The 288358-nt window shown below is 45.2% G+C and overlaps 1 long non-coding RNA gene across 1 annotated transcript; it reads right to left on the reverse strand.

Moving 5' to 3' along the window:
* Window positions 1-12619: 12619 nt before the first annotated feature.
* Window positions 12620-242834, reverse strand: LOC144819662 (uncharacterized). The gene is made up of 4 exons (XR_013607499.1): window positions 242785-242834; window positions 160058-160129; window positions 101672-101710; window positions 12620-12819 (listed from the first exon to the last, which is right to left on the reverse strand). It is a non-coding gene; the product is annotated as an uncharacterized LOC144819662 (long non-coding RNA).
* Between the last annotated feature and the right edge of the window lie 45524 nt (window positions 242835-288358).

A 288358-nucleotide genomic window follows, 5' to 3' on the forward strand; every position in this document is an offset into this window, starting at 1 on the left:
GGGCTGTCCTGATGACGGAACCGCTCCGTCATCAGCACAGCCCCCCTGGGGCATCGATCATTGTGCCTTTACCAGGGGTGGCAGCGGAAGACTTTCCACTGCCACCCCCGGGACCCCCCACGCTTCCTTGTGACGTCAGCGCGCGCCGACGTCATCAGGAAGCGCTGGACGCGCTGGAATCCATTTCTTTCCAGCGCGTCCAGGACAAAGGTTGGTGTTTGGCTCTCCGGTGGGGCGGGTGGGCCGTTTCTCGGTGCCTTGAGGCATCGGGGGGGAGGAAACAGTGTTTCCTCTCCCCTGATGTCCCAATGCAGGGCATTCCTGGTGCACGATCGCGCACAGCATCGCGATCGTGCACCAGGAATGCCCCACTAGACACCAGGGATTGTACATTTGGGCAAGTTTTGTGTGCAGGAAGCGACCCCTTGGGCAAGGGTCGCTTCCTTTTGGGGGCAAAAATATTTACAGACTTTTCTGCCCCCCCCCCGGGGCAGATCAGCTGTTTTTTTGGCCGATCTGCACCCAGAAGGGGGCAGAAAAGCCCACTAGAGCCAGGGATTACTTTCTTTTTCAAAATCGGAAGCGACCCCTTGGGCAAGGGTCGCTTCCTTTAGGGTGCAAAATAATTTTCATACTTTTCTGCCTCCCCTGGGGCAGATCGGCCGTTTTTTTGGCCGATCTGCATCCAGGGGGGGCAGAAAAGCCCACTAGAGCCAGGGATTACTTTTGTTTTCAAAATCGGAAGCGACCCCTTGGGCAAGGGTCGCTTCCTTTAGGGTGCAAATTAATTTTCAGACTTTTCTGCCCCCCTGGGGCAGATCGGCCATTTTTTGGGCTGATCTGCACCCAGGGGGGGGGGCAGAAAAGCCCACTGGAGCCAGGGATTTTCAATTCCTTCAAAATTGGAAGCGACCCCTTGGGCAAGGGTCCCTTCTTAAGGGGGTAAATATTTTTTCAGACTTTTCTGCCCTCCCTAGGGATAGATCGGCCATTTCTGTTGGCCAATTCTGAACCCAGGGGGGGTAGAAAAGCCCACTAGAGCCAGGGAATTTTTTTTTTAGCAAACTTGGAAGCGACCCCTTGGGCAAAGGTCGCTTACTTGGGCCCTTTTTTTTGTAGTATATTCTGCCCCCTCTGGGGGCAGATTGGTTTTTTAATTTTGCCTTTCTGCCCCCAGGAGGGGCAGAAAACTCCACTAGACATCAGGGAATTCTTTTATTTTTAAATGGAAGCGACCCCTTGGGCAAGGGTTGCATCCTGGGGGCCCAATTTGAAAATAAATATTGTGCTTGCTTCCAGGGGACATGTATTTGTTTATGTGTTATCAGCCTTTCTGCCCCCATTTTTTGTAGTGACAGAGCCTGTGACATAGCTTGTTATACTGTGAATTGTTTTTCTTGTAAAGTGTAATGTTTTAATTTCCCCTTTTTTGTTCTTGTTCTAGGCTTTTGCTCTTTAGACTGTTGGAGTGTGCGGTTTTGTTACCGGTGGTTCTGCTGTTTGTGTAGTTGCATTTGTTTGGTAAGAGACCTTTTTTGTGCTATTTCAATGTAAATGTGTTTCTTGCAAAATGTGTAATAATACCAGTACGTTCTGTTTCTTTTTTTTTGTGATTGTAAAACATGGTTTGCATTAGTGCTTGTTGTATATATTTTTTCTGTACATTGTTTTTTTTTCTTCTTTTTAGTGGGATATCGTTGACTATTTGATGTGTCTTTGCAGAGTAGGTGCTGGTGAGTTTGGCTGTATTTTGTAAGTGAATTGTATAGTTATTCAGTTTATAGATCTTTGTGATAAAGGCTTACATTTTTTACCTACTTTGCACAGTGTTGGTTGTTGAGTTGTTTGTGCAGTCTCCTTTCTTTGTGAGGATAATGGCTAGCCGCCGGATTAGTGCTCAGCAAGTTGTTGGAATGCTTTTTGATTCTTCCTCTGACCATGGTCCAGAGACTGATTCTGATTCTGAGCCAGAGGTGGGAGGTGAAGATTCAGGTAGTGAGTTTTCTCTGCACATGGCTTCATCTGATGATGAAGATACTCTGAGTGCTGATGAAGCTACTTTTGGAGTGGATGAAGTGCCTGTGGTTGCGGAGGACATTGCTGTGCCAATAGTGCGGCAAGAGGCATCTGGGCTGCAGCCTGGGGCTGCTAGACTTCCAGTTGGTGTAGTGAGACAAGAGGCAGCTGGTCGGCAGCCTGCGGCTGCAAGACTTGACGTTGAAAGTTCTGACCTCTGGGTTGCACCAGGCATGGTGCAGCCAGCATTGCCTGAATTTATTGGTGTTCCAGGGTGTAGGGTGAACACTGAAAACTTTTTGCCAATTGATTTTTTCGAATTGTTTATGGATGATGTGTTTTTGGCTGAGATTGTAGAGCAGACTAATTTGTATGCTGAAATTTTTTTGAGGGTGAACAGTGCCAGCCTTAAGCCCCACGCTAGAGCTACCCGGTGGACTTCCACAAATTTGGAGGAGATGAAAAAGTTTTTGGTTTTAACTTTTGTGATGGGCTTGCTTAGGAAACCATCAATGGCTTCATATTGGTCTACTAGTCCCTTGATGGCAACAGCTATATTTCCGGCAGTCATGAGTCGTGATAGGTATTTGCTTCTGCTTCAGATGATGCATTTTGTTGACAATTGTTCTGCTTTGGCACGAGATCACCCTGATTGTGACTGTCTTTTCAAGATTCGGCCTGTCATTGATCATTTCGTTGATCGATCTTCTGAAATCTTTTATCCTGGGAAAGAAATTGCAGTGGATGAGTCTTTGCTGTTATTCAAGAGCCGCTTGGTATTTCGGCAATACATTCCTAGTAAGAGGGCACGCTATGGAATTAAGCTTTATATGCTGTGTGACAGTCAGACTGGATATGTCTCTAATTTCAGGGTGTACACCGGTAAGGAATCCAGGATTAACCCCCCTGGTTGGCCGTCGACTTTTGGAGTGACTGAGAAAATTGTTTGGAAACTTGGTCGTGGATTTTTTAACAAAGGCCATCATTTATATGTAGATAACTTCTACACTGGTGTGCGGTTGTTTAGGGAATTGGCAAAAGTGGACACTGTTGCTTGTGGCACAATCCGCTCAAACCGTAAAGGTTTCCCAAAAGAACTTGTTTGTCAAAAGCTTGCTCGGGGACAGTGCAGTGCATTGCGTTGTAAGGAGCTTCTAGCTGTGAAGTTTTCAGACAGGAGAGATGCCTACATGTTGTCTTCCATACATGATGAAAGCACTGAACCGGTGACTGTTTGGGGTCAGGTTGCAGAAGCGCGCAAACCTGTGTGCATAATGGACTATAATAGGCACATGGGTGGTGTTGACAGAGTAGATCAGAGGTTGGAACCGTATGCTGCTCTTCGTAAGGCTTACATTTGGTACAAGAAGTTGGCTATCCATCTTTTCCACTTGGCAACCTTTAATGCTTTTGTTGTGTTCCAGAAATCTTGTCCCCAGTCAAAGATGACTTTTGTAAAGTTTCAGGAGTCTGTAATAGGCAGCCTTGTTTTAGTGGAACAGGCAAGTGTGCCTAGAGTTGGAGTGGTGGAGGATGTTGCCAGATTGAAAGATCGCCACTTTCCTGATCAAACTCCTCCTACAACCTCAAAAGACTTTCCCAGTCGGAGATGTAGAGTCTGTTGGCGAAGAGGTTTGCAGAAGGAGGTTCGTATGTACTGCCCCGACTGCCCTTCAAACCCTGGGCTGTGTGTACCTGCTTGTTTTAGATTGTACCACACGCAAAATAATTTTTGGGAGCATCCATGAGTGGTAAAGTGAACTGGTTGGTCTTTATTCTTTAAAACTTATAGTTCAGTTTCAAAGTTGGCATTTGTGTAGTGTTTTTAGATTTAGTTATTGTGTTAGTAGATTTGCATCAATTTGCAATTTGTTTTTGTTTTTTATTTGTTTTGAAAAAAACCTAAAGTATGATGTTGGTTTGCGTGTAGTGTCAATTGTCTGACGGAGTGCATGGGTTGGCGCTTGGCTGGTGGTGTCTGTGGACTGGTGCTTCTCTGGCGGTGTCTGTGGACTGGTGCTTGGCTGGCGGTGTTCGTGGTATGTTTGGTTGGCGGTGTGCGTGGTCTTGCGCTCGCCTGGTGGTGTGTTGGGATTGGTGCTTGGCTGGTGGTGTGCCTGAGCTGGAGCTTGGCTGGCGGTGTGTGTAGAGTGGCACTTGCCTGGTGGTGTGTGTCGTCTGGTGTTTGGTTGGCGGTATGCATGGTCTTGCGCTTGCCTGTTGGTGTGTTTGGATTGGTGCTTGGCTGGTGGTGTGCCTGGACTGGTGCTTGGCTGGCTGTGTGTGTGGAGTAGTGCTGTCCTGGCGGTGTGTGTGGACTGGTGCTTGCCTGGCGGTGTGTGTGGTCTGGTGTTTGGTTGGCGGTGTGCGTGCTCTTGCGCTTGCCTGGTGTTGTGTTTGGATTGGTGCTTGGCTGGTGGTGTGCCTGGACTGGTGCTTGGCTGGTGGTGTCTGTGGACTGGTGCTTTCCTGGCGGTGTGTGTGTGGACTGGTACTTGGCTGGTGGTGTGCGTCGTCTGGTGCTTGACTGGCGGTGTGTGTGGTCTGGTGCTTGGCTGGTGGTGTGTGTGGACTGGTGCTTGGCTGGTGGTGTGTGGGAAGTGACTTAATGCTGGTTACTACACACAGTGCTAGTTGTGCGCCACTCCATGTAATCCATGAGTTTGTGTAGTTGCTGTGTCAGGAATGTGGGCGTGTGAAAGTGATGGGCCCTTGATTGGTGTTGTCTGCTGGTGGAAGTGTAGTAATGTGATGGGTCCGCTGCTGGCGGTGTGAATGTTTTGTATGTGTCACATGTATGAAAGGTGTATGAATGGCCTGTAAAGCGGTTGGTGCCTTGTCGTGGCTTTACAGCTCACGAGCTGTGAGTCAATGGTTCAGTTTATTGTCCTTTCCATTATTAACAGTGTATTTCATTTTTTGTGAAATCACTTGCTAATCCAATGGTATATACTGAACCATCACTCACCCTCGTGCCAAATCCAACCAGTATGTGTGTGTGTTTCAATACTTGATGTCTGTGTAGTTTTTTTTCTTTTTTTTTTGAAGCAGGACGCACCTTGTCACTTTTTTTGTAAATGTTGTGATGTGTTGCCTTTGTGCCTGGTGGTGTGAATGGTCTTCTGTGTGTCAGGTATGAAAGGTGTGTGAATGGCCTGTAAAGCGGTTGGTGCCTTGAAATGGCTTTACAGCTCACGAGCTGCGAGTCATTGGTTCAGTTTTTTTTGTCCATGAAATTGACAGTGCATTTCATTTTTGTGAAATCTCTTGTTAATAAAATTATATATACTGAACCATCACTCGCCCTCGTGCCAAATCCGACCAGTATGTGTGTGTGTTTGAGGAATAGATGGCTGTGTAGGGATCTTGTTTTTCTTAGTCTCTGTGCCAAGGTGTACATTCCGCTTACGAATAACCTGCCAATTGTAGATATTCTTGAAAACCCATGGGACTACATGGTGATGTCTCTCTGGTGAAATCTAACAATTAATTGTATTTGCAATATCCTGAAAAACTCACAATGTCTGTCATATTTTCCTTGCAATATTGCGCCCAAATTGTCACGCTGCACAAGTAAACAACTAATTTTGTCAAAACTAATTGGTTTAGCTAGGGGGGTCACATGGGTTTTTCACTCCTTCCTCGGTTGTCATCTAGGGAAACCTAGCATACCCACACATTTTTGGAAGTTAGACATCCGGGGGCTTTCAAGGGCCTATGGCTTGCATGGTTCCTCTGACGTTCCTTTTCTCAGAATCCCTTGCGAACTTTAAATGTAGCTGAAATAAAAAAAACATTTCAAACATTTATGTGTTTAAAAGTGTGACATCACTGGGCTCACACAAATTTCCACCCACCCCGCGTTCCCCCAGGTCTCATGAAAAAAATGGTACCTCACTTGCCTGGGTCTGCCTAGTGCCTGCGACAGGAAACAGCGCAAAACGCAACGTGGTCGCACCGGAATTTTCGCAGTGAAAACAGGCCCTTTTGTGGCAAAGTGCCTACCTTTCGTCTTTGAACCCTAGCTCTGCCGGCACCTAGAGAAACCTAGCAAACCTATACATTTCTGAAAACTAGACACCCAGGGGAATTCAGGATGGGGTGACTCAACTGCCTCCCACCAGGTTCTGTTACCCAGAATCCCTTGCAAACCTAAAAAATTGACAAAAAAACAAATTTTCCTCACATTTTTGTTGTGGAAAGTTCTAGAATCTGCGTGGATCAACAAATTTCCACCCACCCCGCGTTCCCCCAGGTCTCCTGAAAAAAATGGTACCTCACTTGCGTGGTTAGGCATAGTGGCTGCAACAGGAAAAGGCCCAAATCGTATGGTGAAGAATGTAAAATAACCTATAGCAAAATGGGGGAGGGGGGCACCTGAGTTTTTGGCTCGGGGCTCGGCGGCAAACTTGTGAAACTACCAAACCCAAACAGTTCTGAAAACTAGACACCCGGGGGAGTCCAGGGAGGTATGGCATGCGTGGGTCCCCCAATGTTTTCCTACCCAGAATTCCTTGCATACTTTAAATTTAGGTAAAAAAATCACTTTTCCAAACTTTTTTGCATGGGATCTCCGTGCCGGCACAAATGTCCTACCACCCAGCATTCCCCTTGATCTCCCGAGTAAAATGATACCTCACTTGTGTGGGTGGGCCAAAGGCCTGTGACTAGGATGACCCCAAAACAGTTGAATTCTCTGTGCTTAATTTGTCAATCCTGAATGCTACAATTTCTTAAAAATAAATTTTTGGCCTGTTCTGCTTTGGCCCACCCACGCAAGTGAGGTATCATTTTACTCGGGAGCACAAGGGGAAGGTTGGGTGGTAGGACATTTGTGCCGTCACGGAGATCCCACGCAAAAAAGTTTGGAAAAGTGATTTTTTACCTAAATTTAAAGTATGCAAGGAATTCTGGGTAGGAAAACATTGGGTGACCCACGCATGCCATACCTCCCTGGACTCCCCCGGGTGTCTAGTTTTCAGAACTGTTTGGGTTTGGTAGTTTCACAAGTTTGCCGCCGAGCCCCGGGCCAAAAACTCAGGTGCCCCCCCAAAAGAAGGTAATTTTGATATAGGTTATTTTACATTCTCCACCGTACGATTTGGGCCTTTTCCCGTTGCAGCCACTATGCCTACCCGCGCAAGTGAGGTACCATTTTTTTCAGAAGACCTGGGGGAACGCGGGGTGGGTGGAAATTGGTTGATCCACGCAGATTCCAGAACTTTCCACCACAGAAATGTGAGGAAAATGCGTTTTTTTGTCAATTTATTAGGTTTGCAAGGGATTCTGGGTAACAGAACCTGGTGGGAGGCAGTTGAGTCACCCCATCTTGAATTCCCCTGGGTGTCTAGTTTTCAAAAATGTATAGGTTTGCTAGGTTTCCCTAGGGGCCGGCCGAGCTACAGTTCAAAAACAAAAGGTAGACACTTTGCCAAAAAAGGGCCTGTTTTCACTGCGAAATTGTGGTGTGAACACATTGCGTTTTGCGCTGTTTCTTGTCGCAGGCACTATGCCTACCCAGGCAAGTGAGGTACCATTATTTCGGGAGACCTGGGGGAACGCGGGGTGGGTAGAAATTTGTTGATCCACGCAGATTCCAGAACTTTCCACCACAGAAATGTGAGGAAAATGCGTTTTTTTGTCAATTTTTTAGGTTTGCAAGGGATTCTGGGTAACAGAACCTGGTGGGAGGCAGTTGAGTCACCCCATCCTGAATTCCCCTGGGTATCTAGTTTTCAAAAATGTATAGGTTTGCTAGGTTTCCCTAGGGGCCGGCCGAGCTACGGTTCAAAAACAAAATGTAGAAACTTTGCCAAAAAAAGGGCCCGTTTTCACTGCGAAATTGCGGTGCGAACACGTTGCGTTTTGCGCTGTTTCCTGTCGCAGGCACTAGGCAGACCCAGGCAAGTGAGGTACCATTTTTTTTCGGGAGACCTGGGGGAACACGGGGTGGGTGAAAATTTGTTGATCTACGATGATTCCAGAACTTTCCACCACAGAAATGTGAGTAAAATCCGTTTTTTGGTCCATTTTTTTGGTTTGCAAGGGATTCTGGGTAACAGAACCTGGTGGGAGGCAGTTGAGTCACCCCATTCCCCTGGGTGTCTAGTTTTCAAAAAAGTATAGGTTTGCTAGGTTTCCCTAGGGGCCGGCCGAGCTACGGTTCAAAAACAAAAGGTAGACACTTTGCCAAAAAAAGGGCCCGTTTTCACTGCGAAATTGCGGTGCGAAAACGTTGCGTTTTGCGCTGTTTCGTGTCGCAGGCACTAGGCAGACCCAGGCAAGTGAGGTACCATTTTTTTGGGAGACCTGGGGGAACACTGGGTGGGTGGAAATTTGTTGATCCACGCAGATTGCAGAACTTTCCACCACAGAAATGTGAGGAAAATGTGTTTTGCTTTGTCAATTTTTTAGGTTTGCAAGGGATTCTGAGTAACAGAACCTGGTGGGAGGCAGTCAAGTCACCCCATCCTGATTTCCCCTGGGTGTCTACTTTTCAAAAATGTATAGGTTTGCTAGGTTTCACCAGGTGCCGGCAGAGCTAGGGTGCAAAAACTACAGCTAGGCACTTTGCCAAAAAAGGGTCAATTTTTAACTGCAAAATTGAGATGTGACCACGTTGCATTTTGCGGCGTTTCCTGTCGCAGGCACAAGTCCGACCCACACAAGTGAGGTACCGTTTTTATTGGGAGACTTAGGGTAATTCAGATTTGTAAATCAACTGTTATTACCTATTGAGTTTTCATGCATTTCACCCTTCCCAATGAAAGACATTGTGTAAAAAAAAATCTTTTTGAAAAATGACCAATAATTCAAATGCTAGTATGAGTATTCCCAATTTTGAAAATGTACAAATATATACTGTTTCTAAACTCTATAATTTGTAGCCAATTCAGAAATACATCGGTGTCTTTCATACCGATTTTTCCATGTATACGTTTTCCAAGAATAAGTGCTCTATACCCAGTAAATAATAAAATACGATTGAAAGTTGCTGCTCAATTTTTGGCTCTGGGTTCGTAGGGTTCGTGGTGAAACTAGAAGTCCTATATATCCCCAGGAATGTCACACGGATGTAACGGTATATTGTTTTCAAAGAGCTGTCAAAATTACAAGAAGTTATAGGTGAAAACGTTGAGTCAAAAGGCTGTTTTTTTTAACTAATTTTATTATTCCAATATTTAAATGTTAGTTTCTATAAAGAAACCTTCATGGATTTAGACAAATGACCCCTTTACGAATTCAGAATGTTGTCTACTTTTCGAAAATGTATAGCTTTTCAGGATCCATTATTGATTTCAAACTCATTTCTACCATTAACTGGAAGGAGGTTGAAAGCTCTAAAAATAGCAAAAATAGGCTATGTCCCAGAAAAATGCCAAAACTGTGTGAAAAATGTTGGCTCTCTGACAAAAGACTGTCATAACCCTAAAAGATTCGAAAATGGAGATTTTAGCCCCACAAACCCTTTTTGATAACATTTGCAGGGAAAAACTCAGAGGCTTTCATTTGCAGCCCGTTTTTTCCATTTTTCTGAAAAAAACTAAAATGTCACTGTATTTTTCCTTAATTTCTGAGACCCCTTCAAGGGAATCCACTAACCCTGGACACCTTTAGAATACACATGATGGAAGAAAAGGACGCAAATTTGGCGTGGATACCTTATGTGGTCAAAAAGTTACAGGGGCCTAAGCGCGCACTACCCCAAATCGCCAAAAAAAGGCTTAGCACAGGCGGTGAAAAGGCCTAGTAGCGAAGGGGTTAACGCCTCCCTCTCTTGTCTACTTTTATTACAACAGTGACTCTCTCTCTCCTTCGGAAGACCACAGTAAAAGTTTAAGCTCTAACACATTTTAAAAACACTTTGGATAAAATACTCAAACATTCTACTTTTGGTCAAAGCATCTTTTCAAAGATGCTGTTTATTTGGTTCACTAAAGTATACAAAAAAGTGGTGGAAGGAATGCTTAAATTAATATCAACCACTGGGAATTACTCGAGGTCGCATTCCAGTCCATCGTTATTTTGCACAACATGCCACCTCGGTTTGGACCCAGCCATATGCAAATCAGTCTTGCCTGTGCTCCAATGGAAAAAGTCCAGCCTAAACTGCCCGGCCAGGACCTCCCTGAACCGGAATGCAAGCAACCTAGGCCTCTTTTTGCCCTAATTAGAACACATCAGCCAGGAATAGCTTGTTTCCAGTTACCCAGTGTGCATGGGACCCCGTTTGGGCTTACCCATCCCACTTAGGGTGACACACTAAAGTATACATAACAGCTATGGATGAAATGCTTGAATTAATGTCAGCCACTGGTAATTACTCAGGGTCGCATCAGAGTCCATCGTTATTTTGCACACCATGTCTCCACTCTTTGGACACAGCCATATGCAAATCAGTCGTGGCCCTGCTCCAATGGGAACAGTCCAGCTCAAACCGCATGGCCAGGTTCTCCCTGAACAGGAACATAAGCAACCTAAGACTAGTTTTGCACTAGGTAGGACCCATCTGCCAGGTATAGCTTGGTTCCAGAAATGCAGTGTGCACAGGATCCATGTCTGGGCATACCCATCCCACTTATGGTGACACACTAAACTATACAAAAAAGTGATGGATGAAATGCTTGGATTAATTTCAGGCACAGGTAACTACTTGGGCTGCATCCCAGTCCATCATTATTTTGCATACCATGCCACTTCATTTTGGACCAAACCATATGCAATTCAGTCTTGACCCTGGTACAATAGGAATAGTCGAGCCTGAAGTGCCAGGCCAGGTCATCCCTGAAGTAGAACACAGGCAACCTAGGACTAGGGCCCATCTGCCAGGTATAGCTTGGTTCGAGTGACACAGTGTCCATGTGACGGATTTAGTGATGGATAGTATTGTTAAATCCATACATATGTGAAAATAATGGTTAATCCGCTGCTTCAGAGACATTTACAGAGAAATCTTCAAACCTGACCAGTGGTTGGAGACCCTGGCCCTAGAGTGGGAGTAGAACTCATAGAAACACAGTTCAAAGGGCAATCAGCTAATATGTTTAAGGGATTTGCTTCCAAGGTGGAAGGTGCCGAATAGGTAGGATGAACTAAGTACCCATGGAATGGAAAAGAGGAGGACAGGAGCACATGAGAGCATGAGAGTGCTGGATTATCATATTCTAGATAAAGGGCCTGTCCTTCCAGCATGCACATCTCCACTGACATGAAACACCAACATTACTTAAAGTCTGCTGTACAGCACCCTGGTATAATTAGGTCCTTATTTAGAGTTTGGCGGAAGGGATACCCCATCACAAACCCTGCAAATGTCACATCCACAATATTACAAGTTCATTATAGCCTCTGGCACTTTCAGTATGATGGACGGTATACCCTTCACATTTTGGTGGTATCTCCCTTCCGGTAAACTCTAAATAAAGCCCATTGAGCTTCAGTCTGACTATCCAGTGTCCTGTGCCAATGATATTTGGTGATCCATCCTGGTAAATCTAATGTCTACACTGACTTGTGCAGTATGGGTACCTGACTCCAATAATTTCCATGGTTGCATTGTGCTCATGCATACTTTTGCCTGTGCCTGGATCCACAGTGACATCTACTAAACACTTGAAACTGCAGCCTGGTGCATTCGAAGCTAGTGCTTGACTACACAGTACCATTTAGCAGTAGCCAGCCCACTGCACAATGCTAAATCCAGTTGTCGCATCTGACTCTATAGGGCATCTAGAAAGGGTTTAACATGCAGCGCCCATGCCTGCAAAGGGCATAGTAATGCAGTGAGAAGACGCCTGAGCTCTGGTAGAGTAAACTTATGTGAATGTTTTCAGCAATGTGTGGGGAGCAGGTTTCAGTGATGCTCCCCTGTCGAAGGTTCACTGGATGAACTACAGGTTTTTTCACTTAGGTTGTATATAGAGTGCCATATGCTGTAATATTGGCATTTCTAATAGTATTTTTTTGATCTGCATAAAATAGATTATATTACATTTCTTTGCTTGTGCAAGGTAAGGTGTAGAGTGGTTTATACCCCCCAAACCCCATAATAGAGAGCACCTTTTTGTGTTGGAGCATTAATTGGAAAATCTCAATCATCAGGGCATTTTCATGGAGGGGATTCTCAGTCACTCACTGACAAACTCTTACCCTGGGTATTTGCCTGATTTCACTCATAGAAGAGAAGAGCATGTCGCAAATGAAGACAAAGAATGAATAGTAAATAACAAAAGCAAATACAAGGACAAATAACACCTGTCCGCATAGCAGATTCTAGGACAAATCATGTGTTTCACAAAACTATTTTAATAAACACCTGCAGCTTTCATCAAAGGCAGAAACATACCTCTAGATTCTATAACTGTCAAATGTCACCCATAACGGCACTGATCTCAAGTTAGCCTTAGTATAAGCTAGCTCTTTTGGGAAATAAATAAGAACACACCATTTTTAAACTTTTTACACCATGTTTTGATATCATTACCTTCATGCTTTTTAATTGTCACCTCTTCTCTCTGTGGTTGTTGGGATTCCCCCACCTCCTGTACCACCTCCTCCACCGCCACCTCCTCCTCCAGCTCCTGCGACCCCTGCTCCTCCGACTTGTGCTGCGGTGCTCGTCGTAGTGGTCGGAGCCGGTGTAGTTGTTGTGGGATTCATGGCCGGTACAAACGGAAATACGGGAAATATTGGAAATACTGGACGCCACGGATAGGGATAAACAGGCACTGGGAAGGGAAATGGCCTGATCCTCACAGGGACCCTGAAGAGAGGCCTTCGCAGATGCAGGACACGCTCATGGGACTGGAAGAGAGAAAGAAATACATTTAATAAATGAAAACACCTTCTTTGAAGCCCAGCACTGATTGTAACTGCTTTAGGTGTATTTGAAGTGACGATATTGTTTAAAGGCTACAGGTTATACTGATTTCTAATTGCCAGACATTTATACTCCCTCTCCTTGGTGAACCAGTGAAAATGGGTGCCCTGTTGTATTATGTTGCTTTTTACATCTCCTCTCACGTGAGAAGCTTTTAAAGATAACTTTGCACCCACCTGCTTTAGCACTAGGTGTCTGCCTATTCTTGCCTGCTCTTTGATGCATCCCTACTCATTCATGGGGAGATAAGCAGATGAATCAACCCACTATTGTTCCCCTTCAGCTTTGAAGGGACGCCATTTTATCATAACTGTAATACTTATCAGTTAATGTAATAAATAACTTTTGCCTTCATTTTTCCCTAATCACTGATTTTTGGTTGTTTAAAAGTTCTTGGGACTTTTTTCCCACTTATTTGACAGCAATCATGCTAATCAGCTATCATGTTAATTTGATGCTGATTAACACAACCTGAAGTTTTTCATTGAGCAGAAATATTTATCGAGCTAAAATCATTTGGCTAATACTTGTAATCGCTAGGAAAATATATTGCCAAACAAAATTTGACTAGGATGATAGGGATAAGTTCCCGAGACTTTTCAAGAATTGTGATGACTGAGCATAAATGGACGAGAGCTTGCCAATCAGATATTGCTGCAAGAGACACAAAATGGTGAGTCAGGAAGAAAACAAAGAAAGGCAGAAACAAAATCAGAATTAGAAATTGCGTTTCAAATGTCCATTTTGATTGGATATAGACTAATAATATGCATTTCACGAAACTTCTTTTTTGATGTTTACTTGGCAATTTTCAGGACATCACATTACAGAAGGCGCGGAATGCATCAACATGATATCAACACGTATTATTGATTGGAAAGTAGAACAACAAAGAAAAACAAGAGCCTTTAAAAATTAAACCACGCTGAGAAATAAAGACCGCTTATAACTTTATTTCTTAATATGAAATGTTTATAAGAGAGGAAAACCATGGGATACAAATAAATACCAAACCATGGATCCAATTTATGTTAAAAGCATTTTTTTACATTTTTGCGGACAAAGGTAGGCAGTGGTAAACAAAATAAATACACAGTGGGAACTGATGGAGACAACTGAGGGGGTGTAGGCTGTGTATAAGATAATGCAGTGAACATTCTGCAGTATTGATTGAACAATATAATGTATAGAGGTTATTACATAGTCACGTAATTCTGAATATCATATAGGATGCCTAGTATAACACTATGATGGGGTGTTTTTTTCGCTCGTTTTTGGTTCCCGTGGGGTCTCTCCCTGCAAGCTCCTAATCACCCCTGGTGGGACGAGGGTCCCAGGGGCCACGCTGAAATGCTGCAACTGCTGCCACCAGTGCCATTCTAAAGCATTCACACTCTGGGGCGGACTTTAATCCCCAGAGTGCAACGCTGCCCTCTACACCTGCTCCACACCTGCTGCGAGTGAGGGGGAGGCGGGGCCAATGCGCTCATAGTGCAAGCTCTCCCACCGCGACGTGGGACGCGTGCGGGACATAGCCCGGACCAAGGGCGGGCCCGTCTGTGCCTGTCAGGGACCGGCAGAGAATGGACTGGGCTACCCCTCTGATATCTGGACACTGATAGCTTGTGTGGTAAGCTTAAATACTAGCATCTAAAGTTGCACTCTTAGAGTGGGTCTTATGAATTATTGAGAAGGTCTTCCCTCCCTATTCATAAAGCTGTGTTGTCGGCTGTTGAAAAAATATGAGCAAAAGCAAGGGCCCTGCTGCTACGTTGGATGCTTTTATCATCAGGGCAGAGTCTTTATTAAATCATGAGATAGAAATTGCAGAAAGGCGCTTATCTCTTGATCCCGTCAACCTCCCCACACACAGGCAATTGTGTTTTCCAAAACTGAGAGATACCCACAACCACTACCGCTAATACCCACGATAACGGTCCTAAATGAGGCGTCCCCACTTAATATTTCTATTACTTCTCCACCCGAGGGACAAGATGAAACAAATAATACAACTAGTCCGAGCATGGTACCCAGACTACGGAAAGAAAGATTGACAGCGGGGATTAAGGGGGATGACCAACGGGCAATAAAGAAAGTTAATCCTGTTACAAGGAAAACTAAGGCAAAGAAAGTAGGGGGGACTACCCAAGTGGGAAAATCAAACTGCAACTTAGATGCGCAAATGGTAATAAAAAATGGGTTTGCACACAGACCGAGGTAAATTACAATCTAAATGACCTACAACCAGAAGCAATTACCAGGGATATGGAGCGAATTATAAAAACGTCCCTAGAATCTGTGAAGGAGGCCATGCTAAATCAGATCGTGGAGCGTATGAGTGAGAAATGTAGGTAATTGGAAGGGAAAATAGAGCAGTTGAATACTGTTATAGGGTACTTGCAGTACAGTAGTGACCCTATCTGCCTCATTGTTTAGGAGGGAGGGCTTCAACTAACACAACACCATCCACCCACACAATTACTACCACAAGTGGAGGGACGGGCTCCATCTGACAAAGGCAATGCATGTATTAGGTGCAATGTGTCTAGGGACGTCCCCATGATAAATTTTCATACCACAACAAACAACAGGGTGGGTAGAACAGAGGGTGGGCCATGGGCCACTGTTGGAAATCGAGGGAGCCCGGCTGGCCAGTCAACATGTACAAATAGTCCCTGATAGACCGGGCACCCATTCTGGAAGGGCAGTGACACATAGCCCAAAATGTACAAATTTAATACAAAATAGCGATGTATTACAATTACCCCCCGCCTCATGCCCCTATGTGCTAATTTTAGCTGGAGTTCCTGTTTTAGGAAGAGACCAGAAAGAGACATGGCACACCTAAGGAACAAAACAGTTGATTGGTTAACAAAGTTTTAACAATTTAATCCATTAAAAACTGAAGATATCCTTATGGTTCGCAGGGAAGGGTGGATAAGAGAATCCAGAAAGAATATAAATGGTGACTGTGTGGTGATAAACTTCAGACGCCCCCAGATGGTTCGGAACTTACTAGACACTAAAGAGGAGAGTTTACCTAGGAATACTCGTGTTTGTTCCTTTCCATTAGGTTATTTCTATAGACCGCCGCCCAGAAATAATGCCAATGATGTAGACATCTTGGTCTCACTTTCAAGTAGATTTGAGGGATTATCATCTCTAGACGATCTAGATTGACAACAAAAGTTTCCCCAACATAGAGTGAATGATTTGGCAATCCCCAGATGAATGACCCTATGGTCCAGCCATTAGTTATAGATGCACATAGAGCAGAAGCTTCTCAGTTTGCTTTATTGATGGTTGGGATTAATGAATCTTCTAACCAGGAGGGAGTAGGGACCACTAACAATTACTTTTGCTGGGAATCCCAGTTGCCCAGTAGCATCTGGACCATGCAAAGCCTTGGCAGGACTAAGTCCCAAAATGTTTCACTGAAGTCTGGAACCCTTAGGTGAAGAGGCAAGAGAAAAAGAGACTGACCCCTGCAAAACGGTGACATACATTTGTTTTACATTTGGGCCAGATGTCCGGCCATATTTTGCAGTCACAAGCGGGAAATTGGCCTGTTTGTGACCGCAAAATTGGTCTGCCCCATGTACAAACCCTATTTTGCGAGTTTGTAACCTTTTACCAACTCGCAAAATAGGGTCTGCAACTTGCACTGTAATGTAAGATTGTTTACCACCAACTTCAAGTAGGTGGTAAGCCACTCGCAAATGGGAAGGGGTCCCCAGGGGACCCTTTCGCTTTGTGAGTGTGTGCAGAAATATTCTTTTTAGAGCAGGCAGTGGTCCCACGGACTACTGCCTACTCTAAAAAGAATGAAGCAGAAACGTTTAATTTTTCTTTTTTAAATGCATCCCATTTTCCTTTAAGGAAAACAGGCTGCATTAATCCAAAACATACTGCCTTATTGAAATCAGTCATAAATATGGTGGTATGCTGAACCCAGCAGGCTACCATCCCTGGGAGTGCTAGCCGTTCTAAATGGGGTCACAAATAGCACTTGCCTCATGAATATTAATGATGCAGTCAATTTGTGACCCTATTAGGAATCTGTGAATTACATTTTGCGAGCTGCAAATTGCGAGTTGGAAAGCGACGCCATTTGCAACTCACAAACTGTAAGGTTCGTACATCTGGCACTCAGTTATCCTGAGGACTGGGACCAACCACCAGTCACAGTCCGCAACCGGTCCATGAACTTACAAACCTGTGCCTACTAAAGTGTGTACTAACCCTATAACTGTGTGGCATATGATTTTTGACCAGATTATTGGTGCCACAAGTGTATTAGTAACAAGTAACTGAACCAGTGACAAAAGACTAACAGTGTTACACGTGTATTATGTAAGAAAGAAATAACAATGCAAAGGTAATTTGCCTTCAGTGTGTTTTTGGAGTTAACAGATCCTATCAATTGAGATTCATGTCTCTCTAAGAGGTTTTGCTAATTCAGAGAAGCTAATCACTAGTCATGATGCAAGAAAGCAGGAGTGCTTTGCATTATTTAACGTTGTGTAACTGTGCTTTGACTCTGCATTACTAGAGTACCCCCATTCAGATTTCTTGTCACAGGTAAGGGATATACATGGTTGAAAAAGAGACACTGTATTGGCTCCACTTGCCCCCATCGTCAGAACCTACGGACTCAACATCGTGTCATATGCAGACGACACCCAGCTCATCCTCTCCCTATCCAACGAGCCCAACACCGCCAGACGCAACTTTCGAGAAGGCATGGAAGCCGTCGCCAAATGGATGAAAAACAGCTGCCTACAACTAAACACCAACAAAACAGAAGTACTCATCATGGGCCCAAACCCCGACGCCTGGAGTGACACCTGGTGGCCCACCGCCCTCGGAAACCCGCCAGCCCCCACAGACCACGCACGCAACCTGGGAATCATCCTGGACTCCGAGCTCAAAATGGACCGCCAGATCACCTCTGTCTCATCTTCCTGCTTCCACACCCTCCGCCTCCTTCGTAAGACCTTCAAATGGATCCCCCTCGAACACTGAAAGACAGTCACTCACGCCCTGGTCACCAGCAGACTCGACTACGGCAACGCACTCTACGCTGGAATAAACAAAAACCTCATCCGCAAGCTACAGAACATCCAGAACGCCGCCGCAAGACTGGTCCTCAACCTGCCAAAACACTGCCACATCTCCCAGCACCTGCGCACACTCCACTGGCTCCCCGTCGAGGCGAGAATCACCTTTAAGATGCTCACCCACGCACACAAGGCCCTCCATGGCACCGGACCAGCATACCTGAACAGCCGACTCAAATTCCACGCACCCCAAAGGACCCTACGATCAGCCCAGCTTTCCTACGCTGTGGTCCCCCGCACCAGAAAGACCAGATCGGGAGGCCGCTCCTTCTCCTTCCTCGCGGCCAAAGCATGGAACGCCCTTCCGCTCCACCTCAGACAGACAACATCGCTCCCCATCTTCGCAAGAAACCTCAAAACCTGGCTCTTCGACAGACCCCCTCCTTGATGGAATGGAACCTGCACCCCCCCAAACCCCCCCCACCCCTAGCGCCTTGAGACCCTTACGGGTGAGTAGTCGCGCTTTAACAAACTCCTGATTGATTGATTGATATATATTAAAAGTTATGTTTGCAACTATACATGAGTCCTACAAGAAATGTGTCAGTTGATGATGTTCATCTAACAAGCATCCCCTTCTCGTTTCAGGTCTCCCTCTCCACAGTACCCTCCCTAAAACCCTTCCCCACGTTTGGCCACTCCGAACCTCTGCTACTTTACGCTACAGAGTCAGTGCTGCTGGAAAGTGGGCATATTGTGGGTACTGTTCCTGAGTAACTAGTATTCCTGACACCACTAAAGTCAATCCAGTCAATGGGCAATCTCCCATGGCTAAAGAAATAGGTTTGAACCTATTGGAGCTTCTCCAGAGCAGCAAATTCATTTTAGCAGGACCTTGGTGAGAAGGTATCTGGCCATTTCAAGCCCCGTTTGGCCACTTCAAGCCCTGTTTGGACAAGAGACTAAGACCCAATGTAGAAATCGGAAATGGGTGAAAATGCCAAAAGAATACAACAGATGCAACAACTTCTCTGGGCACAGAATTCGAACATTTTCCACTCAAAAGCTTTTTTTGTCAGAACCAATGGCTTCAAGGGGACCTCGCTCCATGCCTATCTGACTATGGCGAGGTCTTCTGGGATACAGCATGCTAGCTCGCTCTGCTGAGTGATACTCCCTTCCATTTTACAGACTATGTAAGAAGGAAAAATTCTTGAATGGGCTGTCCCAGTTAGGGTATCCGACCTCAGGGTCCATCATGGTCCACCTCAAAGTGGCCCACCGCAACCATAGACTAGCATGGAGCTTAACACTTTTTGGGGGCATTTGCGCTTCAAATAAATAAAAGAACACACGTGTTTTCTGTTCCCTTTATTGGATGTTTTGTCGTCTTGGTGTCATTTTGTTCATTAAAATGTGCTCTATTCTTCTAATTCAATGTGGGATTTTTATTGTCTGATGCTTTGACTTTATTACTGTTTTGGCACTGAATAAATACTTTACACATTGTCCTAAGTTAAACCTGTCCGCTCTGTACCCTAGCTATCAGGGGGTTTAGATCAGGTTAATATGATGACTTTATGGATCAACCTGACAAGTAACTGTTGCTATTCCCCCTGAGTAATTATCACCTGCCTAACAGTTGGTGACAAGCAAGCCTCCAGGACAGTAACAACAAACTTAAATACACCTCTTCTCCCGTGCTCTTCTTTAGTTAAAAGCCTTTGTAACTCAGAAAAAATCCAACAACAAGCTCTTGCTCACTCTGTTCTTGTGGTTCTGACTCCATGTCTAGTAAATTTAGAACAACAGCATTAAACCTAGAAGCTCCATTGATTTCTCCTGAGGCGCTTGGCGTCGCAACAGATTGCATTTGGATTGAAGTGCTTCGATTATGCATATCAGAAGGTTCCTGTGATATTTTAGATCAATATAATGGCTGAAACTATTCAAAACCCTCTCAGAACTTCATTCGTAAAATTATCTACCTTAACACCAGTTCAGTTTATTCTAGACCCAAGCATTAACCAGTAACCAGACTACCAGATCAATGTGTATCAAACGCTCCTGGGTCACTAAAATTTGGAACAGACAAAAAGATTTAGCAGCATGGTGAATTTTAGTGAAGAATGTAACCAGACGCTACTATTCTGTTATTCTTAAAGCAAGTCGACTACATTTCAACCTGAATCCTAAAAAAACGGCTAGTGTCATAGTGTCTGACAGTTTGAGTGACAGCTTTAAAGGCACAGAGGCACATATTTCAAAAATTAAACTTTGTCATGGGTGATCACTATGAAGGCATATTTTACGATGCGAAGCTAAAGGGGACTATGAACCCAGAGGCACTGTCAATGGCGACTGGGTAAGTTAGTCTTTACTATCAAAGGAGGCGGCTTAATAATGATTATCATATATTAACCTATACTCCAGCTGTTAAGCTGTTAATTTGCTCATGGTCATTACTGATATTGAAAACTAAATAAGCTTTATAAAATTGGTATACAGGAATCATTAAAACTGACTTTCATTTAAATAACTTTATTACTTATAAGAGTTGCCTCTAAAAGTAAATGAAACAAGTCATCATGGCCCTCCTCAGAAACCTTGACTGGCTCTTCCATCCAAGCACTGATTCATTCGTCCATCCATCAACCCTCTGATATCCACCATTTCTCCATTATATTCTACCATTGATACATTCTTTCAACCATCATTCAGCCTTTCACTGTCTGTCTGCCCATCCATATACAAACGTATCCATGGATCTCTATATCTATCCATCTATCTATCTATCTATCTATCTATCTATCTATCTATCTATCTATCTATCTATCTATCTATCTATCTATCTATCTATCTATCTGGCCATCAGCCCTTTCACTATTCCATCTCTCCATCCACCCTTTCACTCATTCATCCTTTCAATCGTTCATCCTTTTGTTCATCTATCATTCAATTTAAGTCTAAAGAAGATTTAATAGTTTAATGTTTTAATTTATAATAGAATGTTTTATTAGATTTTATTTAATTGGTATATATTCATATATATGTTTGTAAATTTGTATATAGTTTTAAAATTATAAAAAATAATAATTAATAGTTTATCAATTGTTTTAAAGTAAATATATATATGTATATTATGATGTGTGTGTGTGTGTAACTATTTAAAATTAATGTTATTTGTTATATTTGTTAAAACGTGTATTAAATCGCCTTTTTAATTATTTAATTATTTAACATATTTCATATTTATTATTTTATTATATTTATATATATATATATATATATATATATATATATATATATATATATATATATATATATATATACATACAAATCGATATTTTGAACAACTGTATTTTTGACATTGATATTTCTAATATATTTTTGTACTTACCTGTTTAAGTATAGGGAGTCGACATTTTTGCATTCTATTTTGTTTCCATGATATTTTTTACATCTACTATTTTTGCATCAATATTCTGTCAGTGAACCCTTTTACCTCGATATTTTTTACATCTATATTTTTTACATCGATATTCTGTCAATGAACCCTTTCATTGATTGCAGTTATAAGTCAAATTTAAGAAACTACACATGTTACAGAGTGAGGAAGTTGATGCCTTCCAAGAGATGGACATATGGCGGCATGTCAGCTCTTGCTGATATGCCAATTAGACACCTCAACCTGTCAACTAACCAAATATTATAGGCTTTGTTGACCAGGAAAAGTCACTAGGCATGATATGTTGCTCCTTCATGCTTATTTCCTTTTATGTGTCCCACAGGCTAACAAAAATATCTGTGTGGTGCAGTTCGCATAGTGCCCACTTTGTGCTTTATCTGAATGAGTAGAACTGAAGCTATATTTCTTAATTACATTTTCATAAGTATTTGTATCAACTTCTCAAATGCAAAAATACAGAAGGTACAACACAGTCCAATGACAACACCAAACCTGCATCTTCGCTGACACTCAGTCATGATTCAAACCCCTGTCCCTCAAAGACTTGACTGACTACCTCAACTCCCTCAAAGCAACAACCTATTAAGATGGGGGCAAATTTATAAAAAATTTCATGAAACGCAGTGGCGCAAGAAACTGTGCTGCACTGCGTTGCGTGACAGAAAGTGTGCACAAATGCACCATATTTAATATTATATTGTGCATTCCTGTCCTCTTTTTGTGCTAGCGCACTATGTGCTACCTAGCACCAATGCAGGACCCCTTGCACCATGGCACAAGGGTGCCTGGATTACGGGCAGTGTTGTTTTTGTGTGGGAAGGGACACCTTCCTGAATAAAAATACTTCTCTGAAGCCTTCTCTTCTTTCTATGTGTGATGAAGAGGAAACAACGAGGAGAAATAAACATAGTTCCTCTCATTATACCTCCCCTGGAAAGCGTAGCAATTTGACGAATTTACAGTTTTTCCACTCATGGAAAATGTGGGAATGCTCCAAAATGCATGGGTAGATGTGTGGGAATACTCACGCTCCAGCCACAGAATGCTTCCCTGGAACAGAGTAACGCAAGGCAAAAATTTGTGCTGCCTTCCGTTACTCCCGATTTACCAAGCCACGCAGGGCCACGCAAGGTGGCCTTGCAGTGCTTGGTAAATTTCATTTTGGTTTTTGCATTGCACAGCGTTCCCTTGTGTGGCATAAGCCCAATGCAAAACGTTTGCCCTCATCCTTCATCAAAGGCTTCTCTGGAGGACCTCTCTCACTCCTACACAAGATAATCAATGCCCAACTCACTGGAGGCATACTCATGAAGCTCTCAAAACTGACCTAATCCTCCCATTTGTGAAAAAACACACACTAGACAATCTTGGCAGCCTTGCCCAAATACAGGTCCATTACTCATCTACTTCTCATCAGCAGGATTGTTGGAAAAAGCATTGAATGCACATCTTGAAGATCACAAATGTGCCAATTATCTCCTGTATGACTATCAATCTTGCCTTAGATAATACTGCTTGAGTGAGTGAGACAGCTACCTTACAGATCACACAATGTCCTCCTGACCAGAGATAAGGATAATCTATGCCTCCTGATATTACTATACTTTTCTGCTGCCTTCACCTTTATCCACAACCTGACGTCTTAAATCGCATTATTTGGAAAGGTCCTTCACTGATTCTTCTACTATTTCTCGATCAGACACCAGCTCATTGATATGGGCACCTCCAGGTTCCAGAATATCTTGATCACCTGTAAAAATTCCCAGGATTCCATCCTTTCCAGCCCATTACTGCACTATTTACAGATAACAATTTCAAAATTCAACAAAATGCCTCTATATTTGAAAGTTTCCTCTCCTACTGATATTTACAAACGCTGTCTGGACCTCATTCACACCTGAATAATCAGTACTCCAGGATTAACCAAATAAAAAAAGAATTCCTACTGTTTGCTAAGAACAGCAAGTCACAAGTAGTCCAAACTCATAACAAAATGATCAGAGGCATTTAAGCATAGCCATGTTTCATCTTGCATCCCTGATGCTAGCCTTCATGCAACAGTACTCTTTCAATTCTTTTGCCCATTGATGATAACTTCGTACGCACTAAAATTAATTGATTATCCTCAGGCTCTCCACTCAACCCTTGCCCAGCCAAATTTCTCAAACTATGGGCACCTGTTGAAGCTCCCCAGTTTACCTACTCATACAATCCACCACATTCCATAAGGCAAGTACCAACATTTTGGGAACACATGCTTGTGATACCCCTACTTAAAAGGTTTCTGCAGACCTCAATAATATTATAAATTATAGACTGATTCATCTGAAACCCACCAATAACTTTGATGCCTGTCAAGCAGGACTTTGTCCTGGTTTCAGAATGGAGTCAGTTCTTGTAGGTGGTCTGAATGAAATCAGCAGTTACCCTAACTATGAAAAGACAGCTATATTGAGTATTTAGGATCTCGCTACCACCTTTGACATGGTCTCCCATCACATCTTAACTACTCATTTAGTTGAAGCGGTAGTGGGACACTGTGCTCTGAACTAGTTTGTCTCTTTTGTATCTAACTACTTTCAGGCAGTCTGTCTTACTCCTTTTTAATCCAGCTCCAAAACCCTCCAATGTGGGGTAACTTAAGGTTCAGCCCTTGGACACACACTTTTTAATCTCTATGGAACAACACCAGCATCCATCCTTAGTTCATTTTGCTTCAGTTTTTTCCAATGTGCTAAGAACGCCTAACTGATATTAAGATTTGAAAGTGTCATTCCATCCCTCCATATTATGTTTAGGCGCATATGTCTACATCTGGAATTCCAAATGGTGGCCAGCTGAGCTCACTCCTGTACCTCTTCCAGCTCTTTTAGCTAGGAACTTACAGATCCCCTTTGATACAAGCCTACCTTTCCAAGAGCATACCTCTAATATCTGTCTCCATTAGTAACTTTCTCCTAAAAGTCCTAGAGAACGTATATCAATTTATATAAATAGACTATCAGAAAACAATAATCCAAGCTCCCATTGTGGCTAAGCACAACAATTGGAACCTCTCTTTGTAGGACTACCAGAAAAGCAGATTTAGCATCTTCTATTCATTCAAAATTCTTTTGTACAACTTCTTTTGGGGATACGTAACCATGAACATATATTCCCTCACCTCTGTGATCTTCCTTGGCTTACCTTTGAAAAGAGATTAATTTTCAAAGCCCTTTGTTTCTGCCATCATGCTATCTAGTTCAGTTTTGTTTCAACCCTCCTTTGTAAATCTTTTGTGCATTCCCTGATCGGGAATAGCTAATTTAGGTGGTCACTCCTTCTACTACCTTACAGCTAAAGCCTGAAACAATCTACCACAGTCTCTAGATACAATCTCATCTCAACTCATTTTTAGGAAACAGATGAAAACCTATGTATTCACATTATAATTTCTTCAGCCATTCCTTTGTACAATTTCCTGGTTAAAGCAGGCTTTAAAAATATTACAATCAGTCAATCAATCAATCAAGTCTATCTTAATAACATGAACCTAGGGGGATCCAGCATTCATACAATGTCAAGTCACTCGGAATTACCCTGGACACTGATATCACACTCAGCGAATACATTGACAACAAAAAATGGATAGCTAGATATCAGCTCACCATTCTTAAGACAGTCAATCTTCCTCCTAGGAAGCAACTTCACAACTGTTGTTCAAGCCCTCATACTCTGACATGGTGGGCATGATCTTCTTCATGGCATTCTGTATTCCAAACAGGCCACCGTTCAGTGCCTCGTACATGGTGAATACACCTCATGAAGTGCCAGAAGCAATTAGGGCCAGATGTAGGTAATTGCATTTTACCGATTCTTAAATACCGAATTTTACCAATTCGGTATTTATGAGTCTGTAAATGCAATGTAGGTAAAAAATCGTTATTTTTTACCGAATCGGTAAAATTCGAAATCGGTCATTCGGTATTTACCGAATCGGTATATACCGATTCGGTAAATACCAAATCGGTAAATACCGATTCTAAAACCAAAGAAAAGTGAAACTGATTCAGGCAGCCAATCAGGTGCCACCACCCTCCACCTCCCTACCAGGAAGTGGCTACACAGGCAGCTGCAACTAATTAGAAGCTTCCGGAGAGGCAGTTGGAGCTGAGCTGAGACCCTGAGCAGCAGAAAGAGTTTTGTGCACTTTTAAATTAGAAAAATGACAAGCAGCACAGACAAAGATCAGCCAGAGAGGAAGAGGAAACTGAAATTCAGCAGCATGGAGCTGCAGGTCCTTGTTGAGGAGGTGGTGAAGGAGTACAGAAAACTGTTTGGCACACAGTCCCTCACTGTGGCTGAGTCTGCAAAAAGGAACATTTGGCTGCACATTCAAGAGAAAGTTATAGCAGTTGGAGGGACTCCTAGAGACATAGAGGACCTTAAAAAGAGGTGGTACGAACTCAGGAGCCTCTGAACACTGAACACCACAAGCAGGCAAGCAAAACTGGTGGAGGGAAGAACCCAGCACCCCCCCTAACTGACCTGGAGGAGATGGTGAGCACAACCATAGAACCTGAAAGCGTCTGCGGACTGGGAGAAGTAGACAGCTCAGCCAGAGCTGCCTGCAGAAAAGGTAAGACGCATGCACAGCAATCCCCCCACACCATCATCCTTCCCTTGACCCTATGTGGCTAAGTGAACCCCAGTCCAGTACAGCTAGCACTACACAGGACCAATGCATTATGGGACATGTATGCAGGAAATGAAAGTCAATGTCATACAGCATAGTAACAAGCAAGTTAGGAAATGATTCCAGACAGAAAGAAGCGCAGGCAACATATACAGTGTTCAAGTGAATTTTTTTTAATTGTAGTGGCTGTGAGGCAGTAGCACTTAGCTAATGTTCTCTCATATGTCCACAGGTGAGACATCTCGCAGGCGTTCCCGAGAGACTGAAAGCACGGCACCTGAGAGGGATGGGGGTCAGGAGTCCGGTCCAAGTGCACAGAATGTATCAGAGGACACAGGTGCACCAAGTACACAGCCACCATCCGAAGACACAGAAATGGATCCAGAGTTGCAGGCGTCCCCAGAACGTACACAATCCCCTCTGTTACTGTGATAACTTGAAATGCCAGCATCACTGCCTGTGACAACACCTGCCGCACAACAGAGCAGGAGGTATGTTGTTTCCCCACTATTGGAAATGGAGTCATCAGCAGGTGACATGGAGGGGGAAGACACGCACACCTTGCCTAGTGAAGGTAGCACTGCCGCACTGCAGTCCAGTGCAGAGGTGTCCCGTAATGTTTCCAGACCCCGCAGGCTCAGAGAAAGCAGTGTAGATGAACGTGTGGAGGGTCCCAGTGTGTTCCGTGGCCTGGAGGGGAGCATGTTGAAGATCCAAAGGATGCAGGGAAAGGCCATCATGTCTGTCCAATGCCAAATGAGGACCCTAAACAACAATATGGAAGACATAGGGAAGGGCATCAGAGAAATAGTTGATGTCAACAAGGATATTGCAGCAGGGATGCATGATATGTCACAATCGATGCAGCTTCTGTGCACCAAACTAGATAGGGAATTCGCATCAAGGCGCAAGGAGAAGCAGCGTGCACAGCAACAAAATAAAGCCATCAACTGCCTGGCCACAGCCACTTCCCTGCTCTGCAGGAGGTGCATTAACATGCAGGAGGGACTCACGCAAAATAGCAATGAGGTAACTTGGGGCATTGCTAGTCTGACCAGTGCCGTTGAGGTGCTGATAAATGCACAAGCAGCACAAACTGCTGCTCTGGATGTGCCAGAGAGTGAAGGGAGCACAAGTAGAAGCAGAATGGCAAGCGCCCTTGTCGTAGAGACACGGAGGAGCAGCAGGCGCCAGGGTGAGGAGCAGCCCAAACGCCAAGTGAAGACAGCCAGCCACAAACATCTGGCACTTGTAGGCGTGGACAAAAATGAGTAAATCACTTAATGGGGAAGTGACCCAGGATTAACATCTTTGAATGTATACTGTTTGCACAATTGTGCTTTTGGAACCTGCGTAGTGACAAAATTAAACTACGTTGGGTGCATACTCCACCTGTCTGTGTCTCTATACTTACTTAAAAGTAGTTGCGTGTGATCTCTTCCCGTCTGTGTCTGCCATCTGTTGGTATTGCAACTCCTGCAGTGTTGGGTTCAGCTTGTTCGTCATCATGGTCCTCATAATCTGATAATTCCACCTTGGTGCCCTTCTTCATGGCAAGGTTGTGTAACATTGCACAGGTTGGAATTATCTTGCAGCAGGTCACTGGTGTGTACTGGCGTGCCCCTCCACTTTTGTGGAGGCAGCGGAACCTGCTTTTCCACAGGCCAAATGTTCGCTCCACAATGTTCCTGGTAGATTTGTGTGCCCTGTTGTATCGCCTCTGGCTGAGGGTTGAAGGGTTGAGGTAGGGTGTTAGGATGAAGGACCGGACGGCATATGCACTATCCCCTATTTAGAAGTGAGAAAAACGTTACCCACATGCACACATTCACATACATCTGAAACATGTATCAAAGGAGTGTCACACACTGTTTTACCTAGCAAGTAGCCTTCGCCAAATTCCCCGCAGTCAGGCGTTTGTAGATCCAACTATTCTGGAAAATGTAGGAGTCGTGGGTACTGCCTGGAAACTTGGCCACTATATCAGTGATGATGTAGTTGGCATCGCAGATAACTTGCACATTTATGGTGTGGGTTGATTTTCAGTTTCTGTAGATGTACTCTGTGTCAGTAGGTGGGCAAATTGGAATGTGGGTGCCATCAATGCAACCGATGACGTTGGGGAAGTGCGGTATTTATAGAACCCAGTCTTTGTCCTGAGCAGTTCAGCGTGCGTTTCAGGAAAGGTAATGTAGTGATGCATTCGCTGAATCATGGCCTCTAGGAACTTCCTAAAGAAGCGGGACAGGCAGCTCTGGGACACCCCACCTACTGCAGCAATGACACTCTGGTAATTGCCAGAGGCAAGCAGGTGTAGGCTACACAGCACCTGCACATGGGGTGGGATGGCGATTGCCCTTGGGGTTGGATGCTCCAAAAGTGGGTGCAGGTCCCTGATCAAGTCCAGGATGGTTTGGGGATGTAGCCTGTACCTTTGTTGTATCTCTGCATCAGTGAGTTGGAATAGGGTAATCCTCTGTCTGTGGACCTGCTCCTCCCTTCTCCAGACCCTCTCTCCTTCTACCTGTAGCCGTAGCCGCCTCGCAATCACATAGAATGCCGCCATTCTGGTGAAACTGTTGCATTATGGGCCCTTTTTTATAGCCTGCACCTGGTTACCACCTCCTTTCAATCCATGGTAAATACAGACTCTTAAATACCGATTGTCATGCAAAATCGATATTTTAGAGGTTACCTACATCTCAAAATGCATTTTTACTATTTCTTATTTACCTATTCGGTATATTTACCGATTCGGTAAAGTTTCCGACTCTGTAAATTTTCCGATTCGGTAAATTTACCGAATCGGTAAATTTACAGAGTCGGTAACATTGCCAAATTGGTAAATTTACCGATTCTGTAGTTTTTTGAGCCCCTACATGTCGAAATGCAAATACCGGTCGGTAACGGACGAAATTCGGTATTTTCGGCCGTTAGCGACCAGTATTTGGCTACCTACATCTGGCCCTTAGTTACATATCATTCTCACTATATTGAAACTCCCCTGGTGCCCCATATCAGCCTTCAAAACCAGCTGCATCCTCTGCAGAGGGATCACAACCACCACCCCAGCCTATCTGGATGACATGCTCACCATCTCTGGTGGCTCTTGTCGCATCTGCAGCCAAGATAAAATCAGATTGGAGAAAAAGAAATGTAAAAAAGAAAATATAAAGCAGCAGGCATTTTCGGTCTGTGCACTCAGGATCTAGAACATTATTCTTGTATCCATCTTGACTTACCAAACCTTGCTCCTATTTACAAAAGTTCTGAAAATTCAACTGTTTAAAGAATAGTGATACATCAACTGCCCACAGACCAGCTACCCCTCCTATCCCACATCACTGTGTATTTGCCTTTGACCATCAACAGGGCTACGCTGCCTTTTGGCCAAGTACGATCTATTTAAATACTATATTCATACATTCAGATACATAGAAGACCTGAGAACAAGGTAATTTCGTCAGCATCTGAAAATGATAGACACCTCAGCCCAAATTTAAAAACATTTAGTGCTGGGTTTGCGCCACAAAAGTGATTCAAACCTATGCAAAATTGTTTTTGGGGGAATCACTTTCCAGTGCGAAAGTAGCCTCAAAGTAACGTAAAGAAGCCAGAAGCTGTGCTTTACATTACTCTGTGTCAATTAAGCTTTCCATTAGTACTACGGGGTGTTCCCAGGCAACCACCAATGCTTTTTTGTGAAAACCTACCTATTAACAATAGTAGACAATGTTTTACTCAAAAAAATAACACCACTTTGAAACAGGCATAAAACTGAGAAATGCTTTTATTTCTCCAAACTTTTCCCACATCACTAGTGTGCTGCACTGATCTGCACACATCCGAAGTGGGAACATTTTAAAAGTTAATCTAAGCATATTATTTTGTACTGGAAGGGTACCCTTTCGGTTAAAAAAAACTATGCTAGACACAGGCACCTTTGAACTATGGTTCAAAGGTGTGTGTGTGGTGCTAGGCAGCCTGACTGTGCGCCAGTGCTAGGAAGACAGCAGCATAGTGCCAGTTCTTAGTAGGCATGACACTTTCCTGCTCTCTAACGCAACCCAGAGCAGCAACTTTCTATGCTGAGCTGCGTTGCCGAGCACCTTTGTAATTATGGCCCTAAATTTAAGAGAGTTCCACTCTAGGGTTAATACATAGGAAATCACAACTCTAGAAACCAATGGTTCTTTTTAATGTTTTAGGGAATACAATTACATGATTTGAATGTAATGAAAAAGAAGCTGTGCAGTCTACTTTTGGTATGAAAAGCAGCACATTGTATTCAATAATTGATTTAATTTAGGGTCAGTTCTTTCATAAGCCGATGTTAGGTATCAGGCTTAGAGTAAATCCTACTGATTGACCTCTGTTACTACAACAGAAAATGGCCTTTTTCAGAGTACAGGAGTGCTCCAGCAGGTAAAACGCTGTTTTGTCTGCATTGCTGTAATTCATTCCAGTGTCCCTCGTTTCATCTTTAGTGATACTGCACTGCTTTCTGATCAGCTGTCGATGTGTGCCAATCAGTTGGGTGTGTTTCAGTAGCTATCCAGTTTGCTTATACAATGTGTAGTACCATTGTAATACTTTTCATCTTTTCTAATAAAAACATATGAAAACAAATACTGTAGATGCACATTTACAAAGATTGGTTATAAACAAAAGAAAATCGGTATACATCAGAAGCCTGTTTTTTCCCAAAAACCAAATCAGCTTATTCCACTAGATTTAAGAAACACACCTTCGTATAGCTACACAATACTAATTTATCCACAGGCGATTTAGACATTGCTTGTGTTCTTGCATCGCATTCATCCTTGCTGATGGTTACTCAGCCTATAAAAAGTTAATATGAGGAACTCCCTGGTGCAAGGGAAACTCTACCTGGCTTCTATAATATTACTCATACTTATTAATAATTGGACAGGATGTTTTCAGCACTGCTGTCTGGGGTTAGAAATGAAGCAACAATAATTACAGCGCGTTGACTCAAACGTTATTTTCCAAACCTGCTTCCGTGACCCACGTCTCGACCACAGAGTACCCGGTTATTAAGCAGGCTTAGTTTGTCTGGGACGTTTATCCATTGCAACTCTGCAAGTTGTACTCTCAGGGCCTCATTCACAAGCTCGTGCTGCTGGTGCATCACTTATTTGGACGCAATGGGCTTGCCCATATTTACAAGGCCACCTAAAGTCACCCGAGTGGCTTTTCATGGCCTTTAAATATGGGCCCCTTTCACACATTACTCTGCATGAAAGGGGCATTCCATGGGTATTGTTGTGGGTGTTCCCACGCAACATCCATGAAACCTGACACATTCCCAGATTTACAACGTTTTGTAAACTAGGAATGCGTCAGAATCCTACGACTCACAAGGGGAGGGGAAGGAGTGGTTCAACGAGGAGAAATACTTTTATTTCTCCTGTTAGAACCGGGGACTCTAGTTGGCCGGAGTATGCACCCCAGTCCAAGTAGGGACCACCGCTTCCGACAGAGTAGCCTGGCGCAGAGCGGGAAGGCTTAACTTTCGAGGCAATGTGTAAAGTATTTGTGCAACACACAACGGTGACGCAGTAAAAACACTCACAAAAGGAACACCACACCAGTTTTATATAAAAAATAAAAATCTCTTTATCTAAAAATCATGCAGGATCCAAAAATAGTGGGGATGCACCATATACCATCAATAGGCGTCAATCAAATAACTTTTGGGTATTGTGGGTGCACAGTTCCTGACTGACTTTTAATGGGCACACATATTAGGGCAACGCAGTTCCTCAGCCACTTAGGGCAGAATTAGCCAGTCTCTGTTCCTTTAGGATAAACAGTTTCTGAGGCGGTAGTGGATTAGACATGGCTCCCAGGCGCTATGAGCATGAGGCACTTTGTGGTCAGAGTAGATCAGCTCTTCAAGGGACGGTAATTAAACCCTGATTGCAGCTTGGGTAAACAAGTGACCCTTTCACCCTGCTAAACGGTGCCCCGAGGTCTCTCCGCTTCCCTCGCAGGCACTGTCCCCTCCGAGTGGGACTCCCAAGGGAATTATGCCCCGTAACCTTTGTGCACTAGGGACATGTGGGACGCTCTGAACAGCAGGGTTGTGAGGCGCTGAGGTGTTCAGAAAAAGGGGTTCCGATCAGGGCCTCATAGACCCCGGCAGTGTGGTGGGGTGAGCATTCAAATGTCTTAGGCTGTTCCCTTAGGCCATCCCGGGCAGCCCGCCGTTGCCAACAAATACCCCCAGGTGAAGCAGCTTGCGCGGACCCGACAATAAAACAGGCGGTCCGCTCGTGAGTTTGTGCCATCCCTGCCTGAACTCGCACTACACTCCACAGATCAGCGTGCAGCGTTACCTAAGGTTGTAGGGCATACCCGGCACCATCGGGGACCTCTCCATTCCTCCGGGGCTCTCGGACCTTGGCACAGCTGCACGGGAGCGGAGCGGGGAAGCCCTTCCTTCTTGTAGCCCCGCCTCGCTGTGTAACGAGCCCCTTGTTGCCAGGCAACACCCCGGGTGGGAACCAATCCCAGTGCGGCCTCTTCCTGACACTGAGGGTGATGCGCTCCAGGCTCCTGAAGCTCCCGGGCCGTGGCGGTGATGATCCGGAGGCAGTGTTAAAGATACTTTACACCGGGGCAAGCGGTGGTGAATTTACTTGTTCAGCTCTCCCTTTTGCAGCACGCCATTCATGGGCACACAACGCTCCTTTGCCCCAGCGCTTCTCCGCAACCAGTGCTCCCTTTCAGTGCCGCCAGGTCAGGGCACACAGCACCTGGCGAAATTGGCAGATACCGCGCAATGTAAGAACTTCGCGCCAGCAGCGGTGATCTGGTCATGTACAGCGCTTCTTCCCCCCAGCGCTTTCCAGTTCAGTTAGGGGTGTTCGAGATAGCCATACACACCCAGGGCTGCAGATTTAGTGCCTTGGGAAGTCCCCAGGCAAGCGAGGTTGCACGCAGGCCGATGCATGCAGGCCCAACGTTACAGGGGCAAGTTTTTCCAATGTTGCAGTTTGGAAAGGCAGTCCTTATGAATTTTTTGTGGAGACACTGTGTCTGTGTTTCTTTAGGTCTTCCTAGCAGGGCAGGATCAGCAGGCAGTAGGGCAGCTCAGCAGGTTGGGGCAGCAGTTCCTTAGAGCAGTCAGCCTCCTCCCCAGTGGCAATCCTTCCTGGCACAGCAGTCCTCACTCCGGCAGGGATTCTTCCAGGTCCAGCAGTGTAACAAGAATGTGCGGCCAGGACCCTTCCTTATATATTCTACCGTCCAGTGGCTAGAAAGTGGTGGAAATCTCTGGAAGGGTCTGGGGGCAGGGGCTTCTGCAAGAGTTCAGAGAGCTCTGGTATGTTCCCTGCCTTCCCTGACCTGGCTGTCACAGTGACGAGAGACACGCCATTAAGGCTACAGTGGGCAGGCCATCACAGCCCATCCCAGGGGAGAAGGTGTGCATCACCACTTCCACCTCCCAACCCAGGCAGTTATCAGTATGCAGAGGGGAGGGGGGAGCCTGTAGTGCCCAATCTAAGTGTAGGCAGGAAAAGGTCCACTTTCTAAAAGTGGGATCCCTAGCGTAGTAGTGCCCAAACCCCATATATCATCGGAAAGGGTTCCTCGCCCCGAGTCCAACAAGACCAAATATGACAGACTTATTAGGTCCCTGTCAGAAATTATCCCATAAGGGAGGTTCCCAATGTTAGCCTATGGAGGATTAAGCCTTACTGCGGTAGCAGGGGCTTGTGGCAGATATGCCAGCGTCATATGGTTTTAAGGGAGAGCACCTGTACCTCAGCACTGTTTAGCAGTGGTGAGGCGCCCAGAGTCCTAAGTCCAACAAAAAGGTACAGTGAAAATGGGAGGCGTAAGGGCAAAAAGGTAGGGGAAGACCACCCTAAGGCTGACAGGTCCAACATCTCCTTATTGCTTCCTCTTTCTATGTGTGCTGCACACATAGAAAGAGGAAAATGCCATTAAGGATTGTTTTTGTGCAGCAAGGTTTGCTCTCCTGCACAAAAACAATCATCCCAACAATGCAGGCACCCTTGCACAATGACGCAAGGATGCCTGCATTAGCGCACAGCTGCTGTTTGTGTGCCGGCGCAGGTGAGAAGGACAGGAATGCACCATATCTTGTAGATACGGCGCATTTCTGCCCTTTTATTTTTGGTGCACGGCTGCGCATAATGAAGGGTTGCTGCACTGTCATGCGTCAAAACATTATAAATGAGAGTCAAAGTTCCCAAAAATTAATTGTTGAACTACAAGGTAGATGCATATTCAGTGTAGTACCCGAAACTGAGAGTGTGATAGTTACATCGGTAACAATTTTAGCCATAAGAGTTAAGAATATTGTTGAGCCAATGTTTGTTTTATCTATCACAAGAAATGCTTAACCTACACTTCAAATTACATTTATAAATATGTCTGTTACATACATTCAGCTTTTAATTTCTGTCAGAAGTTGCAGGCAGCTGCACTTATTTTATGGGGAAAGGGACTTGATATTTATCATTACTCTATCGCCCAAAGAAAGAGAGAGAGGTGCAAGAAAAGTGAGAAGAGAGAGAGAGAAGAGAAAGATATGATACAGTGACATTCAGAGAAAGTAGGAATAAAAAAACTGCAGGAGTGAGACAAAGAGACAAGTAGTGTAGGATGATGGAACCAAAACTAGGCAAGTTCCTGAAAACAATCTTGGGCTACTGCACCTTTTTCTTGTAAATTAAGCCTTGCTTGCACCTAATGCTCACAATTATATGTTTAACAAGAAATGAAAATGTAACAAAATGTATAACTAGTATTAAAAAATGCAAATCAAACATGCACATTAAAAAGTGAAATACTATTAGAAATAGAGCTTAAGAAGGGGAAAAGAATCTAGAAAGTAGTGATCATAAGAGAAATAATCACATTAGTTGGACATCAACGTAGCAATGCACTAGTACAAACATAACTTGATTCAACAATTCCCTTGGAAGCTGCTTTTGCTGATACCTGCCCTCTGCGGATTGTGAAGGAGCGTGGTCTCTTGCCTGCCCTTTGTGGGAAACGGACCTTCTCCACGAGCCGACCAGCACCTCGCCGGACCCGCTTCGCGGGTCCCGCAGCGCGCCATCAGCTGCTGGTGACTGCTGTTTGTCTGCTGTTTGCTTGCTGTTTGCCGAGGAGGAGTGCGGGGAAAGGCAAGCTGACCAGCGGGGCTGCGAGCACAGGCAGGGACTCCAGTATCCAGGAGCCCCTGCGCGCCCAACCTGCAACACCTGGGCTGCTCTCCCCGCTGGCCACGCCCCCCGCCAACTGAGTGAAAACCGGGCTTCACTCTTGCCCCTGTGGGACCCTTGGAAGCTGCTTTTGCTGATACCTGCCCTCTGCGGATTGTGAAGGAGCGTGGTCTCTTGCCTGCCCTTTGTGGGAAACGGACCTTCTCCACGAGCCGACCAGCACCTCGCCGGACCCGCTTCGCGGGTCCCGCAGCGCGCCATCAGCTGCTGGTGACTGCTGTTTGTCTGCTGTTTGCTTGCTGTTTGCCGAGGAGGAGTGCGGGGAAAGGCAAGCTGACCAGCGGGGCTGCGAGCACAGGCAGGGACTCCAGTATCCAGGAGCCCCTGCGCGCCCAACCTGCAACACCTGGGCTGCTCTCCCCGCTGGCCACGCCCCCCGCCAACTGAGTGAAAACCGGGCTTCACTCTTGCCCCTGTGGGACCCTTGGAAGCTGCTTTTGCTGATACCTGCCCTCTGCGGATTGTGAAGGAGCGTGGTCTCTTGCCTGCCCTTTGTGGGAAACGGACCTTCTCCACGAGCCGACCAGCACCTCGCCGGACCCGCTTCGCGGGTCCCGCAGCGCGCCATCAGCTGCTGGTGACTGCTGTTTGTCTGCTGTTTGCTTGCTGTTTGCCGAGGAGGAGTGCGGGGAAAGGCAAGCTGACCAGCGGGGCTGCGAGCACAGGCAGGGACTCCAGTATCCAGGAGCCCCTGCGCGCCCAACCTGCAACACCTGGGCTGCTCTCCCCGCTGGCCACGCCCCCCGCCAACTGAGTGAAAACCGGGCTTCACTCTTGCCCCTGTGGGACCCTTGGAAGCTGCTTTTGCTGATACCTGCCCTCTGCGGATTGTGAAGGAGCGTGGTCTCTTGCCTGCCCTTTGTGGGAAACGGACCTTCTCCACGAGCCGACCAGCACCTCGCCGGACCCGCTTCGCGGGTCCCGCAGCGCGCCATCAGCTGCTGGTGACTGCTGTTTGTCTGCTGTTTGCTTGCTGTTTGCCGAGGAGGAGTGCGGGGAAAGGCAAGCTGACCAGCGGGGCTGCGAGCACAGGCAGGGACTCCAGTATCCAGGAGCCCCTGCGCGCCCAACCTGCAACACCTGGGCTGCTCTCCCCGCTGGCCACGCCCCCCGCCTATCACGTACTGATAGTGCTGTAACTTAAGGACGGAGCCACCCCCGCTACGCGGGAGCGTGCGGGAGCGCGCCGGGAGAAGCCCGGGACAAGGGCGGGACCGTCTGTGGCCGTCCGGGGCCGCAGGAGGCCGGGCTGGGCCACCACCCCTGGTCAGTGTGAAACTCCATTTACCATAGTAAGTGACGAAGCCTTTCTTGTACTGTTTCGCTGTCATAATGGCAACCGCTGTAAACACAAGTCCCGTTGCCAGCCATTTATCGTCTCTTCCCACGGAGTCTGGCCCCTTGGCCATCGGACCTTTAGATAAATTCTTTTTTAATCGCTCACTCGTAATAGACAAGGAACTTACTTTGGCAGAGAAGCGTGCCGAGCGCAGGCTTTCTATTGAAATACTTAAGAACTCTACGGACAAGTTTCCAACTGTAGTCTATCCCACTTTGGTAACCCCTCTATCATCAGTGAGCATTCCGATTACTAATAAACTCTCTGAGGCCTCAGGGGATAAATCTTCCGAGACTGCCATAGCAGTCTTAAACAATACCAGCGGTAGTATATCTGATACACCTTTGCATACTGATGCGGGATCTCACGTGGTATCGTTTAATTCTAAGACTGGGGCTAAAAGGAAATGTCCAGTTACTGTAAAAAGATGTAAAAAAACGGTCCAACCACTACCAAAAATCAGGAAGTTACACAAACTTGTGAGCAGTGGGAATCCAGTCAAAGAACCAGCGCAAAGAACAGGATGTGATACACCAACTATTCCTACTTCCCAGGATATCCAATATAATGTGGACAATTCCTGTTCTGTTCCAAAAGAATCAAGTAATGATAATGTTGTTCTATTGGCAAATGTGCTTCCAGAATTGGAAAAAATGTTTAGACTGGTACTTACTCCCATTGAGGATAGAATTACAAAACTCATAGATAGGTTAAACCACTTTGAGCAATCAACTTTAGATAATTTCTATTCTACTAAATCCCTGATCAAAAAGAGTAGGTTGGAGTTAGGTTCAAATTCCCAGGTTTCAAATATTCCCCATACACAGGATAAGGGCAAAAATACAAGAAATGGCTCACCTTTACCCTCCAAACAAAATAAACATCCAGCTAAAGTCATCACAAATCCACCAGTCAGGATCGAGAAAGTTATTTCAGGTCCTGAATCATCACAGTCCAACTCAACACATTCTGCACAGCCTCCATTACCCCGGCCCCAAAATCAACCAGCCGTTGTTAATGTTGTGGCTACTTCATGCCAACAAGTGGGTAAAGCTTCAGCTCTTGTGAGCACAATTACCAATACATGCAAACCTCCTAACATCACGGGGGTAGGAAATAGGGACAGTGTCAATCAGTTGGCTGCTAAAGCCACCACAGCACCCTTTGTTAATAATAACCTGGTTCAGAAACCAGTCCCCCAACTTCCTCCCCTTGCTCCTAAACCTATCCCAACGCCCTTGCAAAAGCCACCTCATAGAAAACCCCCGATTAATCTTACTCCAGACTCCTTCCCCTACGTGGCAGTTCTCATCAACGTACCATCTTTACCCGCGGGGCAAAGGGAAAATTTCCAGATGCTTAAAAATAAGACCATGCACTGGTTGAAAGAAAATCGTCCTTTGCCGGGTGACATTGATGGGTTAATAATAGGGGCAAGGAGAATAGACTGGATGGGTTATACACCTAAAACCCTGGGGGGAGACTGTATAGTGGTCAATTTTCAAGATCCTAGGGTGGTGGGATGGATAACAAGGCAAGGATGGGGAACGAATAAGGGCGGTATTGGTATTGTGGACCTCACCTTTTTTTACCCCAGATCAACAAGTGTAACCACAAGCTTATTCAACGAGCCAATAGCACCCGCAAAGGCCCAATGGCCAGTGACTACTTTACCGCCTCCTTATGTCAATTCCAATTGTACCCCACATGCATACAATAATCCCCATGTAGGATGGCAGGACCCAGGGTGGGGTTACTGACATACTGGTACCGACAATATAGGTGGACTTGTAAAGGGAGTAGAGGAGCTAGGTGATGTCTGTGGTGACATTATTGCCACAGACATCAAAGAAAATAGCAACGAGGCCGGGTGTGTGGTCAAGGATTGTGGTCTTAGAGTATTAACAGCAAAACCGAATGTCATACACCCTGTAATAGATGATCTAGCTGTGGTCCAAGTAGATAACCCAGAAGGGTTGGCAAACCTAACGGGGATATTGATGTCGTCCCATGAATCTCCACTTGTTAAATCTTGGGACGGGGCAAATGTAGATATTGGTACCTTGTTGTCCTGGAATATCGCCGGACTGGCTAGCAAGTTGGACTCCCAACTTTGGGTGGATTTTATAAGTGGTTTTGACATTTGTTGTTTTCAAGAAACCTGGGCATGTGATCCATTATTTTGCTTAGGTTACTTGAATTACTATATACCTGCCACTAAAGGGGGAAGAGGGAGACCAAAAGGTGGCCTAACTGTGTGGGTTAGACAGGGTTTGTTTACTGACATAAAAATCATAGATAAGGGAAATTGTGATTTACAAGCCCTTAGACTCTTTGTTGTAAATGGTGAACCAATAGATTTATATAATGTTTATGTGAGGGGTGGTAAAGAAGTCAATCTATCTACAATTGAGTTGTTGTCCGATGATATGGAGGTTAATTCCCAGGGTAACTTAAAGATATTGGTCGGGGACCTAAATAGGACCTTTGAACCATTGTCCTGTACAAACGCCCTTATTGAGTGTGAAGAGGATAATTTATGGGGAGTGCCTACTTTAGACTTACAACCTGTGAAGCGATGGACTAAGGAGATTCTCCTATTAAACGGAATATGTTTGGAACATGGTCTAAGAGCCCTCAATGGTAGGACGCCCGGGGATAAGAAGGGCAGTTTTACCTTTGATAATGGTATTAACAGGAGCCGAATTGACTATATATTGTGTAGTCTCCAGCTGTGGAACGGGGTTGTTGACATGATAATCAGGCCCCGGGTTGAAAGTGATCACAACCCCCTTTGCGTGTCGCATAGGTGGTGGAATGTAGGTCCAAAAAATCTGAATGAGACACATAACGCAACTCCCCTGTTAAGCAATGACGAGCGAAGATTAAAATGGCCCAAGGTGATAGCAAATGAAGCCACTATGATATATATAACTAACATGGTTGATTGTGCTATTTCTGCAATTGAAGCAGTGGCCTTAGTAGCTCCTGGGGATAATGTTATCGCAGACATCCACAATAAGTTATTCTCCGCCTTAAGACCATGTTTTTTTATAAAGAAAAGTAAAGGGATGAACACTAAAAAAGTGGGTAGGTGGTTTGATAACCAGTGTAGAGCAGCACGTCTAGACTTGGGGCATGCGATAAAGAATAGGGATTTTCCAGCAGTAAGATTGAACAGGAAACTGTATAAAGCAGCTATATATCGTGCTAAAAAGAACTGGGATGAAGATCACTGGGCCCAACTAAAAGAAGCCTCAGATAATAGAGACCCAATGTTATTTTGGAAAATTATTAAGTGGGGTAGTGGTGCGGGCCCTGCAAAACCCGACAATAATGTACCAGTGGAAGCCTGGGTTGACTATTTTGGGCCTCAGTACGCGGAAAGTAATACGTTTGTGACTGCTGATGATGTAATACCGGTCCACGCAACCGAAGATCTGTTTTCCCTTAGCGAAGTGGTAACTGCCATTAGTTCCGTGAAAAGCGGGAGGGCGCCAGGCCCTGATGGTATCCCCCCTGATATTTTTAAACACGATGTGGCCAGATGGGCGAAATACATCCTCCTTGTAGCAAACGCATTAGCAAAGGGGGCAGTGGTTCCAGATATCTGGAAATGTGCAACCATTATCCCCGTCCACAAGAAGGGTGACCGCTCATTGCCTGCTAACTACAGTGTTAGAAACGGGACCCTGGCCGGCCAAGACTCGCGTCGAGGTCAGTCAGGGATCACCATTTCCAAGGTCAGGGCAAGGGAGTCACACACCAAGATAACCCCCGCTCACCCTCTAGGTAACGTGGCGCGAGCAGCAAGGCTAATCTCAGAGGCGATGTGTAAAGCGTTTGCGCGCGCACCCCAGCGACAACAACCAAAGGCCCACCACAAAGGAAACTCCACACAAGGTTATATCAAAAATAGCCTTTGTATTATAATAATAAAAACACATTAGATAACACACACACTTTACAATGTGCCAACGGGCACGGGCAAGATTTACAAGGGATTATGTACAGGACAGGGCCACCTGGACCACTGTCAGGGGTATGCACTTGTTAGAAATAATACTTGTAGGTATAACACTTTAGCACATAAACATACAATGACTGTAACACAGAAATAGTAAATGTAGCATACAACCAGTAACTACTGGTAAAGAGAAAATACCTCCTACGCCACCCTAGTCTCTGTAGGGAAATCACGCAGGGAGCTAGGACCTATGGAAGGAAAACCTATCACCTACTACGCCACCCTAGTCTCTGTAGGGAAATCACGCAGGGGGAAGGAAACCTATGGAAGGAAAACCTATCACCTCCTACGCCACCCTAGTCTCTGTAGGGAAATCACGCAGGGGGAAGGAAACCTAAAATAATCACCTAGGCAAGTAACATTTAGCAAAGGCAATCAAACATCAACATTCCTCTAAGCAGGTTACTTTTAGCAAAGGGAAATAAAAGAACAAGGCATTACCTAAGCAGGTCACTTTTAGCAAAGGTAATGACACCAACAATCCTCTAAGCAGGTCACTTTTAGCAAAGGGGATAAACACATAAAGAATTACCTAAGCAGGTCACTTTTAGCAAAGGGGAATAAAAGAACAAGAATTGCACATGTAACATTAAAACACATTCAGAGGTGCAGGTTAGAACTTTTGCGCAAGAATCATATAGCAAAGAAATCACAATGCGCAGGGTGCATGTAGCACAACCCTCAAAATGTCCCTCAGGCCAACTGGCCTCGAAAGGGGCGGAATGCCCTGAGTCTCAGTGTCAGGGGGTCTGCGCAGGCAGCACAGACACAAAAGCCTAAACGTAGCAACTGTCCACTAAGTGCTGGACAGTTGTGAATAGCGAGTAGGCAACGTTGGAGCCAGGTGGGCTCAAGAACAATGACTGGCACCCAAGAGCCTCTCTGGGGCTCTAGAACAACTGTGGGCGCTGTGAGCCTTTCTGGCTCTAAATAAATCAACTGCCCCCTCGAGCTTCTCTGAGCTCGCAAAACAAAGTAGGCAATGTAGAGCTCCTGCGCTCTAAATTAATCAAATGCCCCCAGAACCTCCTGTGGGCTCTAACTAAATAGGGGCGAGAGCCTCGTGGGCTCAAAGAACAACTAGGGGCAATGAGCCTCGCCGGGCTCGCAGAACAGAATGCCCCCTCAGAGCCTCATGGCTCTCAAAAACGAATACTGCCCACGTTGGAGCGGCCCTCTGCCAACCGGGGCCGCTCAGAGAACCAAGGTATGCTGCTTTGAAGCCCTCGTGGCTTCACTCCATCAAATGGCGCGAGATCGCGCTACCGGGGGGAGAGGGGGCGGACACCGACAATGTGTCCCGGCGCCCCTCCCTTCTGCCTCACTCACCGGCTATCTCAGGGCGGGCGGGGCTCCTCTCGTCCCGGGGCTCCTCTCTCCACTCGGGGAGCCTCGGGGACACGACCGGCCGCCTCGTTCGTCTCCCGCCTGGCCTTGTCTCCTTTCCCTCCGCCTGACTTCCGCCGGGGCCGCCAATGGCAGCGCGGCCCTGGGGGTCAGGAGGCGGGACTTCCGGGTCGCAACAGGCAGCGGCCCGGCAACGGATTTCAGGGCTCCCGGGCTGCGGCGGTGAACACGGGACAATGCGGCGTGGGCAGCCGCTCTTAAACAAATAAATACCACGGGGCAATGCCGGGTGGCACCGGCCTTCAAAATAAAGGTAAAGCGAGGTAGGCACTCGCTAGGCCAAAAAAACGGCAAAAAGCGCTCCACAGCGCTATAATAGAAATAAAGCGCACCCAGCGCTTAGGGGCTAAAGGAAAGCGCTCCTAGCGCTACAAATATCAGCAAAGCGCTATTGAGCGCTGTGGCACCAGGAAAGCGCTCCTAGCGCTATAAATCAAATAAGAGCGCCCCCAGGCACTCTAAGTCAAAAGCAAAAGCTCCAGCAGGGACTGGAGGCAGGCAGAGGGGCAGGGCAGGGCCAGAGCCAGCACACTGGGTCTCCAGGCAGGGAGACAGCCAAGTGGCGGTCCTCTTGGCCCCAGCAGCAGCAACAGCCCCCTCTGGCAAGGATCCACAAGTAGAACATCCTCTGTGGGGACACAGCCCCATATTTATACAGAGAATTCCTTTGTTAGGAGGTGCAGGGTGGGGGGAAACCAGTTGCAGCTGGCTTGGGAGTACCCTTGATGGCCCAACCACCCCTTTCATTCACTGGGGAGGCTAGGGTCATTAGACAAACCACAGGGGGGCGGAGCCAGCATTGTGTGGGGAAAACCCAGCCCATCCAGGACACAGATCTACTCCTCCCACACATCACTCATGCTGATCTCTCACTCACCACCGGGCAGACCCATCCAGACTTCCTGGAGCCTGGCATGCCAGCCAGCTCCAGCCAATCACGCTCCAGTATCCTCACTGCACACATACATCAATGTCCAGAAGTAGCACTTCCCTTCTAGACACATACAAGCCGCACATACCATTGCGCAGCATTCACTCTCACGAGTTCATACATACTAAACTCGAGCCTGCACTCCCCACACATCAGGAACTACCAGGGCACACACATTCCCCATGCATTCCTATGGGAGAGCAGGCCAGCCATACTACACGCACGCACTTTCACTCTGGGACACAGGGAAAAAGTGCGCCAAGACCCAAAAATCACTACACAGGGTCATAAATAAAGGCAAAAAGATTCGGGGTGAACCTGCCCTAAGGCCCAAGTCTAACACGACCCCCTTCCAGCCAAAACGCAGGGCAGACCAATCACCACCGTGATGGGCTTCCCTGCTTGGGGCGATAAAACAAGGACGCGGGCCCACAACTGCAGGGACACCCTCCTGTTTTACGCCACGGTGAACCCCTAGGGTTCCTTCTAAAACTACTGTAGGGACTAACTGGGGTACCCCACTGGTACTCTCCAGCTGCCCTCGGCCAGGACCAGGCCCTAGGCCATCCAGGTACCACTGGATCCTGCCTACTCACAAAGTGGGGGGTAGTAACCCCTGGCACATAACAGCCATTTTCCACTCTTCCTGTCTGCAAGACAGGGCTAGACTGCCACTGGTTCTCCAGCCTAGGGTCTACAACCTCAGGCGGACCAGGAGTCTCAGGGAAGGCTCTCCTCCCCTTACCTCTTCTCCTAGGGTTCCTCCTCCTCCTGCGAGAGGTACCCTCTAAACAACATTCTCCCAACCTAGGGTTTAACCTCTCAGGTGGTAACGGGGTCAGAGGTGGGCTCTCCCACCCTCTGCACCCCCTTCCAGAGTCCTGCTCCCTCCCAACCGGGGCGGTACCTCTGGAGAAAGAACTGGTTAGGACACTGATTACAGTAGTCCCACCCTTCAGGTCAGGCTGATCCTGAACCTGGCCATCCAACCTCTGGTCTAAAACCTTCGGTGGAACCAATGCCTGGCACTCCAGGACTTCTGGGGACTCACACACCATCCCCCTGAGGCTAGCAAATGACACATATGTTGGGTGACTGTCTGCCTGGCGCAGATCTCCCGCCTCCTGTCCACCTGACAGTGCGCAAAGATCCCCCAGCACAGAAGTGGTGTCACCATGGTCACTACACGGGATCCTAGCCCCACTGGGTAGTCCCTGACCCACTGGTTCTTCCACTGGGGAACTCCCCCAATCACTCCTCACGCTGGACTCCGGTACTCTCCCTACTGGAGCAGTACTGCTAGACTCTATAACCATGGAAGCTCCGCTTACAGATGCTCCAGGTTCTCTACCCACTAGGAGATCTCCCTCAAGTGAACTAACAGGCAAGTCTAGGTTCCCTTCCTGGTGTTCCCTAAAGGAACCATCCAGACTCTGTGACAAGGCTTCGGGCGTTTGGGGACTCTCGGTCACACACTCACTCCCGCTCCACTGAGACAGGCAGTCAGCCCCTACACCCTCCTCACTAACCAAGGACCTAGCTGGGCTACTCTCACCCTCCTCCACCACACTGGGCTGGAAGACACCTGACCCACTATTGTTGGAATCACTCACTAGTGACTCAGAAGAACCTCTCGCACTGTCCCATCGCTCTGCTTCCGCTGCCAGCTCACATGCGCCAGACAATCCACACCCCAACAGGTGTGTGCGCAACCCTGGTGAACAACAACTGAGCAGGTGCTCTTTGACAATCAAATCAAAAAAGATGTCAAAATCATCTTCCGTGTGAACCTTTACCCAATCAAACAGTGTCCCACAACATTCGTCCTCAAAATCTTCCCAAGACTGGTGAGGCAGTTTTCTAAGATTCCTGAATCTCAACCTTAACTCCTCTTCTGGGAAAACAGGCACCATACTCGGGGAACTGAGAGTGGGACTGTCTACACTTATATTTAAAAAGCTGCCACCACTGGACTCCACCCTCTCTGGGGAATCCAGACAATTACAACTGTGCGCAGGGGAGAGTCTATCCTCTAGGGCTGCTCTCTCACGGATGATGGCCCTTCTCTCCACCTCTATCCTCTCCTGCGCTAAGAGTCTTTCGATCTCTAGCTGCGCCATAGCCTGGGCATGCTCTAACATGAGCTGTTCCATCGCTAACTGGTGCTCCCTTTCTTTCTCCCTATCTTCCCACTCTTCTGGGGACAGGACAAGGGATGGGGCGCTGGTACTGACACTGGGCCCAGCAAGGGACTCCCTACCTATGGGGTCCTCACTATCTGCTGGGGCCCAACCACTGTCATCATCCAACTCACATTCTTCATCAGAATCTTCAGGGCTCCCCACAGACTCACCACCCTCATGGCATGTGGCCTGGTCCCTTTCCTCGCTGCGCTCAAGATCCCTTTGATCCTTATACCATTGGATCAGGTGGTTCCTAAGTTGGTTCTCAGTATCTGACTCATCCACCCCTATGTCTCTCTCTCTACAGAACCTTTCCAACTCCTGCATACTGTACCAAACTAGATCACTGAGATCAAAAACAGGCTCCATTTTGGCAGACGTTCTAGAGACGAGATCACACAGGGAACCTGGGGGTCTGAGCTAAACAGGAGTATACAATCAACAAAATTCAGCAAGATTCCTATCTCAGAACTTGCACTCCACTGTCCAGTGTAACACACCACTCATTCACACACACCCTCCCCTCGGACCGGTAAGGCAGTTTCTACCACCCCTGATTATCTCAACCTGACCACTAGCGACACAGGTACCAAACTCTGGGAGCAGGGCGGGGAACAAGGTACTGGACAAAATACAAATGACACCTTTCAGGAGAAGCAAAACTGAACTTCCCTAAAAAACAATAATCCCAAAAATGTGGTTATCTAAAATTGCAGAGTTTTGAAGTGTGGCCCGTCGCCACTGTGGTACAACGCAAACGCAAGTCCAATCCGCACCGCTAGCCACCAATGTTAGAAACGGGACCCTGGCCGGCCAAGACTCGCGTCGAGGTCAGTCAGGGATCACCATTTCCAAGGTCAGGGCAAGGGAGTCACACACCAAGATAACCCCCGCTCACCCTCTAGGTAACGTGGCGCGAGCAGCAAGGCTAATCTCAGAGGCGATGTGTAAAGCGTTTGCGCGCGCACCCCAGCGACAACAACCAAAGGCCCACCACAAAGGAAACTCCACACAAGGTTATATCAAAAATAGCCTTTGTATTATAATAATAAAAACACATTAGATAACACACACACTTTACAATGTGCCAACGGGCACGGGCAAGATTTACAAGGGATTATGTACAGGACAGGGCCACCTGGACCACTGTCAGGGGTATGCACTTGTTAGAAATAATACTTGTAGGTATAACACTTTAGCACATAAACATACAATGACTGTAACACAGAAATAGTAAATGTAGCATACAACCAGTAACTACTGGTAAAGAGAAAATACCTCCTACGCCACCCTAGTCTCTGTAGGGAAATCACGCAGGGAGCTAGGACCTATGGAAGGAAAACCTATCACCTACTACGCCACCCTAGTCTCTGTAGGGAAATCACGCAGGGGGAAGGAAACCTATGGAAGGAAAACCTATCACCTCCTACGCCACCCTAGTCTCTGTAGGGAAATCACGCAGGGGGAAGGAAACCTAAAATAATCACCTAGGCAAGTAACATTTAGCAAAGGCAATCAAACATCAACATTCCTCTAAGCAGGTTACTTTTAGCAAAGGGAAATAAAAGAACAAGGCATTACCTAAGCAGGTCACTTTTAGCAAAGGTAATGACACCAACAATCCTCTAAGCAGGTCACTTTTAGCAAAGGGGATAAACACATAAAGAATTACCTAAGCAGGTCACTTTTAGCAAAGGGGAATAAAAGAACAAGAATTGCACATGTAACATTAAAACACATTCAGAGGTGCAGGTTAGAACTTTTGCGCAAGAATCATATAGCAAAGAAATCACAATGCGCAGGGTGCATGTAGCACAACCCTCAAAATGTCCCTCAGGCCAACTGGCCTCGAAAGGGGCGGAATGCCCTGAGTCTCAGTGTCAGGGGGTCTGCGCAGGCAGCACAGACACAAAAGCCTAAACGTAGCAACTGTCCACTAAGTGCTGGACAGTTGTGAATAGCGAGTAGGCAACGTTGGAGCCAGGTGGGCTCAAGAACAATGACTGGCACCCAAGAGCCTCTCTGGGGCTCTAGAACAACTGTGGGCGCTGTGAGCCTTTCTGGCTCTAAATAAATCAACTGCCCCCTCGAGCTTCTCTGAGCTCGCAAAACAAAGTAGGCAATGTAGAGCTCCTGCGCTCTAAATTAATCAAATGCCCCCAGAACCTCCTGTGGGCTCTAACTAAATAGGGGCGAGAGCCTCGTGGGCTCAAAGAACAACTAGGGGCAATGAGCCTCGCCGGGCTCGCAGAACAGAATGCCCCCTCAGAGCCTCATGGCTCTCAAAAACGAATACTGCCCACGTTGGAGCGGCCCTCTGCCAACCGGGGCCGCTCAGAGAACCAAGGTATGCTGCTTTGAAGCCCTCGTGGCTTCACTCCATCAAATGGCGCGAGATCGCGCTACCGGGGGGAGAGGGGGCGGACACCGACAATGTGTCCCGGCGCCCCTCCCTTCTGCCTCACTCACCGGCTATCTCAGGGCGGGCGGGGCTCCTCTCGTCCCGGGGCTCCTCTCTCCACTCGGGGAGCCTCGGGGACACGACCGGCCGCCTCGTTCGTCTCCCGCCTGGCCTTGTCTCCTTTCCCTCCGCCTGACTTCCGCCGGGGCCGCCAATGGCAGCGCGGCCCTGGGGGTCAGGAGGCGGGACTTCCGGGTCGCAACAGGCAGCGGCCCGGCAACGGATTTCAGGGCTCCCGGGCTGCGGCGGTGAACACGGGACAATGCGGCGTGGGCAGCCGCTCTTAAACAAATAAATACCACGGGGCAATGCCGGGTGGCACCGGCCTTCAAAATAAAGGTAAAGCGAGGTAGGCACTCGCTAGGCCAAAAAAACGGCAAAAAGCGCTCCACAGCGCTATAATAGAAATAAAGCGCACCCAGCGCTTAGGGGCTAAAGGAAAGCGCTCCTAGCGCTACAAATATCAGCAAAGCGCTATTGAGCGCTGTGGCACCAGGAAAGCGCTCCTAGCGCTATAAATCAAATAAGAGCGCCCCCAGGCACTCTAAGTCAAAAGCAAAAGCTCCAGCAGGGACTGGAGGCAGGCAGAGGGGCAGGGCAGGGCCAGAGCCAGCACACTGGGTCTCCAGGCAGGGAGACAGCCAAGTGGCGGTCCTCTTGGCCCCAGCAGCAGCAACAGCCCCCTCTGGCAAGGATCCACAAGTAGAACATCCTCTGTGGGGACACAGCCCCATATTTATACAGAGAATTCCTTTGTTAGGAGGTGCAGGGTGGGGGGAAACCAGTTGCAGCTGGCTTGGGAGTACCCTTGATGGCCCAACCACCCCTTTCATTCACTGGGGAGGCTAGGGTCATTAGACAAACCACAGGGGGGCGGAGCCAGCATTGTGTGGGGAAAACCCAGCCCATCCAGGACACAGATCTACTCCTCCCACACATCACTCATGCTGATCTCTCACTCACCACCGGGCAGACCCATCCAGACTTCCTGGAGCCTGGCATGCCAGCCAGCTCCAGCCAATCACGCTCCAGTATCCTCACTGCACACATACATCAATGTCCAGAAGTAGCACTTCCCTTCTAGACACATACAAGCCGCACATACCATTGCGCAGCATTCACTCTCACGAGTTCATACATACTAAACTCGAGCCTGCACTCCCCACACATCAGGAACTACCAGGGCACACACATTCCCCATGCATTCCTATGGGAGAGCAGGCCAGCCATACTACACGCACGCACTTTCACTCTGGGACACAGGGAAAAAGTGCGCCAAGACCCAAAAATCACTACACAGGGTCATAAATAAAGGCAAAAAGATTCGGGGTGAACCTGCCCTAAGGCCCAAGTCTAACATACAGGCCTATAAGTTTAATAGCCACCGTGCAGAAGATAGTCGGGAGAATGGTAACCAACCAGCTGATGGATTGGGTAGATGACAACAGCGCCCTCTCGCCATACCAGGCGGGATTTAGGCGTGCTACCAGTACCATCGACCAGGTCTTTCGCTTCATAATATTGAGGTGGAAGACCGTGGAGCTGGGGAGGGGCAGCCTGTATGTCGCGTTCGTTGATCTACGGGCTGCGTTTGACCTAGTACCCAGGCACAAACTATGGTCGGTGCTTAAAAAGCTGGGGATTCCTGCAGAACTTCTAACTTTAATCATGCAACTGCACGAATCCAACTATGCTAGAGTCCAATGGGGTGGAAGCAGTGAGACAACGGTGGACTTTCGTGTCGAAAGGGGTGTTAGGCAGGGATGCTCCATGGCCCCTTTACTTTTCTCGTTATTCATTAACGGGATAGTCGAGCGAATGTTGAGGGCCAGTGTTGATGCCCCATCGTTAGCGAACACCAGGGTCCCGATCCTGATGTTCGCTGACGACACTCTTATTTTGTCAAAGACTCCTATGGGGCTACAACGTGCATTAGGCATCTTTGATGCTTTTTGCTTGGAGCACGGGCTAGAGGTAAACGTAGGAAAAACTAAACTAATGGCCTTCTCTGCAGGTCGCGGAAGCGATCCTAAAATTACCCTAAATAACATCCGGCTCGATATAGTCAAGGAATTTACATATTTGGGAGTGCAGATTGCGGGGGGGAAAGGCTGGACGCATCACGTCAATAAAGTAGTCTTAAAGCACCAGCAGTTATCGGGGGCCCTAAGGGGGGAACATCGCAAATCCAAAACTAAACCTATAAAACCCGCTCTGGCGGTGTATGATGCGAAGGTCTTGGGTGCCACTTTATACGGCGCAGAATTATGGGCTTGGAATGGTCTGACTGCTCTTCAGACTTCTGAGAACAAATTCATGCGAGGTATTACAGGACTTCCCCAGAGTACTCCCCTAATCCCATTGTTTCTGGAGCTTGGTACACGCACTATTATCGACAGAGCTCGACTGCGGCCAGTCCTTTACTGGAGGCGTCTTTGGACGACTCCGGAAATAAGGCAGTACGCTGAGAGCTTTCTGTGGATAATCAGGGAAGACATCTTCCACAAAATAAAATGGTTAAAACATCTGAAGACCATGTTGGAAAATCTAGGGTTTTCAAATCTTTGGAATAACCCCGTGGGAGAAACCTTCCCAAGTAAAGAAGCTCTTAAAAATCAATATTGGGATTGGGTGAGTGGCAAGATGCTGAATGAGACTAGGGCAGACTCTATGTCTGGCCGTTTCCTGGAGACCAAAATTTTACCTGTCTTGGAAAACTATTGGGATAACGTTACGGTACCATTTGACAGGAAACTTGTCTTTCAGTTGAGGTCAGGATCTATCCCACTTAAGAAATTGACATCTGGTTGGCACAGACCCACTAACAGTCTATGTCCTGCCTGTGAACACGCTGAGGAGAGCCTTGGCCACTCTCTCTTTTCATGTGAAGCCTATGGGAATCCTAGGAGGAAATGGCTCTCGCCTGTTTGTAAGAATTTGGGGACACGTGATAGTTCAGTGGCTCTGAGAATCCTATGTACAACACAGGAGGACTCGATAGTAATGGGTGTCGCCAAATACATGGGTTGGGCGTGGGCTATAAGACGACGGCTGCTGGGGGATCGTATGTAATTAGGTATTCTTTTATTTCATATTTCTCTGTACTTGGCATTTTATTGTCTTATTCTGTGATTTTGTATGAGCTTATTGTGTTTAATGAATTTCTTATTCTGTATTTATGTATGTTGTAAATATTTTGATTTTATGTGCTTTTATGAGATTTGTCTCGAATAAAGCTTATACAAACAAACATTCAGCTTTTAATTTCTGTCAGAAGTTGCAGGCAGCTGCACTTATTTTATGGGGAAAGGGACTTGATATTTATCATTACTCTATCGCCCAAAGAAAGAGAGAGAGGTGCAAGAAAAGTGAGAAGAGAGAGAGAGAAGAGAAAGATATGATACAGTGACATTCAGAGAAAGTAGGAATAAAAAAACTGCAGGAGTGAGACAAAGAGACAAGTAGTGTAGGATGATGGAACCAAAACTAGGCAAGTTCCTGAAAACAATCTTGGGCTACTGCACCTTTTTCTTGTAAATTAAGCCTTGCTTGCACCTAATGCTCACAATTATATGTTTAACAAGAAATGAAAATGTAACAAAATGTATAACTAGTATTAAAAAATGCAAATCAAACATGCACATTAAAAAGTGAAATACTATTAGAAATAGAGCTTAAGAAGGGGAAAAGAATCTAGAAAGTAGTGATCATAAGAGAAATAATCACATTAGTTGGACATCAACGTAGCAATGCACTAGTACAAACATAACTTGATTCAACAATTCCCAAATTCACCAACTCTAAATCACAATTACAGCAGCAGAACATTTGCCACTATGGGTATTCACAGACATTCCCAATGGCTTTTCAAACCAAATGTACACTTTAGTTGTAAAAACGACTGGAGTAAACGTGGGATCATGATTGGTGAAGTGTTATTTCCACGAGGGAAACCACCATCATTGATTCCAAGTTGATTGTGAGCAGACTTGCAGCCTGTAACTCCACCTCTGTTTCCCTAAAAAGATAATTACCTCTGGTGATCGTTAGAAAAATTTCTGGGTGAAACGGGCCAGTAATCAGGAGAAAACATACGGGAAAGAGCCTGCATCTAAAAAATGTGAGGATAAACCTGGATCAATGTCCTACAGACGGCCAAAAAGAGCTGAGGCTGTATTATACTAATGGTGTATTTCATTGTATGCACTGGGACTATCTTTTAAAAGGTGTGCCCAGCGCAAATAATAAAAATGTGCCATATTACCATGAATGCACTGCCCCCAGGGCAGCCACGAACTCGCTCTGCCCTGGGGGAAGCACTTTCATATGAAATATAGAGTGATTGCTTTGAAGCCACTCCGTGTTTTCAGAGTGCAGGTGGCATCCTCAGACTGCACCCGCCTGCAAGGGGATGTCTGGGGGGTCCATGACATCAACTTTCTCCCCTCCAGAGGGTTGCTCTCGGGGGATGCACTGATAGTATGCAACCTTTTAGTTGGTTGACTTTCGGTGCGCCTCCTGAGAGCTTTTTTGCCTCTGTACCCGTGTCTGTAATATGGCGCGGGCACAGGAGCAAAGGTATACCCTCATTTGCATGGGGAATGACCCATGCAAATGAGAGATTGCCCCCTGAAGATAGCGCTGGTGATTTATGTGCGCCAGGGCTAGCAGTATTACAGAAGGGGCCGAACAAGCATCTGCGCCCTCTTCTGTAATACCAAAGTTCCCCGGGCACACAAATTGGACACAAACGCCTGTTGTGCTCCCAGGGCACTTTCATAATACAGCCCCTGGGGTCTTTGAACAAGACAAAGAGTGGCTGGCAAGATCTGGGCGTTTTGGTCCACAAAATCATCACCAGTGTTTTTAGCATCCAGTTCAGAAACATTTGCTCCCATTCAATCTTTTTACTGGAGGTTACACTACACCATTGAACCCTCTCTGGGCACCGGGACTTGAAGTCCACATCCTCTGAGCAGAATCAAGCATAGACTATAAAAATATTTTATGGAAAACACCAGGGATCCATGAGATAGGACACTTTGAATCCGAAAAGTGGCAATACATACAGAGGCCATGGATCACACATTGTGTGATTACCCACCACGGAAAACCAAAAGCACTCAAAGCTTGGGTCAGATACCTGAGTAAATCTGGGGGCAGATTTCTAAAAAAGCGCACACAACGCAGTGCAGCAAGGCAAGTTTCTGTGCTACGTTGCATAAATGGGAGCGAGCTGTATATCACTATAACTACTAAGATATGGCGCCTGCACTGGCACACGTGAGACTGCCTCGCACCAATGCAGGTGCAAGGGTGCCTGCGTTACAGGCAGTATTGTTTTTGTGCAGGAAGGCTTGCCAGTTTTACAAACATCAGCACATCTGGAATTGCACGAAATCCAAGGGTGGATGCATGTGAGCACCCTTGTTCCACTCATGGAACACTTACCACAAAAAATGTAACAGAAGCAGCACAAGCTGCTGTGTTGCGCTACATTTCTTTACAACGTTACACAAACCAGGCCTTGCATGGATTTGTACATTCTAAGTAAGTGATGGATTTGCCCTTCGTCACTTTGCATGATGCAAGAGTGACACAAAGGCTTAGTAAATGTAGGCCCCGATGTAGAACTAAAGGAGGCCCGATCATGTGGAACTAAACTAAGAGAGCAAGTCCTTGGTGTTAAAAATGGTGACAGATCCAACCTGCAACAAATCCCACCAGAAACCTTTCCTAGGGTTCCATCTCAGGCAGTCACTGTGAACGCCTCCATTCCATGCTGGTGACCAAACTTTGGTTCCTTGCAAGTTATATGGGAGTGGGATATCTAGGTCCATGCAGTCTTCCACTAAAGGGGGCTCCCTCAATCAACTCCAGCTCTCATCTTGAGTTAAGGAGGCCAGCACCAATGTTGCCTTAATTTGCTAAGTGAGACCCAAGTAGGATGGACTCTAGTAAAAGGACAAAGATTAACAGCAGTAGGAAATGGTTCATCACACCGCAGTAGTCACATCAGCCTGTCTCTCCACCTCCACTCCCAAAGAACTAACCATGGCAGAGTGACCTCAAATCTCCAGTGATGTTATTAATCATTCGTTTTTTCAATAGCACTACATATTACACTTCTGCCGTTTCTGGGTAAGTAGCTGTTACTACGCAGATTGTTACATCGGGAGTCATTCCATCTGGGAAGTATGTTAGGAGTGCCTTTACATTCGTTTTTCACAGGTAGATTGATAAGTATTATTTCTAGCTTCTTACACTTGTCCTTCTTTATATGGGTATATACATATATATTAATACACATTTACATAGGTATATGTATACTTAGGTATATATGAATGTGTATATTTGTCTAATCTGTGGAGATGTTTCTATATATATGTACATATATATATATATAATTCAAAACCTTTTATTTATAAAAAATAGTGGTATAGTTTAAAATGTAAATTAAATATAATTATAAAATGACAACAATAGTGGTATTTACAAGTAATTTTAGGTGAGCGACTGTGGTTCTGTGTAGATTACATTATGGTGATTGATTTATGTATACTTTCTAGCCCTGAGAAAGTCTAGGGGATCAGGGAGGAGGTAATATGTGTTCTGATGAATAGAATGGAATAGAGAATATCTGTTGGACGAATCCTGACAAAACTCGGATCTTGTGCTCGGAAGGACTTTAAAACACATCTTATTTTGAATTACTAAGGCACTTTACTGTACTTGCCTTTATGACCTGCTTTTGTTGATGCACTTTACTGTTTTTGATCTATAGTTCCAGGTGAAAGCAAGGTTTTGCATTTAAAGATGTGATCACAGGGGCGCTCTCTAGTAACATATAACATGTTCCTATTTTGTTTTACTACTAATGCGCTTTACTGCAATTACCTTAAATACCTGCCATTTTCTACGCACCTGAGTGCGCTGGTCTTTTTCTTATGTGAAAGCACGGCCATGCATATTAACAATGCCAACACATGTCCAGATTGTCAGTAATATAAGTAGAAATCCATTTTTTTATTACTAATGCACTTTATTGTAATTACTTAAATATACACTACCTTGATGCATTTTAATGTTTCTGCCTTGCATTGTTACATGGAAACAATGTTGATGATGTTAATATATAGCATGATTCCAAATGCTTTTGGCTGTGTGGTACATCATATTCTAAATATGATGTAGATGTGTAGAAATATATTTCTATGCGATTTTTATCGTAGAGATAAATAAATGAATTATAAACAAAATGCATTACAACTCCACATGTAACGCACCAGTCACAAATCACATGTGGTCCGAAGTGTGGCTTTACAATACACATGTGCAATATATTAAATCATAGTTTCAGGACTGTCACTGTAGCTCTGAGTGGTCGTAGACTAAAGTTGCAGCATGTACGTGTCAGGAATAAGCCTTGTTGCTATGTTTAAAAGATCGCCTCCAGCATTAATGAAGCTACATGTAAATTGCACCTTGGTCTCCACATACTAAATTTGAGGTCAGTGTGTATTTGCAACAGTAACATTCACAATTGAACTATTATTGTACAGACTGAAGCAACCTTTCCTATTTGCAGATGCCTCCTGTAAGTATAAGATTCACATATATGACCTGAACTAGGAAACAACTTGAAACTCCATCTGTTAGATCTGAGGGTCTCTAGTTGGCAATGGTATTCACCTTTGTCCAAATAGGGACCCTTACTTCTAAGTCAGGATAAGGGGATTACACTCCTTAATAACCCCTGCTCACCCACTTGGTAGCTTGGCACGAGCAGACAGGCTTATCTCAGAGTCAGTGTGTTAAGCATTTGTGAATATACACAGTAATACTGTGAAAACACTACAGATGGACACAACTCAGGTTTTATAAAAATAAGTATTCTTTACATAGACTTAACACAAGACCACAAACGACTAAAATTCACAATACTACACTTAAAGTTGACTTAAAGATGATAAAAAGTTGCTTAGTTCAAGTTGATGATAAATGCGACAAAGTTCTCCACAAAGTACCTGGATGCGTAACGCAAAGTAAACAAAAGGCACGCAAAAGGGGAGATGCCTCGGTTCCGTGATACAGGGGAGATGATGCGTCGGGCCTCAATGCTTGCGCAGAGTAGGGGGTGCGTCGTGATCCTTACCGGTGCGGAGGTGATGCGTAGATTCTCGGCCTGCAGGTCACTTGTGGTGCGCAAGATGGCGCCTTGATGCAATGCGATGATCCGGTTGCGATGCGAGAAGATGGCGCCCTTGATGCGGCAATGCAATGACGATGCGTAGATGCCCTGGCAGCCTTGCGACGACTCTGTACTTTAGAGTAGCGACAGGCCCTGCGACATGCTTCTCCTGTGATGAGATGGCGACTCTCTCGATGGCGTCACGCTTCTCCGGTGATGCGATAGCAGGCAGCTTCGATGAACACATGCTTTCAGGGAGATGCGGCGAAGGCTCACTTCTCCGGCGATGCGACGATTTTAGCTGCGGCGGCGACACATATCCTCTCCATGCGTCGCACTTCCAGCTCCCAGTGACACGCAAATGTCTGGAGTTGAGAATTCCCAGCAAGGAAAATCAGAGGGGAGCTGGAGGTGAAGTTTTTTGTCCCTGAGACAAAAAAACAATAACGGACCTCTCACCGGTATCTACTTCGGTATTCAATTACTTTTATCAAATGCATAAATCATTATTGTACCAACTCAAAAAATTATTTAGAAAAACATATTTTCATTTATTTATATTTTCTTCATGACATCAATCATAGAACACAAAAACACATTCATATTCAATACATTTGACTTGTATATATAGCCCCAGAAGAAAGAATATTCAAAGACACACAAGAGGAACATACATTCATCTAATCATATATCCACAGATTTGTACTTTCACTCAAACTCACAAACACCACTCCACTCTCATACACAAAATAATTCATCAAAAAGCGACCTTAAAACAAATATACACTATTATATACAATATATACAAAAAGAAAAGAAAGCGCCTTAAAACTTCCTTCTCCTTTCCTTGGCAATGAAGCAACCACTGCAGGCCAATCCTGCAAACAGCACACTGGCAGAGGGGCAGTAAAACTCCTGCAGCTTCCTTGGTTCTTCACCTTGGCAAAAGGTTTCTTGTTCAACAAGTGATCTAATTTCTTGGGATCAGGCTCCCAATATTTATACCCCAAAATCATTTGTTCTCTGAAGGCAGAGAGGCCTCTGCTTAGTCCAAACCAGTTCCTGAGCACTTTGTTTACATGACTCTCTTCTTCCTTTCACTGTGCAGGGCAGAGACATCAGCCGACCCACAGGAGGTGGAGCCAGCACAGGGGAAGGAAGATACCGCTGTGGAGCCCTTTGTTAACATGATTCATCCTCTCCTTTCACAGTGAAGGGCAGAGGCATCAGACAAGGCACAGGAGGTGGAGCCATCATTGTAGAGGGAAGGCCCAGACCTATTCACGTCCCAGGTGCAACTCTTCCCTCCCATCTAGATGCAGATCTCTCTATTCACCACTGGGCTGCCCCAGCCTGTCTCCTGGAATCCCCCAGCCCTGTCACTCACAAACCCAGACAAGGAATACACAACCTAGCAGAGGCATTCCTGGACAGTTAGGCAAGAAAATACCTACTTTCTGAAAGTGGTATTTTCAAACACAGAATATTAAAACCGACTTTACTAAAATATGTATTTTATTATTCTGAGTTCAGGCATATTAAATTCGAATATCTACCATGTTCCCAGAGTCAGTTAGGATTATAAGAATGTAATAATCTAACTGCATATTCTAGCCTATGGAGAACAGGTAGCCTTCAATAGTGAAAACGAAAATGGCTGTAATTCACTATTAGGACATGCTACACACATCAGAGTATGTCCTACCTTATACTTACAATGCACCCTGCCCTTGGGCCTACCATAGGGGTGTCTAACATGAAGCAAAGGGAAGGTTTAGGGACTGGAAAGTGGGTGCACTTGGCCAAGTCGACATGGCAGTGCTAGACTGCACATAGGCCTTGCAATGGCAGGCCTGAGACATATTTTACAAGCTGCTTCTGTGGGTGGCACAACCAGTGCCGCAAGCCCACCAGCAGCATTTGATTTACAAGCCCTGGGCACACATGGTGCACTGTACTAGGGGCTGACAGGTAAATCAAATAACCCAATCATGGAATCACCAATTAGTACACAGCTTTCCAAACTTCTCATGTTGGTGACACACTTTTTAGACATGCATAATTTTTGTGACACGGTAAGGCAGTGTAGCGAACGAGCGGAGCGAGTGAGTCCGAACCCCCTAAGTGGGCAAATGGTGCATTTTCAAGCACATTTGAGAAAGCAGGAAGGTTAATAAACTAATTGTGAATCTGTTCTAACAAAGACAGTGAGTGGCAAAACTGGGTGTGAGGTTAGGTTTGTGCATGAAACAAGAATATAATCATGTACACATTAACACGGATGTATGACATCACTACGCAGGCTTTTATCCCGCATGCCATTACAACGCAGTTTTTACAACGCAAGTCGTTACAACGACTTGCGTTGGGGGCGCTGGATGGTGGAATAGTTTAACTTTCTATTTCAACTCCAGTCCCCGTGGATAGTAGGGAAGGTGTTGGATAGAAAATTAAACTGTTCCCTATCCTACAGCGCCCTCCAGCTCAAGTCGTTGTAACGACTTGCGTTGTAATAGCTGCACCGTAACGTAGTGCGGAGTAAAAGTTGCGTTGTAAAGGATGTTCCCCATTGACACATGCCCCAGTGATTTACGGCACAAAAAGGGCGGGTGCACGCACTGCCAACCCTTTCAACCATGCACAAAGTCTGCGTACTGCCAAGTCCATGAAGGGCCATATATAATTTTACATTTCAGTGTTGAAGACTAAAATTACACGTTTTCACCTTCCAGTACTGCTTGTGAAAATTGTCCATTTTCAAATTTGAAGCATTGGTCTTCTAGGTTTGAGTAGAAATAAAATATGCAAAGGTACATACATTGCATTAACCTTACGAGGGAGCAAAGGTGTGTTACTACTTCTGCTCTTCCAGCTGTTGGGCTAATGCTAGTTCTTATAACTGTTATGGTCTGTTTGGGATGTAACAAATGCATTTGTCCTAAAATATAAAGAATTAAATGATTTCAGGTTGGCGTCACACTTCTCCGGTGATGCAATAGCAGGCAGCTTCAATGAACACATGCTTTCAGGGAGATGCGGCGAAGGCTCGCTTCTCCGGCGATGCGACGATTTTAGCTGCGGCGGCGACACGCATCCTCTCCATGCATCGCGCTTCCAGCTCCCAGTGACACACAAATGTCTGGAGTTGAGAATTCCCAGCAAGGAAATTCAGAGGGGAGCTGGAGGTGAAGTTTTTTGTCCCTGAGACTTCAGCAGGAGGCAATCACAGTTCAAGCCCTTGGAGAATATTCTGTAAATGATGAAAGTCCTTAAAAACGTCCTTCTCCTTTCCTTGGCAATGAAGCAACCACTGCAGGCCAACCCTGCAAACAGGACACTGGCAGAGGGGCAGAAAAACTCCTGCAGCTTCCTTGGTTCTTCACCTTGGCAAAAGGTTTCTTGTTCAACAAGTGATCTAATTTCTTGGGATCAGGGTCCCAATATTTATACCCCAAAGTCATTTGTTCTCTGAAGGCAGAGAGGCCTCTGCCTAGTCCAAACCAGTTCCTGAGCACTTTGTTTACATGACTCTCTTCTTCCTTTCACTGTGAAGGGCAGAGACATCAGCCACCCCACAACTAATTGTGAATCTGTTCTAAGAAAGACAATGAGTGGCAAAACTGGGTGTAAGGTTTGGTTTGTGCATGAAACAAGAATATAATCATGCACACATTGACACATGCCCCAGTGATTTACGGCAAAAAAGGGCGGGTGCACGCACTGCCAACCCTTTCAACCATGCACAAAGTCTGTCTACTGCCAAGTCCATAAAGGGGCGACACAAAAGGGGATACAAAAGGGGATGATGGACGGCCATATATAATTTTACATTTCAGTGTTGAAGATTAAAATTACACGTTTTCACCTTCCAGTACTGCTTGTGAAAATTGTCCATTTTCAAATTTGAAGAATTGTTCTTCTAGGTTTGAGTAGAAATAAAATATGCAAAGGTACATACATTGCATTAACCTTACGAGGGAGCAAAGGTGTGTTACTACTTCTGCTCTTCCAGCTGTTGGGCTAATGCTAGTTCTTATTACTGTTATGGTCTGTTTGGGATGTAACAAATGCATTTGTCCTAAAACGTAAACAAATTAATGATTTCAGGTTGGGTATAGGAAGAGAAGATGTTAGATTTTCTGTGTTGGAATAAGTGGCTTTATTAGTGTTAAACGTTAACAGTTAACATTATTACCTCAAATATTTCATCTGTAATGCAACTGGTACTCCTCTAAAGCTGTACGATACCTTTGGGTCGAGTTTGCGCTATATAAAACTACAACAAAAAAAAGGTTCTTTTATTTTTAGTTTGAAGTGAGATGGTCTTGGTCAGGAGTGATGTTTCGGTTTTGTGTGGATTTGTGTATTTCTGGGAGCAAGGCTTCCTTTGTTCAGTCCCAGATTCTTCATCCTCCTCACGAGGTGAGGGCCATGTTCCTACTGTTGCTCACTAGAAGTAAAAGTGTTGGGCTTCCGTTCATGCTGAGCATGTTCTGTGGAACCTTGGAAAACTCCTGCTAGCGTTGAGAGTCTCCCTTCCCATCTTAGGTTCCTGCTCAGAAGCCCATCCCATTTTAATTGGAGACAGCATCGTTAAACCCATCTTTTCCCTTCAGCACCTTTGGCCCAGGGATGCCGGGAGACCCGCTCTAACTAGAAAACAAACCGCATCCTCTTCATCGAAAGAAACTGCGTTCTTTGGAAATAATGTCTTCACACCTATGCCTGTCTCTCGCTTAAGTTTCCTCTCCCAACATCCTTTCTGTTTTCCCATTTCATTACCCCCCCATGCCTGCCTCTGACCCACTTGTTTTCCCATCTTCCCCTGTCCCGGCCTAAATGAAAACGATTCTCACTCCCTTCTGTCTCTGAGACTCGCCCGCCAAAACCCCACCATACCATGGCATATAATAATGCTGATCGCCTGACTTATAGATTTACAAATATTGCTGAATCTATTCGGATTATTGTTCAATGCTGCCCTTGCTGGCCACATGTTGATGCACCTCGCATTTTTCGAATGTTCAGAGTAAATTTAAATAATTTAAGTGGCGACATTGTTTTTACCTCATGTTTGCAGGAGCACCCGGGCTGCCTCTCCTATCAAAACTGCGCCGTACCGAGTGCAAGAAATGGGGAGCAGAGGTGGCTCTCTGGACTGCCTGCCCATTGGACATGCGCTGCAAAGGGAACAAGGCCACACGCTCGCGTAATGCTGTCCCTCCCCTTCCTCCGGGTACCGTACTGCGGCACTGACATGCTCAGTCCTGCTCAAAAAGTGAATTTTTATGCATCTTGTCGACATCGCGCGACACACCAAGACCTGGCAGGCGACACAGTACAGTGTCGCGACACAGAGTTTGGAAAGCTCTGAATTAGTACATCAATTTAACATAGGGAGCACTTGCACTGAGGCACTGATTAGAAGTGGCACAGTGCCCAAAGCATATAACCAGCAAAAACAGAGGAGGCAATCGTCAAAATGAGAGGGAGACTCACGCCAATGATGCCAGGTCTAACACCATCTTTTTATCATTTTGTTAAATATTGAATCATTGGTGAACTAAATATAAACGTCACAAGGAAAATTTCTAGAAAGTGTGTCTATCTCTCTCACAGAGCAATGACAGCCCCACAATATGGATCTGTCACACTTCCCCTCCTGCAATTACAGCAATTAGAGTCCCCTCCTTCATACATGACCCAAATCAGCTGTCAACGATGCTCCTCTGGACCTTCCTATAGAACAAAGTGCCATCTAGGGCAGCTGCCCTGCCGGCAAGTTTCAAGCAAGAAGACAGAGGAAGTAATTCATTTCCTCGTTTGAGGAATATAAGGGAAGTGAAGATGACTCCAAATAACTATACAAGTACAGATAGGAGATTTGGAAGACATGGGGGGCTTTTGAGGGCCGGTCCAGCTCATAATCTTTGCCCTTCCCCCAAATGACTGGGGCAGTTGACACATTATTGAGATGCAGAAGTTCAGAAGGTGAATGAACATTTAAAATGCCTTTAAATTTTGTTTTGTCTTGTTACATTTGCTGTATGTTCCAAGAAAGTTTAAATGTGCTTATTCTTTTAACCGCTTAACCGTGGTGGCAATTCCACTGCAGTTTAGCGGAGTGAGAGGGTCCGCGTCGGCCAACGAACGTGTGCAGCACTATGAAGGTAGTGCGCTCTATGGCCGTTGGCTGACAGAAGCACGCGAGGGGTTAATGTGGATATGTTTACTTCCCTTTCTTTGACTGCACAGTGATAGGATTTTGTAAAGTGGCCTATGTGACAATCTCTATGGGGTACAGAGGGGCCACTTGAAATATGCAGCAGGGGTGGCCTACACTATGCAGAAATGTTGACTAAATTGTGTGGCAAGAACACACAAGTTATGGGACTTAATGCAGCACATATCGTTATAGTATAATTTAATCATTTTGTTATTTTTATACATTAGCTCTGTCTAGGAAAAGGTTTCATTTCATTAGTACCAGTTCCACATTAAAATATAGCTGTAAGTAACTGAAAGGCGACCAATCAACCTTTGTAAGGGATCTTCCACTTCACTGCAGCTCATGTTGCAGCATTTATAGTAAATGTCGATCTGTTTGAACTAGAAACAAACTTAGTTGTTTTGTTAAAATCTGCAGGTTTTGCAGCAGATGATAGATCATGTGGCAAATGCAGCAAATTCATAACAATGCTGAAAATGCCACAGCCGCAGAATTACGTAATTCACTGACCTTGTATACAAGTAGTGTGAAAAGAAATACAGTAGGATATCAACTTGTTGCTAATTCACAAATATGTAATACCTTTGGTGAACTGTGCAATTATTTCAACATATGCCAGCAGTTATGAAACCACAAATGAAGCACATTTTGTTTTATAATCCTGTTGTGTGATGGAAACAAATATTTGAATAGGATCAAAACAAATATCAGTGGAGCACAAATGATAAATATTGCATTGCAATGCATATTGTATATACCTTACTTTACCTATGTGTGGCGCTGAAGCGCTTACCCATATAGGCAGCATACCACACCACATAGTGTTTTGTGTGGCTGGGGGGTATTGTCTTTGTTTTGTGATCCTATGTGTCAAGCCTTTCCAAGTTGTACGTGATGATCACTGAGGTGACATTATCGTAGCAGTGTAGTGGATGACGAGGTGTGAGAGATATAAAAGGCAACTTTCTGCACAGCTTTGCGTGAAAGGCAGACAGCAGAATTGTGCCATATTTACAAAGATATGATGGATTCCTGATGTCTCCTAGCGCTGGCCGTCTGTGTGCTGCTTAGCGTCAAAAGCAGTCACACTTATGTGATGGTGCAAGGGTTTCTCTGTTGCGAACAGGATTGTTTTTGTCCATGAAGAGACACCATCCTGCACAAAAACAATCCTTAGAGGCATTTTCCTCCTTCTGTTGCATTCTGCAGCACAAAAAGAATGAGGAAGTATCAAGGATAAATAAAGATATTTCTACTTGCTATCACAGCCCTCAATTCACCAGACTGCCAGGGGTAGCTTAAGTGACATCACACACATTTGACCTTTACTGTCACGCACACACACATGCTTACACATATACACACATGCACACACTAACTCCCATAAACACACTCACCAACAAACATGAATACAACATACATTCAAAAGCATTTTTTTTACTAACCTCAGCTGCCAGACAGGGATATATTGCAAGTAATTGTAATAATATTAATCACTTTTTGTGATATATATAAATAACAGAAAACCTGGAATTTAGAGCCCCAAGCTATGACCATTAGGATGAGTTGCTCCTGTGTTCCAGGCACTAACGTTGCCTCCTCTGACGCCAGAAAGGCAATGTCAATGTCAGGGGTCGCAAATGGAAAGTCAGGGGTTGCAGCATGCTTGTTACACCTCACTGGGGAAGCCGTAGCTTTTTGACCCATTCCTAGGTTAACTGGCTTTAGTAAATCTCTAAATCCATTGATGGTTGAATGGGAACGCCCATGTTCTACCCATGGAATCGCTTCTCATTGCAAGGTAATGCAAGGCAGCAATATGCACTGCATTGCTTTACTTTGTATTTATTAAACCATGCAAAAGCCACCCAAAGTGGCTTTGCATGTTTAAGTAAATGCAAACATGATTTTGAACATGGGCTGAGCCACAAAATTGACACAACACTGATGCAAAATCTTAGTAAATATGCCACTTACTGTATAGTTCCGGGTCGTAGATCTTATTGTTGGAGCAAGAAAGAGATGGAGAGATCTGCTGGGATGTGCATTGTTACTATCATCTCATATCTGAAAACCTTTTAAGATGTAAAGAAGTGACCATAGTTCATAGATATTTCGGATCTTCAGTCTTGAACTAGATTAAAACCCTCTGATTGCCCACAACGTGTGACAGATCTCTTTAGTTATTCCATGTCTGTTCATTTAGTGATGGCTGTTTCATTGGCTGCACAGTACTGGGGATGGACAATTCTTGTAGTAGGTATGTGTCATGTGAAGATAAGAGATGTTAGTTACAGTTGGCTGTTGGCTGCTGAGAGTTATGGTATTAGTATTAGTGTGGACCAAAAACATTATGTACGAACTTACAGAACTATTTAATATCCCAGAAAAGCACAGGTTAAAGTAGGTTGCTGGGTCTGTTGTTTCCAATCTTTGATTGTAAGGTAAAGACTGAGCTTGAGGATGCGATTGTGTTTTCAGGTTCTGTTGCCAGAATGTGTGGTTGTCTTGGAAATAGCCATGTTTTCAACTGTCTTCTGAAGTGAATGTGCTCCTACATGCTTTGAATGTTGGATGGTAGTATGTTCCAGAGCTTGGCAGCTTTTGCTGAGAAAGCAGTGGCCTCAAAACTTTCTTATGGTAAGTTGGTATGATGATAAGCAGTGCAAAGCTGGATTGCAGTGTCCTTTTCCTGAGAGGCTTTGTGAACAGTGCAAAGTGCCTTGAACATTGCCCCATGGACATCGGGGGTCGCAGCCGTGACCCTTGACTTGCCCGGTGCAAACCTTGGCATTGCCTTCATGACCCCTAGCCTGAAAGGTGGCATAATCAGTGTCAGGAACACAAGGGCAGCTCGTCTTATGAGTACTGTTGGTGCTGCACGTTTATTGTTTTTTGTCCATTTTGCATTACACTAGTGGTGAATACAATTTTATTATTCACTACTATTAGTGTACTAAGGAACGGTTCACAATTATTGGAATATGACCCTCCCTGGCAGCTGAGGTAAGTATAACATTATATTGAATGTTTTTTGTGTACATGCATGCGAATGAGTGTTAATGTGAAAGCGAGTGTGTGTATGTGTGAATATGTGTGTAAGTGTAAGCATGCGTGTGTTAGAGAAAGTAAAGGTTAAATGGCTTTCACTTCTGCTACCCCAGGCATTTTGGTGAATTGACATTCGTACATTGCTCTTCTTACTATAGGTAGCCAGTGGGGTGATTGCAAGACTGGGGTCATATGTACTCTCATGGGTGAAGGTAAAGAAGATGTCTTACATCAACATTTTGATTGAGTTGTATTTTGCGTATGATGAATGCGGGTGTGCCAAGGTATAGGCTGTTGGCATAGTCAAGCTTGGAGATTACGAGTGTGAGGATGACTTGCAGGTTTTGTTGGCATCCAAGATTAGGAGGATGCAACATAGTGTTTCCATTGCTTAGTAAATACTCTGTTTTAAGTTGTTAACATGTGGTACCAAATATAAATTTGATTCCATGGTGACCTCTAGGTTTCTACCTTCTCTGAATATTGGTAGAGGGGCCTCATGGTCCTTATGTCATGTGGTGGTAGGCATTTTTAAATTGTCTGCAGGTCATAATCTCTGTCTTTGTGGTATTTAGCTTTGGATGGTTCTTCATTATCTATGTATTTATGGCATGAAGGCAGTCATCAATTGTTGAGGTCTTCCAGACCGTTCATTTTTAAAAATGATTTGGGTTTCATCTACATATCAATAGCAGAGTCTACTGCATGTGAAAGGGTAGATAATGTCAATAATTCTGGAAGCGGGGGGCTCTATAGCATCCCTATGGGAGATCCAATTCAAGCAGCATCAAATAGAGAGGTTATCATTGAGCAGGATTCTAGATGCAAACTGTGAAACCACCATTCATAGCCTTAGAGGCAGTGCTGCTGCTGGCCCATACAGAGGTCCTCTAACTGGAGACATAAATAGTATCCTCAGCCTGGCAGCAGCCTTGATGGGTATGCTTCATGCTCTCTGTAAAGTTATTTCAGATTAGTGTTGAGTTAAATTAAAACTTCACTTACAAAGTTAGCTGGAAATAGGAACCTCCTCACTTTATGAAGCACATGAGTTTTCCTAAATTTACATGAGATAAGTTTTATCTCTTTGGGCCTTACTGGTGTGATGATTCCTGATGAAGAATGTCCTAGGTACGACATCCTCCAGTAACAAAAATATTGAGTATGGTGATCCACCACCCGAGGTAAGAGGTTTGGGACGGAGGGATCTGAACTGAGGCCAGCTTACTGTTTTTAAAAGAACCTGATAAGCTTTCCATTGCTGAACAGTTTAGAAAGTACACAAAGTTGTGAGTTACACCTTTCTACATTAAATTCATCCAGATTGACAGAGTTAAAAGTTGGATAGTGAAAAGTTGATTGAGTGTGCTTTAATATTACCTTAAAAATCCACAAGTTCCTTCACATAAAATCACATGGTGTGTACTTGAATATCAATCCAGAATAGTAATGGCACTGTATTGTAGTGTAGTTCCTATATTCCCAATAGGCTCTGCGCATTGGAATAACATAAACAGCAGTTTAGACGTAGGACTGAGGTCATCTAGGTCTCTACTGACTATGTTAGACTTAATTAGTTTTGCCAGCTAGCTCAGGGTCACTAGAAACTTTCTCGAGTGAACAGGAAGGGGTTAACTTTCCTGAATAGACAAGAAGGGATTAGTTTCTGACAACCGGATAAACATGACAACTTTGCTCCCTCAGAATAAAGAGTGTATCTCTAGAGTCGTGTGAAAACAATAGACAGCTATTTCACTCAGTCAATCGTGCATACTTAGTTTCACCAGAGTGCAGAGAAATAGAGAGACGGGCGTTTTCAATAAAAGGTGTTATTTATTGAGCAGTCTTCTTTCTCATGCAAGAGAAGTGATCTGCCACAATTGCAATACTTATCATAAAGTAAAGTGCGTACAGTAAAAGGAGTATTATGAAATAATACTGTAAAAGCATTGATATGGTTTCTTAGCCATATGATACTTTAAAATGGATAAAATATATACATACATAAAAACATTGACTAACGTACTCAACTGGTGCTTCTAAGATACGCCTACCCCGGTGTACCTGACCTAAGCCTAATACGTGGGAAGGAGTAAGTAAGTTGCAGTTTAAGTTAAGTTGGTTTTTGCCAAGAATCTGAATCAAGAATTCTCTTAAGGGTTTAGTCAGCTCCATACCTTGGTAATAGAATGTAGGAGGTCTTGTATCTCTCTCTCAGGACTCGATCTCCCAGCAACCCGCAAGGGTGACTGGAAACTCCGGAGCTGGATTTCTCGGCTTGAGAAAAGACAGCGTCTCTCAGTGCGTCAAATGGGAGGGTGGGCTTCTTTCGGCTCTCGCATCACCTGGGCTTCGGGCAAGTAGATAGCCGCTCTGTTCCAAACCACCGTGTGTTTGCTTAAGGCAACGTTGGTATATTTATACCTGCAAGGTGCCGGGTTTGACGTAAGGTTGGACATAAGACGTCACTAAGAACTAACAGTTCTTTCTGGACTCCAGGAGTTCTTGTGCAAATCAAAACAAAAGCAGGGAGATTTCCCGGGCTGCTGGAGGCTTGGTTTGTTTAAAGAACGTGTTGTACTTTCTAGGAGTCTATGGGAGTAGCCTTGCCGTATTTGGACTGCATGGACTATGACTAGATATGGACATGATTCCTATGCCTTTATAAGGATATGTTTTGTTATAACCGTATAAGGGCATGAATAGGGGATATCTTGATTAGGGTCCTAGATAGATTCACAACACCCACTCCACGTATTAATGTCCATCATTACTTAAATACTAAGCAATACTAAACATATAACGATGCATGTGTTTTCCAACCCACCCCAAAATACATAAATTGCATTTGAAATGGTGTATGGTATATACACGAAAATGAGTATTTATACTGTATGTTTTTCAAGCAGTGCTATCATTCAGGAAATGCATATATAAATATTAGCTGAATGAATTGCGAAAATTACACATGAAATGGCTCTGTATTAAGCATGGGCGTGAAATCCGTTCCGCTCGCGGATTTTGCGGATTTTCGGCAAATTCGCAATCCGCGAACTCTCACGAACTTGCCGAAAATCCGTAAATCCGTGCGAAGCGGATTTTTTGCTTGGTCGCACTTGCCAACTAGAATACTATACAATTTCGCGGGAGTAAACACTTGCGAACACGTAGATGCGGCGGGCAGCGACAAGCTCGCAATTGCGAGATTGCAAAATTTGCAATTTCGCACAAGAAATCCACCAGCAGGCAGCATAAACCTTTAAAATTATGATTTTTATCAGAATAACTCCTCAGGTTGACATTTGCCTGCACTTTTTTTTTGCAAGGAGTCCATTTTGGGGGGGGGGGGGGGGTGGGAGGAAGGAAATGCCCCACAGTCTCCAACTTCCTGATCCTGTCCAGCAGGCTCCTCCCAGTGCTTTCTTCATGTGCTGGTCACTTTGATTTGGATCTTGACCTGGAAGGATTACTTTTTGTGGATGCTGCTGGATATTTGGAATTTTACAAAACTGAAAGCACTCAGCAGGTGCAAAAGTTCAATCTTATCATTAGTAACCATTCCCTGTAGTGCTTCCTGAGGGGCCCCTTCAGAGTTCAGTTGCCTACTCGCAACTATTCTATGACCCTGCTCTGACCCTCACAGCAGGCTCAGAGAATAGCTACAAGTATACAACAAAGGTCCTGTTAAAAAATTACACTGCAACAGAAAGCAATTACAGACAAAACTGAAAGCACTCAGCAGGTGCAAAAGTTCAATCTTATCATTAGTAACCATTCCCTGTAGTGCTTCCTGAGGGGCCCCTTCAGAGTTCAGTTGCCTACTTGCATCTATTCTATGACCCTGCTCTGACCCTCAACAGAAAGCAATTACAGATAAGGAAGCAGGTGCCAGCCTGGAAGTTCAAATTCAGTGACACATTAATCAGCCCCTAATTCATTCATGTCAGTTGAGGCAGGGCAGGTGTGCTTTTCCCCCCATAAACACAGTGATGAACTAGAGGGTGGCATGGGTGAGACCAGAGGGTGGCATGGGTGAGCCAGAGGGTGGCAGTGGTAAAACAGAGGGTGGCAGTGGTGAAACAGAGGGTGCTATGATGAACCAGATGTAGAAACAACATGGTCGCGACCGTTGCTACCCGACAAGTAAGTTCGCGTTTGCGAACTGGTAAAAAACCCTTGCGAAATGGCAGAAACACTTGCGAACACAAACAAAAAGGAATCGGCAAAATTCGCGAGAGTTCGCGGATTTTGCGGATTGCGAATCCGTAAATACGCAATTTCGGCGATTGCCAATTCGCAAAATCCGCCCATGCTTACTCTGTATACAGAAAAGAAGGTCGAGACCATTCCATCACATATTTATACAATACTGTACATGTGCTAGAGGTTGAGGTAAAATATTGTCTCTAGTATTTCTAAAAATAGAAGCTCTGTTCTCTAAGAATAGTTCTACTTTAAGCAGAGTACCATGTGCCAGAAAAAGGTAAATATTATGGAAGTGAAAAAAAATTATTTCGCTTTCAGGGGAAAAAAATAGTTCCAAATGTTTTCAGTAGTTTTGTTTATCAAAAACTGAAGGCCGAATTCAGAGTTCAGGGAACGCTGTGTGCTCGTTGTTTTAAAAGTTATTCTCGTTGTTCAGGGGAGAACATCATTTCAGACAGGCTTGCAAAAAATTGGTCTAGAACATCAGGTGAAAGTTCGACCAAGTTCGAAAAAGTTGAAATTGTGCACATGTGTGAATGATTGCTATCATCGATGTCTGGATCAGCAATGCTCACAGAAGGTTGTACCTGTTTGGTGCTGCTTTCCTCTCGTACTTCACCGCCACCTACTCGTAATGGTGAAGTCTCAACGAATGCCGTCATCAGAATAGGTAGCCGCTGGGGACAACACAATGCATGAGTCGTTACAGGACCTAGCAACGTATCGATATCCATTGGTACTGCTGATGGTAGTGTAAGACAGACGTCCAACACGCATTCATCTCTGCATAGCAGACATCGAAGCACAGGTAAGATGCAATTCTGCCAGATGGGTCTAAATGAAAGAAACCATGTTGTATTCAGATCTCTTAGCCGTGCTAATCCGATGACTTTAGTGATTCGGTCTCGGTAGCGTATTGCTAGGATCATTTCTTCCATCGTAGCTGGAGCTTTTTTCTGTGGCTTGGCATGCCATATCGGAGCAGAAGGATCAAAAATAAAATTCCAGCTACGAGTCCCAAAAGAAGAGGCAGGCCGCTGAAAAGGGAATGGACAAAATTCGGAAAAATGCCCAGAACTGTTTCAAAGGGTGCTAACAGTCCCGAAAAAATTGTCTTAAATACATGTGCGATGCCACTGGTATCAGACATGTTTATGATTTGACCTAACATTTCTACGAAATGCACGGGGATATTTGTTGATAATAGGGAATGTATCTCTGCCGCTGTCCTTGCAACTTGCAGATCATACGTCTCTTTAGATGAGGTTAAAGGCACAGTTGTCTGAAAAATAATAGACTTCATTCTGCTTAAAGTATCAATTCGAATATAAGAGATATTCAAAGAAGGCCATATTGCCGCCTCATGTCTGGATTGCTGTTTGGATACAATACTTGCATACAGCATGTGACCATGGAAGTAACGCTCACGAGATAGGCTTTTCCTGGCACCATGCCACAACAGCTGTGGTCACTTATTGGAACGTAGCTGCCGTTGGAAAGCTGTCTGAAAAATGGCTCTATCTGTGTCGCAGGAGTGCCATGCAGGTGACATGAAAGGGTATTTAATGAACCTTCGCAGGGTCCATGCAAGTTAATACCTTGACACAGAAGTGTACCGCTTAGTGATTTTTTACAATTGTTACCACTAAGAAATACCTCTTTTTTCCCTTCACTATAACATTTGTGTGTATAAGGTAATTTCCATGTTGACTTGATGTATCCTTTACCCAACCTTTCATACAGGCCTGCTGGTATATATTTTTGGCAATACTTAAACTGGAAAGTTGTTATCGGAATTGTAATTGTTCCGTGTATTATCCATTCAATGACAGGTCTCTCTGACATTGTCAATGGTAATCTCTCAAGTTTTTCAATGCTCAGAATCGTATAGTCTGCTCCTTTTTGTGCCAAACTGATGTGTTTATCACTAAGGTTAAAGATAGAAAATAATGACGTGATGTTGATTAGGTGCCATGGCACGTAGCCTGAACGCAGGTTTTGCAACGTCCAGCCAAGTTGTACAATAGAACGTAATTGGGACTGACCATGTTGTAACATTAGTAAGTCCTGCTCTATTACATCATTAGCAGATGATACAATGCTGTCCATAACCCATTGTTCACTACAGAAAGTGATTTTTCCAAATTAATACGATCAATTTCTCGTATTTTTTTCTGCAGTTTCAATTTGTGTTACTTTCCAAGCTTCATTGTAAGCAGCGTATATACCGGCGTATATGAAACATTTTTGACGCTGTTTGCGTGGTCCCAGTATGAAATCACGCAAGTCAGCACCGTCTTTAAGTAAAGATAAGTGTTGCTTAATTTCAGCCAGCGTGGATTTTTGTAGCCATTCGAGGCATAGTTTCCCTACACTGTATGTTGTAACTATCCCTGGATGTTGTCTCTGAGAGTATCTTGGGTCTGGCCTGTTCTGTTTTAACCCATGTAATTTGAGTCAGGAATCTATCTTGACAGTTATCTGTGTCTGTGGGCCAAATCAACCATTTTTTCCAATCAGGATTTGTTCTGTTTTGGTGTAAAATAGGGGATATGTCTATTTCCACATCTGTAGTGCTATTACTATCAGGTATGGGCTTTGAAATAGACGGTTTATTTAAGTCTTTTATCTTGGCTAAACCAAGACAGGTTGTTTGCTGAGAGGTGTCATTCAGGAATATTATCTGTTCTGCGATCATGCAGGCTCTAAATAATGCTTCTAGACCTTGTACCTGCCAGTCTTTTGAACCCCTGGTGGTTTTAGTTTCAATGTTGTTTTTCCAAAATTCTAAACCAAATGTAACCATTTTGTCATAAAAAATTTCTGAATAAATCAATTTAGTATTTGTCAACATTGTTTTCATTCCTGTCTTATTTGACATTTTAAAATAAAACGTTTCTGGATCAGTTGTGTTAAGCCCTGAGAAGTATGGGAATTTCTCATAAAATGTTTTCGAGCTGCCTTTTGGCGGTGTTGCACAATGTTCCCATTGGTTATAATTAAAAACATTTCTAGGATTAGCAGATTTATGCAAATAGTGATGACCATAATGATTATAACAGTACACTTTTTCATATTTTGCTGAACCCTGCAAATAATCTTGTTCTGTGAATTTTGCTGACATTACTAAATCTGACATCATATTATTAATATTTTCAAAGTCCCAATCATCAGAGAAAGTAATTGGTTTTACAAAGTCACTTAATGAAATCTTGAACTGATGTGGATATTTCAGGAGCTCAATCGGGCCATAAATGTCATAATCAGTTTTGTCCCATGCTACCCCACCGGGTATTGGATTGGCTGTGATATTCACTGATGACAGTTCTCTTTTCTCGATGTGTGAGGATTTGTGAGGCTTTAGGACCAAGTTGATGTTCTGACTTGCTGTGTCCATTGTACTATATTTTCCTTCAATGAATTTTCCCAAACATAGAACCATAATGAGCCAAAGTAGGAGGAAAAGTACACCTAACACAATCCAAAATTCAATCCATGGTGAAATCAGATATGTTTCTTTTAGTTGATGAAAAAGTTCAGTCATTTTTTCTTTGAAAGTTTTTGTTGCTGGCGTTTCTTCATGCTCGCTTGGATCATCAGAAAAGTAATCGAAATTGATTAAGTAGCCAGATGCAGTTCTGTCAATTGTTGGAATTGCTTCCGGATTTTCTTTTGTCTTTGAATCTTCTTTTGTTACATCATTATAGTTTGAAGCTACATCATTGTAGACAGGTGTTTCTTGACGAATTGTTGCAATTTGGGTTTCAAGAGGCACAAGTTCCATGGCTTTGTTGCATAGTCCTTTTTTATTCACTGCAGGTTTATCAAATGTGATTAGTCTCTCAGTTTGAACCTCTTGAATTGTAGCAAGATTTGGTCTTCTGCTACTTCTTGGGAGTCCACTGGGCCTACAACTTATTATTGGCCACATGATTGTGGTTTTACCAGGTCGATGGATACAACTCTGTTCTCCTTTTTACCAGCAAGGGGCGGTAGTACTACTGATCATGTTCCGCTGATAGCTAAGACAGGTACTGCTTTTCTGTAAGAAGGCCCAAATTCCTTCTTCACCGCGATCTTTTCTCTGACCAGATCCCCAATCTTTGGAATCCAGACAGGTCTTGCTGGGACAGGTGGTTTTTCTCCAGTGGCTGTTGGCTTTAACTTTGTGTTGCTCAGACTTCTTCTTGTTTCATTTAAGTCCTGTAAAACAGACAAACGCTCTTTGATATCAAAGGATTTTTTATTCACCACTGAAGTCTGACAATCTAGATCCTGGATGTGCATTCTAGTGCTGAACAATGGTTCGTACGGAGTGATACCTTTTAGAGAATTTCTTGGCAGATTGTTAAGACTACGTTGGACACTTGTTAAATGTTTGACCCACCCATCACCCGAACCTAATACCCTCGCCGTTATAGATTGCTTTATGTCACGGTTTTTTCTTTCCACTACCGCATTTCCCTCATGATGGAAGGGAGAAGAGAACCGCAATGCAATGCCCATGCTGGTCATGGCCTCTTTATAAGCTCGAGAGCTAAACGCAGGACCCTGGTCAGAATGTAGCATGCCAATTGCGTATGTGCCGATAAAGACTCGCAAATCTTTTATAACAGTTCTGGCGTCAGCCGAGCGCTGGGGTCTACATCTTAAGTGAATCTAGTCTTAATAATTATGGGAACGCATTTCTCCTGCTGGATTTCTGCGTATAGATAGCCTTATGCTTTCTAATAAGGGTGTCCGAGCAGTAGTCTGGTCCGGTTCACAACTGCGATCTCTGCTGCAGTCTGGACAACCCTTTGCAAATTTGTAATTTTGCAGGCTCCTCCCCGTCCACCAGTATTCTGATTGTAGTTCTTTTAGAGATTTCACGATCTCTTGGTGCCTTAGACCCAATCCCATATGTGCGTCTTCAATCAATAAGATTCTCCGATTCGTGTTTGGAATTACTCCGTCCCCCACTCCAGGGATTTGAGCAAAAGGAACGGAGTTTGCATCAATTATGTATGTATTATTGAGTGGATAGCCGAGAGGTAATGCTGCATAGTGGCCTTTTAAAGACGCTTTTACCGCCAGCATGGTTTCTCCGTTTATTTGTTTTTTAGTATGCTTTTTTGTGACTACGGAAGCCAGTTGAACCGCTGCCGCTGTGGCTCTGTTAGCCAATGAATTCCCTGCAACGTGAACGCCATCACGTTGATGACTCAGTGTATGTATCACGTGAGTCTTTCGTAGTTCTTTCTGTAAAAGAACTACTTGCTCCCAGAGCTTTTTATGCTTTATTGTGGCACCTGTGTCATCTTTGTAACCGTTTTTGATCCATGTCTGCATGTCATTATTGTAAGAACTGACGCAGTAATGCGAATCGCACACTACTAGTGTGGGGAATTCGCGATCGGCATTTTCAAGCGCCATCTTTAAAGATCTTATTTCAGCTCGCTGAGCTGTACAGTTTCGGAGTGATTCAGTTTTGGTTATTATCGGTCTGAATTTACCAAAGCACCAGCGACCTTTAACAATCGCGCACGCTGCATTGGAGGATTTTTTATCCACATCGTAGTGTTGTACAAATCTGTCCATGTAGATTACACAGCTGTATTGTTCGAGAGGCAGAATTTCGATTGACAGAGGGTATTCTCGTTCGTATTCTAGATTTTCTAGTTTTTTCATTTTCGGGTCACAATAGTGTTTCACGTCTTCTGCAGCAAGAGAATTTTCCCATTGTATTCATTTTGGATCTAATGCCACAGTTTTCAGATTGCGTGGACTTGTTAATGCCTCAAGCGCTGATTCTGCTGTTAAAACAGAAATCCTTTTGCCTTGGGTTAGGGCTCTTTCTTTTGCTACAGCAGTTTGAACCGCTATTAGAATCTTTTCAGTAGAACTGAATTTCATTTCAGCTTGTGTGTACAAATGTGATTTGTAAGCTATTGGTACCCTTTCTCCCTCATTAGAGGTCAGGTACGTGAATCCGCATCTTCCTGGGATCACTCGGATTACAAGGTTGCGTACGTTTTCGCGTGTTTGCAGTTTTGTTTTAGTTAACATGTCTGTTTGTAATGATCTTAAAATTTCTGTGTGTTTCTGAGTCCAATTTATTGGTTTGAAATCAGGTTTTATTAATTCATAGAGAGGTTTAACCCTCTCTGCATAATTTAGAATGTATGTGGAGAAGTGTGGCTCACTGGCTAGAGGAGGCAGACCCTGATGCAGAGGTCTGGCCCGGGACCAGGGTTCAATTCCCGACGCGGCAGGGTCTTGAGCTCAAAATGTCCACGGACTCGATAATTCTCACCTCGGTGCCTACTCAAATCATGGGTTCACACTCTGCAACTCTGGGCAATAGTTTGCTTAATCTCCACTATGGCCCCACTGCGATGGGATGCCTGGTCTTCACCTTGGGGATGCCCAGTAGGGGTTATCTCGCAGGGAAAGCCAGGACGGGTTCCCAAAGCAAGCGCTAAGAGACCTGTCGGTGATTTGGCGCTATACAAATCGAAATTAATATAACATATGTTCTTCCGAAATTCAGGAAACCTAGTATTGATTGTAAATTCTTCAGTGTTTTTGGTGCTTGGAGTACAGCACATTTCTCTAAGAAATTGTCTGCTAGGCTTTTGCCTTCACTTGATAATTCATATCCTAAAAACAGGACAGTTAGGTGAGCAATTCGTGACTTTTTAAAGTTGAATTTGTACCCTTCAGCTGCGAACCCAAGTATTATGGTGTTCACTCTTTTCAAGTGTGTCTCCAGGTCATCATCTGTGAGATAGATGTCATCGACATAAGATAATGTCTCATCATCATATATTTTGTAGTAACTCTGTTACCCTTGCTGAGAATAATCCTGGGCTGTTCTTGAATCCCTGTGGGAGTCGACAGAATTGTTTTTGCGACCCCATTGTTGAGAAAGTGGTCAAATACCTGCTTTCAGGTGCAATGTTTTGACAAAAGAATCCATTACAGATATCTAATGTCGTTTTATATTTTTTGCGCACAATTTTATTCATTAGTGCTGCACTGTGTGAGTTTTGTACTGCAAATGTTTTGCAACAGGACTTTATGAATCGTCTGGCTTGGAGACAGGAAACAAAGGATTGTTCATTTGTGAGGTGCATGTTTCAATCACCCCCTGGTATTCAAGTTGATCTAAGATCTCCCTGACTTGCTTTTTAGCTTTTTGCTTAACTGGGTACTGCCTTTGTGCAGTGGGTTGATTTTTTAACTGGATTTTGTGAGGAGGAGAATCCTCATCCCATCCTACATGATTTTTATATAATGCAGGAGCTTGGGCCACTGCCCATTTCCTTGCAAATGTGTATTTTTTATGAATTGGAATATGATTCGAGAAGGCAGGCATAATCATTTCTTCGCCTTGAGGGCACTCCCTGACAAACTCTGGTGGCCAGTCTTTCTCAGCTAACAGGATGTCATGGCCTTTAGATAAGTTATCCCAAAAGAGACCTCGTATTTTCCTAGTTTTGTCCCCCTCTATACGCAATGTTATTTTGTATAATTTATGGGGTTTGCTAACTCTGGTATCTTCAGTTTCCACCTGAATGTATTCATTCATGTCCATTGTCTCCAGAAGATTCATCAGGATCTTGCGAACTATGGTTACTTCTGCTGCGCTGTCTAGCACTGTCTGGGCCCACTCTCCGTTTTTCAGTTGTGTCCTCAGTATCCTCGGCATGTTTTATTTTAATACTGGCTACCTTCTTTCTTGGAAATTGTAATTTTTTACTTTGATGAGCAGGTTCCTTGTCTTTGGACTTGACGTGCTCTTCCTTGTGTTCTGACCGTCCTCTTCTTTCCGATTTCTGTGAGGAATTCTGAAAAGATCGAGAGGGACGTGTATCAATATCTTGATATCTGTCAGGTTTTCTCAATTTATCCCTATCTCTAAGGTTGTATCTTTTCTCAGAGGGCTCCCTTTGGGGAGACTTGTTTCCTCGTTCTGGAGATCTATCTCTCCTTTGAGGAGACCTTCCTCCTTCCTCTGGACTGAAAACGTTTTTCTCTGGGAGTGGATTGTTTATTACCATCCCAACTCTTTTTTGGAGTATTCAGATTATTTTAATAAAAGTTTTTTCAGGACTTTCAATTAGTTGTGGTTTTAGTGGCTTCTCACCCAAACTATCTCTTCCTAGTTCTTCATAGGATTTTTCTATGATTCTGGCAAGTTCAAAAGGTTGTTCTGCTATATCTGTTTCTTTTAGTTTCTGCAGGTATTTTGTATCGTCAATTGTCAATTGAACTAATTCTCTATATGCCTTTGTTAATTCTTTTAGTTTAACCAAAAGTTCTTCGCTTGACATTTTTTCAATGTCGTGTTGTGTTGTGTAGCTGGCTAGAACCGGCCACGTGGCTCCTGGTCTACCTAGTGGACCGAGCCTGGTAATGTGATTTTGATGTTTTAGGGCGCCATTAAACCAGAGCAGGTGCTCTTGGTAAGTTAGTGGAATTTCAACGTCCTCGAAAGGAGCGTATTCATTCGGAGATTCCTCTATTTTGTAATAGTGGAAGTCCTGTGTTACGGTGTTTGCTGCGGGAAAATGTATCCATGAATAGAATACCTCTGTCTGCCGATATTCATGGGCCACTACCACGAATATGACTGTACCACCTCTTGGTGATAGTCCATTTTCTATAAGTTTAAGAGTTATAGTTCTTCTTACATTAACCGGAATGATTATAACATTCGGGTCTTCATTTTGGAGACTTGTGTCTTCCGTTAAAAGTTGAGCTGCTATTCGAGCTCTCTCCCTTTCGTCTTCACTTTCTCCCATTTTACTGACAGAAAGTTTTGTTGCAGATCAAGTTTCAAGGAAACAAAGATTAGGTGCACAATATTTTGGAAGACTGTATCCTTCGACGTTGACTAAACCAAAAACTAATACATAGGAATCTCTTCCTTCTAAGTTCCGGCGGATATTAACCTTTTACCCACTCCAGACGTCTTTTGGAGTTTTTACGGTAAAAGGGGTCTGTGTGAAAAGCACGACTGACTTACTATAATGTCTTGCGTTAGATTATCGCCTTACCAAACGTTGGGCGCCATGTAGTGTAGTTCCTATATTCCCAATAGGCCCTGCGCATTGGAATAACATAAACAGCAGTTTAGACGTAGGACTGAGGTCCTCTAGGTCTCTACTGGCTATGTTAGACTTAATTAGTTTTGCCAGCTAGCTCAGAGGTCACTAGAAACTTTCTCGAGTGAACAGGAAGGGGTTAACTTTCCTGAATAGACAAGAAGGGATTAGTTTCTGACAACCGCAAAAACATGAAAACTTTGCTCCCTCAGAATAAAGAGTGTATCTCTAGAGTCGTGTGAAAACAATAGACAGCTATTTCACTCAGTCAATCGTGCATACTTAGTTTCACCAAAGTGCAGAGAAATAGAGAGACGGGTGTTTTCAATAAAAGGTGTTGTTTATTGAGGAGTCTTCTTTCTCATGCAAGAGAAGTGAGTTGCCACAATTGCAATACTTATCATAAAGTAAAGTGCGTACAGTAAAAGGAGTATTATGAAATAATACTGTAAAAGCATTGATATGGTTTCTTAGCCATATGATACTTTAAAATGGATAAAATATATACATACATAAAAACATTGACTAACGTACTTAACTGGTGCTTCTAAGATACGCCTACCCCGGTGTACCTGACCTAAGCCTAATACGTGGGAAGGAGTAAGTAAGTTGCAGTTTAAGTTAAGTTGGTTTTTGCCAAGAATCTGAATCAAGAATTCTCTTAAGGGTTTAGTCAGCTCCGTACCTTGGTAATAGAAGGTAGGAGGTCTTGTATCTCTCTCTCAGGACTCGATCTCCCAGCAACCCCCAAGGGTGACTGGAAACACCGGAGCTGGATTTCTCGGCTTGAGAAAAGACAGCGTCTCTCAGTGCGTCAAATGGGAGGGTCCGCTTCCTTCGGCTCTCGCATCAGCTGGGCTTCTGGCAAGTAGATAGCCGCTCTGCTCCAAACCACCGTGTGTTTGCTTAAGGCAACGTTGGTATATTCATACCTGGAAGGTGCCGGTTTTGACGTAAGGTTGGACATAAGACGTCACTAAGAACTAACAGTTCTTTCTGGACTCCAGGTGTTCTTGTGCAAATCAAAACAAAAGCAGGGGAATTTCCCGGGCTGCTGGAGGCTTGGTTTGTTTAAAGAACGCGTTGTACTTTCTAGAAGTCTATGGGAGTAGCCTTGCCGTATTTGGACTGCATGGGCTATGACTAGATATGGACATGATTCCTATGCCTTTATAAGGATATGTTTTGTTATAACCATATAAGGGCATGAATCGGGGATATCTTGATTAGGGTCCTAGATAGATTCACAACAGTATATCTAGGACAAAATATTGAATCCAAAATATCGACAGAAAGCAAGTATAGCTTTTCTGTACCGTACTCCACAGATATGTACCAACACAACATATATATCTTCAAGGTATGTAGATGTGAAGTTGGGAATACTAATTCTTTACTTCCCTATATGCAATCCTTGAATACGATGATCACGTTATTTTGGCAGGAGATCTAAACTGTAATTATGAACCAGTCCTGGGGCTCAGTGATATTTTTGAAGATGAGGATCATGCAAACAACATCCCTGCACTAGAGAACGCCAAACCAACTAAATGTTCGACTTTGGCAGTACAAATAACAAACATATGTGCTGAGTATTCTCTCAGGGCCTGTAATGGATGGTTACCGTCTGATATCCTGAAAAAAACAACTTTCAGTAGAAATAATTACAGGAGCAATTTAGACTTTGTAATTGTCTCTATCCCTATCTGTCATTGCATTCTGGACCTTGAGGTAAAGGATAGATTAGAAAGTGATCATTTTCCCCTGAGTCTATTAATTGAAGCTTCGTTGTTTCAGGGTGTTGCGGGTACATCGCTAGCAGACAATGGCGTTAATACGGAGATACATGTTAGTAACAACAGACGAGCCCTCAAATGGCCATTTATATTGGACCATGGCGAGGTCCTGGCGGAAATATACACACTCTTTGCAGGGTCTTTCGTTTCATTTGTAGGTCCCAAAGCTATAGAGGGAAATCCTCTCTATTTTATGTCATTGCACAAAGTTTTTTTTAACGATTTAAAAATGCTTGTAACCAAAATGCCCAAAAAAAACCAACAAAAAAACACAGAATCTGTCCCACAGCAAACCATGGTATGATAGAATCTGTAGGGAATCTAAAAGGGCTCTTATATTAGCTATAAAATCTAACATTATACCTGATATAAAAACTGCAAGGAATAACTATAAGCAAGTACAAAAGGCCTCCAAAAAAGCTTGGGAGGTAGAATTATGGGCCGATATGTTGGTGGCTGTTAAAACTAATGACAATGTAGGCTTCTGGAGGCTGGTAGCCAATGGGAACCATGTAGGGAGAGTGGCAAAAGACGTCCACTTGGACGAGTCAACATGGGTTAACCATTTCACCAACCTCTACAAAAAATACGAGGATATTGGAGCCGATGTGGATGTTCCATGTCTTGAATACCCCACAGATTGCATGGGCTTCACAATAGCCGAAACAGAGTCGGCAATCAATCTAGTAAAGACTGGCAAAGCCCCAGGCTTGGATAAGATCCCTGGTGATCTATACAAACATGATCTAACTGTCTGGGCACCATATATAAACTACTTGTGTAATATGTTATCCCTTTGCTTAGATTTCCCTAAAAGTTGGCGGGGGCAGAAATTGTCTTAATTTACAAAAAAGGGGATCGGATGGACCCCTCCAATTACCGGCCAATCAGCTTGATGGACATCCTCCAGAAAATTTATTCACGACACATACTAACTCGTGTCAGTGACTGGATGGATGAAAACGCAATTTTAACGAAATTCCAAGCTGGGTTCCGTAGTAAAGTAAGCACTATTGACCAGATATTCAGATTCTGCTGTCTCTATTGGAAATATGTACACATTAAAAAGGGCCACCTATACGTTGCTTTCGTCGATTTGAGAGCAGCGTTCGATTTAGTGCCACGCAATCTTCTATGGAAAACACTGAATGCTGTAGGTCTGCCAAACAGCCTATTGGTCCAGATAAAAGAACTGTACGAAAGGAATTTTGCGAAAATTCAATGGGGCCCAAATGGGGAATTAACCCAAAAAATTCCTATCGAGCGTGGAGTTCGCCAAGGCTGTGTTTTGGCCCCTACACTTTTTCACTCTTCGTGAATGACATCCCCAAACATCTAGAAGGATGTACAAATGATTCACCAAAACTGAATGGTGAAAGGGTGACATCATTGTTGTTTGCTGACGACACTATTCAGATTTCCCAAACAAAAAAAGGTCTCCAAGCACTACTCAATTCTTTTAGCAAATATTGTAGTAAGAAAGGCCTGGAGATAAATGGGAATAAGACCAAATGTATGTCCCTTAATCCACAAAAAAAAGCCAAAGGATGTTTAACTTTGGATGGTGCCACTGCTAAACTAGAATCGGTTTCACATTTTTCATACTTGGGGGTTACCTTAGATTCGAATCTTTCCTGGAGAGCCCAAAGGGAAAAAAGTAAATTAGCATTTATTCAGAATGTAAAGTCAATCCTTAGAAAACAAAGTCGGAGCACTAGTAAAGCAGTGTCCCCGGTAGTCGAGCTATTTAAATTCAAGGTCTAACCGGCAGCGCTGTATGGCGCAGAAATTTGGGGGCCAGGGTCAAAAGATTCCTTTCGCGTTTTGGACAACAATTTTATGAGGAGTTTGGTAAGGGTCCCAAGAGGTACCCCCCTAGTTCCTCTTGAATTGGATCTTAACGTCAAAAGAACCAACCATTATACCATAATTCACCCACTGATGCTTTGGGTTAGACTGTGGAGAGTGCCCGAACTGCAGGATTATAGGGATGGTTTAAAGGAAATCATGGAGTATGGCAACTCATTAACTATCCCATGGTTAAAGCATGTTAAAACTTGGCTTACTAAAATAGGTTTAATTCACTTTTGGGAAAATCCGGAACTTTTACCACCTCACGCAAAATTAATATTGAAAAGGGCATTTTGGAGTTCCATGGTCAACAAGGTAACAAATATTTCGGCTGCTGGAACTCTGGTAACAAATTTTCTTAGCTTCAAGGATGAGCCGTTTTTCGAGATTTTTCTCGATGAGATAGAGCCTCCTCTAGCCAAAACCCTTTTTTTAAAACTTAGGTATGGCAATCTGTTGACTAAAACAACCTTAGCACGATGGTCAAGGAGGACAAATGATTCACCCTTGGAGGCTGATGAACTATGTGCCATGTGTGACCGTAACCAGACTTAACCGAGGCTCACATGTTTTTTTTTTGCCCCGCTTATGCATCACCCAGAAAAAGATGGATTAAACCACTATGCTTACTGTTAGGTTTGAGCTCATGTAACCAGGCTCTAAGAATACTCAAAACTAATACTAACCAAGTAATAATATTTAGTGTTAGCCGATTCTTACACTCAATATTTTTCTTAAGGAAAAAAAAGGGACAACAGCTATAAACGAATGTTGTATATTCCCAAAATTAGAACTAGCAGATGACTCTTTATAAAGGGAGGTTATTTGGTATATCTCAAAGGATGTGCTTAGTTTAGTTAAGATATGTATATTTATAGATGTTTAAAAATGTTTTTTATCAATGTAATGTTTTGTGCTTGACTCTTTTATGGCATTTTTGCCGAAATAAAGAAATTTGAATACAATCCTTGAATATTCTGTCTTCTACATTCTTGTAGCACAATATTCTGAGTGTCGTTATTTAGTAGTTCAATCAGTATTTGGGAAAGAATTAACCTATAGAGCACAAATTTAATGATTGGTCATAGCTGAAGGCCAGACCCTCCTAAAAATATACTTCTGGCTACGGTCCTGAGTTAAAGTGAAAACACATTGGTGGAATTGGGTGTGTGGGGTCTATGGTGTGAAGCGCAGGACTTAGTGTGATGACAGTGGGTTATGTTATTACTGGGCGGAGGTTTCTGGTAAGCAGACTCTGTAAGAAATGCATTGTAACAAGTTTGTTTTAGTAGCTGAAAATGAAGAGTTCTAGGGCCTACAGGGGTGCAGCCCTAAGGGAATGATAGGTGCAATTACTTGATGCTCTTAATCCCTTTGTAAATCCTTGTCATATTGATTCTTTAAGCTGTTCAGGCTTTATTTACAGTACCAGCTCTCATGCATCATTTTCACATACCCTTCCAAGGCTAGCTTCAGAAATAGTAAACTTCCAAGCATAATCAATCTAAATGTTTGCCCTTGTTTGTTCCATGAGGCTCCCTTAAGCTCATTGAAATGGAGGCATTAAGATCTGATTTGAAACTCTATTGGTGAATACAAGTTTCCTTGATTGATAAAATACTGATTTAGGAGTTCTTTTATTGGTTAAGATGTGTATGGTTTCACTTCAGTGTCTTAAGCATATTGGAATTGTTAGTTAGAAGTTAAGAAGTTAATTAAAAGTGATTTCTGGACACCTTTTTAGGCCTGGGTTTGGACATTCCAGCTCTCCAATGAGCTGTTTACTAACAACATAGATAGAGAAGGCTGTTGATCTGCCCCTCTACCCATTGGCTTTCTACAACTAGCCTCAAATCAGCCATTGACTTGAGAAATTGTCAATTAAGTCTTGGCTCAGCCAAGTGGAGAATTCATCTCTCACTTAATGTTAACAGCTGCTTAACTGTATTATTCTAATTCCATTTAAGTGATTACATTGAACAGCATGTTGGACTACATTACAGCTGACCGATGTGCTTGCTACTACAATATGCTAATTTTGCTTTTGTAACCACATTAAAACCAGGCTTGTTGGTTTAGCCAATGCTTGTTTAACTATGTTTTATAATTGGCAAGGTTTTTTCTGTAATGTTTACGATGTGTTTCTCAGCTCGAAGCACCACTGATAATATTTCTATTTGCTGATCAACAAAAAGAGAGTCAACAACTGCTGAGCTCCTTACAGAGTGATGTCAGTGTGCTATTGGATAAGGAGGAGTTTGCAGCAAATCTTGCGGAGGCCGGGGCCGGGAGCTGTCAGAGCTACGGAGCTGCAAGCCATTGTTCACCCACAGATACCTACCTCTGACATAGGCAGCATCGTGAGCATTTAAGGAAGCCAGCGAAGTCAGTGGGAGCAGCGGTCTGGAGAGGACTATGAGACTCTGAGACCTCGAGACCCCTGGGTCCAGAGACTTTCCAGCGGAATTGAGTGCAGGGATGGAGGTCCAGAGATGAAGAGGAAACAACCCCTTGGCAGATTCTGGAATGGGGCTGGCCTCAGGTACGGAAGGAGGAGAGCACAGGAGAGAGCAGGTGAAGCAGGACGTTGGAGCAACCGGGGAACTTGCACCCTATCCTGCTCCTACTCCCCACGTGTTATCACCTTGGGGTAGAGTGTTGCAGATAAGTCTTGGCTTCTCTCTAGAACTTCACAGACTATCTTGGAGTAACTGACCCGGAGGTTACGGCGAATGCCGTCAAAAGGGGAAAGATGTGGGGCTAATAAGGGACAGAAAAATGGTCTACTAAAAAAGTGCAAGCAAAAAATGGAACAGCACTGTAAGTCAGCAGATAGTATTACTATTGATCCCCTAGAAGAGAATTAGACTCCTAGAATGCTAGGTATTCTGGTATTCCCTGTGGAAGAAGCAAGTGGAACACCCCTGGGACAATCTATAAAATAATTTGTGGGGAAATATTTTTAAAGGAAACCTGACGCCCGTAAACACCCTTTACTGCCGGGAAATCTTCAAGGTAATGACTTGAAAGAGGGCAAAAAGAGTGTAATGCGTATAGCAAGTGACTCTATAATTCTTGAAACACTGCCAGATTTGGACCAAGTATTGGGGGATGAAGAGGGTATCAATGGCGAGGGGTTGTTTCTATCTGAACCTCGGTTCTCATCGTCACCCTGCCTATCCCCTAGAGGAATTGATAGCCCCATGGAAGACAGAGAAGACTGAGAAGTCCTGCAACAAGCAGTGATTAGGCAAGGAAGGGAGGGAATGGGGAGCAGGGTAAATGACTCACTAGGAGTTACTGGGAAGAGTACCCCTCCGCAAGGTCTTATCCCCCCAATTCCCCACAGTCCTCTTTGGCACTAGACATGACAGCAACCTCAGCCTTGTCATTACCAGAGGCGATGTTTTTAAAGCAAATAACCTTCAGGCAATATTAGAAGACCTAGTCTAGAAGAATGGTATGGGGAAACCCCATAAAAGCTACGGAAGATCGAGGAGAAGCTAAACCAAATTGACAATTGTATGCCTACTCTAGTACACCCATTCATAGAGAGGAGAGATGAGGAGGTATATGCATAACCCTCACTGATGAGGGAGAACACACACAGCCCGAAAATCCCCATATGGATATTTTCCAAAGTGTTCAATGCTGATAATAAAGAGGGGGCAGCACTGGAGAACAAATAGGTGTCTATCCCATTACAAGACAGGAGAAAAAACACAGAAGATGTTAAAAATGAAAGGGGTTCTGAAACAAAACTGTAGAAAAGCATGTTGTGGCCCCAGAACTAGAGACAACAGATAAATGAAACAGGAAGTAAAAAGGAAACTAGGGTGAATTCGATTAGATTAGGAGTAGTAAGCCATGATGAGAGTAACGTCTTGCTTGGAAGTACGCAACTCCAAAGACCTGTAGAAGAGAGAAAAAGGAAAGAGTAGGACTCAAAAAAGTGGGTAGCAGGGTTAATGGTGAGCTGCTGGTATAACAAAATGGGGTGCACCGTCCCCCGATTAACCTGAGAAAACAGAATGCCTAAAGCTGTATAGAGTACCTGCAGATGGGAAGAGTAAACAAAAGTATAATAAAAGGGATAGTCTATGGGTATTTATGAAACCATGGGGAAGGATAGAGAGAAAACGTCAGAGGAAGTTAAAGCCCCTGAATTGCTCACCCCATTACAAAAACTGGTGGTTAAATGTCCTACCCTGGGTGAGGTTATATCAGATGATATAAGACAAATAGGATTTAAAACAAATTTGGAAGGAAATGAGATGACAAAAGTCCTCTTCTATTCCGAATGTGTAAAGCAGAGGCGGTAAGGGCTGAGGAAGAACTGGAAAATTAGGGGATAAGACCCGTGCAAGTTGGCGAATTGGGTACAGAGAGGAATAATACGGGGAGCCTTGGGGCTCTCTCTTACCAAGCAGGACCACACCCTGATGCAATACAATATGGCATACCAGAGGATGAGCACAGAATATTCACTGATAGAAGCAGGGTGTGTCTACAAGTAACCATAGCAAATGGTGTAAAAGGTCCATTATTGAGCAACCAATTTGAATCCCAATTAGACTCAATAGCAAGTTGTGATGATAATATAATGAGAGGGTTGAGTGATCTGGATTAGGAAACAGTGTACTCACACAACCTATGGATACTGACGTGTAAAATAGGGGGATATAAGAGACAGCTAACCCAAGATACCCTCAGAGAGAGGTTGGGAAGGGATGAAAATTAACCCTGGGCGTAGTGTGCGTAGTGGGGCTACGCGAAGCTACGCAAAGTGGGTGAGAAACTACGCCCACCCACGCACTTCACGTAGCCCCACTACGGGCTGCATGCCCCTCTCCCCTACTTACCTAAATTTAGTAAATGGATTATTAAAAAGAAATAAAAGGCACTTACCTTGTCCGCGGCATCCCGGGGCTCCCTCTGCTCGTTCAAGCCGCAGTTTTGATAACCAATGCGCATGCGCGGCCGCCCGCGCATGCGCATTTCTTGCGAGCAATGCGCATGCGCGGGCAGCTGCGCATGCGTATCGGTTATCAAAACTGCGGCGTGAACGAGCAGACGGAGCCCCCGGGACGCCGCGGACAAGGTAAGTGCGTTTTATTTCTTTTTAATTTCCCATTTACTAAATTTAGGTATGTTCGGGAGGGCGGGAGGGAGGCGGGTGGCGGGCAACTTCGCTACGCCCAAAGATTGGGCGTAGTGTTGCCTGCTTCGCCTACTTTTCAAAGGGCGAAGTAGGCAACACTACACCCACTTCGTGGGCGTAGCGAAGTCCTTCGCCCAGGGTTAATGAAAATATGTGCTCACAGGAGTCTTGGCTGTGCAAGGCACCAGAAGCAATATATATTTTTTTTATGCTTACTAAAGAAGCTGTGCGAACAAACCCAGGAGGCCACTCAGGGGTATTTGATTACTTTAATATCATTAAAAATAGCCAATAAAGTAACTAGGATAAAAGTGAAAAGTCGATGGCTATTAGCTATCCAGATAGAATTCTATAGTGGCACTCGGGAAAGAAGACAAATAATCATGGTCAATATATACAGACAGCCAGTGGCAATACCAGATTATGAAGGGCAGTTGGGACTGTTAGAGGAAGATCTGGAGCTCATCTGTAGAGAAAATGCATCGCAGTTGATAATGATCCTAGGGGATTTTAACGATAAATTGGATCCCTCTTTTAGCGATAAATTGTTTATAGATTTATTAACCATGGCACAGGTGCCCTCAGCTATCTTCCGTAGTACAGGTGGTTCTGCTTGAGATTAATCCCAAGCAATTTTCATAGCATCTATAGGGCTATTCTGTGCCGATCGAAGTGTAGATACTGGACGCCCCAAGCAAAGATTGTTCTCATAGGTAACCAGAGCTGCCCAGTTGACTACGCCTTTATAACTGCTTGGCACTTAACTAAAGTAGAAGGGTTTGAAGTGCTGAAACATGAAGGCAGTGATCATTGGCCCTTACAAGTATTACTCAGGATAGAACAAGGGCCGAAAAGAGGTAGCGTGATCCCTCTGCAGATAGAACATCCTCAACGCATAACTACCCGTGTAACCATGGATAGTTTAAAATTGGTTAGTGAGCTGAGTGACTATACGTCTCTTGGTAGACCAGAGGAAAGAGAGAATGTCCTAATATTGTATGATTAAGTGATTGTGCTGGTGGTAAACTATTTAAGGGGACAACTAAAATCTGGATCTGCAATCAAGAAAGGTGGTTACGAGAAGGGGAAGAAAATAAATGGTTGGTTTAAGAATGCGTGTAGGAGCCTAAAATGAGGGTATGGAAATGCGAAATACTGTTTAGAAAAAGACAGGATAAGGTACCAATGTAGTGTCTCTTATTGGTAAAACTTGAGTATAAAACTAAGTTGAAGGAAAGGAAATCGGAATATATGATAAGAAATTGGCAAACAATGTTGGAAGTGATAGGCACAAATAATATAAGATCATTCTGACCATTGGTGCGGCGGGGGAATGTGCAATGGGAAATGTGGTGCTTAGTGGGATTAATTATTGAGCAATCTGTATGAAAGCAACAGGTCAGATGAGAATTAGGGGACGAAATAGAGCTGCATTTCTCTTTCCAAAACATAAAAGAAACAATCCAAGCCCTATGAAAAATAACTAAAGCAGCAAGGCCAGACAATCTACCAGCATATATGTAAAAAATAATGTGGATTGGTGGGATAATTTTTTTAATGTCATCTTCCGAAATGTCTTAACTTCTGGGATTATCCCGGAAAGTTGGAAAGGGGCAATAGTCAGACCACTATATATAAAAAGGAGGATGCCGCATAGCTCCAGAATTATCGCCTTATTAGCTTGATGGATGTGAGGGAGAAAGTATTCTCAAAGATATTGCTAGGTGTAATGAATGCCTGTGTAGAGCAGAATAACTTGATTCCAATAGAGCAAGGTGGCTTTAAAGAAGACCACTCAACAATAGATCATTGCCTTAGCCTATGGGCAATGGCAATAAAGGCAATAGAATTTCGAGGCAGATTGTTCTGCTGCTTTGTAGATTTCTGAGCCACTTTTGATTTGGTTGATCGTAAGTTACTGTGGAATATGTTTGGGCGTATTGGAATTGATAAAGCGATACTCTCAATAATTCCGGAAATGCACTCGCAGAAGGGGGCCAGGGTAATCTTCGATACCCTTTGGACACTATCAAAGAAGCTAAGGATAAAGAATGGATTACGCCAAGGCTGCGTTCTGGCCCACTGTTATTTTCACTGTTTCTGTCGTACTTACCAAATACGTTGCTAATGCCGGTGGTTTAAGCCCTGAGATGTAGTGGACCCATATTCCATGTCTGTAATACGCTGATGATCTAGTGAGTGTATACATGACAGAATCGGGTTTGCTAAAGAAACTGGATATCGTTAATGATTATTGTTTAAAGAAATGCCTTACAGTCAATTTAGAAACAACTTAAATAATGGTGCTTGGGAAAGGAAAGGAAACCTTTAATTGGCAATTGGGAGAGGTCAAAGTTGAGGTGGTAGACAAATATAAATAGTTGGGTATGTGGCTCTATACCAAATTAAATTGGAGGGATCATATAGAATCAGCAAAGGCAATTTCCTTAGTATGGGGCCTAAAACAATTCAGGCGGAAATATGGTGGCCCGTCTCTGTGGCCAATTCTATCAGCCTTTAATGCAATGGTTCACCCACTTTTCCAAAACAGAGTGGATGTTCTATCTTAAGGTGGTAAATTGGATTAGAATTTTGAGGAGGGCACATGTGTGAAACAGCTTCTTGCTCTCCCATCTTCAACTATGATCCAGGCCGTGAGAGCCGAATGCCAACTTAAAGCATGGAACTATCGGGGATTGCAAGCTACATTGAATTTCTAGCAGAAGCTGAGTAAAGAAGGAACCCCCAACAATTCACACCTTTGATAAGGAGAAATAGAGGAACATGAATTGAATTGGGCATCTCAAGTTAGACGTAAACTGGTTGAGATTTGCGTTGAACTATCTCTAGAGCCCGAACAATGTAATTTAGGGCAGAAGATCCGACAACAGGAGCTATACGCTATTATAGCCAAAAAGGCTTGAGAAGAATATTTACTTTATCTGGGGAGCAAACAGTCCACCCAGTTCCTGGTAAAAGGGTCGAGCAATGACCATATGTTCCCTTACATTGAGACCGTGCCAAGTCCTAAGCTTAGAAACTTGGCTCTGAAATTCAGAGTTGGCCTGAACCCATGTAATACAGACAGGAATATAAAAACTGCAATGAGAAATGAACTGAGCTTGTGTACATGTGAGCTAAAGGTAAAATGCAGTGGCCCACATACCTTGCTGGACTGCTTATGGTTCGTAGATGAACGGAAGGAGTTTTCAAAACCTCCTTTTATTACTTTCAAAACGATTAATAGGGATAAAGCTCCTACCCTGTTGATAAATATGAGCCTTTTAAATGTTGTATGTGCATTAGGAAGATTTTTAATTACAATACAGGCGTCTCTAAAGGAATTATTAATATAATTTGAAATGGTCTAGGGGGTTGAAACGAGATTCTTCCCTTTTATGACTTTCTGGAGTCCCATATGTATACAGAAATGTACACTTTACTTCTGTCTAATTCTTCCCATAACTAATCATGAATTAAGACCTATTTGATATAGGGTGGCACTGCTCGAATTGTAAGATATATTGGGTTTTTATTCTGCTTTGTACTATTCTTATGGTCGCACTATTTGTATTACTTGTATTTTTGTTTTAAAGATATTTTATTTGTCAAATTGCACACACGTCACAGGGCTCTGCACTCCAGAGACATCTGCAGAATTAAACCATACATTACCACTGGAGAAACTGACTTTTGTGAGTGACATCAAGATGCGTAATAAAAATAAGCAAAGTAATACAACAAACCACCCCCAACTCCCCCCTCCCTCTCCCCTCCCCCTGAAGTTGCACAGAGTCCACATAGTCCTGGCCACAGCCTTTATACAGAACAAAAGAGTCTTAGCACACTAGCACACACCTTCCTGGATTCCCCCCCTGCCCTGCACCACCACAACCCCATGCACATCAGAAAATACCCCAGTGGATGAGCCTCTACAACAGGTGGTGGCTCCAGCCATAGACCCCGGTAATCCGCCCATCATTTCCATATTTTGTAATGTTTGCGTTGTCATCCCCTGGCTACAAAAACAGGCTAATCTAGCCCCATACAAAAGTCCAAGCCATTCTTCCATGCGGCCCCCGATATCTCGCTTTGCCAATGTGAAGCCTAGTTGCACGAGATGTTGTTTGTAAATATTACCCCTATTCCCTCCATAATGTGGAGCAGAGCCAGCCGCAGCGTACGTGGGAGCTTCCATCCCAGGACCTCTGAGAGGCAGGAGAACACCCCTCTCCAAAAACGGTCCAGGGAAAGGCATAGGATGTATGAATGTGCCCTCCTCCCGACCAATCTAAAACACTCCGGGGAGGCAATCAAACCCGCTCGCCACAGTCGAGCCCGGGTAAAGTAGACCCAGTGTAAATATTCAAACTGGATGAGGCAAAGGCGTATTGCAATGGCCGCTCCCTGTGGGGCCGCCTGGCCTCCCCCCAATCCTCCTCCTCCAGCGTGCCCACATCCTCCTTCCAGTCCCCCCAAAGCTTCTGAAGTGTGGTGGAGCAATGCATGTCTAGGGATTGATAGATCCGGGAGATCTTTTAGGTCTCCAGATCTCCCATAAAGACTTTTGCCTCCTGTGGGCTGAATTCAGGGAGAGATTCCAGGCCTTCCACACAAGGGGACCGAGCATGGCGAAATTGGAGGTACCGGTAGAATTGTGACTGAGGCATAAGAAATGTCCTCTGTACGTCCCGGAAAGACTTGAGTGTCTAGTCCCTCATAACATCCCCCAGAGTTGAAATACCAATATCATCCCATTTCCGGGAGCCCTGCAAGGCCCTGGATTAGGGGATAGCCACCATGAGGGCTGCGTTGTCCGAACAGCCTCTGGTTGACCCCCAGTAACACCAGCCGCCATTCCCGGACCGGTGAATTTGTCAATGGGCCCATGCTTGGTTGAGCCGCTGCCACTCTTGTCTCTCGTCATAGCTGCCCCTGGGATCCTCACGCAGGACCGGGAAGAGCCGGGCCAGGCACAGATGCGGAGATCTTCTTCAGGGTAGGGCCACACAGTCCGATCTGAAACCCCAGTAGGCGCCTATGAGGGTTGCCCCAGTACCAGGGCCTGCGAGCTACCCCCGGGGCCCGGGTCCGACCGACCGCCGACGTTAGCATGCTTTGAGACGATGTAGGGGGCCCAAGTGTGCCCCTGGCTGAATGCCCCAACTGCGGGCCACAGCAATCACCAATCTCAGGGGCCCTGTGGTATGATCGGCCGCCGATGTAGGTGCCCTGTCGGAGGGGTCCTGGCGGGCGGGATGAGAGAGCACCCAGTCTCTCCCCACATGGCCCGGCTATGCCACCGATCCTCTGCTGCCCGGCTGTGCAGCCGATCCCTGGCTCCAGCCCTGGGTATGAGGGGCACCACTGCAACGAGCTGTCCCCTCGCCCACACTAGGGAACTCTACTTCAGGCCGCAGCGCTCGTTTCTTCCCGGCTCTCCTCACCTGCGCGGCCCGGTCCGACCGCCGTGCCTAATCCTCCGGTCCCGCTCAGGCTGCACTACAGAGCTGAGAGGGGGCGGTCAACCCCAGGGGGCGCTGCCACTGTCCCAATATATCTCTGGGGCATCCCGGGAAATTCACCATACTCGCTGGTGAGGGCCAAGATCCAACAGGCCACCACAGAGAGCACCCCGGCAGGGGAGCGCACGGGAAGAAGGGGGCGACCCAGAGCCAAATCACATAGTCTTTCCCCACGTGCCCCCGGTCATGCCGCCGATACCTCACTGTGGCCCCAGGCGGCGGGGGAACCGGCAAGCTGCCCAATCACTCAGGTTACCGGCCTCACTCCCACCGAGGCGGACACCACTGGGAAGCTCCCCGATAATCAGGGGTCTAGATCCCGGCCGCTGCCCCCGCCTCACTACACCTCTCCTCTCCAGCGAGGCCCGGTCCGGCTACCGTCCTTCTCCCTTTAATCTCGCCGCCGGTCTCACTGCAAAGCCGTTGGTCGGCAGGCAATCTCCCAACCCCTGCCGGCATGCCCCGATGACTCTGGGGCACTCAAGATAGTTTACATCACCTACGAGCGGGGCCCAGACCAGTACACGGCTATCAGCGCCCCAAGGAAATCACCACGCAACACCCCGGCTCCTTCGCCGGTAACTAGGCCGTGTCCCACACATGGGGCGATCTCTCCTTCAGTAGCCTTTCTGGGCGCTTCAAAATCACACCGGGCACTCTAGAGGTTTGTCAGCGCTGCAGAGTCGCCTCCTAGATCACTTGGGGGTCGGAGGAATCAGGATAATTTCAGGATAAAAAGCAGGCTGGACGGAGCTCGTTCAGCACACGTCTGCCATGATGGCTTGCTAAGCCACGCCCCGTATTGTATTTTTAACTGTATGTTTTATTGCCATTGCCTTTTATGGTTATATTAGCCAAATAAAGTATATTGAATGAATGGAATGAGTCAACAAATGTAGAAAGAGAGATTTCGGATTTCCTTCCAATACTATTTCATCTAGAAGAGTGGATTATGAATGATTCATGAGTACATTTTTTTATTTTGATGAGCTGAAATAAAGACTGTGCATTCCCTAAATACTGTAAATACTATTTCAAATTTAGACATAACACAAAATAGCAGCTTAGCACAAAGATCAGAAGACAGTTGGAAAGATTATCTTGCTACCCCCCACTCATGGTTGGACTTTACAACTGAAGAACTGATTCACAAATCTTTCTGGCTTAGCTTTGTGCAACTTCTGAATACTGTAACATGGACCTAAGGAAATAATGAACAGACACATTCCATGTTAATGCCTGGTTTCCCTAATCTCCCCTCCTTAGTGCATTGATTCTGCATACTTCTGGCTGGTTTCACAAATACAACTTACACTTCTGAATATGTTAACAGTTTGATATCAACTTTACTGCTTTCGTTATTCACAATCTCTGAGTTTAAACTTACTACAAAACTCTAAGTTACATTTCTCCAGCCCCGAGTAAAGCAATTGACTTACTTTTGTGTGGGTGGTTGACATCACTCCAGCTGCCCCTCCAACCCAAAACCCTCCACGACGCCCTCTTGCTCTTCATAACATACTACAAAGTGCAGTTTGTGAATTGGGCCCAAAGTGTTTTATATATTAAAATGGGAATGCAGTATGACCATTCATGTGAAGGCGTAGAAGTGCAGTTAATTGTTCGAAATATATTTAAAATATTTGAGGACACCAACATATATATACACTGTGTGTTCATCTCATTTGTTTTACACTTCTACCATCATTTATCTGACACTCTGCTGAATGCTCACCTCTACACATCTAAATACAGTCAGAAGTGCTGGAAGCTCCCTGATACTCGAGAATATAGCTTCTTCTCCCCTCACAATCCCGAATAGATTATCTCTTTTTTAGTAAATGCCTATCTCAACAGGTTTCCCATTCCGAAATTGGATCTATTTTAATTTTGGATCATGCCCCAGTTTTTGTAGATTTTGATGTATTAGCCTTCACTCCACATACACGTAGATGAGATTTAATAATGCTTTATTATCTGATCCCACTTTTACAATCCAATTCTCCTCGTTTGCATCTGAATTCTTTTCAATAAATCCTACCCTGAACACTTCTCCTGTTATGATTTAGAGGACTCCTTTAAAGCAGCTGCTAGGGGCTTTATTATGAACTTTGTCTCCCGTAAGAGAAATCCTTTCAGGCTAAAACGTCCCAATTACTTGCTGAGATTAAACAACTTGAATATACTTACTATCATTCAAATTCTGAATCCTCCTTAAAAAAATCTTATTAAAGCAAAATTTAGGTTTAACAAAACATCTACGGAAGCCGACTCTTCATATCTTTTAAAGAGCAGCACGCGTTATTATTGAGGTCAAAATAAAATGGGGAAATTATTGGCAAATTATTTAAAAATACGACGTGATCGGACTAGGATAGAGTCTATTCGGAATAATGCTGTATCTCCTTAGTTAAGGACAACAACATCTTAAATGAGTGTGTTTCCTTTTATAAAACTTTATATACCCCCGAACACCATCCGACCTCAATTGACCTTGCTTCCTATTTTCAATCTATTGATCATCCTCTACCTCCCAATGTTGATTTTACTTCCTTAGATGTAGATATCACCCTTTCTGGAATTATTCATGCAGTTTCAGTATTAAAAAGAGGAAAAGTTCATGTGGGAGGCCCTCAAACCTGTCCTTCAGGGCGTGGACATTGCGTGGTGCGCCGCAAATCGTAGGGCCCGCAGGCTAGAAGTAGAGGAGGCGGCTGCTCAGGTGCGGAGCCAGGAGGCGAGATGCCTGACGGGGGAGAGTGGAGATGCCGTGGACCAGCTACTGCACCTTCAGCGGTCGTACACCTCGTTATTGTTAGACGAAGCCCGACAGGCTTGGCTCGCTACGCAGAGCAGAATCTATCAGTGGGGGACAAATCTAGCACAATGCTATATAGGTTATGTCAAGATACTTATCAAGCCCAGCCCCTGCCGGGTCTCCGAGATGTCGCGGGCGGCCCTATTTCAGCCCCTGAAGTCCTGGCCCAGATGTTTGCCCAATATTACGAGACTCAGTATGCACCCCGGGAATCCCTCCCAGCGGAGGAAATTGACAGATTTCTCGCAGACCTTCCACCCCGGGCGCTCTCGGATGAGGCACGGACCCGACTGGACCTCCCGCTGTCGGCGGAGGAGCTTGGAGAAGCTCTGGGCGGACTGAACACGGGCAAGGCCCCTGGGCCCAACGGGTTCCCCTGCGAATTCATGAAGTTGTTTCATCTCCAATTGGGGATGCGCTATAAGAAGGCACTGGAGGCGGCTCGGGATCATGGCAGACTACCAGCGGACTGGCGACACGCCGAGATCGTGGTTTTCTGCAAACCGGGGAGGCCCCGAGACAGTCCGGAATCTTATCGTCCGATCTCATTGCTGAACTTTGAAGCGAAAATACTGGCGAAGGCATTGGTGAACCGTCTTCTCCCTTACATCACGGACCTGATCCATGCCGACCAGGCGGGCTTCATGCCTCACAGGGCAACGAGACACAATATACGACGCGCTCACCTAGTGGTGGAGGCGGTACGAGCGGCGGGAATTCCAACGGCCCTCCTGCTGGCGGACATGGACCGGGCCTTCGACTCCTTGAGTTGGTCATACCTCCGAGCCCTCCTCCTTCGGCTCAATTTGGGCCCACGTTTTCTGTCATACATTCATTTGTTATATACGGACCTGACGGCAGCGGTCAGAATAGCGGGAGCCACCTCCAGTTCGTTCACCATCGGTCGAGGCACCCGGCAGGGATGCCCTCTTTCACCTTACCTGTTTGCCCTGGCCATGGAGCCGCTTGCGGCCTGGGTGAGGATGGATGCCCAATTGCGCGGTGTAGAGTGGGTAGGGGGCCCGTCTGACAGAATCGCACTCTATGCAGACGACGTCCTATTCTTTCTCACGGACCTCAATAAATCGGGGCCGAGGGTCCTTAAAATAATGCGCATTTTCGGTGAGGTATCGGGTCTTTGGCTTAATACACAGAAGTCGAAATTGTGGGTCCTAGGCGACAGGGGGACTTTGGGTCCCTGGGCCTCGGTCCTCCAGGAGCCAGCGGGATGCCTCAAGTACCTTGGGGTCTTTCTGACTGATGTGCAGGGAGGGTCGTGGTCCCGTAACATAGTGCCTGTTTGGGACAGGATCCGCTCGGATATGCTGATGTGGTCCAGGATGCCCCTGAATGTCTATGGCCGCTCGGCCATTTTTAAGATGGTGGCCCTACCCCGAATTTTATATCAATTGCAGAATTACCCTTACCCAGTTCCGCAGCAGTGGTTTCGACGGGTGAACTCAGCCTTGGGTCGGTTCCTATGGACCGGGGGAGCGATAAGAGTGGCGCTCCGCACCTGCTTCCTGTCGTCCTACTGTGGAGGGCTGGCCACGTCTGATGTCCAGTCCTACTATCAGGCATCGCACTTACTTGTCCTCAACGAATGGTGGTACGGGGATCGCAGTGACCCGACCTATGCCCTGGAGAGGTATATGATGGACCCGCACACGCTCAATACTATTTTATACTCAGCGACTATCCGGAAGAGACTCCCGAGGGTCACCCAAGTAATCTTCAAAGTGTGGCGCGATGCGCTCCGCCGCATGGGATGGTGGAACAGGCTCACGGGCGAAACTCCATTGTGGCATAATGGGAGGCTGCCCGGATTGGCTGCACTCCGGGGCTTCGAGGGCTGGGATGCTATCGGCATTTCGGCGCTGGGCCACGTCCTGAAGGGCACAGTCCTCAAATCGTTTCAGGCGTTGCAGGATGAATACAATATGCCCCGGTCCCAATTCTTCAGGTACTTACAGCTCCGACACGCCCTGGCCCCCGCAATAGCGGGCATGCCGTCCTTGCCGGAGTTTAGTCCCCTAGAAGCAAAAGTCTTTATGGGGGAGTTGGAATCGAAGAAAATCTCAACCATATATCAAACTTTAGTTACACACTGTTCCCCTTCTCTTGATAAGTTGCGGGTGGTCTGGGAGAGTGATCTGGGAGACTTGGAGGAGGAGGACTGGAGAGAAGCCCTGGAGGCCCCTAGGGGAGCAGCAATAACAGTGCACCTGCGCTTTATCCAATTTAAGTACCTTCACAGGACATATTACACGAGGGAACGATTGTGGAAGGCGGGGCTGATAGCCTCCCCGGATTGTTTGAGGTGTGGCAGTGCGGTAGGCTCCTTCTTGCATACAGTATGGGGATGTATACGGCTGCAGAGGTTTTGGACCGGTGTGTGGGACTGTTTGGAGGAAGTGTTGGCATGGGAACTCCCTCGCACGCCGCAGCTGGGCCTTCTTCACGTTATGGAACAAGTGGGGGGTAATCTGTATAAACGGCACTTGCTCCTACTGGGACTTACGGTAGCCAAACGGGATATAGCCCAAGCCTGGAAGGCCCCCAAGGCCCCGTTGGTGGGGGTGTGGAAGCGGGGCATGGACTTTAGTATGGGATTGGAACGCCCGATCTTTGAGGCCAGGGGCTGCCCCAGGAAACATTATAGAATTTGGAAGAAATGGGCAGACTATAGGGGCCTGCTGCTGGACCCCCCGGCGCCACGAACCACTGATATAGACCACGTCTGTACTACCCCCAAGTGAACTGACCACACGCTGCTACCATGATGCTTAGGCTCCTGTTTCTGGACAATGTGAACACCGTGCAGGGTGGGGGGTGGGATCCTGGTGGGAATGTGGGGAGGGGGGAGTTGGGCAATGTTGATTGAATTTCTTGAGCACTATTGCTCTTATATGCTCACTGTCTTTCTGCCACTATGGAAGCAGTGTTTCTTTTGTATTCTATCAACTGCTACAAAACTAATAAAATTTGTTCTGAAAAAAAAAAAGAGGAAAAGTTCCAGGTCCGGATGGATTTACTATTGAATTTTATGCACATTTCGCTAATCCACTCCTCCTACGTCTCTTACTTCTTTGCAATGCTTTTATCACAGTTGGCGCTTCTTCCCGTACCTTTCAAGATCTATGATCGGTCTAATCCCTAAAGAAAATAAAGATCCATCTCTTTGCAAAAATTACCGTCCAATCTCCTTAGTTAACCTTGACTATAAATTATCTGCAAAAATTCTTGCTCTCCGTATCGAGTCTATTTTACCCAATCTCAATGGCCCTGAGCAATTGGGTTTTGTAAAAGGCCAACTATCCTCTGATAATTCCAGAGTCTTCTTTAATATCCTTAGTAAAGCTTCTACTCTTGATTATCCTATTGCAGCAATAGCATTAGATGCAGAGAAAGCAATTGATAGGATTGAATGGGACTTCATGTTTCAAGTACTCAAATGGATAGGGTTTCCTCCTAAACTAATATCCCTTATTCCACTATTGTATTCAGGTCCAACAGCCTCTATTTTTGTTAATGGTAAAGTCTCACACTATTTTCTGCTTCTTAGAGGAGTACGTCAAGGGTGCCCTATATCTTCACTTTTATTTATTATTGCCTGAGAACCTTTCTTATCCAAAATTAGGCAAGACTCTCAGATTACTGGTTTTCAGCTCGCTACCTCTCATGTTAAATTGTCTGTTTACACAGATGACATCCTTTTATACTGCTCTAATCCTTCTTTTTCCATTACATCCTTCATGAAACAGGTTGATGTTTTCTCTCAATTATCTGGCTACCGTCTTAACTCAGACAAATGTGAAGTTTTCCCCCTAAATGTATTGTGCCTTAAGCAGGTTTTCAGTTCTACCGTTTTTTTTGGCAACCATCAAAAATAAAATACTTAGGCCTGGGTTTTCTTCAAACATTCCGGAAACACTTAAATTAAATTTTGACCACATAACTAAGACTCTATCTGACTCTATTGATCGCTGGCATCCACTTTTTCTCTCTTGGTGGGGTCGACTAGACTCCATTAAAATGATGCTTTCTCCCACAATCTTATACATTATCTCTATGATTCCTGTACGTATTCCTGGATCTTATTTTTCAAAAATAGACTCTCGTGTAACAAAATTTCTTTGGAAAAACAAATCTCCAAGTATAGCCCTATCTTCTTTGAAGGCGGACAAAACCGCTGGAGGTCAAAAATTTCCTGATTTCAAAAAATACCATCATGCCTTCTCTTTAAAACAATCTTCCCATTGGCTTTCTCTTGATCATAATATACCTGCCCCCATTTCATTGACTATAGAAAATGATTTTATAGCACCTTTTATATTTGAAGATTCTCTTGCCTTTACCAACAATATTTCTTCTTTTTGAAGCCCATTCATTTCTCATGCTTGTAAAATTCTTGTTCCAATTCTGCCCTCCTCTTATCCTTCTCTTTCCTCGTTAGATCAACAGCCCATTTGGCACAATCCTTTACTCCACATTAAAAACCATACTTTTTACTGGAAAGCTTGGAGAAATAAGGGTTTGCTTTGGATTTCACAGTTATTATTACATAATATCCCTTTATCTTTTCCGGATCTTTAAGCACAATTTGCCTTACCTTCTTCCTATAAAACTCTTTTGTCTTCTTCACTATGTCAATACCTTCGATCCTTACCATCATTGCCTTCCCCCTCACTTAGCTGTTCCACGCTCTTCCCCTTATTGTCGAGTTCTTCCTCTGCTTCATCTTTATATAAGTGCTTATCTCAATCCCCTGATAGGAGCAAAACTAAAGTTGAACTGGCTTGGGAAAGTGATCTCCTGGAATGTTGGACTACTTCCTTTTGGGATAAGCTGTGGCTCAAAATTCATAAAACTTTCAGAGCTGCTAAGACATCTCAAACCCTCTGTTTTGTTTATCAACACCTTTTATTTACTCCCGCAAAGTTAGCCTCCTTCACCACAAATTCTACTCTTATTTGTTGGTCTTGCTCTTGCACAAATGCAGATTTACACCATATGCTTTTTGGTTGCCCCCCTATATATTGTTTTTGGCAATTAGTTTTGTCTCAAATTAACAAAATCTTTAAAACAAAAATTCCCTTCTCCCCCTTAAATGTTTTTCTAGGCTCTTTATCACCTTACTGGCCCCAACCTCCTTCTAGTTCCAAAATCATAGATTTGTTATTGGCAATAGCTCTTCACTTTATTACTTCTAATTGGAAACAAGCTGAAAAAGTCACCTTTAGAGCCTGGTGGAATTCAGTCTGTTTCCATCACAGACCTGACACTAACTACGTTACCCCTATTCCTTTGCCCATCAAAAGAGACCTTTTATGGCTCCCTATATCCTCATACTTAACTCACATTGCCTCACACAGTGCTCCATCAGTCCAAACCCCTGATAAAGTTAAAAAACCTTTATGATATACTTGTTGTTTTCGTTTATTTAAACAAGTTCTCATTAATATTCCCTTAGATATTTGACCCTATTGTAACTTGATACTGCTATTTCCTAACATTATCTTTTATGCATATAAAACTGTTGCATGTGTTATTCCTTTTACTTAAAAAATATTACAGAGTTAAGATTATAACAGTTTGTATATCTTTCCTTTCCCTTGCTCCCATCCCCCCCTGGTTTCTTCTTTGCCCTCCCTCTTCTTCCCTTTCTCTTTTATTATTTTTCATATATCTTATTATTGAAGAATTTCTTTTTCATGTATTGTATTACATTGAACTTTACTAAATAAACTCAGATGCTAAACTTAAAAAGAAGTGCTGGAAGCTATGCATACTTTGGAGAAGTTCCACACAGACAGGTTGCATATCTGGATAATTTACATACCTCGTTCTGATTTTGTGAATGGCCAGCTAGTCAAGCCAAGCCACTTACGAGTCACGGCCTTTCAAAGCTTTATGAATTAGCGTTTCGTTCAGAACCGTTGCTACAAAATCCTAAATGTAATGAATAAACAAAGTTCTAAACATATAATGCAAACATGCAGCGAGTGGGCTCTTACATTGCTGGATGATCGAATTGTTCTGATGTTCCTCCCCAGCTGAAAGGGAAGAAAAACATGACGTTATTCAATTACGTAAATTGTGTGTAATGTATTTCCATAGACTTATCTAGTGTTGAAGGCAGCTAAGCACTCTGAAAGCTGTAGAAGGGTGCAGTCTTAAAACTATTTAACCAAAGTGGTTGTCCAAATTACAATAGGGACCAAAATGGGATCTAGATAGTGAAGACATGGAGGACGTCCCACGGTATTAGTGATATGTCAATGAAACGCCCTTTGAAGGGTAATCTTTGGCGTTTTGCTGGAAAATGAGCCGCGGATGTGCTAGACAACTGCCCATGGTCAAGGTATTTCAGATTACTAATGCTGTAAAGAAGAATGCCTGCTTTGGAGAATTTGCGTTTGGCATATGTACAGTTGGCATAGATGCTTGCCTCTTGTGTAACATGTCTCATGTCATCTGGAGTTTTTCTCTGGAAGTTATTTGCATAATTGGAAATGGATTGACTTCAAAGCAATTACGCAATATTATTCAATGAGACGGGGGTCAATATCAGGCAGTTATTGACTGAAAAGGAGGCAGAGGACCAGGGGAAAAGGGATGTATGACGTTACAACGCATACTTTTACTCCGCATACCATTACAACGCGGTATTTACAACGAATACCGTTACAACGCATAGCGCTTAGAGGTGCTGGATAGTGGTAAGTATAATTTTCTATTCCAACTCCAGTCCCCGTGGACACTAGGGAAGGTGTTGGATAGAAAATTAAACTTATTCCCTATCCTAGAGCGCCCCCCAGCGCAATGCGTTGTAATGGTATGCGGAGTAATGGTCGCGTTGTAGTGGTAGTGCGGAGTAAAAATTGCGTTGTAACAGTTGTATACCGGGGAAAAGTTAAGGTCCCTACTCCTATCAAGTCAGTGCAACTGGGGAGAGCCCTCTCCCTGGGTTAATGGTACTATTTTAAATCAGACCAATAGAATTTGGGGTGTAATTCACCCACTTGTTTGTTAGTTTTTTTCAATAAGGCTGCATAATTTTTTTCAATGAAATACACTGGAGTGAATGCTTGTTTTCGAGAGTTAAAAAAGGGAACTTATAGAAAAGGTATTAACACAATGTCAATTGTTTGTTGGTGGCGCCACACAAATTATAAGGTGGCTTCACTTTGCAGGGTTTTGATGAACCATCCTTGAGAGAAAAGTTTCCACTCTTGAATGTCTCTAGTAAATTATGTTTAGGGGCACAGGAAGTAAAAAAAGGGGGCACATTTTCTGAAAATTAAGAAATATCTTCTGCATCCGCGTGAGAAAGGCATATGATATGCTTGAGTAAAACACACACTACCAAGAGCAGCAGCAGACTGTCAGCTGTCATGTTGTTGGAATATGAGATATTGAATTTAAAACATTTCCTACAGAGCAGGTAGCAGTAGAGGAACAACATGAAGGATTCAATTGCAATACTTATTACTAAAGTAGACATGAAACCATCTGAGAAAAAGTATAAATATTTGCAACATAACATACTTTTGAAGGAATAAAAGGGTACGTTAATAAGAGCTCACCTACATTCAGCATGTCTATGACTTAATATCTCCTTCATTGTTATATAGTAACATCATACTAGCGAAGTAAGGGTTTCTAGTCTTCCATTTTACTACATGCAAATAGATTTTTAGATTGGCAGGAAACTATATGCAGGCAGATCTCCTATTTAAAATGAAGGAACGTTTAAAAATTTTGGCATAAAAAGCAGGCCTCTTTGGAGTTTCGAATTGCCTGTGTTCGCTGGCTTCCGAGCCTTAGTGGGAACAGGCCCATTTGTGGTCTTTGAAGGAGCTCTGACTGATGCAAGCTAAGTGTCCGGAACTAGGGGGCAACTCTTGGGGATCAAGATCTCACTCCAGCAGAGGCCTGCATCAGGGCTCAGGCAGGCCAAGTTGCAGGTCCAGGTAGGTCCAATGCAGCAGGTCAGCAGGAAAGTTGCAGGAAGGTTTCTGAAGCTTGTTGTATCCCTGTAACTCACACAGGCTCTCACAGGACTTCAGCCAACTTGCCCTTGGAGTTACACTGGGTAGACTGGAATAAAGGCAAGCAGGTTTAATCTTCCTACTCAGACAGTAAGGCTGTCCCTCAAGCAGCAAAGCAGTCTTCTGGCAGCGGGACATACCTTCTGTTGTAACTTCCACTGGCCCAGGAGTGATCTGATGAGTGGCTCTGGAGGTTCAATATTTATATCTTTTGCTAGTCTTTGTGTGAGGAGACTCCCTGTCCTACCCCCATATCTGGTTCTAGAAATTCTCCCCCTTCTCCTGTTAAACCTCACAACTGTCTGGGGATGACAAAAGGCAGGGAAGACCCGGTGTCATGTTCCTATGTGCGTGCAGGAGGCATGTCCCTTGAAAGATAAAGAGGCTGGGTGCAGCTCCTCCCCTGTTATCATGCCAGGATGGCCTATCCTGTCCCCCGCTAAGCCTACATTGTGTTACAGTCTGGAAGCAAATATTATAAATGGAGATGCACTCACTTTTATGATGAATTTCCCTTTCCAAATTTTTCAAATGACACTTCTAAATCTTAAATCATAAATTTGTTTGGCGTGCTGCAGAGGTAACACGGTTGTCTGTCCCGTGTCTTTACTTTAACCTCCCTCACTTGAGACCATAGATCTCAACCTCTAGGCACTTTCGCCTATGGATGTACCTCTGTAATTTTCACACTGTGTACACAAATGGTGGTTTGTATTTTATCACATTATAAACATTTATTCAATTGAAATCATTTTCTGCACAAAACATATATGAATTTCATATCTTCTTTTCAAGCATTTGAATTACACAAATTTACAAACACATTTTTTCAAAAATAATTTCCAAAAGATTCTTCTGTTCCAGTTCAGATGCTCTCAGATGCTCAATGCATTTCGGGTCATGCTCGACCCTTCATCAGGAGCTATAAATTTCTACAAAAACAATGCAATACACCCATCAGTAACTTCTTACAGCTGGAGGATACCAGTAACATCAAACATTTAAGTCGTAAAATTCCATAATGTAAAACTTTAAATGACATACAAAACATTCCTGTTCTGTAAACCCTCTAAATGTGTAAAAGAAACTACCACCACACCCATGTGTTCATAAAAAACCTAAACCTACTTACTCTAATCCTTTCACGGAAATGCCTTGTGTATTCTGCAAAGAAAAACAAATGTATCACCTTGTGGAAAAGTAAATTTTGCCATGTTGTATGTGCCTACGTGTTCCCCATCTTATGTTATATGTGCATGATCGATATGCATGTATTCCCCTGTGATCGATTAAAGACGCAATTACAGTTGTGTCCATCTCTAGTATGCCAGTTTCCAGTCCTCGTGAAAACAACGAATATTAGGCCTATGTAAACCTACGTTGCCACATTTCACAGTGTGCACGTTAATTCATTGAATTGTCCCCGTTTCTAGGCCTCGAAAAGGCCCGGACTCAGATTCAGCTCCTGTCTCCTGAACCCTCTCCGAGGAGCGATACAGCCCCCACCTGCATCCCTGACCCTTCGCTTACTTCATGCCTCGCAGTGCCCGGCCCGGCCTGGCTCTGCCTCCCAGTCTGCCAAGAGTATGTTATGTTTCTAGTTATCAGTCCAGCCCTCCTTCTCTGCATTCCTAAGCTACTGAATCGCATCAATAGTTTCCGTCATGGTCTAGCCTTTATGTCTCCATGTAAGAGAAATACTGTATTAATATTCATAGAATATTCCTCGCACACGCAACACATGTAGAATTATGCATGCACCAGTCTTAGTGTCTATTAGCCTTTGCCCTGATAACTTTTGGATTCTATCAATATGTACTCTAAACACCAGATACTAGATATGCCTTGGGTACATGTCGCTCTGACACTCCAGACTTTAGTCTCCTCTTCTAGCGCAGAAGTCATAGCCCCAGTTCTCTCTGGTAACACGTCATTGCCCGTTTGCGCACACCACTAGGTTAGAGGTCCCAGCTGCTCAGGTAGCCCCCTCCATGTTTCCGCCCCGTTTATGACATTTCTGTTACGTTTACATCACATGTCTATGTATACGCCCTGTACACGCCTTCTTGTTACATCATTTTGCCCTTATCTTTCGCGACTGCTACGAGTCACGCCTACTGCTACGCCTACTGTATTGAATGTAATGCAATTGTTTTAAGTATATATATTGTGCACGCATATTAAAAGTTGCTAGCCAATTCCCAGATCCTGCCCCCGGCAGCTGCCTTCATTCTATTCCCGTACAGGCTGTCCTGTTCCTGTCCTTTATGCCTGATTAAAGCCTGTCGACTCAAGATACCTCGAATCCTGACTCCTATTTATTGAGCTACCTGTTTTATTGATTGTAAAGAAAAATAGTACCGGTAATTAATTATTTATTTACCATATAATGGCGCCCGAATAGGGACATGCCCTTTCCCCACGTGCCGGAGAAGCCACGCAGGCCCCCTGATCCTCTGCAGCCGTGACGGAACCATACCGTGCACTTGCAGATATTTCTGCTTCAAGTATCCCTCAGGCCCACGGAGGAGACGGAGGTTGCGGTCCAGTGTCCAGACGAGGCGGTGAGGAACGCGGCGAGTCCCGACCAGAGCCCAAGCCGAGAGTCCAAGGTCCGAGGTATCCGGAGGCCCACCTGTAACTGAAGTCCGAAGTTCGTAGTCCGTCGTCGTAGCAGTCCAGTCCAGTCCGAGGCCTTCCGTTCTTGCTGCCCGGTGAGTACCGTTGCTGGGGTAGTATCTAGACAGGGTCAATTAATTTGTCTCTGGTCCGTGGGTTTGGGTACGCAGATCCAACACGAAGTGTTCACCTAGGTGGACGCGGGTCCTGACGTGTCTCTTTATGGGACCGGTAAGTTTTGTGCTGTTTTAGCAGTGCATCTAGTCATTCTAGTAAGTTCACTTCTCGAAAAATCCATGTGGTCCGTCCGAACTGTTATTTTAAATGTTATTTCATGTGTTTTCAATGTCGTGGTATGAGTGATTTGTTTTTCCAGTTATTATTGTGTTTATCGTGTATTGTATTGTGTCTAGATTCCAGCCTAGAATGCCTCTATTCTCGAAATTACGTCAGTTAAAAACCAGAAAAGGATTGCTCGAGGAAGCAGTTCCTGTCCCGCCTAGGGACAGTCCAGGTCATTTTATGTATCATAAGCATGGCTTAAGTGCCATATTATATCTGGACTTATGGGTGGAGTACACCAAGGAATTAGAAGAGAAATATAGATGGCCCGTATCAGGTACGTGGGATGCCGAGTGCATCATGCGAGTAGAAGAAGTATTATGGAAAAAGAAAGCCAGACAGTCCCAGAAAGATGCCATCGAGTTATGGCGCAAAGAATCTCATAGAAGAACAGAAAAAGAAATCAGAAAAACAGAATTAAGTAGGGAATCCTCAGAAAGAGCCCAAGAAAGGGAATTAATCGAAGTAGGTGAACGAGTTAAAGCCGAACAGTCAGACAGACAGAGAAATGCCCTTATTAAGGGTATGTATCCTCTTCTTGCCGAGGGCTTGCCAAAAGCAACTCCGGAAGCACCATGTAATTTTCCGCCGCCATTAGTTCCGATTAAGCTACGTCACAAACCGACCGCAGCTGATATTTTTCTCTCGTCCTATTTGGACGACACAGTCCCAGAATATGCCAATCCTGTTCCGCCAGCTCCCGTAAATAATGTAATTCCTGTTCCTCCAGCCACCGGGGCAACCGTTGCAGTACCTGTTACGGTACCCCCGGTCCAACCTACAGTACATGTACCCGCTACATCAGTCACTCTCCCAGCACGTACAATACCCGTCGATGCTTCTAGTCTAGGGGCCACGGGGGGAAATCCTCCTGGAACCCCGCCTCGACACAAACGTATGACGTTACTCGAGCTACATGCACGAGCGTTACAGCGTTCACCCAAACTTCAGTCAGTTGCAGATATCAAGCGAGCCCTTACCGAATGCCGCTATGATCCAGTCCCAGGCGATGATGATATGGTCCTGTATTCATTGCGTGTACGACGGGTGACCGAATATTTGGACACCCAACCGAATATGAAAGGTTATCTAGACAGAATATATCGTTTCATCCGTACAGGAGTAGATCCAGGAAGTATTGGCGACGCCATGGCTCAAAGAAAAGTCGAGACTCAGCTCATGCTTTTAAAGTTTCTAATTAATTGTTTAATAAGAGAACAAGATTATCCGGATAAAGATCCGGAAGAAATGAAAGTCCTGACCAGGTGGAGTGACCATATAGCCGAGGGAAGACACAAGACACAGAACTGTATAGAGAGTATGTACAAGAAGATCCGTAGGGAAATAATAAAGTTACACGAGAAACGAGAAACAGCACAAGTAACCGAGAAAGAAGACGCCTCTGATACTGAAGAGGTAGACGACGAGAATCCCTCCAGAATAGCGTATGTAGGTAGAACTAGACTTCCCGACCGACATTCACGCCTAGAACACAAGAAAGTTTTCCCTCCTCCAGCACCAGAACAAGGTTCTCTTGAGCAAGTATTCCAAGCTACCGATCACATTCTGAAATCACGAATCGGTTATAGTGAACTTAGTACCATGCATGAACAAGAACTAGCCCGATCGGCAGTCCGATGGACTACTGATTCTACCACTTTTCCAGACGAAATAGTGGCACAAATGTTTCTGAAACTGCCCCCAGCCGAGCAGCGACTGGTGGGTATGTATATGATCCAGCACCTCATTACACTGTATGAGGGACAGCATTCTGATCCAGGTCCGTTACATGATGTTCTGAACGAGTTACTCCAGTATAGATGGAGAGGTCTAGGTACTGATTTAATTAGTATCATTCTAGAACAGCGCCACAAATATAGAACGTTTCTGAATCCGCATTTTGTTCATGTCTCACCTCCAGAAAGTAAATCATTTTACATAGATAGACAGCATCCGTTACGAGAAGTACACCCAGTTAGGACAACGGGTGGTGATCTAGAACGAGTATTTGTTTACACCCCTATCACAAAGATGGAACTCTTAGAGATGAAAAAGTTAATTCCCTGTCACGACAAAGATCCAGCAGGGTTCCATCGAGAATTAAAAGACATGCTCCGTATGGGAGAATACACGTATCCAGATATCATTAAAATGTTAAAGGTCCTGTTGCCCGCAGGGGTATATGAAAAACTCAAGGAAAAAGAATGGGAGGTGGGAGAGAAAAAGATAGATTGGACAGCTCTAGAAGCTGAAGATAATTCACGAGTACCAGGTACCGGTCTTGGGGGTAAAGTTAAAGAATTGCCCGAGTTATTGATACAGGTTTTGCCAAGGTTACTAGCCACGAAAAAGGAAGATTGGGATGCCATCTCAGCTTGTAAACAGAAACAGGATGAAGACACTAGTGATTTTTATTCTAGATTTGAAAAATGTTTTATTATTAACAGTGGTCTGAAGACAAGTAGTGAATCGTACCCTCATCTTTTTGTTACCAAACTAGTCGAGAATTCAAGTCCACAAGTTAAAAATCGAGTATTGAAAGTCGAAAGTAGTTGGCAAGCTAATACTCCGTCACAAATGTTACAAATGCTCCAGTATCACCAGAACAGAATCAGGGAAGAGCAAGAACACGAAAGGAGACGTATGAAAGATACGAAAATGAAAGTATTAGTTGCACAATCTGTTCCACAAGACAGTCAGAAGAGGGGTCCGAATCAAGCCAGTCATCCTGCAGCTCCCGTTAAAGGGACTTGCAATTACTGTAAACAGCCAGGTCATTTTATAAACGAGTGTGCAGTTCTGAAACACAACATAGCTACTGGTAAGACTAAAGAAAGACCACGTCCGCCTAGACAAGAACAAGTTTCACAGACTTCTCAGCCACCACAGAATGCACAACAGACAGTTTCAGCACCGCAGCCTATCGCTGCAACACAGCATGTTACACAGCAAATGTACCAGTATGCTCAGTAAGAGTATCCAGAGTATCAACAATATTCATGAAACAGCCTAGAGAGGGAGGTAGGCTTGCCTCTCATCGAGATACCTGTAGATCAAGAGGGTCCCTATGTTCACAGTCAAGTATTAGGGAAAGACAGAAAGTTTTTGATTGATACAGGGGCAAGTAGGACTACTATCAGTCATGACGAGGTTCCAGGGGCTCCGCTCTCAGGCTCTAAAAATGTTTCCCTTGGATTTTCAGGAAAGCCGATTGTTAATGAAATTTCGAAACCAGTTACTCTAGAAGTTGGTCCATTGTCCCGAACTACTGATTTGTTACTTACGAAAGCATGTCCAGAAAATTTGTTAGGCATTAAAACGTTAAAAGAATTAGGTGCAGTAATTTGCTGTTCCCCAGAGGGGGTCCGATTGTTTTTACGTGACTTTAAAGGTCATTATGTATTACGTGATTTTGATCCAAGATTATTGAATGTACCACAGCATTTATGGGCGCAAGGTCCAACTGATGTAGGTTGTATGCATATCACACCCCATCGTGTGACTCTCAAACAAGGTATAGTTTTGCCACGAATCAGACAGTACAGATTGCCACCTGAGGCTGTAGCAGCCTTAACCAAAATTATTGACGAACTTATTACTCAAGGAGTGGTTGTAGAAACTGACTCCAATGTATGTAATTCTCCTATCATTCCAGTCTTGAAACGTACTGATCCAAATGCACCTCCAGTATATCGATTAGTGATTGACCTTCGAGAGCTTAACAAATGTATCATACCCCAGTATCCAGTAGTCCCAGATATTTCTTCCCTATTGACAGCCATTGATTCTGAAGCTACATTCTTCACTGTTATCGATCTCAATAACGCATTTTTCAGTGTCCCCATTCATCCAGATAGCCAGTACCTTTTCGTTTTTTGTTTAAATGGAAGGAGCTATAAATTCACACGAGCTCCTCAAGGTTTCACAGAAAGTCCTAGTATTTATAGTCAAGCACTTAAGAGACAACTAGACAATATTCACATGCCAACTGACACTGCCCTGCTCCAGTATGTCGATGATCTACTGATCACAGCCCGTTCTGAACGTGACTGCGAGCGTGCGTCACTCACGGTTCTGTATTTTCTGGCCGAGATGGGGCACAAGGTGTCCCCTTCCAAATTACAATTCTGTGTCCAGCAAGTGGTCTACTTAGGACACTTACTGTCCAAGTGGGGTAGGCAGTTGACACCAGACCGTATCCAGTTAATAGCGAGTCTTCCACAGCCCAAGACACAGAAGGAGGTACGAGCTTTTATTGGCCTCACTTCTTACTGCAGACAATGGATTCCTCAGTATGCATTTCTAGCCAAGCCACTGATACAGTTAACGACACAGGAGGCAGCCGTATCGACTGTCCTCCCTTGGACCCAGGAACATACACTTGTTTTTAATGAATTAAAGAAAGCCTTATGCCAAGCACCTGTTCTAGCTACACCGAACTACAGTAAGCCTTTTACACTTTTTGTCACAGAACGTGATGGTACTGCATTATCTGTTCTCACACAAGATCAAGCAGTACAGTACAAGCCCTGTGCTTATTTTTCGAGCACATTAGATCCAGTAGCCCAGGCTCTGCCTGCGTGCCTCAAGTCAGTTGCAGCCACAGCTCTAGCTATCAGACAAAGTGATTCCATAGTGTTAGGACACTCCCTGACAGTACAAGTTCCACATTCCGTGGAAGTTCTTTTAAACAGAACACAGACTCAGCACTTGACAATTGCACGTTTAACAGGTTATGAACTGACACTGTTCCAGCCACACATAGAAATCAGACGCTGCAACATTCTAAATCCTGCTACACTGTTACCGTCAGTTACTTCGAATCCTGCCACACATGACTGTGTGGAAGTTGTTAACACTATGACAAAGCCAAGACAAGACCTGACAGATATTGCATTACCTAATCCCGACCTGACACTTTATGTGGATGGTTCATGTATGAGAACTAGTACAGGAGAACTAGTAGCCGCGTATGCAGTGACTACTGAAACCGAAGTTATAGAAACACATCGTATTGACACCCTGTCTGCTCAAGCAGCAGAGCTAGTTGCTCTGACCCAAGCCTGCATACGTGCCAAGAACCTGAAAGTAAACATATATACAGATTCACGTTACGCATTCGGAGTCGTACACGACTTTGGAGTGCTCTGGCAGGAGAGAGGTTTCATGACTTCTCATGGAACCAAGATTCAGCATGGTCTCCTCATTCAAGCTCTGTTAGATGCAATACATTTACCAACAGCTATCGCTATCATGAAGTGCAAGGCACTTACGAAAGTTACTGACATCATTTCCCAAGGTAACGATCTAGCAGATCGAACAGCCAAGCTTACAGCTCAGACCCCAGACATTCCAGTTAACACGACACAGACACTCACTCCAGATCCGACTACTTGTATGACAGTCAAGGACCCTACACAAGATGTCATAGACATACAGTTACACGCTACTCCCGAAGAAATCAAGAAATGGTCCGAACAAGGAGGGGTCCAGACAGATCAAGGATGGTTGACGAAGGGAAAAGCCACATGGTTTCTCCCCGACTCTATGGTTCAAGTCATTATTAATACCGCACATAGTCCAGCACATCTAGGAGAAAAAGCTATGTTAGACAGTATTCAGAACCTTTGGTTCAACAAGCACTTACGAGCTGCAGCCAAGCAGAAAGTCCGTACCTGTATGATATGTTGCCAGTTCAATCCAGGTAAAAGTGTCCCGGTGGAACAAGGTGGATTCCAACCTCCTGACCACCCTTTTGAAGTCCTCCAGATGGATTATATTCAGATGGAGCGATGTCGAGGTTTCAAGTATGTCCTCGTAGTTGTATGCGCTTTGTCCAGGTGGACAGAAGCATATCCAGTTCCAGATTACACAGCCGCGACCACTGCCAGGCAGTTGGTTCGTGAATTCTTTCCCCGCTATGGACTTCCTAGGGTCGTGTATTCAGATAACGGCCAGCCATTCTCCTCTGAGCTTATGAAACATGTTTCCCTTCTGTTAGGGTACCAGTGGAAGTTCCATTGTGTGCGCCATCCTGAAGCAGCCGGTCTCGTAGAGAGACATAATCAGACTCTGAAAATCCGCATTGCAAAAATATGTAGAGAAAAAGGTGTAGACTGGCTAGTTGCCCTGCCAGTTGCTTTATTTTATATGAGGATGGTTGCACATTCCAGATCAGGCCTGTCCCCGTATGAGGTCGTATTCGGCCGCCCCCCAAACATGTGGGGTACACCTAGACCCCGCAGTATTACAGATGTTTCCAGTAATATGCTGACAGATTACCTAGCTTCCTTGATGTCTGCCCTACACTCTTGTCGTTCACAGGTTGCCGCCGCATTTCCAGACAACACCGAGGTGAAACCGCATGAGGTCATTCCAGGCGACCTGGTGTTGGTGCGGAATTTTGATCGTTCAAGTCCGCTGGAGCCCCGCTGGAAGGAGCCCCGCCTCGTCTTGCTAACAACAAGGACCGCCGTAAAGCTCGAGGGGAGAAAAGGCTGGGTCCACCTGAGCCACATAAAGAAATTTCATGGACTACGAGAAAAGACTTTTGCTAAGGACTGCCTTATTTCTAAAGACTGCCTGAAAACAGACTCTGAACTCAAAGTTCCCCTGTTAGAGAAAACTCCGCAACAGGAGTATAAACAGAAACTCCGGTCTAGTAAAATAAGTCAGCCAGTTTAATTGTCTAAGTCCCTCTCGGGTGAAACGGTTAGACAGGTTCCTGACATGTATGAGATAGACCCCCATAGTGAGAGAGTTAGTCAAAACTCTATAAGATGTATCATTGTTCTAAGTTTCTTATTATTTTTGAGTCTAATGGTTACCTGCACAAGTTATGCTTTACATTTATGTTTTCCAATTTCACATGTACATAAGTTTTCTAATGCTACAGTAGAGCACACATTTAGTGATTTGCCTCCTCACGAGCTATCCTATCGTCTTGCTATGCGAAATAACACATTCATCAGAATGTTACACTATTCACACCAGACCAGCAATGCCACTAATTGTTGGGTGTGTGGTCGACTCCCCCCTTTCCAGACACCGAAGGGAGTTCTGCCACTCTTTCCTTATCCGTTTTCACATAATGGTTCGTGTGGAGCATGGTCCACTTTAACGTCATCCTCCAATGATATGTCCCTTCTGAATAGAACATGTTTTCCAGACAAGCAAGGTCCCTCCCATAGAACAGGGTTAGATCTAGAAAATGAAGTATATGATTTAGGTAATTATTCTTCGAATTTCATGGTCCTGAATGTTCAGTCTGATACTACTCCAGATTTGCCTGCTATTTCAGTACTACCAGTCAAAGGCGAATTATGTGTCAGAAAGAATGGTTCCGCACATATAGGACATAGTGATTGTACTACTACTGTCGAGTATAGTGACAGTGGGAAATCTATTTTCAAAGCCTCACGTCATTCTTATTTTGTTTGTGGTCAGACCGCATATGTTCGTCTGCCCCTCGATTGGGATGGAACATGTTACATTGCCTTCCTACTGCCACCAGTTTTTCTAGCCCCATCTGATTATCACAGAAACACACATCTAGTACACGTCAGACATAGAAGGGAGATCGAGTCCCCAATTGTCGATCAAACTGAAACTACTCTAGAACAGTATCAAGACTTCAATAAAGGTTTCTTCTTCTTTATAGGACCTATCCAGAATAGTAAGTTAATACGTAGACTAACCAGAACCCTTGAAGCTGTAGTGAATGAGACTACTTCTGCTCTAGGTAACTTAACCGAAGAGCAATCTGCTATGAGATTTGTAGTGCTCCAAAATCGTCTCGTTCTTGACGTCATACTGGCCGATAGAGGAGGAGCATGTAGAGTCATCGGATCTAGTTGCTGCATTTTCATTCCTAATAACGCGCCGTCTGTTTATTCAGCTATAACCAGACTTCACAAAATTGCCCATCAGTTACACCAGAATCCAGGCACCTGGACATGGTCCGGTTGGCTCTGGAGTATTCTCTCTGCCTGGGGATGGAAAGTATTGTCATTCCTAGGTATTGCAGTAATGATTATATTCAGTTGCTGCCTCTGTATACAATGTGACCCTGCGATTTGCGGCATGTGTGCTACCTCTTGTATTCCTAGTCCTAAATCCCGTTCCAAGACAATTCGAGACGAACAGATGATGCTATATGAAATGATAGATGGTATCATGAATATTGATGTTTCCTGATGGAAACGTAGGGCACAAGGAGGGAATGTGGAAAAGTAAATTTTGCCATGTTGTATGTGCCTACGTGTTCCCCATCTTATGTTATATGTGCATGATCGATATGCATGTATTCCCCTGTGATCGATTAAAGACGCAATTACAGTTGTGTCCATCTCTAGTATGCCAGTTTCCAGTCCTCGTGAAAACAACGAATATTAGGCCTATGTAAACCTACGTTGCCACATTTCACAGTGTGCACGTTAATTCATTGAATTGTCCCCGTTTCTAGGCCTCGAAAAGGCCCGGACTCAGATTCAGCTCCTGTCTCCTGAACCCTCTCCGAGGAGCGATACAGCCCCCACCTGCATCCCTGACCCTTCGCTTACTTCATGCCCCGCAGTGCCCGGCCCGGCCTGGCTCTGCCTCCCAGTCTGCCAAGAGTATGTTATGTTTCTAGTTATCAGTCCAGCCCTCCTTCTCTGCATTCCTAAGCTACTGAATCGCATCAATAGTTTCCGTCATGGTCTAGCCTTTATGTCTCCATGTAAGAGAAATACTGTATTAATATTCATAGAATATTCCTCGCACACGCAACACATGTAGAATTATGCATGCACCAGTCTTAGTGTCTATTAGCCTTTGCCCTGATAACTTTTGGATTCTATCAATATGTACTCTAAACACCAGATACTAGATATGCCTTGGGTACATGTCGCTCTGACACTCCAGACTTTAGTCTCCTCTTCTAGCGCAGAAGTCATAGCCCCAGTTCTCTCTGGTAACACGTCATTGCCCGTTTGCGCGCACCACTAGGTTAGAGGTCCCAGCTGCTCAGGTAGCCCCCTCCATGTTTCCGCCCCGTTTATGACATTTCTGTTACGTTTACATCACATGTCTATGTATACGCCCTGTACACGCCTTCTAGTTACATCATTTTGCCCTTATCTTTCGCGACTGCTACGAGTCACGCCTACTGCTACGCCTACTGTATTGAATGTAATGCAATTGTTTTAAGTATATATATTGTGCACGCATATTAAAAGTTGCTAGCCAATTCCCAGATCCTGCCCCCGGCAGCTGCCTTCATTCTATTCCCGTACAGGCTGTCCTGTTCCTGTCCTTTATGCCTGATTAAAGCCTGTCGACTCAAGATACCTCGAATCCTGACTCTTATTTATTGAGCTACCTGTTTTATTGATTGTAAAGAAAAATAGTACCGGTAATTAATTATTTATTTACCACAACCTATCGGACTCAAGCTAAACCCATCGGGTCCTCCACAATGAACAACAAAATGCCACTGAATCTCTTTCTTACCGATTCTGCAATACTCGTGGGCTTAACCTTCTCGATCCACACTTGTGCAGCTACCACATCCAATTTACGCGGGCTCTCACCAATATCTGTTGTAATACAATGACCGCAGTCAATTCCTAATTCAAAACGAATCCCTTCGTCCAAATATTCAACTTATTCTACTATCTACATACCTTGAAAATGACCATCATCATTCCGCCTTCTCTCGCCTCTGTGATCAAGCAGCACCTCTCTTCTCTGTGTTCAATGCTGAAACGCTTTCACCTCGCGGTTCAGAATCAGTGCCGGCAACATCAAAAACGGACTACGGACGACCATCAACACTAAATGGTGACGTAGTGTACTTAAGACTTTCATGTTTTTCAAACCCATGATTCGACAGCGCTTTAATGCCGCAGAATCATGGTTCTATTCAATTCCACAACACTTGTTAATTAAAAGCGCGTACAACAAAACGGGAAACCATCCCTTAGCGGGCGCCATCTTTGAAAGGTGAAAACCTTAAACAAGTTCCACAACAATTGTTAATTTAGACTGCATACAACAAAACGAGAAACCATCCCTTAGCGGGCGCCATCTTAGACAGGTGAAAACCTTGAGCGAATTCCTCCTAACTCTCTAAATAAACGACCTATAAATTCACAAAAGAAAATGAAGTGAAAAAAACAAACGAACATATGTATGTTAGATGAATAAAATTGTCACATAAGTACTTGAAAACACGACTATTCACGAATAACATTCCTACTCTACAAATCTGATTTTACTGAAGCATGTGTACATTTCAACAGCAACATAGGGCCCATATTTACAAAAAACATGAAAAATCTATACGTTCATTTAACCCTTTTGGTTCTTGGGTACCCAATTTTTTAATCCAGAATATTTCTCTCTGAAGGATGGATCGCGTCCGATCCATACCTTCATGAAATAGAACTTGTTCCAACACTGAAAATTGTAATTGCGTTATGCTGTGTCTTTCCTGTGTCCAATGTGAAGCTAAACTGCTTTTCACATTTTTGTTCCTGATCAAGCTTTTGTGTTCTGAAATTCGCACTTTTAGTTTCCTTTCCGTTTTACCTACGTATAATTTTCCGCAGGGACATTTGATGTAGTAGATTATATTCGAAGAATTGCAATCTGAATTGTGAAATAATTTAATTTCTTTCCCAGACAAGGGATGGTGTAAACTTCCTCCAATTATAACATTATTACAGTGTACACAATTGGCGCACTTCCTCATACCTCTGTATGTCATCTGTTGATTTTGTTTAGATGAAGCTTTTAAAATCTCTTTAAGATTTTTTGACCTGGTGAATGCAAACAACGGTCTCATATTATATAATCCTTGAAAGTCCGGTTCATTCTCAAAGAGAATCCAATGCCGATTAATAATATTTTTAATCCTCTGCGTGCTTGTGCTGAATTTAGACACAAAGACATGCCTCTCCTTTTTTTCTTTTGGTTTTTGTTTCAGTAGATTTTGTCGGTCCATTGCTTGGATCCGTGTATTAGCCTGTGCAATTATCTGTTGGGGTATCCACGTTCTTGATACTTCATAGTTTGAATTTTCAATTGTTCTTCTAAATCATTTGCTTCAGTGCAAATCCTCTTTAGTCTCATGAATTGTGAGAAAGGAAGGTTCTTTTTCAAGCTCGGAGGATGAAAACTTTGAAATTGTAAAGCATTGTTTACATCAGTTTCCTTGCGATACACCGTTGTCACAATGTGTTGCCCTTCTAGATTTATTTGTACATCCAAAAATGCTATTTGAGAATCACTTATATTGCGAGTGAATTGAATGTTCTCATTGTGGTGGTTGAGTTGCAACAACTTCTTTTCTAGATTTTGTCTGGTTCCTGTCCATATAATGAAAATGTCATCGATGAACCTACAATATAGTCTCATCGAGGTATTCCATTCATGATCCTTGAAAATATGGTCTGATTCAAATTTCGCCATGAAAGTATTGGCGTATGCCGGAGCCCCGGCAAAGCCCATAGATGTACCCTTCTGTTGAAGAAAAAATTGATTGTCCCAAAAGAAATAACTATGGTAAAGGCAAAAGTGTAATATCTCCAAAATGAATACTTTGTCAGCCTTAAACTCTGGTTGTTGCAATAATGCCCACTCTACAGCTTCAATGCCTGCTTGGTGTGGTATCGATGTGTACAGTGACTTGACGTCCACTGTACACAATAACATATTCTCTGTGAACTCAATCTGACCAATTTTATTGAGAAAGTCTGTGGTGTCTTTCACATATGATGTCCACCCTTGTACAAATGGCTGTAGGAAGGTGTCAATGTATTGGCCTAAAGGTTCAAATAATGTTCCACATCCCGTGACTATAGGCCTCATTGGAGGATTATGTAAATCCTTATGTATTTTAGGAAGCATATACAACTTCGGTTGTCTTGGAAATTCGATGGTAAGAAACTGGCGAGTAGAGGTGGTGATACATCCTGTTTCAAAAGCTTTAGCCAAGATTTCTTGTAATGTCCTTTTAAGTTCCATGATTGGATCATTCTCTAGGCGTATATAGGTAGTTTCATCCAGAACATGCTCATTTACTTTGTCAATGTAAAAAGAGGCGTTCATTACTACTATAGCCCCTCCCTTATCAGCTTTTTGAATCATCATTTGAGGATCATTTTGAAGAGTTTGAAGTATCCGTCTGTCCTGAAATGACAAGTTTTTCTTTGAAGATTTTTGTAAGTTTAATCCTCGAAGATCCCGTAGGACCACATTTTCAAACGCATCTAACACTTTATGAGAGGTGGGAGCTTGAAATTTAGACTTTGGTTTGAATTCTAAGTATTCAGGTTGTGCTCTCTCCGGTTGCGCTGGAACTATATTGTTGAAAAAATGCTTTAGACGCAGAATTCTCATAAATTTGTAAAATGCTACTTCAGTCTCCAAGATGTTGGTATCATACGTTGGTACAAAACTTAATCCCCGATTGAGAATATTAATTTGATTCTTAGTCAAGTTTTTATCTGAAATATTGACAACTAGATTTACCTGTTGCTCCTCAGTCTTCCCTTTACGGTTGCTTCTCCTTGTTGTTCTGTGCTTTTTGTTGTGTTGGGTATTTGACTGACGTCCGTGGCCTGTGGAAAATCCTTAGAGCCTGATGCTCCTTCACCCCCTTTGTCGGTTCCTTCCTTTGTAGTTGTTGTTTTCTCACCCAGTAATGTTTGAACTGGTGGTCTAGTTGTACTGATCTCTGACTCAGATACGCTGCTCTCATCTGATGTTGTGGCTGTTTGTTTCTTTTTGAAATGAGTACGTCTTTGGGCATAAACTTCCGCCCACGTATACACTTCGTTTAGTTTGTAATCCAAAGTGTTTCTTTTGTATTTCCGTAGCTTTCCTTCCTGAAGTTCTTTCGTGTGCTTATCCAGACGTAGGTTGAGTTGTTCCAATTCTTTTTCCCAATCTTTTTTATCCATCCTCTCTCCCAAGTTCTGCTTGATTTCTTCAATTTCAATAGCCAGTTCATGAATTGCTCTTGCCAGTTCTTCCACCAATAATAAAATCAGGTCCAATGAACACTTATTTAAGATGGAGTACCATTTTTCCATAAATTCTTTGTTTAAATGAAATCTGTACAACATTGGTTTTATAGGCATTCTCAAGCCTCGTGGTATTCGTTTGGCTCTATGGTACTGTATCAATGTACTGGCATGCAGTTTTTGACTCAGCTCTCTTTTAACTAGAAACTCCAACTGTTTCAGCTGCTGCATTACTGTATTGCCTTGTGCGTTCGATGTCTTTACTTCGTGAATTAATGCGTAAATATCCGTTGCTTGTTCTGGTGTGTAAGCAAGTGTATTTGCCCTATTATCTGTCATGCTCGTGATGGCATCAACACCCATGTTTCGGTGCTATCTCCTTTGAGACAAAAAACAGAAACTAATATTATAAATGGAGATGCACTCACTTTTATGATGAATTTCCCTTTCCAAATTTTTCAAATGACACTTCTAAATCTTAAATCATAAATTTGTTTGGCGTGCTGCAGAGGTAACACGGTTGTCTGTCCCGTGTCTTTACTTTAACCTCCCTCACTTGAGACCATAGATCTCAACCTCTACGCACTTTCCGCTATGGATGTACCTCTGTAATTTTCACACTGTGTACACAAATGGTGGTTTGTATTTTATCACATTATAAACATTTATTCAATTGAAATCATTTTCTGCACAAAACATATATGAATTTCATATCTTCTTTTCAAGCATTTGAATTACACAAATTTACAAACACATTTTTTCAAAAATAATTTCCAAAAGATTCTTCTGTTCCAGTTCAGATGCTCTCAGATGCTCAATGCATTTCGGGTCATGCTCGACCCTTAATCAGGAGCTATAAATTTCTACAAAAACAATGCAATACACCCATCAGTAACTTCTTACAGCTGGAGGATACCAGTAACATCAAACATTTAAGTCGTAAAATTCCATAATGTAAAACTTTAAATGGCATACAAAACATTCCTGTTCTGTAAACCCTCTAAATGTGTAAAAGAAACTACCACCACACCCATGTGTTCATAAAAAACCTAAACCTACTTACTCTAATCCTTTCATGGAAATGCCTTGTGTATTCTGCAAAGAAAAACGAATGTATCACCTATCGAACTCAAGCTAAACCCATCGGGTCCTTCACAATGAACAACAAAATGCCACTGAATCTCTTTCTTACCGATTCTGCAATACTCGTGGGCTTAACCTTCTCAAGTTTCCAAGACAGCCGAAGTTGTATATGCTTTCTAAAATACATAAGGATTTACATAATCCTCCAATGAGGCCTATAGTCACGGGATGTGGAACATTATTTGAACCTTTAGGCCAATACATTGACACCTTCCTACAGCCATTTGTACAAGGGTGGACATCATATGTGAAAGACACCACAGACTTTCTCAATAAAATTGGTCAGATTGAGTTCACAGAGAATATGTTATTGTGTACAGTGGACGTCAAGTCACTGTACACATCGATACCACACCAAGCAGGCATTGAAGCTGTAGAGTGGGCATTATTGCAACAACCAGAGATTAAGGCTGACAAAGTATTCATTTTGGAGATATTACACTTTTCCCTTTACCATAGTTATTTCTTTTGGGACAATCAATTTTTTCTTCAACAGAAGGGTACATCTATGGGCTTTGCCTTGGGCTCCGGCATACGCCAATACTTTCATGGCAAAATTTGAATCAGACCATATTTCCAAGGATCATGAATGGAATACCGCGATGAGACTATATTGTAGGTTCATCGATGACATTTTCATTATATGGACAGGAACCAGACAAAATCTAGAAAAGAAGTTGTTGCAACTCAACAACCACAATGAGAACATTCAATTCACTCACAATATAAGTGATTCTCAAATAGCATTTTTGGATGTACAAATAAATCTAGAAGGGCAACACATTGTGACAACGGTGTATCGCAAGGAAACTGATGTAAACAACGCTTTACATTTCAAAGTTTTCATCCTCTGAGCTTGAAAAAGAACCTTCCTTTCTCACAATTCATGAGACTAAAGAGGATTTGCACTGAAGCAAATGATTTAGAAGAACAATTGAAAATTCAAACTATGAAGTATCAAGAACGTGGATACCCCAAAGAGATAATTGCACAGGCTAATACACGGATCCAAGCAATGGACCGACAAAATCTACTGAAACAAAAACCAAAAGAAAAAAAGGAGCGGCATGTCTTTGTGTCTGAATTCAGCACAAGCACGCAGAGGATTAAAAATATTATTAATCGCCATCGGATTCTCTTGGAGAATGAACCGGACTTTCAAGGATTATATAATATGAGACCGTTGTTTGCATTCACCAGGTCAAAAAATCTTAAAGAGATTTTAAAAGCTTCATCTAAACAAAATCAACAGATGACATACAGAGGTATGAGGAAGTGCGCCAATTGTGTACACTGTAAAAATGTTATAATTGGAGGAAGTTTACACCATCCCTTGTCTGGGAAAGAAATTAAATAATTTCACAATTCAGATTGCAATTCTTCGAATATAATCTACTACATCAAATGTCCCTGCGGAAAATTATACGTAGGTAAAACGGAAAGGAAACTAAAAGTGCGAATTTCAGAACACAAAAGCTTGATCAGGAACAAAAATGTGAAAAGCAGTTTAGCTTCACATTGGACACAGGAAAGACACAGCATAACGCAATTACAATTTTCAGTGTTGGAACAAGTTCTATTTCATGAAGGTATGGATCGGACGCGATCCATCCTTCAGAGAGAAATATTCTGGATTAAAAAATTGGGTACCCAAGAACCAAAAGGGTTAAATGAACGTATAGATTTTTCATGTTTTTTGTAAATATGGGCCCTATGTTGCTGTTGAAATGTACACATGCTTCAGTAAAATCAGATTTGTAGAGTAGGAATGTTATTCGTGAATAGTCGTGTTTTCAAGTACTTGTGTGACAATTTTATTCATCTAACATACATATGTTCGTTTGTTTTTTTCACTTCATTTTCTTTTTGAATTTATAGGTCGTTTATTTAGAGAGTTGGGAGGAATTCGCTCAAGGTTTTCACCTGTCTAAGATGGCGCCCGCTAAGGGATGGTTTCTCGTTTTGTTGTATGCAGTCTAAATTAACAATTGTTGTGGAACTTGTTTAAGGTTTTCACCTTTCAAAGATGGCGCCCGCTAAGGGATGGTTTCCCGTTTTGTTGTACGCGCTTTTAATTAACAAGTGTTGTGGAATTGAATAAAACCATGATTCTGCGGCATTAAAGCGCTGTCGAATCATGGGTTTGAAAAACATGAAAGTCTTAAGTACACTACGGTCACCATTTAGTGTTGATGGTCGTCCGTAGTCCGTTTTTGATGTTGCCGGCACTGATTCTGAACCGCGAGGTGAAAGCGTTTCAGCATTGAACACAGAGAAGAGAGGTGCTGCTTGATCACAGAGGCGAGAGAAGGCGGAATGATGATGGTCATTTTCAAGGTATGTAGATAGTAGAATAAGTTGAATATTTGGACGAAGGGATTCGTTTTGAATTAGGAATTGACTGCGGTCATTGTATTACAACAGATATTGGTGAGAGCCCGCGTGAATTGGATGTGGTAGCTGCACAAGTGTGGATCGAGAAGGTTAAGCCCACGAGTATTGCAGAATCGGTAAGAAAGAGATTCAGTGGCATTTTGTTGTTCATTGTGGAGGACCCGATGGGTTTAGCTTGAGTTCGATAGGTGATACATTCGTTTTTCTTTGCAGAATACACAAGGCATTTCCGTGAAAGGATTAGAGTAAGTAGGTTTAGTTTTTTTATAAACACATGGGTGTGGTGGTAGTTTCTTTTACACATTTAGAGGGTTTACAGAACAGGAATGTTTTGTATGTCATTTAAAGTTTTACATTATGGAATTTTACGACTTAAATGTTTGATGTTACTGGTATCCTCCAGCTGTAAGAAGTTACTGATGGGTGTATTGCATTGTTTTTGTAGAAATTTATAACTCCTGATGAAGGGTCGAGCATGACCCGAAATGCATTGAGTATCTGAGAGCATCTGAACTGGAACAGAAGAATCTTTTGGAAATTATTTTTGAAAAAATGTGTTTGTAAATTTGTGTAATTCAAATGCTTGAAAAGAAGATATGAAATTCATATATGTTTTGTGCAGAAAATGATTTCAATTGAATAAATGTTTATAATGTGATAAAATACAAACCACCATTTGTGTACACAGTGTGAAAATTACAGAGGTACATCCATAGGCGAAAGTGCGTAGAGGTTGAGATCTATGGTCTCAAGTGAGACAGTCTGGAAGCACACACAAACCCCACTAACAGAGTCATTCCCAATCATGTGACCCATGGCACTGGCAGAAAGTACAGATGGTTGGGACAGGAAAATGTAAACTTTCTAAAATTAAAAAGTACTAACCACAGCCTGCGTGCACTCAAATTAAACTTGTTTACAAACTATATCCAGTTTACAATAATATTTTTACTTGGTGTGCACTCCCTGAGTTGGTTCCACCCTACCACCAATTCAAAGAGACAATACAAACTAGAGCAATATGTACTAGACAGAATGTTCACTACCTAATACACTTGTGCATGAGTATGTATTAACTACTCATCAGAACATAAAATTATTTAATAATGGAAAAACAATGTTGTACACAGTTAACATCATGTTTATGCAATACATGTGTTTAAAATAAACCATCAACCGTATCATCTTGTTGATGTGCTTCTTTTTTTTGGCACATGTGATGTACATCCAAATCAAAAAATGGGTTTCAACAGTCCATAAATCAGATCATGAGCAGTACGGTAGGACTATAGTGATAGCAAAATAATCATGAAATAGGTACTCCTTATTGCGAGGCAAAAATCTAGTCATGAATATGCTAAGTGAATATACCCCCGTATGTGTGGTGTGTCAGGTCAGGGCCTGACATGTGGTATAGGGATGATAATGAGGGGACAGAGACAACAGTTCTGTAGTAGCCGGAAAGACCCCGAGCGGTCTTCCGCGTTCTTTATTTATACCCCGGCGCGAGCCCGCCCCGGGGTATGCGTGAATGCGTGTGTGAATGTTGCAACAAAGTATTGGAGAGCCCCAGTGGCTCTCTACATCCCTCCTTCAATTTAGATCTGTCCTTACAGTGACTCAGGAACTTCTCAGCTCAAGGGGATGTCCAGACAAAGTCTCTCAACTTCTGGCTGGCCTCGGGTTCAACGGCAGGTTGTAGCGTTGGCTGCGTGCAACAGGGGATGTTGCAACCCCGGCCGGAGTTGTCCCTTCACTCTCACTGCTGAGGGTCCCACAGTGGCGACTGTCATCGACAGAGATGTTTTGTTGTGTTGCTCTGGGTGGTTGACTCTCTCCACTCCGCCTGGCTACAGGTGACCCTGGCAATGAACTTCCGAGGTCCAGACCACCATCATCTCCTGCCTCTGGACATTCCATTGTGTCAGGTCTTCCAGATGGTTCTCGTGCTTTCTTAAAGCAGGACACATTGCGGGTCACCACTTGCCCGTTTCGCCTGGCAGTGACCATAGTCCCTTGGATCTTGTCTATTACCCACGTCTCGGGCTCGTAGGGTGTTCGGAATTTCCACCCCGGGTGCCGATCTCGCAGTAATACTGTGTCCCCTTCCTTCAAGGTAGGCTCTTTAGCATGGCGATATTCACTCGCCTTCTGATTGGTGGTTTGTCTCCGAGTTTGAATGGCTTCATCATTCCTGTTGTCAGGCACCCAGGTGCTGTCTGTCGGGATGCTGTCGCGGGGCGCCATCTTGAACAGCGCATGGGCGGGAGCACATTTAGTGGTGCTATGGGGTGTCTGCCGATAGGCCCCTAGGAACTGATCAAGGGCTATTTATGGATCCTCCCCGTTGTCTACGGCAATCCTCAGGGCTCTGTTGAGTGTCCTCATCAGCCTCTCAACTTCCCCGTTTGCCTGGGGCCACAGGGGGGTGATCTTCCGATGCTTGATCCGGAGGCTCTCAAGATAGTTCTGAAATTCTCTTCCTTGAAAGAGGGGCCCGTTGTCTGATCTGATTTCGTCTGGGAGCCCCATAGTGGCGAAAACACGATTCAGCGTTTTCTGTACTTGGGGAAACGCTGATGAGGAGATGATCTCAACTACCGGGAATTTTGAGAACGAGTCAACCAGGACTAAGGTATGTCGACCGTCTGGGAAACTCCCGAAGTCTATGTTGAGATGTGTCCAGGGCGTCTGTGGAGCATCCTCGGTGATCACAAGTACTGGAGACGGATCGCTGCCGGTGATGGTGCAGGCATGGCAGGATCGTACCATTGCATCGACTTGACTGTCCATTGCGGGGAACCATACTTTACTTCTCAGACGGGCTTTCGTCTTGGCCATTCCTTGGTGGCCTACGTGCGCAAGCGCCAGTGTCCTCTGTTGGAGGCTCTCGAGCATTACGATGAGATGCCCTCTGAGGATGACTCCATCGTCTCCCATGCTCAGTTCGCTCCGGATTTGCCACAGCTGCTGGCGCGCGTGGCTGACTTCCAGTCGAAGGCTCGGCGCTCCATCCAGGAAATGGGCCCAGCGATTTCCTTCCAGAGCATGCCGGACTCTAGTTAGCGTCTCATCCTTGGCGGTCGCTTCACCAATTTCTTTCAGTGTCATGTGTTCGGGGCACGCTGCGTGCGAGATCATGTGGACAAATTCATCCGCTTCCGTGCCTTCTTCTTGCGGTGGGTGTTGACCGACGACGTCGGGATGGCGGGATAGATAATCAGCTGGGTTGTGTGCTCCAGGCCGGAACACGATCCTGAAGTTGTATCCCTGTAGCTGAACTGCCCAGCGCTCGATCCGTGGTGGTGCCAGCCAAGATGACACCGCAAACAGCGGCAGCAGTGGCTTGTGATCCGTCACCATGGTGAACTCTTGCCCGCACAGGTATAAGTGGAAATGTTGACACGCCCATTTGATGGCTAGGGCCTCTCTTTCGATCTGGGCATACCTGGTCTCGGTATCCGACAGCGCTTTGCTTACATACGCGACTGGCTTCCACACCTCGGGTCCATGTTCCTGCAGGAGCACTGCACCCAGGCCCACTGGGCTGGCATCGACGATTAGCTCTGTTTTGCGGCGGGGCTGGAAATAGGCCATTACAGTAGTGTCTAGGAGATTGGCCTTGATGTCTTGAAAGGCGTTGTGGGCCGCTACTGTCCATTCCCACTTGTAGTCTACCCGGGTGAGGGCTCTGAGGGGCTCTGCAAGAGCAGCCAGATTGGGTATGAACCGGCCACAATAGGTGGCCATGCCCAAGAAGCTACGCACTTCGGTGGGGTTCCTGGGGGTGCTTGCTGCCTTGATCGCCTCCGCCTTTTTGGGATCAACCTTCAGTCCTTCTCTCGTGAATGTGTAGCCAAAGAAGTCTATTAATTCCTGATAAAACGAACATTTCGACCGGTGGAGGGTCAACCCGCTGTCCACGAGCCTTTGGAGGGTTGCCCTCAGATGTGCGTGGTGTTCTTCAAGGGTCGCAGAGTACACCAGGATGTCGTCGCTGAGGTTGATTACCCCGCTCAGCCCAGAGAGGACTTCACGTATGGCGTTTTGAAACACCTCCGCAGCGGAAGAGACACCAAAGCTCAGCCGTTTGTAGCGACAAAGTCCCACATGGGTGGAAAACGTGGTTATATACCTGCTCGCTGGTTCTAACTCGAGCTGATGGTATCCCGAGTTGAGGTCTAGCTTCGAGAACCATTTTGCCCCGTTCAGGTCAGCCACTATATCATCCATTGTGGGGGTGATGTGCCTCTCTCGTTTGACGACCGCATTGGGCAGCCTCATGTCCACACACAACCTGATCGCCCCAGGTTGTTTTGGTTTGGGCGCGACTACCAACGGGGAAACCCAGGGTGTCGGGCCCGACACCTTCTCTATTACGCCGAGGTCTTCTAGTTTCCGGAGTTCTTCTTCGACCTGTGGTCTCAGGTTGAATGGCACCCGCCTGTGTCGGAGGGCTACCAGTCGCACAGATGTGTCTATATGCAGCTTGAATTTCCGTCCTTTCAGTTTCCCAAGGCCTTGGAACAATGCAGGGAAGTCTTTCAATAGGATATTCGCATGTGCCTGATGCACCTGGTTGGCAAAGAACACGAGTCCCAGGTCTTCCGCCGTGTGGCAGCTTAGGAGGGTGTCCTTCTTTCCTTCCGTGATGTGGAAGCGTGTTTCAGTGGAGTAGTCGCCATTCACGACGGTCGTTTGGATCACTCCTCTTAGCGGTAGCGGCTCAGTGCCACCATAGGTGTAAATCTTCGCGGCGGAAGGTGCAAGAGGAGGCTTGGGAGACATCTTCATATTGCTCTGAGTCCATGACGTTCACGGAGGCCCCCGTGTCTATGAGGGCTGTCATCTCGGTACCTTCTATGGCTATTGAGCACATGGGTGGTGGTCTTCGCTTGGTGGATGCTCTGCTGACGTAGGAGATGACATGTACCTCATCATCCTCATCGACCTCATATCGAGGTCGCCTTTCTTGAGCTTGATGATCCGGAGGGGGTAGTTCCTGGTCGAGCGACAGCTGTCGGACCCATTGCGTCACTGTTCTGGGTCTCGGACCAGCTGGCCTGTACTTTCCTCCTCGGCATACAGCGGCGAAGTGGTTTAGCCGCCCGCATTTCAGACATGTCTTTCCTTTTGCACCACATGTTGCTGTCGCCGGATGATCTTCACCACAGTATCCGCATGGATTCCCTCGGGAGGTGGTGGTTCGTGGACGGTCGGTCATGGGTCGTCTCTGGATGGCGTCGATCCTCTCCTCTTTGATCGGTGTCGTCCTAGCGGCGGTTGAAGTGATAATTGGTGTGCGTAGCGCAACCTCCATTTCTTCCGCCCTTGCATCGGACAGCTCGTGTGACCTGGCTAGAACTAGTATCTCATCCAGCGATATGCCCGGTTGGCGGAGGATGAGCTTCCTCAGTAGTTTCGACCTGCAGCCCACTATGATTTGGTCTCGGATTTCCTCCCGTGGGTTGGTGAAAGGGCAGGTGCTGGCTAGCCGGCGTAGTCTGGCGTAGTACATGTCGACCGATTCAGACTCTGTCTGCCACGCTCTTTTGAATTTAAACTTTTCAAAGTCATTATTGAGTTGCGGATCAAAGTGTGTGTTAAGAGCAGCGACCGCGGCATCATAGTCGTGCTCTTGTCCTGTATTGGGGAGCGTCTCGAATAAGTCATAGATCTCTGACCCGCCATACAGGATGAGGAGTGACCTTTTCACTGTTCCATCTGTCTCTCTGGTGCCTTTAAAGTAGAGGTTTAATCTTCCGACCCACGCCTTCCATCTCGGCGCCGCCGTCGCAGGGTCTGCCGCCTCGCTGAACGGGGGAATTGGTGCTGCGCCCGAGTGTAGGTAGGTGGGCCGCATCGGTGCAGGGGCTCCGGCTTGGTTGGGGCCCGGTGGAGGTGGAGCGACTATCGCAGGTGGCGGGGCGACTGCTGCGGGTGGGTTTTGACCTGCCCCATCTTGGCCAGCTCCTGGCGCTACTACTGACATGGCTCAACTCTTGTGGCCCTCTCGGTGTCTGTTCGCTTGGTCCCTGTGGGGTGAGGCTGCTAGCCTTGGTATTCAGGCTGGCCAAGGCTCGTTGATGGAGTGGGGATTCCTCTGCTGACCCCTTGTGCCCCTCTTGGTGATTGTGGTGTGAAAACACGTGGACTGGAGACCGTGACGTGTCGCTTGAATGGGGCAAGAAGCGTCCCTTCGGCTGATTGGTTTAGCCTGTGCTTGTTTTTTTTGTGTGTAGACCCTGTGCACTAGGGCTTATGTGTCCCAGTCTTCTCTCCCCTCCTCCGATTTCGCCTGCCGAGGTCGGGGGCAGAGGGGGGCGTGCGTTCGGCGTTGGAGCACTCCAGAGGGGATCGTGGCTGCAGCGGTGCTGGGGGGGCGTGTCTTGGGCCTCACTGGGACCACGTGGTGTCGTTGCGCGAGCTGCGCGCTGCTCGTCTTCACCGGCCAGCGTCTCCGGGTTCCAGCACCGCGCTGAGAGGGAGGCAGGAGTACGCAGGGGTGCCGCGCTGGTGGGAAGGGGGTCGGACTCACCCGCACCTTCGTGACAGGACAGGCGCAGACCGACCCTCCGGCGAGCCCCGCCAGCCGAAGGCGCTCCCAGCCGGGAGACGCGTGGGCGGGCCTCAAAGCCGGGGTCGGCTCGGCAACACACGCGGGTGGGCTCCGCTGCAGAACGTGGGCACACCGCGGAGCCACAAACAGAGGCAGCCTGGCACGCGATCAGGTAGGCCGGCCTCGTCGCCAATGTGGTGTGTCAGGTCAGGGCCTGACACGTGGTATAGGGATGATAATGAGGGGACACAGACAACAGTTCTGTAGTAGCCGGAAAGACCCCGAGCGGTCTTCCGCGTTCTTTATTTATACCCCTGCGCGAGCCCGCCCCGGGGTATGCGTGAATGCGTGTGTGAATGTTGCAACAAAGTATTGGAGAGCCCGAGTGGCTCTCTACATCATGGAGGAACATACGGTTATCATTGACTATTTTCCTTGTGACATTCCAGACAAGCCACCAAGGTTCAACCGCCAAACTCTGGGGCTTCCACTTAAAGTGAACTCGGTCACAGCAAATGCAGACACGCTGCGTGCGTGTATGGTAAAACTAGACAAAGGACTCTAAGTAGTTTCTCTCAGAAACGGGTAGCGGCCATGTTAGGAGTATAAAACATACCGAATAGTGCAATGACGGGTGCTCGCTCACAAAATAAACAAGTGTAAATTGGAGTGCACGTAAAAAATAGGGGGGAATATAAACAAAATATAACCAAAATAATTAGAAAGTGCTACCCCGACTACAAGACAATGTGGTGAATGCAAAGAAAATGTGAATATGAAATGCAACACAGTACATCTCATGTTCTTAGTTATCTGACCATATAAAGTAAGACGCTCAATGGTAAAAATGCGTGAGACAGATTTTCACAATCCTATACAGCAATAAGACATCAATACATAGTTATGCCATCAGTGAAACCCCAGCATAAGCCAACAATGTCTGACAATACATACAATGCTTACTTGGAAGTAAAAAAACCTTTGGGGGGCAGAGGCTGCCTCATGAGTGGTCTACACTTCAAAAACATGTTTAAATGCAGCGTAAATCAACATGTCAGGTCCCATGACAAAATCTTGTTTTGAATCGGCACAACCTGTCCTTTACATAAATGTATGCCTCGTTAAAGGATCAATAAGTATAGGAAGCAGCAAAATGCAATGATACATCGTAATGCGATTCAAATATTGAATGTTAAAACAACCTTACGTTGTTGGTTTAAGTACATGCCATGTTAATGATACTGTGATTTAGTTGAAACACAAAATTCATTGATACATAAACAATGGGTACATTTCATATTATGCTGCTATAATGACTAGTGAATCAATGTAAAACTCAATCAGTGAGAAATTAAATGAAAAGTGCTATGGGTTGCTAGTATCACCTTACTTCCTAGATTAACTGTGGATGTTAATAGTCCTATGTTACTAAATGAATCACATTACAAAAAGCATGCTAAATTGACATTTTACATTGTACACGCCCAATTATTTTTTTAAACAATGCACTCTGTCCTGTGAGTGCAGAGCCTACCTTAGGGGCGGCTTTTAAGTATTAAAAAGCAATGTTTAGGACTGGAAAAGGTTCATTTGCCAAGTTAAGATGGCAGTATAAAATTGCACTATAGTCTGCATTGGGAGAACTGAGACATGTTTTTAAAAGGCTTCGTTAATAGCCTTTTGAACACTTCTCAGGCCTGTAACTGCAGCCTGTAGAGCAGTTTAAAACTGCCACTTTGACATGTCAAAATAATCCTTTTGCCAGGTCTAAACCTTCCTTTTCAATATATATAAGTCACTCGTAAGCAGGGCCACTGGAATTATGTGATTCTGTGGCTGTGACTCTTTTTGCATCATTTAGGATTTGCCTCCTAATCTGTAGATATTAACAACAACAAAAATTTGTTTCTAGCTCAAACTGATCAAAACTTAACGCCTTAACGGTGGCCGCGATTTTGCGGCAGTGCGGCAATTCCGCAAAACGGGAGGGGCCGAGTCGGCCATTGGCCGACGGCAGCACTGGGGAGGTAGTGCTGCCATCGGCCAATGGCCGACGGCAGCACGGAACGGGTTAATAAACACATGGAGATAAGTGTTCATGCGCATTGGAAGAACCTTCGCAAAAATTAACTTGACATCTTTCAGTTGTTTTTGGATGTAAACTGGTACTAATGAGGTGAAATATTTGCCCAGATAGCATTAATATGTGTAAAAATAGAAAAACAATGAAGTATTGCAATCAAAAATTGTGCCGCATTATGCCTCATAATTTGCCTTTACTTGCCACATAATTTGGTCAACCATGCCGCATAAATTGCTGCTCCCCTGCTACATAATTCCATTGGCCCTGCCCGTAAGCTAGGTCCTAAACAGCCCCATCTGCCCATGGGGTAGATTTTCCTTTTACAGCAAGAAGAATGGCCATTATTCCAAGATTGATTACCTATTTTTTGATGAGGGGGAAGCTGGCAGAATCATAGATTTAGAGAATCTTCCTATTTCCATCTCTGACCATGCAGCACTATTATTAAAACTCCAAATGCCAGCTAGTCGAACCCTGAGAAGGTGGTCTGTAAACAGAAGACAGTACCTCCAGTTGGTAATTATGAATGAAATAGAGGAAGGTTCAGTTGCAATAGTTACAACAGTTTAAAAAAATGAAATATTGATTTGGCACCCACATATGTGGTCTGGGATGTTTTTAAGGCCTGGGTAAGAGGGGCCTTAAATAATTATTTGGCCGACTAGCTAATGGAGAGAAAAGAGGCAGATGTCAAAGTTGGAAGAGAAGATAGCCTTAGTGGAAAATTATTTGAAGACAAAGCAGGAGAAGTTTCGAATGTGAGCTAGAGGACCTGCAGTTGAAGTTTAAACTTAAGTTGGAGGAGAAAGCACAACAGCGGTGGGATGCAAGTAGACTCAGAGAATACTGGCTGAAAGCTGTGGAAAGCTGCTGGCATGGAAGGCTAGGATCGATAGAACTCTGAATATTATCAGAAAGATTAGGGATGAAGAGAGGGATGAGGTGGAGAGAGGACACAGAAGGGTTAAAACGGGTATTCCAAAAGTATTTCCAAGACTGATGTATAGAAACGCTTGAGGTAGATGAGGAGGAATTGAATAATTGCCTTCCGGGTAAGCTGTTTCTAGAACTTATCTCTGAGCAGCAGCAGTGTCTGTGTACTGAAATTAAAAGAATTAAAACAGGGAAAACAGCAAGCAGGCCCAGATGGGATCCCAAGTGTATTTTATATCTTATTACCAGAAGAAGTAACCCCTATTTGGATTGAGTTAGTTAATGTAGTACTTTTGAAGGGTTCCCCTTTACCAAAGTCCTGGGATGAGGCAGGTATTTCACAGAAGTTAAAACTGGATAAGAACCCTATGCAGTGTCAACCATATCAGCTGATATCTCTGTTGAACTGGGAATATAAGGTGTTCACTAGTAAACTAGTAACTCATTTAGGTAAAGCAGTAGGCAGTTTAATAAATGATGACCAGAGGGGTTTCCTTCCCAGGAGGCCAATGAGGGAACTTACATATTCCCTATTGGGCTCAATAGATCTTGTCACAGCTAGCGGAAGCCCCACTGGCAGTAGTAACTCTGGATGTGGTTAAAGCCTTTGACTGCGCCAATTGGAGGTATTTGGCGGGTGAGCTAAATAGGTTTGGTATTGGGGAAGAGTTTTGGCAAGTGGTAACCAGGATTTATAGTACACTACGAGCTCAGGTAATAGATAATGGCAGTCTCACTTCTCCAGTAAATATAAGCAGAGGGACTAGATAGGGATGTACCCTGTCTCTCATCCTAGTTGATCTGTAAATTGAAACTTTGGTGCAGAGCTTGTGGTAAAATAGTGAAATAAGGCCATTTATGGTGGAAGCATTCTCAAGGAAAATTGCCTTAAATGCTGATGATCTGATGCTGTATACCTCAAATATTTAAAGCTCTTTACCACAATTAATGGCAAAAGTGAGATGTTTTGAAAACCTATCTAGTTATGAAGAAAATCATAGCAAAACAGAGATAATGATGTGGAAGCAGGAACATCAGAGCATTCAGACCTCGAAGGAATTAAAGTATCCGGGGATAACAATCTCACATGAGCTAGAAAAGATACCTGTGCTAAATTTTGATAAGGTGTTTAAGGAGGTAGATATAACCCTAAAAAGGTGGCAAAGTCTGCGACTTAGTCGAGTGAACCTGTTAAAGATATCCATTCTACCAAAGCTCTCATATTTGTTTGATAATATCCCACAACAGTTTGATAAAAAGATTGTGTCAAAATACAGGGGAGAAATACATCTTTTATTTGGGCCAACAAAGGGTTTAGACTCTCTTGGAGGAAGCTGAGGAGGAGGATTGGAAGTGGAGGGCTGGGGCTGTCAGATTTTCAACCGTAATGTTGGGCATATTAGGTCAAGAGCAACAGGATGCTTTTGCTACATCCTGACAGTTCATTAGGGTGTTTCATGTACACCACCATGCTTAACAACATGTCTGAGGTTGGCTTTATAAGTTTGGGGCTTGCAAACTTTTTAAGAAAGTGGATCTGAAGTCTTCGAAGGCAGATGCTAAAACATAGTCTCTTCTCGAGATTCCATATTATAGTAAGTGGTCTCCAGTATGGGAATCACTGGGAACTCAGGAATGCTTGTTGGATAGTTTGGCAAGATCTTTGATGGAGTCCAGAATATTGCATTGCGGCAGATGGTGGAAGCGGGTAAGGGCCTATTTTGGGACACTTCGAAAGAGCGTACCAATGGAGCAATTATCTTCAAAATCTGAAATCATGAAAGAAGGAGGTATCATTTTTTTGTTTGAATATGTTTTATTGAGAGTATAGGAAAGACAGTACAGTGGTAGCACAGATGAAACACATCATATCACTTCCGTAATGTATACATAATCATACAAAATAAGAAGAAAAGTAAAGATATGACAATGGAAAAAAAAAGCACAACATGACAAGGAAGTTATATGCAGCTGTACAAGAATACATCTCCACAACAACAGTTCGCTAAGAATACAGTACTGCCCACTCATGTCCGGCAAAACTAAACTCGTAGGATGGGATACCTGTGGTGTTAAACTGACAGGTGAAAAGGGAGTGGGCGCGCCAGAGGACGTATAAAGTGCATCTAATAGGACAAATGTGGTGCGCCCAGTCAATAAGGAACGTCCCAGCCAAAAAGAGCGTTTCAATAAGGGAGGACAAGACGGCCAAGGTGATACGGTGTGGGAAAACATGTGCATCATTTGTCAATGTCCCTCGTTCCTAGGGTATGTCTCTTACTGGGCACCCACGAGAGTCGTGCTCATCCCATGGAATATCCCCAACTGTGCACTCAATGTCGTCTTGCAGTCTCCAAATAAAGCCCAAGGAAAAAAAGGTCTGATACAAGCAATATTCAACACCTGTTGCACAGAACTGTAAACAGCAAACAGGAACATGTGAAATTAGGGACTGAAAACTGGAAGGAAAAAAGGAGAAAAAAAAATGAAGGGGGGAAGGGGACCTTTTTATACGTATAAAGACTAACGGGACGGGAGTACGGGCAGGGACAGGAGTCTGTATCGTTGTGTCGGCAATGGGTATCATCCAATGCGGTGCGCAGCGGTCGCAGCGGGGGCGGCGGGGGGGAAGTCTTCAACAGAAGCTCCGACCCCGAGGGGGCAGTAGGGAGGAGCAGGTGGAAAAAGGGGGGAGGGGAGTATCCGGGCAATACGTAGAGGAAAGAGCTGTCAAATAATCCCCTCTTGTAGACACCTCTGATGAAAAGCAACTAAGGCGTCGTCCCAGGCCTGAGCTATGGGATACATGCGGAGCCCCGCTGTTTCCTCCCTATGCAGGGCTACGCTTTCTGCCTTCGCCCAATTATCAAATGAAGCACGGCATCACTTAGTCTGGGGAGGTTCGCTATTTTCCAGCGCTTGGTAATAAGCCTCTTTGCCCTTATTAGGCCAAGGTCCCAGAATCTAGCCTGGACTTTCGTCTGCTTCGTCCGCTTATACAGGCCCACCAAACAAGCTTCCCATATGTGCGGCAAGGTTCCCCCCGTCGCTGCCGCTAGAGTAGTCGATACTGCCAACCAGTAATCATGTGGGCGTGAACACGACCAGAGCATATGTAAAAATTCCGCGTCTACTAACCCACACCTGGGGCACGCTGTCGTATCGAAGCCAAAGTAGCGGTCTATTTTATCTGGGGATAAATACGCACGGTGCACAATGTAGTATTGAATAATTTTAAAGCGGGAATTGCGCGGGACATTCAATGCTCCAGCCAACACTATTGCCCATTCTTTATCGGTCCAGTCTTGTCCCCTATCTCCAGCTCATTTGTCGCAAGCGCTGTGGGGAGAACTGAGTATGTGTGTGCAGGGCTTGCACTAGCCAGTGGACGATGTGGGAACCATTCCCCATCACATGCAGGTACTGTATCAACAAGTGGGTAGGCAGTTCTTCCGCAAGGTCACCCCAGGTCTGCGAGAATAAGAGTAGAATTGTCACGTGTGTCAGGAATTGCCCTACGGGTAGCCCCGTGTTGGCCGCCAATGTCTCGAATGGAAGTAAGGCACCATCTGCAAATAGGTCCCCTAGTCCCTTTAATTCAACTCGTGTCCAGCTGCTCAGCGCTGCTTCCGTGAGAGCACCACCTCCCCAGGGTGTCCACAGTAATGGTAAGTTCGGTGCATATATGGTTTAATGGAGCTCGTGAGTTTCAGACTTCTTACATAGCACTTACGCGCTACCGCTAGGTGTATTTGGTCGGGGCAGCGGGCTTTAGCTAAAGGGTGGAACAGTGCATGAACCTGCACCGCCGTCATGACCGCATCATCCGTGGCGGTGTCCCCCAGGTTCTTCCCGCTCAGCCAGTAGGTTACCCACTGTAGCTGGGCAGCCAGGTAATGGAGCTCCTGATTAGGAACCGCTAATCCCCCCTCCGCCGCTGAAGGGTACAGTGTCTTTAGCGCAACCCGGGGCCGCCCCGTATTCCATATCAACCGTCTAGTCAGAACTTCCAATTCTCTGAACATTCTGGTCGGGACATAAATAGGAAGGTTGGCATAAAAGTATAGCAGTTTAGGCAACACAATCATTTTCGACAGCGTAATGCGGCTGGGGACATTAAGAGGTAGGGAGGTCCAAAAAGCTACCTGAGCCGTGAGCGATGTGACCGCCTGCACCAGATTACCGTCCATCAGGTCAGTGGGGTTTCGGTATATATATACTCCCAGGTAGCGGAAAGTGATCGGATACCAAGCAAGACGTTCGCCCAGTACTACAATATCACATTCCGGCGTTTCAGCAGCGAAAGAATATACACCCGATTTTGCCCAATTGACTGTAAGGCCCGATGTCTCTCCGAACACACGGAAGGTATCAGTGATCACCCGTGGGAAACAAGTCAAATCTCTAATGTAAAGAAGCAGATCATCTGCATACAGTGACACCGCATGCAGCCCATCAGCCAGAGGAATGCTCCAGTCCGCGCCAGAAGCACGGAGCTGCGTCGCTAAGGGCTCCATCATGAGAGCGAAGATTAAGGGAGAGAGGGGGCACCCCTTTCTAGTACCTCTGCGCACCCTAATCGGGTCCGAAAACAGTTTGCCCGTACAGACTCGCACTGTGGGTTCCTGGTATAGGAGGTCCACCATTTGGAGAGAGGCATCTCCCAAGTCAAACTTCTCCAGCACCAGCTTCAGGTAGGGCCATTCGACAGAGTCGAATGCCTTCTCAAGGTCGAGGATTAGGTACCCCAAAAAAGGCCATCAGGTTGTAGCTAGACTCTGGACTCTGAACAGGCGTCTGATATTATAAGATGTGCTTCGGGTCGGCACAAAACCGTTCTGGTCAGTATGCACCAAGGCAGGCACCAGCGGAGCCAGCCGTTGGGCCAACGCGGACGCCAGGATTTTATAATCGGTATTAAGGAGGGCTAGTGGTCTGTATGAGCCCAGGTTGAGTCCGCCTCTGCCCGGTTTCAGAAGGGATACTGCAATAGTGCAACTTGGACATGATGTCGTTTGAGATGTGAATATTTTTGGTACCAACGGGAAGGCAGGTGCATACCCCGCACGTTCCAGGCACAGAATTTAAGTGTAGTCATCACATATCCGTTCTCTCATCCCCCCCCCAGCCATCCCCCCCCAGCAACCAACAGACCTGTAAGACAGGACAAATACCCGCCCACTGCATATGAATATGTTCGCACATGCCCGTGTGTCCCAAAGAAAAAAAGGAGGGAAGAGGAGAGAGTCAACCAACCCTGTAAACAAGGGAAACAACAACACAATACCAAAAGGTCGACAGCCAAACATGTTGTCGTCCAAATGCTTCAATGAGCCAAAGAGTCCTTGAGTTCAAGGGGGGGTTGCTGAGCGCCTGGCTCTGGCCTTCCAAGAGCATCTCGTGTTCAGGTTGAGGGTACTTCCCCCCACAGGCAGTCTTTGGAAGCCGGCCCAGTTCCAGCGAGTACTCCCAATGTGCAGGGCCCAGGGGCCCCAGGGTCCAGGGTTCAACCACCCTTCAGTGTCTCAGGTTGGGTCCCAGTTTAGCACTCACCTCCAGGGGTCCGTCCACCCCTACAATGACGACTCATAGCCCAACAACGGTGTGCACATACAGTACATACTCTGATGGGGGAAGCCAAGCTTGCAGCAGCTCCGTTTCTGGGTCCTGCTGCCTCTCCGCAGACTTAGCAAAGGCGGTAGTGTCTCAGCGACAGATCAGCAAAGCAAAAGCCTAGCTGGCAACAAGAGTTCCCAAATCAAACTAGATGAGCCAAGGGGTCAGTGGACAAAATCAGCAGTTTGCGGGGTAACATCTGGAGGGCCTGTCGAGTTTTGTGAGTCTGATATTCCATAAATATGTTCATCGTAACTTGTGACTGCGCGAGGGCTGGCCTCCAAGTCATGATCCACCTCCATCGATCCACTGATTACCGCCACCATTCGAAGAGCCTCCTGCTATTCGCTATGAACGAGTTCGGGTGTAGGGCCCACTTACGTCTCCGTGTTGGTCAATTTTATCGGTGTGGGTCTCCGCCAGCGGCGGCGTCGGGGTCCACGGTTGCGCCGCATCGTTGATGGCCGCACACCAGGTTCCGTGTCAACTCCCGAGTCAAGCCAGGCCTCCACTTTCTCGGGGGTATGGAAGAAATGTGTCTTATTCCCGGGCCACCACCTGTAGGCGTGCCGGAAAGAGAAGGGAGTAGTTCAAATCCAGGCTGCGGAGGCGTTGTTTCACTGCCAGAAAAGAGTGACGCTGACGTTGGACCTGAACTGTTTAATCAGGGAAGAACATGATCTTGGTGTTCTCAACTCTGATGTCCGACAGCTTCCTAGTCTCCCGCAGCACGGCATCACGATCTCGATAGTTCAGGATACGAATAAGCATGGGCCTGGGGTTAGATCCCGCGGGAGGAGGCTGCGTTGGCCCCCGGTGGGCCCGTTCCACCACGAAGTGCCGAGAGAGGGTTCCTTCAGGCAACAAGTCCAAGAGCCAGCGCTCCATGTGTTCCGCCGCTTCCCTGCCTTCCCATCATTCCGGCAGCCCTATGATGCGGCCGTTGTTCCTCCTCGCCCTTTCTTCCGCATCTTCCGCACGATCTTCCAGGAATTCCACCCTGTTGAGGAGGTCTTGTACATGTCGATCCATTTGTTTGATCTTGGGCGTGGTATCGGACATGGCGGCCTCCAAGGCAGTCGTTCGTTCCGACAATTTCTTATGGTCAGCTCGGAGGTGCGTCAAATCTATGGCCACACTATCGATTTTCGTCTCCAGAGACGTTCGAGTCAGTTGCATTGACTCCTCCAGGCGCTCCATCGCCGCTAGCATCGTATCCAATTTGAAGGCAGTCAGGTCAGGCTTGGATGCCTTCGCCATCTTGCCCTTCACTTGTGCGTCGCCAGTACCAGCTCTCGTCTTGGGTCCCCCAGACATGTGCAGAGTAGTTCGGTCGAGCCGTCAGCATCGCCGCAGAGGTCTCTCAAGGTCCGAGAGAGAACACCGCTTGGGGTGAGGCCAAGAGATATCAGCTGCAAGGGGACACAGGGTAACCCCTCCACTGTCTTTTGTAGGCGACTCTACTATCCGCCAGGATTGCAGGCCATAGTTGAGGAGGAGCAGAAAGGGGCAACATGCACAGGCCCAACCTGGAGTCGGTGCCTGCTGGAACGTTCAGGTGGCAGGCAGTACGTCGGCGTGGTGGCCCAGGGCGGGGGTCACAGGCCGGCCACAGCAGTCAACCGCAAGGTAGCCACCCGTGCAGCAGGCGCGTAGCACCACAGCGCGGATGCTAGAGCGGATGGCATCCGCGGTACTACGACACTTCGCCCCACAGCGTCTCCACTAGGCACTCCAGAGGAGAAATGTCTCACCAACTAGGGGGCAATTAGGGCCAAAGTCTCAGCAGGGCAGGCAGCGGCGCCTCCCAACCCACCGCAGGGGCCACAGGCGAGAGACAGGCGGCAGCTGTACGGGGCCTCGTCTCCACGCCCTCCAAGAGTGCTGTCCGGCCGGGAGCAGAGTCCAACGCCCACCGAGCAGGAGGGGGACGGGTTCCTCGAGGGCCCTCCGGAGATATTCGCGTGAGTGCCCAAGTCAAGAGCCTACGAGCGGGAATGCCAGCGGCGGGGCCCCACGGGGGGGTGCACAGAGGTAAGTCCGAGGGGGGGCGCGGCAGGCGACGAATGGCGGCGGGCAGTACTATGGCCTACCGCGTCGCCGGCCAAGTAGGCCGCCAGCTACGCAGCTCACTTCCGGAGTATCTAAGCCAGAAAGGGTCCCCTCTAAACGCATCAGAGTCCGAAGGGGCAAATAAATACGTGGTTCTGCTGCAAAGGTGCCAGGCTCCGTGTTACAAGCATCTCCACCTATGGCCCCTTAGATGCAGCACAGTCCCAGCCGCATCCCGGTTACCACTGCAGTTGCGGGGGGGCAGATATATTAGGGGACGTCGCTCCAGTCAGCCAGTCACCTCCAAAGCGTTTCCCGTGTTATAGGGGCTCAGCTCAAATCCTACCATAGCCGCAGCAGTAGGTAGGGCAGCGCCGCAGGTCCTGAGGCCCGGATATCCCACAAGGTCGCCTTCATCAGTTGGGCCCTGTGGACGCAGCTCGACTCCGGTCTCGCGTTAGCAGATGCGCCGGCCGGGGGAGCTTGCTGGAGGGGGTACCGGGTCTTGGTCGGCTCCGGAGTGGTTGCAGAGTCACTATCCATCCCAAACTTAGGACGAGGGTTGAGGACCGTCAGCAGGAGCCTCGCTGGAGTTGTGTGCCAACAACAGAGAAATGTGGCGGAGAAACGGCCTGCGGTCAGGGAGCTTAGCACGGAGCTCTACCCGGGCATGTCCGCCGCCATTGCGTGCTTAGCCATGCCCATGAAAGAAGGAGGTATCATGCTGGTATGGACATCTGGTGGTGGCTGCTGGGCAAAGCATGAGACACCCTGGTTTTGTATGGAAAGGATACTTGCCGAGCGCAGAGGTAAAAGCGTCATGGCAAGTATTGCTAAGCATGCTTTATTATTTTTTTTTTTATTTTTTTTATTGGTGTAAGATGTTCTTTGCACTTTTCATCGCTCACAGAAAGAAAGAAAAGCATATACAGTGCGTACGCCTACATCCACCAAGGGCCGGCTACACGCATTCGAAAGCAAGATCATCAGCATGAGTTGTACACGGCCCATCAGTCGACATCCAGCGGACCGGCGGCGTGTTGTCTGATAGCACCCACATGTATATCAGTGCAGCACTCGCTTACTTACACATCAGTAATCTTAAATTTTCAAATTTTTACGTAACAGAACCAAACTAAACAGTGTATTCCCCAACTTATAGGTCTCCCCTTGCTATAGTCTCTCTGCGTCACAGCATCCTCCCTCCTCAGTACCATCATTACCGAAATTATTCGCTCCGAGTAGTCACCATCGGACGTAACTTTCAACCTGTCTCCGTCTCTGATTCAGACTCACCATGCGCCAGTAAATATCCCCCTAAGTATCCCCAATAGTCTTTGGCTCTAGAGCTGCCTGGCAGCTCTTCCTCATAGGTGGTGAGCGTGTCTCGACAATATACCATATCCTGTATCCAGTTCTTTACATCAGGGGCCCTCTTGCTGTTCCAGTGTATAGACACCCTTCTCTTAGCCAACAGTAGCGCTATAGCACAAAATTTGCGTTTTAACGCTCTAAGGTGCGGAACAATACCCAACAGACAGATTTTCGCGTCACACAGCATGGAAGTCCCAAGCATCTCGTTCAAAATTTGTACAACTTGTTCCCAATACCCCGCCACCCTACGACAGTGCCACGCTAGATGCATGAAGTCCGCCCCTTCTTGTTTACACCTGCAACATTGTGAATCTTCCCTCAAGCCATATTTATACAATCTCTGTGGCGTGTGGTACACCTGATGTAAATACTTGTAATGTATGATTTTCAAGTTCCCGTTGGATGTTAGCATACCCGTGAGCACACAGGAGGAGTCCCATTCCATTTCTGTGAGGGGTTCTGTCAGCCCAGCGCTCCATTTGTCCCTAGCCTTGTGTGTATTCGCTCCCACTGCTTCCTGCACATTCGCGTATAGTTTGGATACTAGATGAGACGCTGTGGGTGTAGTGAGGAGTAGTTGAAGGGGTGCAAGGGTAGGAGGTTCTTCCGGATGCGTAGGGTAGTGTTCTCGAAGTGCCCTCTGTAGCCTATAGTAGTTGAAACTAAAAAGTGGAGACGGGTTCGTGATGTATTGTAGCTTGTCTAGTGTCAGGAACACCCCACCATCATACAGGTCCCCAAGCTTGTCTATGCCCGCTCGCTTGAACAGATCCATGCCGACCTGCTCCTGCGTTACCGAAAGGGCCGGGTGATGCGCCAGTGGAAGTGTTGGTGCATAGAGCGGTAGGCAGTTTGTTACTTTACCCATCAGCCTCCATGCCTCTGAAGTAGCATTAACCGGGTTAATGTCACGGTCATGAAGTCTAGTGCGTTTGTGTGTCAGTATATTGGCAAGTGGGATTGGGTCAGTGTCACCTGCTTCCACGGCCACATGTGTCAGGAAGGGCACCTCGTGGTACCAGAAATGTGCGTACTGTGCTTGCGCGCATAAATAATATAAGTAGAAGTCTGGTACCTTGAAGCCTCCCCTCGCATACGGCAGCGTCATAGTTCGTAATTCCATCCTCGCTTGCTTCCCCGCCCACAGCAAATTAAGGACCAGCGTCTTTATCTTACGGAATACAACTGCTGGCGGTTTTATTGGGATATTATTAAATAGGTACAGAAACTTTGGCAGAAGCACCATTTTCACAATTGCTGCTCTGTCAGCTAACGATAGGAGAAGTCTGTTCCATCTCTTAATTTTGTCTTCTAGGGATGATATGGTCCGCCCGTAATTCGTCCTTATCACCAATTCCGGGTCCCTGTGGAACCATATACCTAGGTATTTCGTGGGTTCCTCCTGCCATTCTAGCGGATAGTCTAATTTGGTCGGGCAAGTACTGTCTGTTAAGGATAGGACAAGGGATTTATCCCAGTTAATTTGCAACCCGGATTGGTGGCCAAATTTTATGTACTCTCGCAGGAGTGGATTGAGGTGTTGTTCAGGATTCTTTACATAGAGCACCATGTCATCCGCGTATAGCGAGATATGTATGGGCCTGGAGGGCATTTGAATCGCCGAATAGTGGTGATGTTGACGGATTTTACACGCTAGCGGCTCTAACACCAGCGCGAAAAGCATCGGCGAGAGCGGGCACCCTTGTCGAGTGCCTCTGCATATTGGAATGGGTTCTGATATGTACCTGTTCACTCTGATGCGTGCCGTTAAGTTCGAATATAACATCGCTATCCAACCCAGAAATATCAATGGAAATCCCATACGCACCAGTACTGCTTGAATAAAGGGCCAGCCGATTGTGTCAAATGCTTTAGCTGCGTCTAGCAGCACTGCTACAGCCTTTGTCTCCGGTGCCAGGTAATGAGCCAAAGCGAACAGTGTACGGGTGTTATGTGTAGTGGCCCTGTCGGGGATAAATCCAGACTGATCTGGCCTGATCAATAACGGCATAAGTGGTTTTAACCTGTCCGCTAGTAGACTAGCTATGATTTTGGTGTCCAAGTTCAATAATGAAAGGGGGCGGTATGAATCACATTTATCTACCTCCTTACCTGGTTTCAATAATGTGACGAGCAGTGCTTCTCTTAGAGATGCTGGTAGCGTCTGGGCTTCATGCGCCGCCCCGTATAGCCGCACCAAATGCGGAGCGAGCAGGTCGGCGTACTTTTTATAGAATTCTGTTACGAAGCCGTCCGGCCCGGGTGCTTTGTTATTAGGCAATCGCCTAATGGTGTCTGTCACCTCTTCCACTGTAATTGGGCGTTCTAAATATTTCCTGTGCCCTTCAGCCAGCCACGCCAGTTCAATATCCTCCATATATTGCAATAATTCTTCCTGTGTTGGTGTTGGGCGCGCCATATAGAGTGTGCCATATGTGTTCATAAATTCTTGCAATATCCCCTTGGTATCCGTGACCACTTCCCCGGTGTTTGTACATATGGATTCTATGTTTTGAGGGGCTCTACCTGCACATATCTTCGCGGCCAATTCCCTTCCAGGCCTACCTCCCTCCCCATACCTTCTTGCTGTCGCTCGTTTCGTTACATATTTAAGTTCGTCCGTTGCGAACTCATTGTATTCCGTTAATAGCGCTTGAATCTCCCCCAAAACATTGGTGTCTCCTGTCCGGGTGTATGTCTGCTCTAGTGTTTGGATGCCCGTTTCACGGGTGTGCAGTTGTTGTCGGATATCTTTGAGGATGCCTGAGGTAGTACTGATACAGACCCCCCGAATAGTGGCCTTAAATGCTTCCCATAATAAACCAGGGTCCTCTGTAGTCGGGCTGTTGAGATCAAAGTAATCTACTATTGCCTTATGGATGGTGTCAACATATACGGGGTCCTGCAGTGCAGATGCGTTGAAACGCCAAGTGAAGGGTGGTGGGTCATAATATGGTATGGCAATGTCTAACAGTACTGGGCCGTGATCTGATAGTGTTCGTGGTAAGTGTACGATGTCTTTAACCCATGAGAGTACTTCTCGTGTGCCCAGCCAGTAGTCCAGCCTAGACCAACTGTTGTTCGCCGCATTTATATGTGTCGCTATGGTCAACTCTGGGTTGCGTGCCCTCCATAAATCTACCATATGTAGGTCTTCCATGGCGTCCTGCAGCATTAATCTTGCTTTGCCGTGTTGTTCCAGTGTATGTGCTGCCCTGTCTAGAGTGTCACGTAAGGTAACATTGAAATCCCCTCCCCATATTACGTGAGTTGTCTGCATGTCAATGATAGTGTGCCATATTTTACTGAAAAATCCCGGGTCATCCACATTAGGTCCGTATGTGTTTACCAATAGTATCTTCTGCCGTCTAACCGTGCCCGCTATCGCCACGCTCCTCCCGTCTGTATCTCTGTGTATATTTGCAATCTTAAATCCCGTTCCCTTTCTGATCAGTATGCTCACCCCTCTAGAGTAAGATGAGAAGCTCGAGTTGGTGACAGACTCAGCCCACTTAGCACCCAGTGTGGATGTACTATCACGTACCAAGTGCGTTTCCTGTAAAAAAACGATGTTAACTTGTAACCTATCAAAATAAGCAAACAATCGCCTAATCTTTTGCGGATTGCCTAAGCCTCTTACATTCCAAGTTAGAAATTTCAGCGTATTATGACCAGCCATGTGTGTGTACCTGGGGATCATAGATGTACATCTGGCATTGAAACCGTTTTCTGTAGAGTGTGTGTGGATTGATACATTTCACAGCGACTGAAATTGATAGCGGTCTATGTAGCACATAAACATCATTCGCGCCATAAATCACGACCAAGGAGTTCGCCATGCTTCTCAGACACAGAGATTGCAGTTGGATATAATCTGAAGTTCCCACCCTCTCCCCACCCACTTTAGCACCCAAACTTTGCCAAAGCCATCCCTGAACAACCATTAACTGTAATATCGAACATTGAGAGGGGTACACCCTCATGGGGGTGTCACCAGGTTCACACATCTCCATCCACAGAATGGACGTGGACGGTCGCATGCGTACGCTGTATTATAATATACGTGCTGAACTTCCCCCAACCCCTCAATCCCCCCAGAATAAGTAGTCTCGCCGAAGTGGCATGATGACATTTCACCAGTTTCTCCATTATTAGGCGTACTAGTGCATCCGTTAGGCGGAGCCGTGTCATTGGCAATGTCTCTCCTGCCAGCCGAACCATTTAAGTTACATGTTCTTCCAGGATGCCAGCCACTAGCCAGCGGTCTCACATCCCCATCAGCTGGCCAACAAATCTCGCCCCAGATCCCTTTGCACTATTTATACTCACATCCCAATAGTCTCTTCAGTGGCACATCTCCATCAAGGTCCGTACTTACAGTGAGTTCGTAAGTGCCATGCCAGTCCATCATCTGCTACATTTTCGACCGCCAAGTCGTGTCGAAGGATCTACCCACGGTTGCAGTGTCTGCTATCTGCGTCGCACATGTGGGTACCGTAGGTCAGTTCCGCCCGCCTACATTCAAAGTTAGTCATTCCACATCACTCGTAGCCTCGTTCCGATCCTGCTGCTTCCGTCTTTTCAGTTGTTGCCGAACATATTCCTGTGCCGCCTGTACCGTTGGTAGTATGACCGGTTTCCCGCCAGTGAAGATTTTGAGTTTCGCTGGATAGAGCATGGCATACTCTTGACCAAGTTCCCTCAGCTTCTTTTTAACTGGAGCGAATTCCTTTCGAGCCAGTTGCACCGCCACGGTGTGGTCTGGATAGAACTCCAGCGAGTTCCCTTGATGAGTGATTTTGCCCATTTCTCTGGCCAGCCGTAGTATCGTGTCACGGTCCCGGTAGTTCAGCATGCGAGCAATAACCATGCGTGGGGTAGCTCCAGACTTAGGCACTGGCGCTAGTGAACGATGAGCACGTTCAACCAGGAACACAGAGGACAGTTTCTCGGGACCAAAGATCTCTCTCACCAGCGCTTCTATATACGTCTCCATCTTCCCCGTGTTCGTGGATTCCGGCAAACCCGAAATCCGGACGTTATTGCGCCTGGACCTGGCTTCCTGGTCTTCCACCTTGGCGCGCAGGCTCTCGACCGTCTTTTCTAGGCCACCGCAGGACCTGGACATGGCTATGTGGTCATCTTCTACCTGTGAGATTCGTTGTTCAGCTTCTGCTATGCGCCCGTCATGTTGTTCAATTTTCGCCGCCATGTTGTCCACCCTCTGCACCACGTTGTCAAGTTTACCGTTCATTTCCTGCAGGCTCTTCTGGATCGATCGTAGCACTGACTCCATGCCCGCACCTTCTGAGTGCTCTTGGCCCCCTTCCACTTCGAGGTCAGTAGCAGCAGTTTTGCTCTGCTTACGCGCTTCAAATTGGAGCTTGGTTTGTTGCCGATCCGGTTTCCCCATTTCAAGTTGTTGCTTTGGTGTAGTTTGCCCCGACGAATTAGGGCTGCCAGACGTTGTCACACTGGTCGCGGAGTTGGCGCGATGTGCTGTTGCTGCAGCCCCCCCCCGAGCTGTGCGCGTAGTCATTAGCCGGCGACTGCTGTTGTAAATATGGTCGTGTGGTGGCAGTTGGCGTTATCTCCTCAGGACCTCGTGGGGCGCCGCAAAAGTGGTATTTGTGTGCTAGAGAGGCTATGTCCTCCAGATCCGCTATGCAGACGTGTCTTTATGGGCATGACCAGCAGGTCCGTTCCACATGTGTTGACACCGTGCTCCGTGTCCACCTCTTGCCTTCTGAGCTCTACGCTGATTGCCTCATGTCTCCCGCTGGCACCAGGGCTCCACAGCAGAGACACGCAGTGCAGCACTTCGCACGATATTCAGCCGCTTCAGGGGGCCCCACCTTGCCTCAAACTCACCGCGCTGCAGAAGTCCGCCAGGGAGTTATGGGGACCTCCACTCCGTCCGGCGCTTCACTTCAACCGTTGTCCTCCGTCAGTCATGTGCGTTCCACGGGCGCCGCCATCTTGCCGTCAGTGGAACGCACGGCAACTCTCCATGGCCGCAGGTCCCGCGTCGCTCCCCACTGCCGTACAGCCCCAGAGGATGGTCAGCTTCTTTAGTTCTTGCGGCACCGAGGGGGTCCCACTTCCAAATTTACCTGGCAACTGCGGAAATACCTGGTCTTCGATCTCCGCGGGCGGCCATCTTGCGACGTTGTCAGCCAGTCTACGTTATTTCGTTCGGATCTGACACATCATGCCCACATTCCGCCTCTGCTGTGCGGGATAATGTCGGTCCCCGATTCCGATGTCCAGTTCTCTGTCCGTCGCTACTGGAGCTGGGGAACTAAGGGGCTAAAGGCCGCTCGGCGCGCGACCGTCCGGCGGAGCTGACACACTAGCCAGCCATGCCGCAGTGCGCCCTCTAGCGCCCCCCCTAAGCATGCTTTATTATGTGGTTAAATCTGCTGCATTAAGATGAAATCACTTCTTTACTTTACATGGAGTGTACTGGACCTAATGGAAGTAGGCCAAGATAACAGGAGATGGGTAAGGTAAATGTAAGCAGTGTACCACCTCGATAGCAGACAATTTCCATATGTTTGGTACACGCTATGCCCTGGAAGTTTTTTTAAGAAATTTGGTTAAGACACTTTCTGACATCCTGAGACTTGAAGTGGAGGCAAGACCCACCCTTACTGTGTTTGGCATTATACAGCACAGAGCTGCTTCCAGCGGCCCCTCAACACTGCAAAACATGTTGATTTTCTCTTTGATCCTTTTGGGTAGGAGGGAGATTTGTAAAGCGTGGTGGCAACCCACACCTTCAACTTGGCAGCAATGGTGGAATTCTGCGAGATATTTTAGGGAAATAGATGTTACGGTTCGAAAGAATATGAGTGATGCAAAATCTGGGTCGTTATGGAATCTGTTGGAATCGATAGAAGGCCATGATGTCCAATAATTATATCTCTTTGTCACTTCTTTTTGATATTTGGTGCTGGGTGACACCTGGCTCACACACTGACTGAAAATGGACCCCGATATAAGTATGAGGGGTTAACGGTTCAGGTGGGTGCATAGTTACTTGAGTTGATATGATATGAGTTGATATGAGGACAAAAAAAGAGATTGGTTTTCATGGGAAAGTGTTAACCAATAAATCAATTATATATTATTTTTTCTTGAAAATAAATTTAAACAAACAGGTGTATGTCTTTTCAACAAATTTATATTGAAAATCAGAAGCTTAAAATTAGGAGTTCATGAAAAATTATCCACATACATTGATAACAAACACTATCACCCTTATCTATGTTGGCTTGCTAGTCATCAATGTATGTAAACCAACTTCCCAAATTATAACAAATAACTCTGTTTAATACATAGGAACTAAACATCAAACATACATTTAGCAATAACTAAAAGGAAAGTTGAGTTAAGTGTGAACTTTTTGGTCACTATTGTTATATATCCGCGAAACCATCTTCAGGGCTGTATAGTTGTGTGAACATCCAGGACCCTCTTAAAAACATTTTTTAGAAAAAAAGGAGTTACCAAATCATAATTAATGGGAACTATCAGCTAGATGCATCAAACAAAAATCCGCTCGCAAAGGGGCAGATTGACTTTGTGCTTTCTCCTTTTTGCCTGTCTCTCTTTGTAATTGTACCCGTGTTTTTGCTCTCTCCTTCCTGTCTGCCCGCCTACCTCGCCGATCCCCGCTCTCCCTCCCCTCTTCCCGCCACCGCCGCTAAGCCCCGCCCCTTTTGCCTTCTGTATCCCTCCCCGCTCCCGCCTCCCAGCTGCCCCGCCCACCCGCGCACTTGGCCTTATATGGCGACCGTGCGAACGCACAGCGGTCACGCGCAGCGGGCGCGGCGATTGTGCGCCGAAGGCGCGCCAAAGGTAAGCCCGTCTGCGCCCGTCCGCGACCGGATCGCGACCAGCGCCAGGACCCCTGGCCCACGAAGACCTCGACCGACCCGCCTGACGTACTCCGCCGCCACCCTCATCGCACTCAACACCGGCCGACTCCCAGAATGCCACCAAGCCACCCCACGACGCACCCAAGGACCTTTCAGCTGCCACGCCTGCAAGTTCACCTGCATCCGGACCTCCCTCGCACCAGCACCCGCCAAGTCGAACACCAGCAGCACCCACCTCAAGTGCATCCTGCTCAACACCCGCTCCGTCCACAGACACGCCATCGAACTCTGGAACCTCCTAGACGCCACAGCCCCTGACGTTGCCTTCCTCACGGAGACCTGGATGAACGCCTCTTCAGCCCCCGACATCGCCATCGCCATCCCAGAGGGCTACAAGATCGTCCGGAGGGACCGCAACGCCAACCAGATGGGAGGAGGCATCGCCATCATCCACAGGAACACCATCCGTCTCACGACCAGCACCGACAACACCCTGACCAGCGCCGAACACCTGCATTTCCAGATCCACACCAACCCGAACACCACCCTTAGAGGCACCCTGATCTACCGACCTCCGGGACCACGCACACAATTCAGCGAGGACATCGCCGACTTCGTCAGCCCGCATGCCCTCCCCTCCGCTGACTACATCCTCCTGGGGGACCTCAACTTCCATCTGGAGAACAACAACGACCGCAACACCAGCACCCTGCTCGACAACCTCGCCAATCTTGGACTCAAGCAGCTGGTGTCCACCCCCACCCACCTCGCCGGACACACACTCGACGCCGTCTTCTCATCCAGCAAAGACGTCGCCTTCAGCCACGCCACAGAACTCCACTGGACGGACCACAGCTGCGTCCACTTCACCTTCAAGAGAACGACGACCCACCACCACCAGCAACAGGCCGCCCGCAGAAGCTGGAACAAGATCACAGCAGACCAGCACCTCCCTGAGCCAGCACCCTCCTGCCAGCTCAGCGAACCCCAGCCAGGCCGCCGACAACCTCACGAAGTGGATCAGCATCTGCGCGGACGAGCTCGCCCCGCTGAGGACCCCGCCCAGCAGACCCGGCAGCAAGAAAGCCCCGTGGTTCTCCGACGAACTCAAGTGCTCCAAGAAGAACTGCCGAGCCCTCGAGAAAGTCTGGAGAAGGGAACCTACACCGGACAACAGGACCACCCTCAAACTGGCCACTCGGAAGCACCACCAGCTGATCCGCGCCGCCAAGAAAACCGCATTCAAGGACCGGCTGGACAACAATGCACACAACAGCAAGGAACTCTTCAACATCGTGAAAGAGCTATCCAACCCCAGCGCAGGAAACAACGACATCACCCCATCGCAAGACCTCTGCGACTCCCTCGCTTCTTACTTCCACAACAAGATCGCGGACATACACAACAGCTTCAACAAACAACCAACGCACACCATGACCGAACAACCACCCCCCACCACCACCCTCCACGCCTGGACCCCGATCAGCACCGAAGACACCATCCGCACGATGAACTCCATCCACTCCGGATCACCGACCGACCCCTGCCCTCACCACGTCTTCAACAAGGCCGACGCTGTCATCGCACCCCACCTGCGAGACATCATCAACACATCCTTCGACACCGCCACCTTCCCTGAGAGCTGGAAGCACGCCGAACTCAGCGCTCTACTCAAGAAACCAACAGCGGACCCCACCGAACTCAAGAACTACCGCCCCATCTCGCTCCTCCCGTTTCCAGCCAAAGTCATCGAGAAGACCGTCAACAAGCAGCTGGCCGCCTTCCTCGAGACGAATGGATCCCTCGACCCCTCACAGTCCGGCTTCCGAGCCAATCACAGCACCGAGACCGCCCTCATTGCCGCCACCGATGACATCCGAGCCCTGATGGACAACGGAGAAACAGCGGCCCTCATCCTCCTAGACCTCTCCGCGGCATTCGACACTGTCTGCCACCGCACCCTAGTACAGCGCCTCAGCAACGTCGGAATCCAGGACAAGGCGCTGGAATGGATCATCTCCTTCCTCGACGGAAGAACACAGAGAGTCCGCCTACCACCGTACAAGTCAGAGGCCTCCGAAGTCATCTGCGGCGTCCCTCAAGGATCCTCTCTGAGCCCCACCCTCTTCAACGTCTACATGAGCCCCCTCGCGGCCATCGCACGCCAACACAACCTCAGCATAATCTCCTACGCCGACGACACCCAGCTGATCCTCTCCCTGACCAACGACCCCGCCACCGCCAGAGCCAACCTACACGAAGGGATGAAAGAGGTAGCCGAGTGGATGACGACCAGCCGCCTGAAACTGAACTCGGACAAGACGGAGGTCCTCATCCTGGGCTCTTCACCCTCCGCCTGGGACGACTCCTGGTGGCCTCCCGCCCTGGGCACCGCACCCAAACCGACAGACCATGCACGCAACCTGGGCTTCATCCTGGACTCCTCCCTCTCTTTGACCAGGCAAGTCAACAACGTCTCCTCGGCATGCTTCAACATCCTACGCATGCTACAGAAGATCTTCTGGTGGATCCCCACCGAGACCAGGAAGACCGTCACCCAGGCCCTCGTCACTAGCCGACTGGACTACGGCAACACCCTCTACGCCGGTACCACCGCCAAGCTCCAGAAGAGACTCCAGCGGATCCAGAACGCCTCAGCCAGACTCATCCTCGACATCCCACGACACAGCCACATCTCCGGACATCTGAGGGACCTTCACTGGCTCCCCGTCAACAAAAGAATCACCTTCCGCCTCCTCACCCACGCACACAAAGCCCTACACGACCAAGGCCCGAGCTACCTCAACAGCCGGATCAACTTCTACGCTCCCAAACGCCACCTCCGTTCAGCCAACCACGCCCTCGCCGCCGTCCCCCGCATCCGAAGAGCAACTACAGGAGGAAGGTCCTTCTCCTACCTGGCCGCCAAGACCTGGAACTCCCTCCCGACCGACCTGCGCCTGACCCAAGACCACCTCTCCTTCAGGAAGAAGCTGAAGACCTGGCTGTTCGAGCAGTAGCGGCACCCCCCCCCCTCCCCTAAGCGCCTTGAGACCCTACGGGTATGTAGCGCGCTCTATAAGTGTCATTGATTGATTGATAGGAATGAATGGAGAGGTATTCCTTAATTGCGACTCGCAATTTGCGAGTCACAATTAAGGAATTCTAAGAAATCGCTATTTATTTAGTGATTTCTTGATGCATTCCATTTTGCTATTCCTTAATAGCGAATCGGTATTTTTCGCTGTTAAGGAATCGCAAAATGGGTTGTTGATGCATCTGGGGGTATATCACTAGACATACACCCAGAGTGGAGTGACAGACATCGTCTCCAAAAAGTGTGCGGATAGGACACGGTCATCTGTTAACTAGATAGGTAGCATTACCCAAATAAACGTGACTAGGTTATCCTTAAAGAAAAAGAGTTTGTTAATGTGAAGAAAGAATTCAAAAGTGGGAGGAAATATATCCATCACCTAGTTTTGTATACTTTTTTATTAAGGAACATGTAATCTTTGGCTCACTGATTGGTGAGTCAAAAATGTGACTTTGCTTATTAATGTTCTCTTCGTGGAGAGAAAAATCTGTAAGTTGCCAAGGAAATATGTACGTTTCTATATTGGCCAACAATTGTACTTAAATAGAATTGATCATGTATGTCATGCATATGCTAAATAATATTCGTGTATTGTCCCTCCCAATAATGGGGTAGATTGAATATTCAAGATGGGTCCTAAAAGGAGAACAAGAACTTCTTAGTTACCATTTGACCACACTTTGCGGGTCTCTCTATCTCTTTGTTCCCTTGCCCCTGGCCATACCCCTCTTCCTGTCCCTTTTACTGATTCTTCTGCCAGTGATAGTGATATTTTTTACTGGAATTTTAATTTTCTACGTAAAAAGAAATCCCCTCCCATGCCCAAGAAACAGAGGGGCAAATTTACAAGCCCCCTGCGCCACCAGTACGTCACGTACAGGTGGCGCAAGGTACACCTCCATATTTACAAGGACAGGAAAAGCCACCCTGCATGACTTTTCCTCTCCTTGTAAATACAGCTCTTTCACACGCAGCACTTTACGTTGAAGATGCGTTCCATGGGTGTTGCTGTGGGTGTTCCCACACAACACTCATGGAACAAGACACATCTCCAGATTTACAAGAAATCGTAAACCTGGAGATGCGTCTGAATGCTACGCCACGCTAGAGGTGGCATAGCGAGGCGCAACAAGGAGAAATGTTTTGTATGTGTTTTACTAACCTCAGGAATGAGTGCAGTAGAATGAAGCAGGCATTGAAAGAGTAAAAACCGAGGAGAAATAAAAAACATTTCTCCTCGTTGCACCTCGCTATGCTACCTCTAGCATGGCGTAGCATTCACACGCATCTCCAGATTTATGATTTCTTGTAAATCTGGAGATGTGCATTGTTCCATGGGTGTGGAGTGGGAACACCCACAGCAACACCCATGGAACGCATCTTCAATGTAAAGTGCTGCGTGTGAAGGAGCCGTATTTACAAGGAGAGGAAAAGTCATGCAGGGTGTCTTTTTCTGTCCTTGTAAACTTGCAAATATGGAGGTGCACCCTACGCCACCAGTACGTGACGTACTGGTGGCGCAGGGGGCTTGTAAATCTGCCCCTCTGTTCCTTGGGCATGGGGGGGATTTCTTTTTTTACGCAGAAAATTGAAATTCTAGTAAAAAATATCACTATGGCTGGCAGAAGAATCAGTAAAGGGGACAGGTAGAGGAGTATGGCCAGGGGCAAGGGAACAAAGAGATGGAGAGAGTGACTGAGGCACAGAGGCAGGGTCAAAGGGACAGGGAGGCAGGGAGCAAAACTCAGAAACTAAGACAGAGACAGAGGTAGAGAGACAAAGGTAAAGATATAGGGGCATATGTATGAAAAGATTTTTTAGTCGCAAACGATGTGAATCGCAAAAAAGCAGCGTTTGCGCCTAAAAATTCGCAAAACGGAATGTTTTAGGAAAATCGCACTGCAAAATTAAGGAATCGCAAAATTTGCGAGTCCTTAATTTTGCGTAACCATTTAAGGAATCGCAAATTGCAATTCCTTAATTATTGCGTCAGCATTTAAGGAATCGCAATTGCGATTCCTTAAATGCTATGCAACAAGCACTCAAGTTGTGCGATTTCTCCTTAAAAAATCGCAAATTACCACCAACTTCAGGTTGGTGGTAATTTGCGATTTCTTTCACAAATGCACTTTTTGGCATTTGTCAAGGTGCCATGTGGTGCACATACATGCCCTTAGGGCATGTATGTGCGCCATATGCGCACACATGTTAATTTCAGGGGTGCATCAGGGTGTCCTTATGACACCCTTGCACCCTTGAAATTATTCTCAATTTGCAATTCTCAAATTGCGAATCGCAAATTGAGAATGACTTCCCATTCATTGCTATGGGCCTCCTGGCCCATAGAAATGAATGGGAAGGTATTCCTTAATTGCAATTTCGCAATTTGCTAATCGATTTTTTAAATACATCCCGTATTGCGATTCTCAAATAGCCATTCTCAAAAAATCGCTATTTGAGAATCGCAAACACGGATTTTCATACATATGCCCCATAGAGACAGAGGAACAAACATACAGGGCTAAGGACAAAGTCAGAGCAATAGACCATGGTAAAGGATCAAAGAGACAGGGGCAAAGACTGGGGCACCAGGACAGAGGAGCAGGACTTGATGGATGGTACAGAGAGTGCAACAATGACACAGGAGCAGAAAGGAAGGCAGGGTCAGAGGGACAGATACGGGTATAAAATTAAGGGAACAAAGAGAGGCACAGAGAGAGGAACAAAGAAATGTAGAGACAGAGATAGGGGCAGAGACACAGACGAACAGGATAGGAACATAGGAACAAGGTGGACCGTAAAGAACGATGGTTCGGAGACAGTGGAAGAGAGACTGGGAGATGATTTTGTATACAAATGGTATTTTGAAAAACAAATGGTACACTACGAAAGCAATTTCATTACCTCAAATTAAACAATTATATTTGGATGCTGACAAAGAAATATAATCTAATTAAATTACATAAAAATTAACATAACTTAATTACCAGAATGCATTAAAATAAAATGTGTAAGGTACAGGAATTTCATTAGGGTGAGGGTAATGTTAATACGTAATATATTGATCAATCTGAAAAAGAAATCAGAATAATTACAAGAATAAAATGAATAAGCAAAGGTTATAGTTAGGGTTATTGCAAACATTAGCAACAAGTTATGAATCCTTTCATTTATTAGAAATATCAAACATTAAAAATATTTAAAATTGGTTAGAAATTATTACATCCAATAAACAATATTCATATTCATTTATTAGTAAGAGACAATATTAGAGTTAGTGTTAGGAAACAAAGATCTATCAAATATATTAATTTAAGATTTAGTAATACAAACAATGATAAACTCAGAAAATGGTTACAGTAAAGGTTAGTAAAACACATACTTCAAGACTACTTTAAATTATTAAGCCATACAGGCACCCATACTGACAAAATTACCTATCTCATGGACCCTTTTAGGGACCACGGTCATACTCATAACTTAAACTCATATGCCATTGGCACTGAGATGTATCTGCATGTCAGTGTACCACAGGAAAGCTTCACCAATGATGACATCTGGTTAGGCCAAAGCCAAATTCACTAAAGTGATTCCAGCTGGTATGCTAATGAGGCATCATTAGATGCTTGTTACTCCTAAAGCATTACCATCCTGTTTGACCTCCAGCCTTTTCCGCTAGCTCTCCATCTCCCAAACCTATTTTGGCAAGAATGTAAAACAGTCTAGACATAGTCTGGGATCAGGGTTTAAGCTTAAATTTCCAGATCAATGTCAGGGCCAAATTGTGAACTCAAAACAGCGCTGACAACTTTGTCAGACCAGTACACGTGGCATGGGGGGAGGGGGGTGCAAGTGTGAAGCATTGCTGCTTTTGTGACTGGGGGCTGTTATTGCAGCATCGCTGCGAAACCTCCCCCCAGTAATAAAACCATCCCCCACCGCTCCAGCCTCGAGGGAAAAAACACCTGATGCCCGGTACGGCCAATCCAGCCCTGATTTATGTAGTAGCCCACAGGTCTATTTATAAGCTCCTACATCTGAATTTGACTACAAAATATTGTGGGACACTAAAATCATAGACAGAATATCGAGGGACCAAATATCGAAAGGTAAGTATGTACAGAATTTCTGTACCTAACTCTACATATGTGGACCTTTACGATATTTATATTTTCTTCAAGGTACATGCATGTGGAATTAAGAATAGTAAATCTGTACTTCCCTATATTCATTAGATTTTTGTTGTTTTGTCCCTCAATATTGTGTCCACAATATTAGTGTGCCACAATATTCTTGTACTCAATATTCCAGAGTGCAGCCTCAGAGAACATCTTTCATTTGTCTCGAGGAACACTAACCTGTGTTATAGAAATGTTCTTTTGCTGCAGTCATAGCATACAAATTGCAACAACAAAAAGTTGTTTGGAATACAGGAGATCTGCATTTCAGGCTGTAGAAGAGAGGTCATGTGTATGAGGTGTAATGAACCCTTCACTGCCTACCCATGTAGAAGCAGATTACTTTAAGCCTTTTTCATGATATTTGGCCATTCAATTTGGAAGCTGGGCTGGATCCGTAAGAGACTGGTTTTGAATGCCCATGGCCACCCATGGTGCTTCAGTGGTACGAGCTGTAGGTGTCTTTTATCAACATGATTGATTTCATTATGAATTTACATTGTGCTTGTGCAGGGTGTGTACGGGAAGGCATACCAAGGCATAAAGGGTAGTTTTGAATGGCTGAATGGGCATATGTTGTGTGTTAATTTATGATGGAAGGCCTGTGATAATGGCTGCCTGGCTATATATTAATGGCCCTGTGAGCTTATTAATGGTTCGTGTGGTTCTGTTTCTATGTGATGGTGATTTGATGGTGGATGTGTAGCCGTGTAATGATGCTTGTATAAAGGTTTGATTGTGGGTGTGGTCTTATGATGAAGCATGTGTGTTCCTGTGTTGTTAGTTGTGTGGTCTTATAGGATAGTACGTGTGTTATGGTGACTGTGTGGCTGTATGTTGATGTAGTTTCTATGGTCCTATATAATGTTATGCTTTTGCTGATACTCTTATATGAGGGTGGGTTTGTGGTGTGTGAAAGTAGTTGTGTGGTCATATAATGGTGTGTGTTTGGTGGATGGTTGTGGCTATTTTTATGATATCTTATTGTATGTTTGAGTCAATCTCATGATCAGTGTGATGATGGGTGTATTGGCACATGTTATTGGTTTATGATTGTGTATTGTGGTGGATGTGTTACAGCTGCTGTGTCGCTATAGGATGATTTTGTATGTAACTGTATGAGGTTGTTGTAGAGGCCATCAGTGAAGACATAAATTATGTTATTTGTGATTTCATCAGAGACGTCATGGATGAGGCTATGCACAGTGCATGTTGGGAGTGGAAGTCACGGTACTCACAGCATGGTATGAATCTCGAATTTCAGGATTTTGATGTAACTAAACTATAATATCACTTTAACAGTTAGTTTTTTGTGCTGTTCTTTGTATGTATTTTGCTTTGGGAAAGTGAAAAGTGAATACACTATAGGACCCATTACTTACTTTAAACTATAGTTCTCCATTGTTTTTTTAAAGAATCATTTTTAGGAGTGATTTGAAGTTTGTTGTTTGGATGTATGACGGTGGCTGTACTGCTCTACGATGGTGTGCAATTGGGTGTATAAGGGTGTAAATATGTGATAGTGGTTCTGTGGAAATGTATGGTGGTTGTCTTTTTTGATTGATACAAACTTGTACAGTTTTACACTCAAAATTAAACTACAGATCCATGGGTATAGCAGGCTGAGAAAAAAAAGAAAGACAGAAAAACTTCTCCAGGAATTAACTAATTTGTGCATATCACATTGCATTTGCACAATACTCCCTGTGGTTTCTGAATCTAACATGCTAGAGAATATGGATTGCTTGGCATAAGTTGGTTGGTGTATGGACGTAAGAAGGTATGTGTGTGTTTGTATATGGTTGTATGTGTGCCTGCTTGTGATACCTGGATGAAACTTGACATCTGTGCATGAGGTTTAGCTTAATAACTTTGTACCAAATTTCATGCAGATTCATCAATCAGAGCCAAAGATCTTAGTGAATGAAACTTTTGTAGCCTTGCATTTATATTTGACCCCCACTTTGAGCTCAATACTTGCCTTAACAACTGAAAATTAAACCGTAAACATCTTTCAAATTGTGTGGAGATTCATAAAAATTTGCAAACTCTATTATCAAATCAGGAATATTTGACTCCACTTAAAATGTGACCCTTGATGGACCTGCATAAAACGTATAATATACCAAAGCTAGGCATGCTAGGCCTGTGCTAAATTTCATGTGTATCCATAAAAAATGTCAAAAATAATAACACATTAAACATATGTTATCCGCCTCTTATTGGATATACTTGAAACCTGAAATACCTGCACTGGGTGCAACTTGCTAGCCGTCAGCCACATTTCATGCAGATTCATCAAACAGCTCCAATGTTATTAACAAGCTAAACTTTAATTGCCCCCACTTTAACTTGCTCCCCCCTGCAGTATGTATTGGCACAAAGCTAGACATACAAAAACAATTCGAATCCCTCTTATTGTCTGCCAACTTTTGCGTAGATTCTTCCAATGGTGGCAAAGTTATTAGAAAATTAGCACTTTTTTGTCTCTACCCTATTTTTAACTGCCTATCTTTGATGCATGTGCAAGAATTCAAAACTATAAAGCGTAAGATTATTATGCTAAATGCCTACCAAGATTCCTGCACATTCATCAAAGAGTGCTACATTTTAAACAAAACAAAGAAATATTTTTCAACTGTCAATATATTTTTCAAACATTAACATCTCAAAAACGGATCAATGCTTAACGGGGGGAAAGAACACTTTTTAAGAGAATGTCCTGCTTTAATGCCGAATTTAGCATTTTGTTTGCTGCAGTAGAGATCACAATTGCATATGGGAGAGTAAATTGTAAGTACATCTTTTTAACAACCTCACACACTTAACGTATTTCTCCCTGAACAGGTGAGAGCAAAACATTCATGATTTACTTTACACTACATTTAGTAAACTTGCCAACGGATAATCACCCAAAGAAGATACATTAACTATTAAGGTAGCCAAATTGTTATTCAAAATGTACAAATGTACAAAATACAATACCAATTATTCTCATTTGTTCTTTAACAGTAAATAAAAGTATTGTCTGAGTTATAATAGGAAAATAAGAGTGACATTACTTACAGTGGTAGAGAAGCAGACAATGGTGAAAAGGAGATAGAGCACTAACCCGCTGTTCATGCTTTACACAAAACCCTGCAGGAAAATGGATCATTGTCTTTTAGAAAGCAGGCATTCAGTTTTTGTGTGCATTAGATAAACAATACTGTAAACATTGCTTTTAAATACCGGTAATAATATGCAAAAAACATAAATAATTATGCGCACATTTAGATGATTAGTCAATAAAATCAGTTAACTTATTTCAGGTTTCTCCATTATCAATCGGGCCCAAATCTGTAAACTAAATTTTACGGTATACAGCCTTTACAAGGAAACTTTTACAACGAACTACCATTACAACGCAACGTTTACAACGCAAACCATTACAACGCATAGCGCTGGGGGGCGCTCTAGGATAGGGAATAGGTTTAATGTACTATCCAACACCTTCCCTACTATCCACGGGGACTGGAGTTGGAATAGTAAATTAAACTATTCACTATTCAGTATCCAGCACCCAAAAGCATTATGCGTTGTAATGGTATGCGTTGTAAAACTTTCGATTTAAAGGTAGGCGATGTAAAAAGTATGCATTGTAACGTCATACATCCAAATTTTACATAAAACTTCGGTAGGAATAATGACAATCTGAATTAGACATAAATTTTCATGAATATTACTGCTGATTCACACTTAATGTTGTGGATGGAAAATCCACAGCAGCAAGGGTGGCTGTAATGTGCATTGTCACAATAAACATTTTCTAATCCACAGGAAAATATATTTACTGCAACTCCTTTCCAATGGAACTGGTGACAATTATTGTGTGTTTTTGAGTTTTCATTCACAATTTTTACACTTAGCAAGTCCCCATGTTTAAAAGAATAAAAATGTAGATGGTTGACTTCTTATGAAAAACCACTAGTAAGGTTTGTGAATACCTACAGGATTATTATGTAGACAGAGCTCTGTGTTCATCTACCCACCTGTTACCACCCGTCCATCTAAATCCCCACAGAACATCTGCAGAACAGGTGGATTCTTCATGATAGAAAGTTCAACTTGCTGATCTAGAAGTCAGCTGATCCGGTGAAGTGTATTACATTGTAATTGCATTCATGAAGTGTTCATACTTTATCTTCCTCCTAGTTAAATGAGCCCTTTTTCTTCCCTAGTTCTGGGCCCGAGGCAGTGTTTGGAAGGAGGAGGAGTAGCTGGGGCACTCCACAGAGAAAATCAAACAGATCACTGGTGAACATTAATTGACTACCACTGACCTAAGAATGTATTTTTTTACAGGTAGATGATATGCACACACTCAATATACTCCTATAAATATTGTATAGAGCGCTATTCACAAAGGAATATTTATACTTGTAGATTCGCTCACTTTGTAGTAACTTTACAACTTTTCCACTTTGGCCGTTCACTATTTATGTGTGTATAGTTACTCAAAAGTATAGGCTTACATGTCCTCCCTCTGAAAAATGCAAGGAATGGAGCTAAATATAGGCTTGTAAAGTTACTACTTGTAACTTTGTACATGTAGGCAGTGGTATCTCCCATCAGGTGGAGATCTCCCTATGGTAAAATACAGGGAAAAGTAAAAAAAGGTGATCAAACTTTTAAAACAAATGGTAAAAAATGTGAATGTTAAATATTAATGTAAAATAATTTTACATATTTTTTAAAACTAGAACAAATAAATCGATGTGTAGTAGAAAATTAATGAATTGAAATATAGATAATGTATAATAATTTATTGACAGATTTATGAAAAATATGTTTATTTATATTCAACATGTATTAAAAATGAGAAGACAATTGATATGACAGTGAAATGCCCACTGGATAAACACTAAAAGTGCTATCCTTGTATGTTAATGGTTTGGGCAGTAGGATTAAAAGAGGAATGGTTTTGCAGTACCTCAAAAGACCCAGACATTGTCATGGTACTGGAAACCCATCTAAGTTGCAATCTTTGCAAGGTGCTAAATAGATATAGTTACAAGGTGCTAGCACACACGGGGCAGACCTCTGATGATATTTAAAAAATTATCTCCACTTATACCGTAATGGACATAGCTTGACCAGCAGAGTAGATGTGCGATGCAGACGGGCATTGAGAAGGACTCACAATGAACCGCTACTCAGTTTATATCCTACCAAAACTGCATGCATCCACCATTCCAGATATAGGCTATGTGAAACTGCAGTTGCATCCAGGCATTCTTATACTAGGGTTGGTTTGAACGTGGTTGCCAATGAAGAATAGGACAGAGGGACTAAGGATACTCAGGTAACGTTTGACCCAATGCTGTGCTCCCTTGAGGCATTTGGATTGGTGACTTTACGGTGAGCTCATAACCCGCTGTTGAAAAAATACACATATTAAGCAGGGGCTCACAGACGTTTTTCACGTATTGTCTATTTCCTGACACAGAGCCTACACATGGGTAGATTTGTAGGAGGCAATCACCTGTTGATTCGAATCTCGGATCGCTCCCCGTTGTGGCTGAAAATGCGGGGAAGATAAGGGGGGAAAGAAGGTGACTGGACCATGGACAGATAGTAATTTAAAAACAAGGATATAGTGGCAAAACTAAAGCCAGGAACAGATCTACACTCTAAGGAAAATAGTTGAACGGTCGAGTCCGAGATGACCTTATAGGAAGCCTACATGCAATAGTAAAGAGACAACCAAAATCACTGATACTAGGTTGGAAAAAGAAAAAGGGCCTTAAATGGATGAACTTGAAGTGGAAATTCTCAGTAAAGAATGGCTTCATGTATTGCATGGTAGGGAACAACAGCAGCACAGACTAAATCTGAAGCAGCAGAAATATAGATACTTTGCTGAAAACAATGCTTGTAATACATTTCTTTCCTCTCAGTGTAATTGTAATTGTAATTGCATTTAAATAGCGCTTACTACCCCTGACGAGGCGTCAAATCGCTTTTTCGGCGAGTAGCATGCTACTCCGGGACCCAGAGAGGATTAGTGTTGAATTAGTATAGTGAAACATGCAAGTACATTTTAAGTGGTGGATAGGTTAGTCAGTTATTTGGATTTGGAATGAGAGCAGAAGGATAGAGGAGGACAAAGGTTTGTATTTATATAGCACTTGTTGACGCACGCTATTCAAGAAGCCTACAAATGATTAGTGGTGATTTAATATGGTGAAATATGAAGTAATTTCAGTGGTGGATATTAGTCAGTTACTTAGAGTGAGAAGGATAGCGGAGGGATAAAAGGCAAAGAAAGATTGGCATTCATATAGCACTTGTTATCCCTGATGGGTGTTGAATTGCTTTTCTTGCGAGTAGCACGCCAATCCGGAACCCATAAAGGATTAATGTTGAAAATTAGTATAGTGAAAAAATATGAAGTAAGTTGAGTAGTGGATATGTGATTCAGTTATTTGGGTAGTATATTAGTATAGTTTAATATGGAAATTTGAGAGGTGAACATGTTAGTCTGTTAATTTCGATTGAAAAGGATAGTGGAGGGATAAAAGAGTGAAAGATTTTTATTTTTATTTTTTTTAGCAATAGGAAGAGGCTTTTGGATGAGTAAAAATGAGTTTTGGAGGGGAGGACTCAGAGGAAAGAGTTTAGAAAGGTTTGTTTTAGGGGATTGGTATAGTAAAATAGGTGTCTGATGATGCAAGGAGGGGTAGAGTAGGAGAGAGTCTAGAAAGGGTTATTTTGGCAATCATAGTAGTGGTATGGGGTTTGGGATAAATGAGAGAGTGGATGTAGAGGATATATTGATAGATGTATAGGATGAGAGATAGGGTAGTGCATTGGAAGGAGTAGTAGAAGAAGTTTGAGATGAGTCAGAAGGTTGGGCTAGAAGATATATTGAGCAAAGTATAGGCTGAGAAATAGGGTAGTGCATTGGAAATGCTAAATTAGAAGAAAGTGATAAATATATAGATCCTTATTACATTGAAAGTATATAGATACATAAAGGAGGTAAGTATATGTAGATGAAAGATATTGATAGAGGCACAGGATGAGAAATAGGGTAGTGCATTGGATATGCTTTTTCAGGAGAAAAGTAACAGACACACAGATCCAAGAACACGGAAGGTACATAGATGCACAATGGAAGTATGTACATGTAGACCAAAGATGTTTTTTAATTTTTTATTTATTATTATTTTTTCTCTCAACAACACAATTATTTTACATGTTTAGACAAAGTAATACACAAAGATAGGTACATATCTATACTGAGAAAAAATGCTTGTATACAGATTGATATGCTGTAAATTTCTGTTTGCATATGATGCTTATGTGGGGAAGAGCCAAATCTTGAGTAGTTTTCTGAAGATAAGGTGGTTGTCGGTGGACCTTATGTTAGGGGGTAAAGAGTTCCATAGTTTGGCTGCTTGAACAGAGAAGGATGTGCCACCCGTGTTCTTTTTCTTGTATGGTGGGATTTTGAGGCGAGATGCTCCTTTAGAGCGGAGGTTCCTTTGTTGAATGTGTTTGGTGATTTTATTCCTGATGAAGAGCGGTCCCATTCCATGTATTGCTTTGTGGGTGATACAAAGCAGCTTGAACGTGGATCTTCTGGCAACCGGTAACCAATGCAGGGCTTACAAGGCAGGGGAGATGTGGTCTCGCGGTTTGATATGCAAGAGTAGTCTGGCAGCCGAGTTCTGAATCTGTTGTAGTCTTTTTATGGTTGTTAAAGGTGAACCATGGTAGAGGCTATTGGCGTAAACGAGTTTGGACACAACGAGGGAGATGCTAGCTTGGACCTTGTGTGGAAATCCCAAATGAGGGAAAATTTGTCGCAGTGTTTTTATAGTAGCAAAGCTTGATCTTGCTGGCTTATCTACTTGGGCATTCATCGACAGCTTGGAGTCCATGGTCATTCCGAGGTTTCTTACTTCCTTCGATACTTTGGACAGTGATCCCAGTTCATCAGGCCACGCGGCAAGCGGGTTGTAATGTTTCCAATCACCACACGTGAGTATTTCAGTTTTTGAAGCATTCAATTTGAGATGGCTCCAGGTCATCCACTGATCCACGGCTCTGAGACAGCTGAAAATTGGTGATTTTCCAATGTCTTTGGGGCATTCCAGTTGAAGGAGTATTTGCTTGTCATCTGCATAGTTATAGCACGTGAGGTGAAATTTATTGATCAGTACTGGTAATGACTTCATGTAGATGTTGAAAAGCATGGGCGAGATGATAGAACCTTGAGGGACCCCTGCTTTTGTGGAGTATGGTTTGAACAAGAAAGGTGGGGTATGGATGGCATTAGTTCTGTTTTGAAGGTAGGACGCTATCCAGTCTAAAGCAGCTCCGACTATGCCGGTTTAATAGAGTATTTGTTTCAGAGCGTCATGGTCAACCATGTCAAAGGCAGCTGAGAGGTCCAAGAGGAGTAGCGCAGCAACCCCGTTGCGGCCAACTGTATTCTTTAGGTCATCCCAGATGGCAAGCAGGGCAGATTCAGTGCCTCTTCCCGGACGGAATCCTGTTTGGAAGTCTGAAAGTATGTCATTCTCCTCAATGAATTGTGTACTGAAAAACAATGTTCACAAGGAACTAATTTAGAACAACAATAACAAATTTCGCAACTAAAATAATTGCAATGCTTAATCATTCACAATTTATATATATCTCTCCTGGTTAGCTCTTCTATATAATACTGCATTAATCAGATAGTCATATAGATACTTCAGACAAGCTCACAGCAATTTCAAACACTTCTACCTAACTTCAGCCGAAGTAGGCACATTTATTTATACAAAATGGAAAAAACTATTTATTAATATTCTTAATATTTTTACATAAGAAATTTTAGTGCCCCAAGTGTAGTGACCATAACCATATTTACAGTGCAGTAAGTGACATATTCAAGGAAAAAACGGTTATCAATAGGGTTTCAGAAAAGGACAAATTATAAAGATAAAATTTGTGTTTTTCAAGGTTGTCTCTTTTCGAGACGAAATACGAAAGGAGAAACGGTCCATTTGTAATGGGTCTGTGGTTGTCAGGGTTCAGCGGGTCCAAGTTTGTTTTCTTCAGTAAAGGGCGTATGTATGACTTTTTTAGTTCTTCTGGAAATGTTCCAGTAGTTAAGGAATCGTTGATGATTCTTCTTACTGGAGTGGCAGCAGAGGTTGTTAAAAGAATTGACTTGAAAATTTGTGGCGGACAGGCGTCAGAAGGGCTGCCAGCAGGCCTGCTTGCTTTGACCGTGTTCATAAATTCATCGTGTGAGATGTGTTGAAGGAACGGAGAGGCTTAATTAGAGTATTCTTGGATTGTTGTTTTGTACACGGGTTAGTGCTGGTGCTTTGTTTCTGTTTTAAGTACGATTCCAATGTGTCTGCTTTGTCCGTGCAATGATTTGCCAGTTTTTCTGTGAAATCTTGAGTAACAGGATGAGTTCCTTCTAGGCAATTTGGTTTGCGAAATTCATTGAGTATTTTATAGAATTCTTTTTTTGCACATTTAGCGTTTTTAATTCTGTCTGAATAGTACCTTTTCTTAGCTTTTTGGATAGCAGACTTGTATAATCTGTTAATTTTCTGTAGGTGAAGTTTGTCTTGTTTGACGTTTGATTTGAGCCAGGTACATTACAGATTTCTAATTTGATGTTTTATGTCTTTTATTTCTACGTTTCTCCAAGGCACTTTTTTTCTTTTGTTCTGGTGCGTGGTTTTGAGTGGTATCAGGATGTCAAAAGCTTCCTGTAGCCACTCATATAGATTTTGAACAGAATGTATGGTTTCCAGATTTATACTGGATGTTAGTTGTGTTTCCAAGTGTTCCAAGTTGAGTTTGTTCCACGGCCGATAGGTGGATGGATGTAAGGTAGTTTTAGGTGAGTCGCTTAGCGTTGTTTTATGTTGGAAGGCAAGCAAGTGGTGGTCTGACCATGTGACTGGAGTTATAGTTTGAAAGGTAACTAGTTTAGTATTAGCAATAAAGACATCTAGGATATGTCCAGCGGTGTGTGTCGGATTGTGGAAACTCTGATGCAGGCTCAAAGCGTCTAGGCCGGTGATTATAGTTTTTGGATGGGTCGTATTGGGTTTATCAAACCAAATGTTAAGGTCACCTAGAACGCATAGGTTGGAGTGTATTGTTATCAGGTTTGAAACTGTGTCTAGAAGTGTGTCTGGGAATGTTGTCTTGCTAGGTGGAGGTCTGTAAAGGAGCAGGAAGTTACAGGAGGAAGACGGTGTAGGATTGCATCTTGTTAGAAGAGCCTCACAATTATTTTTGGAGATGTTGTCAATTTTAGTCATATGTATTGTTTGCCTGAATACAACAGCTAGACCACCTCCTTTTTTGGCTATACGAGTTTGGGTGATTATTTGATAGCCTATAGGAATGGCTTCATGCAGGACTGGAGCCATATCTTCTCCCAACCATGATTCGGTTATGTATAGTATGTCTGCTTTTGCATCGGTGAGAAGGTCCTAGTTGTGATGCTTGTTTTTAGAGAGGGATCGAGCATTTATTAGTAGACAGTTTAGTGAGTGGCCTTTGGTGATAGTGGGACTTTGTTTGGTAGAAGAGTGATCTGTATTGTGTGGGTTTGTAGCAGGTGTGTTTTTAGTGCTGGTATTAGCTGTATTAGGATAACAATCGTGTAGCTGTTCTATATTATGTTCCTTATCCAGCATTCTAAGAAGGCATTTTGATGGTTCTGCATGTGTATGTGTTGGAGATGGTGTTTGAGAGTGAGTTGGAGTGCTGTGTTGCTTTTATGGTGTAACATTGTTGTGAAGTAGACATGGGGAAGCAAAGTTGTGACGTCTGGCATGTTGCTTATATTTTTTGTGTGTGTTTATGGCGGAAGGTGTATGAGTCAGGGGAGGTGGTGCAGCATGTGGGTCATGTAGTTATGTTATAAATTGTCCAATGGATGAGAAGAGGTTAGAAGAGAGGTGCTGTATTGCTGTATCTGTGTTAGGTGTGGTGGAAGAGTGAAAGCTTGGCATTGGAGTTTGTTCCTTTGTGTGGTTTGAAAGGTGGGTATATGTTTGTATTTTGTGATGGTAAGTATTATGAGGTGCTGCGCTTTGAAGATCTTGTTGTGCTGGTGTTTGTGATATGTTTTGCTTTTGAGGAGTAGTGAAAAAGTGTGCTGATGTATATGTTTCATGCAATGGATTTGGTTGTGTAGTATTGTTTGTGAGAGGAGGATGTGACGTAGAGGGGGTGGTGATGTGTTCATGAGTAGAGTGTAAGTTGTGTGTAGGAGGGAATGAAGTAGAGGTGAGACTGTTTATCTTAGACTGGTTTGTTGCAAGAGTTACAAAGTGTGTTGTGCGTTAGTGTTATTATGGTAGAAGGGAGAGGAGGGTGTTTGTTGGACAACTGATCGAAGGATGATTATACATTTTATAGTGACAAAAGGTGGTCTGTTAGGTGTAATTACAGCAGGGAGAGTGTGTCTGAATGGGATGTAGTTATGTATGGTGTTGATTGGCGTTGTGTTAGTGATGAGTGTATTGATTAGTAGTATAGGATAGAGTTGTGTACTGTTTGTAGGTGAAATCAACCTATAAATTGGGATCTAGAGATTTAAAAAGCTGAAGGGGATTTGGTCTGGGGGAACCCAGAAATTTCAGAGGAATGTGCTGACCAATACACAAAGATGTATGTGTCCTCTGTCATCAAATACTCAGAGGAAATACAAGACTTTCTCAAAGCCATACAGCTTCTCAGGCTCTCAGTGGGAGATAAACAATTCTTAAAGGCTGAGAGTGAAGCTAAAGAGAATGCAGCAGCCATAATAGAAACTTCAATCTGAGAAAGCCCTTGGACCAAATGATATAACTATTGAATTATATAAAAGAGTGACCACCAAGTTGGCAATGCATGTGCTCCACATGCTAATTAAGGCCAGGAACGAGGGTCCACTCCCACTGAATCAAAGACTATCCACCATCGCGTTCTTATGAAAAGAGGGCAAACCCCCTGATGAATGTGCCTCAATTAGGACCATTTAATTGCTAAATATTGAGGCCAATAAACTGCTCAGAATATTGTCAGAGAGGTTAAAACTAGTGATAGTAACATTGTCTCAGACCAATCAGAAAGTATGCCTATTAGAGGACTGGTTAATCATATACAAGAACATGTCTACAAGAATGGAGGGACCGAGGGCTTTTTCACCAGGCCAAGCATACAGGCCAATAACAGTACAAAACAGAAAGATATGCTGTTCCTACAAGACAGTAGGTTTGTGTGAGTGAAGAGAACTACCCTACTTGCTTGATCCAGGAGAAAATGTCCTTCTTTCAGAAAAAGACCCTCACACACCCAGCCAGCTAGGTGTCTTGCTTCAGCATTGGGTCTGCTCCTCATCGAGTCGGCGTTGCAATTGCCGATCGGCACCCATGATGGGGCCCTTTGAATGAGTTCTTTTTTCCTGCCCATTGGGTGCAGTGCGTGTGAGGGGCCTAGTGAGTGTAGATGTGAAAATAGTGAAGTTAAAACAGGAAGTGGAGGTCCACTCAGAACTAATTTAATGAATGTACCCCTTTCTTGGTTAAAACGAGGTGTGGCGCTCTGAGGTCAGGTCAACATGTTTCTTGTCATTATGTCATATAGACGGCAATTCTTCAGGACCGATTCAAAATCTATCTACACTTTTTGGTGTTGGTCCAATGTAGTGAAGGTAAACTACCACCCATACAGCACCCTAAAAAGTGGTACCTGTCAATCTAGACCATCAACCTGTATGGAGAGAGAGGTTATAAAGAGTAAATATATACAACTAGTTCAACATTTGTCACACAATTTAAATTAATGGAGCAACACTCAAATTGTGAGAAAAGCATGCATCAAGCTGGGGTGTTGTGACCATGTGTATGGTGGCTGAATTAAAAACATATGGAATGATACTGTAGAAATCCCAGGGTGGTGAACACGAATAAAGACTCACCCCTTTGGGGTCAACAATTCGTAACAACGTGTTCTGGCAGGTGTAGACACTGAATAGTGCAGTGTCCTACAAAAGTAAAAATAAGGCATGGTATACATGAAAGGTAAAAGGCAGTTGGTATCCCCACCTTCTACAATGGCCCGGGAACCAGCAATGAAGTTTAAAAGCAAGTCCCGGAACGTGGAGTACAGGAGAGCGCTGTGTCAGAGTACTCGGGCAGTGCGGTATGGTGCGGACAAGGTCAGCAACCCAATGACCTGGACCTCTCTGCACCGGGAAGGGATTTGCCTTACACATGATGCTCGCTGGGACCACAGTGGCTAGCGTCGCTCTAAGCACCTCACCGTCATGTCGGTCGACTCATGGACGAACAAGCCCGCTGTCCATAAGCTTGCAAGCATTGAGGGCTCACCTAAAGCGGCACAGCCTGTGTCTTCCCATAATCAGGACGTGAGATACTTACGCGTCTTCTCCGTTAAATGTCGGCAGACCTACCCCTCACTCTGCCAGGACGGGCGGTAATTGCTAACTTTGGCGTGGTGTTGTTATGCTCACGGTCAGCAGTGGAAGAGGGGGCGGGTCTTCCAGCTCCATCGGGGAATGCGCTAGAGCGCTGACCTCACTTATACTATGAGCGACATGTTGGAAAGGTTGGACGGGGCCATTAAACATGTAGTACTAGCCTAATGGGACTCACAGTCCATGTGTCAGCCATGAGTGAGTGTCGACTAAAGAAGAGAGGTTACTAAATACTCAGGAGATGATAGTCTATCTAGTCAGCAGACTCCAAGGAATATCTTCGTTCAATCCGCCTTTATCGGAGGTAAGTCTCAGCACCCATCTTTGTTCAATGCGGAACAGTGTGTCCTTGTTCATCCTATTGTGTGCTTCTAAAACGACCCAACGTAGTTGTTGAAGAATTGGAGATGACAACTTGAAGCTTTAGTAGATTTATTATCAGCAGCACAGCAACATAAACAGCATCCAGCTTCCAGGCATGCAGGAACAGATCTAACTGACCTGAATGCCTAGTAACCAGTTGTGTTCCAAAGAACACTCAAAGGTATACAATAAAGATTTAAAGGTACAGATAGTAAAACATGTGAATGACAGTAAGTGAAGATGTAACACATCTCCCTTCATTAAAATAAACAAGAGAAAACATGAGTTAAGACACATAGTCATCAAATTTTCTGGGAACCAATCTAGGTCGAACAGAAGTCTTGACCCTTGAGGAAATGGAACCTTTATCTGTTTGATGAGAACAAGGATTCATGGATTGAGGAACAGTGGGATATTTAAGAACAGGTTGAAGAAGTGTGGGACACTTAGCGACACGTTTGATATTCCACAACTTACCATCTTGGGTAATAACACTGTTACTAAACACTTTAACAACCTTCATTGGTTTGCCAAATTTATCAGAACACTTCGTTAAAAAACCAGGTCTTTTGATCCTAACATAATCTCCTACTTCAATATCAGGAGTTTTAACATTCCATTTATTGTTATACCACAATTTGGTTTTGGTTTGTTTATTCTCAACTTTTTGAACCACCTGTTCAACCAAATCCCTTGAAAAAGATTTGTTTGAACATTTATCCTGAAACCACCAGGGGCAAATATTTGAGGCTGGATCACGTCCTTTGAGGAGGCGGAAAGGACTAACTAAAGTGGTTGAATGTGGGGTAATTCTATAGGTCCAAAGTTTTTCCCTCAAACAAGTTTTCCAATCACTACCCATCTTACACACCTCAGAAATGAAACCTTTCAAAACTCTATTAAAATTTTCCACTAAACCATTTTCATGTGGTTCGTAAAGAGAAAAAGTTTGATGTTTAATACTATGCAATTTAAGGAAATTTTCCATTTCTAAGGAGGTGAGTTGAACTCCATTATCAGTGACAATGGTCGAAGGACAACCTTCTCTTGAAAAAATCTCTTTAAAAAATTCCACCACCATGTTTGTGGAAGCTGAAGAAACAAACTTAACCTCTGGCCATTTCGAATGGTAGTCTACCAATACAAAAGCATAGCGAGAATCGCTTGGAAGACACAAAAATGGACCAGAAATATCAAAATCTAATTTCTTCCAGGGAACGGTGGGCCAAGATGTTGTCTTCAAAGGAGGAGTACTGACTTTTAACATTTTGTCATTGCCCATGCAAACAGAACACTCTCTTACCTTATGTTCAACTAAACGATCTAAACCCGGCCACCAAAAGTAGTTCCTAATTAACCTTTTCATGGCAGACATCCCTGGATGAGATCTATGAGCCACATCCAAAATTGTATTCTGTAAACCAAAAGGTGGTACACATTTTCCAGCTTTAAAAACCAAATTGTTTTCAACTTCTAATTCATCAGAGACATGGAACATTGACATACAATCCTCTTTTAAACACTTCTTGTCAGGCCAACCCTCTAAAATGTATTTTTTAATAGATTGCAACGTTAAATCTTGGCGATCAGCAGAATCCCACATTTCCTCCGAAATTTCACCAAAAGAAGTAGATAGAACATCTTGTAAACATGTAACAACTTCTGTATCATCCAAATGTTTTGTATCTGAGGTTACACACGGATGACGAGACATAAAATCTGCAACCACATTCTTTTTTCCTGGAACATACTCAGGGGTGAAAGAATATTCTTGGAGTCTAGAGGTTAATCTGGAAATACGTGCAGTAGAATTTAGCCCTCCACCAGGGGAAAGAGTATTAACTAATGGTTTGTGATCTGTTCTCAGTACAAATTTGCTGCCCCAAATAAAATTCCTGAAATGTTCAATCGCCCACACACAAGCTAAAAGCTCTTTTTCTATAACTGCATATCTCCGCTCAGTCTCATTAAGGGTGCGAGATGCAAAACATACATTCCACTCCTCTTTACCTGACATTTGAGACAGCACAGAACCAAGACCATACCTACTGGCATCAACTGTGATAACACACATTTTGTTCAAACAGAAAGGTCTAAGAGTAGGGGCATGTAAAATCTCAGACTTTATAGAATCAAAAGCCAACTGCTGTTCTTTTTCCCAAATAAAAGAATTACCATGCCTAAGAAGTTTCCTGAGGGGTTCCATTTTGGTTGCAAAATTATTGACAAATTTACTATAATACTCGCACATGCCTGCGAAAGATAGTAACTGATCTCTATCAGTGGGAGGAGGAGCCTTACTTATACCATCGACATTTGATTTCTTAGGTACTACACCATCCCCTGACAAGGTGTGACCAAGATATCCAACTGAAGATTGAAATAATTTGCATTTGCTAGCTTTTAACGTCAAACCATTCTCTCTCAATTTCTCACAAACACTACGTAAATGTAGTGAATGTTCCTCATTGCATCTTGAAAAAATTAAGATATCATCTTGAAAACACTTTACAAAATGATCAAGATCTCTGAAAATATTATACATGACTCTCTGAAATACAGAGGCCGCCGAAGCTAAACCAAACGGCATTCTTGTATATTTGAAAAGACCCTGAGGTGTAATGAAACCTGTGAGACACCGAGTCATCTGTGAGGGGAATTTGGTGATAAGCCCATCTTAAATCGAGGGTGGAAAAAACCTTGGCACCTTCTAGCATGGAAACAACCTCATTTATATTGGGAAGGGGATGGCAATCTACAATAATAGCCAAATTAAGGGCCCTGAGGTCCACACACATCCTCAAAGATTTGTCAGGTTTCCTGACTAAAACAATGGGAGAAACCCACTCTGCAGAATCTATGGGTTCAATAATTTTCTCCAACAGCAAATCATCCAACGTTTTTCTCAGATCTTCCCTAACATTAATAGGCACACCTCTAAGTCTTTGTTTAACCGGAATAGCACCAATTTTAAGTTTGATTTTATGTGCAAAATTTCGAACCATACCTAGCTTGTCTGAAAAAACATCCTCAAACTCTGATTTAATCAAGTCAACTCCTTTAGAATCAAGAACAGAAGCAACATTTTCAATTTCAAAATCATCACCAAGCATAACAGGATCTTTAGCACGGGGATTAAGAATAATCCCAAATCTCCATTGATCCCACCAACCAATCACATTCACACCTTTAACTGTAATGTATAATTTAATCTCAATACATCTGGATCTAAAAGGTATTTTGACCGTAAAGTAACCTAACATCTCTACTTTTGAACCATTGAAGCTTAAAGCACAAATTTCAGAGGGAAGAATTTCTGCAAAATTTAACATTTGTCCTAAACGTTCATCAAAGTAATCCTTAGTAATAATCGTCCAGGGAGAACCTGAATCAGCCATTAAGTTAAGAGATACTCCCAAGACAAACATTTCACAAATGGTTTTTTTGATGATTTGACTAACATGTGAATCATTAACCATAGAAATCTCTTCATGTAAGTAAACCACAAACCCTTTGTTATTCATGGAACAACTTTCACCAGTATCATTAGAGCAGTTATAATTTTTTGTGAAATCTTCCGAAACAAAAGCTACTTTGTTCTTGGGATTTTGAACAAATTTCCTTACATCCCTGCATACATTTGAGAAATGTCCTAATCTCCCACATTTCTTGCATTCTTTATTAATGGCAGGACAACCAGAATACGAGGCCAAATGCATCCTACTGCCACATTTATAACAATACGTATTTCTGTCAAACTTTTTAGTACTCATAGGGTTGTTCCACCTATTAACACTAACAGAAGTATGTTGATTGTCATTGATATGAAAATCTTTATGTTTAACTAAACATACTTCATCAGGAGAATCAGATTTGTTAACACTATGTTTCTGAACAGTAAGCATCCATTTCTCAGACTGCTCTAAAGATTTCGCAATAGCAATAGCTTCTGCCAATTTGGGATCTCCAAGTTCGCAAAGTCGTTCTTGCGTCTTTTTGTTTTTGACATGAACAATAATCTGGTCTCTCAACATCTCATCACAAATACTTCCAAAGTTACAATGTAAGGATAATGATCTCAAAGCAGTCATAAACTCATCAAAAGACTCTGTATCTTGCTGCGCACAAGTGTAAAATTTGTATCTATTAAGGGCAATGTTCGAAACAGGTTTAAATCTCTTTTCGATTCTAAGTAGAGCCTCTTTATAGACATTAGTACCTTCCCCTTCTCCCTCTGCAGGTGGAATAGGAGGCAAAGCCCTGAAAACCATTTGTCCTTCGGAGCCTAAACAATGTAAGAGTATACTTTTCTTTCTCTCTGAACCCATACGTTCACCATCAATTGCTTTCATATAGTTGAAAAATTCTTCTTTCCAACGTGTCCATGGAATTGGTGGGTCTCCCTTGTTTTGTAAAAAATTTTCTGGTGGATCAAATTGCATGTTGTATGTAAATAATGAAGATAATTGCAATGTATTCCTCTTTTTAAAAAAAAAATGATGCTATATTCAAATGAAATATGCTCCTTGGACTTGGTAGGGTTGAAGGTAATTTGCAAATTATTTATTGGTAATTGCGTAGTATTTGCAATAGTAACGCTGAATTGGTGAATTTAAACACCAAGTTTCCCAAAACCCTTTTTTTTTTTTAAAGATCGAAAAACGAAAGAAAACTTATTTGTAATCCAAATGGTAGCTGTCTTAGTCTCGTTGTATTTATTTAAAACCAAACTTACTTGTTGAATAAAGTAAAACGAAGCGATGTCTAAATATTCCGTAGTTACCACACTCGGTGTTAAGTTGCCATGGAAATGGCACAAAATGGCTGCCACGTACCGTAATCACGTAATGAACGTGGTGACGTGATGCAACCTTCCGCCCTGCCTCACTACGCTCCTTCCGTGTAGCTGCTCTGTGCCTTCCGTGCAGCTTCCAATGTTTACAGATGACGCTTGAACAATGCAGGTTCCAGACGATGCGCACTTGGAAGGTGATGACGGCAGCCAATATCAGCCGGTACTGGAAAGTAGAAAGCGTGGTGAGTCTCGTGTCTTTGACTCGAGCGGGGATGCAGCCGGTTTCAAAGGTAAATAAACGACAGATTTACCTGAAATCGTTTTAATTCGGTTTCCCTATGTTGGTTGGAGTTATTTTGTCGACGTTTTCCTCATGTATAAGTAGAAATCTTGATGAACACGGTCCTCAAAGTTGTGAAGCAAAATAAGGAAATTTTAAAAATTGAAGAAAAAATAAAAAAAATTCAAAATTAACTCCACTTCTGTGCTGCTGTATCCAGGATTAAAGATGATTTACCCTCGTCGCCAAATTTTGTTGAAGAATTGGAGATGACAACTTGAAGCTTTAGTAGATTTATTATCAGCAGCACAGCAACATAAACAGCATCCAGCTTCCAGGCATGCAGGAACAGATCTAACTGACCTGAATGCCTAGTAACCAGTTGTGTTCCAAAGAACACTCAAAGGTATACAATAAAGATTTAAAGGTACAGATAGTAAAACATGTGAATGACAGTAAGTGAAGATGTAACAGTAGTGAATCAGGTGAGTGCTTGTGGTGCACAAAATGTGTTGTCATCTTATTGTTGGTTTTATGGCATCTAACATTGCTCCTTTGTTCTGTGATGCATGTTCTAATGGACCTGGTGGTCATCCCTATGTATTGGAGTCCACAGGGACAGGTTAGCATGTAAATGCAATTAGACGTGCTGCAGTTTGTATATTTCTTGTGTTCCATTTAAACCCACAGGACCCACAAGGGTGGTGTCCCACAACTGGTGGAAAGTCCCACAAAAATCTTTGCATAGAGGTGTTGTGGACTCTGGGCCTCGTGTGTATAAGTATATCTTTGAGGTTGCTTTTATGTTTAAACGCATACCTTGGAGTGGGAATATTTAGAGTACCTGTATTGAGAATGCCACAGTGTTTTTAATGATGCCCCCTCAAACGATTTGAGTCTGGGGTAAATGTGTTAACACATGTAAGAGCATCGCTGGAGTCTTTTGGTCTTGTTTCCAGGAGTGCTTCTCTGTTGTTCCTGGCCCTTTTAAGTGAGAGCGCAATACTGCATTTCGGGTACTGTCTTTTGCGGAGATCTTCTGCTAGGGTATTAGCCTGCTTTCTGAAATCAGCCATAGAGCTACAGTTCCTTCTGATATGAAGAAACTGGCCCGAAAGGTAGGTGCTCTTTTAGGGCTCTCGGTGGTGGCTGCTGAATAGCAACAGACTGTTCCTGTCAGTGGGCTTACTATATAGAGTAGTGGTGATAAGCCACCTCTCCAACCTGATCATGAGGTCAAGGAAAGGTTTGTTGGTGTCTGAGATGGCGCTTGGGAATTTTAGGTAGGGGTTTAAGGTATTTATCCACTGGCAAAACTCTTTGCATCTAGAACGATGCCCTTTCCACAGAATGAGGATGTCATCAATGAACCTCTTCCATAACAACACATTAGCCAGGTAAGGGTTAGTCGGACTGTGGATCTCCCTCTCCTCGAACGCCGACATGTACAGACATGCCCTGCTCAGCCCAAAGGTGCTGCCCATCGAAGTGCCCTGCGTCTGATGGTAGAGCTGTTTATCATACTTCAAAAGTTTTCCGTTAGTGCCAGGGTGGCACACTCGAGTATAAAGGGCACAGGAGTAAGCAAGTCCCATTCTGTCCTGCTTAGAGCATCCTCTATGACACTTAAAGTAGCCATCTGTGGGATGTTAGTATAGAGGGCCTCAACATCCAGGGTTACTAGGAGGTTAACTTCCTCTGGATGCTGGACCCCCTCAATCAAGCAAAGGATATCAGTGGTGTCTTTCAAGAATGATGGGATGGCTCTCACCAGGAGTTGTAAAAAGTAGTCAGAAAACCTCAACAGTGGTTCGAGAATGGACCGGATACCTGAGACGATGGGCTTCCTGGGAACCGGAGTGACTCCCTTATGAATTTTAGGAAAGATGTAAAAGTATGGAGTCTTAGTGTCCTTAGTGGTGAGAAAATCTGATCCAGCCCTCCGTCTCAGCAGAGAAAACCATGGTGGAGATAATGGTGGCTAATCGAGGAGTAGGGTAATCTCTTATGGAAGAATAATACCTCCGGTTCCTAAGTTGTCCCTAAAACTAAATTCAGGAGGTAGGCCCAGGTTGGGACCAATGGTTCCCTTCCTTGGGTTGGGCACACCCCCTATTATGCCACCCTCTAGTGGGAGTGGGGAATAAGCCTCTCTCTGGTTGACTTTTCACTTGGCTCTGCACCAAAACACACGGCCTGCTATGGCAGTATGTGTGTGTAAGTGTTAAGGTACAGGACCTCTAAGGGTGGCAGAATACGTGTTGTAGCTCTTAGAGGCTGTCCCTGGTCACAGTGCCCTTTGGTACCTATGCTACCTTTTACAAGGGACTTGCATGTGGCAGGAGAGTTGCCAATTGGGTTTGCAACAGTACAGTTTTAGGGAAAGAACATAGGCCTGGGTTAGCTAGTTGGCAGGAACTTTGGGCACACTCAGTCAAAGAGCATAAACTTTAGGGCACTTGTGGTGGGCAACCATGCAAAAAAGGGTACTTTTCTACACAGTCCCCAAACGAAAGAAGATGAAATGATCCTTTCCCTAGAGAGTCTTCATTGTCTAAGTGGAAGAACCTAGAAAGTCCATCTGCATTGGCATGGGCAGTCCCAGGTCTATGTTCCAATGTAAAGTTCATTCCCTGTAGGGAGATGGACTACCTTAAGAGTTTGGGATTTTTACCTTTCATTAGCATTAGCCGTTTGAGAGGTTTGTGGTCAGTTAGAACTGTGAAGTGAGTACCAAACAAGTATGGTTTAAACTTTTTCAGGGACCGAACCACAGCAAAGGCCTCCCTCTCATTGGCACTCCAATGCAGCTCCCTGGGGAGCAACCTCCTGCTTATAAAAACAACAGGCTGGTCTTGGCCATCATTATTGGTCTGTGATAGAACCACTCTTATGCCTAGCTCTGAGGTATCAGTCTGATCAATGAACTGCTTGGTATATTCAGGAGCATTGAGAATTGGTGCTCAGCACATTGCCTCCTTCAAGGTGTCAAAAGCCTTTTGACATCTAACTGTCCAGTATACCTTTTGGGGCATTTTCTTGGAGGTGAGTTCTGTGAGGGGTGTCACAATGGATCCATACCCTTTCACAAACCTCCTGTAGTACCCAGTCAAGCCAAGAAATGCCCTGACTTGTGTCTGGGTTGTTGGAGCTTCCCAGTCCAGGATGGCCTGGATCTTGGGTTGTAAAGGTTGCACTTGGTGTCCACTAACATGGTGGCCCAACTATACAACGCTGCCCTGCCCTATCTTGCACATTGATGCCTTTATAGTTGGGCCTGCAGTTTGCATAGCTTTTAAAACCTTCCCCCAGTGGACCAGGTGATGCAGTCAGGTGGAGCTAAAGACACCAATATCATCAAGATATGCTGCACTAAAGTACTCCAATCCAGCAAGGACTTGATTCACCAACCTTTGGAATGTGGCAGGGTCATTCTTTAAATAAAATGGCATATCTTTAAACTGATAATGCCCATCAGGTGTGGAGAATGCATTTTCTCTTTGGCTCCTGGTGCCATGCCAATCTGCCAGTAGCCTGCAATTTAGTCAAAGGTACTAAGAAATTTGGCTGCACCCAATTTTTTTATCAACTAATCAGCCCAGGGTTTGGGGTGAGCATCACTCTTGGTAAAAAGTTGAGTCCACTGTAGTTCACACAGAACCTCATTTCTCTCTTTCCACCCTGTGGATGAGCTTTAGGGACTAAGACCACTGGGCTGGCCTAGGTGCTCTCAGAGGGCTCAATAACCCCTAACTGCAGCATCTTGCTGACCTCAGCTTTTATGCTCTCCTTAACTTGATCAAATTGTCGATAGATTTTGTTTCTGACAGGTACACTGTCTGCAGTGTATACATCTTGGGTACGCCAGTGGGTCTGACCAGAGGTCAAGGAGAAGAGCTTAGCATACTGCTGTAAGACTTGCTTACAGTAAGCCTGCTGTTGGGCAGTGAGGGTCTCTGAACAGACCACTCCATTCACTACCCCATCTTTTGGCTGTAAGAGAGGCGGTCAGGGAGAGGTTCACTCTCTGACTCCTGATCCTCATCAGTAACAATCAGCATGGTCATGTCAGCCCTGTCATAGAAAAGCTTTAGGCGGTTCACATGGACCACCCTTTTGGTGGTCCTACTTTTACTCAGATTAACAAAGTAGGTGACCTCACTTTTCTTTTCTAAGATGCGGTAAGGGCCACTCCATTTGACCTGGATGGCACTTGGTGCCACAAGATCCAAAGCCCACACCTTTTGCTCTGGTTGGAATTCCACCCCTGCAGCTTTTTGGTCATACCAGTGCTTCTGGAGCTCCTGGCTGGCATCAAGAATCTTGGAAGCTTTTTCCATGTACTCTGCCATTCTAGACCTTAGGCCTAGTACATAGTCCACAATATCCTGTTTAGGTTCTTGGAGAGGCTTCTCCCAACCCTCCTTAACAAGAGAGAGTGGTCCCATAACAGGATGGCCAAACAGAAGTTCAAAGAGGGAAACCTCTACTCTCTTTTGAGGCACCGATCTGTAGACGAAAAGCCTGCATGGCAAAAGGACATCCCATCTCCTCATGAGTTTTTCAGGGAGTTCCATGATCATGCCTTTCAATGTCTTGTTAAACCTTTCAAGAAGACCTACTTCCACCTGAAGATCAAAAACCGCAATGACAACTTCAACAACCATACACCTGACTCCGCAGCCATCCCGACAGCTGGCAATGCCACCCAGCCCACCATATCCTCCTAGACGCTGATCACGACCGAACAGACCACCTCAACCATGAAAGGCATCCACTCAGGGGCCCCCACAGACACGTGCCCACCACATATCTACCACAGAGCCACCCGAAATACAATGCACCATCAACACCACCTTCGAGACCGGCACCTTCCCCGACGACTGGCAAAACAAGCAGAAGTCAGGACCCTGCTCAAAAAGCCCTCTGCAAACCCATCGGATCTTAAGACCTACCGACCCATCTCGCTTCTCCCCTTTGGGGCTAAAGTCACAAAGAAAACCATCAACACAGAACTAACTAGATTCATCGAAGATACAATCATCCTCTAACCTTCCCAGTCTGGATTTTGCAGCAATCACAGCACCAACAGTACCGTATTTGCCACCGCAGATGACATCCGCACTCTCCTAGACCGAGGCCACACCGCAGACCTGATTCTACTCGACCTGTAAGCTAAAATCAACACCGTCTCTTACCGCACACTCACAGCCAGACTACACAACGCTGGCATACAAGGAACCGCCCTCGAATGTATCCAATCCTTCCTCACCGGCAGAAGCCAAAGGATCAGACTGCCACCCTTCCTCTCCGAACCCAAAGAAATCAACTGCGGAGTCCCACAGGGATCATTGCTCAGCCCAACCCTCTTCAACATCTACATGGCACATCTCGCCCCCATCGTCAGACATAACGGCCTTAACATAGTATCCTATGCGGACGACACCCAGCTCATCCTCTCCCTCACCAAGGACCCCACCACCACCAGACTCAACTTCCAGGAAGGAATGCAGGACGTCGCAGCCTTGATGAGCAACAGCTGCCTAAAGCTCAACTCAGAAAAGACAGAAGTGCTCCTCCTCAGAACCACCCCCACGGCATGAAGCAACACATGGTGGCCCACTGCCACGGCAGCCCCCAATCCCCACAGACCACGCTAGAAACCTCAGCATCGTACTCAACTCTTCCCTCTCAATGAACCGCCAGGCCAACACCAATGCCTCCAGCTGCTTCAACACCTTCCGTATCCTCCATAAGAGTCTAACTCCAGGCATAGTGTGCGCATCAGCGCTACGCAGAGGTCAATGGAGTTGAAAACAAACTTATTGGAACTCCGGTCCACTCCGCTACTTCACCCGACTCCACCCCCAATTATAAAAAGTAATTAAACATGAGTAAAAAATGTAATTAAAAAAACACTAATCTGGCATGCAGCATCCCCGGGCTGGGGATTTTAATTTATTTTTAATCATGTTTAATTACTTTTTATAATTGGGGTGGAGGTGGGGGCTACCCAACTCCGCTCCGCTGTGTAGTGTGCGGAGATTTGCGGAGAAGGCAAATCTCTGCACACTCCATGGCCGGAGCGGAGGTCTCTGCCTGGGGTTACATAAGCCCTTCAAATGGAAGGAGTCAAGGAAGACAGTCACCCATGCACTCATCATTAGCAGGTTATAATACGGAAATGCCTTCTATGTCAGGCATAAACAAGTCTCTACTCCGCATGCTCCAGACGATGCAGAACACTGCCAGACTAGTCCTCTGTATCCCTCGACGCAAGCACATCAGCTAACACCTTTGAAAGCTCTACTGACTACCCATCGAGAAGAGAGTCACCTACAAGATACTCATCCATGCCTACAAAGGCATACACAACCCCGGACCTCGATATCTAAACAACAGAATCACCTTCCACATACCCAAAAGGAACCTCCGATCCCCCTACCTCGTCCTTGCCGAAATTCCACGCTTCTACAGAGCCAAAGCAGGGGGAAGATTGTTCTCCCAAATCGCAGCCAAGACCTGGAACAAGCTCCAGGACAACATCAGATGCGTCCCGTCCCTAAACACCTTCAGGAAAGCTCTCAAGACCTGGATCTTTGGCTGAACAGAACTTCGGCTGAACAGAACTGCTGCCCGACCCCCCCCCCCCCCAGCACCTTGAGACCCTACGGGGGTGAGTAGTACAATTCCCTGATTGAATGATTGAATGATAAATTGAGTGATTGGTTTGGGGATGATAGGGTATAGTAAATTTGAACTGCACTCCACACTCATTCCACATGTGCTTAAGGTATGCAGATATGGAGTTTGACCCTCTGTCTGACACCACCTCCTTAGGAATCCCTATCCTGGTGGAGACACCAATGAGGGCCTTGGCTACTGCAGGAGCTATAGTAGTCCTAAGGGGAATGTTTTTAGGATATCTGGTGGCATGATCCACTACCACAAATATACTATTGTTTCCTGCGGCTGTGAGAGGTTCAAGTGGACCCACTATGTCCACACCTACCCTTTCAAAGGGAACCCCAAACACTGGTATTGGAATTAAAGGGGCCTTTGGGTATCGACCTGTTTTGACACTTGCTTGACAGGTGACACAGGAGCTGACAAACTCCTTTACTTTCTGGGACATCTGGGGCCAGTAAAAGTGGCTAACTAGCCTGTCCCAAGTCTTGGTCTGGCCAAGATGCCCAGCTAGGGCGTTGTCATGGGCCAATGTGAGTATAAATTCTCTGTACATCTGAGGCACTGCCACTCTCCTAATACCACCAGGGTTAGGGTTTCTGGCCTCATTATACAGGAGTCCCTCCTCCCTCTGGGCTCTGTGGGGACCACTGGCATCCCCCTTTTCCTGTGCATCAGCTTGCTGCCTCAGTCCTTCAGGAATTGAAATGTTCTGCTGTCCAAGGCACAGCTGTTCCCTAGTGGGTCCTCCTGGACCTCAGAGCACAACCTAATAAGGGTCAAGTTCCATGGGCTCAGTTTCCTCTAGGGTTGACAAGTCCTCTCCCCGGGGAGAGGGGGCCTAAATATTTTGCTGTCCAGAAGCTGGTTCCCCCATCTTCACACCTTTCCTCTTGGAAGGTTGGGCCATACTTCCAGTCTCTAACACTTCTTTTTCACCCTGTGCTCTAGTTTTTACACGCACAATCTCGGGGATGTCCAGCATGGCTGCATGGGTTTTCAATACTTCCTCAGTCCAGGCGAAGGTCTCCAGGTTGTTTCAAAACAGACAGGCACCTGGAAGTTTTGGAGAGACCACTACCAGTTTCAAGCCAGTAACCACCCCCCTCCCCGGTCTAATGTCACCAAAGCCATGGCATGGCTAGTAGTAACACTGTCAGCATTGGTGACTAAAAATTACTTTCCAATCAGGTATTGCTCCAGGGAAAACCAGTGTGTCTCTCACCATGGTGATACTGGCACCTGTATCGCTAAGGGCTTCTATCCTAGTTCCATTTATCCAGGGGTATTGCAAATACTTCATTTAGTTGGGAGCCTACACAGCTAAAGCGGCAAACTTAACTTCAACTTCAGTGACTAAAACAGCTTCAGTGTGAACCCTGATTTGCTCTGGGCAAACTGTTGGTCCCATCAGGAGATTGGCCACACCTGTACTAACTCGATAAGGACTAGGGTGCTTTTTGCTAGGACAGGTAGCATCTCCAGTTAAATGTCCCAACTTCTTTGAAACACCAGGCCTTCTGGGGATCAAAGTTCTTACCTTTGTACCTTCCACTAGACTGAGAAGAGTTGTGGGACCCACCGCCCTGAGCAGGTTTTTGGGGCCCTTTTGAAAAGTCTTGGTTTTTGTCTTTGGTGTTCTCACCCCCTTTCCCATGGGGAAGTTGAGTAACCCCTTTCCTTTGGTCACCCCAGTGGCTGTCTTTGTTAATCTAGTCTTGACCCAGTGGTCTGCCTTATTTTACAATTCTTGGGGAGAAATTAGACCTAGGTCTACCAGATGCTGATGCAACTTCTCATTAGTGTAATTACTCAAAATATGTTCTTATAAAGATTATAAAGTCCATTGAAATAATGCACATTATTTCTAGTTAACCATCCATCTAGTGTCTTAACTGAGTAGTCTACAAAGTCAATCCAGGACAGGTTTTGGGTTTTGTGAGCCCCCCTGAGTCTAATCCTATATTCCTCAATTGCGAGAACAAAGCCCTCAATCAGAGTGTTCTTCATGTGGTCATAAGACCCAGAATCTGCCCCAGTAAGGGTCAGGAGTCTGTCCCTGCAGTTATTAGTGAACAGTTCCCAAAGAACAGTCCCCTACTGTGACTTCCTCACTTTTCTAATTTCACAAGTCCTCTCCAAAGCTGTGAACCATTTGGTGATGTCATCACCTTCCTCACATTTCGGAACAATCCCTTTGGGGATTGTGGGATCATAGGATTGCTAGCTGTCCCTATTTATTAAGTTGCTTCCACCATTGATCCGAACTAAGCACATATCTGTTCTTTCTTTTTCTAGAGCCAGGAGTCTGGTCTCTAGGTCAAATCTTGTGTTCAACCTCACTCTGGGGTTGCTGTTTTCATTAAGGCTGTCCTCAATGGATTCAGAAGCACCTGAACTACCTGAGTGGGATCTAGGTGCTGTGAGTAGTATTCTTGGAGTCACAGGTGCCCTGTTCTCCCTAGGAAGTGGTGGGGGATGGTAGTGATCCTCATCCCCTACATCTTCTTCCCAACCTGAGAGGTCCTCACCCTGCTCAGAGGGATGGTCCTTAGCGTGCCCTGCCAACAGCACCTGGAGCTTTTGTTTGCAGGGATGGGACCCCATGGTAATGTTTTTAAGTTTACATAGAGACCTTAACTCCCTAAATACTAAATGGAGATACAGTGTGAGGTCGAGCTCCTCAACTATATTCTCTCTGTCATTTGTTATGTTTTCACTAACATTTGGGTTCTTGTTATGAGACATTCTAAAATATTCTAACCCCTCTTACCCCTAACTATACAAAGTTTTTATTTTTCTAAAGATTCTAAAGGGACTTAACCAAGGCCCTAACAAGACTTTTAGTAATTTGGACAAATTGTCAATTCGAACAATTCAGAATTCTAAAGTCAATTTAGGAGGTCTGTGGTGTGATCAGGTGTTAACCAAGTCAGTCCAACAAATGCAAAGTTGTAGACCCCACTGCTGATCCACCAATGTTGGAAGCTCACTCTGTATATACTATACCAAAGTAAGGTATAGTGTGAACAGAGTCCAGTGGATCCCCAAAGGTAGTAAGGGGTTAAAGTAGATAAAACCTTACTCTCTATTTGTGGTAGGGCGGGCAAGCAGTAAAGCTTTATCAGAGGGTAGTGTTAAGCATTTATTGTACACACTCAGGCAAGACATGATATCACACACTCAAGGACTGAACTCAGAACACTTTGCTTAGTATAAAAATAATCTTTAGTTGTATTATTGTTTCTAGATCCGATCCAGGCCTCGTACAAGTAAGTGTAGTAGCACTTTGCAAGAATAATGCAGTTGCTTCTAACATAGAGCCACGGTGGCAGGGTGTACACTGCCGCACCACTACCAGTATTGTCCAAAAAATAATACTGGGGAAACCCAATTAAGGTGTACTATAGAGTCTCCAACAAATTGCCCACCTTTACAGACCAGCCACCGTTAATGGTCTTAAATACAACATATATAGGTATAAATAAGAGAGGCACATACACAGAGACAACTGCAAAACAATCCTTGGATTTAGTCCACAACACATGAAAGAGTGACGATGACAGGGATAAGTTTTAACTTGATGTAATAAATCCTTTTATTCATAATTTGTGCAACACAGCCTAAGCTTTTCACACCTGCGGGCTTCTTCAGGGCTACAAATGTAACAAAAGATACACTGTCACAAACTTTGTGCTGGACAACTATTTACAAAAACACAAAGTCATACAATAACACATATATACAACAGATATACAAATAAAGTAAAATGCACATATCTGATTTAAAAACATTTGTCTCAAATAAAAATAAAAAAGATTTTTCTCTCTCAAGACAAATAATAAATATCTTATTTATAATACATTGAGAACTTTCATTTCCAGACACATTAGTGCCACACTAACTTAAATCAGAAAATGTCAAGAGAAAAGGCCTAGACAGAGGCAACAGCCAATGGTACGAAGGAGTTAAAAGCACGAAGGGGGACGTAGATAAAGGATAAGAGGAAAAAAGAGGTAAAAGAATAAAGAGAGAAAAATAAAAGAATGAAAGAAGTGAAGCAAACAAACGGTCACAAGAGAACAAAAGTAAACAATAATCGAAAGCGAGACACAAAAATGATAATAGATAAGTCCTGCTGACATTATACACCCGGGGTAGCAATGGATTTCACCAAAATAAAACTGGAAGTGATGGAATTCTTCCGGAAGATTCGATTAAGATGGTTTTTCAAGGATGCCGCTGAACAAGCCACCACAGAAGCCTCTGGCTTGAAGAACAAATCCTCCTTTTGTCCGCCAAATCACAATACTTCCAAAAACATTCTAGCTTTCGAACGCTCAGTCATGTCATCGCTCAACGCGTTAGAGAATCAACGCCCTTTCGTCCCACAAAACATAACCAAGGAACATAGAGAAGCAATTCAAGAACTCAAGACGCAGAAGGAAGCAGTTATCAGACAAGCTGACAAAGGGGGAGCAGTGGTCCTTTGGTCGAAAGAGTTATACAGGACAGAGGGACGCAATCACGTATACAATCAGGAGTGGTACCGTAAGATCAGCCATGACCCAACTGCCCAAATTCAGGACCAAATAAGAGGATTGGTGAATGCGGCCAAGGAAGCAGGGATCCTTGGACCCAAAGAATCGCAATACCTCATAAAACAACATCCCCGGACTCCACATCTGTTCTGCCTGCCCAAGGTGCACAAAGACCCAGAAATACCACCTGGTCGCCCAATAGTATCTGGGTGCGACTCTGTCCTTGAGCCCATCTCCAAATTCGTGGATGTATTCCTAAAACCCCTTGTTGTCCAGGTGCCATCCTATCTGAGGGATACCATGGACTTTATCAACAAGGTCGAGGGCTTACCATTTGACTCTTCCAGCCAATTGCTAGCCACCATGGATGTATCCTCTCTATATACACAGATACCCCAACAAGACGGATTGGATGTGATGGAACTCTATCTGGAGGGCCGACCACGTCCCCACAGGGTGCCTACAGAACTCATCATCTCTTTAGCAACAGTGGCCCTTAAGAAAAATTTCTTCACTTTCGAGGACGAAATGTTCTTACAGATCAAAGGCTCAGCGATGGGTTGCCCCTTCGCCCCCGAAATGGCCATTTTGTTTATGGGCCAGTTTGAAGAAAAATTTGTTCTGAATAACAACCCCTACAGAGACTCAATTGGACAATGGTTCCGATTTATAGATGACGTATGGTGCGTGTGGAATGGTACATCTATACAATTGGAAGAATTTCATGTGTGGCTGAACAACAGAAGCCCGGACATCAAATTCAGTTTAAGTTACCATGAAAAAACTCTCCCATTTCTGGATGTAGAAATTTCAGTTAAAGACAAAGTGCTGTCATGTTCCCTGTATCAGAAAAAGACGGACAAGAACAATGCTCTTCACTATAAGAGCTACCACCCGCGAAGCCTAAGGGATAATCTCCCTTATGGCCAATACCTCCGTGTGAGACGCAACTGTACTACCATCGAACAGTTTGAACTACATGGACAAGGTTTGACTTCAAAGCTACAGGAACGTGGCTACCCCCGGAAACTCTTGAAACACTCTATGAAAAGAGCAAGATGGACACCTAGGGAACATCTTCTCGAAAAAAGAATCAAACCTGCGACGGACAGGATGGTGTGTGTCTCCACCTATGGCCCCCATACCAACCAACTGCAAAAAATCATTAGGAGAAGTTGGCATCTGGTCAAGGAAATCCTCCCTGACGTAGGTGCACCCCTATTTGCCCTTAAAAAGAACAGGAGCATTGGACAAATGATAACATCCACCAGACCTCCACCAAAAAGGGATCTTCAAAACACCATCTTTGGAGCCAACCCAGTCACGGGCCATCACAAATGTGGGACGTGTTCCGTCTGTGAACTTACAATAGAGGGGTCCCTCTTCACTGATGGTAAGAAGTTTTGGCGTCACAACGAACACACAAACTGTAAAACCAAATACACCGTGTATGCCATCCAGTGCCCATGCAATATGCTGTACATCGGCAAAACCACGCAGGAGGTCCGCCAGCGTATCATCCAACACCGTTCAAGAATAAACAATAAAACGATGACAGCCCCACTGGTATCTCACTTTTCAAAAAAGAACCATTCCAGCCAAGACATCAGATGGACAGTCCTGGCAGTCATCAGGGGTGGCAATGGAGACCCTGATCTCCGCTTGTCCCAAAAAGAAGCGTACTTAATTTTGAAGTTCGACACATCCAATACAGGCTTGAACGAAATGTCTGAGACTTCCAGTCTATGAATCATACTCCAATTGTCTGGCTGAGCTTGGCTTTTCTGCTGTTCTGAATTTTCTCTTTTTCAGAACTAACCTCTTCAGTTCTTTTAACTTTGTGTTCGCACACTGGTTTAAGAGAAAGGGTACATTGTATCACTTATGTAATTCACCATGCATGTACTGTGTTGAGGTTCTAGGCCCAGTGAGTATGTTGTACATATGGTTGCAGCGCTAGCCTTAAGATCCGCGCGATGGCAGAATTGAATTGAGGTTGACAGCGACACCCGCCAGCCCTGAACAAGCGCCACCTATGCCTAATATGACACTCCCGTCGAGGGGCCCCGACTCACTTCAATGTAAAAAACTACATATACCATGATCCCTCTATAACTCCGCCCCCAGACAGCTTGATTGGCTGATAGACCGGGTAGCTTTTAAATATCGAAGCCGAGCATCGTCACACACCCATTGACTGGACGTTGACTCGACGGTTAAGAGATTCACTCCTGCTGAACAAGTAAGTGCACTGCAGGTTTGCTGTAACCCGCGCCTACCGCGATATCGCTGCACCTCCCGCTCAACGGGAACGTGCTTCCCCTGTTTTTTTAAAAACGAACTTGCTTTGTTTACATGTAGATCCCGGGCCTCGGAGAAACCGCCCTCTGGCCCCAAATTGGTGCACGAGACCAGATACCTTTTCACGAAGGTAGGAATTGTCACATAATTGCCATAATCAGTCTAGATTAAGTACCCGGGTAATTCCGCATACTAACTGTTATGTGTCTTCCCCAGCCTTTAAACACAGTGACAATGTGAGCCGTTTCCCCCCCGAGTTTTGCACCGCGCGGGGGGCAACATACCAACACGAATCATACCTGGTGAACCACAGGTATGAGCCACAACTCTGTATGGGTATAAGTGAAATGTGCTAACCCAGATCCCTCTATGGTCCAGTGTGCTAAGCACCTTTTGTATGAATGTCTTTCCAGAACACTCCAACTCTTGGCGAATTACCGACACCGAGGCACACTTCTTGCCACGTGCAGGTAAAAGCCCACCTCTACATGTGGAGTCAATGCGTACTTTTGTTTATTACAAGGCTAAGATATACAATTCTGACACCCTTTCTGTATATTGTTACAGACTTATTGTTCCCAGTCCCCGTCCTGAAGAGAACCCTAAATTCCCGGGTTCGAAACGCGTCGACACCTCCACCCTGCGGTCACTCACAAGGGTGCATCTAGGAAAAGAAATTGTCCATTACCTGAGTTCCTAGCTGTGCAACCCAACATAAACATTGTACCGCAGTGCTGTCAGGCAGGCAGGCGTCCCATTCCACCTATTCCCGCCTGTCCCTTGGTTTTACATCCCCATGGACTGGTTGTCCCTTGTTTATTGCACGAACTTTTTCACTGTTTATGAATTCAATTAATTTGTGAATATTGTATTGATGCATTGCTATTTGTGTGTCAGTTGTGCTTATTTGCTTTCATTAGCTTTGCTTCACTCTTATTATAAATATTGTATATTTGTATTTTTGTATATGTGTAGATACTGTACTCATGTAATCACTGTCGTGACAGTCTTTGGTTTGTCCTTGTGTTTTTGAAATTTTGAAAAACAAAAAAAGAAAATAAATTTGCTTTGGTACTTTTGACTGTGGCTTCGTGGTAAAGCAAATGTGTAAAACAGAGTGCGGCCATGCTCAAATCCGAAGACACGAGCAAGGCACATAATCCCGTATAGTGTGTCATGTCCAAAATTGACAAGACGTGTCACAGTGCAGAACCATTAGCGAAATAAAATAATGTAAAAGAACAACCAGTGTGAACAAGATACAAGCCCCAACTGTCAGGCAAATCAGTCCAAAAAAACACCCAGTGTTAGCAAAAAGAGAACTTGTCACTGAGCCTTCTCTGGTGCTGCCCCTAAAATATGGAACTCTGGGGTTTATTATCAAGGGGTTTATCTCCGCTTTTTTGGCTTTAAAAGCCAAGAAAGCGGAGATAAAATTATCTCCCTATTACCAAGCTGTCGCTAACACCAGTTAGTGACAGCTAATAGGAGATAGCGACCATCTTGGGCCCCGCTTTGCATGTCAGTGATATTTATCACTAATGACATGCAAAGTGGGCGTGCCAAGATGTTAGCGACTGGAAACAGTCGCTAACATCGCTATCTCCTATTACCAACTTTTGGAGATATTCGCGCTAAGCGCGAATATCTCCAAAAGCTAACACCTGCCCTGAGCAGTTCTTCACCATGTTATCCAATGGGAGGTGGATAACATGGCTAAGAGCATTTGCTCGATAATGCATGAATATCGCTGACTTTTCAGCGATATTCATGCATTGCGGCCGTTTTTTATCGCATTTGCGATAAACCTTGCTTTATCTGCGATAAAAATCGCCGATGTGCGGCGATAATTTTTGTCTCTAAACAAGTTAGAGACAAAAATTATCGCTAGTTGTTGGTAATATACCCCTCTCTTCCTCCGGATGTACGCAGACTCTCCTCGACGACGGCTTTCAAACTGGAAGCCAAAAGATTACTAATGAGCAAATTCTTACCATAAGGGGAGGAGGCACTCTTAACGCGGTTGTTTCTTGGTTTCTATCTCCATGGCACAAATAACAGTTCACGGATCGTCTCTTCTGCATAATATTATACCCTATACGTGTACCATTGTGTACTGTTTAGCAGTTGTTTTTAACAATTACTGTGTACATTTCATTTTGTCCTCTCTTCCAACTTATTGTAAGGCACTCTGATATCCTGCGGGATCTTGTTCACGCTATATAAAACTTTATAAATACACAAAACAAACATACATTAAATATGCATACAATGCTATCCACACCAGCAGTAACAGCTTTAAAAAATGCATTTTAAGACACTTCATGCACTGCCCCTTTAGTTCAAACGAATATCATGTGTCATAAATAGTTAATTTGGCGCTACTTGGATGGACAACTCTGTGATCTTATAAAGCGTCTGGTCCTGATGCTTGTCTGTTGCTGAATTTGAAATATAGGCACCTTTTATATTCCTTGAGTGCGATGTTCACAGAGATGACTTATAACACAGTCCTATATACTCTCCACGCTCTTTGGTGTGGAGGTATTCAAAGTTTATACCATACTTATGGACGACGCTTAGGGCCCCATTAGGATGGCAGGCGGATTGCCCCCGCCGGGCCGGCGGTAGTCACTGCCGGCCCGGCGGGGGCAATCCATCCGCCATCCCTGTGAAAAGACCCCCCCGCCATATTATAATGGCTGGGGGGTCCGCCGCTTTTCTGCCCGGTCGACATGTCGACCGGGTGGAAAAGGGTTCAATATGTTGGCGGTGTCTTTCAGACACCGCCAGACATATTAGTACGTGCATTTGTGAATGCCTTTCCGTGGCGGCATTGCCGCCACGGAAAGGCATGCGGAGTCTGCTTGGGGGGGCCCGTTGTGGGACCCCATGGACTCCGAGGGGGTGGGGGGTGCACCTTTCAAAGAACAACATGGCAGGCACAGCGCGGTGCCTGTCACGTTGTGCTTTGGAAAGCACAACATGTATTTTAGCATTGCGGCGGGCGGTGCTTTCAGCACTGCCCGCCTCAATGTTGAAATACGGGATGGTGTATTGTGGTGGGTGCATCCTAATTGCCCCAACGGGACCCCTGCCCTTATGGTGGGGGGTCCCTTTTACCGTGAGGATGTCCGCCCACCATCATAATGATGCCCTTAGTTTGGAATGTAATATTTAAATGTCCTGCTGCTCATAAAATTTGTGGTGCTATATTTGCTTATGTGAAATAGATGTCCTTCCATTTAGTCCAATTGGAAAGCCTTGAATAGTTTCTGACCTATTTGTTATCAGCCTACACTAATGACATGCTTGGCTCTTTTGTTTTGATGATTGCTGAACCAGTCCTGAAACTCGGGGCATGAGTAGCTACTACTATCAGGAACCTGTGGCTTGCATATGGATGCACGAGGTTCAAGACTCTATCTATACAATTTTGGTTTTCAACAAGTTTTTTCACATTTTTCTATTTTATAAAATATATTATTATTGTTATTATTGTGTCTTTTATAAAGCACACAGCTACCCCAACGGGGTGTCCCGGCGCTGATTGAAGGTGAACAGTCTCTGTGGGCGGGGAATTACGAGCAGAACAGAAAAGTTTTCAAGGATTTTTGGAATTCATGTTCCGAGTTACTTCTACGAAGATCTAGGGGCAGTTTATTCCATCTCTGAGCGGCTCCTAGCTCGAAGGTTTTTCCTCTCGCTCAGGCTTTTTTGAATCTTGGGGTGGTCAGCAAAAGTTTGGTGTTGGATCGAAGGGCTCTCGAATTAGAGATCCAAAGCCCTTAGTAGTGCGATAGGCAAGTGTCATTGCCTTGAACTCTATAGGTTTGCTCATGGGGAGCCAGTGCAATTTCCTCAAGTATGGGGAGATATGCTGTCTTTGGGTGAGGCCACCAATTAATCGTGCGGCAGCATTTTGGCCATTTGAAGTTTCTGACAGAGGCTTTTGGTAAGACCTAGATACAGACCATTCGCATAATCAAGATGGGAGATAATGAGGGCGTGGACAATAGTTTTCCTGTTAGCACACGGTAGGTAGTTAATTAATTTTTTTACGGTTCTTATCTTGGAAAAACAGGCAGCTGAGACTATCTGGACCTGATTTCCAAAAGATAGTTTATCATCCCAGTGAACTCCTAAGTTTCTGACAGAGTCCTTTGGGGTAGGGGCTTGGCTCAGATCTTCCGGCCACCACAGGTTTGAGCTAAGTGGAGATGGCTGATTAAAAAAGAGCACCTCCGTTTTACCTGCATTTAATCTTAAAAAGTTAAGGTCCATCCATTTTGCGATGTCTCTCAGGCAGGTTTTGAGGGGGTCCAAGGCACTGGAAGATGGGTTTTTAAACGTAAAGAGCAGCTGAATGTTGTCCGCATAGGACGTCGTTTTTATGCCTGTGAAAGACATCAGTTCTGCCAATGGAGAGAAGTAAACATTAAATAGGAGAGGGCTTAGAGACGAGCCCTGGGGAACCCCCCATTTCAGTGGCTTAGGTGTTGAAGTGTAGGTAGGGGTGTGGACCTGTTGAGTTCGATTAGACAGGAACGAGCCGATCCACTTAAGGACCTTGCCCTGAATTCCAATGGCCCTCAGTCTATTCAGCAGTAAAGAATGTGAGACGGTGTCGAATGCTGCTGATAAATCCAGCAGCACCAACACCGCCCTCGATCCCTGGTCTAAGGTCCAGCGCACAGAATCAGCTATCTCGATGAGGGCCGACTCTGTACTGTAGCCCTTGCGGAAACCATGTTGGGAGTCATGGTAGAGGCCATTGGTCTCGATGTAGCCGGTAAGTTGCTGATGGGCTAGCCTTTCTAAAATTTTGGCCGGGGCTGGGAGGAGGGATATCGGTCTGTAATTGGCCGGATCCTCTGGGTCTGCTTTGACCTTTTTTTAAATGGGGACCAGGAACGCATGTTTCCAAGCCTCCGGGTAAATCCCAGACCTTAAAGAGGAGTTACAAATGGAATTGAGGAAGGGGTTCAGAAAGGAGGCTAGTGCTTTATAGTGTTTAGCAGGCCACGGATCCCCTGGGGAGCCCAACCTGCATCTAAGTAGCTCTTGAAGGGAGGACTCAATTGAGATTTCAGCAAATTCTGTGAGAGCAGGGCCCACAGAGTGGAGCGCTGCCTGTGTCACGGGGAGGTCAGCCTCATCTCTAGTCGGAAAAGATGCATGGATCCGAGCAATCTTATTCTCAAAGAACTCTGAAAGAAGAGTACAGAGTTCCTGAGAAGCAGGTTGCTTACGGATCAGAGCTTGAGGATCAGTAAATGATCTTACTATCGAGAAAATTTCTCTAGAGGCATTACTAGCTCTATCAATCTTCTCGGCTAAGAAGATTCTTTTATGCTTTATGATCTGTTTCCGATATTCCTTGAGGGCTTTACGATAATTAGATTTATTGTCACTGGAGTAATCCAATCTCCAACGCCTCTCCAGCACCTTACAAGCGGACTTTAATTGGCGTAATTCGTCCGAGAACCAAGGGGCAGCTGGGGAGGATCTGAATGTCTTAATCGGCCTGAGGGGTGGCAAGGAGTTGATGGCCTTACAGACCCATTCGTTAAAGTTAAAAATACGTGAATCCGCGTCCACGGCGGGGGGAGGGCGGTCATCTTTAAGATGGACTTCAAGAGCAGATGATGTAATTTTGCTCCAGTTTCTGCCAAATTCCCTAGGGGTGGGAGGGGGTCTGTCCCTGCGAGTCATAAGAGTGGAGAATGGAATTAAAAAATGGTCTGACCATATGACTGGAATAGGGTCTTCAATTCTCATACCTGTGAGATTGGAACAGATTAGGTCCAGTGTGTGTCCGGCTCTATGGGTAGGATGTGTCACTAACTGGGACATGTCGCAGGCGGAAAGGGTAGATAAAACATTGGAGCTCATAGAGCAGGATGGGTCTTCTAAATGCAGATTACAGTCACCAAGGACGGTGTAATTGGCATAGCGGGTACAGGCTAGAGTGATGTATTCTAACAGTGCCTGAAGATGAATGGGGCTGGAATTAGGCGGGCGGTACAACAGCAGGCCCGCAAAAGAGACAGACGCTGAAAGGTTGATACAGAAGGGGAGCCCCTCAATACAGTTAATTGGGTCAAAATGGGGGGAGGTGATGGTCCATTTATTTTTATGAATAATTGCCACTCCACCACCCCTTCTCCCGCTATGGCGATTAGCGCAAATAATACTGAAGCCATCCGGGACCGCCAGAGTGATCGCTGGGTTACATTCCTCGTTTAACCAAGTTTCGGTTAAAAACAAAAAGTCCCAATCATTATCTAAAAGGGATTGCTGTATGTCGAGGGAATGTTTAACCATGGACCTGCAATTTATCAAGGCAGCCTTAATAGGTATTGTCAGGGTAGGGCCACGTGAAAGAGGCAAGGCAAGGGACTTATTGGGCTCCCGTAGATTCATAGAAGAGAACCCACAGTGCCTACAGGTTATGTGTGACCCTCGGGGATTGGCGGGATCAGCTCGGTTGTGAGAGCAGCCCATAGGGAGAAGGGCAAGAATTTCCCACCGAGAATAAGTAAGTATGGTCTGGCTAGTGCAGCGGGGAGCGTGCCCGGCCCCGGCCGTGTTCTGGTCGTGGACAGTGCAGACGGGCTTCCCTTTGGCGCGCCGTCGGCGCGATGCGCGCGTCCGCTGCACGGCCGGGTGGGTGGGACCATTTTATGCTCTGGAGGGCGGGGGAGGTAAACAACTAGACCTCCACCCCCAGCCTACCTCCAATATGGCCGCTGTGCTTCCTCTTCAGAGCCTAGTCGGCTGAGGGGAAGAAGACCTCCAATCAAGTAAGTGTCAAATTGTAGGCAGGCAATGCTAAAAGATTAAAACAATGTGCAAAGTGGCAAGCAATATTTAAAAAAATCGGGTTCCTACGTCTCCGGCTTTCCGCCTCAGAGACTAGTATCACGGGACAATCTGCGCGCGAAAAGCAGATTGCGTCTTTTATGCTCTGGAGGGCGGGGGAGGTAAACAACTAGACCTCCACCCCCAGCCTACCTCCAATATGGCCGCTGTGCTTCCTCTTCAGCGCCTAGTCGGCTGAGGGGAAGAAGACCTCCAATCAAGTAAGCGTCAAATTGTAGGCAGGCAATGCTAAAAGATTAAAACAATGTGCAAAGTGGCAAGCAATATTTAAAAAAATCGGGTTCCTACGTCTCCGGCTTTCCGCCTTAGAGACTAGTATCACGGGACAATATACTACTATTTGGGTTGTTTTATTTTTTCCTTTGCGTTGTTCTCGCTACCTGTTGCCGTGATATTGTGGGATACGTGTTTTTGATGTTTTGCATGTGACGCACAAGATGACTACATTTTACTACAAAGACGGAGGCCTCGGTTTGCGCTCTAGTCATACAAAGGACTGCTTCTAGCACTGCACCTGATGTTACGTCCGACTGTTTGTCAACATCACGTCTGGTTGGCTATTTAATGTTCTATTCATCTGTAATGGCGGGTTCTTTGGAAACAAACATGGAAGGAGTATTTTTGTCTGCCGCATATAAGTGAGTGTCTGCTGGGTCTGCGGGTGCAACGCTTTATTTATCACATAGACCGCTGCAATAACATTTTCTACCTATATATGTTTTATTTTTTAGTTAGGCGGTTTAGCACGACACATGATGCACTTAGGTTCTTGATGCTACTATTCATGAACCTCTACTGTTAGTAACGATTTTTTTAAGCTGTGACTGCTGGCGTGGATAGCATTGTATGCATATTTAAGGTATGCTTGTTTTGTTTGCTACTTCATACGCACATTAGGTGTTTCTTTGCTCTACGCTACCTGACAGTTGGGGCTTGATTCTTGTTCACACTGATTGTTCTTTTACATTATTTTAGTTCGCTAACGGGTTTGCACTATGACACGTCTTGTCAATTTTGGAAGTGACACGCTATACAGGATTATGTGCCTGGCTTGTGTCTTCGGATTAGAGCATGGCGATACATTCCCCATCAGGATGGTATAGAAGCTATTGAACAGGCAATACTTCATACAGACTTGGAGGAAGATTTCAAAGTTTTCCTTATGGAGCTTTTATATTTCACCCTCTACCATAGCTATTTCAGATGGAAGAATAAATATTACTTACAGCAAACTGGCACAGCCATGGGAAATTCGGCAGCGCCAGTATATGCCAATATTTTTATGGAACGTTTTGAAGAAGATCATATTCTGAACAAAGAACCATGGAAGTCACAGACAAAACTCATATTGAGATATATTGATGATATGTTCATCATATGGACCGGCACAGAGGATGTACTACTGGCTGCCATTACTGAATTGAACACAAGAGACGAACGCATACAGTTCACATCAGAAATAAATGATAGAAAAATCACTTTCCTGGATGTGGAAATTCAGAGAATAGGGTCCACTTTTCAAACTGACATTTACTGTAAGCCAACGGATCATAAGAACCTGTTACATCATAATAGTTTTCACCAAGATTCCTTGAAGAAGCATTTCCCTTATTCTCAAATGATAAGAGTAAAAAGAATAGTATCAGTACCAGACAAAGCTGAAACCAGAATTGATGAAATGGAGAACAGATTCAAAGAAAGGGGTTATCCACAAAAAATGTTAGAGAAAGCAAAAATACGTTGTTCACAGAAGGAGAGGAAAGATCTCCTAAAGAAAACAATAAAAAAAGAAACATCAAGAGTAGTAGTTGTGTCAAAATTCTCCACTAAAAGCAAAGTGTTCAAAAGTATCATCAAGAGACACTGGGCGATATTATCACAAGAATCTGATTTTAACAACATATTTCATGAGATGCCTCTATTTGCCTATCAAAGAGCAAGAAACCTAGGAAGTTTTTTAAAACCAATGGAATCACAATCCTGTGAGATATTTCAGGGGACATTATCCTGCTATAATTGTAGCCACTGTAATAATATCATCAGAGTGAATTTTGTGACAGATCCTAGTAAGGGACATAAGATTAAATTGCGATTAACAGCTACGTGTGACACATCAAATGTCATCTATCCATTAAAATGTCCCTGCGGCCAGGGGTACGTGGGTTAGACTGAAAGGAAAAGGAAGATAAGACTTAATGAACACAAATCAAATATTCATACTAAATCCTTAAAATCCACTGTTGCCACTCATTTCTGTGAAGCCAAACACAACATAAGTCAGCTGAGATATACCATTTTGGAAATTGTGATAAAAAAAGAAGGCTGTGACAACTATAAAAGGTTATTACAACGTGAGAACTATTGGATCTTCAAATTAGAAACCTTAAAACCAACCGGAATGAACGACCGGGTTGAGCACAGCTGTTACTTGTAAAGACTTTACCATCGTCATTGATTCTTGAACTTTGCTATTTTTTGGTGAGAAATAACTTTATTGTTTTTTTTAATGCATTTGTATTTTGAAACGTACTTGCTTACATTCTCTGATTTGATGTCGCTTTTTAAACATCAATTTTACTGATTACTGACCATACACTTGTTTCTTCTAATTCCACTTTTAATTTCTACTTAACCTTACTTTTATTCTCTCCTTCTAAGTAACTTCACTGCTCCGATATAATTACACGTTTTAAGATGGCCGCCACCAGAATTGAGAAACGTTAGTCCCATTTCTATGACTATATACACACATAACATCACGGCGTTTAGTTATCACACGCTTCTGGAGAACGGAGCACGGTAACCGTGTTAGACGCGGGTACATTGAAGTTCCATTACGTAAGTGAAGCTATATCTTTGAAATATTAAAGCGGTTCACTCGTGTTCACCTGCATGACAATGAGCACATAATTTTGAAACGCGCATCACAAATTCATTTATTTGAACAGGCACAGTCTATTTGACTATTTTCACCATTCGTCTCGGTTCGTCTATTTCTTATTTTTACTTACTTTTGTAGTTTACTTCTTTAGTTCACGTTGGCTAACTTCACTTTCACATTCAGAATCGGACGTTCGACTGATCAGTTAGATACTATTGCTTACCGACAGGATTACACTTCATTTAATTTATTTTATTTCACTTTTGTTTTTTTATGGCACTCCCTTTTGGGCATTCACATAAGTTATGGATTGTCACTTATGAATAATTTTGAATTATTTCCACCTATCCTCATGTATAATATACTTGATTCACAGAACCCAGTCCCTGATGAAGGCTTTCAATAGCCGAAATGCATTGGATAATATACTGGGATTAAGAATGGATTGTTTCTTTTGAAGAATTGTTTCTTTTGAAGAATTCTGAAACTAACCATGAATATAGGTTGATACCTAATGGATTGACACAATAAAGTCATCTGGAAAACAGAACACTATATTGTTTTGGTTTTGAAAATTTGCAACCAAGTTAAGGGATTACGTTGTGACTAGGGGACGTCACCCAATTTAGGGGCACGCTATTGGTACTCTGTTTTACACATTTGCTTTATCTTTCCTAGTTTTTCACTGATGTACCTTTGTCGGGTGTTTTCAGGTGTTTAATTTTCGTAACATCTTCTGCTCCTACTTTTTATTCAGTGCACGGGTGCCTAATTGTGGCATGCATCTCCATGCATCTCCCAATTATTTATGGTGTTATTGCAGTAGTTCTGTTCTTTGTAGTCTTATTTTCTGTAGATTTGTGCTAGGACCTCGCACAAAGTTTCATCTACCAACCTGGGCGAATACCCCGCAATATCTTTCATTGTTGGATCACTTTTTGGTGGGTATCAAGCGTGAGACAATACTATGTGGGCTGGTTTTGCCTATTTCTTTAAAAAGGTTTTTATGCCATTAACCTAGGTGTGGTCTTTTAACATGCAGTGGAACTATATGCACTTCCATTGTTTGTTAGTGCGCTAGCTAACTATTAATAGTTATTCTGAGTTGGTCGATTTAACTTCCTTAGAGCACTAGAACGGTAAAGGCACTGCCTTAGAGTATAGTTCCTGTCCGTTTATAATGTCAGAAGGACTTATCTATTATCATTTTTGTGTCTCGCTTTGGTTTATTGTTTACTTTTGTTCTCTTGTGACCGTTGTTTGCTTCACTTCTTTCATTCTTTTATTTTTCTCTCTTTTTTCTTTTACCTCTTTTTTCTCCTATCCTTTTTCTCCATCCCCCTTCATGCTTTTAACTCCTTCATACCCTTTGCTGTTGCCTCTGTCTAGGCCTTTTCTCTTGCCATTTTTTGATTTAAGATGGTGCGGCACTAATGTGTCTGGAAATGAAAGTTCCAATGTATTATGTATAAGATATTTATTATATGTCTTGAGAGAGAATTTTTTTTGTTGATTTGAGACAAATGTTTTTAAATCAGATGTGTGCACTTTCCTTTATTTGTCTACTAGCAGCCCGTCCCGACGTTGTCCGGGAGCAATCAGGCTTCTCGGCCCCCGCCCGCCCCGATGTTGTCTCAGGCTTCAGGGCCCCACCCGCCCCGACGTTGTCCGTGGGTCCCCCGGAGCGCATCTGCCACTTTCAGGGCCCCCAATGAGCCGCACGCAGGCCGCTTCACCTACCTCAGCCGCCGCTCCTCCCCGGCTGTCCGCCACCCCTCACCGCCTGTCTGCCGCTCCTCACCGCTCCTCCCTGCCTGTCCGCCGCTCCTCCCCGCGCTCATGTCCGCCGCTCCTCTTCGCGCTCCTGTACGCCGCTCCTCCCCGTGCTCCTGATGTCAGCACGCAAGTCGCGGCCGGCGCTACTTCCAAGGGACTACTTTTTTTTAATCGTAAATATTTTAAAGAACGTATATTTAATTTTTTTATGTAGCCTATGTCCATCTGCAGACCCTGACAATTACAACGATGTATCGGGTGTTTGGATTGGCGCTGTGGTTCCCAAGTTTACCCGCCTCGAAGGTTCAAAGTTCTCTCTTTATAATAGTAGTATAGATAAGTGTTATTGTATGACTTTGTGTTTTTCTACATAGTTGTCCATGCACAAAGTTTGTGATAGTGTTGTTTTTGTTACATTTCAGCCCTGAAGAAGCCCGCAAGGGTGAAACGCATTGGCTGTGTTGCACAAATTACAAAAATAAGGATTTATTACATCAAGTTAAAACTTGTCCCTGTCATCATCACTCTTTCATGTGTTGCAGACTAAATCCAAGGATTGTATTGTAATTGTCTCTGTACATGTGCCTCTCTTATTTTTGTCTATAAATAATGCAGTTGTATACAACTGAATGCAAGAAGTCACCTGTCCATAAACAGTTGAGATTACTTTTCAGTTACCTTACAGTTACTATGTAGATTACTATTTAAGTTACTGTAGAGTTAAGTAAATCATTTTTTGTAAATATACAGTTTCTTATATTGTCATACAATCTCTCAACATTTTTCAAAAGAAAGCAGTCAATTCTCCTATTGGAGAATATCAGGTTAATGGTTTACAGGTGAATAATCGGTCTTTGGAGTTGGGTTCCTAGGGTTAGAACCAGGGTTACCTCAGGGTCAAGGAAGCACTCTCAAAGCACCCTCAGCAGCACAAAGGTGGCCAGGTGCAGATTGCTGAAGCCCAATGCTTTCCAAGGGAGGATAGGGGGTATCCGGTTGGTGGCAGGACACAAGGTTGTGGGATTAAAGCTCCTGGACTCAAGTTCAGGGCAAAGGGGGGTTCAGGTGAGCACCCATGATGCACTCACAGCGGCACTGAGGTGGCCAGTTGCAGGGTGCTTTTTTGGCTTCTGATTCCCTGTTGTTTTCAATAGGGATTCTACGGCTGCAACAAACACTGCAGGCTTGAGGACGAAGATCTTCTGGAGGTGACCACTGGTTGTTGAGGTAAGTTCGGATGTTGAGGGATGCCCGGACACTGTCGGTTAGGCCACCCAAGGCCATGGGTGTTGGGTGTAGTTGTCTCTTAATTCATCAGGTTTCTCTGACCGGCTCCAGTTGTGTTCGGGGGGATCCTCCAGAAAGGGACTGCAAGTGTTGGCTGGAGACTTGAGGTAGGTCAGGGATCACCAGATCCCATGTCAGGATCACCGGCAGACCTCCTAAAGGTGTTGGTCGATTTGGACTTGGGCCGTGGGCATTGGGTGCAGAGGGGTGCAGACTCGTGGATTTAACCGGAGCCAGAGTCTGTTGGTGAGCAAATCCGGTGCTCAAGGAAGACAATGTCTTCTTGGTGATGGCAGGGCAGGTCCTCTGGGTTCTGTGGAGCTGCTGGCTGCAGGTCATACCGGGGTTGTGCTGGAACAGGTCGAGGTCAGGACAGGCCGGTAGGGCTGGGCAAAGTCACTTGGTGCCCTCCTCTTCTTCCTTCAGCACCGCTCTTTGGCCCTTCTTCTTTTGGTTTCTTCTTGCCTGAGGGGGCAAGGTTTGGGTTGCACCAAATGACTAATTTAGGGACGTTTCAGGTAGGTAAAGGTTGGGACAAATGGGTCCCTTCCTTGAGGTTGGTACACCCCCCTCTAATATGAAATTCTCCATTGGGAGGGGGTGTAATATCCCAGTTTTCTCGGGATCGACTCTAGTGGCAAGAAAACCCCCACGACAGACCATGCAATGTTAGATACTTGTTTAATAGCCACAAGTAGAGATAGGTTTAGGGAAAACAACAATACAGGCGATGTATAGTCTCGCATAAAGAAATCAAGTCATACGTTATCCATCAGTCGTTAGCCCAAGAGTGTTGGAGGGCTCGGTTCCAACCGACCTCTGCATGGGCACCGGTCCTGGTGTCCAGCCAACAGAGGACACTGTGCAGCGTAACGGCCGAAAATGCCGTTCGAAGACGACTGATGGGGCGCACACGCCAAGTGGCGGCAGGGTCTGACACTCTACTCGGGAACACCCAGCCGGGTGCTCCACCGAGGAGTCGGAAGAGACTCTCAAGTTCCTCACCACAGAGGCGCGTCTTCCACCTCCCTTGGTGGGTGTCTCCGTGCCTGTTCGTCACAGGAGCGTTAAGCCTAACGCTATACCCTGACTCCTTGTCTGGATGTTGCAACGAGCAGCCGCTCGCTACCTGCCGCTGAATCCCGAAGGTCCGCAATGCGGGGCTGATACTGGATTCCTTTGCTTCTCACGGCTCCATCGTCCCGGGATCCAAGGTGCATAGGGACTCAACGGACAGCCGGTCAGCGTTCAAAATTATCGACAGCGGCTCATTGTCTATGCGCATTAAATACGCATTTCCGGGTGCGCGTGCGAAGCGCGCTAGGCATGCCGGTCTTTGTAGTCTTTCTGTCTCTGCCCCGTAGATCGTCCATTTCGGCGTTCGCGGACAACGGCGTCCCACCGCTCCCTAGGATCCCGACAGTACATCCTCCCCTCATCCGCTCCCCCCGAACAGGACCCGCGGAGGCCGGGTGAGTCCTGTGAAAAGCAGCAACCAACCTTGGGGCGTGGATGCCCGCCTTGGGCTCCCAAGACTGCTCCTCCGGGCCGTATCCCTTCCAGTCCACCAGATACCAGAGCTTGTTGCCCCTCCATTTGGAGTCCAGGATCCCCGCCACTTCGTACTCTGCGTCGGCTTCCATCGAAATCGGTCTCAAAGGCACCCGACTGCTCCGAGCAGCCGGCTTCAGGAGGGATACGTGGAACACCGGGTGGGTCCTCAGGTGGCCCGGCAAACCCAGGCGCACGGTCACAGGGCCTAGGCGCTTAGTGATGCGGTACGGGCCGATGAACTTAGGATGAAAGACGCTGCGCTTCCGGAACCTCAGATTTCGGGAGGAAACCCAAACGTAATCCCCTGCCTTATACAGAGGACTGGGCCGTCGCTTATTGTCGGCCGTGGCTTTGTACGCAGACTTGGCCGCCTCTAGGCAGGCACGAGATCGAACCAGATTCTCCTTGATGTGAGCTACCCTCTTAGGGGCTTCCGGCACCCGAAGGTCCTTCACAGGGTGAACGAAAGGCAGAAACCTGGGGTGATGGCCGTAGTTGGTGTAAAACGGTGACGACTTGGTTGAGCTGTGGGTGGCGTTGTTGTAAGCGACCTCCGCTAGCCACAGGAGATCCACCCACTCCTCCTTCCCCTGGTCTACGAAACAACGCAGGTACTGTTTGAGGGACTGATTAAGGCGTTCCGTCTGCCCATCCGTCTGCGGGTGGTAGTTCGTCGACAGAGCCGATGTGACGTGTAGCACCGAACACCACTTCCTCCAGAATTGGGCCGTAAACTGTGCGCCCCTGTCAGACACGATAGTGGAGGGCAACCCGTGCAGCCTCACCACGTTCTTCAGGAGGAGCAAGGCCAGCTGGCCCACCGTGGGTACCTGCCTGCAGGCCACGAAGTGCCCCATCTTCGTGAGATAGTCCACCACCACCATAACGGCTGTACAGCCCTGATCCTTCGGCAACCCCACGATGAAATCCACGGATATGCACTCCCAGGGTTTACTGGGCGACGGAAGAGGTTGCAGCAAGCCCTGTGGTTTGCGATGGTCCGATTTCGCGGTGGCGCTGACTGAGCACTCATTCCCCCATCTGCGGACGTCCGAACGCAGCGACGGCCACCAGAAGTGTCTTCCAAGACTGGATACGGTCTTTTCAAACCCCAGATGGCCCGCGCAGGGCGACGTGTGGCACCATTCAAAGGCCTGTTTTCGTAAGCGGGGAGTGGGCACCAACAAACGGCTACCGTGCACCGGCATACCGCCAATCACTCTCCATTCCTTATGACACGAGAGCCACTGTTTCCAGGCGAAAGTTTGAATCCTCTTTTGGATGCCCTTGAGGAACTGGTCCGGCTGCACCGCCCCTGTGTAATATCCCAGTTTTCTCGGGATCAACTCTAGCGGCAAGAAAACCCCCACGACAGACCATGCAATGTTAGATACTTGTTTAATAACCACAAGTAGAGATAGGTTTAGGGAAAACAACAATACAGGCGATGTATAGTCTCGCATAAAGAAATCAAGTCATACGTTACCCATCAGTCGTTAGCCCAAGAGTGTTGGAGGGCTCGCTTCCAACCGTCCTCTGCATGGGCACCGGTCCTGGTGTCCAGCCAACAGAGGACACTGTGCAGCGTAACGGCCGAAAATGCCGTTCGAAGACGACTGATGTGGCGCACACGCCAAGTGGCGGCAGGGTCTGACACTCTACTCGGGAACACCCGGCCGGGTGCTCCACCGAGGAGTCGGAAGAGACTCTCAAGTTCCTCACCACAGAGGCGCGTCTTCCACCTCCCTTGGTGGGCGTCTCTGTGCCTGTTCGTCACGGGAGCGTTAAGCCTAACGCTATACCCTGACTCCTTGTTTGGATGTTGCAACGAGCAGCCGCTCGCTACCTGCCGCTGAATCCCGAAGGTCCGCAATGCGGGGCTGATACTGGATTCCTTTGCTTCTCACGGCTCCGTCGTCCCGGGATCCAAGGTGCATAGGGACTCAACGGACAGCCGGTCAGCGTTCAAAATTATCGACAGCGGCTCATTGTCTATGCGCATTAAATACGCATTTCCGGGTGCGAGCGAAGCACGCTAGGCATGCCGGTCTTTGTAGTCTTTCTGTCTCTGCCCCGTAGATCGTCCGTTTCGGCGTTCGCGGACAACGGCGTCCCACCGCTCCCTAGGATCCCGACAGGGGGCATAAGCCTCACTCGGGTTGTCTGGGTCCCCCATCTTCAAGATGGCAGGGACTGAAAATTGTGCTTCACCTTGGCTCACCCACCTCAGGGGTGGGGTTGGCAAAGGTGGGCACACCTCTCTTCCTGTCTTGGTTTTCCTACAGATTCTCCCACCCAAAGTGGGGGTCAGAACTGGTGGGGGCCAGTTGCTGGGGGCAGCAAATGGCTGGGTTGGCTTACCAAGGTGGCCAGCCTTTGAAGCTTCCCCTTCGTGGACCCTGCTCATCCTGGGGGAGGAGGCTTGGCACCTTCACCCAGGATGTGCTTTGTTTCAGGACCCCGAGCGCAGCAGGCTCTAGACCCAGGGGTCCAGAAACATGTCTGGTGGTGGCACCTAATGAGCAGCAACTCAGCCTGGACACTAGAGTCAGGTCGTTTTTCAGGGGGCATCTCAAAGATGCCCTCTGAGTGAAATTTTTCATTAAATCCCACACTGGCATCAGTGTGGGTTTAATGTGCTGAGAAGTTTGATGTTTACTTCCCAGTTTTCAGTAAAGCCATTATGGTGCTGTGGAGTTTGTGATGACAAACTCTTCGACCATATGCTCTTTATGGCTTTACTGCACTTACAATGTCTAAGAATGGACTTAGACACTGTAGGGGTAGAGGGCTCAAGCACCTCCACCCTCACCATCGGTATATATAACCCAGCTAGAGAGGTGGCTTAACTATGCCATGGCAGTGGACTGTAGTCATGGCACACAGGGATGTGTGCCACGTCGACTCTTCGGTTTGTGCTGCACCAAAACACGCAGCCTGCAATGGCAGTGTGTATGTGTTAAGGTACAGGACCTCTAAGGGGGCACTATAAGCGCTGCAGCCCTTAGAGGATTTCTCTGGTCACAGAGCCCATTAGTACCTATGGTATCTTTTACTAGAGACTTACATGTGGCAGAGAGTTGTCAATTGGGTTTGCAACAGTACAGTTTTAGGGAAAGAACATAGACCCTGGGTAGCTATTTTGCAGGAACCTAGGGCATACTCAGTCAAAGAGCATCAACATTAGACAAAACGTGGGGGGCAACCATGCAAAAAGGGGTACTTTCCTACAATATGTGATCTGAGAGGGTGTGTTACTGTAACCATGTGTGAGTGGCTGTATGGGTGTATGAGTGAGTGTGTGAATGGATGTATGTATGGGTGTGTGAGTGGGTGTGTGAGTGGATCTATGGGTGAATAAGTGGGTGTGTGAGGAGCTGCATGGGTGAGTGGATGGCTAAGTGAGTGCATGTATTGGTGACTGAGTGGGTGTATGAGTGCCTGCATGGGTGTGTGAGTGGCTCTATGAGTGGCTGTATGGGTGAGAGAAGGTGTTTGAGTGGGTACTTGGTTAACTGAGTGGGTGTATGAGTGGCTGTATTGGAGAATGAGTTTCTGCGTATACTGCAGTTCACAGCACAGAACGGCCCAGCGGCTGTATGGGTGAGTGAGTGTTTGTATGGATGTGTGAATGGGTATATAAGTAGTTGTATGGATGTGTGAGTGGCTGTGCAAGTTGTATGGGTTAGTGAGTGGCTCTGTTGAGAGGCTCTATGGGTGAGTGAGTGGGGGTATGAGTGTCTGTATGGCTGAATAAGTAGGTGTGTGAGTAGCTGTATGGGTGAGTGAGTGGCTGTGTGAGTATGGGTATGTGAGTGGCTGTGTGAGTGGTTGTACGAGTGAGTGAATGAGTATCTGTATGGATGAGTGAGTAGGTTTGTGAGCAGTTATATGGGCATGTGAGTGGGTGTATGAATGGCTGTGGGAGTGTGTGAGTAGATCTGTGAATAGTTCCGTGGATGATGTCATCAGTAATGTCACTGACTGTGTAATCAGTGATGCAGTATGTGAGATCACAAGCAGTCCATTGTGGGGGTATAAGTTATATTTAGCTAAAGTAACTATAACTGCAGAATTTCACTGGTTTTTGTACCAGTGAAATTTGAGATCTACGGTTTAAAAAACATCTATTTCCTAACTATATCATCCGTGTAACCTTTGAATTTTTTCAGTGAATGTCAAAGGTTTTTTCAAATTCCATTTCTAAAGTATTATGTCCCTCTAATGTTTAGCTTTTTTAGTGAATTTGAAGGGTTTATTTTTAATACTAAGGGGGCAATTACAATGTGTCAGTTGGTTGGACCGTCGGTTGGATCCTTTCCGACTGCATCATAATATGCCAGTCGGATTCCTTTCCAACCGCCTCATTATAATGGAGGCGGTCAGAAAAGAATACTAACGGCCATTTCGATTGGCTCCGACAGTCTCGGAGAGCCCATCTGCCAATCGGAATGCAGCCAGTAATCCCAAGTATGGCCCATTCCGCCCTTGAGATTACGATGTAGATTTTTGGCTGCCTTTGCGTGATGGCCTTTCTGACACAGAAAGGCTGTCAGAACTCAACTTTGGGGGCCCCCAGTAGGGTCCCCTTGTGTGCAAGGCTCCGGTTGGATGCCGAGGGGGCACCTATGGTACCCCACTGTTGATCCCTGCTACCGTGGCAGGCACCTTAAGGTGCATGCCACGGGGTGCAGTGATGAACTGCACCTCTTTTTCTAACAATGGGAGCATACATTCCATTTGGTTTATGGCCAGAATACAAGCTCCTATCGTAAAGTATAGGAATGCAACCGAATAGAGTTTGGCCTCATCCTAATTAGTCAGTCGGGACCGCCGACCGGGTTTTGGTTAGTCCCATGACTAAGACGATATCGAGCAGAGGAAACTCCGCCCAACATCGTAATCGGCCCCTAAGTGTTTTACAATTTATTTTGATTTTTAATTTAGTATTTTTGGACTGTAGACATTCTTTTTTTTATAAATATAGATATAGTTTATAGACGTTTAAAAACATAAACATCACATATGTACAGTTTGTGAAGTATTTGAAGTTTTTTAAATTTAATTAAACAAATGTAATTTTTCCAAATTTATTTTGGATGCCCACGGAACCTTCACAGGTTTGTAAACATAGACAGACTACTATCCGTGATCGGAACAAATTCGCAAGCCGGCATCCACAGATTCGCTGAAAAGTGTATAAATTACTGAAAATATAAACACCCCTCCATTGTCATTAATGACATCAGTGTGAATGTATTTACAAGTACATATAAACCTCCTTATAGGCGTTTTTCAACAAATTTACCCATTTTACGAGTTTTGCAAACCTGCAAATCTACACATGGTATTTGCGAATTCGCTCAAAAACACACCCAGGCCTTATCTTCTGATTAGATATATTAGTACCCATCAACGTGCATGGAAAACCACACCCGAAGGCAATTACTTCTTCAGTGAAGTCTCCAGGAGGCAGATTGAGAACCAGTGGTACTCTGCTTTTACAGAATGGCTGAAGCTACATCGTTCACCCCAGATCAGCACCCACAAACTGTTGAGGATGAGGAGGAAGGCACACCATCTCTCAGAAAAGAAAGTGATGTGTGGAAGCACTTTAGTATACCTTCTGGGGAAACGAAGGTAACAGGAAAATATGTGCAGTGCAATATTTGCGGCAAGCAGTCAGCCAAAGGCATTGCAAAGATGTATTCACATGAGACAAGTTCCATGTGCAAGCAAGTAAAAACAATAAATGAAAGGGTCCACATCTGGATGATGTGGGAGAAAGCATGTGCCAGAGGACAGTTGACCTCCACAACAGCCTCTGGAGAAACATCATCAGCAGCAGTCATGACAATACAAGCTGCCTGCAAAGAATTGAGTGACATGGTTATTAACTGCACCAAATGCCACATTCTTGTCACTGTAAAAATGTTTTCTGTGAGTGCATGCTTAGATACGGTGAAGAAGCATCACTGTTAGTTATTTATTTTTTTAGTCCAGTGACCACATAATGTTTTTTTAAGATAAAGCCAGTTGCTACTTTGCATTTCTCCATCCTTATTGCTTTCACAACCCAGTTTACTTTTTCAAAAAATAAAAAACTGTTAAATAGCACCTTCAAGAAAAAAATGGTTGTTAGTACCACCACCTAGTCAAACAAGGTGCTGACTCTGAGTTTTTAATGTGGCAGTGAATGTATGAGCGTGAGAGTGGGTGTGTCAGCGTGTGCATCAGTTTATGCCTGGGTGTGTTAATGGATGCATTATTGTTTGGCTGGGTGTGTCAGTGTATGCTTTGGTGTATGTCTTGGTGTGTCATTATCTGCATTAGTATTTCCCTGAGTGTGTCGATGTATGCATCAGTGTGTGCCTGAGTGTGTTATTGCATGCATTAGTGTATGGCTTGGTGTGGCCATTTCTGCTTTGCTGTATACCTGGGTGTGTCAGTGTCTGCATCAGTGTTTGCGTCAATGTGTCAGCGTATGCATCAGTATGTGCCTACGTGTGTTATTGGGTGCATTAGTGTTTGGCTAGGTGTGTCAGTGTCTGCATTGCTGTATGCCTGAGTGTGTCAGTCTATGTATTGATGTATACCTGGGTGTCTCATTGTGTGCATGCCTGGTTGTGTTATTGGGCGCATTAGTGTTTGACTGGGTGTATCAGTGTCTGCATTGCTGTATGCCTGGGTGTGTCCGTGTCTGCACTGGTGTGTCCCTGTGTGTTCAGTGTATGCATCAGCGTGTGCCTGGGTGTTTCATTTGTCTGCATGAGTGTGTGCCTGGGTGTGCTAGTGTATGCATTAGTGTATGCCTGGCTGTATCAGTGTATGCATCAGTGTCTGCCTGGGTATGAGTATATGCATTTGTGTGTGACAGAGTAATGTTATTCTATGAATGAGTGTCTGGCTGTCTGAGTGTATGCATTAGTGCATGGGTGTATTATTGGGTGCATTATTGCCTTGGGAACCCGTCCTGGTATTCCCCTGTGAGATAGCCCCGGCAGGGTATCCACAAGGTGAAAGCCAGGCATCCCGCCGCGAGGGGCCGTAGTGGAGATTAAGCAAGCTATTGCCCAGAGTCGCAGAGTGTGAACCCGTGAGTCAAGTAGGCACCGGAACGAGAATTATCGAGTCCGTGGAATTTTTGAGCCCAAGACCCTCCGAGGCGGGGAATTGAACCCTGGTCCAGGATAGATCTCAGCTTCCGGGTCTGCCGCCTCTAACCCCTGAGCCACACTTCTCATTATTGTTTGGCTGAGTGTCTCAGTGTCTGCCTTGGTATATGCCTAGCTGTGTCAGTGTCTACATTGGTGTATGACTGTGTTTGTCACTGTATGCACAAATGTGTGTCTGGGTGTATTACTGGATACATTAATGTTTGGATGTCTGTGTTAGTGTCTGTATTAGTGTGTGCGTGGGTGTGCAACTAGCTGTATCCGTATGTATGTGGGGGTTTGAGATGCTGTATCAATGTTTAGCTGAACGGCTAAATGGCTGTATAAATATGTGACTGGGACTTCATTGCCTGTATGAGTATATGCCTTGGTGTGTCTGTTTCTGTATCCTGGGAACTGGTATAGGTTGGAGAGGTGGGAGGAGAATCGAAAAGCAAGAAGTGGGGATGCGGAGGCAGCTGAGGAAGCGGCGGTACACCTGTGGCCGGTCGTACTGTGCTGGGCCGTTCTGTGCTGTGAACTGCGGTCTGCGTGCCGAGGTCAATTTGGAATCCAGGTCTTTGAGGGCCCGCTCCAGTCCCAGGTACTGGGGCAGGTGCAGCGCAGCGCGGACCACAGTGTTCCTGTGCCCCTGAAAGGGCGAGATTTTTTTGATCGATACCTTATATCTATTGATCCAAACCTCGATCTGGTCGACTGAACCTTTATTGCCTGTCTAGGAGGAAAACAGTACACCCATTTCCAAGCCAGTTCACCCAAGAAAGGACTCTACTCTCAAAGATCACGGACAACTTCTAGTTTTCAAAAGTTTATTGTAAAGATATAATGAGCTGCAAATACAGGCATCTCAGAATGAGATTCACGAGATACACAGGTCCAATTACATACATGTGCTCTCGAAAAGCCCTCAGACGAGCAACAGAAATCACTAACACAAGTTCTAAGAATAGTAAAGCTATCAGCATAGACGCATATCTCTCCTTCATTTAGGTTGGAGGAAAACAAACACAGGTTAGGCGTCCCTACCCTGTTCTAGATGGTATCCCTACTTAACCAAATCCCAACCTAACAAAGGTGTCAGCAGTGAATGACCCCCAAGGGAAGTCACCCACTCTAAGTCTCTTGGTGAAAACCTATAGTTCTCCAGTCATGACCCCTCACTGCCTACCCATCCGCTCTCTAAAGGGTCCTCAGGTCTCTGCTCTAACTCCACCCAGGGGTGCTGTCCCTAATACAAAACAGTCAACAACATTTGAGACGCCCCTTGCGAAACGCCTCTCACGTGGTGCAACTTCAGGCTTTTTCCATGATGCTTTGTACTGGGCCTCAGACGTTAGAGTTGACCTTGCTTCTCAGACTCTTCTCCGGCCCGCTGATACCCCTTAAACATTCCAGAACCCTCCTCCATGTCTGGGCCGTCTACTGAACAGACCTCTATTCATTCATTTATAATTGGATCCCCCCTTTCCTGTTGCAGACAGATATCTGCCGCCAAGAACCCAACTCTCATATACTTCTAAAAAGGCTTGCAACATTTCTCAGCCCAGACATGTACGTGTAAATCAACGTTAAAACATTTCAGGCCTACAATATTTCTCATTATGATTATAACATTCAACTTCTTCATTTAATTAAAGCATGTTAATACTCTTATTCTATTATTAAGTAAACATTTCTATAAATCATGGTCTATTAATGCAATGACCAAAAACGTTAATATAATCTGTGTCGTGAAAAGAACCTTCTTCCCTTTCCCTCCAGCTCTGGCTCTGAGGCCTACCACGTTCCGCTTTTAACCACATACCATCTTATGCTTTAGCAGCTTCACGACATGGATTCAAAAATAATCACGTCTAATAAAGTCACATAATGTCACACATTTCTGTATTAGTTCCACTTCTATTAAATCTCTACATTAGCTATACATTTTTGATATATTTGCAGATACTATTAGCACTCATGGCATTTCTCTTCATGATTTGTGCTTACTACAGGTAAGTGTGATGTACTCATACATTTAAATCAGTTTGCGCTCTCTCAGTTCCCCCCTTTGATGACCTCTCGGGGTCATCACTAACATTTAAACTGCAGTTATTGCTGGCATTCTCTGCGCTTCCAGAGCTCTCAGGCTCCTGTACTGATTATCTTGTATGGCAGCCAATCTCTGCAGCTGCTCTCTTTGGGCCCTTTCTGACCTTCTTGCTCTGTACCATTTGAATACCCTCACCAATCCCCACAATATTATCCCACAGATCAATATTATGATGATAGGCTTTAGGATATACCATACAAAGCTTTTGCCTAAGGCGGAAAACCACCCTCCAACTGTACTCATTCCATGGCCCACCTTTTCCCAGACATTTTCTCTACTCAAGTCTTCGATCTCCTTGTGAATACTAGTTATGTTCTTAATAACTTTCTCAAGGGGCTTCGAATTGTCTGGAATGTAGGTGCAACATTCCTGGACCTTCAAAGCCTTACAGACTCCGCCCTCTTTTGCTAGTAGGACATCTAATGCAAGACGATTTTGAAGAACCATAGCCCTTATCGATTGCATCTCTCCTTCTACCAGCATTAAGGACTGAGCAGTGCTGGCAGACAACCTGTCAACAACTGTTGCCAGTCGTCTAATTTTAACATCATTAAGGATTATTCCCAAAAGAGGAAACATAGCTCCAAAGACATCTCCAACCATTTCGGCATCACCTACATCTCTCCTTCCCCTCGATGATGTCTGACCCTCAATGATCACTAAATCTTGTGCATGATATATTTTGGGGAAGACAATTGCCAAGTAACATGATCCATACCAGTTGTCAGGTAGTCTCACGTAAGCATTTCTTCCACATACAAAATACACATTTGGAATCACTTGCATTCCCTTCAGGAAATCCTTAGTGTAGTACTCTAAATTAAAAGCATGCTCACAGTCAACTTCACCCACGTATACATTTTCATAATACGTTTTGGCTCGGTGAAGACATAACTTTCCTCTCTGCGCTTTATCTAAAGCTATTGGACCACTACTACCCTTTCTCTTGTGTGATTTCTCTTCCTCGGTCCAATCTATTTTCCCTTGTCCTGATTTTTTCAAAATCTTTTGTCTCCTGTAACGATCATCCACCTGCCCTATGAATTTCTTCTCGACTTCTGACACCTTGCATGTCAGGTTATTTCTACGGGCATGTGAAGTATCTAAGGTAATCCAAGGAATGAAGAATTTGGCCAATCTGTCTTCACTCTTCCAGTAATCCCATTTATTCATCTGCTTATAATTCGGGACTTCTGGCAACACTGAATCATAATTAGAGAAATAGTATTCAAAACTATCTCTCTCATAAAATATACTAAGCAATAAGCTACATGTAATGCCATATGTCAGAGGGAGGTGATGATAGCGAATTCCTTCATCTACAGACGCAGGCAACTGCATGCAGACGTAGCAATCCTTAACCTCCATGGCATCCACGTATTCATACAAGAGTTTAGCATAAGCATTTGACCTAAAGTCTCCTTGGGACTCGTCTACATGTAACCTGCGGGCTTCTGCAGCTAATAACGCTTTCTCTTGAGTGTTTTCCCTTTTCTCACCAGCAACAATAGGTGTAAGCGTTACTACAGAATTCGCATCAGTTACCTTTACCTCTTCTTCATTTCCCTTTACATAAGAAATTGTTACCACTAAAGCTATCAATATTATCACTCCTACTATTAGTGTACCTATTATACATTTAGCTCTGCGGTTCGGGGTGCCGGCCTCCATTTCGTCAGACCTTCTAGCTCTCTCTTTATCTTTGCAAAAAGTTCTTTTCCTCTCGTTCCTTTACAGTCTCTTTTCAATCCTTTTGTCTTTAGAATCCACACAACTGGAGGCTGACAACCTTCTTCGCAAAAGTCCTTTAACAGTTCAAAAAGACAACCCTAGCCCTTCTCCATCAACTCAAGGGAAGTTCCCTATAATTCTCTGCTTCCTGGGCTCTAGGTAATCTTCTTTTTCTGCTTGCTTTATTTACAAAAGTCCTTTAACAGTCTACTATCAGATTTGTGGTTGCAGCTTCAATAGCATAGTTCAGTATTTCCAAACGAAGATTGTGCTCTTCATGTGCTGTTATCGTTGTACCAAAGTCGGGGAATTGCAATTCTGTAAGAAACATGTGTTTTAACTTGCTGAGGCGGGGAGGTCTGGGGAGCACGAATGTTAGTGACCCTTCTTGTTCGACACCGGGTACCAACAGTCGTATTTCCACGGTGATAATGGGCTCAGAACTGGACACCACCACCGCTCGGATCCTCCCTGTCTCCGGTTTCACAGACATTTGTCGCCAGATATGTCCACTCAGGTGTGGAGTATCTTCTGTTAGGCACTCGCACTCTTCTTGACCTTCTTCGGTCCGGTGCTTCAGCGCCCTGAGCACCTTCTTCTGGGTCTGAGTCTTCTGATATCGGAGGAAGGGTTAACTCTGGAGTTGACCTCAGGCTAGAGCTCCTTCTTTGCGGCCAATTAGCTTCTCCACGTGCCCTTCTACTCCTTCTCCTTCTGGTCTGTTCTCGCTCTCTTTCAGACCTGTCAGGGTCAGACTCGTACTCCCAGCTACTTTCTCCTTCTGTAGCGTCCTCTGTTTCGCTGTTGTACTGACCGTCCTCAGCTTGGTCAGACTCGTTCCCTGCTTCCGCTGGCACCTCTACAGCTTGGCTAGCCCCCTCTATGGCTTCTCGGTCCTCAGCTGGACGTCTATCCGAGAGAGGAGCTGTTTCCAGAGGTGCTGGAACCCTTTTCGTATGTGACGCGTGGATCCAATTGGGCAGGCCTCCCACCTTTACAGCTGTGTTTGTGATCAGGATGACCTGGAAGGGTCCACGCCAACGAATATCCAGACAGCTTCTTCTCACGTGTTTTCTTACCAGGACCCAGTCCCCAGGGTTCAGGTCATGGCACGGGCCCTGGCACGCTGGAACCTCTGCAGCCTGCACCTGAAGGGACACAGAACGCATGGCGTCAGACAGCCCCTTACAATAGTCCAGGATCATATCATCTGTGATATTTAACAGTGCAGTAGCTGGAATAGATGGCAGCCTCATTGCTCTCCCCATTAACACCTCATGTGGTGACAACCCTGTTCTTCTGTCTGGGGTACTACGAAGGCTCATGAGGACTAATGGCAGGGCATCAGGCCAACTCAGGGTCGTTGAGGAGCACACCTTCGCTATTCTGGCCTTGATTGTTCCATTGATCTGTTCCACAATTCCTGAGGCTTCTGGTCGGTAACTGCAATGCAGCTTTTGGTCAATATTTAGTGCTACACAGATCATCTTCACAAGCTCGCTGTTAAAATGTGTTCCCCTATCTGATTCCAAAAAGGCCGGCACCCCGAAGCGAGGGATGAGTTCTCTAAGCAGTAACTTGGCCACTGTGAGGGTGTCGCACCTACGTGTAGGGTATGCCTCAACCCATCTGGAGAACACACAAACAACCACCAGGACATAGCGGAGGCGGTTGCACCTTGGCATTTCAATGAAGTCTATCTGCATTCTATTGAATGGACCTCCAGACCTTCCTATGTGACTTAGTGCAACTGGTGTTCTTTTCCCTACATTCAGCTGCTGGCAGGTCACACAACGCTGGCACACTGCTTCTGCTGCTATTCTAAACTTAGGATTGTACCAAGTCTGTCTAAACACTCTCAGCATAGCATCTCTCCCTAAGTGTACGGGACCATGTATGAGTCTAGCCATTGGACTCACCATCTCATTGGGCAACACTGCTCTGCCGTCTGCTGAGACCCAAAAATGGGTCTCACCCATTACACATCCTGCCTTTTCCCATGTTTCTTTTTCAGAATCAGGAGCATTTTCTTGCATGGTTGACAATTCATCCCAAGTATCAACAGTTTCCAATATCATGGCTAATTCAGTTCTTACATTTATTCCACCCACATCCACCTCTGTGAAAGAGTAACCTTGTTCCGCGCAATACCGCGCAACTTCATCAGCATATCTATTGCCTTTCGAAACAAAGTCCTCATTTCTGGTATGTGCGATGCACTTTACAACTGCGATACTTGCTGGGCATTGCAATGCTTCTAACAACAGGCGCACAAACTCTCCATTGCGAATGGGAGAGCCTGAAGAGGTCATGAACCCTCTTTGAGACCATAACTGCCCGTAATCATGAACTACCCCATAGCCATACTGGCTGTCGGTGTATATGGTGACTCGAATTTGATTGCCTGCTAAGCAAGCACGTGTCAGGGCAATAATCTCGGCTACCTGAGCGGAGTGTACTCCTTCCAGGCACCCTGCTTCCACAACTCCTTCAATTGTGCAAACAGCATAAGCTGCTCTCAATTGCCCAACTTCGTCTCTTACACATGAGCCATCAACAAAGAAAACTTCGTCTGGGTCGGTCAGTGGCTCATCTACGATGTCGGGTCTGGGTTTGGTGCATAGTTCAGTCACATCGAGACAGTCATGGTCTGTACATTCATCATCATCATCGATATCATTTGGAAGTGGCATCAAGGTAGCAGGGTTCAAAACAGAGCATCTCTTGAGGGTCACGTTCTCTGCAGCAAGAATAACTTGCTCATAGCGCGTGAGCCTGCTGTTGGTCAGATGCTGTGTTTTGGTCCTGGTCATTAACAGTTCAACAGAATGTGGCACGCACACCTCTAACGGGTGCCCCATAACGATATTTTCACATCTTTCAATGCTGACACCCGTTGCAGCAACGGACTTGAGACATCCGGGCAACGCTGCGGCTACTGGGTCTAAAGTAGCCGAGAAATAAGCAACTGGTCTACGGGCATTCCCATGGATTTGGACCAACACAGACAACGCACAACCTTCTCTCTCACAACAGTAAAGAAAAAATTGTTTAGTGTAATCAGGCATTCCCAATGCCGGAGCACGACACAGGTCCTCTCGCAGCTGTAAGAATGCCATCAAACAGTCTTTGTCCCATGGTACCGGATCACTCACCTCTTTGTGCGTCAGTTTTTGCAAGGGCTTTGCTTTCAGTGAAAAGTTCACGATCCACTGTCGGCAATAACCCACCATCCCTAGAAACATCCTGACCTCTCTCTGTGTCTTAGGCGCATTCATTTTCATAATCGCCTCTATCCTGTCTGGTGACACTTTTCGTTTGCCTTTCTCAATTCTGTGTCCTAAGTACTGCACTTCTGTCAGGCAGTACTGCAATTTTCCCGGGGACACCTTATGCCCATTGGCAGCTAGGTGATTTAACAAAGCAATGGAGTCTTCTCTGCAAGCTTCTTCTGTCTCTGACGCCACAAGGAGGTCGTCTATGTACTGGACCAGAACTGACTTCTGGGGCAGCACTAGACTTTCAAGATTTTTCTTCAAAAGCTGGTTAAAGATCGATGGACTCTCTGTATACCCCTGAGGGATACGACACCATGTTAGGACGCGATTTTCCAGCTTAAATGCGAAAAGAAAATGGCTATCTTCGTCCAAAGGGATCGAAAAGAAAGCCTGACAAAGATCGATCACTGTGAACCACTCTGCTTGGAATGGAATCTGAAACAGTATCACTGATGGATTCGGTACCACTGGACAACATGAAACGACTATGTTATTAATCTTTCGCAGGTCCTGTACTATCCGAAATTTCCCATTGGGTTTCTGCAGACCCATAATCGGGGAGTTACATGGACTACCCACGATTTCTTTCAGTATTCCCTGTTTAATCATGGACTCGATCACGGGTTTTATGCCTGCAATCGTTTCTGGAGTCAATTTGTATTGGGGTGTTCTTGGGAACTCAGCATGCGGTTTCACTACTATTTTCACTGGGTCCACCCCTTTGACCAATCCAATCTCTTCCCCAGTGAAATCCCATACTTCTGATGCCACTGTCTCTCTCAAGTCCCAGGGAAGCTCATCCACTGTCAAAGTAGGGTACAATTCCACGCATATTCTAGAGTTTGCAACTTTGAAATCTGCGTCATCATCATTGGTCAATACCTCCACCCCTTGAGGTGTACAATATATAGTACAATTCAATTTACACAACAGGTCTCTTCCTAGCAGACACACAGGGCTTGAATCGCAAACCACAAACTGGTGCTCATCACTGTACTTCCCTATTTTCACCTGCACCGGTTCTGTCAATTGGCTGGTTATTCTCCTGTTTGCGACCCCTACCACCTGTATGGTCTCTCCAGACATGGGCAGGTCTGGAACTGCAGCTGATCTGATCGTGGATCTAGTGGCTCCTGTGTCCACCAGAAATGTCGTAGGGCGCCCTGCTACTTCTGCTTCCACATAGGGTCCCCTCTGATCTACCTCTAAGGCTGCCCCAAGGGTGCAGTCTTCTCTTTCCACTCTCTGTCCGGTTAATGGGTCCACATAATAGCACTCTTCCCCTTCCACGAACAGGGGCATTTGTCTATAGGTCTTACCCATACTCCCTACCCGAGGAGGTTGCGGGAACTGGCCTCGGGGAGGAGCCCCCCCTTTGAGCACCTTTCCTTGGTACGGCGTTACCCCTCTTGTAGGTGCGCTTTGGACCTCTTCCTCCTCTATCTCTTGCTCTCCTATCTCTACATTGTAAGGGCACTCGCGTTTCCAATGCCCCAGCTCGTTACACTGGTGGCACCTAGTCGTTTTCTTCAAGGTAGCTATGTCTATTCTGGGTCTAAAGGTGGAACTCTCCTCATTACCCTTGTTCTGACTGTACTGCTTCTTTCCTCCTGTACCTGTCCCTTGCTGCTGTTGCTGTTGTCCCCCTTTCCCTGCTGCCTGCATCTGTACCACCATCAACTTTTCCTTTAGTTTCTTAGCCTTGGAATCTATCTCATCACAGCAGTACCTTGCATATCTCAGTATTTCATCTAGGGGTTTAGTTTGCCAACAAATCGAGTGTTGCTGAATCATTAAACTAATATCCGGTCTCAGTCCCAGAACGAACTTGGACACGAATTGTCCTATGTCTTTTGGGTCCATTACATCCAAGCCGCTATACTGTTTAAACGCCTTCAGCAATCTCTCGTAATATTCGTGAACTGTCTCTTTGGGTTCCTGTCTTGTTCGGTCTATTCTGACCCAATCTATGTCTTGCATTGGCACCTTCTCTTTCAGCCAAGTCATCACTCTCTCGAATTTTGCCATCACAATCTCGGACGGCCCATTAGTCTTGGCATCTCTCTCTGGCTCCGTTGTGGGCCACTCAGCGCTAACCTTGCATGCTGTCCACAGATCGCCAGGTACTACAATGTCAAACAGCGTGTTCAGATCTATCCAAAGGACCTTTGAGATTTTTACAAATCTCTCCACTTGCTTATACCACTCCACTGGGCTCTCACGTAATTTGGGGAAAGAGGTGGTAAAAGCAGCTAAATCTCCCCTACTCCAAGGGACATGTACATAGTTCCCATTTGCAACTTCCCGCAAAGGGTAAGCTTCTATTCCCTGCTGTCCTGGTGTCATACCAATCATGCTTCTCCTGCCGGTCCCTTTCTTGGACCACCTCTCTTCCCACTTATCTAGTGCCCTCCATGTCCTTATTCCAGTAATCAGTTCCCTTATGTGTGTTTTCAGCCCAATCGTTCTCCTCTCATCTAGGTCTCGATCTGAGTAATGTAGCCTGTGGTTACCCTGTAATGCTTTGGTTCTTGACAAGTCCACCATATATTTGCCTGCTAGTTCGACTAACTTCTCATGGACTGCTCTCGCCTTTCGAGTGATGTCCTTTGCCATATACAGTATTTCATCCTGTTCATACATTTCCATTCTTTCTAAAGGCAGGGTACCATCTACCATGTCATCCAGATCTGACCTTAAGCTGGAGACATCAAGTCTCTTGGCTTTTATCTCAGCTCGCAATATGTCTTTCGAAGGGGGCTCGCTGGTCTCCCTACCATCCCAACTTCGAGCTCTGCGTTTGGGCTCAGGAGAGTTAATGGGCGGCCTCCCTTGCTCCCATCTCTCCAGGTCCCATGCTCGGCCATCCGATCTTGGAAGGTGATGGAACACGGGCCTGTTACCCCTATTCTGGCTCTGCCCATTCTCTTCTTCTTCTCTCCTCTCACTGCACACCTCTCTGTTATTTTCCCTCTGGTCGCTACTCTTCCTTTGCCTCGTATCGCTCAGTATCCGATACGATCCTTCCTGGTTCCCCATATTCCCTGGGCTGCGCTCATTTCTGTCATCACAGGGACTATGGTGCGTCCTCTCACAACTCCCATTCAGTTCTCTGGTACCAGGTACACAGTGTGGACACTTAAAGCTGTTTCTGTACTCTTGTGCTCTCTTCTCCCCTTCACTGAGTATTGGGCGCGCCACCCCTTCACTCCCGGGGCCCCCGTTTTCCAGGTCTGTTCTACCTCCACTCCGGGCCCAATGGGTGACTCCCCTACTCCCTCTACAGTCCCACTCCGGGCTACTCTCCCCAGCCCCGCAGTGAGTCCGTGCTCTGCTGTCCTGACTTTCTCTTTCAGCTTCCGCAGCATTGATGCACTTTTGGGCCTTCACTGCCTCATCCCACTGCTTCATGTACTCATTTAGCTCTTGAAAGGATTTTCGTCCCGATCCCCTCAGATCCATTGGCCATCTAGGGCCCCCAGGATCTCCTCCTGGGTCCCCTGCTGTGTGCATCGGGGTGCTCCACTCTCTGGGTATCGGCATCTGACTTGGGGAATTAGTGGTATCGTTCCTCCTTGCCTCCTCTGCTCTTTCTCTGTCTTTCCGTTTCCGTTCTTCCCCTTTTGCTCTCTCTTGGTCATATATCGATATTATAGGACCTATGGTAACAGGTACCTGTAGTGCATCTGGTAATGGGTAGGATGTGGCGCTTTCCGTTTCCGGCGCTCTTTGTACCACAAACCTACCGACTACCTGTTGCACCTGACTAGGCTGGAACAACTCTTTCTTTGGCTCAGGATCCCACTCTGAACTGGGAAGCGGTCTATGCTCTCCTGCATTGCCCCCCTTTGCTCCTTCAGTATTCTCGACCTCTCCCCCTGCTCTATTATACGGGGGTGGCCTGTCTGTCAGTAATCTGTTTATCAGGCTGTCCTCTGTTTCGCTCTCATCATCTTCTTCCAGGGGACTTTTATTTACTGGCGCCTCTAACACTGGGTACAGTTTATTTATTTCCAAATTATGCACTCTCCATCTTTTAGCATCCGCATCCCACCTGGCATCCTGCACTGCCCTTACCGAGCGTTTCACCCTTTCTTGTCGTCTGTTCATATTCTTTTCATGCGCTGCCCTAATCCATGCTTCAAGAGCTTCAAACTGGGTTGGTCTAGGCAAGGGTCTCTTTGAGGTCATGACTGATTTCAATCTATGTAACACCTCTAATCTGAACGTCCCGTACTTCGGGAACGTCAGTTCCTCATTTCCTTCAGTAATCTTACTCCACTCTGATATCCAAAGGATCGTATGCAACCCAACATTTACTGCCATATAACGAGCTGGCGTACCCTCCGGCGGGGCTTCTTCCCCTTCATACGATCCCCGCTTCTCTTTTTTAAACAGCGCTTTCAACCATTTAAAACACTTCATAATTATGCGCACAAAATCCAGCCTCGCTACTCTGTTTACTTCCTGATGACAATCCACCAATCCTGTCGCGGCTTTGCTAGCTTGGCCTATCACAGCGCGGTCTTTCTCCTGTCGGCCAATCACGTCGCGACCCTGTCTGACGTGTTCGCTAGCTGGCCTATCACAGCGCGGTCTTTCTCCGGTCAGCCAATCACTGCGCGACACCACCTGACGTCACTTTTCTCCGCTTCGCAGCAGCACCCCTCCTTTCTCAACTCGTCTCCCGGTTATGCATGCGTCCCATTCATACACCGAAAAATGACTACTTCCGACCAAGCGGTCACTTCTCTCGACTGTACGTCCACAGTCTATCTGTAATTGTCAACACAACTGACGAGATGTCTATCGTCTCTCTGATAGGTTGCTTACACACACAGTAACTTCCGACCAGCGTCCGTTACTCACGCACTCACTCTTACGTTCCCCCTATCTCGGTCTCTCGGGTGATCAATGGTACCTCATGACCCCCTTCACACTAGTTGACAATTACTCTGGGTGTCCGATACACCCGAACCACTTAAGCTCTCCTTGAACTTAAGATTTCCACCGGTTGCGCGCGCTCACAACCTGTTCCACAGTCACTCTACAGACATTCAACTCCGCCAGACATTACAACATAGATACAATACAAAACACCGCAATCTAACACGCATAACCCTTTATACTCACTCTCGACCGATACTGCTGCTTTTTCTGTCTCACGTCATCCAGATCTTCATCTGCGGGCTGTTCTTCCGATCATCGATTTCTAGGGGCCTTGGGGTAAGCTAACCTGGCCTAGGTCACCGTCCTCAAGAAGGCAACCATCCTCTATAGCTACCAACTGAAAGGGCGAGATTTTTTTGATCGATACCTTATATCTATTGATCCAAACCTCGATCTGGTCGACTGAACCTTTATTGCCTGTCTAGGAGGAAAACAGTACACCCATTTCCAAGCCAGTTCACCCAAGAAAGGACTCTACTCTCAAAGATCACGGACAACTTCTAGTTTTCAAAAGTTTATTGTAAAGATATAATGAGCTGCAAATACAGGCATCTCAGAATGAGATTCACGAGATACACAGGTCCAATTACATACATGTGCTCTCGAAAAGCCCTCAGACGAGCAACAGAAATCACTAACACAAGTTCTAAGAATAGTAAAGCTATCAGCATAGACGCATATCTCTCCTTCATTTAGGTTGGAGGAAAACAAACACAGGTTAGGCGTCCCTACCCTGTTCTAGATGGTATCCCTACTTAACCAAATCCCAACCTAACAAAGGTGTCAGCAGTGAATGACCCCCAAGGGAAGTCACCCACTCTAAGTCTCTTGGTGAAAACCTATAGTTCTCCAGTCATGACCCCTCACTGCCTACCCATCCGCTCTCTAAAGGGTCCTCAGGTCTCTGCTCTAACTCCACCCAGGGGTGCTGTCCCTAATACAAAACAGTCAACAACATTTGAGACGCCCCTTGCGAAACGCCTCTCACGTGGTGCAACTTCAGGCTTTTTCCATGATGCTTTGTACTGGGCCTCAGACGTTAGAGTTGACCTTGCTTCTCAGACTCTTCTCCGGCCCGCTGATACCCCTTAAACATTCCAGAACCCTCCTCCATGTCTGGGCCGTCTACTGAACAGACCTCTATTCATTCATTTATAATTGGATCCCCCCTTTCCTGTTGCAGACAGATATCTGCCGCCAAGAACCCAACTCTCATATACTTCTAAAAAGGCTTGCAACATTTCTCAGCCCAGACATGTACGTGTAAATCAACGTTAAAACATTTCAGGCCTACAATATTTCTCATTATGATTATAACATTCAACTTCTTCATTTAATTAAAGCATGTTAATACTCTTATTCTATTATTAAGTAAACATTTCTATAAATCATGGTCTATTAATGCAATGACCAAAAACGTTAATATAATCTGTGTCGTGAAAAGAACCTTCTTCCCTTTCCCTCCAGCTCTGGCTCTGAGGCCTACCACGTTCCGCTTTTAACCACATACCATCTTATGCTTTAGCAGCTTCACGACATGGATTCAAAAATAATCACGTCTAATAAAGTCACATAATGTCACACATTTCTGTATTAGTTCCACTTCTATTAAATCTCTACATTAGCTATACATTTTTGATATATTTGCAGATACTATTAGCACTCATGGCATTTCTCTTCATGATTTGTGCTTACTACAGGTAAGTGTGATGTACTCATACATTTAAATCAGTTTGCGCTCTCTCACCCCCCTCTTGCAACGCATCTGCCACGCCCGTCATCAGCTCTGCCGGCCTGTTTTCCCCTGTCCCCAGCTGCGGCCCTCCTGCGTCCCTTCAGCCGCCCACATACCCCCGTGTGGTTGGTGGAGTAGGGGGGCTGGACACATACACAATAAGCCCCCGAAGCCTGAAGACAGGGGACTCCATTACAGACAGCGAGGCTCCATTACAGCCAGCTCATCCTACAGGCATCTGAGCACGGTGAGCATTCTCCCCTTGCTGCTCCACTCCATTCACCTGCATCTTTTCTTCGCCACCAGCTCCCAGCCTCAGTCTCAGTACTAGTATTAGTATCTGCACCTGGCTCTGACAAGCTCTGTACCCGGGTAAATATTGTGATCATTGTAATCCACCCTGTAGCCCCCGTACTCAGCTTTTAGCACTCCGGGCGGGGCAAGGCTAAATCCTTAGCCATGGCGACCCACAGAAGCGGCCAGTATCAGAGCAGTACCAGGCCGTAGTGGGTTGCGCTCACCACATCACTACATCAGAGGATCTATGGACCAAAGAAAAAACCTTCACAAGAGCTCCAAAAAAACGAAATCAAATCAATAATGCTTGCTTCATGTATTGTGGATGAAGCTTTATCAAACTACTGTGTTGTTGAACATCGAACTTGGACTGAATCACATCCCTTAACTGAAGTCTAAGGATTAAAAATATACTAGAACACTTACGAATTTGAGACTAGTATTAATAATTGATTACTTTAAGTGTGATCTGAGAGGATTTGCATTGTAAGATTTGTTATCTTCTTTAAAAGGATTGTTGGGGTGGAATTGGCAACCGACCCTTCCTCACCTAGTAGCATCACCATTAATTAGCTTGCTACTTCCACTGTGGAAAAGGGGCGACGAACATGTAATCTGTCGGCTTTGCAAACAACAAAAGGAGGACATAATACACAAATTGTGCCTGTGCTTCTCCCTCCTAGAAGTCAGAAGGGCCTTGATACGCAGGAGTTGGATTGATAATGGCACAAGATCCTGCAGGGAAGCAGTCCTGGCTTGCTTTGATCCATCTAACATCACATTGAACTGCACTTTAGTGAAATATATAAACTATTACTTGAAAAAGTTTGAGCCCTTGGACCATGTGGAAGTGCGGTGATGGGGACAAAATGTTCAATGCAACCAGGATTGAACTTTCTAACCCTCACATTAATCGAATATGCTCTTTCTACATAGATTCCCCATGGCTAAGGAGTCCAGGCACCTAGACGGTGTACCTACTTCTGTTGAGGTGATATGGGTTGAGCCCTGGAGTGCTCCTAAATATTGTCCCTGTTTTAAAGACCTAAAGTTTTAAAGTTATACATTGTAAAGTTTTAAAATCCAGAGTCTGGCATAAGCCCATCCTAACCTACAACCATTGGAACTTATGGCACTACTTTTCAGCCACCTCCTCTGCATTGGTGCTACTAGTTTGGCCCCATCTACTCCCTAATGCAGGCATTGCATAAAGAATCACCACTGTTATAGAAATAGGAAATTCCAGAAATAAGGTCGCCCTTAGTTAAAAGGTTTTTACTTTTCATATGCTTTAAATGTGTTTCATATTAAGAGCTGCTTATGAAATATATAAACATTTGTGCTACAATGCTATGTTTCTCATTGTGCAAAGGTCTTTATTAATCATGCAATAAATACATTAATATTATCAGTATCAGAGTGTTCCTGAGTGTATAAGTAGGTGTATCAGTGTGTGACTGGGTACATCAGTGGATGAATCAGTGTGTCACTAGGTATGTCAGAGGTTTTATCAGTGTAAGCCTGGGTCTGACAGTGGCTGAATAAGTATGTCCCTTGGTGTGTCAGTGGCTGCATTGGACGGTGAATGAATGTATCAGTCTCTGTGTAGGTTTATCAGTGTATGACTGGGTATGAGAGTAGCTGTATTGATGTATGTGTTTGGGTGTGTCAGTAGTGGTATCTGTATGACTGGGTGCATGAGTCACCATATCTGTGTGTGACTTGGCATAAGAGTGACTGTATGAGTGTGTGACTTACTGTATGGGATTTTGAGTGGATGTTTGAGTGTGTGAATGGGTGTGTCAGTACCAGTGTAAATGACTCTATAGGTGTGTGACTTCATGCATGACAACCTGCATGAGTGTGTTTGTGACCTATAACTAAAGTTACTAATATACATATTGTTAACTTTACAAATATATTTTATTAACACATTACAAAACAATTTTAACCAAAAAATAAACAAATGAACATAAATAACTTAGTTAAATATTCACAAACACACTGTTGTGCCAAGTACTTCAGAAAGCACAAAATAAAGAGATATTTTGAAGCATCGTACAATACCACCAAGAGAAAAAAAACGTTACAGATAAATACCTCTACTACAAAGCTGGCAGCAAGCAGTTATACAGGGGCACTACAAAACGTTATTTACATGGGAGAGATTCCATGTGGAAAATCTGAAAAACAATTCCAGAAAGGGGCCACAGCTAAATATTAAGGGACAAACTAGGTGCAGAAGGATATCCCACATGTACAGAATCCTTGGTAGAAACACCATCAGCTGCAATCATTTTAGTCCCACCAATAATAAGACCTAATTAATGATTGTCCAGTCAGCACGTTTTCTTTAGAAAAAAGAGAAGTACATTTATTACACACACTACCAAATATCACACAATCATTTACAAATATGTACATTGGCAGATGCAACATACCATAGAAGACATTGTGTAATCACTAATGACCCCCTAAATGGGTCACCCAAACATGTCAAGTGAATTTGATAATTTTGTTTAGAAATAAAACACATTAAGATACCTTTAGCAAGAATCATTGTCATTACTGCAGTGATCAACAAAGCATTATGAATCATTATAGTGAACCAAAACCATATGTGCAATCATTATAGTGAACCAATAAAGCATGTATGTGGGCCAAGCTCCAATTTAAACAATCAGCACCTAGAGGGCATCACATTGAAATTTGGAATTTAATACCAAGCTGCAATATGAACAAACAGCCCCTAGAGGGCATCACAATGAAATAACATTGCATTGATTTGCAACCAAACAAACAGCCCCTAGAGGGCATAATAACATCAACATTATATTTATGCACTTTTAGGCTTTCCAGTCCCTCATGAATGTCATCCTACACATGGCTCCTTGAGAGTGTAACACTCCTGGCTGCAGAGTAAGTGCTCCAGCCATTGGAATGCTTGAAAATGTGAAGGAAATCCAGGAGAGGTGAACATAGCATAACTGTGTCTGTCAGTAGGTTCATGAATCTCTGAGTGGGTTGGTGAGTCGATGCTTAAGTGTGTGAGTGGGTCTGTGAGTGTGTGTGTGTACAAGTGGGTCTGGCATTGGGTGCGCAGGACAAAAAAGTTGGGGGGCAAACAGGAGCAGGTCCTCAAACTAGCTCCCCATGTGATGGTCTTCCTGCCCAGCTTGCCTGAAGTTCGCTACTCTCTACTGCCTTTGGTTTTGTGCCTCCTCTGCTCATTTTCTCTTCGATTTTCTCCCTCTTCTCTGATTGCTCCTGCCCTATATGTTGTCTCTTTCTGCTTGTTCTGCCCATTATTTTGCCATTATTCTACCTCTTGCTGCTTGTTTCTGACCTCTATTTTGACTCTTTCTGCTCATTCTTCCTGTTATTTTGCCTCTTTCTGCTTACTCCTGAACTTTATTTTTCCTTCTCCTGCTTGTTTCTGACCTTTATTCTGCCATCTTTTGCTGGTTTCTGACACTTATTCAGTCTCTTCTCCCTTCTGACCTTTTTTCTGCCTCTTTCTGCTGCTATCTAATACATTTTTTTGCCTCTCTCTCCTCATTTCTCATCATTTTTTTGCTTCTTCCTGTTGGTTTCTGACCTCTATTTTGCCTCTTTCTGCTCTTTTCGCACCTTTATTCAACCTCTTTCTCATCGTTTTTGGCCTTTTTCAGCTTGTTTCTGACCATTATTCTGTCTCTTTCTACTGGATTCCCTCCTTCATCATGCTTCTTTCTCCTTCTTCCCGGCCATTATTCTGCCTCTTGCTGCTCGTTTCTGACCTCAATTTTTCCACTTTCTGCTTATGTTGCCTATTATTTTGCTTCTTTCTGCTAAATCCTGATCTTTAATTTTCCTCTTTTTGCTCGTTTCTGACCTTAATTCTGCCTTTTTCTGTTCATTTTTTAACCTTTATTCGGCCTCTCTACTAGTTTCTTGCCTTTATTTTGCTTCTTTCTGCTCGTTGCTGACCTTTATCTTGCCTCTTTCTACTCATTTCTCACCTTTATTTTTGCCTCTCCCTATTGGGTTCTGACCTCTATTTTGTGTCTTTCTGCTTGCTTCTGATCTTTATTCTGCCTCTTTCTGCTTGTTTCTGACCTCTATCTTGCCTCTTTTTGCTAGTTTCTCACTTTAATTCTGCCTCTTTCTCCTTGTTTCTCACCTTTATTTTGCTCAAAAGGAACAGCTATGTCTCGGTAGTGGGCCGTGTGGCCCCCTCCGTTAATTTTTAAGAGACTGCCCCGGGGGGGGGGGGGGGTATGATGGTCCCTGGAGCCAAAAACAGCCCAAGAAGAGAGCCATGTGGGCCCTCCCCCATTGTTCATATTGCCTTGTGGAGGTCCCTGGGATCTGGGGGTGGGGTCTGTGGGAAGTCCATTAGGTGTTTTTTAGTCGCAGGTAGGTGCTGGTCCCCCGTGCTTGGAGAGGTCCATGCAGCTCCCCATCAATCTTCCAGTAGCCCAATGGAGGTGGTGGTCCACAGGCCTTCTGGAGCCCATAGAGGGGGAGTCACCCTACTCCTTGTTTTAAATAAATAAAACCCTGGAAAACCCTGGGGGAGGTGGTGGTCCTCAGGGCTCCATTAGATACATTGTGTGCCACCCCCTCTTTTAAACAATGCTCCTACGACCTTGCCCATGTGGGGGATTTTCCACAAACAAGCATAGAGCCTGCATTTGGTTTGTACAAAATTTCCACCAGAGTCGTGGATCCACAGTAAATTTCGGCAAAAAATAAGAAAATAAAAAAAGGTTTTTGCCCTGACAGGGTCAGATCTAAGAGGTCAGGGTATTCCTATCCTGGTCCCTTTTCTTTTTTTTCACCTTTTATCAGGGACTCAGCTGAAGCTGAGTTGCAAGATGGCTGTTAGCACTTCCTGGTTGAAGTATTTGCAGCAAATCAAATCTCCAACGGAGATCGTGAGGGTTTGCGGAGCCTTCACATCCCTAGATATCCACATTTGTTGTTTCCTTAATATCATCCAAACTACTGAACAGATTTGCACCAATTTATGAACAGGTCGCTTTCTGGACCAACAGCTATCTTCCTGGCAAATTTGGTGCAATTCCATTCAGCGTTTTGGGCTGTAGTCTTGTCTAAAATTCCTATGGGAATTAACATGGGAAACACACTTTTTTTAACCCCCTTTTTCTTACCCTCCCCTTTACGGGCACCCGTAAAACTTTCCATGCTCAACTAGAATCACCAGCACACTTTTATGGGAACATTTTGTGAAGATTCATCAAACGGCACAAAAAATATTTACCAATCACAAAACACTTTTTCTATGGAAATATGGTCCTAATCATAACTACATCCGACAATGTCTCAGCAATCTAGCTAACGGTGACTCACTTTCTGGCAACAATAGGGGTACTTGGCCCCCAACGACCCTCATCAGCCAAAGGGACTTTATCCTTGAACCAACAGTGCGCCAGGAAGCCCCTTTGCAGAGTGGTTGAGAAAGGAGGTGGGCCTCCAATGATGTCTCAGCAGTCCCACTGTGGGGACTTACTTATCGCAACAATAGGGGTTTTTGGCCCCCAACAACCTACACCAGCCAAGTGGACTTCATTCCCCAGCTAGTAGTGTGCCAGGAAGCCCCTTTGCAGAGTGGTTGAGAAAAGGGACGGGGTCTTCAATGATGTCACAGCAATCTAGCTGTTGGGGACTTGCTTGTGACAACAATAGGAGTTCTTGGCACCCAACGACCCTCAGCAGACAAAGGGACTTCATCCCAAAACCAGTAGTGCACCAGGATGACCCTTTGCAGAGCAATTGAGAAAGGGGCCGGGGCCTCGGACGACATCTCGCAAATCCGGCTGTGTGGGACTTACCTTTGGCAACGATAGGGGTTCTTAGACTCCTACAACCCTCAGCAGCCAAAGGAGCTTAATTAGGGGTGGCCGAGCAGAATTCTGCAGAGTAAAACTCCACGAGCTCCACCCAGGCCTAATGTTGGGTTGAGATCTGGTTGACTGCCAACACTTCAACCAGGAAGTGTTGGCAGCCATCTTGGGACTCGGCTTCAGCAGAGTCCCTGAAAAAACATAAAAAAAATAAAAATAAAAGTGGGTCATAACAGAGTTCCAATGAATCGAGCAGACTCCAGAGTTTGGTGTGAGGTTTTCGCCATGGGGATGAATGTAGAACGTCATTGTCCAAGCCTCTCAGGGAAGCCAGCCATTCCTGCCAATGCGCAAAGGAGACGTCAGAAGCGCTCTTCCACTTACTCAGGATAATTTTGCACGCTAGTGTGAGCATAAGGTCAAGGAGGTGTCTGTCATGTTTCCTAGGAATATTCGGGTCAATCGCTCCTAGTAGAATATATGTGAGTTCCCTGGGCGGACGGAAGTAGAAGGTGTGTTGGATATAGGCAAAGACCTTGTCTGCACTGCCAAAAATCCAACACGCCACTTCCTGGACGCTGCTGCTATATTGGGCATTACTCCCGATATGCATGACGTATGCCCGGGTACAAGCAGTTTCTTCAAACCTTATTGCTGCTGCTAGATCTCTCTAGTACTCTTCCCTTCTCTCTGTCTAACCTCTTACCCTCTTCTTCCCTCTTTGTCCTCTTTGTCTTTTTAGTTACTCCCGCTCCATGAGACAGAGATTATATGTATGGATATCTGGGACAACGCTATCTCTGCTCCACAAGTATATGGATCAATTGTGTATTTCCCACGAGTGTAATATGTCATTATCATCTTATTATTTCCTGTTGACTGCACTAACTGTATTTATCCATGCATTGCTCAGTGTATCTCTCCTGCGAGCTCATTACTGTATGATTGCCTTTTATTTCTTTGTAATCTTATGTTTTGAAATGTAATAAAAAAGATTTGAAATAAAAAAAAATACAAAAAAAAAAAAGTGGGCAGGTTAGGAATACATTGACCCGTTGGTCCTGGGGTCCCAGACGGACCCCACCTCAGCAGAAAAGCATTTTTTTAAAATTTTAGACGGAAATTGCAGTGGATCTGCGACTCCAGTGAAAATGTAAAAACAAAAACACAAGTGTGTGCTCCTTCATTTTTTGTTTAAAAGCCACCAGGTGAACCAGGTCCTGTGGGCATTATTTGAGAAAAGGAGAGGGGTCACTGAGCCCCCCTCCTGAGCTTCCTAGAAAGCGGAGAACACCACGTCCACGGAGCGTTATATTTTAAAATGAAGAGAGCCATGCAAATCCCCCTCCTGAGCTTCCTAGAAGCCTCGGGGACAATCACCTCCCTGGGACTACAAAAAAAACAGTAATGGGGGCCGCATGGACCCTTGGACCCAAGGGGACACAACCTCCCCGGGGCCATGTATGCAATAACGAGAGTGGGGCTGTGGCCTCCCTCCTGGGCCATATAGCTCCGGGGAACACCACCTCCCCATGACAGCTCCAGCCAAGCAAAACCAAACACTCCAGTTCCAGTAAGCGGGAACTGTCAAAATGCTCCTGCTTGCTGGAAGCAGCTTTCTCTCTTCCCCTGTCCGTAGACATGTGGTCAGAGAAAGAGGTGAAACTATTGCTCTCACACGCAAGGAGATGCATTTCAAGCACCAGGCATTTACCCAGCGAGGTAGCACTTACACAGCTGAAAGTAAATCCGTTGGGCAGGCATTTAGTGCCTAACTGTGGACTCTTCTTGGATAAATTGGCAGGTGCCTTCCATTCTGACTCTGATGCTCATTTCACAAAAATTAAACTTCACCAGGAAGCACTTACAAATATAAATATGGTTGGTGCCCCAGCTGAAGTTCCACTTCTGTAAAGCACAAATAATCCTAGCTTCTTGGGGTTGGCAAAGACAAAGCAAGCGTGTTTACTCTGCAATTCCACTTTGAAAAATCATCTGAAATCCTGGATGGAGGTGAATGTGCCATTAATGTACCAGGATACAATCTTTTCTGTAGTGACTGTGACAAGTGGGTTCTTTCTGTCGTCTCCTGGTGAGAGCAGAGTCCATGGTTCTCTCTTTTAAATACCCTAGGTAATCAAATGTCGCAAATCCATAGCACCACTCACACAGCGCATACAGTCATTCACACACTTACTCTCCAATATAGCCACTCACACACCTACTCACTCAAACAGCCACTCACACACCCATACAGCCCCTTATACACCCAGTCACTCACTCATTCAGCTATTCAGATACCCACTCACTCACTCATAGTCACCCATACACCCACTCACCAGTCGCTCACACACCCACTCCCTCACCCATACAGCCACTGACAACCTTGCACACTCACCAGTACAGCCACTCACACAGCCACTCACTCATCCACACAGCTACTCCCACTCACTCATCCACACAGCTACTCACACACCCACGTCTACACCCATATAGCCACTCACACACCCATACAACCAATCAGACACCCACCCACACATGGACATACACACAGTCACACAGCCACTCACATAATATATGATAGGAGTAGTATCACTCATTAGTAGTACACCTAGTATATTAATTTAACTTTCGTAGTAGCTCAGTTTATATGTTTACCAATCGTTTTCTCTTAGAAAATACTTACACTCACTTGATGATATCATCAGTGATGTGATTTGAGATGTCTTCAGTGACGTCATCAGTGATGTCACTGGCCATGTCATGAGTAATGTAGTGTGTGACGTCATAAACAGTGCATTTCAGGGGCGTATGGTATAGTTAGCTAAGGTAACTATACCTGCTGAATTTCTATGGGTTTGTGTGAGTGAAATCTCAGCCTGACTATAACATCCCTGTAAGCTTTGTTTTTTTCAGTGAATAAATTTGCATGTTTTGGTAATGCAGTTTCAGTGGTGGGCGATGTGTGGTGATTGACCTTCTCCAAGTATGAGCTGGAGTACATTTGCAACTTTTTGGGGACCATTTTGGCTGTAGTAACTGTTAAAGTGCAGTTTGATAACAGCAATGGACTTACTATTTTGCTGGTGGGTGTTTTTTCCTCTTTAACCCTCCCTTAACTCTTCCTTTTAGTATTAAGTATGACCCAATTCCAGCTCAGTCCCACATTTACTACTAAAATGTAGGCTTATGTATGGGATGATCTCCCAAATCAGGACAGAGATTACCACTTAGAAAAGTTAGGAGAAGTTGAGGTCCCTAATGTAGTTCTGTGAATAGAATTTTGCAGTTTGCGAGCAGTAATAATTTAGAACTACTTGAGGCCAGATGTAGGTAAACGTGAAATACCGATTCTTTAATACTGAATTTTATCGATTTGGTATTAAGGAATCGGTATCTCCAATGTACGTAAACATTCGGTAAAATCTACTGTTTCTGTAAAAATCGGTAAAAAATACCGAATCGGAAGCAATCGGTAAAAAAAAATACCGAAACACCAATACCGATTTGTCATTACCGAATCCATTACCGAATCAGTAAATACCGATTCGGTAATTCAAAAATTCGGTTTTTAATGAATCAGCCAATCCTCTGCATCCCAATCACCTCCCAAACAGGAAGTGGCCAGACCCAGGCAGCTGCACTGAACCTGGAGCTGACTGTGAGGCAGGTAGCTGAGCTGAGGATCCAGAAGCAACAGAGCCTCTCATCTTCAAATCAAAAACAACAAACCTTGAAAATGGCAAGCCAGGAGAGAGAGAAGGAGGGATCAGAAAGAAAAAGGAAGCTGAAGTTCAGTGAGAAGGAGCTGGAGGTACTAATCCAAGACGTGAGCAAGGACCATGAGAAGCTTTTTGGAAAGCAGTTCCTCCATGTGCCTGAGTCTCAGAAGAGACAGATCTGGCTTGAGATCCAGAGCAAAATCAGTTCAATTGGGGTCACCCAGCACTCCATAGAGGACATCAAGAAAAGGTGGTACGACCTCAGGAAGACGGCGAAGGCAAGGATGGCTGAGAGGCAGAGGCAGGCCAGCAAAACTGGTGGAGGGAAGAACACAGCACCTGCACCAACATCACTGGAAGTCATGGTAGAGTTCACCCTCCAGCCGGAGAGTGTGAGTGGCGTGGGAGACGCAGACAGCTCTGCCAGAACTGCCAGGAAAAAAGGTAAGATGCATGCCCAGCATGCTGTGCTTCCCCCTCCCCAACCCCAATCCCCATAGAGGCATAGGGGCTCCCACTCCACTCCATGTTTTACTCATTACCTGCAATACATTGTGGGAGATGTAGTCTTAGGGAACAGATGTATAGGACAGTCAGCCTAGCAAACCCAATAGCATGTGAAAGAAATTAGCAAGCAGAGGACAGTCAGTGTGATTGGTAGGCATGATGTTTAATGCCATGCATATGCAGCCAGAGAAGGGAGTATATCTACATTCTGTCGTTACAGGTGAGACATCTTGCAGTGCAGCAGAGGGGAGCAGAGCGAAGGCACCCAGGCCAGAGGGGAGGCAACAGGAGGATGAGAGTTTGCATGCACGGCACACAACCACCGCACCACCACCAACAACTTCTCCTTCCCCACCATCACCACAGCACCAGACAACGCCACCATCTCCCCCAACTCTATCCCCAATGCCACAATCACCACCACCACCACAGTCAGGCAGGAGGCATGCTGTGGCCACCCTCCAGCAGATGGAGGAGTCGGGAGAGGAGGGCACAGGGGGCCAACAGTCTCCAGTCGATGAGGACGGCAACATGGAGAGGGCTGAGACACCATCAGAGCGTGCCCACACATCCTCAAGACGCCGCAGGGCAAGGCCAGCCAGTCCTCAAGTCTCGGAACAGGGTGAAAGTGTCTTCGCTGGACTGGAAGGCAACATGCTTAAGGTCCAATGCCTGCAATGGAGAGAGATGCGGTCATTGCATAGAGAGATGTCTCACATGAACAAGCACATGCACCGAATTGAAAAGGGCATAAGTGCAATGGGCAACAACATGTCTGAGGGCATGAGAGACATTGCGACGTCTGTGAGCATGCTCTGCAGCCAATTGGAGCAGGACCGTCTTTGTAGGCGCAGAGAGAGGCAGAGACTTAAGGCCTATACCAAGGCGGTGAACCGGCTTTCCACTGCTACCTCCCTAATGTGCAGACGGTCAATAGCCATGCAGGAGGAGATGGCACATTGTAGTAGGGATGTGGCTAAGGGGGTGGTGTTAATGACCTCTGCACTGGAACTGCTGCAGAATGAGAAGGTGGCCACTATATAAGTGGGGGGCACAGTGAGGAGGCTACTAGCCGTGGTAGCATTACGCCCTCCCCCACCAAGGGCAGGAGGCGCAGCGAACACCACAGCTCTGCCCAAGAACATACAGGCAGTACAGACAGTGGGGCCAGGGAACGTGGAAATGCAGCACGTGGGCGCAGGAAATAGATCCAACTAGGATTTGGGACTAATTTGATGGGTGATGTAACCCATGTCTGTATGGACACTGATTTTGATCCTGGTGGTGTGCTAATTAAACACCATCACACAAATACAGTAACTGGCTCTGTCTCCTTACTCACTCAGAAATAGTTGCATGTTATCTCAGCCAGTCTGTGTCTCCCATCCTGTTCTGCTGCCACACCAGCTGCGCAGGGCTCTGCCTGGGGATTGTCCTTGCCCTCGTCCTCAGAGTCAGTTAGTTCCATTGCTGTTCCTTTTTTTATGGCAAGGTTATGTAGCATTGCATATGTTGCTCTTATTTTGCAACATTTGATGGGGCTGTACTGACATGCACCTCCAATTTTGTGGAGGCAACGGAACCTGCTTTTTAGTAGTCCAAAGGTGCGCTCCACCACGTTGTGTGTGCCCTTATGTGCCACATTGTATCTCCTCTCCCTTGGGGTGGATGGGTTGAGATATGGGGTGAGTAGGAAAGACCGGAGGGCATATGTGCTGTCACCTAAATGTGAAAGAAAGTGCAATTAATTTGTGTCACCAATAGGTTAATCCAAGGTATACATCAGGGTGTGTGACATTGATTTACCTAGTAGGTAGCCTTCTCCGAATTCACCAGCAGACAGACGTGTGTAGATGCCACTGTTCCTGAATATGTAGGAGTCGTGGGTACTCCCGGGGAATTTGGCAACAATGTCAGTGATGATGAAGTTTTCATCACATATCGCCTGCTCGTTTATGGAGTGAGTGGATTTGCGGTTGTGGTAAATGTATTCTGTTGCTGCTGGTGGGCAGATTGGTATGTGGGTTCCATCGATACAGCCAATTACGTGTGGGAACTGTGCCTTTTGGTAGAAATCCAGCTTGGTCTTCTGCAGCTCCGCCTGGGTGCTGGGGAAGGTTATGTAATGATTCAATCTGTCCATCATGGCGTCCAGGAAGGTGTTGAAAAAATGGGATAGGCAGCTCTGTGACACACCCCCCACTGCGGCTATCACACCCTGGTAACCTCCTGATGCCAGGAGGTGTAGGCAACAGAGCACCTGTACATGGGTGGATATTGCGTGTGCCCTTGGTGTCTGATGCTCAAGATATGGTTTCAGGTCCCGTATCAGGTCAAGGATAGTGTGTGGGTGTAGCCTGTACCTGTCATGGATTTCAGGCTCAGTCAATTGGAACAGTGTGACACGCAGTCTGTACACACGCTCTTCCCGTTTTCAGAACCTCACTCCTGCTGCTCTCAAACGTAGCCATCTTGCTATGAGGTAGAGGCCCACCATTGTGTTCACACTGTTGCATTTTGGGGCTCTTTGTATGCACTGCACCTGATTACCACCTGCTCTGGATCAGTGGTAAATACCGAATCGTTAATACCGAATTTGATCAAATTCGCTGTTACCGAATTTTGCTACATCGCATTTCGGATTTATTACCGATTCATTATTTACCGATTCGGTATTGTTTGTTTCGGTGTTCACCGATTGGTAAATAAGGAATCGGTAACTGTTTCCCTTGGATTTACCGATTCGTTATTACAGAAGGCATTCGGTAAAACGTACATCGCACAGGGCTAAATACCGGTCAGTAAAGCTGAATGTTACCGAATTTCGGCTTTACCAACCGGTATTTGGCCCCCTACATCTGGCCCTAAATGTACTACAAAACACAGTTTGTGAAGAGGCCCGTGTATGTATGGGCTGCTCCAAAAACTTGTCTTCCAGTACAGTACTCATTTCCATTAACAGTTCCCTTCCGGACTTTCTGCAAATTCCATTCCTGGGCCTGCCATCTGGCTGGTCATACAAGAAAAAGGCGTATGCTAGGCTGGCATTCCTTACTGTCCTGCTGTCTTTGAACCCCAGTTTGATTTACGCAAACCATGACCTGGCCTGTTCTCTGCAGCTGCAGAGCTTCCCCATCCGATAACGTCTGCTGGTTGACTTACATGTAAAAATAAGGTAGATTGCCACTTTGGAAGTACCTTTAATTCCAAAGTCCGATGCACATATAATTTACTTTTAAAAACAGACTGCAAAGCAGGGCTGCCTTTAAAAATGAAACCAGCAACACAACAGTACACACTCCAGTGCAAGAAATCTACTGGGCCTCTAAACCACCCTGCACTAATATATACTAGGGACTTATAAGTAGTTTGAATCTGCCTTGCCTTATTATATACTTGGGACTTATAGGGGCCTATCATTGCCAATTGTAATTATATCTCAATTTCCATATACCTTTTTAATCAGAGCACTGACCCTGGGCCTGGTTAGCAGAACCCAGGGAACAGTCAGAGTCAGTTACCACAGTATCAGTCGAAAGAATGGGAGTGATCAGGGCAAAAAAGATGACTTACTCACAAAAGTTTAATCCGGATTTAGCAATATTTTCACAGTGCAGAATACACCCATGTTTCTAAAATAGGCCTGAGGATGTAATTTGCAGTGAGAAAATAGCACTAAATGCTACAGGACATGAACAGCAGTAGGGAGCAGCTGCTCGCTCTCTCTTAGGGCCAGATGTACGACCATTTTTAGCTGTCGCAAATGGAAAATCAGTCAATTTTCGACTGCTAATAAGGGTTAAAGTATGTACAAACCCTATTTTGCAAGTCGATAATCTATTACCGTCTCTCAAAACTGGGTTTGTGAGGTTTTATTAGGAAGGGGCGTGTCAAGGGCGAATTGTGACCAGCCTAATGAATATTCATGAGGCAGGTCATTTTTTACCCCATTGGGAATCGCTAAATGTGTCTGAGATATATTAGTACATTACATTTTGCAAGTTGCAAATTATGAGTCACAAATTTGAGTCGAACAAAATCGCTATTTGAGACTTGCATAACGGAATGGTCATACATCTGGCCCCTAGTTCCTTCTTCCTGTGCTCCTATGGTAGGATTTTTGTCCTAAATTACTCTTAGTTACTCATGCTGCCGTAATCTCGTAATTTTGCATCACAAGAGTAATGCATAAATATTGAAATTACTTCATTTACTCCAACATAATTAAAAATTCGCCAAGACCTTAAAATTTCCTAAGGGAAGTGGATGCATGATGGTTGCGCTGACTACTTAAAGATTACATGGCAGTAATTGTGGTACAAATAATCGGTCAGGGTACACTTTCCATCAACGACACTGTGTCCTCAGTATCTAGGGGGCACTTAAATTATATGTTAAAGCACATGAACTGCTGCAAAAACATAAGTGATGCTTTCTCTGCTCAGTAAGTGCTGTATGTTGAAACCTCAGTAAAACTTCTGGCCCTCCAGTCCTCCAGTGGAGAGCTTGCTTTGGCGATCTGAACTTTAACTACCTTTGGCTTCCAAGTACTGAGCACAGTCAAATGTGTACTCATACCTTGTGACTTGAAGGTCAGACGCCCCCTTTAAACTAGCACATGCTCAACACGTGACTGGATAATATAACATCAGTCAGCCTACCTGCTGGCAAGGGTTGATCTAAAAATATAATTTACAAAAAGTAATGGAAAGAATGCTGGAATTAATCTCACCCACTCATAAAATACTTGGGCCGCATTCCAATTCATCGTTATTTTGCAGACCATGTCACCTTAGTTTGGACCCAGCTTTATGCAAATCAGTCTTGACCCTGCTCCAGTGGTAACAGTCCAACCCAAACTGCCAGGCCAGGTCCTCCCCGACCCAGAAGACACACAACCCAGGACCATTGTTGCTTTTATTCGAGCCCACCAGCCAGGTATAGCTCGGTTTCAATGGCACTGTATGCACCGGACCCATATCTGGGAACATCAGTACCACTTAGGGTGACACTTTATCCCCTTCTACGCTCATGACGAGCTCAGCTCGTCATGAGCGTAACCTGCGCTACGCGGATGACGAGCTGAGCTCGTCACGTAACGCGTTTTTTTTTAAATCGCAGCGCGCAGCGGGAAAACCGCTAGCGCGCATGCGGTTAAAGAGTACAAAAAGTGATGGATAGAATGCTTGAAATAATCTCAGCCACTGGTAATTACTTGGGCCTGCATCCCAGTCCATAGTTATTATCAAAGCCAAATGATAATTAAATGGACAACTAAATGCAAAAAAGACAAATGTAATAAACAAGGGAGTGGATGATAGCGTTAAAGATTACCGAGAGCGCGCAGGCCCATTCCATTGTATATTATAATTCACAGACCGTGCTCTTTACAGCATTGATACTCATTTTGATCACCTTTATCACATGTGTGTATCACATTTCAAAAGGCACAAGCAGGCTTGTCACTAGCACCCACTCCGTTGTTAATTACATGTTTGCTATTTGCATTTTTGGATTTTATTTGTACACTAATTACCATTTGGCTTAGATTATATTTTGCTTGAATTACTCCATTATGGACCATTGTTCATGAACAAAGTTAACAAAGTGGGGCCACACTTATACTACACTCTCTGATTAAAGCACAAAAACCTAACCATAACCTCTTGCGGGTCTAATTCATGAAGAGAGTTACGCACTTGAACTACTCCTGTCGTTAGACTGGACCTTCGGGGCACAAGAAAATGTGGCCCTCGTTCTTAAATATTGAGCAGAGCATGAAACCAGAAGGAATCCTGATCTCATACTTAGGAAATGGGTACAATGGAACTGTAAGTAAGTGAAAAGGTTGTAACTGTGCCTGCAGTGTTGACAATCCTGTCACTGTTCAAGTAGGCTCTCCATGGCAACATTGCTACATACCTATGCAGATTTCCAGAAGGGATTTATTTCCAGATACCGGAGATCGGCCACTCAGACTCAGGCGCGGTTCGTCCTTTGGGGCGTGGGGGCGTAGCCCCCCCTGCCCGAAGCCGCCCGCAGCTCCCTCGGCGTTTTTGAGTTAAGACTGTGACAATCATGTCAATGAATCAACATGGCGTCAGACCGCCGGGCGGGCGTCATGTTGATTGATTGACATGATTGTACAGGCAGCAACACAAGTGCGCATGAGTGGGGACGGAGGGTGAATTTTTACCCGTGCCCACGAATGCGCACTTGTGTTTTTGCGGCGTTGCGCATGCCCATTAGGAGCCCTAATGGGCGTACTGCGGGCGAGAAGGTACCTGTGCCCCTGGCGCCAGGATTGGCCAGGGGCGCTGTGAGCCTGTGACGTGTGGGGAGAAGAGCCCAGAGGTGGCGCGGACCGGGACCGGCAGCAAGGTAAGAGTGTGTGTTTTTCTTTTATTTTAAAGTGTTTGGTGCGAGCGTGCGTGTATGCATGAATGTTTGGTGGAGAGTGTTGTGAATGGATGTGTTTGTGTGTATGCGTGTGTGAATACATTTCTTTGAGTGTTGTGTATGTGGGTCGGCGGGGGTCGCCGCCGGCCTGAGTGGCCTGGGGCCCGCACTCGCAAATCAATTTGCGGCTCACCACTGTAAAATGTCACCAGCCGCCCCTGCTCAGACTCTAATGATTATATACCCACACCAACACAGAAGATATGTTAGTCAGGGCTTGGAAGTCCAAGGCTACAACAACCCTTGTAATAGCTTCTTACAGTGCCAGATTAGAAGATGTATTCAAATTGCACAGACTCCTGAAAACCACATTTATGGTCACTCTTTACCAAACAAGCATTTCTTCTCTCTTTAGTGATTATCCCGCAGAAGATCATTCAGGGTCTCACTCTTTCACCATACACACCGATCTATAGATTCTGAGGCCCTTAGCAGTTGTACTATCCGATGGTGATGTAAGGGCTAAGCCTATCCCACCCGCTAAAAAGAAAAGAATAAGGACACAGGCATGCAACATACATATACTGTCGTGTCCATTACAGTTAAATTACCCGTAAATGTACTGAATCACTAGCCGCTCTGAGGTGGCATTAATCAGCATAAATAGCAAGTAGCTTTAATATTTTTGGGAGTGTTTTGTTCTTAGCCACTGTCCTATGAATTTCAGTTTTAAAGGAATTGGAAGAGGTTACAAACGTCGGATCCATGTTTGAATTTCTTTAAACTAAACACGATTGTTATGTAAACTGAAACTTTCAAATTCACATTTATATATAGGTCCACAAAGTCCTATCAATCACCAGGCATTGTTTTTACATTGCACCTGGATGAGTTGGTCAAGATAATGTTAGAGGTAACTCACAACTTGGTCTGTGCCTTCAAATCCATTACACTGACATCGTTTCCTTTCAGGAAACATAAAATGACGCAGCTGTACTTAGAAGAACAATGGTGCAAAAAAAAAATAGCAATTACAGCGCACCATTGATGATAATTAACACTTTGACAGCCTCAATTCGGGATTCTAAATGTACAGCTCAAGTGGACAAAAGCAAACAGTGGGTTTCCGACAGGCCACCCTAATGTACACACACGCACCTATGAATAAACTAACAGTCCATGAAGAGAGGATAGTAAATCTTCAGAAACTTACGGGTCGGTGTGCCAAGCCTGGCGGATTCTCGACGGCCGTCGGCTCTCTGCAGCTCCCGGTTTGTGGTCTCACAGCCTCTTGCTTGCCAGGCATGGTGCGAGTTTACTGTTTTTTTTTTACGTTTAACCAATTAGGATTTACAACTTTACATGAGTCAGAGGATGGGAGCGCACACACATCTGGGATTGGGATATTTGTTTTTAAGTCAGATGCCGGTCACAACATACGGCGCATAGTTCACTCAGGGACGTAAGTTCGTCACCGCGGCTTTCATACCCACGGCCGGTGTAAATTAGTGAGTCGGAGAGTCGAAGCGACTTTTTTTTTAACATCCCTTCAACCAATTCTGAAAGGGCCCTCGAAATTGTTTTCTACGTCACGTTCACTACTGCATAATACAGAACGGGTAGAAACGGAAGGCATGTTTTTAAGTAAACTGAAAAATCGCCGAGTTCTCACACATTTTCTCACATGTTATTCCCACATTTAACCACAGCCGAAAGCTCACCACAGGTGCAAGTTATTACTGAACGCCTGCTGTCCTCCATCAGCCTTTCTGTGAGCTGACTGAGCTTATCTGTACAGTGTGTAATCGCTCTCTGGGAAAAGCAAGACATAAGCTTAGATTTGTAGTTCAGTTACATTTACACAATTGACGTCATACAGTGCGGTAAGAGTCATTTCTGAATGTAATTTTACCAAGGGAGGAGTTTCCAAGGCTAGTAGCATTCGCAAATGCTGAAATTCCTACAGTGCTACTTTGGCACTCAGAGGAAATTCGCAAAGGGTGAGTATGACTATGCACGTCAAGAGTACTGGGTGGAAGTCTAGGCTCCAGTGCACACACAAAACTAAAATTCTCCAGGTTGTGCAACAACTGTAATGACGGAAGAACATTTCAAATACGGTCTTGAGCGCTGAATAACCTATGGCAATGGTTCTTAACTTTTGGACTTCTGTGGACCCCCACTTAATCATTTATCGAACCCGGGGAGCCCCACTGAATCATTATTAGAACCAGGGACCCACACTAAGTCATCACTGGAAGCTAGACACAGGCCTAAGCATTTGCAGTGCTCTCACAAATCATTTTGAAGACACTAATTTAATTTTTAGCCTCCAATTTCAAATTCCTTCACATTTACAGAACATTTTTACATTTTAAATTGCACATTTTAATTCTTTATTCATATTCACATTATTAATCTGTTAACATTAATTCCTTTTCTAAGCAGTCACGGACCCCTTGAGTACACTTCGTGGACCAGATGCCCCAGGATATCTGGTTAAGAACCATTGACCTATAAAAATCACTTTGTTCATGAAATGTGACCCTCAAACTATATCCCTATTATCAACTGGGCGATCAGGCTAGTGGTGAAAAACGGACTATGCAAGGTTATTTGCCATTTCAGCACCCCTACACATTCTGTGAGTAGGTCAATTGCTTTCCTCCGTATGGTACCATGTATGTATTACGTTTCCTGCACACCTGCTCAGTTTTGGTCCTTTCTAAAATGTTCTTAATTCTTTCCTTCAATTACATCAGTCTATTCATATTGTTAAATTGCACCAGTGAGTGTCTGTCCCTCACTTTAACATTTGTGTTGAAGCTTAGATGAGTGTCTTGTACAAACTGCCTTATTAACAGACCTTGCATGCCGCTGCTACTGTGGATCCTGGCTTTGTTCATAATTCCATTGCACTCTGGATGGATCACCCTAAAGAGAGAAAGTATGGAATTGACAGTTAGTCATTGTGTGACATTCTGCAATTGGTATGATGACATCCATCCACTGTGGAAAAATGGGAGGTTACTTACAAGCTATCCAGTGAATTATATGCAACTCAGCCTTAGTCCAGTCAAGTCCGAAGTGCTAAGCCATATCCCCTCTGAGAATGTAAGTAACCCCACACAGATTTCAGCTCAGTATCATCAGTGACGTTTAGCTTGATGCAGTTACAGGATTGAGCGACAAGACTAAAGCTGATTTACTTATGGCGAATCAGAAAAAAAAAAACAATGGACTAGAAAGAGTGGCCTGGTGCTAGGATCAATTCACTTTGTTTTTCTCAGTGACAGACTGTAAGCTCCATGGGTCCTCCCAGATGTAGCTACCAAAGCTCACTGTGCCTAGGACACAAATGGCACCTCACAGACGAGTCCTAATGACACTGAAATAGTGCAGCGTGAACCACTTAGCCACTTTATGTGTGCAGTATTATAATGGAACTGCAACAGTGAGGAATTCTAATGCTCTCCTTGCAAGTTTCTTGGATACTTAGTCTAGTTCTCCCCTTCCATCTAACACCCCGTCTTCATCATCTTCCCATTCCCCTTATAGAAGTCATTCCCCACACCCATTTTGAATCCCAGTTCTTCAGTTTCTCCATCCTCCCTTGCTGTGCACCCCAAAATGATGGACCTCAAGTTGATTGCGCTCTCCTCTTCACCTATCGCTCAGTATCACTGGACTGCATTGCTCTAGCGCCCTGGCATCTCTGCTCATCATCTGCCCATAGTACATCTGTCTACCACTTTAAAACGTAGTTCTGGGAACTAGTTCACTAGCCCTTCCTCCTCGAGCTTCCTTTGTCTGGAATGCTGCACATTGACATTCACTCTCAATATCTGCCATTTGACAGTGCTTCTTCTAGTTCCAAAATGTTTCCTTCATTACCGAAGATACTTTTTTATCTAATTCTGGCCAGTCTAAAGTGTAGGTGGTGACACCAGGTCTTGCCTTCTACATATCCTGTGAAATCTGGCTACACATTAATGCTGTCCTTTCATTTCGGTTTTTGATCTCTTTTCTTCACATTGTCTATCACAATTTGATATCATGGTTCTGAACCTCTCGTCAGCAGTTCCTCCTGTCATTTCTTGAATATTCACCAATAAAACTAAATGGCGGGTCACATTACTCTGCTTCTGTTCTCCCTTTAGGTCGGCCATGTGTCCTTTGCCTGCCCTAACCTTTCAACTTGCCCCATTGCTGCCAGATATTTCCCCCCTTTTTTCACTATGATCTAATTCTCTACTTCTGGTCTACATCATTCCTTTGGTGTTTCCCTCTCTACACCTCCTACCATTTCTTACCTTTCTGGTGAAGGCCAGGTTGTCTGTCAGAATATCAAGGAAACAAGTATTGTGTAGCCAGAATATCTTGTTAAAATTATCGAGGACCAAAATATCGAGAAGGTAAGTGCAAGTATTACTACTCTTAACTCCACATCTACGTACCTTGAAGATATATATATATATATATATATATATATATATATATATATATATATATATCATCAAAGCAGATATATGTGAAGTTAACTATAGTTAAAGTTTGCTTACCCCTAGAAACTTACCTTCACAAAATGTTTGTTCTCTATATTCTTGAAACAAAGTTTTGTCCACACAATATTTTTTCTCCACTATTTTGTGCAAACACTGAGAGCCATGGCCAACACTGCCGCAGTCCCACTGAGACTTGTCACACTGCAGGTCATTACTGTTTCTTAGGTTATGGTACATCTTGTGCTTAGCCACTGCCCACGCCTTTCTCAGTCTGTTCAGCCACCAGGAGCCTTTCAAGTGCCTTTATGAAGATGAATGCACTCAGAGTCCTACTCCATGCTGGTATACTCTGTGTTCACTAGGGAAGAAAGGAATGCCTTCCTGTCAGTACTAATGGCTCTACATGTCATTTGATCTAATATGAAATCTGATGCCGGGTTGTGATTACATGAACCTAGCATATCTCTACCCTTTCAAAAACAGTCCTCTGGATGAAGGACAACAGCTTGCCCCTCCATCTATCTTCTAAAGCAAAAGTGCATTACACTAGTCGAATGTTATGGGATCAAAGTTAAACCCGATGCTCTAGTGGACTTGCAGTCAGTCAAAAATGTTAAACTGTAAGGGGCCTTGCGCCGCCGTTGTGTCACTTTTAATTTGGAAAAAAGTAATGTACCAGTGGCGCAAGGGACTTGTAAATATGCCTGTTAGTTCTAACTAAACTCCACAGAGGCAAGAGAGGGAAATATGTTCCTAGAGGCTGTGGCTGTGCTCCAGTGGTGTCAGGAGATATTCACTTTTGTATCTGATTAGGAAACTTCTTCAAGTTGGCTTCCACAGGAACAAGAAAGATCACTGAAAAACACAATTTCTTTATACTGTTGTAGGCCGTGGAATGGTTGGGTAGCAAAGCTTCACGAACACAGAGACACACTCTAGGTCACATCTTGGCAAACAACTCTGATGATAAGGAAAATGTATGATTGTTGTTGTGATATTGATGTAGTATGGTATTAAGCATGTGCAATGTGAGAATGTGGAATGGGATGATGCTTCCACCCAAGGGATTGTAAAAGTGTAAGCACCTGGCAAGCACTTGTTGTGCTGAGGTGCAGGGAAGCAGTCGTGGGTCTCTTCTTGGATCAAAGTTAAACTTCGAGTTACTTGGATCTTCGTGTTTTATTCTTACTGGAGTCATTACCACATTTTATTGGGGATGAGCGGTGTTGGATTTGATGCTGTGGACCCACCGACACCTTGTCACTTTTTTGGGATTTCCGTAAATTTTCCACTTCACTTTACATTTTACTGCGTTGGCAGTTGGGACTCTCCTGCCTTTCTACTTAGATATTGCTGCCATCCTGCCTTCCTATCGGTATACGGGTGCTGTTTCTGGTTACATCATATGGTTTCATCGCAACCGTTCATTGGAGCGTTAAGCTCCAGCATCTGTTGAAAATAAACAGAAAGGCTAACTATGGATGTGTGCTAGCGCTTTGTATCCTAGCGCGGCACAAGCTATGACAGTTGGATTCCCGCTGCATCTTGAAGCTCCGGACATGTTTCACTTCTTCCCAGCATATGTGTGCTCGTTGTGACTTGGTTTCATCGCGGCGCATGCAGATGCATTTCCAGGTTCCTCCCACCTCTCAAGGCGTGCTGACTTGCACCGTAGGTGTTGTGTGCTCTACTTCCTTTGGAAAATACATGTTGTTAGAAATGGGGGGCTCTAGTTGACAGAGGTATGTACCTTTGTCCAAACAGGGACCCTTGCTTCTAGTCAGGGTAAGGGGGATACACACTTTAGATAACCCCTGCTCACCCCCTTGGTAGCTTGGCATGAGCAGACAGACTTATCCCAAAAGCAATGTGTAAAGTATTTGCACTCAAAACACACAGTAATAGAGTGATAATACCACAAATGGACACCACACCAGTTTAGAAAAATAAAGTATCTTTATCTAAACTCAACAAGACCAAAACAACAAAAATCCAACATACATGTAATAAGAATGTGGCTTTTCAAAGGTTTGAAACAACTGGGTCCATAGAAAACTAAGAATGTGTGATTTCTCACAAAGTACCTGTAGATGCGTCAAAATTGACAAGGTCAAACAGCCACAGAAATGGGAAGCGTCAAAAAACAAAGAGATGCATCAGTTCCTGAGACCATGGGGAGGCGATGTAACCGTTTTACTGCATGCAGAAGAAGTGATGCATCGAATCCGCTCTGTAGGGCGAAGTGATGCGTCGATTCTGAGATGATTCTGGTCCGTGGGTTATGTGTCGGTAAAATGTGACGCACAGGTATGATGTGTGGAAATCCGGGATGCATTGGCGATCGATGCAGCTGCATTGAGGGGTGCTACGTCGGTTTCTTCAGCTACAATCCCTCGATGCATCGGTTCTTGCAGCGGTGACAGGCACTGCATCAGTTTTGGCAGTGACGCAGTGATGTGTGGAGATTCTTTTCACACTGCATTGGAAAAACAGCCGCAAGAAAAGCAATGCATCAATTTTCGTAGTTCTTCAGGTTCCTGCCAGCTCCCAGCAGCAAGCCCAACCTCCAGAGGCCAAGAACTGGAAAAGGCACCTCCTGGCAGGTCTGAACTCTCAGCAGCAGAGCTCAGGGGAGCTGGGGATGAAGTCTTTGTGGCCCTGGGACTTCAGAACAGAAGGCCAGCACACACAGGCCCTTGGAGATCTTCTTCGAGCAAGTTCAATGCAAAGTTCCAGTCTTTGTCCTTTCCTTGGCAGAAACAGCAACTGCATGCCAACCCCAACACAGCCCACAGCAATGGAGCAGTACTCCTCCTCACAGCTCTTCAGCTCTTCTCCTTTTGAAAAGGTTCCTCTTGAGTCCAGAAGTGTAAGAAGCTGGGTTTCTGTTGCAGTAACCCCCTCCACTTTTTGCCAGACTACTGGTGCACTTTGACTTGATGTGCACTTGGTCCCTGCCAATCAGGTTCCTAGGGCCTGTGTTCTTTGCCAAAAGTGGTACATTTGACCCCCAATTGGCATCTCTCTGGCCACATGTCAGTCTCTTGTGAAAGGTACCATGGGTACGAAGGGCACTGTGGCTAGGGAAGGCCTCTAAGGGCTGCAACACTTATTGTGCCACCCTTAGAGGCCCTGTACCTTTACGCACACACACTGGCATTGCAGGCTGCGTGTTTTGGTGCAGAACAAAGTGAAGAGTCGACATGGCACACATCCCTGTGTGCCATGCCTACAACCCACTGACCTGGTATAGGCATGGACTTCCGCAAAAATTTTACCCCGGGGGGGGGGGGGGTTAACCTGGCAAATGAAGGGGCATGGCTAATGTTAATCAATAGGGGCGGGGCTAAAATGTCAGACAATCAGGATCGGATAGTGCTCAGGCCAAGCTGAGAAAAACAAGCAATGGCATAGCCAGTAGGTCTCGCCTTTGTTATGTTATATGACTTTTATATAGCGAAAATCACCTACAGGTCTCTAAGCGCTTCTAGGGAAGAATGAGCAACTCACTAGGGCAGAAATAGAATGGCAGCGGCGGTGGCAGAAATTACGTGGTTGTTACCGCCTCTCTGAATAGTAAGGTTTTTAAAAGCTTCTTAAAGGTGAGAAGAACCGGTTCCCTGCGTAGGTACTCTGGCAGATCATTCCAGATCTGCGGGAGGAAAACAGACAACGCTCTACCCCCTTTGGAGGTAGAGATGTACCTGGGGGAGCTAACCTGCAGGCCTCAGATGATCGCAGAGTCAGACCAGGAACATATTTCTCCAAGCTATCTTTTATATACTTGGGTGCCTGACCGTAGATTGCCTTGTGGGCAATACATAGACCCTTGAACTGCGCTCTCTGATTGATGGGAAGTCAGTGTAGTTTATGTAACCGAGGGGTAGCACGTGTCTTTCTAGGAAGCCTAAAAATAAACCTAGCCGCATCATTTGCACCACCTGCAATCTCCGGATAAGCTTCTGAGGGAGGCCTTTGAGACCTAAAAAAGTATTTAGTTCTGCAGCAGGTCCCAAAGGCGAGACCTATTGGCTATGCCAATGCCTGTTGTTATATCTGGACATGTTGAGAGGCTAGGGGTCTGGGTCTCGATGTCGGGTTGGGAGCACAGCAGTGACCTACTCAATTTTAATGCGTAGATAATACATCCAAAGGTGTAAAATGAAAGGTTCACTTCCAGGAATAACAGGAAGGTAGAAAGTTAGGCTGGTTAGAAAAGTAAGGAGGGGTAGAGGAAGGCATGGTGGTGAGGGGAGAAACAGATGCATGCTAGGAGAGCGCTGTCAGGGAGGGAGGCGTAATGGGAAGAGGCACTGAAAGGTGGGTCGGGTAATGACCGTAGGGAGGCAAAAAGAAGGGTAGTGAGGGGTGAAGGGTAGACTAAGAAGTGAGTTGTAGAAGGAAAAGATTCAGGAGCATAGACAGGTAAATTAAAGATGGAGAGGGGAGAATAACACGTGAGAGGGCCAGGTAGAGAGAGGGTGAGGTGAGTCAGAGACAGGTAAAGACAGCTGAGGAAGAGGGATAAATAAAGACTGAGGTAGAAAGGTGAGGTGGAGGGGTGCGTTGATATAAAGGAAGTGCAGAGATGTGTCAGAGAAATGTTACTGAAGAGGAAAAGAAGTAGAGGTATTGAGAAAGGAGTAAGGTACTAAAAGAAGTAAGGGGGTGAACAGAGGTAGAACGAGTGGAAGGGGAGAGAACACGTAGAAGATTAATGGCAGGGTAAAGTGAGCGATCAGGCAGTGAGTGTGAGGAGTGTGATACAGAGGGATATGTGGCATTGAGCGTGAGGTGTGGGGTACAGAGGGATATGTTGTGGCAGTGAGCGCGAAGTGTGAGGCACACAGGGACATAAGGCAGTGAGCGCAAGGTGTGGGGTACAGAGGAATATAAGGCAGTGAGCGCGAGGTCTGGGGTACAGAGGGATATGTGACAGTGAGCGTGAGGTGTGGGGTACAGATGGATATGTTGTGGCAGTGAGCGCGAGGTGTGTGGTACAGAGGGATATGTTGTGGCAGTGAGCGCAAGGTGTGGGGTACAGCGGGATATAAGGCAGTGAGCGCAAGGTGTGGGGTACAGATGGATATGTTGTGGCAGTGAGCGCGAGGTGTGTGGTACAGAGGGATATGTTGTGGCAGTGAGGCAATGTGTGGGGTACAGCGGGATATAAGGCTGTGAGCGCAAGGTGTGGGGTACAGAGGGATATTAGGCAGTGAGTGAGAGGTGTGGGGTACAGAAGGACTTTAGGCAGTGAGCGCGGGGAGTGGGGTACAGAGGGATATAAGGCAGTGAAACACAGGGTCGTAACGTCCTGCCGGACATGATAGGGTGCCTACTGGCAGATAGAGATGTTTTTAACACGAGACTGTGCACGTTTTAGTGGGATCTGAAAACCGGGCTATGCTGCAACCTCAATTTTTGACTTGGGAGGATAATGCATCGACCCCTCCCCCGCCCAGAACTTCATTCAGAAGACCCCATGCTCTCAGGCTACACAGTGTTAAAAGGAGGTCTTGGTGTCCAGACCTGGTTTGCCACTTCCCCTTAGAATGCAGCTTGCACTTTCACCTATGGCTGATTAAGGAAAGGACTGCATGAACCAGAATGCCATTGAGCACGAGTTTGAAGGGGGTGGGTGTATTTCCGCACCACCTCTAGCAATGCTGATGTCAAGTGGCACTCGAGGCAGAGCCTGTTCCGTTTCATGGCCTTAGGGAGAAAAACCCGATCATGGCACACACAACACTGCTGTGTGTCCGCTGGTATCGGCAGCGCATACTCAACCCGCTGAGCTGCCTCATTGGTTCAGGGTGGTATGCATGCTTTAGCAGCTCAAACTGGCCATTGCCATTCTGTATGTGATAATCAGCAACAGACAGAATGACAATGGGCGGGAGGGGCTGCGAGGAGACGTGCAAGGCGCCCCATCAGGGAGATGAGGCCTCTGGCAGGGAACAGCTCTGCTCCCTGCAGGGCCCAGAATTACAGACAAAAGGCGTCCGTAAAAGCATGAGTGTCTGCAGGGGGAGCAAGGAGGGGTGCTCCGGGTGGGGGGACAAGTGCCCCTCCTTGCCCCCCCTACAGACGCCCATGGGTATAGGTCAGCCACCCCTCTAGCTGGGTGCACTATACCAGTGGTGAGGGTACAGGTGCACAAGCCCTGTACCCCTACCAACAGTGTCTACGCCAATACTTAGAAATTGAATGTGCAATAATGCCATGAAGAGAATATGGTGCTGGGAGTTTGTCATTAGGAACGCCACAGCACCATAACGGCTTTACTGAAAACTGGGAATTTTGGTATCAAATTGTTCAGCACATTAAATCCACACTGATGCCAGTGTAGGATTTAATGAAAAATGCACTCAGAGGGCATCTCAGAGAAGCCCCCTGAAAAATGACCAGCCTCTGATGGGTTCAATGACTGGTACATACCAGCCTGCCACCACGAGACATGTCTCTTGATCCCTGAGGTGGGAGCCTTCGCTCCCTGAGCCCAGAAACAAAGCCTTCCCTGGGCGGAGGCATTCACACCTCGCTTAGCCAGGAAGAGCCATCTATGGCAGGGGAGCTTTAAAGCCCTTGCAGCCTTTGTAATGCGACCCCCAGCTTCTCTTGCTATTAGGAGCAGGCCCCCTTCTTGTCTCCCCTCCTTTTCGGTGGGAAGACAGGCGTAAATAATTAGCCAGCTCAGAACGTGTGCCCACCTCTGCCAACCCCACCCCTCAGGTGGAGGGGCGAGGTGAAGCCCACTCTTCAGTGCCCGCCATGTTGCAGATGGCAGGCACTCCCCAATCAGGATTTGGGATTGTGCTCACTCCCCCATGTGGGATGAGCACAAAAAGGTTCTAGTCACCCTTAGTTCAGTAGCCCATTTGCCACTGACCTCGAGACCCCGAAAACACCCCCTAAATACAGTATTTTTTGGGGAAACTCCCTGAACCAAGAAATCAGACAAGCAATGACCAAGAAGAAAAGAAGAAGTATAGAACAGCCATGCCGAAGCTAAGAAGAGGAGAACGCCTACTGACTTGGACCCAGCCTTACTGGCCTGTCCCCACCCCAAACCAGCAGAAGCGAAACTCCAGTGTATCCAGCAGCCATCAACCTCAAGAACCCTGTGTACCTGCCCTGCCTTCCAAGGAAAATACTTTGTCTCCTGTGAACACCAGATTTGTTCACCAAACAGACATCAGCTCCGGCAAAATCCGCGAGTTGCACCACTCTGCACCCGACGCCCCCGGCTCGAGTTTGAGTGACCCAACACCATGAGAAGGTCTCCCTGGTGATCCTGACCCAAGATCCAGTAATCCCTGACCAGCCTCAAGCCTCCAGCTGACGCCTGCAGCCTAAATCCGGAGGATCCCCCCAACCGCGACCAGGAGCTGGTAAGAAGATCCGACCCAAAAAGACACCCCAGCACCCGACACCCCACGGTCTTGGGTGGCCCAACTGACGGTGTCTAGTCAAGCCCCAGCATCCCAACTTTCCTCTCCAAGTGGCAGTTGCTCCCAGTAGACCTTAGTCCCCGAGCAGTGGCGTAACGAAACTTGAGGGGGCCCCCCTGCAAAGCACATGGAGGGGGCCCCCCGCGGCACGGCCCACCATGCCTCCTCCCCCCGGCGGCGCGGCCCACCTTGCACTACTTTGCCCTACCTCCCAGAAATCTAGCATATTTTGCTTTGAAACCTCCAACATTTAAATGAAATGCCTCTATATTGTCTTTCTGTAAGTTCTAGTGAGAAAGTGGGAAACACTCTCAACATACACGCTATGCCATTTGCAACAATCCTGTCAAAAGCAGATTTAACTGAGGCAGCAATCAGAACAATGCCAAGGAACAATTCACCCCAGTTACAGATCTGGGTTAAATCCATCATTCTTTTGCTCACCACCCCCAAGTTCGGACCCAGCCATATGCAAATAAGTCTTGACCCTGTGCCTCATGGGAACAGTCGAGCCCGAACTGCCAGGCAGGTCCTCTCAGGACCAGGGACAAGCATCATGGGACCGGTTTCAGGGCATCACTCCTCATTAATGGATTAAACCCAGATCTGTGTCTGGGGGTGAATGTTTGCATTGTTCTGCATTCCATCCATCATTGGTTCTTTTTGATTTTGTTGCCCTAAGTTGGCAGGGCATGCCCAGGCATGGTTCTCATGCCCACTGCGCCACTGGACTCAAGCTAACTTGGCTGATGAAGGGCGGTGCCCCAAACCCGGACCTGTAGTTTCACCCTTCGTTATATGGGTGGGCACACTAAAGGTGGAGCCCATCTCAAGTCCTCCTAGACACATTTTTCAGGGGTCACTTTCATTTAGCAGCACACATTTACTGACCAATGATGCTGGGAGCACAAGAGCCAGCATCAGCCTCAGGCTTCTAAGTGCGTCCTCTAAACTGCAGCATTACAATGTCCAGAGCCTGTCCGTCATGGAAACTTGCTCCTGCCACATACACTTGGTCACTTTGCCATCCATCCATCCATCCATCCATCTATCCCCCACCCATCCACCCACCCATCCATCCATCCACTCATCCATTCACCCACCCACCCCTCCATCCACCCACCCCTCCATCCACCCACCCCTCCATCCATCCACCCCTCCATCCACCCACCCCTCCATTCATCCATCCACCCAACCCTCCATCTATCCACTCATCCATCCACCCACCCCTCCATCCATCCATCCACCCACCCCTCCATCCGTCCATCCACCCACCCCTCCATCCACCCACCCACCCACCCCTCCAGTCACCTACCCTTCCATCCATCCACTCATCCGTCCATCCATCCATCCATCCCCCAATCTTCTCGCTGGTTCACATCCCGTCAGAGCAGGCGATGCAGGTACTGGCTAGTTCCTCATCCTTGTTCAAAGGATCTCGTTTTACACCTATTATTCATCTTTTGTGTTTCGAAGCAGCCAAATGAAATATAATATTATTAGTTATTCAATATGCCTTTAATAATGACAACATTTTATGTTAGCCTGTCACAGAAAGGGTTATTTCACAGCTATTCACTGGCCTCAAGTTAGGGGGGCTGCTTTCAGCCACTCCTGAGTGGTAAGGAAGTTGGTACTTGCAGAATAAAAATAACAGTGTGAAAAGTGAATTTGCAAGGTATATTGGGGGAAAAACAAAACTGGCAACACATCAGTCTAATGAGAAGTAGAGGGTTAAAAGGGTGCACCATGATTGTGGAAAACTCCACTTGAGAAAGTCTAATGCATGGAGAGGGGGATGTTTAACCCCTTCGGGGCTAATGACGAGCTGGGCTCGTCATCGCGCTTACCTGTCCTGCGCGGATGACAAGGCCAGCTCGTCATCAGCCCCACCCTCGGGGGAAGCGCTGGCGCTCCCTCCGAGGCTCTCTGATCTTCGTGTTTGCAATGGGGGCGGCAGCGGAAGAGCTTCCGCTGCCGCCCCCGCCCCCCCGCCCCCCCGCGCGCTGACATCATCAGGGATTCCCAGCGCTCGGGAAGCCATTTGCTTCCTGAGCGCCGGAGAAGAAGGTAGGTGTTCTGGACTTCGGCGGGGGTTTGGGGCAGCGAAGAGGCATCAGGGGAGAGGAAAGAGATTTTCCTTTCCCCTGATGTCTCTTTGCAGGGCATTTCTGCCTCACGATCGCGCACAGCGTCGCGATTGTGCGGCGGAAATGCCCCCACTAGACACCAGGGATATCATTTTAGTTTTTAGGAAGTGACCCCTTGGGCAAGGGTCGCTTCCAGGCTGGCTGGCAATATGTTTTCGTTTTTCTGCCCCCCCTGGGGGGAAATCGGCCCGTTTTTTCGGCCGTTTTGCCCCCAGGGGAGGCAGAAATTCCCCACTAGCACCAGGGATATTGATTATAGCCAAGATGGCGGCCATTGATTTTGTTTACGTTTTTCTGTCCCCCCTGGGGGCAAATCGGCCCGTTTTTTTTTGCCGTTTTGCCCCCAGGGGGGACAGAAAATGCCCACTAGACACCAGGGATGTAATTTTAGTTTTTAGGAAGTGACCCCTTGGGCAAGGGTCGCTTCCAGGCGGGGTCTGAGTATGTTTTCGTTTTTCTGCCCCCCCTGGGGGGAAATCGGCCCGTTTTTCGGCCGTTTTGCCCCCAGGGGGGGCAGAAATTACCCACTAGAACCAGGGATTTTTGTTGGGGCAATGTGTTTGTTTTGGGAAGCGACCCCTTGGGTAAGGGTCGCTTCCAGGTGGACATGATTGTGTTTTTGTTTTTCTGTCCACCCTGGGGGCAAATTGGCCTGTTTTTTTTGCCGTTTTGCCCCCAGGGGGAGCGGAAAATGGCCACTAACACAAAGTTTTTAGGAAGCGACCCCTTGGGCATGTTTGCTGGTGGTGTGTGTGGGGAGTGGTACTTGGCTGGATGGTGTGCGTGGAGCGGTGCTTGGCTGGCGGTGTGTGTGGAGTGGTACTTGGCTGTCGGTGTGCGCTGAGTGGTGTTTGGCTGGCGGTGTGCGTGGAGGGGTACTTGGCTATCTATGCACGGAGTGGTGCTTGGCTGGCGGTGTGTGTGGAGTGGCGCTTGGCTGGTGGTGTGTGTAGAGTGGTACTTGGCTGTCTGTGCACGGAGTGGTGCTTGGCTGGCGGTGTGTGTGGAGTGGCGCTTGGCTGGTGGTGTGCGTGGAGTGCTACTTTGCTGTCTGTGCACAGAGTGCTGCTTGGCTGGTGGTGTGTGTGGAGTGGCGCTTGGCTGGTGGTGTGCGTGGAGTGCTACTTTGCTGTCTGTGCACGGAGTGCTGCTTGGCTGGCGGTGTGTGTGGAGTGGCGCTTGGCTGGTGGTGTGCGTGGAGTGCTACTTTGCTGTGTGCACGGAGAGCTGCTTGGCTGGCGGTGTGTGTGGAGTGGCGCTTGGCTGGTGGTCTGCGTGGAGTGCTACTTTGCTGTCTGTGCACGGAGTGCTGCTTGGCTGGCGGTGTGTGTGGAGTGGCGCTTGGCTGGCGGTGTGTGTGGAGTGGCGCTTGGCTGGATGGTGCTTGGCTGGCGGTGAGTGGTGCTTGGCTGGTGGTGCTTGTGGAGTGGCGCTTGGCAGGTGGTGTGCGTGGAGTGCTACTTTGCTGTCTGTGCACGGAGTGGTGCTTGGCTGGCGGTGTGTGTGGAGTGGCGCTTGGCTGTTAGTGTGCGTGGAGTGCTACTTTGCTGTCTGTGCACGGAGTGCTGCTTGGCTGGCGGTGTGTGTGGAGTGGCGCTTGGCTGGTGGTGTGCGTGGAGTGCTACTTTGCTGTCTGTGCACGGAGTGCTGCTTGGCTGGCGGTGTGTGTGGAGTGGCGCTTGGCTGGTGGTGTGCGTGGAGTGCTACTTTGCTGTCTGTGCACGGAGTGCTGCTTGGCTGGCGGTGTGTGTTGAGTGGCGCTTGGCTGGTGGTGTGCGTGGAGTGCTACTTTGCTGTCTGTGCACGGAGTGCTGCTTGGCTGGCGGTGTGTGTGGAGTGGCGCTTGGCTGGTGGTGTGCGTGGAGTGCTACTTTGCTGTCTGTGCACGGAGTGCTGCTTGGCTGGAGGTGTGTGTTGAGTGGCGCTTGGCTGGTGGTGTGCGTGGAGTGCTACTTTGCTGTCTGTGCACGGAGTGCTGCTTGGCTGGCGGTGTGTGTGGAGTGGCGCTTGGCTGGTGGTGTGCGTGGAGTGCTACTTTGCTGTCTGTGCACGGAGTGCTGCTTGGCTGGAGGTGTGTGTTGAGTGGCGCTTGGCTGGTGGTGTGCGTGGAGTGCTACTTTGCTGTCTGTGCACGGAGTGCTGCTTGGCTGGCGGTGTGTGTGGAGTGGCGCTTGGCTGGTGGTGTGCGTGGAGTGCTACTTTGCTGTCTGTGCACGGAGTGCTGCTTGGCTGGAGGTGTGTGTTGAGTGGCGCTTGGCTGGTGGTGTGCGTGGAGTGCTACTTTGCTGTCTGTGCACGGAGTGCTGCTTGGCTGGCGGTGTGTGTGGAGTGGTGTTTGGCTGGCGGTGTGTGGGGAGTGGTGTTTGGCTGGCGGTGTGTGGGGAGTGGTACTTGGCTGGATGGTGTGCGTGGAGTGGTACTTGGCTGTCGGTGTGCGCTGAGTGGGGTTTGGCTGGCGGTGTGCATGGTCTGGTGCTTGGATGGTGGTGTGGGTGGACTGGAACTCTGCTGGCGGTGTGTGAGTAGTTACTTTCTGTTGGTCACTACACACACTGCTAGTTGAGTGACACTCTACGCAGTCCATCATTTTCTGTAGTTGCTATGTCAGATATGTGGGCGTGTGAAAGTGATGGGCGGCTGGCGGTGTGAATGTTTTGTATGTGTCACACGTACAAAAGGTGTATGAATGTCCTTACTGCCCCCGTGTGATATGGGTACTGGTAGTAGCAAAAGACTGACTGGCACCAAAGTGGTCAGGCACTTTAAAAAAATAAAAAAAATTATCCAGTGTCTTGATGTTAAACCTCATCTAATCTCATTTGGTCTAAGCCCTAATTGATGGCCCATCTGGCCGAATTTTAATTTGGGGGGCAAATTTGTGTGTTGTTTTTTTAATTGTTATATTGTTTGTGAAATGTGGTAGTAATTTTTTTTTCTTCTCTATTTTTGTCTTGTTCCAGGCTTTTGCTGTTTGGATTGTTGTAGGTTGCGTGTCTGTTTGCAGCTTGTGTAGTTGCTTGTGCTTGGTAAGTGAATGTATTTTGTACTACTTCCCCTTGATGTTTGTCTTTTTGAAAAAGGTTGTACTTCTAGCAGTTTGTGTGGCTCTGTGTTTTTTTTTCAGCATTAGTGTTTGATGTGCACTTTGTTTTCTAATGTCATTTCTTTTTTTCTTTCTAGTGGGATTTCATTTCTTTTCGCTGTGTCTCAACAGAGTAGGTGCTGGTGAGTGTAGCTATATTTTGTAAGAGTGAAATTGTTTTGGATTGTATTTATCTTTTAGCCTTACCTTGTTTACTTCTTACTTTGCACAGTGTAGGTTGTTGTTCACTTGTGTGTGCAGTCTTCTTGCTTTGTAAGGATAATGGCTAGTCGCAGGATTACTGCTCAGCAGGTTCTTGGTTTGCTTTTTGAGTCTTCCTCGGACCATGGTTCAGAGTCTGAGTCCGATTCGGACTCCCAGGAAGCGGCAGAAGATTCAGGCAGTGAGTTTTCTCTTCGCATGGAATCATCATCATCGGATGATGACTCTTCTTCTAGTGCTGATGAAGGGCCTATGGTACAGGAGGACATTGTGTTGCCGGTAGTGGGCCAAGAGGCACCTGTGTTGCTGCCTAGGGCTGCAAGGTTTCCTTTCTTTTTACGTCGGCAAGAGGCAAGTGGGCTGGAGCCTGCACCCAAAAGGCTTCACATTGCTGTGGTGCGCAAAGGGGCATCTGGTGCTTTTCGTCTTCCTGCTGGTGTAGTGCAGCAAGAGGCATCTGGGGCTGTTAGGCTTCCCATTGGTGTAGAGCGGCAAGAGGCATCTGGGCCTGCTGGGTTTCCCGGTGGTGTAGTGCAGCAAGAAGCATCTCAGGCTGCTGGGCTTCCCGTTGGTGTAGTGCAGGAAGAGCCCTCTGGGGATGCTACGTCTTCTGTTGGTGTTGTGCAGCCAGAAGTATCTGTGGCTGTTAGGCTTCCCGTTGGAGAACAGCAGCAAGATGTTTCGGTGCTGCAGGCTGGGGTGGCTGCTCCCCCCGTTGATAGGGATGGCCTCTGGGTTCCCCCTGGCTTGGTGCAGCCGGCATTGCCAGAGTTCACTGGTGTTCCTGGGTGTAGAGTGAATACAGAGAATTTTCTACCAATTAATTTTTTTCAGTTGTTTTTTGACGATGTGTTTTTGCAAGAGATTGTTGAGCAAACCAATTTGTATGCAGAACAATATTTGAGGGCCAACAGTGCCAGCCTTAAGCCCTATTGTAGAGCAATCCGGTGGACTACCACCAATGTTGAAGAGATGAAGAAGTTTCTGGGATTAACTTTTTTGATGGGCTTGATAAGGAAGTCATCAATTACTTCATATTGGTCCACTAGTCCCTTGATGGTAACAGCTATATTTCCAGCAGTCATAAGTCGTGATCGGTATACGCTTCTTCTTCGGATGATGCATTTTGCTGATAATAGTTTAGCGTTGTCACGCGATCACCCTGATTGTGACCGTTTGTTTAAAATTCGGCCTGTCCTTGATCACTTTGTTGATCGTTTTTCTGAGATTTTTGTCCCTGGTAAAGAAATTGCAGTGGATGAGTCTTTGGTGTTGTTCAAGGGCCGCTTGGTTTTTAGGCAATACATTCCTAGTAAGAGGTCACGCTATGGAATCAAACTGTATATGCTGTGTGACAGTGAGACTGGATATGTCTACAATTTCAGGGTGTACACTGGTAAGGAGTCCCGCATTAACCCTCCTGGTTGTCCTTCTACTTTTGGAGTAACTGAGAAAATTGTGTGGGAACTAGGTAGAGGATTATTTAACAAAGGCCATCATTTATATGTAGATAACTTCTACACTGGTGTGCAGTTGTTCAAGGAGTTGGCCAAAGTGGGCACTGTTGCTTGTGGCACAATGCGCAGTAACCGTAAAGGTTTCCCAAAGGAACTTGTTTGCAAAAGGCTTGTGCGGGGACAGTCTACGGCATTGCGATGTGGGGAGCTTTTAGCTGTGAAGTATTCAGACAAGAGAGATGTGTACATGCTGACCACTATCCACGATGAAAGTACTGTACCTGTGCCTGTTTGGGGTCAGGGTGCTGAAGTGCGCAAACCTGTGTGCATTCTAGCTTACAATAAGTTCATGGGTGGTGTTGACAGAGTAGATCAGAGGTTGGAACCTTATGCTGCTCTTCGAAAGGCTTACGTTTGGTACAAGAAGTTGGCTATCCATCTGTTCCACTTGGCATCATTTAATGCTTTCGTTGTGAACCAGAAGTCTTGTCCTGAGACGAAGATGACTTTTCTTAAGTTTCAGGAGTCTATAATAGGCAGCCTTGTACTTGTGCAGCAGGCAAGTGTTCCTAGATTTGGAGTGGTGGAGGAAGTGGCTAGATTGCAAGATCGCCACTTTCCTGAATCTATTCCTTCCACTACTGCTAGAGACTTTCCGACTAGAAGATGCAGAGTCTGTTGGCGAAGAGGCGTGCGGAAGGAGTCTCGTATATACTGTCCTGACTGTCCTTCTAAGCCTGCATTGTGTATGTCAGCTTGTTTTAAATCGTACCACACGCAAAAGAACTATTGGGAGTTTGAATGAGCTGTAAAGTGAATTGCCTGGTCTGCATTCTGTAAAACATTTTTAGTTTGTTTCAAGGATTGGCATTAGTGCAAAGTTTTTATTTTAAGAATTTGTGTTACCTGATTTGTAGGTATTTCCATTTGTTTAGTGTTATTTTCAAAAAAAGAATTCTAAATGTGTTTGTGGTGTGTGCCGGCTGGTGCTTGGCTGGCGGTGTGTGTGGAGTTGCGCTTGGCTGGCGGTGTGTGTGGAGTGGTGCTTGGCTGGCGGTGTGTGTGGAGTGGTGCTTGGCTGGCGGTGTGTGTGGAGTGGTGCTTGGCTGTCTGTGCACGGAGTGGTGCTTTGCTGGCGGTGTGTGTGGAGTGGCGCTTGGCTGGTGGTGTTCGTGGAGTGGTACTTGGCTGTCTGTGCATGGAGTGGTGTTTGGCTGATGGTGTGCGTGGAGTGCTACTTTGCTGTCTGTGCACGGAGTGCTGCTTGGCTGGCGGTGTGTGTGGAGTGGTGCTTGGCTGGCGGTGTGTGTGGAGTGGTGCTTGGCTGGCGGTGTGTGTGGAGTGGTGCTTGGCTGGCGGTGTGTGTGGAGTGCTGCTTGGCTGGCGGTGTGTGTGGAGTGGTGCTTGGCTGGCAGTGTGTGTGGAATGGTGCTTGGCTGGCAGTGTGTGTGGAGTGGCGCTTGGCTGGTGGTGTTTGTGGAGTGGTACTTGGCTGGAGGGTGTGCGTGGAGCGGTGTTTAGCTGTCTGTGCACGGAGTGGTGCTTGGCTGGCGGTGTGCGTGGAGAGGCGCTTGGCTGGTGGTGTGCGCTGAGTGTTTGGCTGGCGGTGTGCATGGTCTGGTGCTTGGCTGGTGGTGTGGGTGGACTGGCGCTCGGCTGGCGGTGTGTGAGTAGTTACTTTCTGTTGGTCACTGCACACACTGCTTGTTGAGTGACACTCCACGCAGTCCATCAATTTGTGTAGTTCCAGTGTCAGAAATGTGGGCGTGTGAAAGTGATGGGCCCTTGAATGGCGCTGTTTGCTGGTGTGAGTGTTGAAATGTGATGGGTCCGCGGCTGGCGGTGTGAATGTTTTGAATGTGTCACACGTACGAAAGGTGTATGAATGGCCTGTAAAGAGGTTGGTGCGTTGACGTGGCTTTACAGCTCACGAGCTGTGAGTCAGTGGTTCAGTTTATCATACTTGCAATTATACACAGTGTATTTCATTTTTGTGAAATTACTTGCGTATACAATTGTATGTACTGAATCATCACTCACCCTCGTGCCAAATCCAACCAGTATGTGTGTGTGCTTGCGGATTAGATGGATGTGCAGTAATAATTGTTTTTTTTCTCTTTCTGCATTAGGGTGTACCTTGTCCCTTATTGTGATTGTTGTAATGTGTTGCTTTTATTCCAGATGGTGTCAGTGGTCTTGTTTGTATCAGGTATGAAAGGTGCGTGAATGGCCTGTAAAGCGGTTGGTGCCTTGTCGTGGCTTTACAGCTCACGAGTTGCGAGTCACTGGTTCGGTTTTTATGCATTTATTTATTGACAGAGCATTTCATTTTTTTGAAATATCTTGTTAATAAAATTTTATATACTGAACCATCACTCGCCCTCGTGCCAAATCCAACCTGTATGTGTGTGTCTTTGAGGAATAGATAGCCGTGCTTGAATGTTTGACTTTTGAGTAACTCTGTTAAGGTGAGGTACCCTTTTACTCGGGAGAACAAGGGGAACGCTGGGTGGTAGGACATTTTTGCCGGCACGGCGATCCCACGGCAAAATTTTTGGAAAAGTGCTATTTTTACCTAATTAAGGTTTGCAAGGAGTTCTGGGTAGGAAAACATTGGGGGACCCACGCATGCCATACCTCCCTGGACTCCCCCGGGTGTCTACTTTTCAGAAATGTGTGGGTTTGGTAGGTTTCCCTAGATGGCTGTCTCGCACGGGGCCAGAAACCCAGGTAACCCCTCTTGCAAAAGCTGGAGAATTCATGTCCACCAGCTTTTGCAAGAGGGGTTACCCGGGTTTTTGGCCCCGTGCGAGACAGCCATCTAGGGAAACCTACCAAACCCACACATTTCTGAAAAGTAGACACCCGGGGGCTTCCAAGGAGGTATGGCTTGCGTGGATCCTCCAACGTTCCTTTACCCAGAATCCCTTGCAAACCTCATTTTTTGCTTGGAAAAAATCATTTTTTTTCACACGTTTTAGTGTGGGAAAGCATGGCATCACTGGGCTCACACAAATTACCTCCCACCCAGCGTTCCCCAAGGTCTCCCGATAAAAATGGTACCTCACTTGCGTGGGTAGGCATAGCGGCTGCTTTAGGAAAAGGCCCAATTCATACTGTGGAGACGAAAACATTACCTTTAGCCAAATAATCTTATTTTTTGAGGGGGTCACCTGAGTTTTTGGCCCGGGGCTTGGCAGGCATCTTTGGAAACTACCAAACCCAAACAGTTCTGAGAACTAGACACCCGGGGGAGTCCAGGGTGGTATGGCATGCGTGGGTCCCCCAATGTTTTCCTACCCAGAAACCCCTGCAAACCTGAAATTTTGGTCCAAAAACCAACTTTTCCATACTTTTTTGGGTGGGATCTCGCTGCCGGAACAAATGTCCTACCACCCAGCGTTTCCCTTGTTCTCCCGAGTAAAATGATACCTCACTTGTGTGGGTGGGCCAAAGGCAAGTGACTTAGGCTGGGGTGCTTAATTTGTAAAACGTAAATATGAGTAAAAACTACCTTTTTCAAAATTCATTTTTGGGGTGTTCTGCTTTGGGGCACCCACACAAGTGAGGTATCCTTTTACTCGGGACAACAAGGGGAACGCAGGGTGGTATGACTTTTTTGCCGGCACGGCGATCCCACGCCAAAAAGTTTGGAAAAGTGCAATGTTTACCTAATTTTAAGGTTTGCAGAGAGTTCTGGGTAGGAAAACATTGGGGGACCCATGCATGCCATACCTCCCTGGACTCCCCCGGGTGTCTAGTTTTCAGAACTGTTTGGGTTTGCTACTTTGCAAAGAATACCACCGAGCCCCAGGCCACAAATTCAGACCCCCCCCCCCAAAATCAAGGTAGTTTTGCAATAAAGTAATGTAAATTCACCACCGTACGATTTGAACCGTTTCCTGTTGCAGCCACTATGTCTACCCACGCAAGTGAGGTACCGTTTTTTTCGGGAGACCTGGGGGCACGCTGGGTGGGTGGAAATTTGTTGATCTACGCAGATTCCAGAACTTTCCACCACAGAAATGTGAGGAAAATGTGTTTTTTGGTCACATTTTTATTTTTTCAAGGAGTTCTGGGTAGGAAAACATTGGGGGACCCACGCATGCCATACCTCCCTGGACTCCCCAGGGTGTCTACTTTTCAGAAATGTGTGGGTTTGGTAGGTTTCCCTAGATGGCTGTCTCGCACGTGGCCAGAAACCCAGGTAGCCCCTCTTGCAAAAGCTGGAGAATTCATGTCCACCAGCTTTTGCAAGAGGGGTTACCCGGGTTTTTGGCCCCGTGCGAGACAGCCATCTAGGGAAACCTACCAAACCCACACATTTCTGAAAAGTAGACACCCGGGGGCTTCCAAGGAGGTATGGCTTGCGTGGATCCTCCAACGTTCCTTTACCCAGAATCCCTTGCAAACCTCATTTTTTGCTTGGAAAAAATCATTTTTTTTCACACGTTTTAGTGTGGGAAAGCGTGGCATCACTGGGCTCACACAAATTACCTCCCACCCAGCGTTCCCCAAGGTCTCCCGATAAAAATGGTACCTCACTTGCGTGGGTAGGCATAGCGGCTGCTTTAGGAAAAGGCCCAATTCATACTGTGGAGACGAAAACATTACCTTTAGCCAAATAATCTGATTTTTTGAGGGGGTCACCTGAGCTTTTGGCCCGGGGCTTGGCAGGCATCTTTGGAAACTACCAAACCCAAACAGTTCTGAGAACTAGACACCCGGGGGAGTCCAGGGTGGTATGGCATGCGTGGGTCCCCCAATGTTTTCCTACCCAGAAACCCCTGCAAACCTGAAATTTTGGTCCAAAAACCAACTTTTCCATACTTTTTTGGGTGGGATCTCGCTGCCGGAACAAATGTCCTACCACCCAGCGTTTCCCTTGTTCTCCCGAGTAAAATGATACCTCACTTGTGTGGGTGGGCCAAAGGCAAGTGACTTAGGCTGGGGTGCTTAATTTGTAAAACGTAAATATGAGTAAAAACTACCTTTTTCAAAATTCATTTTTGGGGTGTTCTGCTTTGGGGCACCCACACAAGTGAGGTATCCTTTTACTCAGGAGAACAAGGGGAACGCAGGGTGGTACGACTTTTTTGCCGGCACGGCGATCCCACGCCAAAAAGTTTGGAAAAGTGCAATTTTTACCTAATTTTAAGGTTTGCAGAGAGTTCTGGGTAGGAAAACATTGGGGGACCCATGCATGCCATACCTCCCTGGACTCCCCCGGGTGTCTAGTTTTCAGAACTGTTTGGGTTTGCTACTTTGCAAAGAATACCACCGAGCCCCGGGCCACAAATTCAGATCCCCCCCCCAAAATCAAGGTAGTTTTGCAATAAGGTAATGTAAATTCACCACCGTACGATTTGAACCGTTTCCTGTTGCAGCCACTATGTCTACCCACGCAAGTGAGGTACCGTTTTTTTCGGGAGACCTGGGGGCACGCTGGGTGAGTGGAAATTTGTTGATCCACGCAGATTCCAGAACTTTCCACCACAGAAATGTGAGGAAAATGTGTTTTTTTGGTCAAATTTTTATGTTTTCAAGGGATTCTGGGTAACAAAACCTGGGGGTAGGCAGACGAGTCACCCCATCCTGAATTCCCCTGGGTGTCTAGTTTTCAAAAATGTATAGGTTTGCTAGGTTTCCCTAGGTGGTGGCAGAGCTACGGCGCAAAAACAAAAGGTAGTCTTTTTGTCCGAATCGTGCTAAATTTCACTGGGAAATTGAGGTGCGACCATGCTGCGTTTTGCGCGGTTTCATGTCGCAGCCACTATGCCTACCCACGCAAGTGAGGTACCATTTTTTTCGGGAGACCTGGGGGCACGCTGGGTGGGTGGAAATTTGTTGATCCACGCAGATTCCAGAACTTTCCACCACAGAAATGTGAGGAAAATGTGTTTTTTTGGTCAAATTTTTATGTTTGTAAGGGATTCTGGGTAACAAAACCTGGGGGTAGGCAGACGAGTCACCCCATCCTGAATTGCCCTGGGTGTCTACTTTTCAGAAATGTGTGGGTTTGGTAGGTTTCCCTAGATGGCTGTCTCGCACGTGGCCAGAAACCCAGGTAGCCCCTCTTGCAAAAGCTGGAGAATTCATGTCCACCAGCTTTTGCAAGAGGGGTTACCCGGGTTTTTGGCCCCGTGCGAGACAGCCATCTAGGGAAACCTACCAAACCCACACATTTCTGAAAAGTAGACACCCGGGGGCTTCCAAGGAGGTATGGCTTGCGTGGATCCTCCAACGTTCCTTTACCCAGAATCCCTTGCAAACCTCATTTTTTGCTTGGAAAAAATCATTTTTTTTCACACGTTTTAGTGTGGGAAAGCGTGGCATCACTGGGCTCACACAAATTACCTCCCACCCAGCGTTCCCCAAGGTCTCCCGATAAAAATGGTACCTCACTTGCGTGGGTAGGCATAGCGGCTGCTTTAGGAAAAGGCCCAATTCATACTGTGGAAACGAAAACATTACCTTTAGCCAAATAATCTGATTTTTTGAGGGGGTCACCTGAGCTTTTGGCCCGGGGCTTGGCAGGCATCTTTGGAAACTACCAAACCCAAACAGTTCTGAGAACTAGACACCCGGGGGAGTCCAGGGTGGTATGGCATGCGTGGGTCCCCCAATGTTTTCCTACCCAGAAACCCCTGCAAACCTGAAATTTTGGTCCAAAAACCAACTTTTCCATACTTTTTTGGGTGGGATCTCGCTGCCGGAACAAATGTCCTACCACCCAGCGTTTCCCTTGTTCTCCCGAGTAAAATGATACCTCACTTGTGTGGGTGGGCCAAAGGCAAGTGACTTAGGCTGGGGTGCTTAATTTGTAAAACGTAAATATGAGTAAAAACTACCTTTTTCAAAATTCATTTTTGGGGTGTTCTGCTTTGGGGCACCCACACAAGTGAGGTATCCTTTTACTCAGGAGAACAAGGGGAACGCAGGGTGGTACGACTTTTTTGCCGGCACGGCGATCCCACGCCAAAAAGTTTGGAAAAGTGCAATTTTTACCTAATTTTAAGGTTTGCAGAGAGTTCTGGGTAGGAAAACATTGGGGGACCCATGCATGCCATACCTCCCTGGACTCCCCCGGGTGTCTAGTTTTCAGAACTGTTTGGGTTTGCTACTTTGCAAAGAATACCACCGAGCCCCGGGCCACAAATTCAGATCCCCCCCCCCAAAATCAAGGTAGTTTTGCAATAAGGTAATGTAAATTCACCACCGTACGATTTGAACCGTTTCCTGTTGCAGCCACTATGTCTACCCACGCAAGTGAGGTACCGTTTTTTTCGGGAGACCTGGGGGCACGCTGGGTGAGTGGAAATTTGTTGATCCACGCAGATTCCAGAACTTTCCACCACAGAAATGTGAGGAAAATGTGTTTTTTTGGTCAAATTTTTATGTTTTCAAGGGATTCTGGGTAACAAAACCTGGGGGTAGGCAGACGAGTCACCCCATCCTGAATTCCCCTGGGTGTCTAGTTTTCAAAAATGTATAGGTTTGCTAGGTTTCCCTAGGTGGTGGCAGAGCTACGGCGCAAAAACAAAAGGTAGTCTTTTTGTCCGAATCGTGCTAAATTTCACTGGGAAATTGAGGTGCGACCATGCTGCGTTTTGCGCGGTTTCATGTCGCAGCCACTATGCCTACCCACGCAAGTGAGGTACCATTTTTTTTGGGAGACCTGGGGGCACGCTGGGTGGGTGGAAATTTGTTGATCCACGCAGATTCCAGAACTTTCCACCACAGAAATGTGAGGAAAATGTGTTTTTTTGGTCAAATTTTTATGTTTGTAAGGGATTCTGGGTAACAAAACCTGGGGGTAGGCAGACGAGTCACCCCATCCTGAATTGCCCTGGGTGTCTAGTTTTCAGAAATGTATAGGTTTGCTAGTTTTCCCTAGGTGCTGGCAGAGCTACGGCGTAAAAACAAAAGGTAGTCTTTTTGTCCGAATCGTGCTAAATTTCACTGGGAAATTGAGGTGCGACCATGCTGCGTTTTGCGCGGTTTCATGTCGCAGCCACTATGCCTACCCACGCAAGTGAGGTACCATTTTTTTTGGGAGACCTGGGGGCACGCTGGGTGGGTGGAAATTTGTTGATCCACGCAGATTCCAGAACTTTCCACCACAGAAATGTGAGGAAAATGTGTTTTTTTGGTCAGATTGTTATGTTTGTAAGGGATTCTGGGTAACAAAACCTGGGGGTAGGCAGACGAGTCACCCCATCCTGAATTTCCCTGGGTGTCTAGTTTTCAGAAATGTATAGGTTTGCTAGGTTTCCCTAGGTGCTGGCAGAGCTACGGCGTAAAAACAAAAGGTAGTCTTTTTGTCCGAATCGTGCTAAATTTCACTGGGAAATTGAGGTGCGACCATGCTGCGTTTTGCGCGGTTTCATGTCGCAGCCACTATGCCTACCCACGCAAGTGAGGTACCATTTTTTTTGGGAGACCTGGGGGCACGCTGGGTGGGTGGAAATTTGTTGATCCACGCAGATTCCAGAACTTTCCACCACAGAAATGTGAGGAAAATGTGTTTTTTTGGTCAAATTTTTACGTTTGTAAGGGATTCTGGGTAACAAAACCTGGGGGTAGGCAGACAAGTCCCCCCATCCTGAATTGCCCTGGGTGTCTAGTTTTCAGAAATGTATAGGTTTGCTAGGTTTCCCTAGGTGCTGGCAGAGCTACGGCGCAAAAACAAAAGGTAGTCTTTTTGTCCGAATCGTGCAAAATTTCACTGGGAAATTGAGGTGCGACCATGCTGCGTTTTGCGCTGTTTCATGTCGCAGCCACTATGCCTACCCACGCAAGTGAGGTACCATTTATTTCGGGAGACCTGGGGGCACGCTGGGTGGATGGAAATTTGTTGATCCACGCAGATTCCAGAACTTTCCACCACAGAAATGTGAGGAAAATGTGTTTTTTTGGTCAAACTTTTTTGTTTGAAAGGGATTCTGGGTAACAAAACCTGGGGGTAGGCAGACGAGTCACCCCATCCTGAATTGCCCTGGGTGTCTAGTTTTCAGAAATGTATAGGTTTGCTAGGTTTCCCTAGGTGCTGGCAGAGCTACGGCGCAAAAACAAAAGGTAGTCTTTTTGTCCGAATCGTGCAAAATGTCACTGGGAAATTGAGGTGCGACCATGCTGCGTTTTGCGCTGTTTCATGTCGCAGCCACTATGCCTACCCACGCAAGTGAGGTACCATTTATTTCGGGAGACCTGGGGGCACGCTGGGTGGATGGAAATTTGTTGATCCACGCAGATTCCAGAACTTTCCACCACAGAAATGTGAGGAAAATGTGTTTGTTTGGTCAAATATTTTTGTTTGAAAGGGATTCTGGGTAACAAAACCTGGGGGTAGGCAGACGAGTCACCCCATCCTGTATTGCTCTGGGTGTCTAGTTTTCAGAAATGTATAGGTTTGCTAGGTTTCCCTAGGTGCTGGCAGAGCTACGGCGCAAAAACAAAAGGTAGTCTTTTTGTCTGAATCGTGCTAAATTTCACTGGGAAATTGAGGTGCGACCATGCTGCGTTTTGCGCTGTTTCATGTCGCAGCCACTATGCCTACCCACGCAAGTGAGGTACCATTTTTTTCGGGAGACCTGGGGGCACACTGGATGGATGGAAATTTGTTGATCCATGCAGATTCCAGAACTTTCCACCACATAAATGTGAGGAAAATGTGTTTTTTTGGTCAAATCTTTTTGTTTGAAAGGGATTCTGGGTAACAAAACCTGGGGGTAGGCAGACGAGTCACCCCATCCTGAATTACCCTGGGTGTCTAGTTTTCAGAAATGTATAGGTTTGCTAGGTTTCCCTAGGTGCTGGCAGAGCTACGGCGCAAAAACAAAAGGTAGTCTTTTTGTCCAAATCGTGCAAAATTTCACTGGGAAATTGAGATGCGACCATGCTGCGTTTTGCGCTGTTTCATGTCGCAGCCACTATGCCTACCCACGCAAGTGGGGTACCATTGTTTTCGGGAGACCTGGGGGCACACTGGGTGGATGGAAATTTGTTGATCCACGCAGAATCCAGAACTTTCCACCACAGAAAATTGAGGAAAATGTGTTTTTTTGGTCAAATTGTTTTGTTTGAAAGGGATTCTGGGTAACAAAACCTGGGGGTAGGCAGACGAGTCACCCCATCCTGAATTGCCCTGGGTGTCTAGTTTTCAGAAATGTATAGGTTTGCTAGGTTTCCCTAGGTGCTGGCAGAGCTACGGCGCAAAAACAAAAGGTAGTCTTTTTGTCCGAATCGTGCAAAATTTCACTGGGAAATTGAGGTGCGACCATGCTGCGTTTTGCGCTGTTTCATGTCGCAGCCACTATGCCTACCCACGCAAGTGAGGTACAATTTTTTTCAGGAGGCCTGGGGGCACGCTGGGTGGGTGGAAATTTGTTGATCCACGCAGATTCCAGAACTTTCCACCACAGAAATGTGAGGAAAATGTGTTTTTTTGGTCAAATTTTTTTGTTTGAAAGGGATTCTGGGTAACAAAACCTGGGGGTAGGCAGACGAGTCACCCCATCCTGAATTGCCCTGGTTGACTAGTATTCAAAAATGTATAGGGTTGCTAGGTTTCCCTTGGTGCTGGCAGAGCTACGGCGCAAAAACAAAAGGTAGTCTTTTTGTCCGAATCGTGCTAAATTTCACTGGGAAATTGAGGTGCGACCATGCTGCGTTTTGCGCGGTTTCATGTCGCAGCCACTATGCCTACCCACGCAAGTGAGGTACCATTTTTTTCGGGAGACCTGGGGGCACGCTGGGTGGGTGGAAATTTGTTGATCCACGCAGATTCCAGAACTTTCCACCACAGAAATGTGAGGAAAATGTGTTTTTTTGGTCACATTTTTATGTTTGAAAGGGATTCTGGGTAACAAAACCTGGGGGTAGGCAGACGAGTCACCCCATCCTGAATTGCCCTGGGTGTCTAGTTTTCTAAAATGTATAGGGTTGCTAGGTTTCCCTAGGTGCTGGCAGAGCTACGGCGCAAAAAGAAAAGGTAGTCTTTTTGTCCGAATCGTGCTAAATTTCACTGGGAAATTGAGGTGCGACCATGCTGCGTTTTGCGCTGTTTCATGTCGCAGCCACTATGCCTACCCATGCAAGTGAGGTACCATTTTTTTCGGGAGACCTGCGGGCACGCTGGGTGGGTGGAAATTTGTTGATCCACGCAGATTCCAGAACTTTCCACCACAGAAATGTGAGGAAAATGTTTTTTGTTGGTCAAATGTTTATGTTTGAAAGGGATTCTGGGTAACAAAACCTGGGGGTAGGCAGACGAGTCACCCCATCCTGAATTGCCCTGGGTGTCTAGTTTTCTAAAATGTATAGGGTTGCTAGGTTTCCCTAGGTGCTGGCAGAGCTACAGCGCAAAAACAAAAGGTAGTCTTTTTGTCCGAATCGTGCTAAATTTCACTGGGAAATTGAGGTGCGACCATGCTGCGTTTTGCGCTGTTTCATGTCGCAGCCACTATGCCTACCCACGCAAGTGAGGTACCATTTTTTTCGGGAGACCTGGGGGCACGCTGGGTGTGTGGAAATTTGTTGGTCCACGCAGATTCCAGAACTTTCCACCACAGAATTGTGAGGAAAATGTGTTTTTTTGGTCAAATATTTATGTTTGCAAGGGATTCTGGGTAACAAAACCTGGGGGTAGGCAGACGAGTCACCCCATCCTGAATTGCCCTGGGTGTCTAGTTTCCAAAAATGTATAGGTTTGCTAGGTTTTTCTAGGTGCTGGTTGAGCTACGGCTCAAAAACAAAAGGTAGTCTCTTTGTCCAAAGAGCTTAAGATTTCACTGGGAAATTGAGGAGCGACCACGTTGCATTTTGTGCCGTTTCCCGTCGTAGGCACAAGGCCGACCCACACAAGTGAGGTACCATTTTTTTCGGGAGACCTGGGGGCACGCTGGGTGGGTGGAAATTTGTTGATCCACGCAGATTCCAGAACTTTCCACCACAGAAATGTGAGGAAAATGTGTTTTTTTTGTCAAAATCTGAGCTTTGCAAGGGATTCTGGGTAACAAAACCTGGTGGTAGGCAGTCGAGTCATCCCATCCTGAATTCCCCTGGGTGTCTACTTTTCAAAAATGTATAGGTTTGCTAGGTTTCCCTAGGTGCCGGAAGAACTAGGGTGCAAAAACTACAGGTAGGCACTTTGCCAAAAAAGGGTCAATTTGTAACTGCAAAATTTAGGTGTGACCACGTTGCATTTTGCGCCGTTTCCTGTCGCAGGCACAAGGCCGACCCACACAAGTGAGGTACCGTTTTTATCGGGACACTTGGGGTAATTCAGATTTGTAAATCAACTGTTATTACCAATTGAGCTTTCTTGCATTTCTCCCTTTGAATGAAAGATATTGTGTAGAAAAAAAAACTTTATGAAAAATGACCAATAATTCTCATGCTAGTATGAGTATTCCCAACTTTGAAAATGTGCAATTATATACTGTTTCTGAACTCTATAATTTGTACCCAATTCATACATACATAGGTGTCTTTCATACAGATTATTCCATGTGTACATTTTCCAAGACAAAGTGCACTATACCCAGTAAATGAAAAAATACCATTGCAAGTTGCTGCTCAGTTTTTGGATCTGGGTTCGTCGGGTTCTTGGTGAAACAACAAGTCCCATATATCCCCACAACCAGGAAGGTCTAACGGATGTAACAGTATATTGCTTTCCAAGAGCTGTCAAAATTAGAGAAAGTTATAGGTGAAAACGTTGAGACAAAAGGCTGTTGTTTTCAACAAATTTTCAAATATTCCAATATCTAACTGTTAGTTTCTATAACGAAACCTTCATGGATTTAGACAAATGACCCCTTTCTAAATTCAGAATTTTGTCTATTCTTCGAAAATGTAAAGCTTTCCAGGATCCATTATTGCTTTCAAACTCATTTCTACCATTAACTGGAAGGAGGTGGAAAGCTCTAAAAATAGCAAAAATAGGCTATGTCCCAGAAAAATGCCAAAACTGAGTGAACAATTTCGGTTCTCTGACAAAACACTGTCATTCCCTAAAAGCTGAGAAAATGGAGAATTCAGCCCCACAAACCCTTTTTTGATACCATTTTCAGGGAAAAAGCCAGAGGCTTTCATTTGCAGCCCGTTTTTCCCATTTTTCTGAAAAAAACAAAAAAACACTATATTTTGGTTAATTTCTGGGACCCCTCCAAGGGAATCCACAAACCCTGGGCGCCTTTAGAATCCCCATGATGTTGGAAGAAAAGGACGCAAATTTGGCGCGGATCCCTTATGTGGTCAAAAAGTTACAAGGACCTAAGCGCGCACTACCCCAAAACACCAAAAAAAGCCTTAGCACAGGAGGGGGAAAAGGCCTAGCAGCGAAGGGGTTAAGCTTGGTTTTCCTTGGGAGTTTACGACCACCCACAAATCTGTGAGTTACTTGACATTCACAAACTCGTCTAAGAACCCGTCTGTCTCTGGAAATGGCTGGGGATTTACTCCAGAAAAGGGTAACCTTCCAGGGGGGATGGGCAAGTTAATTACACTCATCCTGAGCACATGGAGGCCCCGATGTTTGTTTGGGAGTCTGGTGAAGAGGAGTCTAAGAAAGGTGACGTCCTCCAAATGAGTGAGAAGTGAGAGCTTTATCTCTGTCCTGTCCATGAAGCCTTGCTGGGGTAGTAAAGAGAAGGGAGATTCACACGAAAAGCTGAAGTAGACTCTCGCCAGAACCGGAAAGAACAGGCCTTGGAAGGTACTCCGAGCTCGAGTGCCCTGTTAACCAATGCCAATATTTTCCTCGAGTTTCCCTCCGTGTGCCATCCCGAGATATTGCAGACAGTAGTGATCTTCTGAGAGCATGTGAACACTTTGCAATGCATAATGCCAGCTGGGTATGCAAACAGACAGTCAGCAAAGCCTCATAGACGTTAACGGCTGTGTGTGATATACACTACGATTGTTACCTACCTTATGTGTCACAAACAGCTCGGGCTAATGGATGGGGAATCCATCCAGTTGCAGTCGGGTTTTGGGCCTGATGATCCTCAGGCCTGAGCGATGAGCGTCCGTCACAGCGTGTGGGCAGGTGAGCGTGGTGGGGCATAAGTTCAGGCTTCCTGCTAATCCTTTCCTTTTGTCTTCTGCTCCGTGCCCCTGATGCATTGCCAGCCACACCTTACACACTAACGGTAACGTGGCCGCGCTTAATTGCGTGTGTCGTCAGGCTGGTCCCTGCGCAATGCGCATGTGTTGTCCCTGCCCCCCTGACATGTTATGAGGCCATGGGTCAGACTCAGTCAACCTGGCCAGTCCCCCCCCCCTCCGCCCAGTGCCCCCGCTGCGCATACGCGCGTCCCGAAAGGCAGCGGAAAGGAAAGTGAAAGTAGGAGTAAACTAAGTAAACAACCCAGCCTGGCTGCCCTGCATGCCGTGCCGCCATTGATCCACACCCACCACCACCATTAAGACTACTCTCACAGTGGCCCCGTGCAGGCCCGCAGTCGCACCATTCCTGCTGCAATGGCTAATGGCATCCAGCCAGCAGTAGTCTCAGTCACACACTCCAGCCTCCGGCCCGGGCCGCCTGACCGGGGCCCCGTCGCCCCCCCTCTCCCCCTCTCCCCATCCAGTTCCTGCCCGAAGGCTCCTGCTTCTCCACTACTACAATATAAATGAACATTTTTATTTGCATTGTGCAGTACTGTCGCGAAACTCGCGATCTCACGCCACCATTCCTGTATGTAACCACTTACCTACTAATAGGTGGTCTTAATTACAGGTGTTGTGGTAGACAGCTAAGGCTGTCTTTTACGTCACACCTTACAAGAGAGTGGAGCAGTTTATATCGTCACTTGCAGTGTATGATCCCATCAAATCATTTGATGCAGGGCATATCACTAAGGTTACTAGAAGCTGCAAATGTGTTTCCTTTGCCGTTTTGTCGGATTTTAAAAACAGAGTCATTTTCTGCGGAATATTGTAATGAGAAATAAAGACCAACTTTTAGCGTGGACGTTTATCACAAACAGAGCAGACAGGAGGAGAACCGCTAGCAATTTATTTTCCAGGAATTATTTATTTTTTCCTGCAAGAGAAGTAAAGTGAACTTGAAGTCGGGAAACGCAGCAAAACTTCCCGCCGCCCCGCACCATTCGTGCTCACCTGACGCTGCTCAGACTGTAGACAGCGGCCTCAGCACTGCAGTGCAGCCGATGCCAGTGCCAGCCACACACGGGCACTGGCCGGGGCCCCACACCATCCTGCTGCCAGCCGGCTCACTCGGCCCCGGGCCCCCACCGGGGCCACCGGGGCCAGTGGCCCGTCCGACGGACGTACTCAACTGCAGCCAGTAACTCTGCTCAGCTCAGCCAGTCAGCCTGCCAGCCTGCCAGCCACACACACGCGGGCCCTGGCCGGGGCCCCGCATCATCGTGCTGCCAGCTTCCAGCCTCACGGCCCGGGCCCTTCTGCTGCCACACTGTCACTGCCACTCTGCCAGCCTGTCTCATGGGCTCCGGCCGGGGCCCCGCACCGCTGCCAGCCTCGCCCTCACGGGGCCCCGGCCGGGACCGTCCATATACACTGCCAGGCTGCCTCATCATGGGCCCCCCGGTCAGGGCCCCGCACAGCTGCTGCCAGCCTCGCCCTCACGCCACGGACGGGTGGGGCCCAGGCCGGGACGTCCATATTTTAAAAATCTATTCTCAATGCATTGCATTCAGTCAGTGAGTGACCCCGGCGGGGCCCCCTGGAGCGCGGGGCCCCCCCGCAACGCGGGGGTTGCGGGGCCTTGTGTTACGCCCCTGTCCCCGAGCCTGCAGTGTGTTTGCAAACCGGAGAATCCCCATTGAAAGTGAGAGCACACCCGATGACAAACCAGCACCCTGCACCCGGCTGCGCTAGTGCTGCTGAGGATGTACCTTTGGTGCTAAATGGAACCCCCATTTGCCCTGAGCGTAAGTCCAGGAGCTTTGGCCTACTCGTAAGCAGCTACAGACCGGAGACCCCCTATCCCCAATTGGATACCATTGGACCTCAGCACTCTGCACCCGCCTGCCCTAGTGCCTCTGAGGGTGCTTTAAGAGAGCATCCTCTACCCTAGGGGTCCCTTGAGTTAACCCCAGAAACCCAACTCCCACAACAAAGTACTTACCTTTAACCAATAACACTATTTTCTCCAGAAGGATAACATTGACTGTTTTCCATGAAAAAGTTTCTAAGTGTGCAGTTGGAAAATCTATAAAATTCTCTCAAACTGCAACCAAATCACCGAAACGCTTTTACTTACCTGTTTACAGGAAATGTCCCAGTGCAGTATCCAGGTATTTTACACTGTGTAAGATAACCTATCTGTAAAGTAATTTACTTGACATCCTTTTGAAAAGTCAATACATAGTATATGTACAATATTTCCAAGTATTGCATTACCGTGATACTACTGTAATCAAACTAAAGTGTGTATATATACAACTGCAATTCAAACTGTATTATTAATGCAGAGTATAAATCATTTACCTGTGCCTGGCTTGCTTGGTTCTAGGAAATAAAATAACTAAAAAATATTTTTATACAAAGCCAATTGGTCCGAAGTTCAGTCTTTGAGTATGTGCAGTCATTTGCTGATTGAGTGTGTACAACAAATGATTAACACCACTCTCTGATAAAGCCTTACTGCTCACCCACACTACCACAAATAGAGAGTAAGGTGCTATCTATTTTTATCTCTGCCTACCTTTGGGGTTTCACTGGACTCTGTGCACACTATACCTCATTTTGATATAGTATATACAGAGCCACCTTCCTACAAGAAGAGAACTGAAGTTCAGGGGTTTTGGGTCTAATACTTATACCCCAAAATGTATTTGTTCTCTATGTGCAAGGGTCCCTGAGCCCATTCCAAACCAGTTCTGTCTTCACTGGTGCAGTATGACCACAGGGGGTGGAGACAGCATTGTGCAAGGGAGACAGGCCATAGGGAAATCTCCTCCCACTACTCTAAATTCAGCTATGGTCTATTCAGCTCAGCTCTGAGTCCTACAGGAAGGGCCAGGCGGACCTCAACCCCCACACCCCCTCCCCCTAGTAGCTGTCTACAGTGAATGGACAGCTCCAGCCCCTGTCACTCCAACACCACAGTCAATACACAAACAGGCAGAGGCACACCGAATGGTTAAACAATAAAATGCCTACTTTCTAAAAGAGGCATTTTCAAACACACAATTTAAAAAACATATTTACTAAAAGATGTTGTTGTGAATGTATCTAGGACCCTATTTAAATATTCCTGATTCATGCCCTTATGTGGTTATAACAAAACATATCCTTATAAAGGCATAAGAATCATATCCATATTTAGTCATAGCCAATGCAGTCCAAATACGGCAAGGCTAATCCCATAGACTCCTAGAAAGTACAACGCGTTCTTTGAACAAACCAAGCCTCCAGCAGCCCGGGAATTCCCCCTGCTTTTGTTTTGATTTGAACAAGAACTCCTGGAGTCCAGAAAGAACTGTAAGTTCTTAGTGACGTCTTATGTCCAACCTTACGTCAAACTCGGCACCTTCCAGGTATAAATATACCAGCATTTGCCTTAAGCAAGCACACGGTGGTTTGGAGCAGAGCGGCTATCTACTTGCCCGACGCCCAGCTGATGCGAGTGCCGAAGGAAGCCGACCCTCCCCTTGACGCACTGAGAGAGACGCTGTCTTTTCTCCTGCCGAGAAATTCCAGCTCCAGTGTTTCCAGTCACCCTTGCGGGTTGCTGGGAGATCGAGTCCTGAGAAAGAGATACAAGACCTCCTTCGTTCTATAACCAAGGTACGGAGCTGATTAGATCCTTAGAGAATTCTTGATTCAGATTCTTGGCAAAAACTAACTTAACTTAAACTGCAGCTCACTTACTCCTTCCCACGTACTAGGCTTAGGTTAGGTACACCGGGGTAGGCGTATCTTAGAAGCACCAGTTGAGTACGTTTAGTCAATGATTTTATGTATGTATATATTTTATCCGTTTTAAGTATCTTATGGCTTAGAAACCATATAAATGCTTTTACAGTATTATTTCATAATACTACTTTTACTGTACGCACTTTACTTCATGATAAGTATTGCAATTGTGGCAATTCACTTCTCTTGCAAGAGAAAGAGGACTGCTCAATAAATAACAACTTTTATTGAAAACGCCCGTCTCTCTATTTCTCTGCACTCCTGGTGAAACTAAGCATGCACGATTGACTGAGTGAAATAGCTGTCTATAGTTTTAACACGACCCTGGAGATATACTCCTTGTTCTGGAAGGAGCAAAGTTGTCATGTTTATGCGGTTGTCAGAAACTAATCCCTTCTTGTCTAATCAGGAAAGTTAACTCCTTCCTGTTCATTCGAGAAAGTTTCTAGTGACCTCTGAGCTAGCTGGCATTCATAATTAAGTCTAACATATTCAGTAGAGACCTAGTTGACCTCAGTCCTACGTCTAAACTATCGTTTATGTTATTCCAATGCGCAGAGCCTATTGGGAATATAGGAACTACACTACAATGTGTTATTAAATTCTGAGTTCAGAGAGCCTAAACGTTATTTCTCTATCTTGTCCCAATGGGAAGTTATACTCGTAAGATGTTACAAAACATTTCCCATTCTATCCAACGAGGCAAGATAGCCTTTTAATAGTGAAAAACAAAATTAGCAGTATTTCACTATCAGGACATGTAACACACACCAGTACATGTCCTACCTTTCACATACACTGCACCCTTTCCAAGGAGGTACCTTGGGCATACCATAGGGGTGCCTTAGTTATAGGTAAAAAATGGGAAGGTTATGGCCTGGCAAGTGGGTGCATTTGTTGGGTCGACATGGCAGTTATCAACTGCGCACAGACACCCCAGTTACGGGTCTGAGATACCTTTTCAGGGCTACTCATGTGGGTGGCACAATCAGTGCTGCAGGCCCACTAGTAGCATTTGATTTACAGGCCCTGGCACACTTCAGGGCAATTTAATAGGGACTTACCAGTAAATCAAATATGCCAATCAGGGAGAACCAATTGTAATCACAATTTACACAGGGAAAACTTTCACTTTGACACTGATCAGCAGTGGGAAAGTGCCCATACATCTGAGCCAGCAAAAACGAAATCCAGCACAGCATCAAAAATACAGTAGGTAAAGGCAAAACGTCAGGGGAAACCAGGCCAAAGACGCCAAGTCTAACAAATGCAAAGAATATTTTTGTGGCCATTTTAAGAGATTGGACTGCTTTGTATGGCTGTGATCCTTTTCCATAGCGTTCTCCATTTAGTTGTGTTCCCTGTTTCGGTGAGAGGCTCACCTCATTTGCCTGTCTTTCTGTGATAGGCACACAGGGAATACTGCAATCTCATCTTAATCTTCTCTGTAACTGGCACACATCTGCTTATTATTCGTGAAAAAGAAGAAAATAACTGTAACTTGTTTATTTATTTTATCGTTTTTCTCTTCTTTTCTCATTGCAGCTTGACTGCTGTCTAATGTATTTTTTCAGCATTAGTTAAGTTAATATTTGGGGTGACTCGTTATACCTCTGCCTTTGCTTAAGCATATCAAGTAGTGCAACCACCACCATTTTTGCAAAATCCTAGTTAACCATCCACGCTTTGGCATAAGTGGCTTAGGATTTTTAACCTTATTTGGTGACTATTGGTGCTTCAAAGTTAATACCATACGTTGTGCTGCCTTTTTGTTCAACCATTTGGGTGAATCCGACCAGCAGGTTTTTGATAATCTTCCGATAGTTGCTGGACCCGATGGTGATAAAGCATGGAATGTTTACGTTGAATCCATTGCCAGAATGTCTAGGCAGTAGAAGAATGAGCTTTCGGTCATTCTAGAAAGGCACAATTTTTTCAAGCATAAACAAATGATTAAAGAGTTTGTGTAAGACTATTTGGCCGCTCTTAGAGTTTTGGCAGCCGTATGTCGATTTGTGTCTAACGTAGACACTTATTTAAGGGTTCAATTGATGTTCAACTGTTATAATAAGAAAATTCAAGAACGTATTTCAACGCGTAAAAATTCTGTCACTTGAGGAGGTAATGGATATTGCTTGCAGTATTGAACGTTCTGTAATATCCTAAAAATTCTGATGGAGGATTTGAGAGGTAAGACTGTAGAGTGTCATGTTGCCATATGTCGATATCAATGCTGTATCCAACAAAAGTAAGGATGAGAAGACAATGGTAAAAAAATATTCGGTGATATGCTACAGATGTGGTTCCAAGTATTACATGGGAAACAGTGGTTCTTGTCTAGCGCAAGGCAAAAAGTGCAACAATTACAAAGAAATTGGCAATTTTTGTACAGTGTGCAAATCTGTCAAACCCAAATTTCAAATGGATCCCCCCCGACACAAGGAAAACCGTCACCCAGGCCCTGGTCATCAGCAGACAGGACTATGGGAACGCCCTCTACGCAGGAACAACAACCAAGCTCCTGAGACGGCTGCAACGCATCCAGAACGCCTCAGCACGACTGATCCTCGATGTTCCCCGACGAAGTCACATCACACCCCACCTGAGATTCCTGCATTGGCTCACCGTCAACAACAGGATCCCCTTCAAACTCCTCATCCACGCACACAAAGCCCTACACAACGCCGGACCATCATACCTCAACAGCCGTCTCAGCTTCCACACACCCACCCACAGCCTCCGCTCTGCCAACCTCGCCCTCGCCACAGTTCCACGTGTCCAAAAAACCACCGCCGGGGGCAGGTCCTTCTCCTACCTCGCCGCCAAGACCTGGAACACTCTCCCTACCAACCTACGTCAGACCCAGGACCTGCTGGCCTTCAGAAGACTTCTCAAGACCTGGCTTTTCGATCAGTAGCTACCCCCTCCCCCCCCCAGCACCTTGAGACCCTCACGGGTATGTAGCGCGCTCTACAAATGTTAATGATTGATTGATTGATTGAAAGCCAAGATAAGCCAGATAGGTGTGGAACAAGACAGTTTGTGTGAGGAGCTGAATAATGTTTTGCTGATGGTGGGTGTCATGGCTGATTCTGGTTTGCCTATCACTATTCTAGCTGAGATCACTTTTGGTAAACTATGGTCTAAAAGTGTTATTACCTCCGGATGTCAATCCTAAGGCATTTAGAGAGTATGACATTGTAATGAAAAGTTACTTCTCTGATGTGATTTGATTCAAAGGAAGGGAGGTTCTCAAAAAAATGTTTGTGGCTAAGAATGGTCGTGATTTGTTAGGATGGCAGGATCAAGCTAAAAATGGTATTGTGCTGAAACCGGGCCTCAAAGAACCTGTGGTTTTAGGGGAAGTACCTATGTTTTCTGTTGTGAATAGCAATTATAAGGAAGGTGTTGATGAGTTAAATGCTGTACTTGACAGGTTTTCTGGTGTGCTTTGTGAGAAGGTGAGTCCTATAAGAGGATTTGAATACACCATTAAGTTGAAAAGCAATGCTTTGCATGCCATCCAAAAAGTTAGACCTGTGCCATTGTCGGTGCGAAAGAATTTACAGATGTACACTTACATTTTGGTCTGGAGGAGGTAACACTTGCTTTGAAACAATTTATTCATTCCTGAGCACCAGGCTATGATGGGGTGCCTATTGACTTCTTTTTAAAAAATTCAAAGCACTGGGCCCCTCTAACTACGAACACACAAAGTAGGCCCGCCCTCCTCCTGAAAAAAAACAATCATAATTCCAATATTTAAAAAATATTTGAAAAAGGGAATAGGTTATTGGCAATAAATTACAGACCAAAATCGTTATTAGATAGCACTGCTAAATTAGTAGGCCACATACTTTTAAATAGGCTTGAATCCTGGGCCCAGGAAAATAACATCCTATCTTGATCCCAATGTGGATTTCGGAACAGAAAAGGGACGATTGAAGAGTGCCTCAATTTAAACTTACTTATTGCCAAATACACAGTGGTCAAGGGAGCCCAATTATACATGGCTTTTATGGACCTGTCCACTGCCTTTGACCTCGTAATTCATTCTAAACTATGGTCAATTATGGAAGTTCTGGGTGTTGAGAAACCTATTATAGATTTTATTAGACAAATTTAAGCAGGTGCTTCGGCCTGCGTTTGGTATGGTAGAGCCGGTGAAACTACTATCTCCTTTGGGATAGCGCATGGGTTCAACAAGGATGCGTGTTTGCCCATTTTCTCTTTTCGCTTTACACTAACAGTGTCGAAGCCACGCTGGTGTTATCTGCCAAAGATGTCACATTAATTAACTCTACTCCAGTGCCATCACTGATGTATGCAGATGATGCGGTCTTTCTGGCTCGGACCAGAAAAGCACTACAGCATCTGATAGAGACGTACACAGGGTTAGTTAACGAAGCTAAATCATTTGTGCTAGTCGAAGGTGAGAGACCAATGAGAATCCCAAGAAGGAATATTAAAGGAAGACAATTGGAATTGGTAGATTCATTTTTCTATCTTGGGGTCCTCTTTGATCACAAAAATACCTGGCAAGCTTTGGTAGATAACAGAAGATTTATGTTGGAAAGAAGTATAGGGGCACTGTCCAGATTCTTGAAAAGATTGGTAACAAGCCCAATAGAGGTATTTAAAAAGATCTACGAAGCAACAGTCACATCTGGTGCAACTTAACGGTCTGCTATTTGGGGAATTGCCAGTACCCAGGCTTTGCAACAAACTGATGACTGTTTCTGGAAGCGCTTGTTGGGCCTCCCGAAGTCTTGTTCTTCATATATCTGTCATCTGGAACTGGACGTTCCTTTCTTATCAGACCTGATCCATATTGCTCCCCCACTTTTGTGGCATTCAGTATGGAGGAGGGAAGATTTAATGTTGACACATGAGATAGTAAATGATTTATTAAAGGTTGATGGCGTAGCTAAAGTTAATGTTTGCAATATATTAAGAATTGTTTTTATTCAGTTGGGCAAGCCAATCTTTTCAATGATCCCCTTGCATGCAGAGCTATATCAAAAAGCAGGTTGAAGGGCCTTCTTTTGGCAAAAGAGAAGAATTTAAGGAATGCCCTTAATGCTAAAAAGCCTAGGGCCAATTTATAGTTTAGCACCTAGACCAAGCATGCAGGATCTGAACTTTGTGGCAAATCTTAAACATAGATTTCTATTAGTCTGGTTTCATATTAACTTTATTTCACTAATCCTGGGCTATCCCCTTAACACATTTTTTATGGAGGCACTCTAATCATGCCCTTGTGACTCTACATTTTTTACTCTTTTATAGATTTTATCGCGAGGAAAGGAAGAGATATACATTGCAACTCTTGCGCAGAATGAATTTCAGACAGTGTTGCCCAGCTTTATATTTTTTTAAAGTCTACCGGATCATTTCAAGTGTTTTTGTCTGGCGCCCTTTATACACTGTGCTCTAAAAAGGAGGATAAGCACTTTGTCATGAAAAACTATTTTGTGCCTGCTCCTAGGGTTTTTACCTGCTTTCTTTTAACTATTTATCTTTTTTTATCATGTAATCTATATCGTATCAATGGATATAATGATCAATGTAATGTTTTTTATCTTGCATTTATGTAGTATACTTTTTATGCCAGCACTCTATTTGTTGGCGAAATAAAGTGAAATTGATTGATTGAGTGATTTAAAAGCATTGTTGGATAATATGTGCACACAGGGTATTATTACTCCTGTCGAGTACTTTGAATGGGTTTCGGCTGCCGTTATAGCCCGTAACAAGGGTGGGCTCATCTGTTTATGTGTGGGTTTAAGAGTCTTGAATTGTAACATTCTAATTTATTGCCATCCCCTTCCCAAGATTTATGATATGCTTGTTAACATAGGATTGAGTAAAGTTTTTTTACACCATTGGCCTACTGTCAGCTTATCACCAGATCCCTTTAACAGAAGAATCTTAAACCCTTATGACTCTTATTTCCCCTTTTGGGGCACATATGTACAGGTGGATGTCATTCAGACTAGCATCTGCTGCAAGTGTGTTCCAAAGATTGATGGATACACATTTTGAAGGGCAAGTTGGTGTTCAAGCATTTCAGGACGATATCCTGATCAACATAGATGATGTTAGTCATCACTTAGAACTTTTGGAGGTGGTAATGCTAAAACTGGGGATGCATGGTATGACTGTTCATAGGGATTACTGCAGATTTATGGACAGGTCAGGTTGGCTAAATGGGCCATAATTTATCGCATGAGGGAATTAAACCCAAGGAGTGCCGTTTTAAGGCAATTAGTGATGCCACATTCCTGATAATAAAAACTCCCTCAGTGAGTTTTTAGGGCGCAGTGAGTATTATGCCAAGTTTATGCAAGGTTATGTAGTCACTGTGCAGCCGTTGAGATTCTTTAAAAGAAAAAAATGAAAAATACATGTGGTCAAAGGAAATTGAACAGGCCTTTGATTGTGTCAAAAACATTATTGTAAATAGTCTAGCTATCAGAACTTTCACTCATGGTGTTAAAGTGTTAGCACAGTGGATGCAACTCCACATGGATTGGAGCAGTATTGAGTCAACTTGTGGGTGGTCAGGAAAGAACAATTGTTTTTTCCTCAAGAACGTTGAGTTTGGCTGAGGCAAAGTACAGTACTATTGAAAGAGGAGCTCTTGCTTGTTCATGGGTTGCCGAAAAGTTTAGGATGTATATTTGGGGACCAAATTCGACTGAGGTACTGACCATAAACCATTGATATTTAAGTTTGGTTATAGTTGTTCAAACAAGGCTACTACCCACTTGATAAAACTCTTATCAAGACTGCTAGAATTTAATTTTTACATTAAATATGTTCCTGGTGGGAAAAACATTACAGCTGACTGCTTTTTGCGTCTTCCAGTTGAGGATGCGGAACATAAGGGTAAGGATGATGATGAATTTGAGTGTGTTATGATGGTGGATGATGCCACGAAGCCATTCGGTATTCCTACAATTTAATGGGTTGACTATTGCAGCAAGGAAGAGTGTTTGGGTTGGTTAAGAAGTATCTGGCAAAAGGATGGCACTGCGACAGGAGTTTGGATGCTGAAATGAGAGCTTTTGCGCAAGTGGCATCAGTTTTGGGGGTAATTAATGGCATTGTTGTGAGGCAGGATGCCTTTGAATCACCTGTAGGGTCACTCGCCAAGATTATTTCCTTAGTGCATATTGGACATCTAGGTTTTTCTGCTACAGTAAACAAAATCAAGCAGTGTTACGGGTGGCCAGGTATCGATGGACTTGTCAGCAAGAATGTTGAGAGTGCTTACGTTCTGATAAGCATTAGAGAAGGCCCACTTCCACTTCCCCTTTGTGTCCTTTTGATTGGTCCAAGGGTCCTTGGGAAACATTGGTATGAATAACACAGGCCCATACAATATTTTGGGTACTGATGTGGCCATGGATTCTTTTTCAAAGTGGTTGTACTTTGCGTTTGTGAGGACAGCTGATTCGAAAAATGTATTAACATTTCTGGAAAATGTGTTTTTTCTGGACGGTAATGTGAAGGAGGAGGTGTCTGATAATGGCGCCTATTTTGTCTCTGAGGAGATGTCTTGGGGGCATATTATCAAGGACAGGCGATACATTATCGCCGCTTTTATCGGCAGGAAACTGCCGATAAAGCGGCGATAATGGCCTTGATAATATGCTCTATGAATTCCAATCGAAGCCCATGTTAGATGTCAACACATCTAACATGGGCTTCGATTGGAATTCATAGAGCATATTATCAAGGCCATTATCGCCGCTTTATCGGCAGTTTCCTGCCGATAAAAGCGGCGATAATGTATCGCCTGTCCTTGATAGTATGCCCCTAGGTTCTTCAGTAAGCACGATATTAAACATAGAAAGGTGCCTTTGGACAGTCCCTCTTTGAATGGTTTGGTGGAAAGGGAAACTCGTGTCCTTAAGGAATGCTATTTTAAAAATAATGAATGTAGAAGGATGTTTGAAAAAAAAGGTATGGAGTTTAAATACCACCCCACATAGTACTACAGGAGTCGCAGTTGAGAGGCAGAAAACCGTTGTTCATGTTAAGTCTAGCCTGGTTGGATGGTAGAGCAGGGAATCGTGAATTAAAAGTGGACTTGGACAAAGTTCGTGAACATGTAAGATCTAAGCAGGAAGACAGTAAGAACTATTTTGACAGTATTACCAGGGTACAAGAGGTATATCTGGTGCTTGGTGATTGGGTTCTTAATAAAAAAAACATGAGAGTTGTGAATGGGGGAATCTAGTTTTTCTGATCCTGTGACAGTCATGAAAGTGTCTAGAATGGCTGCATTGCTGTTCGAGAAAGAGTGTTGAAACAAGAATTCCATGGTCAAAGTGAGCCTGGGGCAGGCAAAAATCATTGTTGAAAGATGTAATTTCAGAGAAGCGAGAGAGCTAAACGGTGATGGTTGGTTTCACTTTGGTACTTTGGGTGATAGGAAGAGTGGTGCTGATGGTGTTCCTTTGCTGGGCAGTGGTGACTGTGATTCAAAGCTTTTGGAGTGAGCAATCCAAGAGTGTTTACTTCTAGTAATGGTGATGCTAGTAGTTTGGTTAGGAGTGATAGGGTGAGATCAGTCCCTGTGAGATTCAAGAGATTATGTTATTTACTAATCTCCACATGCAGATTCTGTTTCTTACTTAGGGTTATGCTGCATTTTTTGTTTTATAGGGTGTTTTTAATGTTTTTTTGGTTCTATTAAAGGAGGGATGGTGTAGTACGGTATTAAGTATGTGTATTGTTAGAATTTGGAATGGGATGATGTTTTCACCAAGGGATTCTAGAGTGTAAGCACCTTGCAAGAATTAGTTGTGCTGCGGTGCAGGGAAGCAATCGTGGGTCTCTTCTTGGATTAAAGTTGAACTTACTGTTACTTGGATCTGTGTGCTTTATTCTTACTGGAGACATTACTACAATTAAGTTGTGGCTTTCAAACAATGGGCACAGAATTTCACCAGAAACAACAATGTTGCAGAAAGAGTAACCTTAGCACGCTCACTGTGCTTCATCCACTTCATTATTGAGGTGCCCCAGTCTTCTTCTATAGGAGCCATCTTCTCCGTTTTGACATACACCGGTAGCATCCGCTTACGAGTTTAAGCTCTTGTACTTTGTGATTATGAGCAATCCAAAACAGCACAAACAGTCAAAGAAACAGCTCCCCAAGGGGCATATCAGCAAGGGCCTGCGATAATTATCGCACAGCGCTTTTAGCGCGAGGATAATTATAGCAGGCTAACGCTGGATTCTATCTTGGAGATAGAGTGCTATCAGCAATGCTTATCTCTCAAGCGATAGGAATCCATGCGTAAGCTGGAAAACAGTGTGATTATTGCTAGAGATCCAGCAATAATCGCACTGCGACCAGCGATACCTAGCTGATAGGGCAGGGTGGTTTTAGCCATGTAATCCACCTCCCATTGGATTACATGGCTAAGTCAGATTACAAGCAGGCGTAAGGAAAGTAGCGATAACTGTGGTTAGCGCTACTTTTCTTATCGCTCTGCTTGTTTGCGTGCAGCTTAATATTCTGAGAAATGTCGGTTAGAGACATTTCTCCGGTTATTTTGGCACGGAACGCCCACTTTGCATCTCATTACAGATGCAAAGCTGGGCGTTGTTGTAAGGGACGCTAAATCAGCAAAACACGCAATAGTGTGTCTTTGCTGATAAAGCGATGAAATTTCGCCGAAAACAGACGCAAAAGCGGCGATAATTTCATAGCGCTGCCTTGCTGATATGCCCACAAGTCTCTTAAATGTTCCAGGTTCAAAAGTTCAGAATACTTTAATGGCAACGGTTAAAGTTTTTTTCACTAGCATTTCTTGTCACCCTGACTGTCTTTTGATGTAATTTTTCGAGCTAATATATGCACTGTGCGTGGACACAACACACAAATTGGGCTCATGATGTTTCTTCTGGGTTGAATTAGTACAGAATTTCAAATTTATTAAGCACATTAGGCAGCAAAAGAGTATGCACCCGGCATGGGTAGGCAGACC

This window comes from Lissotriton helveticus, chromosome 2_1 (genome assembly GCF_964261635.1).
Source record: "Lissotriton helveticus chromosome 2_1, aLisHel1.1, whole genome shotgun sequence".
NCBI classification, from domain to species: domain Eukaryota; kingdom Metazoa; phylum Chordata; class Amphibia; order Caudata; family Salamandridae; genus Lissotriton; species Lissotriton helveticus.